This window comes from Pantherophis guttatus, chromosome 1 (genome assembly GCF_059756535.1).
Source record: "Pantherophis guttatus breed Tessera chromosome 1, ASM5975653v1, whole genome shotgun sequence".
Taxonomy (NCBI): Eukaryota; Metazoa; Chordata; class Lepidosauria; order Squamata; family Colubridae; genus Pantherophis; species Pantherophis guttatus.
The window spans coordinates 40,036,395-40,324,752 of record NC_142063.1 but is presented as its reverse complement, the minus strand read 5'-3'; the positions used below and the strand labels follow the sequence as shown (position 1 = coordinate 40,324,752).

At 38.6% G+C, this 288,358-nt stretch overlaps 1 protein-coding gene and 2 long non-coding RNA genes across 10 annotated transcripts; all 3 read left to right on the top strand.

Annotated features, from left to right (window-relative positions):
- The first annotated feature begins 145,019 nt into the window (after positions 1-145,019).
- LOC117665992 (uncharacterized) lies at positions 145,020-272,232 on the top strand. Of its 8 annotated transcripts, none has more exons than XR_004591545.3 (5): positions 145,033-145,066; positions 191,583-191,699; positions 254,057-254,136; positions 268,035-268,275; positions 269,490-272,232. It is a non-coding gene; the product is annotated as an uncharacterized LOC117665992 (long non-coding RNA). The 8 variants fall into 8 exon arrangements; XR_004591544.3 differs by lacking the exon at positions 145,033-145,066 and adding an exon at positions 145,098-145,222; XR_015728459.1 differs by lacking the exon at positions 145,033-145,066 and adding an exon at positions 167,196-167,275.
- DIO3 (iodothyronine deiodinase 3) lies at positions 247,199-249,576 on the top strand. Its single transcript, XM_034418482.3, has one exon. It carries the CDS (start codon positions 247,929-247,931, stop codon positions 248,793-248,795), a length of 867 nt encoding a protein of 288 aa, XP_034274373.2. The 5' UTR covers positions 247,199-247,928; the 3' UTR covers positions 248,796-249,576.
- A 163-nt stretch (positions 272,233-272,395) lies between the features above and the next one.
- LOC117666151 (uncharacterized) lies at positions 272,396-273,499 on the top strand. The gene is made up of 2 exons (XR_004591655.2): positions 272,396-272,481; positions 273,254-273,499. It is a non-coding gene; the product is annotated as an uncharacterized LOC117666151 (long non-coding RNA).
- Positions 273,500-288,358: the final 14,859 nt, after the last annotated feature.

The window sequence follows — 288,358 nt, the reverse complement described above, 5'->3', positions numbered from 1 at the left end:
ACTACCCTGTGTTTCTCCTTTCAAGTTTTCCTGAAGCCAAGCAACCACATTAAGCCAATCCATTACAAAAGGCTGCTGCATAAGAAGCATGGAATCAGGTCAACGTGTGGTTGAAATGTCTGTATGGAGATTGTTTGCCCACTCAGGCTCCTCTGCCTAGGCATTCATTTGAAGACAATTAGCTTCCCTGACACTCACAGCTATGAACTCCAGATGGTGAACACATTGTAAAAGGAAATGAGTTTTCCTCTTTGAAAGAAATACAGAGACGTTGGGAAAGTAGCATAAGAGGGCTTCTTCAGAAGTTTCAAACATGTCACCGATGAAAACTAGCACAACTGGACAAATGAAACAAACAAAATGTTTAAAAGTTACTTTGTAAGTAACTACTTACAAAGCACATTTAAATTGTATTAAAGTAACCAAAATATCCTTACAATCCCCAAGGCATGGCACAATTTTTGAGCACCCCTAATGTTTGGAAATCGAAAGTTGAAAAAATTTGACACACTCTACCATGTCCGAAAAGTGCTTTTTTTTCAGGAGGCAACTGGACTTTCTTATTTTTTTTCTTTTGAAGATCTTTCACTTCTCATTCAAGAAGCTTCTTCAGCACTGACTGAATGGTGGGGAATGGAAGGATTGATATTCCTTGCAGACCAGAGGTGGGTTTCAGCAGGTTCTGACCAGTTCTGGAGAGCCGGTAACAGAAATTTTGAGTAGTTCAGAGAACTGGTAAATACCACCTTTGACTGGCCCTGCCCCCATCTATTCTCTGCCTCCCAAGTCCCAGCTGATCAGGAGGAAATGGGGATTTTGCAGTAACCTTCCCCTGGAGTGGGGTGGGAATGGAGATTTTACAGCATCCTTCCCTTGCCACGCCCACCAAGCCACGCCCACAGAGCCGGTAGTGAAAAAAATTGAATCCCACCACTGTTGCAGACAGCTGGTCATTTGCATTCTTTTAGAGAGTTGCTGAGGCCACTTGGAGGTTTATCTGTGTTCTTGACTGCAGGATGTTTTCTGCCCTGTATCTCTTTCCTGTTGAAGACAGACTCAGGCTGTTGGGGATTGAGTCTGTGTTGTCTGCACCTCAAACGGTGCAGATGGTTCCTGTAGTTTGCAATTTTTCTGGAAATCCGTTCATAGTCCCATACCATTTGAAGGGTGTTCATCCCAAAGTGCATAGCTACAACCATGACCTGGATGACTGAGAATCTCCATAGACCACCTGGATGACATAGAATCTCCACCATCAAAAGACTTGGTGGCAAGCAAGCAAAGGGAGGCATAGCATAGTCTATGCTTATAAGCTGCCAATAAAGAAGAGGTATACTGTATCTCCAAAAAGGAGGTGAAAAGGGACACTAGTATATATTAAATGTGCATAGCAGAGGGCATTAATCTCTCCATGTAGAGAAGCCAATTCAGAATTAAATGGCAGGATTTGAAATTCACGGAGGACAAGTTATTTTGTTTCCCATGAAATCACTCCCAGACAAAGCCTTTAATTCTTTTGTCCCTCATTCCAAGTCAGCTCAAGTCAGTTTCTCAACTCATTAAACCCTAATTTGACTGCAATCCTGTGCCTACTGAACTGAGGATAAGAGGCACTCGCCATTGTGTGAAATATTCCTGAGTAAAATGATGGTGTTCTTAACTGCTCGTTTACATCTTCCCCAAAATAATTCCTTCTTCAACCAACTATCTTTGTTCATCATGAATGTTCTTTCCCTTAAGTTAAAAAAAAGATCTAAAAAATGTCTGGGCATTTAGGAGAGGATTTTTACCAAGAAGCAAGGTGACTGGTGGGTGGTTTTTAAAATAATTAATTAATCCAGAGGTATGGGGAAAGGTAGCTATTTAAAAAGTTGGTGGATTTTTTTTTCCCCTTAAAACAAGATTTTTTTTGAAACTGCAATGGCTCACTATTATGTAACTCACTTACTTTTCAAACATTTCTATTTGTTCTCCTGGATTTCTAAAGGAAAACAGCAAACCTAAGGAAAAATGTGATCCTGGCTAGCATTTTGGCAATCAAAGGGTTTTGAAAGGTTTTGAAATGACAGATCAGAAGAGGATTGCTAATTTTTACAAGCAAACAATCAAAAAGATATGGTCACAGTGATTTGTAAACAACTTTTCAGTGACTGGAATACGATTTAAAATGATGGGTTTGGGTTTCAAGCATTTGGAAAGTTAGGAGTCATAGAGAAAAGAAGCTTTTAGGAGAAGTCTGGAGACTTTCATATACATCAGTGGCCCCTGAACTCTCTGCTTCCAGACATTACAGGAAGATAACACTAGATAAGCCTCATGTTGACATTCTTCAAGTTAACTTGGTGCACAAGTTAAACCTACTCATTCTGCTGATGTAGCCAGGTAACAAGTTTATGTTTGTTTATGTTTATGTTTTATTAAATTTGTATACCGCTCTACTACCGAAGGACTCAGGGCGGTGAACAGGCACAGGATAAAATACAGAAATACAAAAGTTAGAAACAATTTAAAACCAAATTAAATAATTTAGCCCACGACAATTAAAATCCCAATAATATAAAACAAATTAAAATTTCAGTTTAAAAAATTTAAAAGAAAGGGGAGAAAAATTAGGCCAGGCTGGCTTGCTGGAATAAGAGGGTCTTAAGAGCACGGAAAGTGCGCAGATCCGGGATCCTCCGTATCTCCGGGGGGAGCTTGTTCCAGATAGTGGGTGCCCCCACAGAGAAGGCCCTCCCCCTGGGGGCCGCCAGTTGACACTGCTTGGCTGACGGCACCCGGAGGAGCGCTTCTCTATGAGAGCGTACCGGCCGGTGGGAGGCTGTTTGTGGTAGTAGGCGGTCCTGTAAATAACCAGGTTCTAAGCCATGGAGCGCTCTAAAGGTGGTAACCAAAACCTTGAAGTGCACACGGAAGACCACCGGGAGCCAGTGCAGCTCGCGCAGGAGAGGTGTCACACGGGAGCGCCATGTTGCTCCCATAACCACCCGCACAGCCGCACTCTGCGCCAGTTGGAGCCTCCGGGTGCTCCTCAAGGGGAGCCCCATGTAGAGAGCATTACAATAGTCCAGGCAGGAGGTGACGAGGGCATGAGTGACTGTGTGTAGGGAGTCCCGATCCAGAAACTGGCGAATCAGGTGAACCTGATGAAAAATCCTCCCGGTCACAGCCGTCAAGTGCTCTTCTAAAGACAGCCGTGAATCCAGGAGGACGCCCAAGTTGTGAGCCCTCTCCGTGGGGGCCAGCGATTCGCCCCCAATAGTCAGCGATGGCGTCAACTGACTATATCAGGACGTCGGAAACCACAGCCAAGTTAATTAATTTCACATGTCATTTCAGAAGCATATGGTATAAGTGTTACAGAACAGATTAGAGTAGGACTAGATAAAAGTATGAGTAAACCCTATAAGCTTACTGGATGACTTTGGGACAATCACTCAGGCTGACATAATTCTTAGCATCATATCATAAGATGATACTTCATACTTCACTTATTCTGTATGTTTGCTCATACATGAAAGATCTCTCTTTTTCTTTGATATAAATAAGGTCAAGATCCTTTGGTCAGTCTTCTGTTTCTCTCCACATCCTCCAGCTGTCCAATGCTATCCAATTCTTGTTTGTATATAGATCTTGGACTATAAATTCCAGAACTGAAAACTACCATATTTTTCGGACTATAAGACGCTCTGGACTATAAGACGCACCTACCTTTTTGGGGGAGAAAGACAAGAAAAAAAATTTGCCTCTGCCTCCCAGCAATTTGCCTCCTTGCAGCAAACAGCCTGTTTCAGCTTCAGCTTCAGCACAGCCCAATTAGCACAAGTTGTTGGTTGGATAAGCCTCCCAAAGATCAGTTGTTTCAGGCTGCAGGGATTGCCATAGCCTATTTTCCAGTGGGTGGGCGGGGCTACATTCAGTGTATAAGATGCACCCAAATTTTCACCCTCTTTTGGAGCGGGGGGAGTGAGTCTTATACTCTGAAAAATACAATAATATCTCTTGAGGCTCCTTGATTGAGGGAAAGCTAGTATGGGAAGATATACTAGATCTTTTGTGCACAATTTGTTAGGCCTTGCATCTGAAGATCACCAAGCCGCCACTCAACTGTCTGAAGCACTCTCTGTTCTATTCCAAGGATAGTTTAATGATTAAAGCATAATTAGAAAAGAGACCTTGGAATTGTCATCCATAATACTGGCAGATTTAGGACTTACAAATCAAAGACACAATCTTCCTCTCTTTGGAGAGCAGATATAATTATGTCTGTAGCTGCATCTATACATACAACCAACATTTAATGCAAATCTGTACTTTCTTGGCTCATTTTGCTCTAGTGTCCTTCTTCTTTTTCCTTCTCTTTGGTTGGTAATGCAAAAATGATCAATACACATCTCTGCTTCTGCTTTTCAGAGTGCTTGCTATGGTAGACAATCTCACACTGACTGAACCTTTTTAGTAAATATCTCTTTGGCCTTTTCATTCTTAAAACACCAGGCGGCAGCAGGAGTTTTATTTCAGATGCTGTACTTCTGTTCCAGAAATACAAGGTTCACCTGGCAGAAAAGCTACAGTTTACACAATCGATTTCTCTGTATTGCTCGGTATTTACGTGCACATTTCACTGTAAAACATATATAGCCATCACCCACCTTCCCCAAGGTTCATGCCCTCTGGAGTATTTCAGGTGGGCAAAAGTTCTTATAAACATTCCCCTTATAAGGAAACAATCTCTGTCACATACATAATGAATGACAGAGCTGTAATTGATAAAGGCCCTCTCTGGTTTTCTGACCTGTTTGGAGCCAACCTTACATTTAGAGAACTCTGTTTCTGTGCTCTTTATTAATCCAGTGCCTGAAATCACACTGTATATCCAAAGAATTCTGAATTCAGTCTGAGATAGGAGGGCATTTCTCACATGAACAATTTTTGTTGTGCTGTATTTCTTTTACTTCAAACCAGTTTAATGTTTCTTGTTTGATGGAGGTTGTATTGTTTGTTTTTGTTTGATGGATTGGGTGGATGAGGTTGGGTGTTTGTTTTGTTTTGTTTTGCTTGCTTGTTTCTTATGGCTACTTTTTCTTACAGATCTATAACATTAGTGCCAAATTCCAGAACAGAAATTTTAAGTGTAAAATTCCAGCTGGTCAAATGGTGAATTTTTAAAAGCACTAGCTGGATATGCCTTCTTTAAATCAGAGTTTGGCACTCTTAACTTGCACTGTTAAAATGTAGAAGTGTAGAAACAAGACTGGAATAACCAGTATGAATCATATGCTACAGCTTAAAGAGTCATACTTTGATTCTGCTTGGCTATGTTCATACTCAAGCACACCTAATTTGACCTGGCAAGGCCATAACAAGCTTTCATATATATTGTTAGGTCAGTGCAAAATGAATAAATTCCCCAATTTTATCCCTTAATGACATTAAACTTTAGAAATCTTTTATGGATATAATTTTGCAATGGGAGTAATTTACTGCCTTATATTTATATGTACCTTGGACAATTGCCACAGTTAATAAACTATGAAAAGTGGGTATGCTAATTCACTGAGTGGTCATATAACTAGGGGTAGAACTTTCTGGTTAATTAAGCTGTAATGATGAATACATTATTCTGTGAATGTCAATTTGAAAGCATTTATTTGGGCTTGATGAAGTTTTTCCTTGAAACGGGTTTTCCTAAACTGTGAATCTGTCAACACGTAGATTTTATTTTAGAAACAGCCTTTTCAGAGGATAAAAAAGGGCACTTGGGCCCCTGCACATGAAAGGGGACCCATTCAAACTTCAATTCAATATACTTTGTTCAAGGCACTAAAATTAATTAGTTAAAATATAATCTCAGGAATTATTTCAAAATTTTGGATATCCACCAAATGAGAGATGGCTAGATGGATGGATGGATGAAAAAGTCAACAGAAAGAGGATGGATGGATGGATGAACACTAAGTAAATGAATAGATCAGTAGTTACATGCATAAACAGACAGAAAATAATGCAGAGGTGGCACAGCAGCACAATGAACACTCAGGTCACCATGAGGACATGAAGACAAAAAAAGACCAGTGCCAACTTGGTACAGCATTTCCTTCTTTCCATCTAACTACTGCAATTCTACCAATATTCTAAGAGAAGAAGCCTGAATATGAGTTTGGATCATTACATAAGGAACTGTGAACATATACAGTATGCATACAGCATAGGCAGGCGTTTGTCATTCAGGCCAATAGACTTGCATCACCAAGTTGCAGGTTCAAGATCAGGTAGAGCTGGGAAAACTCCTGCATGAAACCTCTCAATATATACTGGCAATCAATAGCAGCAATATTGATCAAATGCACCAATGTATCTGATTTTAGTAAAACACAGTTTCCTGTGTATGTAATTTAAGCATTGCTCAGAATACACCAGTCCTGGGAACTGCTTCAGAGAAGATCTGACCAGATATACTTATCTAGGTTTAGGTGTTCCAAACACTGCACAAAAATTTGCTTGATATATCCATTGTTCTTCCAAAGATCTATGTCTAAAAAGATTGGGTTTTGCTGTAATAGATGTGTGCATTTTATTTTAAACCATCAAATCCTCTGGTCTTCTTTTAAAATGCCATTCTTTGCCAATAACGAAATGAGACTATCTTGAAACAATAAATACCCAGATTCAAAACACTTTGAAATAATAGCACTACATAATTCATTTCTATAATTTCATTGTCAATCAAGTTGTCCTTTCTTTAATTTTACAATGCAAGAGAATTATTTGTTCTGAGCCTTATAATTATTTGAGTTTATTATCTCCTCATCCAGCAATTCAAATTGAGGAATAAAGTTTTAGAGCTTTTAACTGCAGTTTAAAAATGCCTGATTTATTTGCCTCTTACAACAATTTACAATAGACCATTGCAAAGAACTTCTGAATTAATAAAGTCAAAGATATTTCCTCAGTGTCATCCAAAAAAAACCTATTTTCTTTTGCAGTGTTCTGAAACATTTGTAAGCAGTCATTTTTTAAATATAATGTTTATTGGAGAAATTTTTGACAACCTAAAACAATACAAAAACTACAAAGAAACAAAGAAAATTAAAAATGGTGAATAAAAAGGAAAAGAAAAGAAAGAAAAGATGATAAAAAAAACAACTTCTGATCTTTTTAGCAGCGGTTATGAATGCCTTTGCATTTTATCCTCTCTCTCTAAGATTTTGTCATAATTTCCTTCTTTCCATAGGCTGCTCTTTCTAATCTTCCAACCCATACATCACAACTGTAATTTTCTCTTTTTTTCAACAAAGTGTCCAAGTTACTTTTGCCATCTCTGCTGGTTCAATATTCTTCATCAACAACTCCTTCATTGTGGGTATTTAAGAATCTTTCCATTTTTGAGAATATTTATTTATTTATTAAACTAATTTATATAGTTGTCCATCTCACAAACCAATTGACTTCGGGAGGCGTACAACACAGCTAAAAGAGTCAATAAATACATTAAATAGTATAAAAACCAAGCTAAAACAAAGAATAGACCAAAAAAAAATGTTAAATAATAGCAGAGTTGCCTCACTCGTTCACCTGTCCCCTGGAGTCCCAAGACCTGCTGGTCTTCGGGTCTTATAGCATCTGGAAGCCAGACAATAATTGTTATTTTGCTCCTTGTTCCCAATAGTTCAAGATCAACGGCACAAAGGAATAAGTGTTTATCAGCGTTTCTGAAGCTTCTGATGGGTAGAAGGGTCTTCTGTCTACTAGCTTAACAACTTAAGCATGCAAAGAGTTTTCTTCTTCTGAAATCCGTAGCTGCTTCCAAAGACTTCAGCACCCCCAAATTAATGAATAATGTTTTCATTTGGGAAGTTGCTGTTTTCTTTCTCCCTCCATTTATTTTATCTAATCAAGAAGAAATATTTTCAACATGTAATTAATCTGCAGTACAGTTCAAGGTCACAATTATTTGCTTACAATATTTGAATGCTGGCAGGGAAGAGAAAATATTGTCAGGGAAGTGATCGTCATGTGTAAATGCCTGAGGTTTGAAGGTCTTAGGTGAACTTCCTGAAATAGACTTAATAAAATGTGTATGTGTTGTCACACAGCTTTGAATTTATTATTATCATTACCAAACTGTTTTTGTGTTTAACTTTGTAGTCATAGAAATGGCTTGAATTTACCAGAAATATAAAGCAAAAAATTTGACGTTTGTATTCTACTGCATCAAACAGAGTCAGAAGTCACAGCTTTTTTTTCTTTTTTTTTTCTTTTCCTTTATATTGCACTCCTTTCCCCCTTCCTTTCTGATAGGAGCTGTGGTGGTGCAGTGTTTGGAATGCAATATTGCAGGCTAACTCTGCCCACCAGCCAGGAGTTCAATTCTGACTGGCTCAAAGTTGACTCAGGCTTCCATCCTTCCAAGGTCGGTAAAACGAAGACCCAGATTGTTGGGGGCAATATGCAGACTCTGTAAACCACCTAGAGAGTGCTATAAAGCACTGTGGAGCAGTATATAAATGCTATTGCTATTGCTATTTTTATTTTGATTTGTATTTTACATTCCAATAAACTCTAATTGAAAAATAAAAAATAGTAATACTACCCTTTGCATCTGATCTTGGGCCTAACATACAAGAGAAAAAGCTTTCCAGGTGATAATGCAGGATCATTACGATACAGTTTAATGTACACTAATCTAGTTGGTCCTGAAATATAATGGAATGAACCAACTAGATTAAGGTTTGACTCACTTGGAAACTTAATAAACACTCCACTTCTACATCCCTTGCATAATGGCAAAATTATGTAAATTTTTATAATTTTTCAGTATCCTCTTCCTATATCTGTTCATTTTATTTCTGGTTTTTCTAAATGAAGAATTTTTCATTTGTCTTCATTAAATTTAATATTGGAGCGTTGAGTTTATTTCTCTATGCTGTCAAAATCATTTAGATTTTATTTCTGTCTCTTATCTATGTTACCCGGTTATCCTTATGTGCAAGTCTGATAAGATATTCTCTCTACTTTATTCAAATAATTAAGAAACATGGTGAAGGTTGTTTACTACAGAACCAAATTCTCTGGCACCTCCTTTATGATACTTCATTCCAATTTGATGAGGGACCATGAATGAGTACTCTTTCAGTGTACTTCTCAAGACACCTGAGGATGTACCAAATAAGCATATGTAGAGGGCATGTTCTTTGGAAGAACAGATACTAAAGCTGAAGCTCAAATATTTTGGCCACCAAATGAGAAAAGAGGACTCACTTGAAAAGACCCTGATGTTGGGAAAGATTGAAGGCGAAAGGAGAAGGGGACGGCAGAGGTTGAGATGGTTAGATAGTGTCATTGATGCAATGAATATGAATTTGGGCAAACTCTGGGAAACAGTGGAGGAGAGGGAGGCCTGACATGCCATGGTCCATGGGGTCGCAAAGAGTCAGACATGACTTAGTAACTAAACATCAACAACAGAGGGCATAAGGAATGGCTTTGAAAGACAGCCAAGGCAAAGGTAAAACTAGTGGGGCTTGAGCTAACTCCAAGAAACTGGTTTGAGTAAATATCTCAGACAGACGCCTGCCTAGTTCATACTAAGATAAGATGAGGAAGGGGAAAGTACATTCAGAGATGAAAAATTCTGTTACTATAGTGGTTAGAATAAAAATAATCCTTATCTCTATGGCATTGGTTTCTTAGTCTGTTCTACCTTATACAGCCGATAGCTTAACATCTAGCCATATTTAAATAACTTGCTAAATAGTATATATTGCAGAGCACTATATCATGTTTTGCTGATTGTTGACTTTACATTCTGTTTACAGCACTCTCTCAATCAACTAAGGAAATTGGCCATGAAAGTCAGCTGGGTGACTTTGGGCCAGCCACTCTCTCTCAGCCTAACTCATGGCATATAGGGTTGTTATTGTTGTGAAGAAAATAGGAGGAGGAAGGTTTCTTGGATGTGTCCCTCACATTGAGTTATTTTTTAAAATAACAAAGGTGGGATGTAAATAATAAATAAATAAATAAATATCCCATTTGAAACATAAACAAGATTAGTCTAGTAAAGTTTGCTCAATTTTCTGTAGATTTTTGGATATCAGTGCATTGTAGAAAGCAATATGTTGTGTTTTTTTTAATCTGCTCCAACTTTTCCCCAGGTATGGCTGTCAGACTGTTTAATCTATAGTAATCAAGTATTTCTTTTCATTCTTTTTGAAGGTAAAATAACATTTCCCTTTTTTCAGACATCTGGCTCTTCACATCTATGCCAGGATTCCCAAATATAAAGGATAGAGATTCAGCCTGATCATTACAACTCCCTTCTGAATTCCCATTTACTCCTGGTGCAGATTGTTTTTTACACTGCATGCATTCTTCCTTGGTAACTTGTCTTTCTACATCTTAAATACTTTCTTCTGTTTTATTTTTTGTTTCATTTTACTTTTGGATTGAAGTGAAACTTTCTATGAAGCCATATTGGCTTCTCTTGCTATTTTCCAGGTTAGAAAATAATTACACATTTTAGTATATTTTTAGTGACTTGAATTCACTACATTAAGACTAAAACTAAGACTAAGACTGGCTAAGACACTGAGCTTGTCGATCAGAAAGGTTGGCAGTTCGGCAGTTCGAATCCCTAGTACAGGTCTCCTGCGTGAGCTAGATGACCTCCAAGGTCCTTTCCATCTCTGTTACTGTTAAATTCCTTTTCTTAAAATCCAAGGCCTTCTTTTGACTACATCAGCTCCAAATTTCCCTTAATATCAATAATTCCAGTATTACATGATCACTATCTTTTAATGTGACTGCAAATTCCACTTTTACTATTAAGTATTCCTTTTTGGTGAATCAGGTCACAGAATCAACCATTGATTTGTTTTGGCACAAGAGAGAACAAAAATCCCATAATTAACTCTGCCCATTCTGGACAATAATATGTACAATAATAACAAATTAAAGCTCTACCAGTTTTTGCATTTTCAAGTTATCCAAATTCCGCTGCTACAGAAACTCTTCTCACTCTGGTCAGATCCAGATAGGCTCACTTTATATTCACCTCAAAATATAATGCTGTTAGATAGGCTGCTGCCCATGTTCTTGGCATGTTCAGCAGAAAACCTGCCAGCCCAAGCAAGTTCACTGAAATACAGAAGGAATGTTTCTCTTTCAACCCTTGCCTGGTAAATGCTCAGCAAAATACAAGTCAAGAGTCAAGAACTCCATGGCAAATAAACTCAAACCACTAGCATCCTGAGTTCCTTGGAAGAGAAATATTTAAAATTCTCAATCAGCAGCATGGATTTCTGAAATAAATATTTGAGAAAAGAGAGAAAAGAAGCAGCAACAAATTTGGAGGGAGGGAAGGAAGGGGAGAGGGGAGAGGGAGAAAGAGAAACTTGTGTTGGGGAGGTAAGCAGCAATTACAAGAAATCCTGTACAAGAAGTTCTCTCCAGCTTGTCAGCATGTGCAAAATAACAAACAGCGAAATCTAGCAATGACATTTTGGCAGAGTGTGGAATTGTGTTAGGGTTGACTTCAGTCAAATCGACTGCTTGGAGAAGAATCTCAGGGGAGGTAGAAATGTGTAGAATTCAGCTGAAGGAAGGAGGGAGGTGGGCTTTTCTTTAGGAAGTGTTTTAATACTGCATTCTAAAATAAAATAAAACACAAAACCTCAAGTGCAAACAGAAAACAGGAATTACTCTTGGAAGAAGAAACTTATAAATTGCCTGAAAATGATGAAGTAGCTGGAATTGGAAGGGGGAGTGACTCAGGAAAGGACTCAGATCTGCCTGTCCAAAGAATAAATCACTTCCTTCATATTTGGTTTAAAAATGTAACTTTTTCTTACCAGGTAGGCATACTTTTAGTTCTCTGCAGCTAGTCACCACTGGTTAATCAGGTCACCTTCTGGGAAAAGTTAGATTACCAGATTAACAGAGTTAGAAGGGACCTTATAGGTCATCTAGTCCAACCCCCTGCTCAAGCAGGAGATCCTACACCATTTCTGACAAATGGCAATCTTTTCTTGAAAGTCAAGATAAGGTAACCACATCTGGCCTACAAACCTCCTGATGATTGCCAGATGGCAGCCAACTAATTTGCTGCCATTACAGTCCATGTATGACTGCTCTTGTCAACTGCCCCATCCCCTCTATTGTGGTGCCGCTGGATCGAATCCTGCAATATGATCCCCAGCAGTGTGCCGATCCAGCTACACCTACCAAGTCATTCCTTGCAATAGGACCTCTTGATTTTTACATTGGGAACCACTGTCATTGTTCTTAAATGTGCAGGAGAGGTGAGGTATGGGAGAAAAATCACAGAGAGCCAAAATAGTAAAGTAATGCATAAAAAGTATTGCATTGCCTTTAAGTCTATAATGAAATGAACTCTGGGAGACCCAGAATGCTTCCATCCATTACTGGCATGCCCAAACAGCATCAGCACTTGAGCTGAAATGCTGATGGTGAGGACAATAAGGGCTTTCTTGAGAGGAGAACACAGTCTTGCATTCAGAGTCATGCCATGTTGTGAAGCACAGTGTATATATCTCAGTGGTGAAATCCAATTTTTTTTTACTACCAGTTCTGTGGGCGTGGCTTGGGCATGGTGTGGCTTGGTGGGCGTGGCTTGCTGGGTGTGGTAAGGGAAGGATACCACAAAATCCCCATTCCCTCCCCACTCCTGGGGGAAGGATTTTGCAAAATCTCCATTCCCACCCTACTCTGGGGCCAGCCAGAGGTGGTATTTGCTGGTTCTCCGAACTGCTCAAAATTTCTGCTGCCGGTTCTCCAGAACCTGTTAGAACCTGCTGGATTTCACCCCTGATGTGTCTGCTATACTGTCAACACTCTTCTTAGCCAGTGGTACTTTTGCATAAACACAAGAAGCATCATGTGTTTAGACATTCAAAGCTCTCTTCATGATACTGTACTGATTAAATATATTCCTTTTCTGGGACTGATATGGCCCATGATGACTTCCTCAGCCATCTTCAAATTCAGTAAGTTTTGTCCTCAGGTATAAATGGTGGGATGATGACCCTCTCATACATAATTTTGGAGTTTCAGGGCACTGATTGACTGGAGATATAGCTTCTGCCTCTGCCCTCCTAAACCATCCAGAACTGTGGAAGAAAGGAGAGAGGTTCTTCTGATAGAAGACATAAACACTAAATAGGTCATATTGCATGGAGAACTTTGTGCCCACAGTTCTAAATAGGAATTCCACCAAATGACTGTAGGGGGGCATGGGAAGCCAAGAGATTTGCAACTACTGGTAGAGGTTCCTAACAGAACAGCTCTATTGATTTATTACCCAAGTTTCAGAGATAGGAAAAACCTGCATTAAGAAGTGGTGAAGGAGAAGACAGCATTATTGTGCCTGAAAATGAGGTTTATGAGATTATCTTTATATTGGGACAAGACTATTTCAAGTCTCTCCTGCAATGAGCTAATACAGATATAAGCTGATCCTCAGACATGGCTCCGCTCCTCTCCTATGGGCTATTGTGATTTGGACGATTACCAACCTGAAGAGCACTGAACCTTGGAAATCACCCAAGCATGCACAGAATGGCCCATATTCAAACCCTTTTGTATACCAATTCAAAGTTCTCATTGGAGTTGCATAACTATTGCTCTGGTGAGTTTCCTGGACTGTTACTGTGACCAACGAAAGAAACATGGATGGGGAACTCTCCTAGGGATGTTGGAAGAACAATTATGATGGAATGCAAATGGAAACTTTCACTCGCTATGAGCCAGGCAACTGTAGACTGCTGTTGTTCAAAAGCCAACATATTGTAGATGGTTACTCTGTCTCTGTTCCCATAGTAACAGAAAAAATGCAGGCAGCATTTTATATATATAGACTTTATTTGGGTTTAGCAACAATACAAAATATCTCCAACGCTCCAATTGGGTTAGATGTACAGGTCACAGATCAGGATTTAAAAAATGACAGCCATCATCACCATGATTCCTAGCGCTACCAAAGGAAGAATGTAATAGGGGAAATGTTGCCAGGTCACTCCACCAAGGGCGAGATAAATAACCAGTAATCAACTGAAGCATTGATTAATTAAGGTCTTGCACAAATCCTTAAAATAATACAGTAGCATTAAGAATAATAGTAAATATTGTATAAAGAAAACAAGAAAACAACCAAGCTCAGAGAGCACCAAGGACTTCACATATAAAGATTGTGTTATTATATACTAACTAAATGATAATAATAAAATAACAAATTAGTAAAAAAGAAATGCAGTGATGTAAAAGCCTTTTTCAAAACAAATCAACCTTTGTTACAAGCAAGGGTGAGATACCAAGAATTAAAAAAATAAAATAAAATACAACATACAAAAATAAAATTACATTAACAAGTAAAAAAAAATCACAACAAAAATTGGAAAACAAAAATCAGAAAAAAAATCTAAGGGGGGGATAGAATGAATAAATGGATATAACAAACATGACAAACTAATACAAGTTGTACAATCTTATATATTTTTTCTTATTCTTATAAGTTCTTAGAGACTCTTATAAACTGGTGTCACAGGAAATGACCTGTGACACTTGTTTTGTGTCACAGGTCATGTCCTGACATGTTTTAAATGCTCTTGTGCAGAATGTGGCAATATTATATGTGGTAGAAGGGTTGTTATCTGAGAACAGCAGGAAGATGTAGACGTGTCCTGTTCACCCTTTATGTATAAAAGTGAAATGAGGCTAATATGAATGTCTCTGTAGTATAAAACCACTGAAGAAATACATGTTGTGTTTTTTTCACATGTCCAGACTTACAGGGTCATTGTCTATTTAGGGAATCTTCCTGTATTGGCCTTCAAGGACAGCAGAAGCAAAGGCCCTTTGATGGTTAAGTAGTTCAAGATTTGTTAAGTATGCCATAGAAGAAGCAGCATACCTGTTGGATTCATAAAAGTTGGCTATCTCTAACTGGCACTCTGCAACTGCAACTGCAACCTTTGTCAATGGAAGCAGGAAAAACCCTGAAACATGCACATGCAACCAAACTATCAAAGGACATCTGGCAAAACCTCCGTCTTTCCCAATGTAAATTAACATTGTGTGCAACCCATTATGAGGGCATGGTATACCTGCTTAAACCCATCTTTAAAACCTGGATTCTTCTTCAAAAGTGTGCTAAGCCTATCTTAGTAAAGATCTCATATGAGATTGGTCAGATGCTATGGAAAATGCTGATCAGGTACTCAATGGGCTTCTCTACAAGGCAAGTGTTTGCTGTATTAAGTCAAGTCAAACTGGCCACAAAATAAAGTGCCCAGTGACCGGAGGAGAAAGGACATACTCTCAGTAGTTTAAATTGGCTAAAAAAGCAGAGTTGGACAAAACTCAACCCCTGGTCTTATCAACCATCAAATGATCAGCCAAGCAGGTGAAAACCTATCCACGGGGCGTGAGGGGGGAGGATGTATGGGGAAAAGAGGCAAAATGTTATTTTAAAACTGGGCCAATTAATGATGAATTGAAATTTCCTGGTGGAAAAAAAGCAGTGGTTAGAGGCAAGTGAGGAAGAACCTAAGGGTGGACTCCAGAATATTCCATAAAAGAAAGATGATGCTTTGTTATGCAGTACATCAATTTCCTATTTTTTAAAAAAAAAAAATATTAAAAATATTAATATCAGGTAGAGGAGAGAATCTCATGTCTACTATGCTGCTAATTCCTCCTGAAGAAAGATTCCTATATGTCTAAGTAAGATTGTTTCTTTGGGACTCTAATACACATCTATGTTGGATCAATCCTTTTAGATTCAGACACTTCCAATTCCCGGAAGCATGTTTGAGCCATTTCAGAGAAAACAACCTTGGATGTAACACAAGTGACACTCTTCCTGGGTGTCACTTTTTTCCAGAGTGAACTTCTTCAATGGCCTTCACTCAAGTGCCAAGGGAGAAACCGATATAAGAAGGTCATCAGTTCAAAAGTGCCAGGTTTGTTCAATACCTCTATTAGTAATGTTGGCTAAGTATTGAAGCTGGGGAAAATTGGCATTTGCCCTCTCAAAATATTTGTCTAACCCTTCACAGGAGACAGACAGCTTGTTCTAAAAAGATTTTATTTTTCCTGCAAAATAACAAACAATTCATACACGGTACAAGGAATTCAGATCAACTCTGGACAGGAGTTCACCCCGTGACTCTTTAAAGAAAAAAAAAATCACTTACCATGTGTGTGATTTCGCAAATGCACAAGAAAACAAAGAGATGTGGGCATCCCACTTATGGCCAAACTGAAAGTTTTTAAAAAATTCTATCCAACTGTATGATGAATACAATGTTGTTGATTTTCCTAATCCTTCTCTTTCAAATTCTCATTTATGATATACATTAATGTACCAAGCATCATTTCCTATCTGTCCCCTTGCTATCTTCCTCCCTTTCAAAGTTTGGGGGATTTTTTTTTTAAAAAAAGGTTTTAATATTAAGCCAGAGGGGGAGAATGGCAATTTAACATCAGGGGAGTGATCACATTTAGAGCAACTTGAAACTCCCCTCTGTTTGTTTGTTTTTTAAAGATATAAACCCTTCAATGTGCTAATTTCGTGCATTGAAACGAACAAGACTTGTTCTCAACATTGCAGAAGAAATAGCATTTTCTACTGCCTTTGGAGCAGCAAACTAGCAAAGGAAGCAAATGACATGCAGATCAGTGGTGGGTTGCCCCCGATTCGGACCGGTTCGCAAGAACCAGTAGTAAAACTAGCGGGAGGCTCTGCCCACCAACCCCAACGTCATCAGGAAGCTTCTGCGCATGCGCAGCCCCATTGCAAACCAGTAGTAAAGGTAAGTAGAACCCACCCCTGATGCAGATCTGTCCTGTTCCCAGCAGTGTCCAGTGCCCAGTGCCCAGTTCCAGCAAATATGCTCCCTGAGATAGTTGCTTCAGTTACTTAATGACAAGATAGCCCTGTTGAACAAAGCTACAAAAGGCATCTGGCTTGGAACAATTTTAACTGCAGCCATTCTCAAGAAATATTGCTGCAGGAAATGAATGCCTGGGTTGTTGGAAAAATGCTTTTTTTTCCCTTCATTTTTCTAATATGTAAATGAAATCTTCTTGGATTTTGGTAATGGATTTCCTGATTGAATCATTCAAAAGAAGAGAAAGCATGATTTTGCCAAGGGCTGGAAACACCTGTTTAGAAAGTCTTCATAACAGGATTCAGAGCCCTCTTCATAACAGTATTATATAAAAGTTAAATATATTAATTTAAAAGAAAAGTGAGACAAAAAGAAAAGAAATGGCACTGAAGTGTGGAATATCATTTTTCTTTTTTTAAAAAACATCTGTGTGGGTGAAAATAAAACTTTTTTAATGTGTTGAGTAAGGACTCCATTTAAAAATTCTTCGAGGTCCTGAAAGCCCACCCTTTTTGATCCATTGATCCCCTTGCAAGGTGGGATTTATGTTTTTATTTTTAAAAACACACTGAAGCCTAACACTGTGCAGATGTGTTTCTGTAAATCATCAGGAAGCTTATGGGCTGCAAGCAAGGGCCTGGGTGCCACAAGAAGCCTGTGGATTACCACTTCCTGTGCGCGGCTGGAGTCTGTATTTTTAGTAGAATCAGGAACAAATTATATGTTGGATTAAAACACTCCTTGTGGCTCCCTTTTTTCCTTCAGTTAGTATAGGGGCAAGGGGCCAATCTAGAATGAGACTTCCAGATGTGAATTGAGCCCCTATATTTACTTTACTTAAAAATAATCTATATACACCAGATACTTAACATGACATCTCGCTGTTGTGACCTAGGTTTACTGAGTCATTAAAACACACGAGTAGTCCCAAAAACCTCTTTTATTGCAAAAAATCCTTCGGGAGAAGTCCTTTGGGATAATCACCAACCTTTATCTCCCTTGACACACTTCCAAAGACCTACTTGGCAAAGCCACACGGAGTCCAGAATCAAACAGAGATGCCGACTGGGAACAGAATTAACAACATTGCTTTCCTGCAAAGGGCCCATGTGCCTTTGCTCCTCTTTTAAGCTTTAGGGGAGGGGCCAATCATCTCCAGGCCTCACTCCCAAGTTGTCCCTTTTGTCTTAACTGTTCTTGCCTTCTGGCACTCTGCACATGTGAGCACTAGGAATAGGCTCCTCCTGTTCCTCTGCCTCTCTGATGTCCAACTCTGGAGGTTCCAGGGTCCACGCATAACTCCCAGATGGCCCTGGTCCCATCTCTGCCTCCGACACAGAGCCCTCATCCAAGCCTTCCCCAGACTCCAGCCCATGGTCCTCCCCAGCCTTCTCACTGTCTGACTCCACTGCCAGCTCCACAGACTGCTGGCGGACCACAACACTCACCTGGCATTCTACTTTGCCACGGCACCAGGCATCTAGATAATGGAGGAGTAGGGGAGAAGGAAGAAGGTGACTATTTGATTCGTATCACAGTTTATGGTCATAGTTCAACTGGATTCTGGACTTAGTTCTAGTGAATGAGAGCTGTCTTTCCTATTAATATTTTGTGGTAGAAATGAAGAGAGTTTTTATGGAACCATGCTTATGGTTATAATGAACCTTATAAGATTGTTTTCTTTTTACTCTGTTCCCCTGTTGCTACTGTATGCCCTAGTGGCATCTCAAAGTCAGAATTACATCAGGATAAAACCAATGTATTCATGACATTCCAAAGAAGTTGCTTTTGCTGTGCCATAAATTTATACTAGCTCCACTAATGACTGAGTTTTTAATGTTAAAATGTTTTGGGATGTCAGATGTCTTCAAAATATAAATTGCTACATAAATCTCATTTTTTTACCAGTTAAAAATAATAAATTCATATAAACAAGAATATAAAGTCTCTAGGGAATCTTTGATGGCCTTTTAAATGGTAATTACTTTGTTGCCAAGGACAGCATTTTTTTTACTGGTATTCTTTAAAAGAGCACTGGCTGCTGGTTATCAATGAGAATGAAAACAGAGTGAAAAACATTGGCCTTTATAATAGAGTTGCTAAGCTGCGAAACTCTGAATGACCACTAAAAGGCAGTAAAGAGATTCAGAAAATGCCATTTCTTTGCTGCTATCTAGTGGCTATCCAAGGGAGGTGGTGGCTCAATGGCTAAGGCACTGAGCTTGTCGATCGAAAGGTTGGCAGTTCAGAGGTTCGAATCCCTAGTGCTGTGTAACGGGGTGACCTCCCATTATTTTTCCCAGCTTCTGCCAACCTAGCAGTTCAAAAGCATGTAAAAAGTGCAAGTAGAAAAATAGGGACCACCTTTGGTGGGAAGGTAATAGTATTCTGTGCGCCTTTGGCATTTAGTCATGCCGGCCACATGACCACGGAGACTTCTTCGGACAGCGCTGGCTCTTTGGCTTTGAAACGGAGATGAGCACCACCCCCTAGAGTCAGGAACGACTAGCCACATATGTGCAAGGGGAACCTTTACCTTTACCTTTTTTAGTGGCTATCCAATTTTTCTACTCCTGTTTTGAAGCCTTTACTTTAAAGTTAATGTTCTGGTGTTTCCCTATTGCCAAACAGAATAATTGTCACTGTTGAAAGAGAAAAAATATACAGCTGCACAGAATAATCTTTAGCTTATTGGAGTTCTTTATTTCCTACTGAAAGATTTAAAATGCTTATTCCATCAGTTCAGCAGCAATTATTTGTTTAAATTACTTACCTGTGTACTCTTACCACAACATACTTTTAAGTCACTCAAGATGATGTACAATACATTCTTTCCCACACCTATTTTCTTTTCATAATAACCCTACAGCATGATTTAGGCTGAAAGATGGAAACTGAGCCAAGGATTAACTTTGTCATTTAGACCCTTATACTACTGATGCAGCAGTGGGATTCACTTACCTTCCCTGCTGGTTTGCAAATGTGAGTTCACACGCCTCGTCTGCCTAGGTACACAGCTTTCTGCACATGTGCAGTGCTCACACATTACGCCCGGGTGAGTGGGCGGAGCCTCCCACAGTCGCCGCTACTGGTTCGCCCGATCTGGAGAGAAACGGGTGAATCCCACCACTGTACTGGTGGGAAAATCCCTCCTCCTCCTCACTAACATGCAGACAAGGACTGATGGAAAATAGTAGTCAAACAGTAAGGGCCATGGATTCCCCACACAAACATAGTAATTCTCAAGAGTTACTATCTGTCATTCTTAATAACAGTTTGAGAATTCTTATTTCTTATTTATTTTCTTGATTCATTCACTTAGTTTAGCCTTTCCAAATGTGCACTCCAGGTGGAAGCAACAAGAGACAATATTCTAGGTCATTTTGAGACTACATACTAAGCATTTATGAGTTGCGATAGCATCCCTCTAATAAACCTTAAAGAACTCAAGTATGAAATTGTTGACTTCCTAGCAAATTATGTAACTTAGCCCTCAGTACAAGAACACTGGAAGGTAGCCAATGTGACATCAGTTTTTAAAAACAGGCCCAGGGGAGATGCAGGAAATTGGATGCCAGTCAGCTCAACATCTGTTCCAGGCAAACTGGTAGAAATGGAAATAAAACAAAAAATAACCAGGCACATAGAAAAATAAACCTTGATGAAAGAAAATGAGGATAAATTTTGTAAGGGTGGAATTTACCAACCTTTTAGAAATTTTCAAGTGTGAGAGCAGGCAGATGGGAGGACACGATTTTGTTGATACTTGGATTTCTAAAACTTTTTTGGCAAAGCTCTTGAGTGAACTTAGTGGTCATTAGGTAGGAGAACCTATCTTTTCAGTTAATGCTAACTGTTTAAAAAAAAAAAAAAACCTTAAGTGCAGGAATAAATGGGGAATTATCCCAAAGAATGGAAGTAAGAAATGGATTCCCTCAAGGTTCTGACATTGGAACTGTCTAATGATTGTTTAATGACAAACAATCTTGAATTGGGGATAAGCACTGAGCTGTCAAATTTGCAAACAGTGTTAAATTATTCATGGTGTTAAAAACTGAAAATGGCTGGGGAAAGCTCCAGAAAGTTCTCTTTAAACTGATGAATGGTCAATCAAATGGCAAATGCAATTCAATTTAAATAAGCCTAAATTGATCCACATCGGGTAAAACAAATCCCAGTTTTGGGTATAGGATCCGAGCTTTCTCTAAGCAAGGAAAAGATATTGAGGTTATAGTGAATAGATCTTTGCATGATATGCAGCTTGTTCAACAAACCATAATTTAAACAAACCTGATATCAGAGGTAAAGGAATCTCAGAACTGAGCAGACAACATATAAGATGCAGTGAATTGTGAAAGTCCATTTTTTTTTCCATATATAATATTTCAAGATAGAAAAGCATTGGTTTCTCTGAGCTTGGCTTTGTTAACTTAATTAAATAAATAAATCCCGTCTTCTGTGTCTTCCATCACTCACTATCCCACCTACTTGTGCTGACTGCCGGCTGCCTGCAATTTGGCAGATCGAATCTCACGATCGAGGCTCAAGATTGACTCAGCCTTCCATCCTTCCAAGATGGGTAAAATGAGGACCCAGATTGTTGGGGGCAATATGCTGACTCTGTAAACCGCTTAGAGAGGGCTGTAAAAGCACTGTGAAGGGGTATATAAGTCTAAGTCAGGGCTGTCAAACTCCCGGCCCACGGGCCGGATGCATCATGCACTGGCCACGCCCACACCTGGTTTAGCGAAGGGGGGGGAAAGTCCTGATACATCACGTGACACTGCAATGACAATGTGAGTTTGACACCCCTGGTCTAAGTGCTATTGCTATTTCTTCAGCAACCATGATGTTTAAGTCCAACTTTTCTCATGAGTTACCTTCACCGTCTCCAATCCTTTCTGCCAGTTCCTTAGCCCATTTCCATGTGCTTCTTCCCGTTCTCTGTGAAACACTCTTTCTACACTCTTTCTCCCCCAGAGAAAGTTTATTTTCTTCAGGCATAGTTTGTATGTTTGTGAGATCATATGATAGAATGTCAGTCAGCATTTACCAGTTTCAGCTTACATAATATGTGAATCCAACCTCTCTCTATTTTCTGCCTACTCTCCCATTCAAAGAATTCATATGCTCACATGTGAATCCTTTGAAAAGATCATCAGGTGATTACTAGGGGATGGAATTCAGCTTCCAGCACTTTTCCAACAGTGGTTCTGCTTGAATCATCTCTGTTGGAACAGGATTTTCAGCAGAATAAACAGAAAACAAAACGCATAATGGACTGGATTATTTGTGGGACCAAGAACTGCTTCCAAGAACACCTGCCTGTTCAACGTGCTCCCATTGAGAGGGCATGCTCCAGATTCCTTCTTTTAAACTTTATTTTATCTGACCTGGGAGGTGTGCCTTTTTGGTGGCTACTTCCTGGTCCCCACATATTTAGGAAAGCTCTTAAGACCTGGCTTTTTCCCCAGGGTTTCAGGTCCAATAGAGTAGAGTCCCCTTTTGGCTGTTTCTCCATTACTGTGTTTGGTTGTAATTTTATATATCATATATTGAGTATGTGTTTAATGTTATGTAATTGTTTGGGTAGTGGATTTGGTATATACAGTACTGTACACTGTCCAGAGTCACAGTTTCTGGGTTGGGCAACCCTATAAATCAAATATATAAATCAGCTACATAGATAGATAGATAGATAGATAGATAGATAGATAGATAGATAGATAGATGGATGGATGGATGGATGGATGGATGGATGGATGGATGGATGGATCGATGGATGGATGGATGGATGGATCGATGGATCGATGGATCGATGGATCGATGGATCAATGGATCGATGGATCGGTGGACAGACGGATGAAATTTATGCCAAAATAAAACAGATGAAACAAAATGGATCATCTTAATACTTTCATCTGGAACTATAGAAGCTGAATACTTCAGTTTACCTTATTAAGACTCTTCCTCCAAGTGGATTGCACTAGCAATCAGAGTTGATCCAGCTCTAGAATGTGGTGCTGCCTTACACAGTCCTAATAATTCTCCAGGGATGCTAGATGACTCTGCTGGTAAACTCTGGAAGGCAAGAAGTCTATTCATGAGCATCTGTTTATCTATAAGCTACCATGTACCCATTTCTGCAATATCCTAACCATTTGGAAGAGTACAGGTGAGCTTAGGCGTTAGTCCAAATTATCAGGCTTACCTAAACCTAAAAGTGAAGCAGATCGTGCTCCCTATCTTTAATGCCATTTATACATTAAATAAGCCTGTCTCTCATTCTGTATATTTGTTTACATCCGCTTATTTGAGTATAGTTGCCAATGCCTTCCTATTTAAATAAGCAATCCTTACAATCACCTCCTCCTCCTCCTCCTCCTCCTCCTCCTCCTCTTCCTCCCTCCCACCCCCAGCTCCCTTCCAATTTCTCTGTTTCTTATGCATGCAAAGTAAAATGCTGGGCAGTTTTTCTAACCGCATTTGAGAACTGATGCCATCAGCATCTTACTTTTCTACTACTGCTGGCTGAAGACATTTTGGCATTTGAATTAAGAAAAAAAGTCAAACCAAAACTGTACGTGTCTTGCTCATTTCATTTTATGGACACTCATCTGAGGGTCATGGAACAAAACATCCATGAAGTTTGCATGTCTCCCACGTATAGCTTAATTTGTATCATAAAGTAGAGATCTTGCATGTATGACACAAGCCTCCAAAGGGCTGTTTGCTTTGGTAAAAAGATGAAATCCACATTAATGTTGTTGCTGCAAAAATATGTTGCAGTGCAAATGTAACTTCTTTTTATGTCTCCCTTGAGTTAAACAACATCTCACAGCAGTAATATATCATTCATGGTTTTGGTAAGATCTTTCCAGAAAAAGTAGAAAATGATTTATAAAAGAACATTAAACACCATGAAAAATATTGGTACACATGAATTAAATGTAGAGCTTGTTTTAAAAAAAAACATTGAAAAAACAAACTCTCATTGGAAAAATTTCCAAGGTCAAATGCTGTCTGGCTTCCACATATTCTCCAATTATTTTGAACCAGATTTGTTTTGTTCTGTTTAGAACCCAATTATACTTGTCTTCAGTATTTAATCTATGACATTTGATATATTACAGTTAATACATCAGTTACTTGCCAAGTGATTTCAAACAGCTTCCATACCTTCCATTATGTGATAGTCAATAGATAATGGCATAAGTATTAGCAATTCCTACAGTGGCTTACTTATTGCTTGATTGAAGTGCTTTTAGCCTAATTTCTTACATAAAATACTCAAGGTATTTTGAGTATTTTATATAAGAACACTTCAGTATATGTGGCTGATTTATAATTAATGAATACAGTAGTTTGGACAGCCTTATAAGCCAGTTGGGTTTGAATGTTTGCATGTTTTATCTTCCACTTCAGTTTCTAACACAAAAAGGTGATTTTTGGTGCAGGGGTCTTTCGGGTAGTTCATGTCTGCAACTGCTGTGCCTTTTGGATAGGAGGGCTTACCCAGCCACTGTACAATCCCAAATAAGATTCAGCATCAAGCATAACCCTTTCCAGATATCCATTTTGAGACGTTAACATGACTTTTTTAGATATCCTTTTAAATATTTAAGGTATATCCATTAACAGTGTTTGTAAGCCGCCATTATATAAAATCATCAGTCATTTACACACACACCCAAAAAGATCAATACAACAATACACTGTTTGTTTTTAAAACAAACAATGTTATGTAATAAATGTATCCATATTGGATGAATGGATTGGAGCATTTTTAAATACAGTGGAGGAAGGATACCATAGAATACATTAAAAATACAGAATACAATCAAAACATGTTAAGGAAAATGTCAGCAAAGATTGGTCAGGAAAATGGTGAACAAAAATATACATCACAGTTAACATACTTAATTTCTTAAAAAGTTGTGTCTATTAGAAATTGATTCTCACAAGCAGTAGGCAGATTCCTTTGTTATCATGTAGGATCCAATATGTTGCATGGTATCCTTTTGTGAATGAAAAATTAATAGGTGTGTTTGTTACACTGTCTATAGGATTGATGGATGAGAGAGAGAGAGACAGAGGATAAAATAGGTCCCGTAATGAGCACACACTTTATACTTTGTTACACACCTGCAGATACCTAGTGTGTGAATCCTTGCCCAGATCAGAATTAAATGTGACAAACTAAAATGTAATGGCAATCAAATTCATCAAAGTATATCATGCACCCAGTTCTTCTAGTTTTCTGCCATAAGCAGCAATATTTTTGAAATATAGGTTTACTGGAGTTAAACAGCATAGTTGTGTCTACATAGCATGAAACATTCTGGATGACAAGAATAAAAAAAGGGGGGTGGCAGGAAAGGGGAAAATAGATTTTATCCACTTGTGAAATATTTTTCATCTTTTCTGGGCCTTCAGATAAATTTATTTTCATTGTAAAGTTCCCGGTCCATGAGTTTCCCTTTTGCACATAAAACTGTTTCTCAATCTAAGCAACTTTAAGATATAGACTGGCTTGTGAATTCTGGGAGCTGAAGTCCATATTAAAGTTGCCAAGGTTGAGAAACACTGCAGTAGGAGGTATAACTGATGCACAAACCCTGGAATCATACCTTTGAAATACACCTACCAACAGCTAACAGCTAGTGATATCACTGAACAGTGGAAAAAGGCAACTGTAGGTCTGATCTCCAGAGACGGGGTACAAGTGAAGTGAAGACACGGGGTTAAAACTGCTAGATTTTCAAAGCATTTGAAGCATTTACAAGCAGGTTGAACACAAGTAGCATGCATAAGAGAAAAAAAATGGGAGGAAGCTTATTTTGTATGAATTATCACTTATTTCTGAACCTCCTTTCCTCCACAGATTGTTCCTTGCCAAATATCTATCTTGTGAGCCATTATAAGCAACAGAGATGTATACCTAAGAGATATAATGTCATTTATTCACCTTTTCACATCTCCTGCTCCAGTGTGCAAGTTTTGATACCGTTTGATCCCCTTTTCATATCTACTCCTCCAGTATGCAAGGCCTGTCTTTCCTTCAGACTGTGCTCAAACCCACAAGGGGGCAGACTGAGATAAAAAAGGAAGACTCTGGTTATCAGAGTTCACCAGATCTTGACCACTTTACTGCAGCAAGCAACATGGAAATGAAATCCCCAAAATTTCCAGTAAGATTAAAAGCTGGTATTTTCATTCAGGAATAATTTTGAGGAAGGAAACTTCCACATTTGACTGTTTCAGTCCCATCGGAGCAGAGGAAGGCATATTTCTCTGCTCAGCTCTGGGATTAACATCTAAAGCAGAACAGTTTTAGTTTACGCTCATTCTGATATATTTACTTGCAGATTTTGTTCAAGAACATATTGCCTCTGATCCCAGAAGTAGTGTAAAGCCATCATAGCTATATGTTGTAGTTATACCAACATTGACTTCTACAGATTTTTCTCTTTGAAAAAGTGAGAGTTGCATTGGTTAGACCATATTGTGCCAAAATCTGCACTTTGCCTCCACTGTGAAAGAAGCTGCTGTTTGTTTCTCATTTACATCTTATACTTGAGATCTTATACTTTTGGATTTCTTTTGTTAGAGTTTTACACTACAGGTATTCTTGGAATTAGCAAAGGATGCTGTTGCTGCCGCTGCCATTATTGTTTTCTATTAGGTATGTTTTCACTGCCTGTGTGCCCATACTTCTCAATCAGAAATAGCCTACTGCAGTGTTTCTCCACCTGGACCGATTCCAAGGTGTGGACTTCAACTCCCAGAATTTTCCAGGCCGGGGAATTCTGGAAGTTGAAGTCCACACCTCAGAAATCAGTCCAGGTTGAGAAACACCACCTATTGGAAGCAGTTTTTTCTTGATGCTTTCCTTGAAGATTTAATTGAAGCACCTTTAGAGAGAGCAACAGCAAAGACATTAATATACAGTAAAGTGAAAGATAAGGAGGAACATGTCTCCTTTGGCTACTTTTTAATTAAAGAAAGGTAAGAACATCACACACTTGTGAGAATTTAAATTTATTTAATGTATTTATTTTCTGTTCTTTAGGAGTCGCCATGTTTGAATTGGGTGGCCTTACAAATCTAGTCAATAAGTACATTCATGCATATGGTTTGTTGAAATTCTCTGCCTTTCTTTTGACATCAGATCCCCTCTCATCAAATTTAATGAGAAGTGGTAGAAAAACATCAGACAAATATTTCTGTGGAACACAATTGTAATAATACATCTTACCATTTAACAATCTTGTCATTTGAATTATTCCTTTGGTCTTTTCACTAGATGATCATGGCTTTTAGTATTATGAAAAAGGATTTTTCCCCCTAAGATACGATTGGTATATGAGGAAACCACATCAAGGTTTCCACCCATGCAGACTGGGCCTTTTTATTATTCATATGGAGCATGAAAGAATGCTCCTTAACACTTCAACATTGCAAAAGTAACCTCAGAATGCCTCCTTTGTTTATACGAGTAAAGAGAAGGAGTTACTATTTGGCCCTACAGAAAGAAATCTCCTCTGTTTTGTTCTCCAAAAGCCCAAATTTGAAGGGTTACATGGGGCTACAGCTAATTTAATTTTGTTGGTTCATGCGTACTGTCTACCGGTTTTATTGATGCTTTGGTATCTACACAGACTGTGATGCTTTTCTGCTATAATATGCATATGAAATATTTTAGAGAGCAGCTGACAAAGTTTAAGCATCCAGTGCAAGAGGAAAAAAAGAGACAGAAAGGAAAAATAAATCCAGATTCAAGTTTTGGTCCAAAAATTCTTTTAAGTGTTCTTTCAGTTGAGCAGACAGGAATCAACCCTAATAAACCTGCTCCATCTTTGAGCAATGAAAACTACAATACTGTTAATAATTTATTTACTTTCTTAATAAAGTTGATGTGTCTGATTTTAAGAATGTTTTTTAAATCCTATCTTTCTTTCATTCGTGGGATGGGATATAGGGCTTTAGGTGATCTCCCATTCAGGTGCTGATCAAAACTAAAATTACCTTCAGATGCATGTCATAAGAATCTGTTTACTGCACAGTTTTCTTCTAATCGGGAGTCTTTGACACTTTTTGCCTCATAGTCATGAAAGTAAATAAGCAAACCTTCATGGCATTCGCTTTCACAGTCGTGCCCAAGGCCCTTGAATGTCCTGGTGGAAATGTTGGTTCTGTATCAGCTTTCCTTTGAATAAAAAACTTCTTTGACCACATGTAGGTTTTACTTTAAAAAAATATTAATCTATACTATGATACCTCATATTACTGAAAATTGGTGAGCAAAAGAGGAAGCAAGAAATATTTGGAGAATTTGCAATTTGTTGTAAACCTTTGGAGTAATACTTGAAAATAGCGATAGGAGTTATGCTGCTTTTCATTCCATTTTTCTTGCCACTTTAATGAAAGATGATAATAAGGATGGTGATAGTGCTCCAGACTGCACAATTTATCATAAAGATAAAAGAAAATTCGAAGGAATATATCCACATGTCTCTCATCACAAAAAAAAATCACAGTATAGGTTACATTCAATGGGACTGAGGGCAAATGTCTATGGAGATTCTCAGTCATCTAGGTCATGGTTGTCCCAACGGTGCTTTTTCAAGAGGCAACTGGACTTGCTTGGTTTTTTTTTTTGGTTTTTTTTTTTTTTTGAAGATGTTTTGCTTCTCATCCAAGAGCTGAAGAAGCTTCTTGGATGAGAAGCGAAATGTCTTCAAAGAAAAACAAGAAAGTCCAGTTGCCTCTTGAAAAAGTACCTTTGGGATTGAGGACAAATAGAAGTATTGAGCTAAATTTCCTCAACTTGAAACAGTTGGCTTACAATTTTTTGGTTGACCAAGGAAGTATGCCAACTGACAAAGACGTTTTAATTGGATACTCCAATTTCTTTTTTCCTACAAATTTTTACTGAAGATTATCTTCCATATTTTCTGGAAGCAAAACACACAAAAAGTATTTTCTAAGGGCCACAGTCTGTTCCAGATAATGTAGATCAGAAACAATCAGAAGCCTTCCACGAAGAAATAATTGGCCCTGCTCATAAGCTGACATAACTATGACTTTATGGACTAACACTAAAAAATGGAAGGAATCCTTTATCCTCATAGGGAAGACAAGAAAGAAAAGAGCCTATAGGGTTAATTCATTTTAGATTCTACAAAGGTTAAAGATCTGCTTTTCTTATTGGAAAACCTGGTATGGGGTAGGAAGCTAGATAGTGGATGAAGACTAATGGCTAATTTATTTTCATCTCCATCTTCTCCTATTGCTCCACATATTTCCAGAGTAGAGGCTCTGAAATATGACTGAAAACAAGCTAAGTACTGGTTCAAATTAAGTCTTCCCTGTGTCCATTAATCCAGTGTTGGTCCGTAATATCCTGCTGGGATTTCTAAAGTTAATGTTTCACATTGCACAAGATTTCTATCTGTGGTTCTGGCCATTTTATTACATCCTTTCTAGAGAGGCAGACAGAAAACCTATTTATAAGGCTTTCTAAATTTTGGATGAAAAAAGGCTGCTTAGATTTTAAGCTATTGTTAGCTCCCACTTGGAGGCATAGCTTTTCAGTGCTCAGATACTCCCACCTTCTACAAAATGACTTGGCCAACCTGAATACAGATCTCCAAGTTCTTTTACATAAATAAGCCTATTAAGAGAAATAACATTTCAGCATCTTTTATACAGACCATATTATTCCCTATCTCCTCTGCAAATGACACTGTTTTGCCAAATGCAAGAAAATTGCGACTCAGCCAGCCTTAAGGGAAATCATGTTACGTTCGTGAAAACTAGATAATTTCCAGGTGCCTTATTTCAGACATTGCCCTGCAGTATAATTTACTCTCTCTGTCTAAGTGCTTTTAAGTTCATCAATTTTCCTTTGTGCTTGTCATATATTTTTTTTTGCTTCTTTCAAACTAGGTACTCTTACCCAGTCTTTCCCAGCCTATACTCTCAAATATTATTGGTATGGCTGGTCCATGAAAGTACCTCTGTAGTATGTAGATAATAAAGTTGAAAAAAGGTGAACAACATTTTTACAGAACAATAGATACGTTAAGGCTGGGTGTGAAAAGGAATGGCTGGGAGGGGAGGGGCCAGACGAGGCATCCCTTGATGTGAGTGACATTGAGTTGGCCACACCCACCCAGTCACATGACCATCAAGCCACACCCACTGTCATATGACCATTAAGTCACACCCACAAAATAATCCACGCTCACAGAACCGGTAGTAAAAAAATTTAGAACCCACCCCTGGTATGGCATCTTCCCAGCCACTGCACCACCAAGTAGGAATCAAGTTGGAAGTACAGAGGATCTATCATGGTATGGACTATTGTTATTACTGCTTCCATTTCCATTGGAAAGGGAATATTTAAAGAAGTTCTGATTTTCTTCAAGCTAACATAAATGAACACCGTAGTCCCAAGATCAGAATGGCTTGCCTTGAAAAATAAAATAAAACAGAACAAAAAAGGCATACAAGAGTCAGAAAATATCAGGCTCCAAAGACTTGTAATGATTCTTCCAAGTAGATGTCTTTATTGTTTCACACCTATGAACAAAATCTTGCCAAACTGAAGCAAGCTACTACAGGTAGTACTCAACTTACAACAGTTCATTTAGTGACCATTCAAAGTTACAACAGCACTGAACAAAAGTGACTTATGACCGTTTTTCATTCTTACAATCAATAGCATCATCCCCATGGTCATGTGATCAAAATTCAGATACTTGGCAACTGATTCATATTTATGACGGTCCCGGGACTCATGTGATCACCTTTTTCAACCTTCTGACAAGCTCAGAAGATGTTGGATAACTATTTGTCTGAAGTGGTGTAGGGTTTCCAGCCTAAGCAGGGGGTTGGACTAGAAGACCTCCAAGGTCCCTTCCAACTCTGTTATTCTATTCTATTCTATTCTATTCTATTCTATTCTATTCTATTCTATTCTATTCTATTCTATTCTATTCTAATATTTAATAGTATGAAGTCCTATTGCATTGAGTAGTAGGAGTTATACAGTGTAACGATAACAATTTTTGAAATTCTCAAATGCCCTTAGTTTTTTATTCTTTAATGTTTCCCTCTGTCTTTAATTTAATTTTTTTTTAATCACAACCTTCTGGGTGACATCCCTCAGCTATCTGAAAAGTCCCATTTTATTCCTCATGTTTTCTCTTATGAAGGTTAAAGTTGTGAGCTCACAAATCAAGGCTGTTGTATATAATATTTTGACACCAAGACAATAGCTTTAAAATACTTCACGCCAGATAAAATAATATGACTGCTGCTACTACAAGAAGCCTGGTGGTGTAGTGGACTAAACTACTGTTAAAGTAGTATTTAGCTGCCAGCTGCTTGCAATTACTGCGAGTTCAATTCTCACCAGGCTCAAGGTTGACTCAGCCTTTCATCCTTCCGAGGTAGGTAAAATGAGGACCCGGTTTGTGGGGGCAATAAGCTGACTTTGTATAAAATAGAACACCGCATGGGGGGGGGGGGCAAAAGCCCTACTAAGCAGGTATATACAAAAGTATGAAGGCTATTGCTTAAAAGCATTGTAAGCCGCCCTAAGTCTCCGGAGAAGGGTGGCATATAAATCAAACTAATAAATAATAAATAAATAAATAAATAAATACTAATACTAACAATAATAATAGCCATTAGCTTCCTTTTTATGAGAACAAAAAGAAACCCTCTTTATTTTGGTCTAGTGGTTAAGGCACCAGCCTAGAAAGCAGAAGACTATGAGTTAATGGCCTCTCTTAGCCATGAAAGCCAGCTGGTGACTTCAGGCTGGTCACTCTCTCAGCCCAATTCAGCTCACAGGGTTGTTATTGTGGGGAAAATAGGAGGAGGAAGGTGGATTTGATATGTCCACTGCCTTGTGTTATTTGTAAAAATAATAAAGCAGAGGTCTTCAAACTTGGCAGCTTTAAGACTTGTGGACTTCAACTCCCAGAATTCTCCAGCCAGCATAGCTGTGCTGTAATAAAGGTAGGATACAGAATAAAAAAATAAACCTTTTGAGGGGGTTTGCATACCTTTGCCTAAAGCAATTCCTCTGATCATTCCAGTCTTCGGCTTCTAATTGGTTTTGCCCCAATAAAAACTTGAGGACACCCAACTGGGGATTAAAGAAGTTGAGTTGTTTCAATGTGCTAGCAATTGGCAGTCTTTTTCAAAGACCACCAGTGGGTTGTTGCAAAATTGTAGACGTCTGACAAGTAGTGAGGAAATGCAGGAGTTGAAAATGGGATAGCTGGAGCCACACTCATTGCTAATTATCAAATATGGCAACAAGACAGGTTTCTCCATAGGACACAAAATGATTGTGGGATTTTAAAGAAAAACATGGTTGTCTGTGATGGTAACAGTTGGCATTAATCTAGTGAATAGAGTGTTCCAAGGCCATGCTCAGTCTCTTTTCTTTCACTTTTCAAGAGTCATCCCAGTTAATTTGTTTCCAAAGCAGAAGAGGCGGCACAATTAGACTGTCAAGGCTAATATTTATGAATGTTAACAAATGGTTTAAACATCATCTTAGCAAAGAATGTCCTTGCAATTGGCAGATCAACAATAAATTTGATGTTTGGAAGAAAAAATGTCTTCAAATGACAAAATAACTTTAGACTTTTTTCTTTTTGAAGGAAATGTCTTGCTCTTATTTTAATAAAACATTTAATAAAATAAAACCAAGACATAATAATTTTTAATAATATAACATAACAATAAAATATTCTTTTTTTAAAAAAAAAGCTAATACAATCCTTGGTTGTATAAATAGAGGCATAGAATCAAAACCATGTGAAGTATTAGTACCACTTTATAAATCCTTAGTAAGACCACACTTGGAATGCTGCATCCAGTTTTGCTCACCACATTACAAAAAAAGTTGTTGAGACTTTGGGGGAAATTGCGAAGAGGAGCAACTAAGATGATTAAGGACAAAAACATATGAAGAACGTTTGCAGGAATTGGGTATGGCCAGTCTACAGAAAAGACGGACTAGAGGTGACATGATAGCAGTATTCCAGTATTTAAGGGGCTGCCACAAAGAGAGGGGATCAATTTATTTTCTAAGGCACCAGAAGGCAAGACAAGAAACAATGGATGGAAACTCATCAAGGAGAGAAGAAACTTGGAATTAAGGAGAAACTTCCTAATAGTGAGGACAAGTGAAACAGCTTTCCTTCAGAGGTTGTGGGTGCTTCATTACTTTTTTCCGACCTTTTTTGCCACAGTTGTTAGGTGAATCATGACAGTTGTTAAGTGAGTCACATGGTTGCTAACTGAATCTGGCTTCCATATTGACTTTGCCTTTCAGAAGCTTGCAAAAGGTGATCACATGACCCCGGGACACTGCAACCATCATAAATACATGCCAGTTGCCAAGCAACTGGCATGTATTTTGATCACGTGACCATTGAGATGCTGCAATAGTTGTGAGTGAGAAAACGGTCATAAATCACTTTTTTCAATGCCATTGTAACTTCACACAGTCACTAAATGAATGATTGCAAGTCAAAGGCTACCTATAATCACGTTTGTCTGGCCATCGAAAGAAATGCTCAACTTGGACTATGAACGTTATGAATGGAGGTGGTGCAGTAATTAGATTACAATTGTGCAAACTCACATTTGACTCCCGATGATCAGTTGCCTTTGTCTTTAGTCTTTTTCATCAGGTTGTTGTGAAGGCAACATGCAAGGTGTAGACAACCACCTATCTGAAATGGTGTAGGGTCTCCTGCTTGAGCAGGAAGTTGGACTTCCAAGGTTCCTTCTAGCAATGATTGACTGATGTAAACCTTTACCTGCTTTTGAAATGACAACGGGGAAAAAAACTTAATCCTAAAATCTGTAGGGTCAAATTTGACCTGAATTTTTATGCATTTAATTATTTGCAAAAGCTGAAATCAAAAATGGGAATGCTGCCAGAATTTGGAATTTGGCAGCAGTGATAAGGAGTTTTCAATCCTTTGCAACTAGGGTAGGCCCATTGTACAGAAGAATCCCCCACTTCTGATCTTTCTATTTGAAGAAAGCTCCCTTCCTGCATCAGAGTTTTTTTTTTGCAAACTCAAAAAGGAAAAACCTGATCCAGAATAGGATCACAGCAGAGACAAATGGTCATTCTCCATCTAACTCTTGTCATGGTTTTGACGGTTTCTATCTTCCCCTGCTTGTTATTTACTATTTTAAGCCATTCACAGAGTTGCTAATCATATTTGTGGCATGAGTCTTCTCTGGTCCTCAAGTGTTTTGGAAGTAGTATACTGAGAGCCAGTTTGGTTTAGTGGTTAAAGTGCTGACCTATGAACTAGGAGACAATGAGTTCTAGTCTCACTTGACGCATGAAAAATTGGCTGGATGACTTTCCACTCTCTCTCATACCAATCTACCTTATAGGATTCTTGTTGTGGGGAAAATAGGAAGAAGAGAGAGTATTAGATAAGTTCACTGCCTTGAGTTACTTATAAAGTAATAAAGGCAGGATAAAAATGTAATAAATAATAAAAATAAAGAAAACTATGCTGCATAAGATCTGACAACCTGGTCAACAGTAATGACTGCATTAGGCAAGCATTTAACTGCTCAGTGAAGACCAAGAAAATCTCCTGGCAGTGGTTAAATTCCCCTAAGCTTATTAGAAATCAAACTAATGGGAGTTTGATGGCCACCCTTTCTGGCCTCACTATCTATAACTACAGATAAATAAGATCACATCCTCAGGGATTATGGACTAATGGCAATTCTTGTTTTCAGAAAAGTAAACAACAATCTAAGATCCAGTAGCTTGCTTAATACAGTTAAAATGTTTTACATTAGATGCATACATTAGCAGTTTATAGGCTCACTAAAACAATAAAAACCTAGTAGAAGAGGTTTTGGGGACCAAATCTTCCATCAATTTACTATCAATTTGTAACAGAAAAGAATGTTTCGCCTTGCACTGAGCATTATCATGACTATTCTCCAGTGGTGAAATCCAAATTTTTTTACTACCGGTTCTGTGAGCGTGGCTTGGTGGGCGTGGCTTGGTGGGTGTGGCAGAGGCAGGATACTGCAAAATCCCCATTCCCTCCCCACTCCTGGGGGAAGGATATTGCAAAATCTCCATTCCCACCCCACTCTGGGGCCAGCCAGAGGTGGTATTTGCCAGTTCTCCGAACTACTCAAAATTTCCACTACCGGTTCTCCAGAACCTGTCAGAACCTGCTGGATTTCACCCCTGCTATTCTCCCAGGTTACCATTGGCCAATTGTATTATGACTCACATAGCAGTTTGCTTCTCATTTAGGGACATCTGGATATGGATTACAAATGAGGTCCAAGTACTGTGGTAGTTGATGCCATGTGGAGAAATGCTACGTCTTTCATTTAGTTGTCCTTAAACTTGGAAGATTAACCTCAACACAATAAACTCTTTAATCTAACATATATCAGCAGATTCCTGTTTCCCTGTTTTCTCACAAAAATAACTCTTATGCTGCTGGCAGATTCATGAGATCCTTTTTCAATCCTGCTGAGTGAATTAAACCTTTGTTCTGGGCAGTCGAGGATTAAGAAGTTTGCTATTTTGGTAATGTGATGGGTTAGAGGTACTTAGATGACAGCTGAGATTCAAGCTGATTGCTGGGAAAAGGAATGAACCTCGTTACCTTAAATGAACTGCATTCTTCTACTCAGTAGAGCAGGCTCATATTAGTGCGATGCTTGTAGCAAGGATGACTGTTCATGTATAATTGCACTTATGTCATTTTAAAAGCTCATTTGCAAAGCATAAGCTATACTGCTATCAGTCCTCACCAATACAGATTACAAGATGTAAGCGCAGTAAAAGAGACTCTGAACTTTCTAAAGACTTTATTTAGTCAGCAAATGATTCTCATCTTTGCATGACTTATCCAGAATGAACAGGCATGTCTCACCTTCCCTAATGGGATGGTGCAAAGGCAACCAACACAGAAGCAGCAAAGCTGTTGAGGAAAAAGTATCACTTTGGAAGCAGACAGTTATCCAGAAGTCTAGATAAACTATCAAATGAGAGGAGAAGAACGAAGAGGCAAGAAATTCTCATATCTCCAACCCTCATCAATTACCATTTTCTGAAACAAGCACATTAATGAAAATTAACCGAGAATACTGGGCAGTAAAACAAAAGCAACTTTATGGAAATATGTCTGAATCATGTTGTTTATACTTATCAGAATGTTTGGTTAAACAAATTCACTTCGTATATAGCATTGCAGAAAGTAAGACATGACCAAATGGTCATGTCTTATCAGTGATCCATCTGTGGCTGAAGGATTGCAGAAAGTTCTAGATTACATAGAACAATATGTTTGCACCATGACTTGGAAATACTGAAGGTGATAGATTACATCAAAAGAGGCCCAAAACACTAAAATAAATGAATTCAGAAGCAAGCTCTCTGTGTGCAAAGTATAAAACCAAAGAAAAGCACTACAGCAGTGGTGGGTTGCTCCTGGTTCTGTCCAGTTCTTTAGAACCAGTAGTAAAAGCGGCAGGAGGCTCCGCCCACCCGCCCGGATGTCATAATTGACAATCTGCGCATGCGCAGAAGCGCGTGCGCACGAGCAAACCAAGTGCATGCTCCCGTTACAAATTGACAGTAAAGGTAAGTAGAACCCACCCCTGCACTACAGGTATGTTATTTTCAGACTCTTGGTAAAATACTTCTATTACTAAGAATTTGTGTTAAATACTCAGTGTTGTAATGTTTTGTTAAATTGTATACCTGACTGGACAAAATCTAACAATCAACACGGTTCTGTCGTTGAACAGTATATAGTTACAACTTATCTTATTTTTCTGTCCTGTAGTGGTTTCAACCTCAGTTGTGGTCATCAATGAGCCACCTGGCTGTATTTTTTTTAAAAAAAAAATCATACCACATTCAAAATTCTTATCTTTTTAATACTCCCTTTTCCAAAAGTGGGTTTTAAAGATTAGGCTGAGTATGCTTTTAGGAGGCCACTTGGCAAGGACAATTTGATAGTTCGAAGCCAGACCCCAATTTTGGCTTGTAGGCATGAATCCACTGTGGTTTCACAGAAAGACGAAGAAGGTTTGGAAAGAAACTTATATATTTATCATAACAACAATGAGAAAGAACTTTCCAACTGTTTGGGATAAAACCCAAATTTTTTCTTTGAATGGCAAAATAGTTTGTGATCTGGTTGAGGCAAAATCTGTTTTGGATATGTTGGGAGTGAGGATTGATTTTAAATACATATTTACTGTAGTTTTCAAACATTACAGAATTAGTCTATGTTAGTACTCCAAATTATGTCTTTCTTTCCATGATTCTGTTGAGCATACAACAGCTCGCAGCCAAATATCTACTTATAATACATCTTCCCAGATGTTCTGGTATTCTAATCGCTAATTTGCATTTATCACCTCAGGTAGCATGGAAGAATATTGCCACTCTCAACAATTTCACTGTAAGCTAAAAGAAGCTATAAAAACAAAAGGTTTGGATTTTTGCAAATTGGTACATGATATCTGCTTATATCTGAAGCTGTACCTTCCTTTTTTCTAAGGAAACACTGTCAGTTGACTTGCCCATCACCTTCTAAAGCAGGGATGGAAACAGATGCTGCTTCACTTTTTGCTGAATTATGGCTCCACGGTTGTTCCTTTACTGCTAGTCTCTTTGGTGAAACTTGTAATTACTGTACAACTTTATTTTTTACACATTACTGGGGAAGGGATGAGTGGTAAATAAGGAACAGGCCTCATTTCTATGTACCGTAAAGAATACATTCAAAGAGTAGGGAAAGATTAGCACCATAGGCTTTCAGTGAGTCCAATTTACTGGCTGAGGATGCTGTTTAGGCCAGCAGAATTTTACTCAAGTTTAATACTTGGTTCAGAACATTAAATCTTCAGTCTGAATCTGAGTCAAAATGGAAAGCTAGATGAAAAAGCAAATGTTGGTCTTGCTCTACTAATCATATCTGACCACATCCCTTGACACTAAAAACATGAATGTGAAAGACTCGGAGGCAAGTTTTTGGTCTTCTGTGGTCATTTAGTTGAATTTACTCGAATGATTTATGAACTTGAACTATGGGATCGTTTCTTTCTTTCTCTCTCACACACACACACACATAAACATATGGAAGACCACCCATCCTTTCAGGTTTCCACTTCACTGATGTCTCCTTTCAAAGGAAAGAAACATACTAGATAGATTGGTGTGTATTCTTGAATACAATGAACAATCAGCATGCGAACGGAAGTACAGAATTCTGCTAACTATGTATACAAGTAAGAGCAATCAAGATGATTAGGGGACTGGATGCTAAAACATATGATGAACGGTTGCAGGAGTTGGGCATGGCTAGTTAGTGAAGAAAAGGACCAAGGGAGACATGATAGCAGTCTTCCAATATTTGAGGGGCTACCATAGAAAGGAGGGGGTCAAGCTATTTTCCAAAGCACCTGAAGGCTAGACAAGGAATAATGGATGGAAACTGAACAAGGAGACAGTCAACCTGGAAATAAGGAGAAATTTTGTAACAGTGAGAGCAATCAACCAATGGAACAGCTTGCCTTCAGAAGTTGTGGGAGCTTCATCACTGGAAGCTTTCAAGAAGAGACTGGACTGCCATCTGTCAGAAATGGTGTAAGGTCTCCTGCTTGGATGCGGGGTTGGACTAGATGACCTACAAGATCCCTTCCAACTGTGTTAATTTGTAATAAAAGTATGTCTCTATTAAGAGTAGACAACAAAATGTGTGCATATTTTGTTAGAAGAAAGTTCTGAATTCAAATCTAGTCTGGTTCCTCCATACAACACACACGCAAGGTATTTGGAGCAGAGGCAGAGTTTATTTTGACAGCTTAATGTGCACTTCAGCAATGAAAAAGTAGTCTACAAATTTACAGATTTGACGTGGTTACTGAAACCTTTCTTTGGGCCTTCCCAATGATAGAGCCCACCCTCTAGAAATTATTGTAAATTGCAGTTAGCTGAATGGCTGATTTTGTGGGTTTTTTCCACTGATTAACCATATCAAATAGCTTCCTGCTTAATTAATATTGCAGCTGGAGATGACAGCTGCATGAAGAAAGGGATCTTTTGTTTATTAATAGATGTAATTTTGGGTATCCTGAAAGGAATGTTTACCTTTGGCTTCATCCTCTATATGCCTTGGTGTTGACCTTGTAGTAGTAGTACTTTATTGTCATTGCACCTCGTACAATGAAATTAAATGCCATCTTCAGTGTACATTATACATAAGAAAACTATAAAAATAAAACAAAAACACACATTCTTCACATTCTATGCAATTGAGTTGAAAGCCCCTGATATTGCATTAATATTGCACTATACAGTAGAATACCTTGAGTGATAGGTCCAGGTTTGGGGAATCTTATTTGTGTATTTGTATGCGTGTCGATGTGTATGGATGTATATACCAAAAGTTAGACCCTTTATTATATAAATTAGATTAAGTGTTCAAATGTTCAAGTTTAGAAGGTTTTCTTCTAAAAACCTCCCACACTGGTTTAATATCATGCATCTCAGCTGTCCAATATTGTTAATATTAATCATTAGAAGGAATATAAGGATCTCCAAGTGTCAGAATGTACTCCCATCAATTTCAGCCAGGTCTGGAGTGGTATAAAGCAGGGGTGAAATTCAGCCAGTTATATCCGGATCGGGTGAACCGGTAGCGGCAGCTGTGGGAGGCTCCGCCCACCCATGCGGACATCATGATGTCGCTTTTTGTGACGGTTTTCAGCCTCTGCGCATACAGAGCGCACACATTTGTGAACCGTTAGGGAAGGTAAGTGAATTTCATCCCTGGTATAAAGGTACTCAACAACATCTGGACATTCACTTGTATATTAATCAAGACTGAGAGACTGACCATTGGTCTGCTATGTGATGTATGCTATGCTGTAAGTTTAAATTTGGGGGGCTACATTTTGCTAAATTTGTATTTCTTTCTTTTCTCATTAACTGATCTATTATTCTAACCTTTCAGCCTGGATGGAATTAAGAAATTATTTCTTCACATATTAAGAAACTTTACGCAACTTATAAAGGATATTCTTTATTTCCTGTTATATTTGGTTTGGTACTGGAACCACTGCCTAGTTTTATCAATAAATGAAAGGATGCTTTGGCTATTAAAAGCAGTTAAATTCAAACATCATTATTATATGCTAATATATGTTATGCTTTACAAATAATTGTCAGTACTTTATGTCAAAATTTATAGATGCGGTACAATATGGTAAATGATCACTAATTATTAGTGATATTTTCCAATGAGCTTTCAGGGAAGGAATAATGTTGTATAAACAAACATTACTTCAAGATACATATTTAAAAGTATTGCTAATCCTTTTAAGATATTTAGAGCAGATTAAGTTATTAAGAAAGATTTAATAGAAAAGACAAAGGCTTTCTTTGTGCAAATTATGCTTATTTTATAATGATGAGGTTCTGAACTTTCCTAATTTTCAACTCCATCACTTAGCATATATATTGACTTTGGTTTCTTTGTGGAATTCGACAACCAAGTATTAGTTAGTTTACTTTTTTGATTAGCCCATAGGCCATATCAACATGCAGAGTTCCAAGCACAAATTATTACTAAAATCTGATAAAAACAATTTAAAATGGAATTGGAATAAAATACACTAACTTAATATATGGATAAATAAAATAAGATAAAATTATATTTCAGTGTCACCCCTACAATCTACCCCACATACGCTGATCTCGACAGCCAAGTATAGAAAACGCTATATTGAAATTTGGAAGAAAAGATTCCGCATGATGTAGCAAGATTATTATTATTGTGGTTTCCTACTAAACAAGGGGAAAATACAATTACTTAAATTATGTTTTCAATCACCATCACTTCAATCACAAATTACAGAGAGAAATGTTTTGGTTCTTAGGAATGTAAATGGAGATTTTTTTTCTCATAGATTCATTAAAATATCCCTTTGAAAAACAGTACACCTATTATTCCTTCATTGATAAAACAATTCAAGTGTTAGATGTTCAGCTTATTATTAACTAAACTTTTAATCATGGAACTTCCAGCACTTACAACGCTAATCATAATCCAACAATTGTAACACAGACAACAGGAGTGTCTGGCTCAAAAAGGTGGTGAAGAAAATAAGGAATATGACCTTATGAAAGATCCATTACAGGATGATGAGGGGAGAAAAATATTTTAAGTCAATATTTTGGTGGCTCAGAGAAACATCTCTTAATTTTCTGAATTATAGAAAGGAGGAAAAGAAGGTACATAATAATTAGACCTGCAAGTCAAGACCAATGTTAGCTCCACTAGGTAGACCAGACCAAGAGGTCATTTCCACAGGAAGACTAAAACTACTTTTATTGAGAATAGCTGTAATGTCACAATCTTGCATCAGATTTTGCATATCCTCATCATGGTCACTATCCTTCCTCCCTATAGATAGATACTGAGTGATTGATTATTGTTGCAAAAAAACATTAAAGTACCAATCTGCATTAAAGAGCTTCTTCCAAACTAATTTAACTTTTGATAGTTCACAGTATGGGTTTCCAATAAAGTGTTCCAGTAAAGAAGATTATTCATTTCTTTGGCAGCAAATGAAAAAGAAAGCCATGCAAAAAAATAAAATAAAAATAAAACTTTTTTGGACAAATTTAAACTGTTAGAATCAAGATGCAAACAGATTCTGGTACTGGATCTAGAACAAAAGATTAAAGTGATTCATAGTCAACTGGATTTAATGGAAGCAAGTGAGACTTATAAAAAGACAAATTTCATTAAACAGAAATATTTTGACAGGTAATAAACGAGATAAATTGTTGGCCTATTAACTGAAAAAAGAACAAGAAAAAAAAGAATTATTACTTCAATTTGGGATGGAAAGAAGTATGTCTCAACTCCAGAAAAGATGATAAATCAGTTTGGTAAATATTATTCTCAATTAGTCAGAAAACAGACATCAACTCTGAAAAAGATTTCAGAATAGTTAAATACAACACAGATAATGAAAAGTACAGATTTTTAAAAAGTAAGCTTCGAAGAAACCAATCAGAGGAGCTGAAAGAAAATAAAGAATACCACAATTAAAATTATATCTGTCCTAGGAAATAGCTTTTTTCTTCTATGAAATTTTTTAAAATGTGACAAAACCGTTAATTCAGGTAAAGAATGAGAAACAGTGGCATCAAATACTTTCTCCTTTGTGGTAGAAGGCTCTCATTTCTAGGAGGGAGAATAATCTAATTTGTCCAGAATTATACAGGTTTATCCCTTTATTGAATATAGATTATAAACTCTTTATAGCTACACTTGCAACAAGGCTAAATGGCCCTGAAGCTGATTTAATTTATCTTAGTTGAAACTAGTTTTGTCCTGAAGAGATGCATCAGAAACAATCTCATTTTGGATGCCATATGAATCAGAAAAATCATGGACTAATAGGAACTCATAATGGACTAAAACCTTAGGTCAATATATTGCTAATCAAATTTTCAAACCCTTTGAAATATTGCAAAAGAAATTTGGATTGTGTAGAACTGCAGATTGACTATACCTTCAGTTAAGACACTTTTGATTCCCGTTTAATGCAGATATCTTGAATGATGTACAAAGAGTATAAATAAAGCTCATACTGGTTATTTGCATGAGCTTTGGAATAATGGATTATACTCCTGTTGATTAACAAATTATGGTTATGCGTCTTAAAATTATATTTTGTATTACCTTAAAATGAGATTAATTGTGTTAGAAATATAATATGATGAAGAGGATGTTTAATAGCAATAGGACTTAGACTTATATACTTTATAATGGTTTTCAGTCCTCTCTAAATTGTTTAGAGTCAGCATATTGCCCTCAACAATTTAGATCTTCATTTTATGACCTTGGAAGGATGAAAGGCTGAGTCAACCTTGAGCCAGTCAGAATCAAACTCCTGGCAGTTGGAAGAATTAGCCTGCAATACTGCATTCTAACCACTGCGCCACCACAGCGTAGGTCTGTTTCACTATTGTCCAATTTTATTTAAATTTAAATTTTAAAATGTTAATCTGATATCGAATTATATATCAAATATTTGGACTGTATCAATATACAAAGAGTTTTTGATTTCTTAAGTATGGAGAGAAGCAAAGATTATTCCGTTGCAACAGAAAGGCAGTGTCACATGGATTTACAGTTTTGCATTTTTTTTTTTTAATTTGATTTATATGCCGCCCTTCTCCGGAGACTCAGGGTGGCTTACAATGCATTAAGCAATAGCCTTCATACTTTTGTATATTTATACAAAGTCAGCTTATTGCCCCCACAAACTGGCTCCTCATTTAACCTACCTTAGAAAAGATGGAAGGCTGAGTCAACCTTGAGCCTAGTAAGATTCAAACCTGCAGTAATTGCAGGCAGCTGTGTTAATAACAGGATGCTTTAAACCACTGTACTACCAAGGCATTGATGATATGAGCTCATTTTCTGCTTATGACCCAATATTGTAGAAAGTCTGGCCAATATTTTTTAATTTATTTTATTTTTTTATTTAGGCTATTTGTTTGATTTCCAACTTGATAAGTGATTCTGGATGGTATACATCATAAAACATAAAAAGTGGTGTTTTAATGTGTGGTGAAGTTTTAATATTGTCTTTAAAAACAACAGTTTTTTTATATTGTGTTTTATATTTTGTTTCCCTATCTTTATTTTTCTGTTACTGTTTGGGTTGGGATTTATTTTGCATTCTTTGTTCCTCATTTCTGAATATTTGAGCAACTTTTTAAAAAAGTTTAGATACCCTCTGTTAGTCTCCTTTATCTAGGTCTAAACATCATTTTGAAACAATGAATGTGCCCCTCACAATAAGAGTTATATTTGATTGAGGTAGGCAGGGAACCGTTGCAAACTTAATTCATCGTGATATGTGGGTTACTTCATTTAAATGCAAATACAATGTGTCATTTAATTTATCTTGAAACTTTATCTGATGTGCCAATCTCTTTTAATCAGGAGAATCAAATGAAATGTATAACAAATAAGAACACATTTTTCTCATTATATGTGTGGTAAATCATTTGAGACGCAGCTCTATTGGTCTATTCCAGTGGTGTATATTTTTTTCCTTTAAAATGTGGGTATCTTCTCCCACTCCGGTCTTAAACCTCAAGGCTAGAGGCTATGGAAAAAAAGCAAAGCAATCAATAGAACAGTGTCCTACGTACATTTTTCATGGGTTATGTGCCAAAAACTGGATTAAAGAGATAAAACTGTTTTTCTTCTACAAAACTGCAAATACAACCAGGCACAAGCATACAAACATTCTCTCAATTTGTCAGTCATTGGCTGCCCATTTGTGGTTTGCTGATTATGGGAATTTCAAAGAACACAGGCAAAGGATGCTCAAGAGCTCCATTCGTAGATCTTCAAAAGAACCTTCCAACGCTCCTCCCCACCTACATTGCTGAAAAGCTTCCAAGAGAAACCTTTCTAGGTTGTTCTGAGCCTCTTTTCAAAACAAACTTCTCCATATCTGCTGACACGGAAGCAGAACAGAACGTCTTTCTGTGTTCCAAGTGGCCCCTATCCCCACAACTCCTTATACTGACCTTCAGTTTCTATAGACAGCCAAGGATAAAAAAGCCTCACTTTTCCCTGGCTAAGGGCTATCTTGTCCATAAAGTAAGGGACAAAACCATGACAAAAATATTTCATTGATGCCCGAATATAATTAAAAGTGAATATGGTTAATCTGATTTCCATAATTATTTGAAAGGACATTAAGCAGGAATTTAAAATCCCTCCTCAACCCAAACTATATAGAAAAAATCTATATAAACACATCCTGTGCTGTCTTGCTTCCCCATTCTGTCAATTTAAGGTTCTAGATTCCAGCTGAAATTAACCTTGAGAGTTCCTGCCCCCAAGGCACTAGTGGACTGGTGCAAGAAAAGTAACCTGGTTCTAAATGTTAATAAAACAAAGGAGATCATTGTAGATTTTAGAAAGAGCCACATGGTCATACTTCACTCAATATCAAGGATGCAGCTGTAGAGGTGGTCAACAGTATTATGTATCTGGGGGTGCAGATAACTAACAATCTGAACTGGTCTCTCCACAAGTTATCCTTAGTGAAGCATGCAAACCAGTGTCTGCATTTCCTACATCGATGAGGAGAGCACATCTTTCTCCTTCTGTCCTGGCCATTTTTTACAGAGGCACAATAGAGAGCATTTTAACAAACTGCATCACTGTTTGATTTGGTGACAGTAGTGCATCAGGTAGAAAGTCCATACAGAGAGTGATAAGGGCAGCTGAGAAGCTCGCTTCCTGTTATTCAGGATACTACTTATAAGTATTATGTGCTTAGAGCTCAAAGAATTGTTAGAGACCCCACACACCCACTTTACAGTCTGTTTCTGTTGCTCCCCTCTGGGAGGAGGTTTTGAAGTATTTCTAGCAGGACTACCAGATTCTATAACAGCTTTGTTTCCTATGCCATCCATCTGGTAAACTTGCAAGATACATTTCTCTCACCATGTACATGTATACATCTGAACTAGGCTGTGTTGTTTCTCTGTGTCATATAATATATGTAGGGGTGTGTGTGTGTGTGTGTGTGTGTCTATATATATATACAATAAAGTTATTCTAAGTCTAAATCTAATAATGTGTTTTATGACTATGTATGTAAATATGCCTCCCAGAACCTACACACCACACCAAAAAAACTGTAGGAATATGTATTATATATGTGAATTAATGATGGCTAATTACAATTACTTAACAATAAAATAATCCATTTCATTTATAAAACTACTCTCTAACATACCTTAACTGTTCATTCTCACACACAAATCATTCTCACTCAGAGAAGCACACAAGTATGATAAAAGGAACTGCACAAAGAAGGAAAAGGAAAAATATAGAAATGAGGCTTGGGAAAAGGGAGGGGGAGAGAGGAGGGGGTGGTGGAAGAGAAGAGAGGGGAGGGGAGGGGAAGGAGAGAAGATCCTACTTAGTTATTACAGCAAGAGCTGAATTCATCAGACATCCAGTTGTTCTCAGGTGATGTTTAATATGTATTTATTAATAAATAAATTTTATGTATTAATTAATTAATTAATTAATACATTCATTTATTCATTTATTCATTTCATTTCATTTCATTTCATTTCATTTCATTTCATTTTATTATTTTATTTTATTTTATTCATTCATTCATTCATTTCATATGCCATCCATCTCCCAGATAGTGTGACTCCATACTTTTCAGCAGTTGATATCTGTACCTCCTACTCTTCGTTTCAATAGCTTTTTCTATTATCCTCATCTAATTCATATCTACTGAAGGAGAAAATATATCTTCCCAAGGGATCAGTGGAGTACTCTTTAGTTATGTATCTAATATTTTCCTCTTTTACTACAATATTTTTTTCAATTTCTTATTAACATATGTAGCTCCTTGGGGTTCATATCTAAATCTGTCATGAACTCTGTGTGACCTTGTCATTCTAACTCATTCAGCTTACTGTTTAATTAAACAAAAGCCTTCCCCTATGTCTAGTGAATTCACTGGGGTAACGATTAATCGGCAATTAATTTGTGTTTATCCATTATAGAGATCAGAATGGTACAATCCATGTGGAATATCATGGATTCCACTCTATGGAAACAACATTTGAAGAAGCAAGATAGGAGAAATAATTATGCTTTTCAATTTTGATGTTGGACAAGATTCCTGAGACTGTGGATCATCAAACAAATGGATCATCAAACAAATCAATCCAGAATTCTTAACTCAAGTCACAAATGATCAGAGTCAAATTACCCTACTTTGGACACATTATGCAAAGAGCCGTTCCCTAAAGAAAGCTCTAATGCTGTGAAGGGTGAAGGAAAGAGAAGGGGACAACCAGCAGCAAGGAAAATTCAGTTACTGTGGTCATGGATGCTCTTTGAAAGACCTGAAAAAACAGGTTAGGGACAGATTGTCCTGAAGAAAATCTATGTGGTCGCTATGAGATGACAATGACTTGGTAGCACATCATCAATTAATTATCCATTAGTAATGGATAATTAAGCATTACAGAGTTTGGATCCAAGCTATATTAATTTAAAAATGAAAAATGCTCCGTTGTTAAATATGTGGCTTGGCTCACAGTATGTTTATTTACAGCTCTAAAAATGGGAAGAAGTTGAGCTTTCTGACAGGGTTAGAGAACATTATCCCCAAATATAATTTTATTACCCCTTTCACAGGGGTGGGTTCTAACCGGCTTTACTACTTGTTCTCTTCGGTCGCGCGCTTTGCGCACATTCGCGTGCGCATGCTCAGTTTGCTCGCCTGCGCGCCAAACTTGCGCTTTGCAGAAGCGCATTGCAAATCTGCCCTGCTGAGGTGCGGCAATCCGCTCTGCCGTACCACTCAGCTGGGCGAAAAAAGAAGAAATATAAGGTCAGCATAACGCAGGGGCGGGCGGGCCCAGCTCCTGAAGACAGAGAACCGGTTTGGTGACATCATATCGTCACCGCTACCAGCTCTTGCGAACCGGGCCAAACCGGGAGGAACCCACCACTGCCCTTTCAACCGGTATGATCAGGAAGAAAGTCAGATTTCTTTATTTTATGAAATTGACATCCCATGAAGGAGAGAAACTGCAGTATTGTTTTCACAGTGGCTGGAGTTGTAATATCCTTCTCCCCGCTCCCCCCCTCTCCCCGCTCTAGCAAGTACTTTGAGGAGGCATCTGGTTCTAATGATTTTCAGTTTTAAAAAAAGTCATCCTTTTTTTACTACATGGCCCACATGAAAACCTCAAACTCCAAAACGGAAAACATGTTCCACTCTGATTATCTTTAATTTTTCTAGAATTCTAAAATAGATGTGTGTTTTTCTGATGGTTATGGCAAAAACTAGACCTGGGTTGGACTGGTTTCCAGCAGAAAGGAAGCAGGTAGGGGAAAAAATGGTCTCACCAGGATGTTAGAAACCATATTTTAAGTATTGGTGAACTGCTTTAACACTTATGTTTGGATATTCAGGGGGAAAAAGAAGGGACTGGTGTTGTGTTGTGTTGTGTTTTGGGTGGTGTTTTGTTTTATTTTTAATCTTCTGCAGTGGAATTACCCTTTCTACATTTAATTATTGTGATTTTTAATTATATTCATGCGTATAGTAGTAAATAATCCTTACATTCTTCAGAATTAGTTCAAACTGTCAGGTTCCTTCTTTAGCAAGTACTGTCATATTAACTACACGTGGCTGAATGCTCACGTATTTCTTATGTATTCAATTCTTATTCATGTTAAGACAAGTCAGTCACTTCTGTCTTTTTTTAGATTAATGAAAAGAAGGACTGTTTAATGCAAAGAAAGAGTAGGGGTAACTTCTGATAGCAGTCTTCCAATATCTATGGGGATAAAGAAGAGGGAGTCAAGCTATTCTCCAAAGCACCTGAAGGCAGGACAAGAAGCAATGGATGGAAACTAATCAAGAGTACCAACCTAAAACTAAGGAGAAATTTCCTGACAGTTAGAACAATTAATCAGTGGAACAATGTGCCTCATAAGTTATGGGTGCTTCAATACTAGAGGTTTTTTAAGAAGAGATTGGACAACTATTTGTCTGAAATGATATAGGGTCTCCTGGCTGAGCAGCGAGTTGGACTAGAAGACCTCCAAACTCCCTTCCAACTCTGTTATTCTGTAGATAGTGTGCTTCACTTTGTTGCAGCCAGACCCTTACAGAGGCAAGTATACTCCTTTAACTGAATCAGTGCTTGCCATGATCTCAGATACTTTTTAGAGTAATCTTTACAATGAATGTTGTAAAAGCAAGATGGTTATAATATTTGCCTTGTAAACAGAAGGTTATTGAAATGGTAGTTTGTTATTACTGTTTTTCTTTCTCTGACATCCTACTTGCTATCGGACACCCTTAACCAAAAATCAGTGTGATCCTTCTATCTGGGATGGCCATCTTCTTGCACTGAATGTGCAGCTTCTGGAGGGATGCACATGGAGTGGTGAGGGAGGAAGGGGATACCCACATAGCCAGCCAGACTAGTCAAATCAACCCTGGTAATTAATGTTGCAGCCAGATCACCCTTACATCCTGACTTCCTACATTTTTTGTGCTGTAGTGGCACACTTTTTTATCATATTTCGACTCGCTTGAAGTAAACGCATTTTATCCCCAGCTCTCAAGATTTTTGCAACTTAGAAGCTGAGGGTGAAACCCTTCTACTTTGAGTAATTGGAAATTTGATGAAATGATATCCCAATATTAACTGACAAATGTCCACATGTATTTTAATTCTTCTTCTTATGTCTTAAGGTGAAATTCTGTAGTTACTTCTGGATGAATAAGATAATTTGCTATTTAAACCACTCTTTTCAACTTATGCCTGGCAGTTATTTGAATGAGAAGACAAACAATGGCTGGATTTATTTATGTTCTAAAAAACATACCAGGTTTTGTGTCTCGTTTAACCTTTTTAAAGTAAATTGAAGGACAAAAGTAGAGATTAGAGTGTTAATAAATATTTGGAATTTATTCTACCTAGAGTAGAGATAATTAACAGTTGGTGAGGAAAATATTCCACTGAGGCAAGCTGAACACCAAGTGATTATGTGGACAAATCCATGTTGTTTTCCTTCCATCCATATGGAAGTGGTTGGCCATTACAATGTCTAGCCTGCAGTTATTTGATGGTTCCTAGTTCTAATCAGCTTGACTTGGTTAGTGCTTCCTCCTATAAAGGAGATGTGATCTAGCCCAGCAGTCACCAACTGGTGGTCCATGGACCACTGGTGGTCCGCAAGAAAATGTTGGTGGTCCGCAGAAAAATTATTTGCATTTTTTTAATATTGCACTAAATCAGGGGTCCTCAAACTATGGCCCCTGGGCCAGATACGTGCAATGAACATTTGTGTTGCTGCAGAGAGTCTCCCCCTTCAGGATCTTTTTGTGTGGGTTGGAATGGGGACAGAAATTCCCTGAAGGGTCTGCTTCAGCCTCCTGGTGCAGGGCTTTGGGCGAAGGCTGAAGTGCAGCTGGTGGCAAGGAGTCAGAGGGCCTTGTTCAAGTGGGACTGCATCATGGCCTGGAACTGGCTGACCATCTCAGTCCGCTGAGCCTCCAGGCGCCGGTACCTGGCCTTGCACTCCCACAAGTCTTCTGTCTGCTTGGAAAGCCTATGCTCATAGTCCTCAGCAGTGCTTCTGCTGAGCCTCCTTCTCGATCAGATCCAATTTGAACTGAGCCAGCTGTTTTGCCAACTCTTTCTTGTGGTGGCTGCTTAGCTCCAACAACTGCTTCCTGTTGGGGCCCTAAGGAGCCCAGGTGGGGAGACGAGGAGTGGCTGGGAGGGGAGGAGCGAGTAGAGGCTGGCGAGGCACCCCTCGACATGAGTGACATTGAGTTGGCCACACCCACCCAGACACATGACCACCTAGCTATGCCCACCCAGCCAGTCATTAGGAAGATCATTTTAATGGTCCATGGGATTTAAAATTATGAATTTAGTGGTCCCTGAGGTCCGAAAGATTGGGGACCCCTGATCTAGTCTACCATATAGCAATAGAAATAGTACTTAGACCTATATACCACTTTACAGTGCTTTACCGCCCTCTCTAAGCAATTTACAGAGTCAGCATACTGCCCCCAACAGTTTAGGTCCCCATTTTACCAACCATGGAAGGATGGAAGGCTGAGTCAACCTTGAGCCTGGTGAGATTTGATCTGCCAAATTGCAAGCAGCCAGCAGTCAGCAGAAGTAGCCTGCAGTACTGCACTCTAACCACTGTGCCACCACAGCTCTGATATAAATATCAGAAGGGCTATTTGTTAAGCATTAAATCCTTTCTAATGTGTTAAGAAAGTTGGGTCTTAAAAGTTTTCTTTATGCCTAAACTCCAATGATAACAATGAGCCAATGCTCTTTTAAACTCTGAAACTAATTGCCTAGACCCTAGAATAAATTTATTCTGCTTGAATATTATACCTAGATCAGAAAGTTTTCCTAAGATAAGAACTTTGGTTCCTTTAGGAAATAATGCCAATACATTATCTTTCAGATTGGTGCATGGGGACCTTCCAAGATAGCAGCTTCTCCATTAAGAATAGTCTTAATTGGTATAGGATATTGTATCTTTGCCCATTGGAAATATTCCGAAAGTTTAAAAAAATAATAGGAATATAGTTAATTATTGTTCTGTATTGTTATGAGATTTTCTTTAAAACTTGCCTAGTTTTAGCCTAGCTGCAATTCAAAGTGTGCAACAGGAAGCAATTGGGCAACATTTAGGGGACTGAATTAAACTATATTTGCTTGCTCATAAATTACAAGGAGAAATGACAGCTGGATACAGAACAGAAGCCATGTGGCATTTGAAAACAATGCCTTTTTTATAGAAGCATAGCCTTCTATTTTATGTAATGTTTCTTACCAAAGAGTCAGAGTCAGGCTAATGGTGGGATAGCTTAAAAATAATTGTAAGTAGGAATGAGGCCAGGCTTAAAATTGTTCAGCTGTTTGTTTTATTATTTGTTCCCAAAACCTTAAATGTACTTTCAGAGAACAATAGTAACTATTGGTCGAGAACTCTGTATGGCCCAGTTCATGGAGTCCTCCTTTAGTCTGGAAAATTCCTTATTTGGAAAGAAAAGGAAGAGGGGGGGGGAAAGGAAGGAAGGAAGGAAGGAAAGAAGGAAGGAAGGAAAAGAGGAAAAGAAGGGAAGGAACAGAAAGGGAAGGGAAGGAAGGAAAAGGAAGGGAAGGGAAGGAAGGGAAGAGAAGGGAAGGGAAAGGAAAGGAAAGGAGAGGAGAGGAGAGGAGAGGAGAGGAGAGGAGAGGAGAGGAAAGGAAAGGAAAGGAAAGGAAAGGAAAGGAAAGGAAAGGAAAGGAAAGGAAAGGAAAGGAAAGGAAAGGAAAGGAAAGGAAAGGAAAGGAAGAAAAGAGCTTGACAAAGAATGCTAGATTTATGGTGATAAATGTTAATTCATTTGTGAAAAAGTAAGATGGAAAATAACCATAGGGAGGAAATAAACAAGAAACAGCAGATGGGGGCACATTAGGTAACATGGAAAAAAACCAAATACAGGAGTCAGCCTTATACAAGTGTGGCTGTTTATCCACCTACTCTTATAACACTGTTTATTTGGCCTGGAAGATGGTCTCCAGCAGAATTCGTCCTTATCATCATCTGCTACCTGGGGTCCTTGTGATTGGAAATGCTAAGGGCTGAACCTGGAACATTTGCAAATAAGACTTATCCTCTGTCAGTGAGGTGTGCTCCTTCCCTGAAAGCAAACTTAAGCCAAGATGGAGCAGAGGGAAACCTTTGAATCTTTGGCATGATTTGAATCTTTGGAGGATTTCTATCTCATCAAAGAGATTTGGGATTTAAATAGAAGGTGCTGCTATACTTCTAAGGTAAATGCCAAAGGCTAACACACATGTATACATATAACATGGGCCAAAACATAAAAACTTTACACTGATTGACAGATAAAAATAGCAACAGATTAGTTTTGGTCCTTATTCAGAATTCATTGAGAATGTAAATAACCCAAAACTAGAAAACACGGTGATTTGATTGAGGTTCCCCCAAAGTTGTAGTTGATTAAAATACATTGTAACTATTAAAATAGAGGGATACAGAATTTGCTTGGGCAGATTGTGACTCAGATAAAACAGAAAAGTTGATATATGAAGAAAAGTAAGCAGTGGTGTTATAGAATTCATATTGAACTAGGATGTATGCTGATCAGGGGTGCTATTCAGCAGGTTCTGACAGGTTCTGGAGAACCAGTAGCAGAAATTTTGAGTAGTTCAGAGAACTGGCAAATACCACCTCTGGCTGGCCCCAGAGTGGGGTGGGAATGGAGATTTTGCAATATCCTTCCCCCAGAAGTGGATGCAAATGGAGATTTTGTAGTATCCTTCCCCTGCCACGCCCACCAAGCCACACCCACAGAACCGGTAGTAAAAAAATTTGAATTTCACCACTGATGCTGATTGTACTGTTTCTTGTTTGTACCATTTCTTTAAGAGATAAAGGAACCACACCCTCTCTCAAGGAAGAATTCGCCACCATCAGAATCAATCCTATTTTAGCTTTTGGGACGCTTTCACTAACAAGGAGAGGTATGAACCTAATAAACTGGTGGCTAAGATCACAGTCATGAGGCTCAACAGTTACAAACTGTTTCCAGATAACAGGGCAAGACTATATTCCTGGCACTCCATAGGACCTATATCAAATCTCGTTCCAATTGAAAATGAATCTGAGTGATTCCGGCATATTCCTCCAAGCTACCCTGTACATGAATTTCTTCCCAAGAGGACTTGAGCCATCCTAAACAAGACCTTTATGAGTATAGCACTAGCACTTATATACCGCTTCATAGTGCTTTACACCCCTCTCTAAGCAATTTATAGACTCAGCATATTTCCCCTAACAACCTGGGTCCTCATTTTACCGACCTCGGAAGGATGGATGGATGAGTCAACCTTGAGCTGGTGAAAATTGAACTGCTGGCAGTCGGCAGAATTAGCCTGCAATAATTACAGTTCTAACCACTGCCCCACCACAGCTCTTATCTACCATATTTATCACTCCCAAATCTAAAACAATTTATTTCTATCCCACTGTCATTATTTTTATAAATAACTCAAAGTCATGAACATGCCTAATGCTCCATCCTCCATCTATTTTCCCCACACCAGTAACCCTATGAGGTGAGCTGAGCTGAGAGAGATGATTGGCCCAACATCACCTTGCTGGCTTTCACACCTGTAGTGGGACTAGGGCTTCTGGTTTCTGTGTTTTAACCACTAGTTCTTTTACATTTTTTCACAAGTAAACTAAAATGCATTTAAAAACATGCATTTTGCCAATTTGTTATACAAATGTTTTGACATTTGTACAACCATAACGCTAAGTGAACCATATTTGACCATTTTATTCAACTCTAGAAAATTCTTGTCCTGGACTTTCTGCTGATCCTATACTGCAGATCCATGAGGTGGTTGCTGTGACTAACACCCCAGAACAAAGGCGGACGGAGGGGAAGGAGAGATAAAGTACCTTCCTTTAAGGCAGTGTTTCTCAACCTTGGAAGCTTGAAGATGGGTGGACTTCAACTCCCAGAATCCCCCAGCCAGCAGCGGGAGTTGAAGTCCACCCATCTTCAAGTTACCAAGGTTGAGAAGCACTGCTTTAAGGCATCTCCAAAGCTGTCCTCTCCCAGTTCCATCGTTCTCATGACACCAAACAGTGCTTGTTCTTTGTCTAAGAATGGAGGACATTAATTGAAAAACCATGATTCCTTTGCAATTCTAACAGTTCAAAAAAAATAATATTCTGTTCTTCTCATTACACATTTCTCCAGGGCGCACCCCTCAAACAGAAGACATAGTGGTCCTACAGCTGAACTTCTTCCTCTCCTTAGCAACATTCCTTTATAAACTGCAGTTACTTTCAATGTCAGAGATTGTGGATACAACTCTGGCAACAGAACAAATCTGTAAACAATCCAGGCAGTTTCTTTATACAGAAAAAGTTTAGAAATATTGGACAATCTGCCAAATGTTATGCAGCCAGCAGTAAAAGTGAATTGTGTATATTAAGGAACCGCTTAGATGGAGTTTTGGAAGAAACACTGTAGTGTGGCAGATACTATTTTCTCTCCTTGGCTATTGCAATAGGAACCATGAAATCATTTCTCAAAAAATCAAAACTGCACATTATACCAATTAAACATTTCGAGTATCACCCCAGAAAACCTCCAAAAGGTGCTATTTTTAATGGGACTCAAAGAGGAAAACATTGTATACATGACTGCAATTAATCACATTAACAACATTTAATTTTAATCAGATGAAATATAGCATTATTTCATTTAGTCCCTTCGACATTTTTAGAAATGCAACTTGAAGCATCACTCTCAAAAAAACTGGTGAAGCCATTGCTCTAGGAAAAATAATCATCCCAGTATACCCATTTAGGGATCAAATAGATTGCCAATGAATATGGTGGTTTTATGGCAAAACAAAACCAGTGCCTTCTGTGCTTTTAATAATCTTTGAATACATGACTTATACTATCTCAGCATTCCTCCAATAATGGTTCCAGGATAATTATGTACTAAATGAACAACTATTATTTTGTCTGTCCTCAGCCTGCTGAATAGTCACATTCTTGCAGTTATATTCATTCTTTTTACACTACTTAAAATGTTAAGAATCTTGTACTTTTTTACTTAATCAAGTAAGGGAAGCTAACTATCCAAATATTTACACATTTGTTTTGAAAGAAGTACCATCGGATAATTTTTAAGAATTAAGCTGAAGTATTTTGGGTCACATTTCTCATTTCCAAAAAAATCAAAAATGTGAAGAAGAAGAAGAGGAAGAAGAACAATAATAATAATAATAAAGATAATAATAATAACAACAACAACAACAACAACAAAACAACAACAATAATAATAATAATAATAACAACAGCAGCAGCAGCAACAACTTTATTGTCATTGTACATGTATACACAGTATACCCATACAACGAAATTCACTTAACACCCAAAGACCAGGTCAAACACTCATAACAATCCCCAAACACACTCCCACCCACCACAAATTCCCCACCCCTAAACCACCCAAACATCCACACAACAGACCAAGTAATGCTGTCCAACAGCTCACTGATGGTGGTCCTTTAGTTTATTGTTGAGTGTAATTATAGCTCTGGGATAAAAACTATTCAGAAAACGTAGATAGATTCATAATGATGGCATTTTGTTTCTTCTTAGATTTAAAGGGATGGATTTCATGAAAGAGACAATAGAGAGTGGACAAAGATATCAGAACATCTGCATCCTGAAACCAGGAAGGGATTCACTTACCTTCCCTACCAGTTCGCAAATGTGAGCACGCGCATGCGCTTGGTTCGCTCTCATGTGCCTCATCTGCGCATGCAGACGGCCTTTTGCGCATGTGCAGTACTCGTGCATTATATCTGGGTGGGTGGGCAGAGCCTCCCGCAGTCACGGCTACCGGTTCGCCTAATCTGCAGTCCCACCTATCACTTTCCACATTGTTCCATATCATCTTCAATGAATGAATTAGGATTCACGAATGAATGTTTTCATTCCTTGTTGTGATTGATTGATTGATTGATTGATTGATTGATTGATCACATTTCTACACCACACATCATACCTAAGTGAGTCTGGGTGGCTTACAATAAAAACATATAGTATAAAAGCATAGATATCATTTTCTTACAAGATTGCTTAAATAAGAATGAGGACCTGATCCTAAACATCAAAGAATCCATGGGAGCCCTGTTTTTGCTTTCTGAAAACTATTTGGAATGAGAATGTTTCATGCAGTAAGAAAAAGTCTGGAGGTTAGTGAAAAGAAAAGGTCAGAGAGTGAGTTTGCTGTCCTTGGGCACTTTCCATAAAATCAACAAATCCTCCCAGGTATTCCAAAACAAATGTTTTGAGCCAAATCTTAAACTTTTCTCCTCTACTTTTCCTTTTGCACAAAAGAGATCCTGTTCCAGGACTGAGTTTTGCAGGCAAAATCCGGTTATGTATAGCAGAAAGACCTACTCATAAACAAAACACAAATGACTATCATGAATTACACAATGAAACATTACTGTATAGAATATTTCTATTCAGTACAATAGCCAGCCGTGATTTCTATTCCATCTCCCCAGTTATATATATGCCACACTTTACGCCAAATAAACTATAGGCTGAGGTATATCTGATACTAGAACAAGAATGGACAACCCATCACCAAGAGGCCACATGCAATGCAGGGGTGGGTTCTACTTACCTTTATTACCAGTTCGCAACGGAAGCGTCATTTCTGGTTTTCAGCAAACATGTCCCGTAGCAAATAATGTGTTCACTGCATTCATTCAATAACCTTCACACACACAACAAAGATCATAAAACTAGGTTGGTCACATGGCTAATCCACTTTTCGACTATCATGACCTCCAACCATTGTAAATCAAGGACTACTTGTACTTTTTTATATAATATTGGTGTATATATTAACATCATAGAAGTTTGATTTATGATGCAGTGGAGGTTTCTGTCAGTGGAATGGGAAAAGAAGCAATTTTGGGCAATTCCTTTTTTTCCCTGCAGTTCCATATATCACCTCCAAATTATTCTGTATCATCTTCAATACTGAGATCAGATTTGCTCAGGTACTTTAGGATCATACCTTGTTTATAAAGATAATAAACAAATATAGCCCTTGAAACAGAAATAGCTTGGATATGGAAGTATAAAATTAAGTCAGATATTATGTTAGAGATGATAGAGAAACAGGTTTGTTTTATAATGGGCTAGAAGAGCATGGAATGGCATAGAACAGAACAGAACAGAGTTGAAAGGGACCTTGGAGGTCATCTAGCCCAACCCCCTGCTCAGGCAGGAAACCCTATACCATTTCAAACAAATGGTTATACAATCTCTTCTTAAAAACTTCCAGTGTTTGAGCATTCACAACTTCTGGAGGCAAGTTGTTCCACTGATTAATTGTTCTGTCAGGAAATTCCTCCTTAGTTCTAAGTTGCTTCTTTCCTTGATTAGTTTCCATCCATTACTTCTTAGTTTCCATCCATTGCTTCCACTAATTATAACACTTCATCACCTCACCAAGCATGGGATCCCCTTTTGCAGACCTTCTGACAAGCGAAGTCAGCGGGGAAGGTTCACTTAACAGCCATGTTACCAATTTAACAACTGGAGCGATTCACTTAACAACAGTCATAACATGGGGTAGAACTCACCGAATAACTGTCTTGCTTAGCAATGGAAATGTTGGGCTCGATTGTGGTTGTAGATCGAGGCCTACTTGTACCAATATGTGCTGGTAATATCCATTCTGCTTCCTGTTTCCCTCAGAGACCTCTGTGTAGTCATTGACATTTCTACCTTCATCTATTCACAGCGCTGTTTTACAGCCACAGGTGGGAGGGTGACAGCTCTCCGCTGAAGAAATGTTCATACAACAGAAACTATATTAATAATTTTTAACTGTAAATATACAGATCCAAGTCAACCAAAATGATGCAGATCATTATCCACTGGAAATTGAGGGAGCTATAAAAAGTGGCCAATTTGGGGGGTGTTATGTACTCTCTCACATTGAAGATAGCTATTTTAAAGTACTGAGATACTTAAAAATATGATAATTGACTGAAAACAGTCCAGTCCAAATATTTTTTTTATTTCCAGGATTGGAATGAAGTGAAACCACTGGAATGACACTCAAGGAAAATGTTTTCCTGAAGTGAGAACATCTTACTTTCAAATGAGGAATATGCAGAAGTCGGTATTACAAAAAGGGAGAGCGGATTATGGCAAGCCTGCCTTTTGGCATCTAGCAAATTCAGGAGCTGGCAGGATCTTCTATGGCTAGAAAAGGACTGAAGAGGTTGGTCAGGTTTCAATGTCAATTTAGGACATCAGTTATTGCACATAGATGCAAGCATTTACCTACTTGGCTGGCTTGGAAATTAGCTAGGTAGAAATTTATTGTCTAAAATTATATGGTCAGCCTTCTGATGAAGAAGTTTTAATTAGGATTCTCCTATTGAGAAGGGACTTCAATAAATATCCCCCTTCCAGCCCTATGATTCAGTGACATTAAGGAAGGAGCCTCGGTGGTGGAAGGAGCCTCGGTAGTGCAGCGGACTAAGTGCTGTTAAGTACTAGCACTTAGCTGACAGCTGCCTGCAATTAGTTCTACCTGCATTTGAACTGGCGAGTTCAAATCTCACCAGACTCAAGGTTGATTCAGCCTTCCATCCTTTCGAGGTAGGTAAATTGAGGACCCGGATTATGGGGGCAATAAGCCAGCTTTGTATAGGACAACACCGCTTAGGGGGGCCCGAAAGCCCTAATAAGCAGGTATATACATAAAAAGTATGCAGGCTATTGCTATAATGCATTGTAAGCCGCCCTGAGTCTACGGAGAAGGGCAGCATATAAATTGGACGAATAAATAAATAAATAAATTAACTTTATTTTAAATTTAAAATGTACAGGACACAACATTTTGCCATTTATTCTCTAAGTGAGTCAGCTATGATACACAAATTGTACCTCCAGCAATACAGCCTTGACCAGTTTCATAGACTCTTCAGCTAAGTAATTTCATTTCTCTTCAGCTGAGAAATGAAACACACAGGGGAAAGCCTTGGTCGGGGGTCTGCAACCTTAAACACTCAAAGAGCCATTTGGACCCATTTCCCACAGAAAAGAAAACACCAGGAGCCACAAAACCCTTCCCGTGCCTGACTATTTCTTGAGCAGCCACACAACTAGCAGATGTAGTGGAATTAAATGTTCTGTTTTCTTCTGAAACTTTACTTTTCTTGGATTTATCCATGGTTGGCCTACCGGGGGTTGAAAAGCTCAATAAATCGCGTGCCGGCGGGTGTCACACATTGGCGGTTGTGACACACACTTTTTGAGTGACAGGGAGCCGCAGCAGAGGGGTGAAAGAGCCACATGCGGCTCCAGAGTCAGGCTCCAGGTTGCTGACCCCTGGCCTTAGTTATGTGCTGAAACAGAACACTGGGTATTCAAGAAAAATCTTATAAAACAATTGGTGCCACCTCTAGGACATCACAGTCACCATGACTGGAGCTACCATATCATTAGGTAGAGGCAGCAAGGCATATGATGAGAAAAAACAAAACAAAGTTTTACATGCCACTGACACTAAGGTCATTTAATCTACTGAGTATATAGAGTTCTTTTGTTCCTTATCTCTAGCAGATATCCTCTGGGTCCAGATCAGTGATGATGAATTCTGAAAGGCTGCTGATGTCTGAAACAGTGCTCACATCTGGCCCATAAAAGCAGACATTTTGAAATGAGAGACATCTGGATTCCCCTTGGTCTTAATCCATTTGTGTGTGTGTTTATAATCCAGCAACTAAAAGACAAACAAGCATCTGGGTTTGTGTGGTAAAGGAACTACTACCGTTGTGGCTGTGTTCCATCCTGTAGACCATGCTATCATCTACTCTGTGGCATGTAATTAAGTAATTATATGGCTTTGCATATAGTGGGCTATATAATTTTTATGTAAGTATTGGGTTGTTTTACAACATGGGTTTTGCTATAAAAGCAAAACTAATTCAATGTTTTTGTGGGATGTGGCTGTCATCAGAAGGAGCCTAGAGTAAAATTGCCTTATTCTTAGAATCTCAATAATAATAATTGATATGGTGGATAGCCAAGAAAACAAATAAATGGAACATTGAACAAATCAATCCACAGTTCTCACTCAAAGCAAAAATTATCAGGTTCAAATTATCTAATTTTGGACACATTCAAGATAGTGTATAGCTCCTGAAAAACCTGGAATAAATCATCCTGGAGAAAAATTGTTTCTATCGTTGCTAATTATTTGGAAATTATTTATTAAGTATGTCACAATTGTTTCTGAATAGAAGAGTAGGTTAGCTAGGCTCCTACATAGCTTTTTATCCAACTTTACAATTCTAATTTACTTTAATTTATTAATTTATACCCTTCTTCTGTCCTTTGTCAGGCCAGGAAGCTGTGATTTATCAATGAGCAAAGCAGGTTAGGGACTACTCTGTTTCCCTGAAAATAAGACTTCCCCAGATAATAAGCCCAATCGGGCTTTTGAGAGCATGCGCTAAAATAAGCCCTCCCCGAAAATAAGCCCTCTGAAAATATTTAACCGCATGCACAGCCAGTCCCCGCCATTTCCTCTGGTTAGGGTTAGGGCGAAAGAGCTGGAAATCAGGTAAGATGGAAAGAGCCTCATCTTGTTGCATGCACCCCAAAATAATAAGACCTCCTCAAAAATAAGGCCAAGCACTTATTTTGGGGTTCAAAAAAATATAAAACAAGGTCTTGTTTTCGGGAAAACATGGTAATAATTTCATATTCTCAGGGTACTAACATCTTCTATTCATTTTTCCTGCAAAAGAGCTGTTATTGCAGCCTAACTCTTAAAATCTAATTTGTCTGACATTAGGACAACTTTTTTTTTAACTCACCTGCCATAAAGGATGTTCTTAAAACTTTTCACGTTCACTTTTATCTCGCTTTGGTTGAAACCAATCAATTATCCAGCAATGGATTTTGGATTAAGAAACAATTCAGTTATGAAGAAAGGTTCCCACTGATAGGAGGGATAAACTTAACTGAATCTCTTTACAGTGGTACAAGCAGATACCCCTTCTTTTATAGGCAGCTACCTTACTTCTGCTCATTAAAGAGCCAACTCTTCCTAAGATGGATGGCCCCATTTCCATTTAGGGAAAATTAACATTTTGCACAATGACAATAATTGCAATTTGAATAGTATTGGTAAGACGCTTTTCAAAGCCAAAAAGGAAACTCCTCACTGATTATCTAGGAAGTTTCCTTATGTTGCATTTAATACTTGTCTCTAGTAGCAATATCCCAAGTTTCAAATAGAGAAAGACCATTCTGTTGTGATCCTTTCTTGTGGTAGTTCAAGGACTGTTCAAGGACAGATCCAGGGGTGCTATTCAGCAGGTTCTGACAGGTTCTGGAGAACCAGTAGCGGAAATTTTTAGTAGTTTGGAGAACTGGCAAATACCAGAACTGGCCCCAGAGTGGGGTGGGAATGAAGATTTTGCAATATCCTTCCCCCAGGAGTGGGGAGGGAATGGGGATTTTGCAGTATTCTTCCCCTGGAGTTGGGAGGAATGGAGATTTTGCAGTATCCTTCCCCTGCCATGCCCATCAAGCCATGCTAGTAAAAAATATTTGAATTCCACCACTGGACTGATCCACAGTTCAAGGACTGATCCACATCTTCATTGTCTGTGAACTAGACAGGGATTGAAGAGAACTGTGCTGAATTAGTAGGGCTAAAGGAGAAGGCATGAAGATCTTAAGGAAATTATGGTGGTAGGAGAGGATGGACTCATCTCAGGAAAGAAGAGCAGTTTTTACTTCTATCCCTCCCTCCCCATTCACAACCCAGGAGGCAGGTTATTGTGCTGTCAGAAGCCCTGGGCTCTGGTTGCTGCTGTTGAATGCTAGCAGTATCATGTTCTTTCTCAACCACAATCTTATCATGGATGACAGGGCAGACATGGCTTGCAGTATCAAGACCTGGATAGGTAAGTAGAGGTTTGTACCTCTCTTATGTGAATGAAAGCCACTAGGGTCTAAAATGGGATGAACAAGCTTAGACCAATCACAAACAAAAAGGAATGGCTTTGAAGGTACAGGCCCTCTGCTTCCAGAGACATTCCATCTTTGCTCTGAATGAAGTCATGTTTCGCCATGGAGAGTAGGCCCATAAAAGGGGTCCTTTAGAAGTCATACCTCTATTTGAAGAGCAGGTGCTGGTTAGGAGGATCTTTGAACAGTTCCATTTTGTGCGCCAGTTAGCTCTTCCTGAATCTCCAGTTTTGGTACGATCATTCACATTTTGCTCACCTTCTGATTGTATTATTGTTGTATATTCTACAGAAGCCTGCCCTTAAAGACGACATGGAAACATCCGTTGGTATTTTGAACAACCATGGGCTGTGCTTTTGTGATATCTCTGCTTCCAGAGTTGTATTGGTTACCAATTAGATTCTAGGTACAATTCAAAGTGCTTGTTAACACCTTTAGTGCCCTGGTTCTGGACCTGGATATCTATGGGACCACCTTCCCATACATACATAATCTTAGTTTTATCCTTTAAGAACTGTAGGGGAGGCTTCATCTAGACCCACTCTTAAGGAATGTCATCTGCAGGGACCCTGAGGCTAGGCCTTTTCAATTATGGTTCCCTTCTTTGAAGCAGCTTTTCAGAAAGTAGTAGGCCTTCAGCATTACATTACTTTCTCTCCTGGAAGGTAAATATTTCTATTTGTTATGGTTGTTCCCCAAGGTCTAGCCAATTTATGTGGCTGTATTATGGTTGTAATACTATTACCTCTGTAGAGGTCTGTAAACCACTCACTTGTGACTGAAATAACATATAAACCTAGTAAAATAAAATAATAAAATGAACTTTAGACTTTCAAAGGATAAATATTTGGGGTACTTCATAAAAATGAATGAGATGGATTTAATTTCTTTGAACGCTGTTATTCATTTTCGTTGGAATTGCACAGGAAACTTGTTTCTTATTCTACTGCAGAATGCCCCAAAGTCTGCTGCCTTAGACTGCCTCTTACCTCCCTACTCACAGAACTAGCCTTGGCTTACAAGCCATATAGTTACTTCTCCTCATGTTTTGCAATTCAGAATTGTAGAGGAATAAATCTTGAGCAGCTTATCTATCATGCATCATTTTTCATATCTAGTGTCTGAAAGAGGATATAGCTTCTCAGCCGGTGCAGTCTAACAAATGCCAAGCAAAATGGAACCATTATTTCCTGTTTGTCTTGCTACGTCCTTTTACTAACGTCAATCAAAACAGATTTGCAAAAATATTTTATCAATCACAGTCAACGCGGTGATGTTTCTTTTCCTGTGGCTGATGGCAAAAGCATTCACCAAAAAAAAAAAAAAAGATTAATTGCTTGAAGGGGGAAAAAACCTGGCAAAATAAACTTGTGGACCAGGTCTGTCTGTGGAAAATGCTACTTTTAAAACAAAATCAATATGGAATCATTTCTGAGCTTGTCCTAGTGCTGCCCTCATAACACATTGCATCACTGTTTTTTAACAAATGTAGAAATAGACATAACGAGGCAATTTATAACACATTAGCCTCAAATGCACCAAGTAATGAACCGAGGGGAATGGGGAAAGATTATAAACCCTCAGAAGGTTATTGAAGGTAAACCCCAGCAGTAGAGAATAAAGTTTTATACCTTGAGGCTTCTAAAAAATTGAGGTTATGAATATAGTTTAATAGAAACATCATTTGGGGGTTTGAAAACCCCAGAATACTATGAAAATATTGCACTATTATTCCGGGGTTCTGTCCTAAAGTTGTGCAATGTAATTCAAATGTGAAACATCTCATGCTCAAAATGAATTGTTTTGATTTCATTATAATGTTCCATCATTGCCTCAACCATAGCCTGATTCTTTTGAGTCCAGAATGGGGCTGTTTCAACATCAAAACACTTCTGAAATGGTCAGAACATTTATTTCAAACTTTGAGACTTCAAACAAGAAATGGAGAGTTTTCAATTCAAAGCGTTTTGAATTTGAAATGTTTACATGCCAGGATTTGATCTCATACAGTGACCATTAGATGTCATAGTAACCAAATTCCTCAATTTTTTCATAGTTGGTTATCACCATTGTGTCTTATCAGAGAATGAAACCACCATGGCAGAGCTGATACAGTGACGGGTTTGAACCAGAAAAAGAGGGATCAAAGCAGTGGACGTAAACAGTTATGTCTTTGTCACTTCATTCCTGGATCTGAACCTTGGGATGAAATTAGAAAATAGTTCAGTCTTACGTTTTTGAAGGTCTATTAGCAAGACTGGCAACTTGCCCAGATATGAGAACTATAATGATGTCTACTCTACCGACTGTGCTACTTTTCTCATTTTTGCTTTGAAATCCTATTTTGTACCAGTGTATCTAGTTTTACCTGCCTAAGTGCAGAACATTACAACAGATATATTTTTCACCATTCTGGATCATTTGATCCAAACCAAAAGATTCAAATTAAGATCCACAAATGCAATCTGTGGGAAAAAATTTCCAAAAATTTCCCATAGAACCTGCAAGGATCCCAAACATGGTTAATCATTGATGAACAAGAAAATGAATAATGGAATCTTGTCTGCACCAATGAGTATATCCATACTATTTGACCAAAATGTATCCCAATGAACATTAATTTTTAAAAATCTATACCGAAGACAACATTATTTTGGAGATAGTAATCAGCAATGGACTTTCTGTTAAATTCCATGCAAAAGGATGTATTGGAAATATGTTAAGCTCTTTCCTTTCAATTCTGATAATCCTGTTTTGGTTATGTCACAATATGACCAGGTTCTTTTTGACCTGTATGTGTATAGTGTGCTCAGCATGGCTTCTCCTTCTCTTGGATGAGCTCAGCCAAGCACCTTCTCCTCTGTTGGGGAAAGAACCTCTATCAGAATCTTCTGTCCACTCCTTCTCCATTGACTAGGGCCAAATGTTCACCAATGACAAATAAATCCTTCCTTTCTGTTTTGGGGCTTGAGTTGAAGATGTCTTCTCTCTGGGACTTCAATTCCCTTCCTCCAGGGAAACCTCCTGTGGACTCTTCTTCTCTCTCTCCAACCAGAAACTGACAGCTGCTCTGCACATCCACATAACTTCACTCTCCAATTTTCCTCTTTAGTTGCTCTATTTTGCAGTCTTTCCCCTACAGGTAGTCCCCAACTTACGACCACAATTGAGCCCCAAATTTCTGTTGTTAAGTGAGACATTGGTTATGTGAGTTTTGCCCCATTTTATGACTTTTCTTACCACCGTTGTTAACAGAATCACTGCAGTTGATAAATTAGTAATCTGGTTGTTAAGTGAATCTGGCTTCCCCATTGACTTTACTTGTCAGAAAGTTGCAAAAGGTAGTCAGATGACCTTGGGATACAGCAACGGTCATAAGAATGAACCAGTTGCAAAGCTTCTGGATTTTGATCGCATAATCATGGGAATGCTTCAAAGTTCATAACTGTGAAAAATGGTCATACATCACTTTTTTCAGTGCTGTTGCAACTTTGAACAGTCACTAAATGAACTGTTGTAAATTGAGGACTACCTGTACTCTTCTTCTCCCTCTCTCCTTCTCTCCTTCCCTTCCTCCCTCCCTCTTTCTCTCTCTCTAATTTTGGCTCAAACTGGCAGCACTGAAAAGATGGGTATCTTCCCAGAGCATATAGGTCCCCAATATTTGTATACCAGGCAGGACCAGCACTGTCTCTATATCTACATCTCCCAAAATAATTCTGGCTAGAAGCAAGGTCAGCTAATCTCCCCTCATGACAGCACAGCTGCCTTCAAGGCTAGAATTGAGCTTTTTCTCCCTTTTTCACTCCCCACTTGCTGACTCACATCAGGATAATTGCAGCTAAGTCAAGTCACTAAAAACCATATGCCACTGGCTTCCTTGCTTTTTTTCCCTCTTGTTTTCTTCCTTTTTGAAGATGAAGAAGGCAAAGGGGAAGGGGGAACAGGAGCCAAGCCAACTTTATATAATGGTGATTCTAGCAGTCCCCTATTTTTCTCTCCTGTGAGGCAAAAATTAAGTCCTTATTTGGATTTGTTCATAAACAAGGTCCCAGAGGTATGAATGTTTTGAAAACTCTCCCAATTAACTTATTCCAACAATTCTTCCAAAAGGGAGTGAGCTGATGCCCCAAAGAGATAGTGCTCTGCCTCTATAGGGTAAACAACTCAACTTTTTCAGCAAAAGTCTGTAAAAATGAGCAGTAAATTCAGATGCAGCACATTTATTCTTTCCTGCAGCACTCCCTTTCTTTTGCATGAGACCGACATACTTTTAGAGACCAAACATGGATAATGATTTGAATGGGGTTATTTGGATTGAAATAAACATACTTCTGGGAATTCACCTGGTTCCATCTCCTGACATATTTAAAGATTACTTGGAATTTTCCAAAGTGAATACATGGAATATAGCATACTACAAAGCTAGATAATAGCCTCCATCTTTACCTATTTTCAAGAATGCCTAGGTAGTCCCCAGAAGAAGACAGTATCTCCATAGCTCTAGTTTTTTTTTTTTTTGTAAGAAACCCTCTTCTTTCTAGCAAAAAGGAGAAAAGTAAGCTGGAGTGAGAGAAAACATCCAGAAACTTAGAGAGAATGGCAGTCTACTCCTGTTCAATAGGTTGATGGCAATACTCACTAAGGTTTATGACTTCAGGAGCCTTATTTTTATGCTCATAAATGCCTACACCATTCAAAATGGACCTTCCAATCTGAGAAAGCTGTTTCCCTTCAATGAAACAGTTTTAGGATGGACTATTCCATAACATACATATCACACCCCATCTCATATTCCTTTTTCCTGGAAATCTGGTGGAAACCAAGGCTACCATATAATACAAATAGAGATATGCAGGTCAGCAAAATAATGGATCTGCTTTATTGTTCATATTAAGGGGAAATGAAAGCTCACTAAGATCCCCCATCTAAGTATTAACTGGTTCCATTCCTGATTTTTACATATTCTATAAAAATGTAAGAAATCTAATGTTCCATTTATATTGCACTATTTCCCAAAATAAAGGATATTTTTATTTATCTTCTTTCTCCTAATTTTCCTAGTTATTAATCTGAATTGTCTAATAAACTTTTACAATATAAATTATGTTTTCAGACTTTGACAGATAAATTTTCCTAGTACAAGTTTCTTTAACATAATTTTCCCAGAGTAGCGTTCTTTTTTAAAACAAAAGCAATGCTGGATATCTTCAGTTTTCTGGATAAGAGTTTGTTTTACTGTTACTTTACCGCACACAAAGATCATACACAAATACACACACACACACACACATACACATACATACTGCAGATGCCACTTGGGCTGATCAGTACTGAGATCTGATAGGATGGGGGAGTGTCTGTGTTAGATCAGGCGCAGGAAATGAAGACGTGACCAGCTCGATACATTAAGTAACTTTATTAGTTACAAGTAACAAATAAGACAAGACTGAAACCGCGCTGCTGGAGCTCTCCTTATATTCGCTCCGGCAGTCGCACCGCCCCTGACAGGGATTCAAACTTTCCCGCCCAGTGGCTGGCAGCCAATCCGGGCGGCTGCCCTTATAAGGACATAACAGTCTGGTTTAAAAGAATGCCCAGGAATACAATCCTTGGGAAAGACTTGGGGGGAGCTATGCCCACACAAGCCTCAGTTGATGTAAGATTCTAGATTGTTCCCCTATACAGGTAGTCACATACCAGTGTTGCTGTAAAAGGTTGGTGAACCATATCAGATTGTTCTCAAGAGTAACATTCTGTGGCTTGTTGGTTATACAGATAAGGATGACTTAGCCATGGATTGCAGACAAAATAAACATAATATCATGGAAACATGGCAAAACTTAACGGCTGCTGTGGCAAGCCATGCAATAGCAGATATGGGGGGGGGGTTTAAACCTTGTCTTCAGATTATGTGCTCTTGTTTTTATATAATGTCCTTTATGGGTGTTTTTAAGTGTTGGTAGCTAACCAGTATCATGGATTTCAGAGGGATAGCTACATGAATGAAGAGGGGGGAATAAATGGGGAAATGCCCAAAAAGAAGGGTCTCCAATGCTGATTTAAATACTTACAAAACATAGTGTAATGGATTTTTGATTAAGTCTGTTTGCGATTACTTTGACTTATGTATACAAGGTGTTATTCTTGCAGATTCTTTGGGAATTCCTCTATAAATTTCTACAAAGGAAGCAGCAAGAAAAACCTACTCCTGACTCTAGTGTCTCTTTTTTGATCAGTTCATGCAGTAGTAAATGTCCCTAGATGTGTCACAGCTACAGCTTTCGTGGATATGTTAATTATTATAACCGAATTTAGTTTTTGCTAAATCTAGCCATCATGCTCCATCACATAAACACTTTACTACAAGTGGTGGGATGGGGGGGGGGGAGGCATGGCAGTGGACACACCATAACAGTGTGAATAAGATTTTTCAGAAGCAAAAAAAAAAGTGTTATCAGTATTATAAGAATGGAAATCTTGGAGCACAATGATCAAAATTTGATCCTGGAAAAGAATGTGTACGTGTACATAAGCAAACAACCTGAAGAGATAAAAAAGCCGACTCTAAAACAGTAACCAGAGATAAGAAGATAACTGCCTTGAAGCAGGATCACATCACATTTGACCCAGCAATCTAACAGGTCAAAACTAGGACAGTTGAGGTGACATGTGATAGAATATGTGATGTGCATCAGGCAAAGGATAAAGGGAAGGAAAAGGGGACAGGTCAGAAGGTATCCAATTTGTGCAAACAATAATTCTCCACAGAGTGTTCCTGCCATCTCCAAATTCCATCCATTACCTAGACAGTTTTGTGGTGGAACAAATGAGTACAACTGTGGGTGTTTAATGTTTAATAGTAATTAGAAACACTTTCATAGATTAATAGAGATTCTCTGTGTGCTGTGTGTTCCCTTGGGCATTTCATTCCTGCGTAAGATCCCAACGTTCAAATCATTTATTTGATGGAGAATATAGACGGCAATTGGAATATTCTTGGTGAACTCAATAGTAGTAGCACTGAAATTTTAAAAAAAATGAGAGCAGGGATGCTCAGACATTGCTACCAGCACTTACCAGTGAAGTTGGCTCGTGTTACCACACAATATGACATTAGCACAGTTTTGTCACACATCATAAAACATGGCAGTGAATGTTTGAAGGCTTTTGCAAACATCCTATTCCTGCAGAGGAAAATATGCACAACTAGGGAGCCACTGAGTTTGGTTTGGGAAGTCAAATATTTCAATAAGTATTTTTATGGAAGCATGGGTGTTCTGAACAATTAGCAAATAACAGGGCACTGCCGTTTCAGACTTTCCTGAAAAAGAATGACTCAGACCTAGAACATTAGTTAGCTTTATAATCACCAGTACTGTTGGACGCACTGAACATTTGTATTTAAGCATGCCCTGTGATCTTGTATGGTTACTGAATTATCATGATCTTACAGATTCCATGGGAGTTTATTCTTCTAGAAATTTCAGTAGAGTGACCATTAGAGAACTTTCTCCTAGTTCTAGTGGCCTTTTAAAAATAATCAGCGGAAAAATACATTTTAAAGAGGAGCATTTGCACTAGGGTGTCAGCCACAGTTATACGATTGAAGAGATGTGCCTTTTTGACATCTGTGCCATACAGTATTTGTAAAAAAAGGGGGGAGGATAGGACTTCCATCACACAGTTAGGGCCACCTTCTTGACTTTGTGACCCCCATGGTGGGACTCCTTGATTTTAAAATCTCTTGTCCCAAGGACATGAAAGCAGGCTTTTTAGATATCCTGCCTCAAAACTAATCAAGACTTTAAAGGATCTTTAAAGGTTAATATTGATATGAATGAATTCCAGCATATGAGCTGAGCTTGAAAATTAACGGGACAGTAAATGGGGAAAAGGCAAGCCACATGGTAAAAATGAAACAAATATAACATACCATGAACGTAATCCAATCCTAAATTCTATTTACTCTCAAGGCTGGACATTCAGAAAATGGTAATTTTGCATTATGTACTGTTCTCAAGTAAAGCAAAAGATCAAACTGAGAGCACACCAACATACTGGATCATAAGGCAGGCTGCCCCAGGCTAAACTAAATTTCATGTAATAAACTTCATATCTAAACTTCCTGTAGTTTTTACAAAGAGGGAGACAGATAACCTCTAAGGATTCCAAGAGATTGTCCATTTGATTGCATATAATGTTTCCACACGTCAAGGCCAAGTGGACAGAGCTTTTAATTAAAATCTATGAAATAATCATTTATTGCTGAAGAAGAAACCAGAAAAGTCTAGACCTGCCATGGCGAGAGCATCTAATTCAAGATTCTTATGTACACAACCTCCCACCTATCAAGACAGGACATGGGGCAGGGGGAAAGATTGGGAAAAGCAAAACAACACATGAGGAAAAGGTGAATCTAAGGACAGATTTAAAAATGAGGCTACTGCTCTCTTGCTATTCCTATATAGAATACAAAACTAGAATCTCTGCTTCTTTTCATTTATCTGGCATCAGGCAGTATCAAGATTAGACTTCATTTTGCATTTTAAGTCTAGTTGAATAATCTAGGATACAATTAAAATGATGAAACAGATAAATAATGAAATAAGCATGTTTTAACTTGCTGTCGTCGTTGTAAATATGTCATCAAGAGCAATTATTCATCTCCCGAAAGCTAATAAAAAGAGGAGAGAAATAGCATGGTTCACAGAACCATTTGTGTGTTTTTTTCTTTTTATCTCAAACCCCCATCCCCCATCCTCAGTAAAGCCAGCTTGAGCTCCAATAGGTTGCCTTGGTGTCAGTCACTAGAGACCATTTTACTACTATTCCTACAAATTGATTTCCTCTTAATGCTTTTTATGCTTTGCTTTCCCTTTGTGAGAACTTGAAAGAACCTACCTTTGGTTGAAGCCCTCAGCCTAATTTAATGCAGTTCTTGGCCTAACTGAAAAAAGTTTTCTCTGGAAATTAGTTAAAGAGTTAGTTAAAATGATGCAGTGGTTAGAATGCAGTATTGCAAGCTAACTGCCCATAGCCAGGCATGATGGGGCCCAAGGTTAACTCAACCTTCCATCCTTCTGAAGTTGGTAAAATGAGGACACAGATTGCGGGCAATATGCTGACACTGTAAACCACCCAAAGAGTGCTGTAAGGCACTATGGGGCGGTATATAAGTCTAAGTGCTATTGCTATTAATTTTCTAATAAGAGCTCTCTCTTCCATCTTTGCTGTCTGATAGAAAATACAGTATTGGAAAAAGAAAGAAAGGAATAGGAAGGCTAGAAAGGAAAGGGAAACTTTACAAAAAGTGGATCCCAAAGATTTGGGATTCTTATCCTATTTACTCCTTATTTCATAGACCATATAGTCTCAAATAAATCTACTTCAGGATAGTAGAAGTAGAGGTGGCTTTGGACTCCCTGTGTAGGAAACTTATTATAAAGCAGCAAGTTTGGTTTGGGTCAGGGAATGGATAAATTTAAAGAACAGGAGAATTGTAACACTGGAAGGACATGATCTTCAGATGGGGTGGCATGCTTTCATATGGAATGCCAGAAACAAGAAACATTTATATTTCTATAGACATACATTGCGAGATTCGTTGATACAGATCTGGGAGGGAATTAGGAAGAAGCACTACTTTAAAATACCAGGCTGGCTATCCACTATGGAGGCAATGATTCACCATAACACATTAGACATTGGTAAAATGGTAAAATATAACAAAATTTTAGATAATGGGGAAAGATTAAAATCCAACCAAGAATTAAAGGAGCAGGGAATAATTATAGATTGGTGCCCTTATCTTCAGCTACAATCGAGATATAAAAAAGGTTTAGAGGAATTTGGATTTGAACCGAATTTAACACAATTAGACAAATTATTAACAGGTCTTGAAGAGAAATTACTATCAATGAAATCATCCCTGAGAAAATATAGAACTTACTTTTTAAAAATGCTGCCTATCTCTGACTTAAAGTGATACAAATACCTAATCTCATGTATATCTCTGTCAATAGCCTCTTCAAAATTTAGTCTGATTTCTGCCTTCATCATTTAGATCTCAAGATCAAAGAGATGCCTAGAATTGTTATAACAGCCTTTATCCGGAGACTGTAAAAATTAATTGCTAGCATTTCTTCAGAAGGAGAAGTGGTTTTGGAAAGTTGGAGAATCTCAGAGAAAATCCAGCTGTGAATAATGAACCATTAGATGGCTAGGAAGAGATTAGATTTTTCATGCCTTACTGGAAAAAATATTTTTGATCTTCCATGCCTTCACTTCACTTAAGGCTCATCTATCACCCTGTTTACTCTGACACAGGGATGATCTCCTGGACATTCTGGAGGCTATAAATGCACAATATTTATATCCTTATTGAGATGGAAACTATGTGTCCTCAAAGGCTCTACAAAAAGTAGATATTGTCTGTTACTTTCCCAGACGGGCCAGGAAGAGTGAAGAAGCAGGGAGTCCACCAGTTAGAACAATTAATCAGTGGAACAACTTGCCTCCAGAAGTTGTGAATGCTCCAACACTGGAAGTTTTTAAGAAGAGATTGGACAACCATTTGTCTGAAATGGTATAAGGTTTTCTGCCTGAGCAGGGGGTTGGACTAGAAGATCTACAAGGTCCCTTCCAACTCTGTTATTCTATTCAATCATATATAATGGCCCATGAGGTCAACTGCTGATAGAGGGTCTAAGCATGACAGAAAGTTATGTAGCTACTTATGCCTGATGAATCTCAGATAAGGATGAAACTGGTCACATTTTGGTTCCTGGTAGTCAATATAATAAAAATACCATATGAATAGAACCTCTGACCAGCATAGTTACCAAAGTTTGAAATTCAGAAAGTGTGTTAAGCCACCAGCATTGATAAGCAGTTTAAGGCTGCTATGCAGAATTGCCCCTAGAAAATGATCATAGAGTCTCCAGAATGTCCAGGTAATTCCTGCAGCAGACTTGCAAGGCAGAAGTGAAGGAACAAAAATATAATGATTTGTGAGAATATTTTTTTTTTATTTGTTTGTTTGTCTGTCTGTTTGTTTATCAAATTTACTGGCCACCTATCTTACCAGTATAACAGAATAACCTCAAGAGACAGGAAGAAAATTAGTCAATGGTCTGATAAACAAAATTTTACTCCCCAAAAGGAATAACTTTGGAGTAAGCATTTCAGAAGGGACCCTCCCTAGATCTCTGGAAAGTAAAGGCAAGGGAGCAGGTAGTACTTTCAGACTTGTACGTTTCTGTTACTGTAACTTTATTATAAAGCTAGCATTAGTGCTACCTTTGCTTGGACTATCTCATCCTGCTTGAACTATCTCAAAGATGGCTGTGTTATTTTTTCCCTTCCTGTTTCCCTTCCATTGCGAACAACAGATCCACTATAACTAGAGTTAGTTTCAGGCTGATCTAAATGTTTTTCTAAATATAGGTCATGACTCATGATGGAGAAGCAAGGAATTCAAATCCTCTTTTTTATTACTTTCTTTGTCCATCTTGCCATCATGCCTATACTGTATTTCAGTTTTTGTGACATTTGACTTTCTTAGTTTAGTAAAGAAAATGTAGTGGGAAGGTTAGAAGGAAATAAGGACCAGAAGGGATTCCAGTACTAGAATTTACCTTGTTTGGCCAGAATGCTTTCTGATGTTGGAGAGAGGCATTTGAGTGCAGCCCAAATGTGCATAGATATGTAGTCTTAGGTTTCTTTCTTGACTTTTGTAATGTTAGTATCCAGTTTCTAGTTTTAGCTTTTTTAAAAAAAAAAACTGTTTCTTATGTTTTGGCCAATATGTTGTTTTATTACTTTGAAGTATGCTGGGGACTCCATGGGGGGTGGGGGGAGTGGGGCACAAGACAAGATAGAAAAGCTTTTTAAAAAGGACAGCATCCAGTATTTTTACTGCTCTAGTAGGAATCCAGGCTCTGAAAACAAATGCTCTTTTAAAGAAAAGCAGAAATTGACAAACTAGGTCGCTTCTTTCATTTGTGCTAATCATAATTTTGCTTTATGTCCTGAAAATATTTGTTTCTTGGCACTGAATAATTAAGAAGGGAAAAGAAAAAATATATCTTTAAAAACCTAGTATAATTTTCTCAAATAAAAAATATATCCTACAAAACTAGGACATCAGACCATCCTCCCACACTGCCTCAGCTCAAGAATTATTGTGATGTGACACAATACTTTCAAAAGGAGACAAACTAAAAAAAAAAAAATAGTACCAAACCAGAAGTGAAAATGGATGGAGACAATAGAATAATAACAAGGTTTTCAAAAGAAAATTCCTCCTTTTGCCATTCCTGATCAAGGCTCATGACAGACTGAGTATGCCAGGTTTATTATTAATGCTTAGGAAATTATGGTAAAAAAAATAAGCTGAACATTATTAACTTTGCTGGGTTTGCCTTGTATGTGATGCTAAAAAGTAGGGTTGTGCAACACTTTGGGTCTGGTTCCACAAAAGAGCTTTGGAGAGTATGGAACAAAATGTAACATTTTTTGACAGCTTCTTAAACTAGTCAACTCCCATGCCTTCTGAAACTCCTTTCCAAAATCCAAAGGACTGCCTAGAACTTCTAAACAGGTACTGTCAACATTATTAGCAACATCATTGATGTCCTGTATTGGTTTCCAACAACTTGGTGGAAACAGAACAAATCCATTGTTTCAAATTTGAATACATCAAAAAGTTGAGGTTTGGTTAAGATTCCAATAGGCCATATCAATTCTGTAAAAATTCTTCTATTCTTCTATCTTATCTTCTGCAAGTCTTCTATTGCTGGACCAGTTCCTGGTAGCAACTACTTGTCTGTAAAACCTGGGTTCCTAGAATTGTATTTGCAAGTTGATGAAATTTGCAGGGCATTGCATATTAAGGACCAATTTGCCAACAGTCAATACTATCACGTTGCTTGTCACAAAGAAGGAACTGAATCTTTTAGGACTTAAAACATACCCAGAGCACCATCATTTATTATGTAAAATATATTTTGTCTGGTTTCAGCAATTAGTTATATTAAAGAATAAAAATTCATAGATTGTTTATTTGTTTGTTTATATTAAAGATTTGTATGGCTAGCTATCTTAAACAACTCTGAGCAGTTCATAACAGCAATAAATAGAGTCCAGTTTAGCAAATATTCCCAAACTATACCACAATAAGCTTGTTAATTCTTTAAATTGCCACAACGCACATTTTTCTTACAACAAAACCTCTGGAAGTAATTAACAATCTGACTAGTTCATTTTGAAAATGTTGTCCTCGCAATGACTAAAATAAGCATTTGTCTTGTAAAAGATCTAATTTTGTAGGTAAACTTGAAAGACGTTAACCAGCTTGCTTTGAACTGTACAAAGACCAAGGTAGCAATCTGGACTAAATTAACTAATTAATTAAATGTATATATTTATATATATTTGTTTATTTAAAATTATTAAATTAACTATTGCACTGGCTAAACATTATTTAAAAGACGAAGGGCAACCAAATAGATAGTGTTGGAAGAAAATCTTGCTTTTGAGTCTAACTGGGTTTCCCATAGAACACACAGGACAATATTTATAGTAACAAAAGCCTTTGATCGTGAGATGTGCTAGATGTATAAATTGAAGTGTTGCCCTGGGAAGTCCAGAGAGAAAAGTCATTTCTCACCCTGTGGGGGTGTATTGATCTTAGATATGTAAATCTCTTCCGAGATGTGGGATTTTATGAGGAGTCTCTGGCATTAGGGTTTTGGATGAGAGGTCTGGTCTCGGCTTGTCGTTCGTTCAGAACTGCGATAGGAAATAATCACCAGTAACGCACAGAGAATCAGGGTTTACTTTGGCAATGATAAGCTTGCAGTCAAAAGTAAAGTACAAGTCGGTGTTTTGGTTCAAAGTCAGCGCTGGGTGTAATCACACCACAGCGCTATTTAACAAAAACTCAGCCCCTTAAACATACATCCGGTGATTATCAATCAAGCACCCCCCCACTCCCTTAACAGTAACAGCTGCGAGCACCAGAGCAGCGAGGACAGCAGAATCGGAGAGGCCCGGCAACGTCATCAATCATCACCCTGAATGCTGCTATCCAGGAACTGTTTGTGTGTTCGCTGCGGCTGCTTATCTCCACTCCTTCGTCTCCCACACACCCTATCGATGGCGAGCTCCGGTAGGACTCGACAGGCGGCCCCCCCTACCAGGAGCTCACCTATAAATAGAAAGCATACAAACGTTAGTCACTGTTACGATCCTGCATTAGGTTTGTCTGGGTATTTCCGATGGAACCGTTGTATCAATCGGGCAGCGTGAACATCGGGTGCTGCCACCCACGAGGCCTGTGTTACAGGGTATCCTTTCCACCGCACAAGATATTGTAACATCCCCTACGAACCCTGGAATCCAATATTCGGTCTATCTCATATTGGTTGGTATGCACGGGACCCGGTGGAGTAGTCGAGGTACCTGGCCTTTCTATCGTCACCGGTTTCACCAAACTGCTATGGAATACGGGATGTATCCTACTGAACAGAGGGGGAAGTTTAAGAGCTACGGTTACGGGATTGATGACTTGTGTTATGGGAAATGGTCCTATATATTTAGGTCCTAATTTTTTACTGGGCAGTCGGAGTTTAAGGTATTTCGTAGATAAGTATACTTTGTCTTCTATCCGGAATGGTTTTGGATCAGCTCTTTTCTTGTCTGCATATTTTTTGTACTCGTCTGCTGCCTTTTGTAATGCTGTTTTTACACTTGGCCATACATGACTAATTTTATCAGCCCAACCGCGTGGCGTGTCACCGTCTGTCATAGGGGGATCTAACTCTGGAATGGCTGAAAACTCTCGGCCATATATTACTTGGAAAGGGGAGAACCCAGTATTGCGGTGGGGTATGTTGTTATATGCCACTTCGGCGAAAGGCAGGAGTCCTGACCAATTCGTCTGCTGGTACGAAACGTAGCCTCTGATATATCTTTCAACCATGGCATTGGCCCGTTCAGCCGCCCCGTTAGTGCTCGGGTGGAATGCTGAACTTAACCCTTGAGAGGACCCAATTAAACGGACAAATCGTCTCCAAAACTTAGAGGTGAATTGAACACCGCGGTCGGATATAATCCTCTTAGGTGCTCCATGGAGACGATAGATATGTTGCAAAAAGAGTTCGGTTAATTGTCGCGTGGATGGTATGCTTTTACATGGCACAAAGTGGGCCTGTTTCGAAAACAGATCTACCACCGTCCAAATTACAGTGTGGCCATGGCTAGGGGGGAGATCGACTATGAAATCCATAGCGATCTCTTCCCAAGGCCTGCTAGGATTCGCGACTGTCTGTAATAGTCCTAACGGTCGTCCAGACCAGGGTTTGGCGGTTGCACAGGTTGTGCAACCTTTTACGTATGTTTCTATGTCCTTACGCATTCGTGGCCACCAGAATTGCCTCCTCACAAGGTGTAGAGTTTTTAAATACCCAAAATGGCCTGCTGATTTGGCATCATGGCACCTGCATAACACTACTTTCCGTAAACGTTCTGGAACATATATTCTATTCTCCCTCCACGCTATTCCATCATTATAGCTAACCATAGAGGGGTTTTGGATTACCCATTGATCCTGTTGTAAAGCTGTTTTAAACTCGGTACGTAAGTGACCATCTACTTCTGTAAGTCTTAATAGGGTTTGGGAAGGTGCAATTAGAGGTTCTATCACTTCCTCTCGCTTGCTATTATACTGTGGCATCCGGGACAGCGCATCAGCCAGGAAGTTTTTCCCAGCAGGAACATACCGCAACCGGAAAGAGAAATGCTGAAAATATTGTGCCCACCTTATCTGTTTGGGAGATAGTCGCCTGGGCGTTTGTAAGGCTTCAAATCTGGCACGAAGAGCCTCCAGAAATCGTCCCATGTCCACGAGTTCCCTTGCATGTTTAGCATGGAGGCCTGCCACCCACTCAGCCGCTTCTCCTGTCAGGACCCCCGTAACAGCAACCACCATAGCCCACTGGGAGGGATACCACTGTCCATATTGGTCCATATGGCTTATCACCTGGCTTAAGAAAAGAGCCACTCATTCAGGGCTTCCGTCAAAGGAAGTCTGCAGGGCAGGCGGTCCCCAAACGGCCTGCGGGACCCACAGCCCCGGCGGGGCCCCCGGAGGCCAAGGCATGGGGCCTGGGGTCCTCGCTGCTCCAGTCACTCTCCTGTCCTGCCTAGGTCGGTCCCTCGTCGCCCCGCGACCCCCAACAGGTAAGCCCCCTGCCAATTGCATTGGTTGGGGCTCAGGACCGGCTCCAAGGTCTCCCGACGAGGCACCTTGGTCTTGTTCTGGAGGGGGTTGGTCCATGGATCGTCTAGAGGTCCGCTCCATCCTCAATTTAGGGCTTGTGAGCCGGGATTGGGTCTCCGAAGCGGTCACCCCTGTATCCTGCCAAGAAGAACCTGGAGGCTCCAGCCCTGCAACCCAGGGCTGCTAGGATGGGGCGTCACAAAATCCAGATTCCCCAAAACGCTCACGTAGCATATCCATGGTGCTGGGACCGGATGAGGCAGGATACCCCCAATCCCCTTCATCCTCCTCAGTCCATCGTCTTTCCCTCCAGCCCTGGAAAGACACTCCCAAGCGAGGGGGCGTTGGCATCCGCGGCCCGAGGAGAACAGAGCTGTGCCACCAATCCCCCGTCCGAGCCCGTTGTCCTGGAAAACTCTCCTCCTCCGGTCGGGGCGGGGCGCTCTTCGTTTGCTTGACTTTTGGTTTCACTGCCAACTGTTCCACACTCTCCTTCACCTCCTCTATCAGTGGTTCCTCCCCCTTCACATCTCCACCACACTCCTGCTCTTCCAAGGCCGTCCCTTCTGCCATATCCCCCTTTGCTGCAAAGCCACAGGGACTCCTCACCTCTTGCGAAAAGGAACCAAGCGCTGACTTTCTCTCAGCTTGTCATTCGTTCAGAACTGCGATAGGAAATAATCACCAGTAACGCACAGAGAATCAGGGTTTACTTTGGCAATGATAAGCTTGCAGTCAAAAGTAAAGTACAAGTCGGTGTTTTGGTTCAAAGTCAGCGCTGGGTGTAATCACACCACAGCGCTATTTAACAACAACTCAGCCCCTTAAACATACATCCGGTGATTATCAATCAAGCACCCCCCCCCCACTCCCTTAACAGTAACAGCTGCGAGCACCAGAGCAGCGAGGACAGCAGAATCGGAGAGGCCCGGCAACATCATCAATCATCACCCTGAATGCTGCTATCCAGGAACTGTTTGTGTGTTCGCTGCGGCTGCTTATCTCCACTCCTTCGTCTCCCACACCCCCCATCGATGGCGAGCTCCGGTAGGACTCGACATCTGGTGCAGTGGTGAAATCCAATTTTTTTTACTCCCGATTCTGTGGGTGTAGCTTGGTGGGTGTAGTGTGGCTTGGTGGGCGTGGCAGGGGAAGGATACTGCAAAATCCCCATTCCCACCCCACTCTAGGGCCAGCCAGAGGTGGTATTTGCTGGTTTTCTTTTTTTTTTTTTTTTTGTAAATATTTTTTATTTATTTTTTCAAATTTAAACATAAAAACATAACTTTCAAGAGCAAAAATCTCAATCCGGTCATAGATGGTTACCACGCTTACATTCCTTTCACAAGCTCAATTCACAATTTCCATTACATCTTTTATAAATAAACAAAAAAAGAAAAAAAAGAAGATAAAAAAGAAATTCAAAACTTAAGAAAAAACCAATTTTACCTCAAATTTAACATTTTCATCTATATAAATCCATTATATCTATCCAAAATTAGTTTCAAATTCACTTTCACTCATTTTTACATCTGCATAACAATTCTAAACATATCTTTATTCTTCTTTACCTTATATACAAGTCATATCAAAATAATTTTTACAATATTCTAACCTCTTGTTAAGTGTTTACCTTACAATTTTATCACCATTTATTCTTAGTTTCAATTCAATACCACTCCATTTTTATTATATTTTATAAAACAACATTTTATCTAATTTTAATCCTTTGACCCTTATCCTCAAATCAGTTTATCTTAGTTTTTTTTTCTCCCAGTTTACATATTACACAGATTTCTCACAAAGGCATATTTTATTTACTCCAATTTCTAATATATTTTCCACTATATCTCCCTCTAATATTTAACTATCTTCCAGCTTGTTCTATTTGATTAATTGTCAGCTTGATCCCCTCCAAAACACCAACTATTTAGTTGATTTCAGAATAGTTCCTCAATCTCCTCCAACTCTCCTCCTATTTTTTGACTGTTTCCAGCATTTTGTGGGCTGATTTCCAGCATAGTCTCCTCCTTAACTCCCTCCACTGTTTGGCTGATTACCAGCATAGTCTCCTCCAACTCTCCTCCTATTTGTTTAGCTGTTTCCAGCATTTTGAATTAATTTCCAACGTATTTCCACCGAGTCTCAAACTCTTATCTAGTTGGTATCCATCCCACACATTTTAACTATAATATAATTATCTGTTTTATATCATTTTTCCATCCTGCTCTTTCAATTTAAATCTCAGTATATTTCATGATGGTCATCATTTCCAACTTGTATTACCTTAATTCAAGACTAATCACTAGCATCTGTGTATCTTGTATTTTGTTCAATCAATCCTTATTCATCAGTTTAACATTTGTTTGCAAATTAAAATTAAAACGTATTATATCAAACAGTACATTTTCTTAAAATTTTCCTGCCTAAAATATATTCTTATTATTTTTATCCCCTTGATATCATCCACTATTTTAATAGCCACCTTTTATTTTCTATTTTTATTATTTCACAACCCTTCCTGTTTTTATCCAAAAATCATATATACCTAGGCTTTTAAACTTTACCATATATACATAGGCTTTTAAACTTTACATTTCAGTTAGTCACATTTAAATTAATCCACTTTAATTCTTCCTTTTCTTCCTTTTCCTCTCTGTCCAAAGTGCTCTATTTCAAGGTTCATCCGTTCAAAGTAAAGAATTTCTGTATGTCCCTTTAAACTTTTTAAAATGTCTGTTCCAAGCATAGTGCATCAGCTTCCTGTCTTTGTTAACTACGCCACACCTAGTTTTGTAAATCTCCATTGTTAAAATCCAAAATGTTCTTTCTTTCTTCTTTCTTCTTTCTTAAAATCATCTGTGACAGAGTAGGAATCTCCAAAATCCTTATATCCAATATTAATTTCAAGTAATCCAAGGTAAAAAGCCAATTAACATGTTTCTTTTCCACCCAGAAAGGGAAATCTCTTCAATCCACTTCCCTGCTTAATCACTGCAGACTCCATGGCTATTTTGTAGCCATCCATCTGTCTATCTTCATTAGCTTCATTTTCTTTTAGAGGCATTAATTCTCAGGAATATCCATTTCTCCTCCCCACTCCAGTTAAAGGCACAGTCAAATTTCAGAAATTAATGCCAAATCATCCAGTTTATGTTTACTGCAACAAAATTCAATTTGGGTCTTTTACCCATTTTTTTTTTCTTTTCAATCTTTATGCCCCGCAGTTCAGCAGCCGCTTTTAATTTTGGGGTCTTATTTTCCAATAATTCCAAATAGGTACGTTATATTGCCTGGGTTGGTGTCACTCACCCGGCTTCTTGATTTTTACTCTTTCTTCATCTTCTTCCTCCAGCACAATCCTTGTTCCCGGTTGCCGCGGTTTCAGGGTAGCCGCCATGGCTGCCATTCCGCTGCCGCCGACGTGAAGGAGAAGGCTCCGGCCCCGAGGAACCTACCCGTTCCTCTCAGCTGCCCAAGGCATTCCTTCTTGTCCCCTGTCCCTACAAGACAGGGGAGGTCCGCAGACCTATCGGCGGCAGCTCAGCAGAGGGGATTTGGCAGGGCTCAGCAGAGCTCGCCATTTCCCTGTCTGTGTCCCCGTGGCGCCAACCTGGTTTTCTGAACTACTCAAAATTTCCACTGCCGGTTCTCCGAACTGCTCAAAATTTCCACTACCGGTTCTCCAGAACCTGTCAGAACCTGCTGGATTTCACCCCTGGTCTCGTGTCAAGAAGCAGTATTGTGATTTAAAAGATTTCTATATCTTTGAGGGAATCTTGCTTTCTGATTGATTTTCCAGTGTTGGCTGGCTTCCCAGGGAAATACCCTTTATCAATTTCAGTCTCCCATAAGATGAAAAGGTTTTATGCAGTTTTTATAACTTTATATGTGGGTCAGGGGATGCTTTTGCCTGTGCAATGAATGAAGAAGGGAATGTGGCCTGGCTAGCAGGGGGTGTCATAAAGTAGTAGTGTGTATTCCATGTATAAAAATTAGAGGAAACTCCAAACTCAGCCTTAGGGCACCCAGAACAGATTTTTCTCACCTCAGGTGAAGCAGATCTGATTCAAAATGCTAAGTGAATCTTCTGATCCAATCTGCAGTTCTGGAACTGAGACATGCTGCAAATATTGGTAGTACAAAAGGTTTTGGAACAGAAAGAAGAAGGGAGGGAAAGTCTGTACTTGCATTCAGTAATGGACACATCGGTTGTGAAATGAAATAGCTTATGGTCAAATCAACCTCAATCATCTTTCAAACAGATAGCCAAACCTGAAGGCAAGACAAGAAGTAATGGATGGAAACTTAACAAAGGGCGGTCCAATTTAGAAATTAGGAGAAATTTCTTGTCAGTGAGAACAATTAATCTGTGGGCTTGTCTCCCGAAGTTGTGGGTGCTCCATAACTGCAGGTTTTTTGGAAGAGATTAAACAACCATTTGTCCAGAATAGTATAGGGATCTCCTGTTTGAGCAGGGGATGGACTAAAAGAACCCCAAGGTCTCTTCCAACTCTGTTATTCTTTAGTCTGTTTAATTAAATAGGAAAGCAAAGAGCCTTGGTACTACAGTGGTTTAAAGCACCCTGTTATTAACACAGCTGCCTGCAATTTACTGCTGGTTCGAATCTCTCCAAGGCTCAAGGTTGACTCAGCCTTCCATTCTTTCTAAGGTAGGTTAAATGAGGACCCAGTTTGTGGGGGCAATAAGCTGACTTTGTATAAATATACAAAAGTATGAAGGCTATTGCTGAACGCACTGTAAGCCGCCCTGAGTCTCCGGAGAAGGGCGGCATATAAATCAAATTAAAAAAAAAAAAAAAAAGATAGTGAAGACCATTTAATCAATTTTCATCTTATCTACAGAAACTTTAAGTTTGGGAAGTCAGTCACCAAACTAGAATAGAATAGAGTAGAGTAGAGTAGAGTAGAGTAGAGTAGAGTAGAGTAGAGTAGAGTAGAATAGAATAGAATAGAATAGAATAGAATAGAATAGAATAGAATAGAATAGAATAGAATAGAATAGAATAGAATAGAATAGGAGATTCTTTATTGGCCAAGCGTGATTGGACACACAACGAATTTGTACATATGCTCTCAGTATACATAAAGAAACAACAAGTATCATCTAATGAGCCATCACAAAAGTGACTAAGATACTGCTCAATGCAACTGTTAACTAGCAAGCTACACCTAATCTCAGTTTCCTATGTTATCTGGCCCTGGAACAATGGATGTGTAATCTTATCCATTTTTAATGTGTGTAAACACACTCAATTTGGCTTTTTTTTTTTTAAAGATGACTTGGCAGAGAAAGCCTCTATTTTTTTTTTCTTTCTGCTCCTAAGTAATCTTTTAAAGTCAATTTGAATTGGCCTTGAAGCAAAGGAGAAGAGGGTTTATTAAGAATTGGTTGTTTTAAATCATATCTGTTTACCACTCCCAGCTATAAAAATATTTATTAGTCTAATAAAAATGAGAGAAAATAAATGGAAGAAACTTTAAATTAAAGAGTCTTCTGTTTTATAAGGGTGTCATAAACTGGCCAAAGATGCAGAATTGAATGCTCCACCAACCAATACCTGGGGCATTTTCTCAGTTGTATTTTACTGCCCTCTTGGTTATTTTTAAATGGAAGCAACATGCTTCCTTTAGTGGCCTTCTGCTCTTTGTTCCACAATTGGGGAAAAACAACACTCTGCTGTAAACTTTTACCCTTGCTGACCGCAACCCCCACCCCCACCACCAAAATAATGATATTGTACCAGAGTCGACATCATTCTAATCTACAAGGTTCTGGACTCAACCCAAATAAGGCAATTCTTCACACAGATTATGTACAAATCCACTTGCTTGCTCAATTTCAGTTCCATTTGGTATTAGCCAGATGTTCCCAGTACTTTTAAGAAAATATGTGTTATATAATGTGAACATTATAACAGAGCATAACCTTTATATTTGTGAGGAAATATCTCCCTATCCAAATTTAGAAAGAAAGGAACAGAAGGTCAGTAAGAAAATCCATGGCTGCTTATGTCATATGCTTAAGCTGTCCCAAAGGTGCTTTTTCCAAAAGGAAACCGGATTTTCTTGGCTTTTTGTTCTTTGAAAATGTTTCACTTCTCATCCAAGAAGCTTCTTCGGTTCTAACTGACTGGTGGAGAACAGAAGGATTTATATTCTTTGCAGTAATCTGTTCATTAGCACTGAGAGTTTTTGAGGCCACTTGGGGGTTTATCTGTATCTTCAAAGTCACCTGCCCTCCCAAACACCCCATGCATCGCGTTTTTGCCCTCCCCAGCCTCAGGAGCACTCTGCAGGCCTCCCAAACCCACTGCGTGCCCTGTTTTTGCAAAAAACGGATCCATTTTTAGCCTCCAAAACACCCCATGCATCATGTTTTTGCCCTCCCCAGCCCCCAGGAGACTCTACAGGCCTCCCAAACCCTTTGCACATTCCATTTTTGCAAAAACAGGCCCATTTTTTCAAAAAAATGGACCCTTTTTGGACTCCCAAACCCACCACGCATTGCATTTTTGTCCTCCCTGGCCCCCAGGAGCACTCTGCAGGCCTCCCCTCTGCGCATCCCGTTCTTGTGAAAAACAGGACGCACAGAGAGTTTGGGAGGCCTGCAGAGTGTTCCTGGAGGCCAGGGAGGGCAAAACCCTTTTTATTCTTCTTTACCTCATGCCCATTTACCAAAAAATTGGCATTTTTTTTGCAAAAACAGGATGCACGGGGCAGGATTTCAGGAGGCCAAAATTGGCTGTATTCGGTGTATAAGACACACCAAAATTTCCACCCTCTTTTGCAGGGGGAAGTATGTCTTATACTTTGAAAAGTATAATAGATGTTCTGTTTCCTCAATAAACAGGCCTGTGTATCTCTCACTGCATTGCACTGCATATACCATATTTCTCAGTTTGGGTCTGGGTATTTTATCCTTCAGGTGGACAAGCTTCTGCCTTAATGTATTCTTGGGTTTAAAGTGTGCCTGTATGTTGTGTTGGCTGAAAATCCTACTGAGATTTTCACATATTCTTGCACTTTTTGGTACAACAACATTGCTCCATTTGCTGTTCTCTTCTTTGTCTCTTATGAAGGAGCTCCTGCAGGATCTTTTTGTGGATTTGATGAAGGGTCAAATTAGGAGAGCCACAAGTTCTGAAGGTGTTTTTGTTCTTTCTCTTTTCCCACTTCAGCCTGGTGGTGTAGGGTTCTGATTACTTCCAGTTTATGCTCCAGTAGGTGATAAGAATCAAAATGTAAATACTAATCTGTAGATTAGTATTTACTAATCTCAATGTTGAGGTTTCTGTCTTCATTAATATGTACTGCACAGTCAAGAAAGTCCAGACTATTTTCCATAATATCTTTCCATGTGAACGTAATTTCATTGTCCACATTGTTGATGTGTTTGCTTCCACTTCCTGTCTTTTAATTTTGATCCAAGTGTCATCCACATGCCTACACCAGTGGGTGGATGGAATTCCTGTGAATGAGTTTAGAGCTTTGGTTTCTACTTCTTCCATGTAGAGACTGGCCACAATGGGGGACACAGGTGAGCCCATGGTGCAGCCATGTTTTTGTCTGTAGAAACCTTCCTGCTATTTGAAATAGGTGGTAGTCAGGCAGAGGTCCAGCATGGCACATAAGTGGTCTGGATTGAGGTTGGTACTATCACCTAATGTTTCCTCTTGTAGCAATCACTTCTTTACTACCGTGATTGCTTCTGCTGTTGGAGCACAGGTGAAAAGTGAGGAAACATCATAAGAAATCATTCAGGATCCAGGATTAGTTTCTGAACCTTGATGACAAAATCCTTTAAGTTGTTGGTGTGGTGGATACTGTTCAGTGGTGGGTTCTAACCGGCTTTACTACCGGTTCTCTTTGTGCACGTGCTTTGCACGTGATCGACGAGCGGGCCGAACCGGGAGGAACCCACCAGTGATACTGTTGCGAACCAGAGAAGCTAATAAAGTGGTTTATAAAACTCTGCTCTCGCTTTGGACTCTGTGTTAAAATTGAACAGCCCTCCCTCAACAGAGGGGGCGGGATACGACCCCACCTCTGTTTACAATGTAGTCTTTTCAGCAGTCCCAAGAAGGTTCCATGCCCATTTGCAGTCTGATTCAGGTGAATCTGAGAATACAGATAAACCCCCAAATGGCCTCAACAACTCTCAGAGTGCTAACAACAGATGACTGCAAAGAATATAAATCCTTCCATTCCCCAGCAGTCAGTTAGGACTGAAGAAGCTTCTTGGATGAGATGTGATACGATTTCAAAGAAAAACCCAAGAAAATCCAGTTTCCTTTTGGAAAAAAAGCACCTTTGGGATAGACAAATATATGCAGAATTTGTTTTAACAGTATCTTAAATCTTAGATTATCATTGTAAGGTAGCACTAATGGTTAGGTTGTTGTTGATTTTGCTTTCTGTTGCAACTAATTTTCTGCAGCCTTCCTGGGTCCTGAGGTTATGATTTATGAAAGCCCCTTGGGGGAGCTGTTCCCTGATATCTTCCCTTCAGTTTTAAGAGAAGCACAGGCTTGAGATCAGTGAGGATATAGTTGGAAGAAGACAAGACATCACACATGCACACACATGCACCAGCCGCCTCACCACAAAATTAAGAACATTGCCCACAACCCACACAAGTTTCATTAAAATGTTCTTTGCAGGGTGGGAAAAAAACAAACCAAAGGAATTTCCTTTCTAGTGAATGAAAATTGTTAAAGAACAAGCAGAACATTCAATCCAGTATGATATTTATTTTGGCAAGAGTTGTCCAATATTCCAAACACAGAATCTTTCCCATTAATCCTATAATATTTTTCAAAATATCCCGATGCCATGGAGCACTTATATAGGGAATTGTACCCCCTTTCCTCAGTGGTGCCACTCAGGCTAAGCCACCAGGCAGAGTGCCTAAATCTGTCCTGGAATTTCTTCACATTTTCTTCCCCTGAGAGGGAATGTTTCTTGTTCTCAAATTGATTGGCTTTATTTTTATGTTTCAAATTCCTTTTAGTGGTGTTTTGTACTGACAAACATAGACAATGGCACAAGATCATATGGATGCAAAACTACTTCAAAGCATTTTTACAGAAGTTCCCATTCCAACCATGGGAATTTCATTCAAATTCCCTTTTCCTCTGAAAGACATTTCAAGAGCAAAATGAAGACAACTAGCCAAAAAAAGTCTGCAAAGGAATTGTTTCTAATTTATATCTTTCTATCTATCTATCTATCTATCTATCTATCTATCTATCTATCTATCTATTATCTATCTATCTATCTATCTATCTATCTATTTTTTTCTTTCTTTCTTTCTTTCTTTCTTTCTTTCTTTCTTTCTTTCTCATTAAATCCCTTCTTTCTTCTAGGAACCCAAAGCCATATATACAGTATAAATCTTCTCCATTGTTTTCCCATAGTTATCACTTCCATTGCTATAGTTGGGCTTAAGTCAGGATCTCCCTGGTTCTGATCTAAAATCTGTCTCATTGCCTTCCTGCTCATGTCTCTTCTCCTCTGCAGAGGGGAAAAGTGAACAGATGAACTGGTAAAATGTCAGGAAAAAGACAGAAGAGAGAGACATAGGCACATGTGTGATATATAGGATAACACAGGGGTACAGGAGAGGGGCCTTCTCTGCCATGACTCCTGCCCTTTGGAACATCTTACTCCTGAGGTAAGATTGCCTTCCATCCTTCTGACCAGGGGTGAAATGCTCCCGGTTCGGACCGGATCGGGCGATCCGGTAGCAATTGTGGCAGGTGGTTCGGAGAACCGGTAGCGATGGCAGCATGAGGCTCTGCCCACCCGCCTGGGTATCGTTACTTCCTCTTTTTAAAAAGTAAAAAAAAAGGCTCTGACGATCACAGCTGTGGTGCGCAATCGTCAGAGCCTTTTTTTAATCTTTTAAAAGCATTTTTTTACAACCTATTCGTCTGAATAGGTTGTAAAAAATGCTTTAAAAAAGTTTTTTAAAAAGTTGACCACGGCCACCCAGTCACATTACCCCCACCACCACCAAGCCACACCCACAGAACCGGTAGTAACAAATTTTACAATGTCTGTCCTTCACAAATGCTTACTCTGTGTCCTTATGCTATGCAGACACTGAGACAGTCTCAAACCAATCTAGAACTTCAAGTATTCCATAGGTAGTCAATCAGATTATCTTGTTATCCATCATAGCTTGTGGTATATACTGACAGGGGTTGGCAGAAATCGAGGCTGACTCAATTAACGATAACCATACCTTTAATTAGAACAAGTTAACAGCAACTGCTTGATCGCTAACAGCAACTAACTATCTGAGGGATGAAGCGATTCCTTCAGGCTTTGACAGCTCTTATATATGCGAGCTGTCAGCGTCTTACCCAATGAGGGCTCGGCTCATTTCCCACCAGAAGAGCGCCCTTGCCTGGCAGTGGTAGATACGTATGCGCCAATCTGTCAGGACATAACAGCTTGGCTTATCAAAGCAAATAATTTTCTTTTTTTTTTTTTTTTGAAGGATGAGAATGGTTAGACAGATTCTAAAAACCCAAGCCAACAACTGCTACAGTTGAAAACGTTTTTCCTCCCCTATTTGGTGTCAGCTATATTAGTTTGATTTTAATCAAGGAGGAAATGACTCGGCTAAAAATTGAGCAATCTACTTTAAAAAAAAAAAAGCATTTGTGTTGGTCAGGAAAACGCACTGGAGGGCAGCACTGGATTTTATTTCCCATCACTGAATGTACCTTCATGGATAAAATTTCACAACTGGCTTTCTTTCCGTCAATGGAAAGTAAGCGCACTGAGTTTGTGGTTTGTAAATACATTTGTACTTTAATCTCTGATTATGCTTTAGTTCATCTCTTGTGTCATTGATGAGCCTTGACTTTATAGTTAATATTTACCATAGATGGTTCTGATAAAAACAAGTCCTAGTGTAACTTCTGCTTAGGACATCAAAATTACATTACTGTATGAGCGTAAGTGCACAGCAACCATATTTTAACCCAGATAACTGATCCAGGGGTGAGTTCTACCTACCTTTACTACTGGTTCGCAATGGGGCCACATGCGTGCGCTCTTTTGCACATGCGCAGAAGCGTTCTGATGATGTCGGGGTCAGTGGGCAGAGCCTCCCGCTGGTTTTACTACCGGTTCTATAGAACTGGTCCAAATCGGGCATAACCCACCACTGAACTGATCCCTATAGAAGCTGTTTTGTCTACAGGAAGCAAAGAATCTTTTTGGAGACCATCTAGATTACGGAACCTGCCTTTTGAAAGGGATTCTCAGAAATGCCAAAGCTTAAACCCACAAACTAACAGCTTTCAGTTCTTCACTGCTGCTCTCATCATGATCATTATTATCTTCTTACATTGCTGGGCCAATTTTTAGGTATTTTTTGAGCCAGGGAAAGATTTGGCAGTACTGAATTCAGAAGTAATGCCAAAGAGCTGGCTGATTAAAAACAGATTCCAACATGAAGATGTAAGCTTTAACAAGTTATTTTTGTCATAGATATAATATACCAATAAGAGGGCACTAGAAACACAATTAGCTGAAACAGGATATGCACATTTGACTAATGCCATAAAGTCTGATTTTTAAAATAATGGGACAGAAATAATGATATATTTTCATAAGCAGAAGCAATTTTCATATGTGGAATGGAGGAGGATATTCCCCTGTCCTTTCAGCCCTTCATTCTCCTCCTCAAAATTTGAGAAAGATTAGGAGGAAGTCCCTCTGGGCTGTAGATGATTGTTGGAGTCCATGCAGGAAACCAAAGAACAACTACATATGTCAGTAAATAACTTGAGTTTGAACATTACCATGTGTGTGTATTTACTAAAAATAGTTTAAATGTAGCTCAATCAACTAAGGCTCAATGTGTGTTACAATTAATAAAAGTTACCAGAGTTTTTACAAAATCGAAACCCCAAATATATCAAATTTACTGAACACCCAATGTTCAAGCCATATTCAACAAAAATATAGACGCTCAGATTTAAATTCACCCATAGAGTTAATTTAGCATGATTGCAAAGCTGCTGCGCTATTTTACTTTCACCTCTCTCTCAGTTAAATCGAAGAGAAGTTCCACTCTTTTCTAGAGAATTCACCCTTAAAGTTCTCTAATTTACAAGGAGGGGGAGCTATGCTGATCCCAAGAAAGCCAATAAGAAAGTACCGTATTTTTCAGAGTATAAGACGCACCTTTTTATCCCAAAAAAGGGGGTGAAAATTTAGGTGCACCTTATACACCAAATGTAGCCCTGCCCACCCACTGGCCCCCATCCTTTGGCCTGTACCTCGCAGCAGTTACCTCCTTGCAAGCAAACAGCAAGAAAAAACAGCTCCTTTCAGCTTCAGACAGGCTAATTAGCACAAGTTGATTAGATCGGCCTTTGACTCTCAGTGATTTGCTCTCAGCTGTTTTAATAATAATAATTATTATTAATAATAATAATAATAATAATAATAATTATTATTATTATTATTATTATTATTATTATTATTATTATATTATTATTATTATTATTATTATTATTATTATTATTTTATTTCTATACCGCCCTTCTCCCGAAGGACTCAGGGCGGTGTACAGCCAATTTAAAAATACAGGACACAACAATGATTAAAAATTAAAATAATTAAATAGATTTGGCCGATTTAAAACCCCAAAAATTTAAAATACCCAATTTAAAATTATTATGTTGATAGCCCTGCCTGGCGGAACAACAGGGTCTTCAGTGCGCAGTGAAACACCCAGAGGTCGGAGATCTTACGTATTTCCGGGGGCAGTTCATTCCACAGGGCTGGGGCTCCCACAGAGAAGGCCCTCCCCCTGGGTGTCGCCAGCCGACATAACTTGGCTGATGGCACCCTGAGGAGACCCTCTCTGTGGGAACGGACTGGTCGGTGGGAGGCTATTGGTGGCAGAAGACGGTCTCGAAGGTACCCGGGTCCTATGCCATGGAGCGCTTTGAAGGTGGTAACCAACACCTTGAATTGCACCCGGAAGACCACTGGGAGCCAGTGCAGCTCGTGCAGGTGGTGTGTCACACGGGCACAATGAGTTGCGCCCATAACCACCTGCACGGCCGTATTCTGGACCAGTTGGAGCCTCCGAATGCTCTTCAAGGGGAGCCCCATGTAGAGAGCATTACAATAGTCCAGCCAGGAGGTGACAAGGGCATGAGTGACCGTGCGCAAGGCGTCCCAGTCCAGAAAGGGCTGCAACTGGCGGATCAGGCGAACCTGATAAAAGGCCCCCCTGGCCACGGCCGTCATATGCTCTTCTAAAGACAGCCGTGCATCCAGGAGGACACCCAGATTGCGAGCCCTCTCTGTGGGGGGCAAAGATTCACCCCCAATAGTCAGCGATGGCACCTGCTGACTATATCGGGATGCCGGCAGCCACAGCCACTCGGTCTTGGACGGGTTGAGTCTGAGCCTGTTCCTCCCCATCCAGACCCGCACGGCCACCAGGCAGCGAGACATCACATCAAGGGCATCGTTGGGATGGTCTGGGGTGGAGATGTACAGCTGAGTATCATCAGCATACAGATGACACTTCACCCCAAAACCACGGATGATCTCACCCAGCGGCTTCACATAAATGTTGAACAGAAGAGGCGAGAGGACCGACCCTTGTGGCACTCCCCATGCGAGACGCCTCGAGGTCGACCTCTGCCCCCCTGCCAACATGAACTGCGAGTGATCGGAGCGGTTTTGCACAGGGCTCTGCTGCTTGCTGCAAAGAGCTAAATTGCTGGAGCAGATTTTTTTTCCCTTGTGCTAATCAAGCTACGCTGAAAACAAAACTGAAAGTAAAGCAGGCTGTTTGTTGTTTGCTGCAGCCAAGCAAAATTAGGCAGAGGCAGAAGGAGATTTCTTTTTCTTCTTTTTCCTCACCAAAAAAGGTAGCTACAAACAATGGGAAATTTAGGGCAAAAGAGGAGAGTTCAAGATTTTTAACACAAAAGAAAAAAAGGAGAAAGAAAAAGGCAAAAATAAAAATGGGAGGGGAGGGGAGAAAAAGAAAAAGAAATGAAAGAGAAAAATGTTATACATATTTAGAATTGAAATATGAATAGTAGTAACAAATAAATGGGAAATCATGATTGTAAAAATGAAATGAATAATAATTGGAATATTTGTCTTCGTATTTTTGAAATCTAGACAATGATAAGTTTTTATTTTTTTATTTTTTTTAGAAATATGAATAAGTATAAACTGTAACAATTGAAATACCTTTAATAGTATATGTGGGGAAAGTAAAAAAGGATTAAATTGTAGCTTGGATAACAGCTAGAACATTTTTAAATTTAATTAGGGAAATTGTAATGATTGAAATATTTTTAATTATATATTGTGATGAAAGTAGAAATGATTAAGTTGTGATTTGGAGGATTATATGGGCAAAACTATGTGGGTTATTGGGAGAGTTTAAGATGTGAAAATGAGTAACATAAGAGGGGAAATTATTTGGTTTACTATTATTGGTAAATATAATTAATTGATTTGTAAAATGTTGAATTTGTATTAAACAATTGTAATATTACATAATTAAATGGGAGGATGGATATAAAAATAGATGATAATGGGAAGGGGTATAATATAGAATGTAAGGGAAAAATTGAATTTGATTATGATTACAGATGAGGATGAAGGGTAATATTGAGTTTTAAAAAAAATAGATGAGGAATAAATATGGCAAAAAGGAAATATAGAAATTGTAATTTAATTGAAATGACTAAACACTGTTTAAATTTGTGAACCAGCCAAATACTCTGTTCAAAGAAAATACATTGTATGTTTGTATGTGTGTTTGTCTAAAAAAAAAATTTTTAATTTTTTTTTTTAAAAAACACCCAAAAAAGGTAGGTGCGTCTTATACTCCAGTGCGTTTTATACTCCAAAAAATATGGTATTTCCAGAAGATAACATTTGTCATTAATATACTTGAGACAGAAGATCAGCCTTATGATATCTTTAAAAAATTAAATCTTCTCTAGCTGATAACTGATGCCTCCTAAGTAAAAAAACAACACAGAGAATGCTTTATTTTATTTATTTATTTGTTTGTTTGTTTGTTTGTTTGTTTGTTTGTTTGTTTATTAATCAAATTTATATAGCAGCCCATTTTACAAAAGCTAATTCTGGTTTCCCCAAGTAACCTTTAAAACAGTTTGTTAAAAGCCTGAATATAACTTCAGGGCTTATTACAAAGGAATATTACATACGATATAGTTTATATGTAGTAAAACATTCATTTTTAAAATATTAATTTTATTCCTAGTACTCAGTGTAAGTGGAGTCCATTAATCCAAATCTATTGCTATTCTGGATAGCAATAGATCTAAATTTAGTGTGATCATTTGAGATTTTGTTATTTTTTTTCTTTTGTTATTTTCAATTCAAGAAAAGATATTACCTCTATCAGTGACATTAATTTTAATGCAAAAGGCTCACGTTTATTACTCAGTATCAACTTACCATATGAACAAAACTATTTTAGATTCCTTACCAGCATGTATCAAACCATAAATTTTGCTAGTCACTCATGCTTAAGAGTCTGAACACAGAACTAACAATACATTTAAAAAATCCAGTGTTATCATGCACCTCAAAGAAGAAGAGGAGGAGGAGGAGGAGGAGGAGGAGGAGGAGGAGGAGGAGGAGGAGGAGGAGGAGGAGGAGGAGGAGGAAGAAGAAGAAGAAGAAGAAGAAGAAGAAGAAGAAGAAGAAGAAGAAGAAGAAGAAGAAGAAGTAGTTGTAGTTAGCATCCTATTTATCTTCATTTGCGCTGTTGAGTGAAACCCACAGCAATTAAAAATTTAAAAAAGTATCCAAATTGGAATTAAGCCTTGGGATTATGAAATACTGATGTCCCCAAACTGGAACTGACCCCATCATTGCAATAATTCAATTCCCAGCAATCTGTATGACTCAGACTTCCTATTGCTGTGCCAGATTACACTAGCCAAGAGAATGTGACAGCCAACGGGCATAGTTCTCTGATTTATCCATCTTGAAAACAGAGAAAATAATTATTCAATAATTAGTTAATTGTTTATCTACCAATTTAATGTTGATGGTCTTATAAGGTTAATGACAAAACCTCAAAGGTTCTCTTAAAATTTAGAAGTCAATCTTAGAGAATGGACTTTCTGTTTCTTTACATCAGCAATGAATAAGTTCAGCCAACAGAGCATATTTGGACCCCCAGTCCTTGTTCTGTTTCCCCCATAGGCCCCCCAGGATGTTTTGACACAGCTCCCCAAATACAACAAACTTCTGAAGTGAACTCAAAGATTCCTTTATTAGGAGTGCCAGCAGCACCAGCAAAACAATTATCTCGCTAACAGGCTAACAAGTCTGTCCGGCTGGAAGATGAATAGTTCTCTACCACATCTATTCATCTCTGCCCCCTGCCTTTTATCCCCAGAGCTAGGATGGGGCTTCATTAGCAGTGGTGGCTCTTCCTTCCCAAGGATCGGCCCATGGATTTCTACTGCTCTCCTCTTCTCTGCCTTCATCCGCACATCAGCACTGGACTCAACTGTTCCTCCTCTTCCTCATCAGTCACCTCCAGACCTGGGGGCTGTTGACTCTCCATCTGAGGGCTGATGGAAGGCCCAGGCTCTACCTCTGTCTGTTTCTCTGCCAGCTCCATTTCCTCCCCCTAGGTCTAGGAGGTCTTGGACCTGACTCCCACGTCTCCTCCTCCTCTGATTTGGCTGCTGGAGGGGCTGGCGGCTGACAGGCCACAATACAGGATCAATCCATTGAAACTTGACACAAAATATTGAATGATAACATGTTTCTAATTTTTGATTTAAAAATAATAATAAAATGTGATAGAGTTAATGTGCACATTGATATTTTAGAACGCCTTCAGTCCCATTAAGTGGGAAAAAAGAGATGAAAAGTCACAGTCCATCCTTTGGCATCACTGCTGTGACCCCTATGCTTCTCCATTGTCAGAAAAGAAGTAAGAAAGAATAGCATTAGCTGATAAAAAGAATTATTGTAATTGATGTACAAGATAACTTGTAGGTTGATGTTTTTGAGCAGACTATTTCCCAATGGAGGTGTCAGCCCTGGAGAACATCTTTCTCTTTGGATCTTCAGGACTGCCACATTTAGTGCACAGACCTGCTGTGGAGAAATAGGAGGGGGTTGCATGGAATGGGTAGAGATATATAGCCACAACAACATTCTTTCCTCTGGGAGTGAAGGACATTCAGCCTGTACCTGGAGAGGCATGACTGGGAAACATTTCCAGTTGGGACAGTGGATTGATTGAACCATGTGATGGACATGTGGGTGCAGGGGGAGGGGCTTTGACTTTCCTTTGGTGAGGAAAACCGGGGGTTTTCAGATTTGGGTTTTCCCAGATGTGCCAATATGACATCTCTAATAAAATGGAACTTGGAGAGAATGCCTGCCTCGGAGTCTTATTCAGTTGGGGGTGTTACTTGGAACCCTGACATTAACCCGAATCTCCTTTAAAACCTCAACCAGCTACCCGCTTAGCAGGTCCTGAGCCCTGAGTGGCAATCCAATTGCTGGGCGACGCAAAAACTCTGGGAAGATGGAGGAGAAGACAGCGACTACGGATGGGGCTACCAAGACTGGTTCAGAGGTCGCCATTGAGACCATCTACTCTCCTTCCAAGTCCGTGGTTGCAGCAGTGGAGGCCATGGAGGCTGAGCTTCAGCAGGGCACCCGGCAAAGAGCTGGCTCCCGGGCAAGTCGTGCAGCTGCATGCCTCAGGAGTTGGTTTTTGGGGCAATGTTGCAGGGGCCTCTGATCAGAGCAAACAGAGCGAAGTGGGCCCATGCCTCTGAATGGAAAGAAACCAGGCCTCCGGAGCCCAGTGATTCCAGAGAGTGGGATCTCACACCGCCATCATGGAGCCAGTTGCTAGCGGGTCTTCTGGAGCAGTTTGACCAGCTCAGCAAGGGCAGCATCGCACAGCCTCCCCCCACTGGCCAACCTGGCTGGGCTCTGGCTCAACCCACCTTCATCTTCCCAGGCCTGGGAACCGTCCAGAGTGGAGCTTCGGCTTCCTTTCACCCGGCACAAAGCGAATCGCATCTTAGCCTCCCTCGTCAGACCCAGTCCACCAGGGTGACAGCACCTGCAGGAAGCGGCATCGCGCAGTCACAAGGGCCTTTCTAGGGACAGAGCAGGGTCAAGATGCGCTGGCTGCTATTCGCCCCTGTCTGCACAGCCCTTCTTACTTGGTTCTTTTGGTCTCATCTGAGCCACCTTCTAATGGGCAGGTTTTCAATTGTGAAAAGTTTAATAGACAAAATCCACCTGTATTTAATTCAGATTTCCAAACCTAATGGGTTTCTGTATACAGCCCTTGAACTGAGTACAGTACAGGTAGAAATTGCAGTCCTATTTTCTCAGAAGTCATTGAGAGCCAGTGTGGTATAGTGATTAAAGCATCAGGCTAGAAGACTGTGAGTTCTAAGTCCTGTCTTGGGCACAACGGCATGTGGATGACCCTGGGCCAATTATCTCTCAGCCTTAGGAAAGATGCAATGGCAAACCACTTCTGAAAAACCTTGCCAAGAAAACTACAGGGACTTGTCCAGGCAGTGTCCAGGTATTGGACAGGATTGAATAGAAATGGGGGGGGATACTCATAAAATACAACCTGTCCTCAAAGAATACTAAACTATAATTAAAACATAAGTTCTACTGTGTTCAGAGTGGTATATTTTCCCCTCCAAGTTAATATTCATAAGACTGAAGCGTTATTATTAATTTGTACAACATAGTATTAGAATTGGAGTATTGTATTTGTCATGTTTTTCCTAGACTAGAAATAAAAATTAAATGTTGTTGTACTAATTAGTGGGAGGGGCAAGCAAATTTCAGGAGGGAGAAGCAAATTTCAGAATTTATTTTAATTATTTGAAAAACGCACAATCTCTTTCAAAAATGAACTTCTCATGAACAATAAAATATATATCCAATGCTAAATAGCTAATAAATACCTGCCTTCCAAAAGAGGAATTTTTTCCCCATCATAACATGACTATGCCTACAGTTTTTTATAATTCAATCAAGGAGTTTCTATAGAAATAATAACAATCATTCATGCAGAACTTATAATTTGAAACAAAGATGCTTGAGGAACACATTCAGCCATAAACCTCTTCAGCAGAAGATCATTTCAAATGCAATTACCAAATATTTCACGTATATCCATAAGTAATCAATAGTGCTTCAAAAACCTTATTAAGCATAACTATAATAAAATGTTCTGAAATAACTAATTTAATAACAGAAGGTAATTTAATAGGGGACATACAGCTCACAATATTATAGGAAGTATAAGGACATAACCAGTGAAATATACTTGAATAAATATTATTTCTTATTTATAAGCATTAACTATGCACCTTTCTCATACATTTCAAGCCAGTTTATAATAATCGTAAACAATAATAATATAATAACCTAAAACAATAAAAGCAATATTTCTGTCAAAAAACAATTGCAGTAATAAATTTTGAACTAAAATAAAGTTCATCTTCCATAACAATAGAAGGAAGCAATAGAATCCATAAAGGCAGCCTTCCTCAGCATTCTACTCTGCAACTGCTACCGATAACCTCCCACCGGCCAATACACTCTCACAGAGAGTGCCTCCTCAGGGTGCCGTCAGTCAAGCAATGTCGGCTGGCGGCCCCCAGGGGGAGAGCCTTCTCTGTGGGAGCATCTGCCCTCTGGAACGAGCTACCTCCCAGAATACGACTGATCCCGGATCTCCGCACTTTCCGTAAGGCCCTGAAGACGTTTTTATTTCAGCAAGCCGGCCTGGCCTGAATAGGTTTTATGGGTTAGTTTTAATTGTGTAGCTTGGAGTTTTAAATTGGGAGGCCGATTAATTTAATTTATTTTTAGTTATCTTAACTTTTATATTGTATGTTATTTTAATTTTCGGCTGTTTACTGCCCTGAGTCCCTTTGGGGAGAAGGGCGGTATATAAATTCAATAAATAATAATAATAATAATAATAATAATAATAATAATAATAATAATAATAATAACAACAACAACAACAATAACAACAACAACAACAACAACAACAACAACTGACCTGTAGCCAAGATGGCTGGGAATGCCAGAATTATAAACAACATGTCCCAAAATAATCAACTGGGGAGAAGACCGTTTAAAACTGAAGCAGTGTTTCCAGAGGTGTGTTATTGATTATTTCAGCAAAAGGGCAAAAACGCCGCAGAGAAAGGAAGAATAAAAAATTACTTTCTCACTCAACATACAAAATTTGGAAACAGAAGAAGGTTCAGCAAGTGCACCATGGCCTTGAACCAAAATATTACCATATAATTCTAATGAGTTTGCTGCCCCCTTTACAATATATCATTAAATAATATGAAATACTCTGCAAAATTAAAGAAGTGATTTGTCTTTTATAAATATCACAACTGTTTAAAATGTAGGCATTAAAGTTAAGGGGTTAAATATTACAGGTAAGCTATTTAAAGAAAGCCTCCATCACATAATTCCCAATTGGTATATTCTAAGCCATGCTGAGTGAGAGTCTGGAATTTGTAGTCCACAAACATCATAGGCTTTCTTTGAGGGATTTCCAACCAAAGTCCATTTTAGAAGTAAAGAATCATAAGCTAAAAGATTGAAGCCCTTGAAGCTGCCCGTAAAGAAATAGCATCTGAGCCATAGGCTGTGGTAGCTTACAAATAGATGTATTTTGTTTCTATTAAAGTGTTATGGTAATTATTTCTAAACATGCATCTATTCATGTTTATTTTTAAGAAGCATAAAATTCAAACAATTCCATGTCCTCCTTTGTCAGTTATGCTTAAGAGGCCACTCAGCTACCATGTTTATGGTGGTCTACTTTCTGTAATACCTTGACATTTGCCTTAATACAGTTACTTGCTACTCTTGCTATCCAAGTTAAACATATCAGAGGAATATAGACGTTTAATGGACCAATGAGGGAGAAATTTTAAATAAATCCATCTGGGCCAAGCTATTACTTCTCAGCATCAGTTATAATTTTCCATTTATTAAATAAAATAGCCTGACAAACATAGCCTTTGTTGTAGAGCTGTCAATCAATACAACTTGAGGCTACTCCTACTGGTAGATGATTTAGGCTATAGGATCACCTTAAGTGTAGGACTCAAAATAAAGTAGTCCTGAAAGGAACTAGCTTCATTTGCTATTTGCTATGATTCAAGAAAAGGCATGAACAATAACATCAGTGAACCTTAGAGAAAGCAACTGATGGAAGTATTATCCAAAGCAAGTAGAGCAAGCATTCTTAGCAACAAGGTCAGCATATGTAGTACCTGCACCTCCCAGAATCCTTGCAGGTGAGTCTAGGAACATTAAGCCCTGGTGAAACATCTGTCTACATGTTCAAAGATGTTGAGTGCAGATTTTGCAAGAAGTAATATTACTAGCAAGAAAACTATATTTATATCTGGGATTGAACTTGACTTGAAGGAGACTTTATTACACTAGCAGTTAAAAGGATGGTCTACTTCCCCAATGTGCCATCTCTTACAGTGTTGTCATTTGACTGGGAATTCTGGGATTAGCAATCCAAACATGTCTAAATCTTCACGCTAGAGAAAACTAAACCCACTAATCCAGGGGTGTCAAACTCACGGCGTCACAGTGGCATCATGTGACGTATGGGGACTTTTTTCCCCTTTGCTAAACCGGGCATGGCCAGAGGGTGACACATTAGCCTGCGGGCTGGGAGTTTGACAGCCCTGCACTAATCCATATTTGCCCCCAAGGACTCCTGCATCAAACAAATGAATATATAAATGATCATGTTGGATCATGTTCCAAAATGGGACTGAAATAGATAACCACTGTGGTTTCTTTGACTTAATTGCAATCAAGGCATGTTTGGAGCTAGGTGATCTAGAGAACTTGAGAGTGCCTGCCATATGCTTTGTCTAATAATCCAGTCACTCAGCAATAAAAGCAAAAATAATGCAAATCATGGTGCATTTCATGTTTTCTGGCCAGAAGCAACAGCGATCAAAAAACAACCGGCAGATGCTATTTTATTTCCTATCGTACTCCATTCTAGTATTGTCATTCCAATCACTGGGGAAAATAAAACAACCGTTTATATAGTCATTTGTTTGATGCAGAAGTCCTAGGGGCAGATGTCATCACTGCTTAGTCCTACTAAAATTTGGCAGTGGGCCTTGGATGTTCAAGAGAAACAGTTCATCTTCACTAATAAAGCTAGCAAAGCTGACAACCTTAAAAAACTGCAGGGAATTTTGCATTAACAAATACTCAACAACGTGGGCTCATTCGACAAACAGTGTACTTTTCAGTGACTTTATCTGTGCATTTACACTTCCCTAAGGATGACGTGTTGAGAGACCAGTTCAGATTGTTAGTTATCTGGACCCCCAGATACGTAATACTGTTGACCACCTCTACAGCTGCATCCTTTTGGGGTGGGGGCTATAAAGTTTTATTTACAGTTTTTCTTTAACAACCGACATTTTTTTATGGACAGTGTAATGACTGGGTTAACATATTTTTCACACAGTGTTCACAGTAATAATACAATTACATATATAAAATTTTTATCTTCCAACTTCTAACCTTAATATCCACATTATAATTGTAATATATTCTTTTATATACTTATTAAGTCCTAACATTTTAATATTATAGATGTCACTCAGTGTTCCATCACATTTTCAATATCTCATCTTCTATAAACACCATTAAAACCAATTGTCAGTAAGATATAATCAGTCCCAAGTTTATACCTCTAAATCCCCTGGATTTATAGTCCTTATAGCAGGGGTGAAATGCTCCCGGATCGGATCGGATCGCCCGATCCGGTAGTGATTTTTCCCTGTGATTCGGCAATCTGTTAGCGATTGCCGCCCAGGTGTCATTACTTCCTGGTTTTTTTACCTTTTGCACATGCGCAGAAGGTTTTGTGCATGCGCAGAAGGTGTGTGTGCGTGCAGCGTGTGCACTTTCGAACCGGTAAGGAAGGTGAGTAGATTTTACTCCTGCCTTATAGGCTATATTTTCCGATATATTTTTTCCATCCTGTTAATCATAATAATACTTTTAAATATACCTAATCCTAGTCTTCCATCTCTTAATCTTAATATATCTGTATTTATAATAAACTATATTATGTATCTATATATGTGCTACTATTTTCCCAATTTAAACTTTCTACTTATTTCTAGGTTTTCAATATTGTTACTACCTTACAAAATATTGTTTCTCTATCCATCATCTCTCAGCCTTTCTAGAATTTCATCACATTGATTTTTTTGGTGATTCTTTTATATTTCTCTCTTGGAATCCTATATGTCTTTCTAATATTTTTACACAAACTGATTATTCCCACTGTCTTATCCTTTATCTCCTCCTCCTGCATCTTTAGAATATCCATCCATAACCCTTTCTTTGTTTTTGTGAGCTCCTCCTTTTTTCCCTCTATTCTATTATAAGGTCTTAAGGGATTGTCTATTTGATTTTTAGTATTTGTCATTGTTGTCTTTTCAGTATTTTTCTCTGCTTTTAACTTATTTTTATCTTTTTGTAGTTTATTTTGCATTGTCTCCTCTACCATTCCTTCTAATTTCTCAGCTGTCTTCTGTGTATCATATTCATCTTTTCCCATAATTTGTGGAGTGCCCTCTACTTTCGCATCTTTATCTCTAAATATTCCCATCAACTTCTTATAGTTCTTTGTCATTATTTCCAACATTTCTTCATAAAACTTTCTCCTGCTGGGTCATTTTGTAACAAACTAATATCCCTCTAATATCCTGGTACCCCAATATCTAAAAATTCCCCCTCCCCAAAAAAACAATTATTAGTAAGATTTGATCAATCCCAAAGTTATTTCTCCAAGTCCCCAGAGTGTCTATAAAATGTCTGCTTTTCAGTCTTTATAATTTCCAATTTACACCATCCCAATTTACACCTACCCAATTGTCCAGATTTTAAACTTTTATTCATCTTTTCTTCTTTTTCTTCCCCCCTTCTGCACTTTTCTTCTTTTGCTTTGTAAGATGATCGATCATGTAATATTAATAACCCAAATCCAATTTAGCCCACCAAGTTTCTTCCCATCTTTAAATCCGCTTTTCAGTGTATTGTTCCAGTAGAGTTTTAGTGTTTAATTTAATTTGTCCTCTGAATCTTCAAGAAGTTCAGTAAATATTTCCCAGCATTCCAATTGCCTACTAAGATAAAGTCAAAGTCAGGTAATTTTCCAGATGTTATTTACTTTCTCTTCGTTTCCTTTTGGATTTTGTACAATGCTTAGTCAGGATGACATCCGGTTGACATCGCGGCAAGAACAGCTGGAAAATAGTGGAGCTCTGACAGGCTCCGTGAAATGCAGCCGGTAACTGCTTGCTGGGAAACCCTACAGGGTTAAGCCCCCCTGGAGGGGAGGTGAAGAAACGAGAGGCGCTTCATTGATTGCGAGGAAAATGCAATTTCCTCGCTGATCTGAAGAAAACTCTCCTGAACAGCAGCAGGGATGACTGCCACTTTTGGTCAGTCACAAGCTGGGACAACTGGGACACTAAGATCTTGTGCTGGAGCGGTGTGTGGACAGAGCAGTGAAACTGAGTGAGAAAATTTCCAACTGTTACCTTAGAGACTTAACTTAAACTTAAAGTTCCAAAAATGATCTCCAAATACTAAAAAAGCAGTGAATGGATTTATGGAGAAAAATTAAAGACTAAAAACTAAAAAGGAAGACTAAAGATTAAAGATTTAGAAGAAAAAGAAAAACCGAAAGGATGATTTAAAATATAGAAAGACTGGAAAAGCCAAACAACAGTGTGAAAAGTGACTATTGAGAAATATTGTTTTTCTAAACTTTATCTCTAACTCCCCTGACTGGATGACAATGAGCTGTTTCTGTTTTTTTACTGTGTTTACCAGAAAATAAGACAGGGTCTTATTTTCTTTTGACCCCCCCCCACCAAATAAGGGTTTGGCCTTATTATCGGGGGTCTTATTATTTGGGGGTATAGGAGGTGGTGAGCATGGGACTGGATATCCCGCCACTACTGTCACCTCCCGTCCCTGTTCTTCGTGCCAGCCGAGCGGCCCAACATGTCCCACCCTACCCCAATAGCAACAGCTGGTTCCGTTCCCCACCGTCTCTTTATCGAGGGGTGGCATGTGGGGTGGGGGAAAAGCGAAACACATGGAGCGAGAAATAGCTCCCCTTGCCGTCTCTTCTCCCCCCCTCGCCAGGCATGACAGGGCTCCTGCCCCTCACTTAGTCACCCACCCCCTTTAGGAATGTAATTTGGGGGTGGCAGGTGGGGCGGGTGAGAAGTAGAATGCAGCTCTTACCTTTCAAGCTCCATCGCTTTCCTTGCCATTGTGTCCAGGGAAACACACTGTAAAAGAAAGCCTTCTCACGAGTTCAATCAAACTTCTCGAACTCACAAAAAGGCTTTCTTTTACAGCATGTTTCCCTGGACACAACAGCAAGGAAAGTGACGGAGCTTGAAAGGTAAGACGCACATCCCGCTTCTCACTCACCCTACCTGCCACCCCAAATTGCACTCCTAAAAGGGGTGGGTGGGACGTGTTGGGCCACTTGGCCAGTGCAAAGAACAGGGAGGGGAGGGCATGTCCCCCCTTCCAGCCTCATCTCCACATTTTGGTTGTGTAGCAAGCAACCAGAGGAAATGGCGGGGCCAGCTGCGCATGCATGGGGGAGCTTATTTTGTGGGGGTGGCTTATATTATCACATGCGCTGAAAAGCCCGATTGAGTTTATTATCTGGACATGTCTTATTTTCAGGGAAACACTGTATATTCTGTGGAACGCTCGAATTGGGAGCAGGGGAGCCATCTACTGGAGGAAGATTTCTACAGCTGCTTCCTTGATACTGAGTGGAGTATGAAGTCATATCCTATTCTCAGAGAAGACTGAACCAAAATAGGAATTGATACCCTTTCATCATTCTTACTGAACAGTTAATATATTGATTCCTTTTATTTTAATTTGAACATATTATGCACGTTTTCTTCTGGTCACAATACTCCTGCTGTTAATGCAACATCATTTTATATATTTAACTTTCTATCATAAAAATGATTACTGCTGCTGGCTCCAGTCCAAAACAATTCAGTGTTACATTTGTATATATATACATTTGTATGTAGGTCTTTGGTTATTCGGGTTTTCTCCCGCGTAGAATTGGAAGTGTCTTGGCGACGTTTCGACAAAGTCTCATTCGTCATCTTCAGGCTGGTGTTTTCGGCTTCGTGCTTCTGGGAGCAATGTGTGATCGCAGCTGTTTCTTCCTTTTAACTGCCAGTGGGGGTGTGAACTGATTGGGTGGGAGCTTGGCTGTGTTCTGATTGGATGGGGGTTTGGCTGTGCTCTGATTGGATGGGGAGTTGGCTGTGCTCTGATTGGATGGGGGTGTGTTCTGTTTAGGTAGGGGCTTGGTTGTGCTCGGGTTAGTCTGAGTTGCAGGGGGATTTGAGCTGGGGAGCTGCGTTGCTGTTGTTTGGCTTCGCGTTTGTGGTCGTGCCACATCTTCATGGTGGGTGTCAGTTTGCTTCATGTATGGATTGGAGGGGGTTAAAGTGGCTAATGATGCAGCTGTGGTCTGGCTTCTGGTTTGTGGTTGTGCCTCATCGGTGTGGATTTGGGTTTGTTTTTTGCGTGGATGTGTGGTGGTGACATCCTGTGTGGTTTTCGTGAGTGTGGCTCTGGTGTCATTCTTAATGTTAGGGACTCGTTTGTCAATAAGGGCAGGTTTCCAAATGGCTGGTAGGCAGGAGGTATCATCTCGTTTATTCATGCTGTGTGGGCATTTTTTTATCTCGATGGCTTCTCTGATTATTCTGTTGTTAAAGTTTTCAGTTTTGGCGATAGTTCTGGTCTTTTTAAAGTCAATTTCATGTCCTGTGGCTCTAAGGTGCTGGACCAGGGAAGAAGTTGGTTCTTCTTTTTTGACTGAGTTCTTGTGTTCTTCAATGCGTGCACTTATTCTTCTGTTGGTTTGTCCGATGTATGTGGTGGGGCAAGCAGTGCATGGGATTTCATATACTCCTTGATTTTCTAACTCAATTTTGTCTTTGGGGTTTCTTAGGATGGTGGATATTTTTTGGTTTGTGCAGAATGCTGTCTTGATGTTGTGTTTGTGGAGGATCTTGCTGGAGGATTTTTCCACCTACCTGGAAAAAACCACTAGACTTCGTCGAAACGTCGCCAAGACACTTCCAATTCTACGCGGGAGAAAACCCGAATAACCAAAGACCTACATACAAACACCCACGAAAATCTCAGAAAACATACATTTGTATATATCTATATATATACAGTTGTGGCAAAAGAAAATGTGTTACAGGTCAAAATGTTTGAGCACATGTTCTATGAATTTGAGTAAAAGTTTTTTTTCCTGCTTTGACCAGATAATTTTTCATCCCCAGAGTATGTCTAAATAGGCAGCTGTTTTATATTTCAAGAAATATGCCTCTGAAAGCAAATGTGACAAATATTATGCAAGGTTTTTCAAGGCTGGTTGTGTTCTTAAAGCTATTTAAGTAGGGTCCCCAGAAGTCAATGTACTCCTTCAAAGGTAGATTTAGGATTGTAGCCATGAGATTTAGTAAGGCTCAAGGAATTGCTTCCTTCTACCCTCCTTTGCATACTTGTGTTAGAGGAAAAAAGATTTTCCAGTAATTATTTTGGCAAGACATAAAGCTTATTTTACAAAGGCCAAGTCTGCTGAAGAATGATAAGTATCTTAAGTATATTTTTTTTTACTAGGGATTTTGTAGTTAAGTAGTTTTAACATGGTTCATTTAGTATTTGACCCTGACTTAATGGTGATTATTGTGACATAAGTCATATAATAGTACAATGTTTAACTAATAAACATAACATTCAGTGCTCTCAGAATCAGAATTATGATGTAAGGTAGAAAATTCAGTTGTATTTCTATTGCTTTTTTTTATATCAGATAAATAACATAAACTTGATATATATATTTGTTTTCGTAGATTTTCACGGGTAGAGGTATGCAAGTTTTGGTGTATTTGGGTCTTTTCTCGTGTAAGATTGAGAGTATCTTGGCGACGTCGTCGAAACGTCGCCAAGATACTCTCAATCTTACACGGGAAAAGACCCAAATACACCAAAACTTGCATATATATATATATATATATATATATATATATATATATATATATATACACACACATTGGTTTTGAAAACAAAAGCATGGAAATGAAATTAAACCCTACTTCAAGCTATTTAGTATATAATATATATTTTATTATTCATGAGGTTTCTTTTTGAAAGGGATTGTGCATTCTTCAAATAATTAAAATAACCCCTGAGATTTGCTTCCTCCTCTTGAAATTTGTTTGCCCCTCCCATTGATTAGTACAACAACATTTAATTTTTATTTCTCATCTGTCTTTTATTTCTTTTTGGTAGGTTGGGCTATAGTTTCTTTTTGCATGAAGACCGATGCAAAGAATGAGTTAACTAGCTCTGCTTTCTCTCTACTGCTTGTTATTTCCTTGCCATCTTCTCTCTTTAATGGACCAATTGTTTCCTTGACTTTTTTCTTATTGTTATTTATATATTGAAAGAAACTTTTTTGAAAATTATCTTTAACTTTTGTTGCAAGTATTTGTTCATTCTGAGCTTTTGCTTTCCTAACTTCATCTTTGCAGATTTGGGCTGATATTCTGCCTTAATTATGTGTCCCTCTTTCCATTTTTTGTACTTATCCTTTTTGTCTTTCAGTTTATCAGAGATATCTTTATGCAACCATGCTGGTTTCTTCTTGTTTCTTTTCTTTTTCAGTAGTATTGTGTTGGACTGGACTTTTATGATCATATTTTTCAGAGTTTCCCAAGCTTCTTGATTTGTTTTCCCTTTTAGGATTTTTAACAATGGAATTTTTCTCAGATTCTCTCTGAGATTGTTAAAATCAGCTCTTTTAAAGAGCTGGTTGGGTTATATTCTGTTGTTTATGTTAGCATTATATTAAATTCTAATGTGACGTGGTTACAATCACCCAAGGTTCCTGCAACTTCAACCCCCTCTCTCTCTTCTTCTCTATTAGTAAGAATTAGGTCCAGTATAGTTTTTCCTCTAGTTCCCTTTTCTACCTTGGATGACAAAGTTGTCAGCTACGTTGGTTTGATCTTCCACTTGCTGCAGAGTTTGTCTCCCAGTTGGTATCAGGTTAGTTAAAGTCTCCCATTACTATTGTGCTTCCTACTTTACTACTGTAGCTCCTGTGCTCCAGGATTTTTGAAAGATATGGTTCATGGTTCCAAGTTCATACATGCCAGCTCCTTCAGAACCCTGGAATGTAATCCATTTGGACCTAGTGATTTAAACTTGTCTAGAGTGGATAGGCATTGTTTTACCATTCTCTTGTCTATTTTGACTTGTATTCTGAATCTGACTTTTATGATACTATTTTTGTTAGGTTGGACTCATTTTCCATTTTGTGTTATGTGTTGTTTGTAATGTTGTGTAATGAAGTTAATTTAGAGTGTGAACTCAGTAAATTTTGTTTATAAGCCATGCTTTATGATTTAGCTGCTGTGTAAATAAGGCACATCAAATTGTAGTCTGAAAGTCCACCTTTCCAGCAGCTGCTGTTTTCAGCAGCTGAATGTTTATCATTTTATTAAATACTGTGCAACTGTATACCAGTCAAGAGATAACATAACATTATCACATCAAATCTTCTTTCTTACAAATAAAACTCTTCTTCCTGGAGCATTCAATACAATTATAAACATAGCAGCAAGGTCATAAATCTCTAAAAAGGGTGATACAGAGAAAAGTTTCAACTAAAACTTCATTTTAATTTTCTTTATATTCATTTTTGCTTGTGAATCATGGTTTGTTATAACATCATTTTAGAGGCATGAAAATAGTTCTTGAAATCTGTAACTGATCATTATTATAGTCTTAGGAAAGGATCTCTGTTTTCAGTCAAGATGATTACAAATCAATATATTTTCATTTCTTTGTCAGTGCTTGGGACAGGGTCTTAACATCAAAAAGGAAATATGGTCAGTACCTCAATATACCAAAGCACATTGATCTGACAGAGGAATTTTTATGAATCACATAGACTTGGCTGTACTCCAGAACTCATTTCAAGGATGAAATTAAAGAATTGTTCATAATATCCTTTTAATGTTCTTGAAGCCTAAATATATACATGTATTGTTTTCCTTTTAGGAGTCAACTTGTGTTCACGGAAGTTTGGGATTTCACATAAGAAGAATCAACTTTTTTGCTGGTCTTTCAAATTATTGCATGGCTTTATGGGATATTTTCAGGAGAAGGTAGTGAGTGAGGATAAAGTTTAGTTTGAAAGCAAATATACAAGTCATTCCTAATAGGGGCAATAAAATAGGTCACTGCACTTGGCCACTGCAAGGAAGAAAGTCCACTGACTGGTCTTCCTTGTTCCCAGGTTCCCAGTCTAATCAAGGTATTCTAGGGGACAACAAAAGTTGGCCAAACATATATTGTTTTCAAGAAGCTTCCATATGAAGGTTTTCATTAAGAATTCACATTTGTCAAGATGATCATGGATCTATCCCAATTAGTATCTCACCCCATGCATGCAGCTGCTGGATTTGGTATAGCTGGTGCTAATGAACTGAAAGTGGACAAATTTTCTGTAACCCTATTGTCATCAACAGAGTTAGATCTAATACATTTTAACTACCAGTTTCATTTGTAAGTGTGAGCTGGATGATATGATAACTAAGTAGATATGACACTTGCTCAAAAATTATATTTAAGGAATGATCATAAGTGGTTCTTCATTCAACAGAACTGAGATACTGAGATACAAGCTTTAGTACTGGGCCCACTATTAGTTGGATGAAAATGTATAGGAAATATTTAGCAACTTTGTAGATAGCTAATACTATGGAAGATAGAAATAAGACTGAAGTAATCTTGATAGGCTGGAATAATAAGGTACAACAGGCAGAATGAAAATTTAAGAGAGACAAGTCAGAATTCTTTAGTTGGGAAATAAAAATCATATGCACAGAAGAATCCTTAGTTTGGTAATGGTATTTGGGGAGAAGGATTCTTAAATTGTACTTGGTTATGTTTTACATATTTGTCCAGTCATCTGAGATAGATTGGAACTAAAGGGGGGGGAACCTTGAGGAAAATTATTTAGCTCAGGAAAATATTATAATAAAATAGTTTCTGCTGCGTTTAAAGAGATAACCTTCTGTATGTCAGGGGAAAAAAATAACCACTATTGTATTTCAAGCACTGATAAATGGAATTGTTTTTTGGGGGGGTGGAGTTTGTGCCTTCCAGTCAACGTTGACTACTGGCAATTGCCTGGATTAGTCCCTGCAGTTTTCTTGGGAAGATTTCAGATGTGGTTTGCCATTGCTTGTTTCCTAAGGCTAAGAAAGAGTGACTGGCCTAAGGTCACCAACTGGTTTTGTGCCTAAGGTGCAACTAGAATTCCTGATCTCCCAGATCTTAGCCTGGTATATTAACCACTATACCAAACTGGCTCTCAAAGGGAGATATAGAAGCTATTAAAATGCTTGGTAAACATTAACTCAATTGAAGGGCATTTTTTCCTCTGCAAATAGCCAATGAACTTCTAGGGTTAGCCTGCATCAGACTGAAGCATGCTGTCTGAAACAGACAGGAACACTCAAGATGACTAAGTGTGTTTTGGAAGTGGAACAGAAAAATGCACCCTGAGGTCACTTCAAGAATGACTGAGGGAGGGATAGAAAGGAATCTGTTCTCTGTCATTTCTAAATGCAGGGCATGAAATAATGGATTTAATTTACAGGAAGTCAGATTCCACTTGGATGTTAGAAAAAAACCTTCCTAAGTATAAAAAGAGTTCAACAGTGGAACCAATTATCCAAACGTTGGACTCTCCTCACTGAATGTATTCCAGCAAAGGCTAATCTGCCGTCTGTCAGAGATGCTTTAATTTGAACTCTTGTACTGAGCTACTATCTTTGAATTCACATCCCACAGTGATGAGTTGGGTATATGCCCTTTATGATTCTGTTTTACGATTCTGTGTCCTTTGGCCCTTAATGTTGTCTCCTCCCTAACTGATGAGTAGCTGAATCTGAGTGTTGCTACCCTTCTCCCTCTTTGTCTCTCCATGCTAGCCATAGCTCTCCTTTGTCACACATTTTTTTTTTGCACTGACACAAATAAAAATGGAATTAAATATATGGACACAGTTACCTCTTACCATCTTACCCTTCTGTATTTGTGGGATGTGTATTCGAAGAGACATATGAAGAATGGTTGCAGGAATTGCGTATGTCTAGTCTAGTGAAAAGAAGGACTAGGGGTGACATGATAGCAGTGTTCCAATATCTAAAGGGCTGCCACAAAGAAGAGGGAGTCAATCTATTCTCTAAAGCACCCAAAGGCAGGACAACAAGCAATGGATGGAAACTAATCAAGTAGAGAAGCAACCTAGAATTAAGAAGAAATTTCCTAACAGTGAGAACAATCAACCAGTGGAATGCCTTCCCTTCAGAAGTTGTGGGCGCCCCGTCACTGGAGGGTTTCAAGAAGAGACTAGATAGCCACTTGTCTGAAATGGTTTAGACTCTTCTGCTTGTGCTTAGACTAGATGACCTCCAACATCCCTTCCAACTCTGTTATTTTATGTTCTATGTTCATTCATTATCTCCACATCAGATAAGGCATCTAAAATATTTACTCCATTTCTATATTGTAAAAGCCTTGGAATTGATTACATAACTAAATAGAAAAGAAAATTACACATTTAAAAATGATGACCACATTACAGATAGAATATCAGCATCATGCATGAGAAATAACTATTTCTTGTTTTTTAACTATTTTTAACTATTAACTATTTTTAACACAAAAATATTTTTTTCCTAACAAAATGGTCGTTCATAAACTTAGTTCTACTTTCACTTTGACTATATATTTAATTTTCATTTGGTGTTAGTTGTTCACTATAGGTTTCAGTCCCCCTCTTTTCTTACAAGTGTTGTACTTTTATTACCATGTCCTGTTTTCTAAATATTTCCTTATTTAATTTTTTTTAATTAAATTGCTGGGAGCATGATTTCTTTTAAAGAAAAGAATTGGGAGTAACAAAAAATCTTTTAATCCTTCCAACAATATCCTTATATGACCTTGAAATCAGGCTGTTAAACTCAAACATTATTAGTCATGTTTTGCAGTCCCTGAAGAAAAGCTTTCAATGGAGAAAGACCCCGGTGATTAATTATTTTTGGCCTCAAAAGGAAAATATCTAAAATGCAATTACATGTGGTTTAGATACAGACAGTAGAAGGTTGACAAGGAGGAGGGGATGCTGCCTGCTGCTTTCAAGCAGATCACAAGCATATTTTGAAGTTTCCAACTGGTTTCAAAAAGACTTGATGCAATGCTTCACAAACAGTGGCCTATATCTTTTCTTTGCTTTTCTTTTCCAGCCTTAAGTGATACTCAAGCTTTTAACATAATTCCAAGCTAAATTCTCTTAAGAAATTGTTTCAAAACAGAATGTTCCTTTTAGTGATTTGAGGGTGTTGCAATATTTTCAGGATCAGACTCAATAAAAATAATAGAAGTTAAAGCTTTAAATATATTTCTTTTTAATTATGATAGGCATTCTATATTCACTGAATATTCAAGGTAGAAGCGACGAGAATGGTGAGGGTGGCTCCTTATATATACAAGGGGTGGAGCTAGGAATGGGAGTGGTAAGTTATGAATACATTAAAGTCCAAAGAATAAGTTAACCTCTGATGTTCCATATATACATTATTTACACATTGGAGAATAAGGCATTTACATCTGACAAATCCCCCTCTAAATGCCGGTTCGTTACACAACACCAATTACATTCTGATTCAGGACAATATAATACATATAATTTAGAAGTTAAATATTTGTGTTGTTTAGAAGGTAAGGGTTTTGTTAATATGTCAGCTAATTGTTCAGAAGTATCGCAATGTATTGCTTTAATGAATCCGTCTTGAGACAGTTGTCTCACATGCTTAAACTTTATATCAATATGCCTGGACCTTTGTCCAATTGCATCGGATCTGGATATTTCAATGGCCGCTTTATTGTCTTCATGCATAATAAATGGTAAGGTGGGTTTCTTCCAAACATCAGTGATCAGATCATTGAACCATACAAGGTTATTTGCAGCTTTGGACAAACAAACATATTCCGCTTCTGTAGTAGAAGTGGCTACTAGTTCTTGTTTACCAGTATACCAGTAAACTGGACAATCATTCAATAGAAAAACATAACCAGAAGTACTCTTTCTGCATGATGTATCACCAGCCCAATCTGCATCAGCATAACAAGTAATTTTTGGTTCTCTGTCATTATTGGGTTCCAACATTAAACAAAAATCTAATGTACCCTTCAGATATCTTAGAATTCTTTTGACAGCTTCCCAATGATACAAGGTTGGTTTACTAACATATCTTGACAATAGATTGAGAGGTAATGCAATATCTGGCCTAGTCCAATTAGATATATAAAGGAGTGAACCTATAACTGATCTGTAAAATGTGTTGTCTTTAAACTCAGGGGAAGATTCATCAGTGTTTCTAAGAAAATCAGTTTGCATAGGGGTGTCACAGGTTTTAGCATTATTTAAGTTACATTTGTTTAGGAGTTCGATGATTTTATCTTTCTGTGTAAGTTTGAATCCCCTTTTAGTTTTGTTAATTTGCACACCAAGGTATTTATTCACTTTACCCAGAGATTTCAGTGAGAAGTGTTCGTTTAACTTATTTACAAAGATTTCCCTGCTCTCTTTATGCTTTCCAATGTATAAAATATCGTCCACGTAAATTAATACAAATTCAATATGATCATTACTCTTTTTTACAAAGAAACAGTTATCAGCAGTGGTGGCGTTGAAATCCATGGTCTTAAGTACTTTTACCAAGCAATCGTACCATCTTTTGCCGGATTGCTTTAATCCATACAGACTCTTATTTAATAACCAAATTTCGTTCTTATTAGTGTATTGACTGTGTGGTGCTCTTACATATATTTCCTTATCTAATTTTGCATGTAAGTATGCGGTCTGTATGTCATATTGGAATACGTCCAGATTGAGTGCAGATGCTACTACAAGGGCTGTTTTGACACTCTCAGTTCTCACTGTGGGTGAATATGTATCAGTATAGTCTTCTGGATATTTTTGTGCATAGCCTTGTGCAACTAGTCTAGCCTTGTATAAGGTATTGCCTCCTTCTAAGTTCTTAATTTTATAAATCCACCTGGTACCTATAATTGTTTTATCCTTAGGTGCGATCGCAGGTGTGAATACATTTAATCCTTGTAAACTTTCCATCTCTTTTTCCATAGCTAGTTCCCATTTTTCTCTTTCTTCATGTGGAAGTTTCAATACTTCTTCATATGTATTAGGTGTTATTTGTTCTCCATTCATATGCATTATGTAATCTTTGTATTTATTTGGTATTTGGTTTCTATTGTTTCTAATAGTTCTTTCAGGCTTGCTATGGTTATCATGCAAATATCTAGCTTCCTTTTTTGTTAATGTGTCTGTCTTTATTTTATGCTGACTATTAGTCCAAGTTTTGGTTTTGTTCTTACTTTTGTTAATATTTTGATTTTCTGTTGTTCCTTCCTCGCAAGATATCGTATCTTTACATTTATTAGGAAATATTTCATTAAGGTGCAATTTTGACCAATTGGCCTGTTCATGGAACACAGCTGTTCTGGATACTATAAATTTGTTATTACTATCAATAAATCTGTACCCTTTGGTTCCAGTTTCGTATCCCATGAATCTTAATCTCCTGGATACGTTTTCTCCCTTTCTCCTCAATTGTTTAGGTATGTGTACGTCTGCAGTGACTCCAAATATGTGCATGTGTGATAATTTGGGTTTTCTATTGTACATCACCTCATATGGTGTCTTATTCACAATACTGGACCAGGTTCTATTTTGAGTGTAATTCGAATAATGTAATGCCTCTGACCAAAATTGTTTGCCTAAACCAGCATCCTCTAATGTGCACCTAATCATGGTTTGTAGTGTGGAATTTTTCCTCTCTGCAACTCCATTTTGAAATGCAGAAAAAGGATTGGACGTGAAATGTAACATTCCTCTATCCTTTAACCATTGGGAGAATTCTTTAGACATGAACTCACATCCCCTATCTGTCATAATTTGCTTTATTCTGATATTATGTTGTGTTTCTATACGTTTGTAGAATTCCTTAAATTTCTGAAATGTTTCATCCTTGTGCTTTAATGTGTAAACAAAACCATATCGGCTGTAGTCATCCACTATAGTTAGGAAGTAACGTTTTCTATAGGTAATTGAGGGACTTAATGGACCAACTAAGTCCATATGTACCAAATCAAAAATATTGTTAGTTGATCTGTTAGATTTTTTTGGTCTGGGACTGGTTTTTAGTTTGGTGGACTTACATACTGAGCATTCCAAATAATTTTCACAATTTTTTATTTTGACACCTTCTGCGTGTTCAGTCATTTTTTGTACTACAGGAAAGCTTGCATGTCCTAACTTCCTGTGTAAGATGTGAGCACACTCATCATGAATTGGTTTACCTATTTTTGGTTTCTTTTCCTTGTATGTATTTTTGTGATCATGAGTTATTCTACACTCATCATTGTCACTGTTACTGACATTTTCATCATCTGCTTCAATACAATCTTCCATATTTGAATCAATGTTATGTAAACATCTTTCTTTAGTTATCAGATAGGGTAGACCTCCTTTTATCATTACAGTACCTACATTTGTTTTGTTCTTTTCTATAGTTGCTTTCCCCTTTGAGAAAACTATATTGATATCAGATTCTCTGCTTAATTTTATGGCACTTAGTATGTTGTGAGGTATTTCTGGGATTAATAATACCCCCTCTATTTTCCCTAGACCAGGCAAGGTCACATTTCCTTTGCCTAGTACTTGAACCTTTTCTTGATTAGCTACCTTTATCACAAACTTATCTTCTATAAATGAAGATAATATACTTTTGTTGTTGGTGGTGTGATTTGTTGCACCAGAATCAATAAGCCAATTGTTATTCTCATCCTGCTGTGTTCTGGTGCTGTCTTGTTTATTTAGCCCATTCAGTGACCCAGATTTCCTCTCTTTTGAATTTTCTCTACCCCCTCTACCTTCTTTGTAATTTGGTGGGCTTCTATATTTGTGTCTATCTGTGGAAGATTGTCTGTAATTATATTTGCTCCTATATTCTGGTCTATGTCTCTCTCTTGAGACTTTGGGGCAGTCTCTTCTACTATGTTCCCTGGATCCACAATTGTAGCATCTAAAGGCCTCATTATGTTTATCTTGAAAGACTACTTTCCTAAAAGGTTTGTGGTCTGTTTGGTTACTGGATCGATTTTTTCTTGAATTGTCTTCTGCTATCAATTTGTTAGATAGACTTTCTATGGATAAATATCCCAAATTAATGGTATCTAAGTGTGACATAAAGCTATCCCATGATGGATCAAGTGAATTGATAATAACACTTTTCATTGTTTGATCTGAAATCACTTCCCCCCTCAATTGTAGCTCAGCTCTTATTTTGTTTAGATTTATCAAATGCTCACTTATAGAAATCCCTGGTTTTACTCTAGAGGAAAAGAAATCCTTAGACATTCTTGTGGTTGTAGCTACGCTATCGCTGTGAAATAGATTAAACATGCATTGAATTATTTCTGATACAGTTAGGTTTGGTTTGATGCTATGATACATTGCAGGAGACACGCTAGATATTATTATGAAAAATGCTCTATGATGTAAACAATCTATTTTTAAAGTCCAAGGTCTTCTTGGAGGGCTAGTTATAAAGAATAGTAAATTTTCTTTCATGAAAATAACCTGAAGCTGTTGATACCACTCTTGTAAATTAATGCCATCAATTCTAAGTTTTGGGAAGTCACTGGGTAAGTTACCTACATTATTCTGTCCATTACTTACAACCTGGGGCAGTCCGTGATCTCTCAAGTGCAGGAAATTACAGAACGGCATTGGGATGCTTGCAATGAGTCTGCGCGGTTCTCTGGCCAGTTCAAGTCCTTCTGGGTCGTCTACGTAGTTTCGCACATGCGCGTTGTTCATTTCTTCTTTGGTGGCGTCGTGGAAGGTTCTATCCCTTTCAGCTCTCTCGATCCGCTCCTCCTCAGATGAGTCGGTCTCTGGCTCGGTTTTTGGGGTTCTGGTGGTGGTGACGGTTCTTTTCTTCTTTTTGTGTGCGTTGGTATTCGATTTTGTCTGTGGTGTAGGACGAAATCGGCATGGCTCTCTGGGCTCGGGCGTCGTCGCTTTCGAAGTCAGGATGGGAGCGTGCAGGTCTTGAGTCGCCGGTTTGATTTCTTGCTTCTTCGTAGATGTCTTGGTAATTTTCAGTCTTGGCCCAAAAGCAGCAAAAAGCGTTTTCATTGCTGATTTTACTTGAGATTTTGTTAAATCGTCTTCACTTTCTGATTTTGGATCATCTGAAGAGTTTGAGACTTCTTTCTCACTTTCTTCGTCTGATAGTGTTTTTCGCGCCAGAAATTTTGAACTGAGCGTTTTGATTGGCTCTGCTCCATTCTCTTTTGAAGTTCGTTGAAACCAAGATGGCTGCCATTCAAAATTTCGCGCGGGATCACATCTTTTCTTTTTAACAACTATTTTCTCAGTAGTCATCTCACTTACGATTTTTTGATCTTTGGGTTTTTCTTTAATGACGTTTTTCTCTCTCGCTGCTCCGCTGTTCTTCAGCATCTCCTGGAGGTCCGCGATGAGACTTTCATCATTCTTTTGGCTTTTTAGTATCTTTAATATCTCTGACCTGAGTTCGTTATTTTCTATTTCGATTTCTTTCTGGTCATTATTTTCACTCATTAGTTCTTCTTCTTCAGTGGTGTATTCTTCGGATTCTCTCGAAATCGCATTGGTGGATTCGTTGATCATCTTTTGATCAGTTTCTATTTCTTTGCTGTAGGCCCTGGTGTTGGGCCTATCTTTCTTGGACATTTTTAATTACTTATTGAGTCAATTAACCATCCTCTGCTACCAGCTTGTTGCAATATTTTCAGGATCAGACTCAATAAAAATAATAGAAGTTAAAGCTTTAAATATATTTCTTTTTAATTATGATAGGCATTCTATATTCACTGAATATTCAAGGTAGAAGCGACGAGAATGGTGAGGGTGGCTCCTTATATATACAAGGGGTGGAGCTAGGAATGGGAGTGGTAAGTTATGAATACATTAAAGTCCAAAGAATAAGTTAACCTCTGATGTTCCATATATACATTATTTACACATTGGAGAATAAGGCATTTACATCTGACAGAGGGAAATTGAATTTCCCACCTGGCTTAAAGGAACTTAGAAACAGAATCTAGCTCTAGCACTATGACATTAGTCATACTCTAGACACTGTTTGCTGCAGAGCTGGTATAGGTTTGGCATAGTGCAAAGTGATTTTGTGTGAGCCATGATTTGTGCCAGTAGTTATAAATGAACATATACCACAATTTATTTATTTATTTATTTTATTTTATTTATATACCGCCCTTCTCCAACAGGACTCAGGGTGGTGAACAGCCATGATAAAACATAACGTATAAAATTTAAAAGCAATTTAAAAACATTAAATAATTTGGCTATCCAATTAAAACAACCTGGGTTAAAACCAATTACAAATTAAAATTGAAGGGATGGGATCAAGCCAGCCTGGCTAGGTGAAAAGGATGTGTTTTCAGGGCCCAACGAAAAGTCTGGAGGTCTGGTATCGTGCGTATCTCTGGGGGCAGGTCGTTCCAGAGGGCAGGTGCCGCCACAGAGAAGGCTTTCCGCCTGGGGGTCGCCAGCCGACATTGTCTGGCCGACAGCACCCTGAGGAGTCCCTCTCTGTGGGAGCGTACTGGCCAGTGGGAGGCTATTGGCGGTAGAAGGCGGTCTCGTAAATACCCCGGCCCTAAGCCATGGAGTGCTTTAAAGGTGGTCACCAACACCTTGAAGTGCACCCTGAAGACCACAGGAAGCCAGTGCAGCTCGCGCAGGAGAGGTGTCACATGGGAGTGCCCCGTCGCTCCCATAATCCCCTGTGCGGCTGCATTCTGGACCAACTGGAGCCTCCGGGTGCACCCCAAGGGGAGCCCCATGTAGAGAGCATTGCAGTAGTCCAGATGGGAAGTGACGAGTGCTTAAGTGATCGTGCGTAGGGAGTCCCGATCTAGAAAGGGACGCAACTGTCGTATCAGGTGGACCTGATAAAAAGCCCCCCTGGCCACGGCCGTCATATGCTCTTCTAAAGACAGCCGTGTATCCAGGAGGATGCCCAAGTTGCGAGCCCTTTCCATGGGGGCCAATGATTCGCCCCCAATAACCAGCGATGGCACCAGCTGGCGATATTGGGACAAAGGAAGCCACAGCCACTCGGTCTTGGAAGGGTTGAGTCGGAGCCTGTTTCTCCCCATACAGGCCCGCACGGCCTCCAGGCACCGGGACATCACTTCAAGGGCATCGTTGGGGTGGCCTGGGCTGGAGATGTACCGCTGAGTATCATCAGCATACTGATGGAACTCCACCCCAAAGCCACGGATGATCTCACCCAGCGGCTTCACATAAATGTTGAACAGAAGGGGCGAGAGGACCAACCCTTGTGGCACCCCACAGACAAGGCACCTCGGGGTCGACCGCTGCCCCCCTGCCAACACAGATTGCGACCGGTCAGAGAGGTAGGAGGAGAACCACCGCAAAACGGTGCCCCCCACTCCCAACCCCTCCAGCCGGCGCAACATGATACCATGGTCGATGGTATCAAAAGCTGCTGAGAGATCTAACAGGACCAGGATAGAGGAGTAACCCCTATCCCGAGCCCTCCAAAGATCATCCACCAATGCGACCAATGCCGTTTCCGTGCTGTGCCCAGGCTGAAACCGGACTGGAGGGGATCTAGATAGATAGCTTCATCCAGGTACTGTGGAAGCTGCCGCGCCACCACACTCTCAACAACCTTCACAATAAAATGAAGGTTGGAGATTGGACGATAGTTAGCCAAAACAGCCGGATCCAGAGAGGGCTTCTTCAGGAGGGGCCTCACCACCGCCTCTTTCAAGGTGGCCGGCAGGACACCCTCGCTCAAGGAAGCGTTAATAATCCCCTGGAGCCAGCCTTGTGTAACCTCCCAGGAAGCCAGCACCAACCAGGAGGGACATGGGTCCAATAAACATGTGGTCGCATTCAGCCATCCCAGAATCCTGTCCATGTCCTCAGGAGCCACAGGATCGAACTCCTCCCAGATAACACTCTCAAGACCTGCCTCAGTCATCCCGTCTGGACTTACCCAGTCAGAGGCCAGGCCTTCCTGAATCAAAGCGATCTTGTCATGCAGATACTGCACAAAATCCTCAGCTTGACCCTGCAAGGGATCATCCCATGCTCCCTGATGGAGGAGGGAGCGGGTCACCCTAAACAGGGCGGCTGGGCGATTATCTGATGACGCAATAAGGGCAGCAAAATAGCTAGATTTTGCCACTTTTATCGCCACTAGGTAGGTCTTAATATGAGACCTCACCAGCGTTCGGTCAGATTTGGAACGGCTGGTCCTCCAACCGCTCTCCAGGCATCTTTTCCGGTGCTTCATCTCCCTCAGCTCCTCGGAGAACCAAGGAGCTAGGTGAGTTCGGTGCCGGGTCCGAGGCCGCAAAGGCACGACACGGTCCAAAGCCCCGGCAGCCGCACTGTCCCAGGCGGCCACCAGGACTTCAGCCGAGTCATGAGCCAGAGTCTCAGGAATTGGCCCAAGCTCCATCTGGAACCTGTCAGGATCCATCAGGCGCCTGGGGCGGGACCACCTAGTCGGTCCCGCCTCCCTGCAGCGGGGTGCAGTGGTTAGAAAGTCAAGTCGAAGGAGTGAGTGGTCAGACCATGACAAGAGTTTGATGACTATATCCCCTGTATCAAGACCACTCGACCACTGACCAGAGATAAAAACTAAGTCCAGAGTGTGCCCACCCGAGTGAGTAGGGCCATGAATTAATTGAGTCAGGTCCATGGCCGTCATGGAAGCCATGAACTCCCGAGCCACCTCAGATGTTTCATCGATAGATGGCAAGTTGAAATCCTCCATGACCAAAAGTCTGGGGGTATCAACTGCCACCTCGGCTATGACATTAAGCAGCTCAGGCAGGGTTGTTGCCACGTGGCAGGGAGCCAGGTATGTGATCAACAAACCCATCTGCACTCCACAGCCCCACTTCACAAGAAGGGACTCACATCCGGCTATCTGTGGAACAGTGGTCTCCCTCGGATCAAGACCTTCCTTTATGATAACCGCCACCTCCCCGCCCCTGCCCTGAGCTCTCGACTGGTGGAATGCGCGGAAGCCTGGTGGGCACATATCTATGAGGGGAACTCCCCCCTCCTGGCCCAACCAGGTCTCTGTAATGCCTGCCAGGTCTGCTCCCCCCTCTTGAATAAGATCACAGATGAGGGGGGTATACGATGATGTATACCATAAGATATGGTTACAAGGAACTACAGCTTATTGTGATGTGTGAGCTGTGTAATGTGTGGGCAGTATGCAGTTTGTGGGACGACTGTGTGAACCATTTTTGTTTCATGGACCTTTTTGAGAATTTGGTAAAACCTACAGACCCCACAGCTGGAAAATGTTTTTAAACACATAAAATACATAGATACAGCATACATTACAAAACAAACCAATTATGCTCAAATGCATACGTATGCATCAAAGATATAACATAGTAATATACATGTTTCTTTATTCATTCAAAACTAAGACAATACAGGTAGGCCTCATTTAGTGACCACTATTGGGACTGGCAACTTGGTCCTATAGTCATTTAGTGACTGTTCAAAGTTATAACAGCACTGAAAAAAGTGGTTTATGACCCTTTTTCACATGACTGTTGCATGCAGCATCCCCCATGGAGATGTGATGAAAATTAGAGATGCTTGACAATGACTCACGTTTATGATCACTGCAGTGTTCTGGGCTCATATGATCACATTTTGTGACCTTCTGACAAGCAATGTCAATGGGGAAGCCAGATTCACTTTACATCTATGTTGCTAACTTAACAACTGCAGTGATTCACTTAACAACTATTGCAAGAAAGGTCATAAACTGGGGGGAAACTCACCAACTATCTTACTTAGCAACAGAAGTTTTGGACTCAATTGTGATTATTAAGTCGAGGACTATCTGACTATGCTTATGATCTTATACATGTTATAAATGTGAGGATTGGCCTTAAAATTACTTTTTCATCACCATTGTAACTGCAAACAATCACTAAATGAGGTAATAGCTAAACAAGGGTCATCTGTATAGTTCATTAATATATAATAATTTTAGATAGTGAGATGTATTTGAGTTAACAAACATTTTTGGACCTAAGGGACCATGAATTACTTTGTTGTCTATATACATTGTTGGATGAAATGCTAAATTTTAGTTAAAGTTTAGTGAAAATAAATTTGTACTTTTTTTTCTCTATTGAAGTTTACAAATCCATTGGCATCTACCCACAGGCCCTCAAGGAGTTGTGTATCCCTGCTCTAAGATTGCCCTAAATCTAGTGGCGGGCATGGATTATCTTTACTGATGCTTCTTTCTTCAACTAGTGAATACTACTATTTCTCCTTCTTCTGCATTTCTGTAGTCCATTTTACCGGACCAAGGCATTATTTGCTAGACAGTGATGGGGATACTTATGGTGTTTCCCTGAAAATAAGCCCTCCCCTGAAAATAAGCCCTCCCCTGAAAATAAGCCCTCCCCTGAAAATAAGCCCTCCCCAAAAATATTTAAATGCATGCGTAACCAGTCTGGTTAGGGTTAGGGAGACAGCTGGAAATCAGGTAAGATGGCAAGAGGAGCCCTGTCTTGCTCCATGCGCCCCAAAATAATAAGACCTCCCCAAAAATAAGGCCAAGCGTTTATTTCAGGGTTCAAAAAAATATAAGACGGGGTCTTATTTTCAGGGAAATACGGTAGCAACATAAATTCTGGCCTCAGTTGTGGTCATAAGTCGAGGACTACCTATAGTCCAGAGTTAGAATGTAAATAGTCACTTTCCTCTTCCTCTATTTGATCGCTTTAATAAACTTTCATTAAGTTTCCTTCTCTTCCACTCAGTGACTTCTAAAGCCCAAATGCCTGATATTTTTCTTGCCATTTCTATCCCAGGGTACTTCTATGACCTGTGCTAAGCTGGGAAGGACCCATATCCATCATGGTGGCCATAATCACTAGCCACTGTGGAGTGGCTCTCCTATACTGTCTACATTTGCATGATTCAGTCAAGCAGAAAATTCTTTTAAAGTGCTGTCATTTCAGCACAGATACACATATACATTTTGTGCTGCATTTTAACCAAGGTTTGAGACTTCTTGCTTTGGTTAAATAAGCGGCAACTTTGAAATTCTGTCACAGGGGACAAGCAGCATAAGTTAGCAAATATTCCAATATGCTAACTTCGTGCATTGGGCAAAAACATCCAGAGTTTAAGGGAACATATTCCATAGTTGAGCACAACAGGGATTCAGAAACTAAATTCTCCTGGGCCCCTTGGTCAAATATGTGACTTCAGGCCTTGAATGTTTATCTCCCAGGTGTTTAAATAATATAACTTCAAGCAAGCTTACTGACCTTTATTTATCAAAGCTTGCTGTATATCCTATTTCTGGCCTCTGAGAAACTGCCTGTTGTTATATTGTTCCAAATATTCTTTGTTTGCCGTCTGTCTGTGTAGATGTCTGGCACAGATTAAATATCATAGTTATATTTTAAATAAATCAGTTATCCCTTTGTATTCAGCAAAAAATAAAATTGCAAAAGCCTGCCCATGTTACCCATTATAAAAGTTACCTTAAAGAAGTCCCCCCCCGCCAAAAAAAGAAAAGCACTGATCGGTCTTTAACATACAATATGTGAAGAGGAATTAAACTATTTAAGCAAGCATAAATTCTGCTGAAAACAAAAGGCAATGGGATGAGCAGAGAGGCCTTATATTCTTATCTAACCACAAGCCTTAGGCAATACATTAATTATACACACCTGAAACTAAATATCTCATGAAGAGTTTATATATATTCTGAAAAATATAGATGACTAAATACTCTCCTCAAAAGCCAGAAAGAGGGTTAAGATGCCAGATGTCATTCAAAGTTTGAAGTAATGAAATTTTGCAATAGATGCTATAAAATGAATGCCTTCAATAGAACTTTATTAAAATGCCAATTCCTAGAAGTTTCAGGCATTTACAAAATGACAATAATCTTTAAAAGGCTTTATATTCACTCTGATGAAGAATTCAACAACATTCAAAAATCTACACAACTATTGTTGTTTATGATTGATGGTTTTGTTTGCACCATTTTAAAATAATGCTTCAATGGATATTTCGCCAGAATAAGTAAAGTCTGGAGTATACAGGCAGATCTTGACCTACAACAGTTCATTTAGTGGCTATTCAAAGTTACAACAACACTGAAAAAAGTGACCTATGATTCTTTTTCACACAACCATTGCAGCATCCCCCATGGTCGTATGATCAAAATTTGGATACTTGGCAACTGATTCATATTTATGAAAATTGCAATGTCCTGGGGTCATATAATCACTTTTGCAATCTTTTGACAAGCAAAGTTAAGGGGAAACCAGATTCACTTAACAACCATGTTATTAATTTCACAACTGCAGTGATTCACTTAACAACTGTGGCAAGAAAGGTCGTAAAATAGATCAAAATTCACTTAACAAATGTCTTGCTTAACAACATAAATTTGGGGCTCAATTGTGATCATAAGTTGAGGATTACCTACATCCATAAATAGAATATTAAGATGATGATAATTAAATGAATTCATTTTATTCAGTTATGTAATGAATTAATATTTTTGATTATAATCTCACATTTGTGAAACTCTGTTTTGCCTAAGGATAAATCAACATAATTATGAGCATGATCTCATTCTGTTGATATAACCTTGGCAATGGCAAATTCGCTTCAGCAGTCTAACATTTAAAATGGGAAAATGCTTAACTTGCTTCCTATTCTATAACCTGCATAACAATTGGTAGTAAAAAATAATAGCTTCTATTCTAGAGAAAAACTGATGGGGCATTGTGCATCAGGCAAATAACTTGAATATTGACAATGACAATTGTAGGATAACCTGTTTGTTCATAAAGCAAAGTTCACTCGCTTGCACTAAGGAAGTTACCAACGTGTTTAAAAATTAAGAAATACAAAACTTTCATTTGGTTGCTCCTTTGCAAGTCATTTGGCTGGTTTTGATCTTAGTAATTAACAAGAAATTGCTATTGTTAACTATCTTAGCACAAAAGCACTATCAGAGAACGTCTGGCTGCCCATTCACCATGCTCAACTATTATTTACAACTTTTTTTTTTTGCTTTGTTCTGACATGTATTGCTCAGTTTTATAAAATATTTAGTACATGGATAATTTTTGGAATATAAATAATGTAAAGAATTGTCATCTTTGGGCCAAAATAAACATGATACCAAAATTGTGCAACTATATTTCAAAACAGTTGTTTTTATTTTAAATAACTATGAGGGCTCTGGGTTGAATTACAGGAAAGATGGGAAGGCTTTTCCAATTCTATTTTCCTATATGCCATTTTCTCCACTGAGATAGCCCCTTTGGGAAGGTAATGGACTATTTTACATGAGATATTTGAAGCACCAGTCCGGATACTTACTGTAGCAATGACTCTCTTCTGTTGGCAGGATTTAGGTCTTAGATTTGATTTCAACGGAAGGACTTTTTTTTTTTAATGAGAAGATTTGGGACATGCAGGGAACATTGGAAATTGTGACCACATGACCATGGGACATTGTGATATTGTAATTGCAAGCCAAGCACCAAGCACCCCAATAATGATCAGTGGCTGTGGGGATGCTACAACAGCCATAAAGTATATAAAGCCTCGTTGTATCTACCATTCATTCAGTGCTATTGTAAGTTCAAACACTCTTTGAATGTATGGTCATTAAACAGGTTCCACTTGTATGTAAACTACAGTATTTTTTATTCAAAACAGTCTTTTCTGTTCACAATCCTAAGAAACCTCTTTAAAATACTAGAGAATTTACAGGAATGGATACAGGATGGTTTTGCTAAAGAGGAAAAGTGCAAAAAATGTAAGACATAATTGATTGTCTGAACAAAGATTTTATATTTTATATTTTCTTTTCCATAGATAAGTTATCTTTATAGATAAGTTTTCCAGACTGGCTGTATGTTTTGTAGTTAAAAAAATAACTTTTTGTTTAATACTTTAATTTTTTTCCAAGCCTTCCTGCTCACTTTTCTCCACTATCAGTTGATCAAAGACCTGTTGCAGAGATCTGATTTCTCAGAGAAAAGGGGATTTCCAGTAGAATCACTGGTATGAAAGAATTACCGCTACTAGTGATAGCATGTATGAATGTGCTTAGGTTTGTTTGTGAAAGAAAAAGATGGAATTTGAATGCTATACAGTACAAGCACATCTTACAACCTGGAATCACATGGACCCCCTAAGTCAATATCTTTCTTAGTATTATGGCTTAGTGGCTCATCACAGAGTTTATTTGTAAAAAGTCCCAGGGAGGTAATGATTATACATCAGTTTCCTGTGTCCCTATATTATCTGTACAAACCAACATGATTAACTACAAGTGTGAAGCAATGATCAGAGATTACATTCTGCATTGATTGATATGACCACAGGTCATGATTTTTCATCAGGACTATTTTACCCATTCCCACTGGAGCAAAGAAGCCTTTATTTAATCCATAGCTGCTGTCCCAATTTATATAGACTACTGTTATCTGAGGTTATTTTCATGTCATCTGAAAAGCTAGGGATAACTGTTAGTAATGGTTAAGTAAGATTTATTTATCAATAGGTCACCTGTTTATTTATCAAATATTTTATTTAGCCAGAGTGAAGTTCACCAAGCAAGCCTGAGGAAATATGAAAATATTACAGTGTATGGAATGAAAATGCTTTCTCTCACTTACAGGTCCTAGTTGTCCCCCTATATGCTCCAGTGTGTGCCATACTGTGCATGTATTACCCAGTCTAAAAATGAATATTGGTTTGATCAGCAGAAGAAAGGAACTTTGTTCCATGTCCTGCCTCTTAGAAATGTGTAAGTTTCAGGATGGTTGGAAAGAAAAAATAGGAATTTTGAGGAAGTATCAGCTTAATTCTGAAACTCCCACAGAATTTATATCAGTTCTCGGGTTAAACCTATGCTTTTCTGTGATTAATTTTGGTTCAAGAGTTCCCATTTTATTGGATGCACACATCCTGTTTCTAAGAGGAGATGGTCAATTATTGTTATGGTTTGTCTTGAACATTCATTGTACAGAATGGAATGAAAAATACATTAAATATGCAATAGTGTCTCCTTTCCTATTATTCTTGTATATTTATCCAAGTATCCTTTTTATTTCAACCTGAAAACAATAGTATTGAATTTGAAAAAGGAACCATATAGCAACCATTTGCATTTGTAGATGTATGAATGCAGTGGATTAATTTCTCAGGTTCAAGGCACTTAGCAAATCAAGACACTTTCCCTCAAATGAATACCCTCATTGATTCAAGATACCTGTTCTGACAAGTTGAAAGGAATGAATTTTGGATAGTATTACTACATACAGTATCATCAAAGGCAAACGGTCATTTACAGTATGGATTTACTGTAATGGGTTGTACTGCTAAAGTCAAGAATGAAAGGTATGCTTATTTAAGATAAGTTAGTCATATAGAATTATATAGGTCAGCTAGAAAGTTCAAGGATCCAGCAAAGCAAAGGACAATTTGGAGCAAAGGACCCATCATTCTCTCAGCACTTTCACCGGAATCTAAGGTTTTAGTGAAAATATTTCAGCCTCCCTATTTTTTTATCCAGTTAAGTTGATTTGCTCCACATTTTTAACCATTAGTCTTAACCATTTTTAACCATGGTATCTTGCAAATGCTAACAAGTATTCAATAGCTGCCATAGTCAGAACATTAGACTGGGGAGAACTAGGTTTATGTCCAACCTCATCTGAAAACTTGTTAGGTAACAGTTAAATCTACCTCAGAAGATTGCCATAAGACTAAAATAAACCATTGGTAATAATTTTTGAATCTTGGAACAAAACTGACAGGTATAACATATATAAAATGAAATGTTCTCTATATAGAGATAGGTCCCCTTTGAAATAAATGGAGTTAAAATTAGGGCCAATGGTTCTTCTCTAAGTATGATTAAGTTTGAATTACATTTATTATCTAGCATTTATAAAACTTAATCTATAGCAAATAATACAGGATGGATGAATGGATGGATGGATGGATATCTTTCAAGTCAGTTTTTGACTCCTGGCAATTATCTGAAGTCCTTGGAGTCTTCTTGGCAAGTTTTTTTGGAAGTGATTTGTCATTGCCTCCTTCATAGGGCTGAGAGAGAGTGACTGGCCCAAAATCACCCAACTGATTTGTATATAAACAGGACTAAACTCCTGGTCTCCTGGGTTCTAGCCTAATGCTACACCAAACTGGCTCTCAGAAGAAACAGGAAGCAAATTGCAGGATGATCAACAGCCTTTTTTAATTGAAAATATCTAGAATTACTAACATAGCTGAAAGCATTCCTAAAAAAGGAAAGTCTTGAAAGCCAACTAAAGGCGTTGACCTGATACAGAAGTAGTTTAACATTAGCTTTTCACCTCATGTTTCTTGACTCTTCATATTAACCTCCAGTCTGAAGTTCTCTGAACCAACCATCCCAGAACCAACCAAATTCAATCCTGCTTGGCTTCCAAGCCCAAACAAGGTCAGCGAGGCGCTGCCATCTACTGAGACATTTGAAAATTCAGCAAGCCAACATCCAAACTCCCAATAGACTCTATCCAGCCACTTTTGCAACTAGGCTTGGTAACCAGGTATTTTCAAGAAAAACAAACAAACCATTTATCCATATTAATTGGTGGAATTTAGAAGAAAGGAAAAGAGATATACAAAATGACAGTAAGTTCTTTCTCACTGACGCATACAGGATTCCATCTCTCACACCCTCCAAACTGGTGGCTCCTGAATAATCCAGTTGATGCCTCACTTTTGCAAAGAGTTTTGTTTTGCATCTGTTATGAAAACGAATGGTAAATTGGATCTTAACATGTATTTCCATTAGCAAATAGACATAACTGGCAGATATAGCTGGTTATACTCAATTTTATTCTGAATACTTATCTGCCATAGCCACATCGGAGCCCAATTCGGAGGAGGAGGCGTTGGAACTGGGACCATCCAACAGGGTTGGCATGTCTTCCTTGGCATATTTGGAGAGGCTAGGGGCTGAGGATGATTCTGTCCCAGGCCCCTCAGGCATTGGACGAGGTGGTTGACCAGATGGAGAGCTGCCTGCCTTCACAGACACAGGAGAGAATCAGCTGCTGGCAGGCAGTGGTGCTGTTAGGCAGCAGATCCCCTTTGATGAGGAGCAGCTGCCTCCTCCACTTGATCCAAGGGCAAGGAGACGGGAGCATAGGAAAGCCTAGAGAAGGGCTGGAAGGCTACTCGGAAGAAGGGCGCCCCACTCTTCCTCACAAGGAACATCTGGAGTGGAGTGACTTAAATAGAAGCTGTGGGAAGTTAATCTGTGCCAGGAACAATTGTTCATTTTGGATTACACTCCCCCAGCTTTGACTCGTGTCTTTTTGCCTTGCTTCGAAGACAGCTATTCGCCTTTGCTTTGAGAGATGCCATTTGTCTTGCCCTAGCCTAACCAGTGGACTGCTTTTTCCCTTTGCTTTGCTTTATCTTCAGAACTGCCTTTACCTTTGTACCTCGCCTTTGCCCTGAGGACTGCTATTTGTCTTATGCCTGGACAGTGTCTTGTGGACTTTCCTGGTAATATATAGGCTGTTGTTTGGGGGCTGGGGGTGACTGCCTTTAGTATAGCATGGAATGGAGCCTTACTGGTCGTTGAAGGGGTGTTTGTTGAACACTTCTTGAGGACAATAAAGGACTCTCTAAAGGTGTGCCTTGCCTTGTTCACCTGGGTCACAATATTATCTGACTCTCTACAACAGTTTTGATGCAGGTGGTATTATGACAACAAAAAATAGAGTGCATTGTGAACTTCTAATAACTCTATGAAATTACCCAAAGAACAACAATATTTAAAAATTTAATATTAACATATTTTACTTGAATCGCCCATTGTTCTAATAACTGCCCAGATTCAAGAGGTAAAAATGGTGTAATAGAAACATATGCCTGTATTTCCCTGAATATTTGGCCTTCTTTACACTGCATTCTAGCTTTATTAAATATAGGGAAGGAAAGAGAATTTAGGTCTTACGTTCAGATTAAAGTTCGCCATAAATAAATGTTTTATATTAAAGATGTCTATGATTAATTATACAAGGTTTGTACTTATTTTTTCTTATTCAGATTCAGGTAGTCAGACAATAACATTCTGACTGTTAATTATTTTGAAGTTTTTTCACCCAAATCATTATGAATCTAACATAAGTATCCATGTGTGTTGTTGGAGAGCAATAAATTGAAATGTGCAGTCCCGTCTGAAAAAATTATTTAATGATGGACAATAGGTGGTAGAAGCATATTGGGATGGTCCTCACTTGGTATTAGATGAATAGGTTATTCAGGGTCAAGTTAAAAAAATATGCCAAGCATTTTCAACTGCCGCAAAATATTTTTAAAGATATTTTATTTTATAATATATTGATTTTTTTTCATAAAATCAAAATAATAGCTTTGCAACCAGGTGCTAAGCTTACCTCGTATAGCACTACTACATACTTTAGCTTCTTTATGCTATATCTATCTATCTATCTATCTATCTATCTATCTATCTATCTATCTATTTATCTATCTATCTTATGCTCTGTGTGTGTGTGTATGTGCGTAAATAAAACAATGTGGTCCAAATTAAAAAGTTGTATTCCACTAATTTTAATAGTAACCATTTATTTAATGACTTTATTTTTCCCAATGACTATCTTTAAAAATGGTTTTTGACATTTTTTTTCAAATCTATTATATTAAGAACAAGTTCAGAGGCTAAGTTATAGTGGTTATGTAACTCAAATCATTCTTCTGAGAAAGGAGAGGAGGGTCCTGCCAATACCTGAGGAACTGCAAACTTTGTCAAATCAGAAATATATATATATATCAAGCAGCAGACCAGGGACATACAAGCATGTTCGGTGGCCTTCAAAACAGAATGTGTTTAGCAGAGGTTGTAGTGACAGCATTGTTTTCCATGTGCAAGATTCTGGGTGTAATCACTGATATCTAATAGGTAAATGGCAGTTAGAGAATTTCTACTTGATGCCCTGAAAATTCATTACCATGCTTTTGGAAAACACCCAACCAGACAGGGAGGAGGACTTAAGTAGGAAATTAGCCTTGAATTCTTGCACAACTGCAAGAGATCCAGGATTGACATCCCCACCCGCAAGCCCCACGGAACCTTATCTGCCCTATTTCCCCCAAAATAAGACAATCCCTGATAATTAGCCCAATTGGGCTTTGGAGTGCATGGCAATAAGGCCAAGCGCTTATTTCAGGGTTCAAAAAAATATAAAACAGGTCTTATTTTCGGGAAAACACAGTATCTGTTTCCAAGGGAAGACAAGCAATCTGAGGATATTCCTGCATTATAGGCCAAATACAATAAATAATTAGCCTAATATATGGATATTATTGTTTGCATATAACACATGCAAACGATATACAGACAAATTAACTCTCTGGGATAATGTATCTTCAAGTCTACCTAGTCTATTCAACATTTCATTGCAGAAATAAAAGGGCACTTGTACATGAAAGCCAGTATAAACTAAATAGATGTAGGTCAAGAGATGAGAGGTTTCATCTAATATAGTTGAACAAGCTTTACCTTTTCCCTCCTTCTCTTGTTTGTCTAGTTAGCCTCTTCTGACCCAAGGGGCAACAACATTCTCAAATCTCAAAAGAAGTCATTCTCCACTCTGCTCCACTTTGACCTCTCGTTAATTGGGAATAATGGAGGATGCACCCTCAGTCAAGAACTGCCATGGTCAAAGTGTGTACTCTGCACTGAACTGTGGCCTTTCTCAAACCAAATCCAATAATTTGTTAACACCCAGGGTAGCATATCAACATAGATGTCTTTGACACAGACCGAACATTCTTCTGGTCAATTCACATTCTTTCAGTCAAATCTACTTTACTGAATTGTAGTTGTCATTGTTGTCAGGCAATGCCAATGTTGGCTGCATTTGGCTTGTTAGAAAAGCCCTCCTCAAGCATAGTAAGAACATATACAAGTGTAGTAATGAAATAAATACAGCTCATCTTGTCTAGAATCCATCTCAAATATTTTTCTTCCTTACTGAGTACAGCAACAACATTTTCCTTGTACTTTTAGCAGTACTTTGAATATTTAGCCTCACCACAATTTACACTGTGGTTATCATTTCTCAGTGCCAATTACATTTAGGTTCCCAAAGTCCTTCTTTAGAGTGGTAACACAGGGTTTAGCTGATCTGCAGAAAGAGTTTTAGGAAACTCCTGTTGGTTGTGTATAAATGGATATACTAATAATTTTACCACTACCAGTGGAAAATTGTAGAAGACACTTACTGTTGACCAATGTCAAGAGTAATAGTTACCCACAATCCATTAGACTAACATGGAAACTTTTTAAATAATCTAGACCTTTATGCCTACCACACCAAGAAATTCTAAATTATCTAAACATGGAATTCTTACACTGTGTAGCAGTTTACTACTTAATGTGCACTATTCAACCTTTACCAGAAACATGAAATGGGATGGCTTTCCAACCAGAAGTTGCTACTTTGATTCTAAACATGTTTACTTAAAAATAAAACCCACTGACCATTAATAAGCGAATGTGTTTAGAATCAGATTCAGAGTGTTCTGTCAATATTGAGAGAAACAGGCCTAAAACTATTTCAGGTAAAACCCAATTCCATCTAATTCCAGCCCCTTTTAACTGGATTGGCCTCTTCACAGAACATGCTACTCTCCAATCATTAACATCATGTAATTAGTCTATAAATTAAAAATTAAGTCATAGAAAATGGCTTTATACCAAGTTCGAATATTTTGTCCTTCTACAGATATTTTTAGCATAAGAGCCATGGTGGCACAGTGGTTAGAGTGCAGTACTTCTGCTGACTGTCAGCTGCCAGCAGTTCAGCAGTTCGATTCTCACCAGCTCAAGGTTGACTCAATCTTCCATCCTTCTGAGGTCGGTAAAATGAGGACCCAGATTGTTGGGGGTAAGATGCTGACTCTGTAAACCACTTAGACAGGGCTGTAAAGCACTGTGAAGCAGCATATAAGTCTAAGTGCTATTGCTATTGAATAGTAGTAGCTCACCACAGTTTCAGACAAGAGACACCTCAGTATTACCTGTTGATAACAAAGATTAAATCTTGGATAGTAATTACAGTAGACTTCTGCATAAACTATGACACTCAACATTTCTTAGTATAGCATCTCGTCAGGTAGCCCTATATTTCCCAAATGGGAATGATACCATCAGACCAATAAGGCAAGATTAGCTATTGTTTAGGACAGATAAGGGCAAAGTATACACAAACATACTTTGGACAAGGAAGATTACATATATGCTTCCCAGTGTTCCACCTCCAATATAATCCATATTAAGCTATAAAGACCTGAATGTTGTTCTGAGTGAACAACATTTATCAGTTTATTTAGAAAACATGAAGATACTGTAGAAGAACTGTTGATTTCACATCTTCCTTCCATTAATCAATGACCAAATCTTGAGATGTCACATTTTTTTTCGGATTCCTCTTGAATTCCACAAGTATTTCAATTTTATAAAAAAGCAAAAATGCTGTGCAGAACAAGATTTTCACTCCTGGGTTTCCAAGAATAAATTCCAAGAATAAATTAAATTGCTGAGTTTAGCTAATTGGCCTGTGTTCTAAAACGGACACCTTCCTCTATGACATTTTCCCTTTTCTTTCCCTGAGACGGGTCCAGTGTCAAAGATCATATTCTACACTACTTAAAATGATAGTTCCTACAGGAAATACCATCATTTTTAAGAGATGATTCATAGCTTCTGTTCTAATGCCCCATACAATTAGGATTTGATACGGTAAAGGTTATGGATAAGTGTATTATTCCCTCCCCCTTCTGTTGCCATTTTGACTGTGGCCCTGGTCTCTCTCTGTGATTTATTTGCAGAAGTGTTCAGGAGGAATCTGTTAAGGTAGAAAGTTTTTAAATCACACTAACAGCCTGCATGAATGAGTTGCCTCACTGACTTAGGGAGCATTAACTGAACTAAGATAGTGGGAAATACCACATACATCTCAGTTTTCTTTCATATGATAAAAATCACATGACGGATCAGAATACCAAATATTCTTATGAAAACGAGATCTTTTAAACAGCTTTCCTTCTTGAATGACAACCCTAATATGATCAAAATGGCAAAGAGCAAATTATCAGCAGATGGGAACACTCCAAGATTTTTAAATTATTTTAAAACTTTGCAGGAGGAACGTTAATAAACTTTGACACACTCAATCATCACAGAAACCTGTTGTGGCTAGGAGCAAAATGGAAATCAATAAAGAGATGTAAAATAGATACTTTGAAAGAAAATATGGCTTGGTGTCTAAATATGACTCTCTATATTGCGTAATCTCCATTTTTAAATACTCTTCATATCAGACATTGATGACAAAAAGGAAATGGCTATAAACATCAGGTCCTGTTTCGTGAGTTTCCCTAAGTCAGCGGTTCTCAACCTGGGGGTCGTGACCCCTTTGGGGGTTGAACGGCCATTTCACAGGGGTTGCCAAAGCCCTGTCTTGCCCCCTCCCACGCCTTCACTCACCCTCACCCTCTGCCTCTGTTGGACGGCCGGTCGCTGTTTGCTTACCCCGCCCACTCCCAATCTATTGCTGCCTCCAGCTGATGGCTAGAGGGAAACAAACCATTTAAATTCTTGCCCCGGGGCTTCAAAGGGCCACCCTACAGCTGATCAGTGTTAAAAGAAAACAAATGAGAAGACCGGTGCCTGCAAAAATAGAAAAAAACAGCCCCTTAGAGCTTCAGCATAGGTTAATTACCATAAGTTGATTTGATCAGCCTCCGGACTCTCAGCTGATTTGCTCTCAGCTGTTTTGCGGAGGGCTCTGTTGCTAGCTGCAAAGAGAGAAGCAGATTTTTTTTTTCCCCTAGCTATGCTGAAAAAACGAAACTGAAAGTAAAGCGGGGTCTTTTCTGCAACGTGACAAAATGAGGCAGAGAGAGATTTCTTTTTCTTTCTTTTTTTTCCTCACCAAAAAAGGTAGGTGCAAAACAGCAAACAATGGGAAATTTAGGGCAAAAGAGGAGGTTCAAGATTTTAAAACACAAAAGAAAAAAAGCTCTATTTAACTAGGGAATTGTAATAATTGAGATACTATTAATTGTATATTGTGTTGAAAGCAGATATGGTTAAGTTGCGGTTTGGAGGAATATATGGGGGAAATTATTTGGTTTAGTATTATTATTGGTAAATATAATTAATTGATTTGCAAGAAATTGGATTGCATGGAAATAATTGGAATATTCATGTTCATATTGATTGATATACAAAAAAGATAGTTATATAACTAATTGATTTATATTAAAATGTTGAATTTCTATTAAACAACTGTATTACATAATTACATAATTAACCAATGTGAGGATGGATATAAAAATAGATGACAATGGGAAGGGGTATAATATAGAATAGAAGGGAAAAATTGAATTTGATTAAGATTAGAGATGAGGATGAAGGGTAATATTGGTTTTTTTAAAAAAATAGATGAGGAATAACTATGGCAAAAAGAAAATATAGAAATTGTAAATTTAATTGAAATGACTAAACACTGTTTAAATTTGTGAACTGGCCAAATACTCTGTTCAAAGAAAATACATTGTATGTTTGTATGTGTGTTTCTAATTATTGCTATTTATTCATATTTGTTCTCTTTTATTCTTTAAAGTTTAACAATTCATTCTTTATCTTAATATCTTTATATTTGTTTGGGGTTGGTTTTCTTCCCTTTCACCTTTTTTATTGTACAGCAATCTTTCTCCTCAAACCTACCACCTCTCTCTTTTCTTTCCTTCTTACTTTCTCTTCCCCCCACCCTTCTTCTCCTTCCTACTTCCTCTTCCTTTCTCCTTCTCCTTATTTTTGACTGGTCCTCGCACTTTTGACCAGTCCTCAAATTTACGACTGTCCTCGCATTTTATGTTTTTTGCCTTATCTTATCACCATGGTGAAGAGAAGCAGTTGTGAAGTGAGTGACATGGTTGTTAAGAATGCTGCACGGGCATAAATGTGAAGATGGTCATAAGTGTGAGGACCAGTCAAAAGTGCGAGGATCTGTCAGAAATTACTTTTTTCAGCCCTCTGAGTAGTCTCTATACACATAGCCATGGCCACCCGGTCTCATGACCAGCTAGCCATGCCCACCCAGTCACATGACCTCCAAGCCACACTCACAAAATAAGCCACGCCCACAGAACCGATAGTAAAAAATTTTAGAACCCACCCCTGGTTGGGGGTCACCACAACATGAGGAACTGTATTAACTGGTCGCGGCAATAGGAAGGTTGAGAACCACTGCCCTAAGTACCTGCTTGTCAAATCTGGGCATGTAATATTTGAGAGTGGCATAATCTATCTAGGCTCTATTTGAGGTTTAGATGTTTTTTTAAATTATTATTTCTGCTTAAAATTTCTATCCCATCCCTGATTTAGCTCAGCACTCAGCATGACGTATCACAATGCACAAAGAAATATAGTGCAGAACAAAAAAAAAAGAACACAGCAGGAAAATGCAAACTCACAAAGAGGATCTGCTTTTAAAAATTCAGTCATTGCCCTCAAACATCTAATGAAACCAATGAGGCTTTGCTAAGTGCTTCACATTCTTCTAAGCTTATTAAAATTAGCCTTAAGAAAAGCATAAAATTAAGTTTATAAAACTTTTAAAGCTCCAAAACATTAAGGGTCAAATGAGATCTCACATTGTTCACATTTCACGCTGCAGTGTGTTTTTGGTTTTGGTTTGCTTTGTTTTCATTGAACAATTGGTGCTAGCTGGGCTGATGAAGCTGAATCGGAGAAGGGCCCCATTATGGTAAAAGGAAGGAAGGAAGGAGGGAGGGAGGGAGGGAGGGAAGGTAGGAAGACTGGAACTAAAACAAAAATTACATATGATTTAATTTAGTGTACGAGTCTGCAACCTTGGCAACTTTAAGACTTGTGGACTTCAACTCCACAAGTCTTAAAGCTTTGCTGGCTGAGGAATTCTGGGAGTTGAAGTCCACAAGTCTTAAAGTTGCTAAGGTTGGAGACCCCTGGTTTAGTGCATATTTAGGTTAAAATCTATGTTATTCATTAAACAAAGTCCATGTGATGACTATACTGTAGTTACACACTTCTCCTTCTGTTGTATTAAAACATGATTATTGGCTGGCAATTTGGGGGGGGGTGGCCGGGGAAGAGGTTGATCTGAGACACTTCAAAACTTTCAGGAGGTACAAATATTGGATCTCAAGTTGTGTACGTTTGTAATGCTACTTATATTTTGTGTGCAATGAAATCTAAGCTCACATCCTGATACTGCTGTTCCTAAACGTTTGGGTAATAGATACATGCAGGGACCCAGAGAGATCTGCTTTTAGTCAGAGAAGCCAGTACTGGGCTCCTGAAAAAACATCTTAATAGGCTGCATCATGAAGAAAGGGGTATCCCTGTTCTTTCCACCTCCCTTTGCATTTTTTCAGTGGAATGGGAAGGACTGACACCAATTTTCAGCAATGATAAGAAAACATATTATTTGCCATTCGACCCTTGTAGGGGAATAGAATAGAATAGAATAGAATAGAATAGAATAGAATAGAATAGAATAGAATAGAATAGAACAGAACAGAACAGAACAAACAGAACAGAACAGAACAGAACAGAACAGAACAGAACAGAACAGAACAGAATAGAATAGAATAGAATAGAATAGAATTTTTTATTGGCCAAGTGTGATTGGACAAACAAGGAATTTGTCTTGGTGCATATGCTCTCAGTGTACATAAAAGAAAAGATATGTTCATCAAGAATCATAAGATACAACACTTAGTGATAGTCATAGGGTACAAATAAACAATCAGGAAACAATATCAATATAAATCGTAAGGATGCAAGCATCAAAATTACAGTCATACAGTCATAAGTGGGAGGAGATGAGTGACAGGAACGATGAGAAGATTAATAGTAGTGCAGACTTAGTAAATAGTTTGACAGAGTTGAGGGAATTATTTGTTTAGCAGAGTGATGGCGTTCAGAAAAAAACTGTTCTTGTGTCTAGCTGTTCTGATGTGCAGTGCTCTATAGCGTCGTTTTGAGGGTAGGAGTTGAAACAGTTTATGTCCAGGACACGAGGAGTCTGTAAATATTTTCACAGCCCTCTTTTTGACTCGTGCAGTATACAGGTCCTCAGGTTGGTAGCAATTGTTTTTTCTGCAGTTCTAATTATCCTCTGAAATCTGTGTCTGTCTTGTTGGGTTGCAGAGCCAAACCAGACACACAACAAAGCATTTTAGTAACCTAGTTAATGTGCAATACTAATCCACAGTTTTAACACGCATTATTGAAGGAGCTATCGTGATCTGATATGCCCAACTATTGGCTTCAGACATCAAGTTATGCCACACACAAAAAAAAACATATTATGACTTAGCACAATGTGAGAACCCAGCTAATAAGACTTACACAAGAGGAGTTCTTGGAGGATTGAGCCTTAATTGTCTCTGTTGCCACAACTTGTTTAGAATAAATTTGGATTTCATATTATAATTTGCAGCAACAAATTGATCAAGCTTCTGTCTTCCGTGGGAACTAAGCACAAGCTGTTAAAGTGGGGAAAATAGATTTTACTGCTGAGATATGAATTTTAGGAGAGACAAGTGTGAGCAAACAAAGCTGTCTCCTCAAATACTGCAATAAGAAAGTGCCAGAATGTCTGGTGTTAAAATTAATACACTTAATAGAGAATTTTAACTCTTTCTTCATCACCTAGACAAGATATATTACAGCTGATCCATATTATCTGATGTTCAGTTAGCTTTCTGCAAGAAGCTAGTTATGCAATTATTCAGACTAGAAGTTTTCAGTCAATGTGAGAAATCATATAACTGAGATCTTATTGTTTCCCTGGAATATGATGTTAGAAAAGGAATGAAAATCTTATTTTCTTCTCTTCTGATACCGCCAATGGTCCTCACAGACATAGAACATTAGAATCATCTTTCCTGCGTGCAAAATTTCATTTCTGTTCAATCATTGTTTGGCTGCCCATCAATTTTTGGCATGTAAACAAAATATTTGAAAAAGGGCTACCACATATACAATGGATTTTATATGAGTAAGCCCAAAGAATTGTAATTCACAAACTGAACATAACTGGAAAATATGATATGGCTATAAAAGACGGCCATTCTAGTCATATGCTGCCTTAATGAAATCATTTCTGTATCACCAATAACAAAATAGTTTTAGTTTATTCTGCAGCGTTCAGATCCTACCATGATTACTGTGCCTAATTTTGGCTGCTGTACTTTAAGAAAATTCACAGAAGGAGAGACTGAATGGTGGAATTACTTGAAGTCACATTTAAGAAGGTCAACATGCAATGGTCAGTATATACTGTATTGCTGCCTTGAGCCAACAATTTACTCTTTCACTTAGAAAAATATAGGATATTTTCTCTAGTGTTTTTATAGGGAGCTTTTACTTTTTTGCAAATACTGATTTCTCTCGCAGCATCTTGTTTGACTTAGCTATTTTATGTTGCATCAAAAAGTCTGGGTTGATTATGTAATTTCTTTAAAGTGCTGAATTTCCTTCCATGACTTAGGGATTATAAACTGGGATATTTGACAGACATGGCAAGCCTCTTGCATCAAATTCCAATTTTAAAAAGGCTATTAGTATGCTGTGTAATGTAATTTTCATGATACAATTTCTTTTATATTTTAATGCAGTCTACTATTATTTTGTGGCCAGTCTACATGTGCACCACATATGTTTAAAATCTATAATAGTTTTTGAACTATTATATGGTTATCTTTTTCTAATCTTATGCAGAAGCATGGTGCATTTCCTAAAAGCTTTCCCCACCCCCCACCCCTTTTCCAATTTTAGAAATTCTTCTGTTTCAAGGCTGGAATAAAATGTTGATTAAAAACATTCCCATTGTTCTTTTAGTTCTTAAATGTCTAGTGAAAAACAATATGTTTCTAGAAAGAACACCTTTAAATTGTATTTGTAATAATTAAGGATGCTTCATTTTGACAATGCACTTATCACTCATCCCACCAAAACAGATTTGCGAACTGAAACATGGACTCAAGTTTGAAGTCAGTGAATTCTACTGGGTGACTACCAAATACTTTTGAGGTTCTTACAGACTGTGTTTGATTTTAAATAATATTTCTGTATCTTTTCCCCTTATAAAGAAATTATCAAAATGGAATATATAATTTACAGCTTCACTTCCATTTATTGAGGATGCTAAGGGTGGGAGTTGAATGTGTAATTGGCTGTCTGAGACTGACAAGAGTTTTATCACCTAATCTGTATATAATAAATAATATATATTGATTATTGATTATCAGAATTGATATCAGAATTATTTTGAAGTAGCAAGGCTAACTCTTTTTTTCTCCATTTACTGTCTTGCCTTTCATTTTCTTTAAACTGCCCAGTTTATAAGGCTTTCTTCTTCTTTTTTCTTGGGTAAATGGAATATTAGGCTTCTGGGCTGCTTCAATTGGAGTCCAGCTCAGCTCTCAGCATTCCATAAGTGTGATGGCAACATGAGGAAAAGTGCTTTGTGACATCACAATGCAATTTCTCATTCTTTTGAACTTACGTCAACTCTTCGCAAGGGATAGCATTCCCACCACAATATCATAATGTGCATTTCATCACTTGTACCATCTTACATTTTCCACAGTCATTTTTTTCAGCATTTTCGGTGAAGGTTCCACTTGATGAATCCAATTTAAGTCATTTTTCTAAATTGTGCATTAGGGGAGTTTTAGATTTCTTAGCCTGGAATGTATGAATACCAAACTAACATAGGCAGTAATATTTCTTTAGCAAACTTGATCTGATGTGAATCAGATTTTAAATTTGTATTTAGCCATAAAATTGAATTACTTCTTTTGATAGTGATACTGCATTTACTTCAAGCTGGAATATCTGATATAATAAAATCTTATATGTAACTTGAGGCTGAGATATGAACAGACTAGGTATCTTTCTGTATTTATTTATTTATTTATTTATTTATTTATTTATTATTTATTTATTTATTTATTGGTTCGATTTATATCGTTAAGCAATAGCCTTCATACTTTTGTATATACCTGCTTAGTAGGGCTTTTGGCCCCTCCTAAGCAGTGTTCTTTTTTATACAAAGTCAGCTTACAGCCCGGGTCCTCATTTTACCTACCTCAGAAGGATGGAAGGCTGAGTCAACCTTGAGCCTGGTGAGATTTGAACTCGCAGTAATTGCAGGCAGCTGGCAGCTAAGTGCTACTTTAGCAGCACTTTAGTCCGCTGCGCCACCAAGGCTCTTTTCTCAAACTTCCACTATTATCCTAGCAAAGGAACTAGTTGTTCTATTGACTAATTATATTTTGTAATATTATTTGGCAGACTAACTGTCTTATATAAAGCCATTGTTCCCACATCTTTTACAGCTTGCTAGAAATGGGTAACTTGCCAGTAATACACCAAACATAAATCCAAACAGGAACTTTTTTTTAATCTTTTACATCTTCTTTCTGCCTTGCTATTCATGTATGCAAATTATGAGGAACTCATTTAACCTTGAAGTGTAAACTTCAATTTTACCAGATGAATATTTGAGATCTAGAGCACTGAAGAATAAATTGTCCATAAAAATGTCTCTATACTTAGAATTTTCCTTTTTATAGGCCTAGCTTTATAAAAGTAATCGATGCTCCCCACATCCACTTATATACAACCACATACCTATTTTGTCTTTGTTTTCTTAATTGCCTATTCATAAAAACAACAACATAGAGAACTGAAATCATCTTTGAAATAGCTAAGGTAAATCATGCCTCAAATTAATCTTTGAAAGAAAACAGATGCTTTGTATCATGGAACATGGACAGACAGTTACAATAACATGTGGCCGATAGAAGAAGAATTAACTCACTTTTCACTCTTGCTAATATCCTGTTCCAAATCCTACCTCCTGGAGCTGCTTTCGCAGCAAGCAGCTTCCACTGGGGTCTGGATACCTGTATTTATGCACAAAGCATGGCATGGCATGGCCCTTATCTGGACATCTTATTGTTCATTCAGCAAGACTCTTCTTCATGCCAAAAACAACAATGAAATAGTCTTGCTTCCAGCTTGCCACAGCAAACAAGATGATTGATTACACTGTTACTGAATAATGTCTTTTTTTAAAAAAAAAGCCTTCTCTTAAAGGTATTGGTCTTTATTATATTGCAGTGGGTTTCATTCCATAGTTGGCATGATCAGTGTTGTTTTAGCATCTTTGTTTCTCTGTTCTAATCTCCCCACTGCCCTGGTCTGTTTTTACGGGATTTGGAATTCAATAATAACAGTGAGTATTGTTGGAAGTCTGAAGGACTCTTTATCTCTGGAATGTTATTCTGGTTTTAATATTTCTGTAACAGAATCTTACCGTTATCAGTTCAGTCTTGCATAATTGCCATTTCAATTAAATCCCCCAATAGTTTTGAATCCATGCATGAGAAACTTCTAACACCAGTACGTTACACAAAGAAAGTCCTCCTTTGTCTTTCTATGACATATAAGTTTGTGCAATTTGTATTCTTGTATAACTTAAGAAGGAAGAATATGTAAGAATCAGACTTCAGAGGTACTTCTGGCCAGCCCTGAACTGCCACTTTTATTTATAGGGAAAGTACATAAAAACTGGGAGGAGTATTTTGTTGCAATCAGCTTTTCCTAAACAACCTTTTTGCGGTTATGTTCCCAAAATGCTACTCTGCACTGGGGTTAGGAAAGAGGCACCAGATTTGAGAAGGCTCATTTGATGCAACAGGCCAGAAACTTTTCCATTTAAAATTCATTTGACCACTCAGCTGAGTGATTGGATAGTGTAATTATTCCAGCTGTACATAAATGCTCCTGAGTATATCATATTTAATACTAAAGTACAACAGGCAGCAGGTTTGCAATGAGAGTACTGACCTCTACTGCAATGCACTGATTCCAGTTTCCCAGGGAAACTGATATTCCTTCCCCCCTCAAACAAAGAAAAAGGAGGCAACAGAAGCCAGGAATCCAGGTTCTCATACAGCAGCCAGGAGAAAGTGGTAAAAATCACAGTGCCCAGCAGCCAGCCAGGGGTTGGAACACATCTGTAACAGTTAGGTGTCTGTAGGGCAGGGAGGCAAATGACAAAAGTAGCATCTTACCATTGCAACGTAAGCTCCACCTTTTTCAATGTGCATTGTAACATTGCACGCAATACAAAAGTCACAGAGCAGACACAGCATGACATGCTGTCATCATTTTGACAAAAGTGTCAGACAATGCAAATGCCTCTGGCATTATCTTGTAGCTCATCTTCCACTGAGGCATTACTGATTATTCATATGGTCAGATTTGCACTGAGATAAGAGAATGTCATGGATTGCAGTTGCAGTCTAATTTCTAGGATCTATAAACTACGGTTCTAGTTTATATTTTTTCCTCCAAATTCCAATTGGGCATTAGGATAGGAACTGAGTGTGGCCATGTGTTCAACCCCAGCTGTTTGCTGCTGGATGGAAAGTATACTGTCCAGGACAGCTTGGGCAAAAATGCCACTGCTTTGTGCAAAGGATTTAAACCAGTGGTGGAATTCAATTTTTTTTTTATTATGGGTTCTGTGGGTGTGGTGTGACTTGGTGGGCATGGCAGGGGAAAGATCCTGCAAAATCCCCATTCCCTCCCCACTCCTGGGGGAAGGGTTTTTCAAAATCTCCATTCCCACCCCACTCTGGGGCCAGTCAGAGGTGGTATTTGCCAGTTCTCCCAACTACTCAAAATTTCCAATACCGGTTCTCCAAAACCTGTCAGAACCTGCTGAATAGCACCCCTGATTTAAACTCTCCAACCCGCTACAGCCCCAACCTCAACATGGGAGTCAAGACTCCATGATTATTAGAAATATTGTTTGGCAGGTTTTTTTATATATATAAGGCTATATGGCGCCAGAGAAAGGTGTAGAGTAGACCAACGCACCTAATATTTAAAGCCAGGCTCATTGAAACGGAAGAAACAGGAGCCTGGATAGCTCTGCAGACTAAAGCACTGTAATTTAACACCAGCTGTCTGCAATTAAAGTAAGTTCGAATCTCGCCAGGCTCAAGGTTGACTCAGCCTTCCATCCTTTCTAAGGTAGGTAAATTGAAGACCCAGTTTGTGGGGGCAATAAGCTGACTTTGTATAAATATACAAAAGTATGAAGGCTATTGCTTAACGCACTGTAAGCCGCCCTGAGTCTCCGGAGAAGGACGGCATATAAATCATTTTTTTAAAAAAAGAAACAATACAATTTCTGCTTACGTTCAATTATGAATTATGAATACGTGCATAAAAGCACCAGCGTGCCTACCGTCCCTGTCCTAATGTTCCCTTTATTTGTATTCATTTTATGTATTCAATTCATGCTTATACTTATATATATTATCTAATACGTACTTGGCAAATAAATAAAATAAATAAATAAATAAATTCTCATTGGGGAACGGTGGGAGATTAAGCCACCTGACCGGAGAGAGATGCGGCATCCCAGCTCGGCGGTAGCCCGGCCTTTCGCGCTTGCCTTGTGGCCGGCCGACTAATCCGAGGCCTCAGGAGCCCGTCACGAGTCAGCGGCAAGGGCGGCGGCGGCGGCGGCGGCGGCGGCAGCAGCAGCAACGCTATTCCAGAGCCTTTGCCAGCCAGACGCGCTTCGGCTGGGAGCTGCCGCTGTCCTCGCGTGAACTCGGCTCGTTGGCTGCCGCAGAGGGAGCCGGGGGCGCGCAAGGCTAAGGGAGAGAAGGAGGGAGAGGAGCGGAGAGAGCGAATGAGCGAGGCAAAGAGGCAGATTGGCAAACGCCCCCTCCCTCCTTGGAGGCAGATAGAGAAAGAGATGCTACGAGCCTTGCCTTGCCTTCCCCCCCCCACACCCGCCCGCCCCATCCGTTTGAAGTGGGGAGGAGGGAGGGAGGGAGGGAGGGAGGGAGCCCTAAATAATCATTCCGCAGGGAGAAAGAGAGGCAGCCGGGAGAGGTAAGATCCGAGGGAAGCGAAGGAATTAAGGGGAGGTAACAAACCCAGACAGAGAGGGGGGGGAGCCCTCGAAACGAGAGGCGTCGAGAAGGCGCGCTCAGGCAGCCCGATCCCACGCAGAATTACTTAGCAGGCCTCAATCAGACGCCTTCCTCAGTAAGTAAAGGCAGAGGGTTGCCACCTCGCTCTCGCCTTCCCCTTGGGGGGGTGTTATGGGGAGGGTTAACACTGCAGAGGTCTGGTCATCGGGGCCCGGGTATTTAAGTGAGCGGGAGCTGTGGTGGAGAGCTTCGAGCCCCGGCCTTCTCTCCGCGGGGCGCTTTCCGCCACTTTCGCTTAGGCTCCGGGCCAGACTCCTGCTGAAAGTGAATGGAAACCGGATTTAAAGAAGAAACACCTCCCCCTCTTCTCTTTCTCCCCCCCCCACCCCTCCCAACTCCCTCCCAGGAAAGCAAAGCCTGAGCCACGCAAACGAGCGCCTCGGTGTTTTTGCTTCTCCTCCGGGGGGGGGTGTCGGGGGGGGGGACGTGGAGGCGGAGGGGGGGGGAGAGCTGGTTTGATACGCCCGCTTTGTTCCCGGTGAAAACGAGTCTGTTTTCGAGAAATGAGTGCCCTCCGGTCATCTTGCGTCAGTCGGGAGCAGCCCGCATTCCCTTTGGCCGAAAGGGGTAATAATTATGACCTAATCTAACCAGTTTATCCCCGATCAGCCATGAGGGAAAAAAAGGAGGGGGGGAGGGAGGCACCGAACCGGCTGGAGCGACGGAAGGGGCGGAGACGGCAGGCGTCGAAGCGAGCTGTGCCCTCGCCTGCCCTTTCCGCAAAAGTCGCTACTGTTGCCTATGAATGCGATTCCATCAGGGCCACGGCGCTCCGAGAGGAAGGCAAGCCCTCCCCGCGCCCCCGCCCCCCGAAGAGGTTTCTTGAGGAACCCCGGCCGGCCTCCCCTTTTTTTTCCTCCCGTCGGAGACTTGTGCCAACCTGCCCCTTTGTGCGTTTCCCTTTCGCGACTTTGTGGCTCGTCCTCTCTCGGCTGCCTCCGCTAATTTGGTGCGCTTCGACTTCCACCTGCTTAACTGCGAGTCGTTGCCAGCCGCTTCCAAGATCCTCCCGACTGTGGCTCGACTTTCCAGTCCTCTTCCGGCTTGTCTTTTGAGCGCTGGCGTCGTGCTAATAAAGCGCTGTAGAACCGGAGAAAGTGACGCAATCCCTGCATTAATCTACACCTGGAGGACCAGATCAGGGATGTTGGAGAGGGCACGTCTTGGATAATGAAGAGTGGGCGTGGGGGGGACCATCTGGAACTGACGGATATTTCTAGCCGTTTAGGTAGCACTTTCGGTGGGAATGGTGCTTTCCCTTAATCTAACGTTTGATACTGGGAAACAGATGGGATAATAAGAGATCAAGCAAGCCTATAGGAAGCAAAGTTAGGGGTTAATTTAATAAAAGTTATTTATAAGTAAATATCTTGGTTCCAACAGGAAGTGGCATAGGGTCATTTTTGGGTGTAAGTGGCCAGTTAAGGTGGGCCTAGGCCCTAGCCTATCTTGTGAATCTTGGATGCCGACTGAGAGCAGCAGAGAGTTTTTTCCTTATATTTTTGCTGTCACCTAGTGGTCAACCTGATTCTTACGTCCTGGATACAGTAGACCTGGTCCATCAGTGATTTGAATCATCAGGTGTACCTTACTTGCTTGGCCAGGTTTCCCACTAATTAAAATTAAATTTAAATTATTAATGTTAATATCTTCCTCCTACTGCAGAGTTTCAGCACACAAACAGGCTCAGTAGAGACAGTGAAACAAAAAAGATTTGATATTACAGGGACATGGGCGCCAACTCTTCCCAAGAGAATCAAACTCAACAGGAGCTTATGTGGAGGCATACATGTCTTTCTGCAGATGAAAAATTAAAAGACATTTATTAGGCATAATAAAGAGAAGTGTGAGAAGGGCCAGACAGGTCCTGGATCTTGATCATGTGGTCAAAGATGAATGGCACCCCTAAATCCCTACATTGTTAAGCCTTACTTAACAATTTTCAGCTGCAGCTTCAAAGTTATTAATTTATTTAGGAATACCAATAAAAAAAATATTTGCAGCTCAGGGTTGAAATGAGGGGGTCCTTGATGCTCTCTGAGCTTCTTTTCTTGCGGACATTTCATTACCCAATTTAAGTAACATCATCAGTGCTGATGTTACCTAGTTTGGATAATGAAACGTCCGCAAGAAAACAACCCGTCTCAGAGAGCACGACCCCTCCCCCTTACTCAAGACCACATAACTTTTTTCTGTAACCCAAACTCTCATCAGCAACATTCATCTACAGGACAGCTTGCATTAATATGTCTTCCTCTAATTTTGGACAGTACATTAAGAGGTAAATATCCTCCCCAAATGCTACAGAACATTTGGCAATAAAGAATGTTAGTGTGCATTCCGCATCCCATAAACATGGAACCCTATGCATAGGATTGCAACCATTGAATCCAGTGCATTACATTTGGCAGTTGGGTTATAAATAGAATGTGTGGATGTGTGGATAAGACATAAAATAAACCTCAATAAACACCCAGCAGGGATCTATAATTCTAAATTGAATTATAGGGAGTATATCCCATCCCTGACCCTTCACATGCCTACTCAAAACCCCACTGAGTGCAATGAGTCCCATTGCTAAGTAAACAGAATCAGAACACCATAGTCCCAGTATATTAACCTGCCACCCCCTCCAATTTCAAGGATACATTCTTAGTTGTTGTTTTTTAATCGTTTCTTTAGTTTCCTGAGACAGACTCCCCCGCCCCGGCCCATAGGTGAGGGCGAATTGATCCCCTTCGGTTGGGGGCAATGCTTACTTGCAAGGAGTTAATCAACAATAAGCTTGAGAAATAATGCCGACTGTCAAGAGTCTTGCTCCACAGGGAGAGAAAAATTGACTCAGCGGCGTTGCAGCCTCGGACCGCCCCTGGTTGCGAAGCGGGAGAAAGGAGGCCGGGCGAGCGCATACGTAGCTCTGCCTGGGATTATAAGGACTTTATCCTCAGATGACTCGGTTGCCGCCTCCGCCTCCTTCCCGCCGCTCTTATGTCTCGCTCTTCTCCCGGGGCGCTCGCGAATAGGATTTTTAAACTCCAGCTGAGTGATTTCTTGAACCGTCGTGTTTGGGGGAGATAAGAAGGGGGATTTTTTTCCCCTGAATTTCCTTTCGGCCCCACGCTCAGTCCCTCTCTACACCCTTCCCCAAAGCCCCAGTCCCAGGCTGACTCCTCCACTTCTAACTCTCCGACGGAGGAAGCCGCGGTTCGTTTACGTTTAGAAGCGCACGAAGCTTCTTCAAGTCGCTTCAGGACGGGCAGGCACCCTCGATCCACTGTTCGTTTCAGGATGAAACGCTGTGCGAAGTATTCATATATTCTGCTTTGGCGCTGCTTTAAAAAAAGGAGGTCCGGGGTAGTTAAAAAAGCTTGCACGCTTATAGAATGGGAGGGACGCATCTAGCGATGCTCCAGCCTCCCGACACTTCAAGCCGAGAGGTGTGTAGAACCTGTTACTCTACCTGGGAGTGAGATTCATTTAAATCTATAGGGTTCACTTCGGGTAGATTCCGACGGAGGATTTTTTCCCCCCAGGTCAAGAGTGTTCGATTCTTCAGGTGGGATTTTGTCTTGAATGTCGTGGCCCTCACACTTAGTTTCATCTCACGCTTTTAGGCTCTTACCTGAGGCAGCGCAAGCAAACCCCAACCGCCGTTATTTCTGAGTAGACGACAGGCTCGCAGCGGCAAGGTGATATTTAATTAAGAAACTAACAGGCAGCGCGCGATCCTGTGTTGTTGATAGTTCTCTCCTCAGATCAATAAGACCTGGGCCTAAGTAGCTGCAGCCTTATTCCCAAGAAGGAACGTTTAGGATCGCAGCTTTATTTTGGGTTGGCAAACACCGATTTCTTCGGGGAGGGGAAAGCGGGAAAGGTTGCGTTGGGCTCAGCGAGGACGCCGCGTTGAGATGAACTGGGCGCCCTGCCGGGAACGGGAGAGAGCGGAGGCGAGGAGGTCTCTGTAAAAGCTCTGCGATTGGAGAGTTCAGCGCCTCTCTTCGGCTCCAAGGTGTTTAGCCTCCCCGTTCTCATCCAAGGGGAATAGCTTCAAGCTAGGCAGGAGGAGGTCCGGAAGAAGGCAAAAGAGCAAACCGGTTCTGTCCTGCTGCCAGGAAAACCGCAGGGAGAGTCATCAGAAGTCGAATTCGACTTTGCTTTATATCCAGCCAAGTTTGTGGGCCTTTTTATAACCTCACCTGTGCAGCTGGGTACTTACCACCCCGGTTTCTAACCATTTTCTTTAGTTCACGTTCCCTTTTTTCTAAGGATTCTGAAGGGAGAAGGAGGACTGGATGTCCTCTCGACATAGTACTCACTACCCACCCTACCCCGCTGCCGCCGCCGCAAGGGAAACAGATGCATCGCCCACAAAAGCTTTGGAGTGTGTTTGGCATTAGAGTTAGTTCGACCTTAGAGTAAGTTCGGCTTCGCTTCCTGAGGTCGGTTCCTGAAGGCGGGTTAATCGGCCAGAAGGATGGGAGTTGGTTGATTTAGCTTGATCCCTTCCGCCACCGCCCCTCCCCCCCGGAAATTTCCCGAAAACTCAGCGGAAAAACCGAGCGGCGGGTTTTGTGACACTTGGCATGTCTGACTAGGTGGCTCAGTGGCTAAGACACTGAGCTTGTCGATAAGAAAGTTCGGCGGTTCGAATCCCTAGTACAGTTCTCCTGCGTGAGCAGGGGGTTGGACTACATGATCTCCAAGGTCCCTTCCAACTCTTGTTATTCTTACCCCAAGAAGTAAGCAGTAACCGCTACCTATAACCAACCGATCAAATACTTTGGCCGCCTAATCAAATACTTTGGCCACCTAATGAGAAGGAAGGACTCACTGGAGAAGAGCCTAAATGCTGGGAAAGATTGAGGGCAAAAGAAGGAGGAGACGACAGAGAATGAGGTGGCTGGATGGAGTCACTGAAGCAGTAGGCGTGAGCTTAAATGGACTCCAGAGGATGGTAGAGGACAGAAAGACCTGGAGGAACGTTGTCCATGGGGTCCCGATGTCTCGGACACGACTTCGCAACTAACAACAACAAAATAAGCAACTGGAAGACAGGAGCTTTTGCTGCTGCTGGCGAAATCAGTTTCTGCCAGCTTAAAAGCTAGGAATGAAGTATATTATAGCATCCGATTCAGGCAGCCTGCTTCATCATCTAAAGAACTCTTCTAAAGAACTCTTCCCCAGACCGATTTTTTTTTTCTTTTTCGGAACTGAGAAGAGAAGAAGGACAAATTACAAAAAGAGTTCAGATCTGCTCCGCTATGTTATTTTCTGCCTGCAGACTAGCTGTGCCCTAGTTGGGAAATTCGCCGCCCGTCCTGACGCAAAGGCGTTCAATCAACAGGGCATCGAATAGCTCGCTTCAACCTGCCAAGCGGGGATCCAAGAAAATTGCGGAGAAGCCTTAATTCCCTCTCATTAAACCTCGCCATTGAGGGACAAGCAAGATAGGGCGCGGTGGGAGTGGGATGGTTCCAGGCTACGACGATCCTGAAACCGCAATCCTTAACACACGTTGACGTGAATTACATTCAAGGAAACGTACCTCTGGGGACAGTGGGTTAAGGCTAGCCCTCTCTGAGAGCCCCTGCTAAACCACCTGTTTCTTACTCTTGATTTTTAGGCATTTAGGGCTTTTAGGAGAAGGTTAGGTCCATGAAGCAAAACAAAAGTCTACAGGGTGTGTTGAAGACAAATACACAGTTCACTCTATCCCAGGGGTCTCCGACCTTGGCAACTTTAAGCCTGGCGGACTTCAACTCCCAGAATTCCCCAGCCAGCTTTGCTTTGCTGGCTGGGGAATTCTGGGAGTTGAAGTTCGCCAGGTTTAAAGTTGCCAAGATTGGAGACCCCTGCGAGTCTAGCCAATTTTTACTGTACTAAAATAAAGCCTGTTTTTTAATTCCCAACGAAGCCCTGCAGTATATGCGCCTTTGCAGCGGAACTGCCCCCCCTCCCCGAGTAATCGCGCCGAAGAGTTTAACCGTAGGATGCTAAGACCATTTGAAATGAATAAAAACGGGGCCACACAATACATCTGTTAGTGTTTAACATGTGAGTCGCCGCGATAATCTTCTAAAATCTGAAGTCAGGATGACTCACCGCAGAATAAAAGTATTTTGCCGGTGCCCGGAGGTGACCACGGCGAGGCCATTTTTCCCTTTGCCTTCGCCCCACCTCTCGACGGCTGCTGCACTCGGGCATCTCATTAACTGCGGTGTGTATGTGGTGCGGAATAACTCCGATTTAACGGCGTCCCCCAAGGAGGGTAGACGGGAAGGGAGATTCTGGCACATTTTTTTCTCCTCAGATCTCGCCCCACTCCTCCAAACCCCTCGTCTTTTTCTTCTTTCTTCGGTCAATTTATTCCGTTACTGGCTTTTTTTCCCCATAGCCTATTTCACCCATCCTGGCATCCAGTGCTCAAGACGATGGATTAGACCGAGGTATGTGGGTCGGGTCAAAACCAAATCTGTTCCGAATGTATAACCACAATATACTTGGAGCAGTAATATCTTATGGTGGAGACTGGTAATCAAATGGATTGCTCGATGTTTTCCGCAAATATTGGCAATCAGGCGTTACCCCCTCCCCCTCAAAAAAATATTACTAATCTTAAAGCGTTAATAGGATCCGAAAGAAAGCAAGGAAAGCATCCAGCGAAAGGAAGGGAGTTCTACTAGGGACGATTCTTTTTTTCCATGCAACCTACTCCCTTGAGATTTCCTCGTGGTCTCCAATTAGGCAAGACTAGACGCTAGCCAGGGCAGGTCCATGGGTGACCAAAAATCTACCTCCTAGGAATGAGAAGATCAAACTGGTTCTTGCTCTGCTTCTATCTTCAGGCTAAACGATTGTCATGGCAAAGTTTGGGAGAGGGGAAGTAAAATAACGGCTGGCTTTCTAAAATAAAGTGAGTTATCAAGTCATAAGGATGAAAAGTGTGAAAAGGAGCTAAAAAAAAAAAACAGACGGAACACGCAATTACTATAAACTTTTTCTCCCTTGTGGCTCACATCCTTCTTTAAAGTTTAAAATCGAAGCCAGCGCTGCCAGATGAGATTATGAAAAGTCAGAATTTTTTTTGGGGGGGGGAGGGGAGGTGTCTATGGAAGTGAAATTGCTTATGCCTCCCCCGCCCCCACAACTGCCGGGAGGGAAAACCTTATTCCATATCAGTCTTTACAATAACGCGTTCCGTTTAGTTAAAATAATAATAATAATAGCAAGCACAACGAAGTTAGATCGCAGGAAAATTCAATGGGTTGAAAAAGGAATCCGGCCAAAGGGCCACGATCCTCGCACTGCAGCGGGTGTGTCCGGCCCGGTGGGTGTTTCGCGTGAAGCCACCGCTTTCCTTATCTTCTTCACTCGGGAAGGAAATACAGGCGAGACCAAATGAGCAGCAGCTGTTTGAGGGAAGCCTGTCAGCTAATTGGCAAAAGAAACGGGCCGGGCGGGGAGAACATGACCGCAGGGCTGCATAATGCCCAGCTGGGAATGAGCAGCAGCCCCATAAAGGACCCGTCCTGGTCGTAGTGCGTCGCTCTTTCTACCCGCCCCGTCCTGTTATTTATAGAAAGATCAAAACGAAAAAAACCAAAGGCGTCACTTGACACGGGAACGTTCGAAATCAGAACGTCCGGGGACTCTTTCCAATCGACGCACAACGCGACGCTTAACCAGCTAACTAAACAAACAGAGGAATTTGGGGCGGGTGCGTTAGTCGAACGTCGGCGGGTCCTGGCACACACACACACACACACACACACCCGCGAGTTTGATCCCGAAGGTTCGCGGAAACGTTTCCCGCCTTTTGTAAATCCTCTCAAACCTAGACTTGGATGGGCCCCTTCTGACTTTCCAAGGAAAGCCGCTGCTTTTTGCCTGGATTGGTGTTGCTTTAGTAATTTTGTGTTTTATATTTATTCACCGCTTTTGGTTGGTTGGTTGGTTGGTCTTTTGCCTTCTGATTTTGACCCGAGGAGCCTTTCTTCACATGGTATCATGCAAATAATAAGAATGGGAATCATAAGAAATAATCACCACCCCCATTTTGGGAGGATTTTCGTGTGTGTGTGTGTGTGTGTGTGTGTGTGTGTGTGTGTGTGTGTGTTTATATATGTGTGTGTGTTATATGTGTGTGTGTTTATAAAGACATATATATATGTCTTTTTCTTTTTTCATAGGTTTTTATGTGCATATTCTTTCTAGCCAGGTTCCACCTATGTAAGCTAAGTTGTTCTTCAGCCCTAGTTCTGTGAAATCTCATTCACAAGTTTCTGGGCTTTTTGTATCCTGCTGAAAAGCAACAACTCTCCCAAATTGCAGCACAGAGTTGTTGCTTTTCAGCAGGATACAAAAAGCCCAGAAACTTGTGAATGAGATTTCACAGAACTAGGGCTGAAGAACAACTTAGCTTACGTAGGTGGAACCTGGCTAGAAAGAATATGCATATATATATGCATATATGGATATATACATATATCATATATGGTATTTTGTTTTAGATTATCCTATGGCTTCCTGAGTCCTGTCCTGTTCAATCATGTCTGATTCTTAGAGGCTGACTTGTCCAGTCCCTGCAGTTTTCTTAACAAGGCTTCTTAAACGTGGTTTACCATTGCCTCTTTCCTAGGGCTGAGAGAAAGTGACTGGCCCAAGGTTCCCTTCCCCCCCCCCATTTTATTTTATTACATTTATTCCAGATTTAAGAGAGAGTTTCATTGCAAATGTTTGGATTTATTTAAAATAAAGATGTTAACATTACCAGCTGGATGATTCCCAGCTGGGCTGTTTCAGAACATGAGCCATATTGATTTGCTGCAGAATATTAAAAAAAGGAGTTTGGGGCACCCTTCACGTGTTTTGCCTGGTGTCTCATAATCCAGTGAAATGAATCCAGTATCACATTCCAATTTGTTAAAAAGAAACCACACAGATTTCTTTAAGATTTAAGAAACTTACCCAGAATCCATATATGACATTCCTATTGCAGTCTTTGAAAGCTTGAGTTACAATAGTGGTTGGGTTCTGGTTTTTCTGCTGATTGGAGTTCAGCTGTGTGTTGAACCTGACAAATGTGGCATAGGATGGACAGAATAAAATCCCCCCCCCCAAATTATCTGTACAAGATTTTTTTAAGGGTATTTCCTCTTGGGTCTTTTCTTTCCCAAAATTGTGCCTTGCTTGCTTTAAACTTCACATGGTTTAAAACAAAAATGGGAAGACTTCATTCTTAAAGGAATATACTATTTGTTTTGCATTATAGGGCCATTTATACAACAGAAGCTATGGATGGCATATATACAGAGACAGGGGGAGGGGAAAAGGAGAGAAATTGGGGGGGGGGGTGTAATTTCCAAAACTGAATGGAGAACACAATTCATCCAGTTGAAACTTTGTTCGTGATTGTTCCACACTTTAATTCAGGAAAGAATGTATTTTGTTGCTATTATGTTGGGTAGCTTACTATAAAATATCAAGAGAGTAAATGATTAAATTTAGATTTGCCTCCCGTTCATAAAACCTATGGACATTTGCCATAAACAAAGGTACATTTTTTTCATTTGCTGTTGATTAATTTTTAATTGCCATTTGTCCATTTTAAAACACATTGACTGAGAACAGGTGTTATTTAATAAAGTACATTGATGTCACTTTCCTGCCATGATTACCATCATGCGTATGAATACAAAGTATTTTAACTAACTTTAGCATCATTTCTTTCAGTTTTAAAGTTAGTTCACTTTCACTTTCTACTTTGCATGCATGGACATTCACAAGAATCAATGACTGCATCAAAAGACATTCAAACACCCCGACCTTAAACTTTACTTTTGTTCAAATTAAAATGCATGGTTTATTTTCCCCGATTAAGGGCTAATATATATTTGCTACATATACATGGTGTCCACCAATTGCACACTTATGACTGAAGGGGCCTGGATCCAGTGTAATAAAAAAAATAACCAACCAGTCAATTAACAGGATACTTTCTTAAGATCAATGGTGAATTCTCTTTATATATAAAATCAAATCTTTCTTATGGTCATAGACCAGAATAGCTCTTTGCACAGAGGCTATGGAATATTTGCCATAAATTTTGCATACTTTTGTCCCAGAATCTGGATAAAACCTGAGTTTGTGTAATATTGTAATACAATATTCCATTTGCTTTTAATGGTGTGGGATATACAGTAGGATAGAATTATTTACATATTTGAGATTCCAATATTTGAAGGATTTCCCCTCTGCTCATATACTTACCTGAAACTTCAGCAGAGATCCGTATTTGCTACCAGAACCACTTTAGAAAAGTCAGTCTGAAAGTTGTGATTAATATTATGAATAAGAGTGAAGATGCTGCCCAGGGAATTACAAATCTTTGGAGTCTTTAAAACAGGAAACCATTCATAGGATGGTTATTAAAATGCTATTTTAAGCTTTTTGATGTTTGTTGGAGCTAAAACATGTATCACTTTTCTTACGAATTTGATATGCAAATTAAGTATCTCTTTCTGAATCAATGTAAAGCAAAGTGAATAGCATTCTTGGTGACTTATCCAAAGAACATCCCCGGCAAAAGTCTGTTTTTCTTCCAAATGTAGAAAACGCAGCTGCAGTTTCTTTCAAGAAATCTCTTGCCTCTCAGACGTGAAATGGAAACTTGCTCACTTCAGTAGGCCTCATCACAGCTGTCTTGACAAATTTAAGAAAAAGAAAGTGGGAGGCTTCTTTAGACATTTTTTTTGGAATGGGGAGAGGAATTGATGCATTTCAATGGAACAATTTTTCAGTGACATTTAAAATGGATGTTTAAATTATAACCCCCTTGATAGAATTAAAAATCATCACTCTTTTTTTAAAAAAAAAATAGTTTTGGGATTTATGGTTTTCTCCAATTGTTAAAAATTGGAGAAAAAATTATCTTTCTGAAGGATTTATTCTACATAAATGAAAGGAAATGACAAACAGAAAGTGTTTTTCCTTAGTTCATTTTGCCTTCCTCTTTACTGATCCTTCTGGAGATAAAGAAGCTGGAGCAAACCATTTCCCTGTAAGACCCCCTTGTTTTGTTAGGAAAGATTCACTCACAGAATTACTCTTTAAAAATACCAAAGTACTTTTGGGGGTTTGATTAAAACAAAATTCTCAGAAAGTCTAGAATTCACATGAAATTCTACTAAAATACAAGATTCTGTATTAATTGAGCAACTATATATTTTCATGTAAATTAAAAATAATTTATGCAAAGTAGACATAATAGAATACTGCCATGTTTCATGACATAGTTTGTTTAGCTTTTAATATTCCACTTTTCAATATAAACCTTATGAGTGAATTCTTTATATTAGTATTTTTGCTGAATCAATATTCATAGACAGACATCCCATGCCAAATGTGACACCCCATGGTTATTTCTTTCAACTTTCACCTAGGTCATATTGGCAGAAATTAAGTACAGAAAATTAAGAAATCATGGCAACATGGTTTCCATCAATGAGGACAGTTTATATAGCCAGAGATGTAGCCAAAATCTCGGAATTTCAACAGAGATGCTGAAAAAAGTATTTGGACTACATAATAAAATAAAGCAAAAGCAAAGACTGGGATAAAACTACAGGTGAATTGAAGTCATTAGCAGATAATACTGTGGGTCCCACATTGGGAAAGTCTTCACTAGCTAATGCAAAGGTGGCCTTCAAAAACATAGGAGCCAGCCAGATGGTTTGCTTAGTGTATCTGGACAGCCATTTGTCTGAAATGGTACAGGGTCTTTTGCTCAAGGTGGGGATTAGATTAGAAGACCTCCGAAGTCCCTTCCAACTCTGTTATTCTATGTTCTATCTGTGTGCAGATATATATTAAATGTATGTCTTGTGCATTCGATTAGACACTGAATTAATACACAAATTAAAAGTATTAAAAAAGAAGGGGCAACAGAAGAAAATACCATGCAAAGGAAAATTAGGAAATGAGAAAACATCATATAAAATCAAAAGTTTTGAGTTTGATTTTGCATAAAAAAATCAAACAGATGTATAAAGCAAATACTATTGGTCATCCAATCCAAAGTAAAAGAAGGAATGACACAATTTTGCTTGGGAGGAAATTTCACAACTGAAATTTTGTTATTGAAATAATCCTGCTTTTATATTTGTCAACTTAAAATTTTCATGTGATAGGAGATAAGAACATCAATTCCAATAATGGATATTAGACAGATTCACCTGAATGGAGGTGGCCCTTTAGAAAGCCTGGCACTACATAGCTGAATTGTGTTTAGAAACATTTTTTTTCTAAGTGTTAAGTGTTCCAATTCCAATGTAAAATGGGCTACTAAACTAACAAAATCTGTAATGTGGTTTACATTCATTTTGCTTTTGTGGAAATTAAATCAATCCTAGTCAAAGTAGTTTGGAAATGTTATATAATGTAAAATGGCGGTACAACAGCCTTTCCCAATTAGGTAATTCCTAATATTAAACAACAGTCTCAATATTAGGGGTTACCAGATTGAGGAAGGCTGTTCTAGTGTATCCTTAATAGTATCCAACGCTGAGCTAGGAAAGTTATCTTCATAGTTGAGTTGTCATTATGTCCAGTTCACCACACAGATGCCAGAAATATCTCCCCATCAAAAAGAAAAGTATGCTCTAGATTGTTCCAGGAAAAGAAAAGTTAACATAGTGTGCTATTTGTCACTTCTTAAATATGTGTCACACTCCTTAAATTCCTTTGAATCATTTTCTATAAACAATGTTTTGTGGGAGGTCTCCTCTGAAGACAGGGTTGAAATCTGTTTTATTTTGATATGGAAAAATGGACGTTTTTTAAAAGTGTTTTTTAAAAACGTTTTTTGCCTACTTGAGAAGGCAAAATGATATCTTTGATTAGATTAGCCTGTGGATGGAAAGACAGTGCAAACTCTTTTTTTAAGCCAAGTGGATTCAGAAGAAATATTATTGAAGAGAAAGTTTATCTAGTTAAAATGATCAAGCAGATTTAGTGATGTTTCTCTCTTCATAGTAGGAAAGTTGTGTCTGTTCCGTATCAACATATGTCCCATAGGATAGAATATTTTTGGGAAGCCGTCCATGCACAGAAAACCATATGAGGTTATGATATAAGCTGTGAGAAAGAAAAGGAATTTTTATGTGGATTGGTTTCATTTGCCACACTGGGATGCATTTTACAATAATATGCTAATAATATTGCTCTACAATGTAAACCACCCAGAAGTCTTTTGGTTGGGGAAAGGCTATAAACAGCACATATAAATAAACAAAATCAAAAGAGTGTGTGCTGCTTCTAAGTTACACAAAATCTTACATACGCAAAGGTGCATGATTTAGCCATTCTGTCATCCCACATGAACAATCTGCATCTGATTTTTAACAGAAGACCATTTGGGGTTTATTTCTTCCATCACAAGATGTTATAGTAGGAAAGTTACATTTCTGTAGCCTATTGTAATTAAAACTCGGAATCTGGTAGCTCCTTTTCAGAATAACTTTTTTTATATAAAAAGGCATAAGCTTTTTTGAATTATTTTGAATAATGATGATTTACCAAGGTAGAAAAAAATCTTGTCTTCTTTTTACCTCAGAATAATCCTATGAAAATGGTGAGGCTGAGAGGCGTTGCCTTTAACCTCAGTTGTCCATTCCACCTTTAACTCCAAATGAATGTTAGAATTCATTACATTTTATACCATTTCTCTGAGTTCAAGACATCATTTTCTGCAAAATAACTTGTCAGTTGACAACATATTGTATTCCAGTCCTGAGCTTCACTGACAGTTTAGTACTGATGTCAAGGTTCAAAAAAGTTAGAAGGCTTTATACTATATGCTAGCCTGTCTCCCATTTAAATTTTATTTTATTGCACTTCTACTTTATTTAGCTCTAATCTTGCTAATTTTGTTGGTGTATGGGCACATGACCAGTGTATCTGGTCATGTTCTATATATGTTTCAAGAACATTGTTGGCTTAATAATATGTCCATTTCACCTAGGTACAAAATTGTGCAAAATTTATGTTAAAAAAAATCACAGTGGGTTGAATGTTTTTTTTAACAATATTTAACAGTGGTAATGACTAGTGTATTAAACTGATGTGCCTATCTTTATACATAAATAAATACAACCCAACATAATCTAGAGTATTTTGGGCTATTTAATATCTTATATGATAACTTTGTATGTGACCTTTTAACTAGATATTTTAGTTGATCTATATCTTCTAGCAATGTTTTCTAACCGAGCTATATACACATATTCGTTTATTTATTAGATGTTTATCCCACCTTTATCACTTTATAAATAACTCAAGATCGTGAATACACATAATACTCCTTCCTTCTCTCCCTCCCCCCAACAACTACCTGTGAGGTAGAGAGAGAGAGAGAGAGAGAGAGAGAGAGAGAGAGAGAGAGAGAGAGAGAGAGAGAGAGAGAGAGAGAGAGAGAGAGAGACACTGGCCCAGAGCCAGCTGTCATGCTTAAGGCAAGACTAGAAATCACAGTCCCTTGGTTTCTAGGCCAGCCTCTTAACCACTATATCAAACTAGTTCTGTTCATTTCTGAGTAATGCAGATATATGCAATGGGACTAAGACTCTCTAGTTTTCTGGGTGCAATCCTCATTACAGGACAGTGACAGTATATGATCTGAGTAAACATCAGGGATAGCCACAGAGCAGTAAAAAAAAAAAAAATAAAGATGGCAGCCACAGCCTGAAATTAAAATCCTGTCTGTTTTTACATGTATTATGTATTATGATTAATCAGATATTCTTAGTAAACCTACACTGATAAGATTGTTTCATAAATTCATTGGCTGCTACCAGTTGTTAAAAACATCTGGACTTCCAAAGCTCTATACACATTTCAATGGTCACTGGACTGAAAGGAAGCTATTTTCTGAAATCCTTGTAGGGATGACCCTAAATACAATTCAGATTGCATCTTCTGTTTCCCATATTACAAGGCCATTGTTTTTTTAATGCTTAACCACAAAATAATCACTCTTCAGTCACTTGGAATGAATGTACCGGCTGGTTGAATTCATACAACACACCAACCCGATGAGACCAAAGGCAAAAGGGGGGTGGGGTGACCAGTATAGGACACATGTTTCTTTAAGAGAGTATACAATTGATTCCCTTTCCGGATTGTCTATCTCTGGCAATCAGCCCTTGGAAAGTTACTCATGAGGAAACATGATTCTCTTAATGACAAAAAGAACCCACATCCCTCCTGTATACATATGAGAAACTGACTAATGAGATGATGCTGGAATGTAATGTCCCGTTTAAAGGCAACTGAGGCCATTTGGAGGCTTACCTCCCATGCGGCATACACACACACACACATATACATACACACACACGCTTTCGTACAAAACTGCAGTCAAGGGTTTTAAGGCTTAGTTCATTGGGTCAACTTAGGCAGGATGCATGGCATATTCATAATGACATAATTGAATCACTTAATGTCCCTCATAAGTAACATTTCATGCATCCTGCTGATGCCCTTCAAGTACCAATCTTTCATGAAATAATATATATTCCCACATGCAAATCAGACAACAACCTTTAAACTGTTGCTGTATTGCTATTTGGCAAAAGGTGAGTTAAAGTCATTAAAATTTTGTGTTCAGAAGAATAGATGCTAGCAATTTCCATTCATAACTTCAGTGTATACAAAAGAGAATGAACTGAACTGAGATCTTGGGTCTTAAATCACTTAAATATGAGCCAGCAGTGTGCTGCAGCTGCCAAAAAAGCCAGTGCAATCTTAGGCTGCATTAACAGAGGGATAGAATCAAGATCACGTGAAGTGTTAATACCACTTTATAATGCTTTGGTAAGGCCACACTTGGAATACTGCATCCAATTTTGGTCTCCAGATGTAAAAAAGATGTTGAGACTATAGAAAGAGTGCAGAGAAGAGCAACAAAGATGATTAGGGGACTCAGTGGAATAACTTGCCTCCAGAAGTTGTAAATGCTCCAACACTGGAAGTTTTTAAGAAGAGATTAGATAACCATTTGTCTGAAGTGGTGTAGGGTTTCCTGCCTAAGCAGGGGGTTGGACAAGAAAACCTCCATGGTCCCTTCCAACTTCGTTATTCTATTCTAGTCACTCGATGATCTGTAGCCCCCTACTGGTCAATGTACTGCATGATACACATAGGATGAGAAAATATTGTTTGGTGTGTGATGTCCTAACTATGATATACTTGGATTTCTTTTTTAAAAAAAAATAACTCATACATAATGCCATCTGGAAACATTCTCTGAGTAGAGAGAACTCCAATATTTGTTATGAAGCTGTAATTTTGTCTGTAATTTTCATACGAGAAAGTTTCCCAGTTTATGGAGAGGCAGAAATTTATTACATACATCACTGGAGACAGAAACAGAGAAAGGGACAAGGACAGGGACAGGGACAGGGACAGGGACAGGGACAGGGACAGGGACAGGGACAGGGATAGGGATAGGGATAGGGATAGGGATAGGGATAGGGATAGGGATAGGAAATTGTAGAAAACAAAATGAAACTCAGTTTTTATTTTGCCACTGTTTTTGAGTGTGTCAACTGGCCTAAATCAGTTTACAAGCATGTGACTATTTCTCTAGAAAAGATTGCCCACTGCTGACATAAGCAACAGGATCAAGAGACGCTCTTGATAGCTCTTCTCTACTATACAGTATGTTCCTCCGGTTTATCTTTATGGTTGCATAGAAGGTCAGTGCAGGCATTCGCCCACATGTGAATAAGTTTAAGTCTGCAGGAAAGATACAAAGAAAGCTTGCCCCAGCATCAGCACATTCCTGGTCGATTCAGGCATGAAGCTAAGACTGATCAAAAGTTTTGCAATAGTGGTGAATATCTGTAGCTTGGGTGTAGGTTGAGGGTGAAGGTTCGTTCTCCGAGCTTGTGGGTTGGTTTCCAAATGTTTCATTAACAGGCTAGGTAACATCTTCAGCAGAATTTAGGGGATATCAGTATCAGTGTTCTTCTGTTCATAAGGGCTTCAGACCCCCACAAGACCCTCATAAAAGAAGAACACTGACATTGATCAAAAGTATCTAAGTGGGTTTGGCTAAACATGATGACATAAAAAATGCCTTATCTGTATCTGGAGGCCTTGTAAGGGGAGGGTGATGTCAGCAGTCTTGAAGGATGGTGCAGTGCATGACCTCAACAATCAGACTTCCTTGGACCAAACCATATTATACTACTAGGTCTAACCTAGTAATTTGAGAGAATGTCAGCAAGAAGACAATGGTGCATCATTAGCAAAACATCCTTTTCCTTTCCCAGTCGAGGTTCAGGACCCGGCAAAGGATAGGAACAGCATTCAGTTGCTCCTGGTTATGACTTGCTTCAGGACCTGAACATCAATAGTGCAATATTTCTATTCCTATTAAGACCTCCCAACAGCAAGTAGGACCATTAGTCCTGCTATTTTTCTGGATTGCTTCCATGGCATTGTTTTACAGTGATTCTACTCTATTTATTGGGGTAATTCTAGACAGTGGTAATAAGAATGAAAGGTCAGTTCTGTGGACATCTGTGGGTAGTCTGAGGTTTTAGTCCTCTCCTACCTAATATCTACATGAAGTTCCTGGGAGAAATCATCTATGAGACTGGGGAAGGTATCATCAATGTACTGTTCAAAGTTAATTGTGTACTATGTATTTTTATACTGATCCAAACTGCAGATATTCTAGAAGTCTTGACTCTGAGCTTGGAAACTGTTGGGTCTAGACAGGCGATTAGAGGTAGAAGGTGAACCTTAGCAATATGCATGGAAGTTCCATGTCTGCTCCAATATTAACTCTGAATGTGGAGGCATACCTCTGAAGGAGCACATCACTAAAGGACTCTCCCTAAAGGGGCAGGTTGTGTCTAAGGTCACCCTTAGCTGAAATCATAGTTGAGATTTCACATGGAGCAGATAACTTAGCAGTGTTAATTCATTCTCATAGCATCACATGTGTGTCAGACATAAAGCTGCCATTGGAAATTCAGTTTTGCAAGAATTAGTTCCTGGTTATTAGCATGTAATGCCAATGCAATGGGCCATGCATTGACTTACAACAGGTTTCTAGGTGGAATTCACAGTATTGGTCTTAGCCTGTAATGCTTTATGTAACTCCAAGTATCTTCAGGTATCGTCTACAAACAGAAGTGATCTACCCAACTTGTGTGTCCTAGGAAAACAGCCCTCTCTGTATTTAATTTACAGAAGGTTTAATAAATACAAAATGAAATCTGAACATGAGTAAACTAAATATAAATAATAGAACTAAAAGACAATTTTCATGGAAAAGGAAAAAGGAACAGATCAGAAAAAAATAGATTTGGGAAACAAAAAATAAAAGAACAAAAAAATTAAATGAAATAATTATTGAGCTGACTTTCAGATTATATTTACTAAAATACATGAGACCAGCCGTATAGATCTCAAGACCCTTCTGTTCCCACTTGCCTTCACAGAGGAACATTTTTCCTGATTTCCTCCTCTGTCTATTCAGTTGTTTGCATCCTTACATCTTATGCCAATAAATGCAGGCAGCTAGAGATACTGATTGTGAGCATCTTCCAGAAATTGCAGATGGACAGAATTAACTCAAGGAACAAAAACTGCCATTTATATCTACAATAGTACAACTATTATATAAGATTTATAATTATTATGAATATTTTGATATTGTCACCAAAATTTTTCCAAGAAAACCTGGCTGGATGTTCCAGAACAGAAGAATTTCTAACAGATGATCAAAGTAGAATAAACTAATTTTTGTTATTGCTGCTGCTGTTCTTTCTTTTGTGATTCATGCTCCTGCTGAGAGCATCTGATGAGATCAGCTCAGATTTCTCTAGGCTAGATATCTGATCAATGGCTGGTTTTGACAAAGCAGACAAAGCAGACATGAAATAAATATAAGCAATGTTACCACTAAACAGAAAGCCAGAAAATTATTGAATTCATCTTGGAAGCAAAGTAGTTCTATGTTTCGTTTTAAAATAGGGAGTTTTAATATAATAGTTTTATCCATAAATATTTCTTTAACAAATATTCTATTTTCCCTTCTATTTAGTACTATGAAATCTACTTAAAACCTTTCCCTACATTTCTTGGATACTGAAAGATTCCAGTGTTTCAAATTCAAACTTTCAATTTTCCTATCAGCATGTGAGTTTTAAAATATTAGATACCAGGTATCTGGGTGAATTGGCCTTGCATTTATTTAGTGAGTATTTTATTGCTGAGCACATTGTAAGCCGCCCTGAGTCTTCGGAGAAGGGCGGCATATAAATCAAATTTTTATATATATATATATATATGTAAGCAAGAAGAATCAGATTATATGCATGTCTGTTGTAGACATGAGATCCAACAAACAGACAAATTATCACATAAGTATCTGAACAATGTGGTACGTTCCCCCCAGAGTTGGTTCCAGATTTGAGGGGACTTTGATTCAAGAATGCCTAGTGGAGGTATTCCTACTGTTAAACCCTATATATTTTAAGAGATTATAGTTATAATCTCACAACCATAGTAGACAACCACATAAAACCCACCATTTATAATTGCTATGATCTTCCTGATAAAGCATTGTTCCATAGCATGCTGGGACATTTAAAGAACATCTAGATCTGGTCATTCAGCATAGCTTGCAATTAAAGATCTAAAAATAAATTGAAGGGAAGAACAAGGGAGTGTCACATTGTGGGTAATAGTAGAATGCTGGCATCTAAGTCATTGTTTAATATATTGACTCCAACTTTGGCTTCTTCCCAACAACATGCTTCCCAATTTGGGAGAGTGCAGCTGATCTGGATACTTTATTTTACACAAGGCCATCAGTTCTCTAACATCAGCTGATTTCCCAAGGAGGGAAATCAGATGTAATGCAATAACTCCAGCTTGAACTTCCTGACATTCCCACTTCTCTCAGTCAGTTGGCCTGATGATGCAATACAAAAAGAACAGTAATTGGCCTATAGCATCCTTGGTTATATTCCACAGTGTCTGTATAGTGTCTGTATAGTTAATTCTTTAACTGTAAACATTTTTCAAGCCAAACACAGTCTGTTTATACTTTTCTCCTATAAAGTGTTGACTTTTGTCATGGGATTGTGGCCTTTGTTACTGGATGTTTTTGCCACATGATCCAGAGTTTCACTGATTCATTTAGCAGTACTAATAAAATAAAATAATCTAAGACTAATGTCAAAGATTAATCTATAATATACTTGCATTCAGAACTTTTTTTTAAAAAAAAAGAAATCCAGATCCAAACATAGGTCAATTTGGTACAATTTACAAAGCCCAAATTGGGGCATTTTCATGGATTACACAACCTGGCTATATTAAATCTAGTATTTTTGATGCACTTTCAGGGTAAAAGGATGTCATTCTTCATTCAAGATTTGCACTAGTCATCCATCCCATATTTTATCAAACCAATACCCCAGTGATATCTTGGATGAGCTCAATAAAACTATATTCATACAGAAACTAATATAGCTTCCTAATTTGGAAGTATTCCTTTGATCTTAAATTCTTTCTGGATTTTCAGATGGCCGCAGTGGTTCAAAAATTAACTCTATTTGATATTTTATTTTATTGCCAGTATGCTAAATGGAGTAATAAAATACTTGTGCTTTTTTTCAAATATTGACACTTCTTGTAAAATCCTGAAGTATCAGATAAGATGGAGAAAGCTTAGTCTATTGCACTAAAATCTTTCAAGCTGGGCAGGACCTGCCAAGAGCAGTTTCAGAACTGCCAGTTCTTTAAAAATTTATTTATTTATTTTGAATGATACAATTCCACAATTTGTTCATGGCAGTAAGTGCTTCTCACACCCTCACCTGGTGCTGCCCTAGGCAAATAGTGCAGTTCCCTGGACAATCATGACTAATCATTTTTTAAAAATTTCATTGTAACGTTGCCTGCCGCCAACACCCCCAGCATTTTAAAAAAAAAAAAAAAACTTCTTGGTGGTAAAAATAAGCTGAAACAAGGATAGGAAAATAAATTGAAATCTATTGGTACATCTCTGAGAAATTTGCAGTTTACAAGAATAGGAACAACACCAGTGTTTTTCTCTCATCAATTAAATGGCTGGAAAAGTTGCATTAGGGAAAAATAAGGGAAAGACTCTTGAGCTTGGATATGATACTGAACATACCAGTGTCCTGGGGTGTAGCATATGTTCAGAAACATCTTGTTTTTATTCATAGCATAATCTCTCTCTACCAAACGCTCTTTTGATTTCAGGTGGTGCGTGTTATTTTTTTTAAAAGCACAAAGATTCTACTGCTACATTAGCCCTTTTCTTCTCTATCTGAGGCACTGTGCATCATGTAAGTCTAAAGTGAAGAGATAACTTTGAAAGTCCATTGGAGTAGAACTGAAATTACATTCTTTCACAGCAGCAGAAAGAATGGGGGGCATTTTAATTTTTTCTTTCCCAGTGTAGTTCTAGTTGAAATTCCTTTCCTTTCCTGGAAGCTGCAATTTGCTTTGAAAAGAAACCCTCCATTGATGCCCCTGATGGAAGTCTTCCTAATATCCAGCTTCAGAAGGGAAACTTTCTTAGGACCAAAGCAGGAGAGGAACTGATTAAATCAATTCTCCTTCATTGTTTGCTGCACTAACTCCAGTAATAAAGATAGAAAACCACATGTCAATTCTCTACAATCAGCAGCTGCGAACTGTAGATTTCAGCTTAGTTTAGATTTATGGATTTAGATTCAATCTACACTACCCCAATCTCTACCTGCTGCTCACATCCTCTGTTTCAGGGTTTCTTTTCCACTGTGCAGTTCATCAGTGTGCACTTTCTCATGCCTGTCCCACACCCAGGGGTGTGATACTACTGGTGAAGTGTTACCAGCCGAACTGGTAGCGATGGCAGCACAAGGGTCCGCCCACCCGTCCGGTCGTCATTACTTCCTGGTTTTAACCAGGAAGTAACCTGTTTTTTACCCTCTGCGCATGCGCAAAAGGGTTTGTGCATGCATAGAAGATCCGTGAGAGCATGCATGGCGCGTGCACTTCCGAACTGGTAGGGAAGGTAAGTAGATTTCACCCCTGCCCCCACTTCCCTTCTACCTCCCTGGCTGAGGGTGGAAACAGCCAGGTGAGCTGCAATCATAGGAGCAGCCAGAAGAATTGGGAATCTCAGAAAACCAATTTTGCCCTCCTGCTCCCCACCATCAAGGGATGCAGTGTGGCAGAGCTGAATTCCTGTAATTTTCAAGGGTGGGGGATAGCGGTGCTTTTTGCATTCTTCGATATTGATTAGCATCTTGAAATAATATAACAAATTAAGACTAATATGGGCAAACCCTGGGGAAATTTCAGTAAACTCTTTCAGTTTGTAATGCAGATTACAACACCCAGTCGCTGCTGAAAATTCAGAGGAGTTTGCAGAGTCTATCAAAAAGAAGAGATGTTTACTGCTAAAATAACTGGAGAAACTGTTATCATTTTTTCTATCTTTGTTGTGCCATGAGGGGGTTGGGAAGATTAGTTAAATCTTAGAATTTATTTTAAAATAATGTGTGAATTGTCACAGTCAATAAGAGATCTGTTTTTACTTACCAGGTACAGAAATATTTTCTTTTATAAATAGCCAAAATCAGCTGATACATATTCATGGAACCTAATGAATTCGCTGAGGTTAAAAGAAAGCAGTTATTGATTCAAAATGGAAGTCTTTGTTATGTTTCTTATTTGTATCTATTTACAAAATAAAAGGCAGATGAGGGTTTTGTTCATTTCTGCCTGCACTGCATTGACACAGGGGTATAAGAGGGAAGCAAGGAAAGCACGATCATCTTGCAAGATTTGATTATAGCCTACCAATAAATATAATGCTAGTCTTCCTGCAGAGTTAATTTTGGGGCCTGATCTACTTTGTGCAGATGACACCATGGCATTTTGCAACTTAGTTATTTGCAAATCTACCTGTTGATGTGGCAAACAAATCTGTAGCAAGGTGCTCTGCAGACAATGGAACCACTGGAAGCTCTTAACTAACAAAAGCAAGATATTCAGGCTCTCCTGAAAGTGATTATGAAACTTACAAGATTGATGCCAGCCTTCCTCCATCTCAGCTTTACCACAGGTCCTCAATTAGTGCAAATTGATGCTATTATCATACTCTAATCCAACTTGAAACCCAACAGTAATGCATCCAGATAATATATCTTCTTTGGGATTCTTAGAAGCTGAAGCCAAATCACCTTTTCAATCATCTTCCCTAAATAGGGACAGTTGGAGACTAAGTGGAAATTGTTCAAAATCATTAGGTCTAGCAACGGCATCTTGAGGAGGAGGCACTACAGTTTCCATTAAGGCTGAGGAGACAATCTCTTTGTCATAGTAGATGTCTCTACATGGATCCAATTAAAAGGTCATTCCTTGACCAACCAGGAGAGATCTGATTCTGACAAAAAGTTGGCTGAACCCACAGACTAGAGGAACATGTCCACTTCCTTAAGAGACAGCTATAAATGTGTTCCAGATAACCCTACAGGACTCTGCCCAAGGCACTTCTACTGGAGCACTCCAGTTATAGTCCAACTTCAAGCAAATCTGAGTATCCTATCTGCCAGAAAGTATTGTGCTTTGACAATGGAGGGAAGTCCTATATCCAGTTACTCCTCCAGCTATTTGTGGCATTCATTCAAAGCATCAGTAGTACTATCTTCTAGTTCTTTCAACTGAAGCTGGCCATGGCAGCTGGCCTAGAAAGCCAAGAAACAGAGTTACTTGATCATGGCCACAGACTGATTGGAATGTCCTTCAAAATCAGGTCACATTACAACTATACTAAGATAAAAATCAGATCTAGAGTGCATTTTGCCTTCAAACTTCAATAATATGGGACATGTCATGGTTGTCATGGTGACACAGTTATAACAAATAATTTGGCTATACAAAAAAAAAACTTTCATCATTACTATTCCAATTTATATAAAAGATCTGAGAACTCTCTGGAAGCAATAGAATGTTATCTCCAAAGGTAGAATTTACCATGTCTTACGGACACACAAAGTAAAACTTACGAATGGACCAATCATGATGATGGAAATCTCACAAGTTATAAAAAAATCAAGTTAACGATTTATTCTCAATGTTTTGAAGATGAATAAGCACAACACCTTCAGAATACAATAAATTACATTTTACAAGGAAATGGGATGCCAGAAACAAAGGAACAAGGCAACATCACCTAAAGAGGAGCAAGACCAAAACTTAACTAAAAACTATACTCTAATATCATTATTAAACAGTAACTACGGTATAAGATTTTTTCCATTCTATCACTCCCATTCGATTATAATTTCCCCAAAATCAGAAAATGTTCTAAAGCAAGTTACATCGTCAGAAGACAGAAGTCTCTCTTTGGCTGTAGATAATAGTCTACTAAAAGTGGTTAGTCATGTGGATTGACAGCTCTATTGTCCATAAATGGTGCATCTCAGTCTTGAACAGATCGTATTTTCTCATCCACTAGACACTCCACTCTCCAGCTAACCACTAAAGCTTTCACTTCATAATTTGCACAAGAGAAGCAGCCATCTGGGGACTGTGTGGATATATTCTTTTTTTTCCTCTTTGCTCTGGAGGAATTTTCAGCATCCCACGGATGTTTTCTGTGGGCACTAAGGGCTGAGGTGTCATCTTGCTGAAGAGAGGCTCAGCTCAGATGTTTGCTGCCAAGTCCATCACACCAGAAGTCCAGGCATATTTTAGAGAGGAGAAGACATAGCTTGTCTTGCCAATACAAAAACTTGATGTGCTTATTCATAGTTCTTTTGTATTCTTAATGACTGAATAACCATAAGTGAAATACATTCTGTTCATTTAATTACTGTAATTTGTTTGAATGGACAAGAATAGACTGAAACTGGGGGGAGGGGGGAATAACTGGGGGTTATTCCCCAGATTGATTGATCGATTGATTGATTGATTGATTCATATTTCTAAACCATTCATCTCCCTCAAAGGGAGTCTCTGGTTGATGTATAATATAAAGTAGCCAATAAATAAAACAATGTATAAAAATTAGCATTATAATTAAATTGGGATTAAAACTGCTAGATAGATGTACTGTAAGCGTATGTGTTCATATGTTATGTCATCTCTTCATCTACGTAATATAATTTGTTTTAGAAGGTTTCTTACTGGAAGCCCATGCTGAAGGAAAAATAGACATCATGTTTAAGGCTGTTGCTTTTTATCGACTTTGCTCCTGTGATATTAAGAGCAAAATAAACAATCAGAAAACTGTAGTGCCTATAAGAGGAGACCCCTGTTTGCTGCTTTTATAGACCTTACAGCAGCATTTGATATGGTAAACAGAGAAGTACTATGGAGTAAACTGACATCTCTTAAAATAGATCCTAGACTTCTGGCTTTGATTAAGCCCTTTACACAAGTACCTGTTTGAGGTTGCGGTGTGGGGTTAATGGGGCTCTGACTAACAGGATTCACACAAATAAAGGGGTAAGGCAAGGGTGTATCCTGGCCCCATCACTATTTAGTTTATATATCAATGACTTGCCAGGGTTAATGAAGGATCCCATGGTACACATGCCGAAGAGCCTAAATACTTACTGTAACAGCTTGCTTTATGCGGATGATATGATTTTATTATCATATTCACTAGTAGGATTACATAGGGCTAGGCTATTTAGAAGATTCAGCTCTTATTGCTAGGATAACTCCCTAGCCATTAGTAAATCTAAATCGAAAATAATGATGTTTGGAAAACATCATCAGAGACATAGGTGGCAATTAGACGGTGAATCAATTGAACAGGTACCTTTGTATATTTAGGCATAACCTTTTCCAAGATTGGGTCTTGGGCTTGCCATCAACAATGGAGTATACTTAGAGCAAACACCCATTTGAATTTACTGCTTAAATTAAAGAACCATAGTTACCCAAGGTCCCTAGCCCCATTAATTAAAGTATACAAAGCTAAGATTACCCCTATGCTCTTGTATGGAGCAGAGGTTTGGGGTCTATATTTAACCACAGCCCCAGAACAAACACAGTCCCAGCATTTGAGACATATTCTGGGTGTAGATCCAAGAACATCTGCTGCAGCAGTTAGGGCTGAATTGGGAATTCATGCAATTCATGCACTATCCAAAATTAGAGCATATAACTACTGGTGCAAAGTCAATGAAATGGAGACTGATAGACTCCCCAAGTTATGTCTACTAGAGCAAATAAAATTACAATCACAAATCTCCTCGATCACCAAACTAACAAATTTTGTAAGAAGCTGTGGCCTTCCTGTCTCTTGAGTAACAGGAGAACAATTCAAAAAAAGAGCTGCCCTAAGAATTAAGGATATAGAAGCACAAAATGAATAGCTATCCTTAGTATGATGGGTAACTTGAAATGGCTCAGCAAATTCAGACATACTTTTCAAGCAGACAGCTATTAACTGCCAAAACATCTTAGGGAGATATTTACGTGCATGAGATTCGAACAGCTTGACACAATGGTCAGATATGGGAGATTTCATTCTATACCCTACAATGAGCATCTCTACATTTGCAGAGTGGCAGAAGTAGAAGACCTGGCTCATATCCTATTTGACTGTTGCTTGTATAAGGGGGTGAGAGACAGGTACCTTGGTCCATATACCAAACGAATGGCCCATTGGGATCCCCATATCAAAACAACTTACCTTATGTGTGGCCAGAACCTGAAAATAACATTTAACATAGCACAGTACTTAAACAAAATGGTTCAGTTGAGATCTGCATACGTGGGACTGATTGGGGTAGATTGTAAGGGTGACACCAAAATATAATTTTATGTCATTTTATTCTATATATTTATGTATTAAATTATATTGTATCTTATCCTATAACTATTGTATTTTACCTTATTCTTATTTTAAATTGTTTGTATAAGTTTTTATTGGCGATATGTGTTTGCACCTTGTGCTTTGATATGGCCTATAGGCTAATCAAAACTATCATTTTAAACTGTATTTTATTCCAATTTCATTTTAAATCGTATTCTATTCCAATTTCATTTTAAATTGTATTTTATCCAATTCCATTTTAAATTGTTTTTATCCGATGTTAGTAATAATTTGTGTCTGGAATTCTGCACTTTGATATGGCCCAAGGGTTAATCAATAAATAGAGTAAAAGTAGTTATAAATGATCTTTCCTATTGTTTCTCATAAATTTCCCATCTCTCAACTTCACTGAATGGCTCCCTATTATGAGAGAAAGACAGACAAAACAGACAGACCAAAAGAGAAAGACTTCCCCTAATTAATTTTTCCACAGTAAGAATAATTTTATAAACGTCGCAACATTTTTTCAAAGCAAAAAGTCCAGTTGTTGAACATCTCCTTTCTATGGAAGGAGTCCCTTGATCAGTTTGATTGCACCCGCATATTCCTTTCTACAGTTCTATACAATTCTTTTTGAAATGCAATGAATAAAATTATATATTCTACAGTGTGGTCAGACCAATGACTAAGTGGATAGGTGCACATTTTGAAAGCCTTCTGCCAACAGAATATAGCATCTTTCCATGATTCATTAAAGGAGCCCAGTCTATTCTTGGCTCCTATATTTGCCTGAAGAAAGGGCCACTGGTTTAAAAGTCACTAACATTAGCAAGTAGATTCTTTAAAGCAGTGATATATTCTTTCTAGCTAATGAAGAAACCTGAAAAAATGAGGGTCTCCTTTAATGAATCATTTAAAGGTACTGTGTTCCTGCTGAATCGTTTTTGAAGCTTGCCCCTTATAAAAGTATTATAATATTGTTTCTTTCATTTATTTTTACTCTTTTTTTTAATAACTCCTAATGTGGAATTTTGTTTTTCTCCTTAGCAGCAGACAGTGGGTCAATAAGTCACATAACTGAGTGATTCAGCCTGTAATGGGCCATAAGGGCCTAAGAACTGTCTTGCCAGATCAGACCAATTCAGTCTCTAACAATGGTCAGGAAGATTGTTCTGGAAATAATATCCAGGCCACAAACCCAGACATTTCATTTAATTTTCCAACTATATATAATAAATTTGCCTGTAGGAATCTGCTAAAATGATTAGGCTTATGAATTTGCTCAGGAGGAAACCTGAATACTCAACTGGATGATCTCCTTCAAAGTGTCTGAGTCTTGTCCTAAATAGATTACTGTAGAAGTATTTAACTAAATGGGGGAAATTTCTTTTCTTGCCTGATTTCTGTCTTGTTTGTTTGATTGGCCAAAAGATATAGAAATTCTTTCTGCTTTTTCATAAAAGGAAAATTTGGAAAGGAGACCCAGATTTATTTTATTATTTTATTTATTACAATTATTTTTATGCTTACATAAGCTACATGTAAAACATAACCTGTATAACAAACACACGTAATGGTGTGTGCTGTTTTCTTTTGTATTTTTTAAGTTTGATGACTTCTTATATGCTTTCTGCCCCTTCCCTGAGATCTTATGAGTATAAGCCAGATGGAATAGGTATCCACTCCAGAAGTGACCATCTCACCAAAAACTGTCCTCTTCTTCAATAGTAACAGGTTTAAGCTCCTCCTGGGTTATCTCCTCAAGATCTGCCCAATTGAATTCCAATTCAAAATGAATCCAATTGACTTTATCAAGTTAATATTTCATAGAGGTCCTCTAAACAATTTTTCAGGCCCTCATATCCTAAAAAGGCTTAGGTTAATATGAAAAAGGCTGCATGACAGCATTCCACATATGCAATAAGGTTGAAGAAATAACTATACTTCACTGTCCTGACTATCATATTATAAATCTCAGCTTTGACACATAGTCATGTCTAGTCAAATTCTCTTTTTATCTTCTATCAACTTCATTTGGATATCCTTCTGGCACTTCATCTGCTGGAGATTTTCCATAAATCAATGAAATCTATTTGATCCATAGATCAAATGAACAACCTGTGATTAGAATACAAAGAGAGGACATTCAGAGGCAATCCTACCAAGAGCCCCCCTGTTGAAGAAGTTGATAAGGCTGTCAAGGGAATTGTCTTGAGGTTGCTGGGAAATTCCCCAAGTGTCATCTAGAACTCAAATGCATCCATAGAGTGCCTGAGATGGATTGCTTGAATTGGCCCCACCTCCCTGTGGAGGATTCTGGTGCCAGTTAACCCCCAAGTCACCAGAAAGTGATCCGTAACTCACATGTCCTTTTAACATCATATCAACTGCTCCAAATAATAAATGCAGAAGATATGAATACACTAGATGATTCAGGGAAGAGAAATGGAGACAGTTAGTGGTTTGGTAAGTAAGTTTTATAAGAAAAAGATAAAAGAATTTCAGTAACGCTGCAAAAGACTAAAATAATATGTTAGATTCTACGACACAGAATGATTGGTTTCCCCAGTACCTGCTGCTGTACAAGACAAAGTTGAGTCAAGTCAAATTGAATTAAGTAACAAATATCAAAATAGCGATACAATCTCATTAAACAAAGAGAGGAAAGGGGAGAAAGGAAAATAATGAATGAATCACAAACCATTAGAACAGAGATAAATCAGCCAGCAGATATTGCCAAAGTTAAAGCCAAAGCCATTTTAAGTATCATTGAATCCTCCCTCCAAGATCATAAGTAGTAATGTGTTTAGCTTGGCTAATGTGCTCTTCTGCAAAGGATGGAAAGGAAATTATATATGTAATTCAGTAAGAACAATCTACTACTGAGACCATCATTATAATAATGAAGTGCTTCATTTTTCCCTTTGTCCAAATCCAAGTTATGAATTTGTCTAGGATGACCCTCTCAAACTCTGACATTGTCAAAATTTGGGCTGGTAGGACCTAATACTGTAAGCCCAAGGTTATGTTTTTCTCCCATGAGAAGTAAACTAATCATGCAGGATTAAGTGGGACAAAGAACAATCTGAGAAAATTAATTTTAGCCAACTTTGTTTGGCAGATTCTTTCATATAGGCCTTCATGACTGAGTAAGACAGATTTCCAATTAAAGAGCAAACATTACTTGTAAGAAGTTCCAAGTTGCTTGCAATGTTTTTTGTCTTTAAGAGCACAAACCTGACTTCCATAAAGAGAAAACTCAGCACATTGGCCCTGAAGAATTACATTGCAGCATGGACAAAAGTGTTGCCACTGTGGCTGTGAGACAGGAGGAAAGTTCATTGAGTTGGGCAAGCCAGAAAATATTAGATAGTTAATGTGCAAACCAAAAAGTAAATGACCCTGAGTCCAAAGAGACTCTTGAGCTCATACTTTGGAAGAATAAACTGGCTTTTTTTAGAAATATGAAGTCCACATTTCTCATCTGACACAATAATCCCCTGCAGAAAAAAGGAAATACTGTAGTTTCATTTCCATTTCCCCTTGGCCAGTAATTCTTTTAAAATAAATTAAAAACAGCCTCACCTCACTAAAAAGCCAGGCCTTTGATTCTCAGTTGCCAGCAATTTATTCTATTATTTTCATAGGCCACCCGGGCACACAAACACCACAACACAGGTATTCATAGGAGCTGTGGTGGGATTCAATATTTTTAACAACCGGTTCTGTGGGCGTGGCTTAGTTGGGGTGTGTGGCTTGGTGGTCATGTGACTGGGTGGGCGTGGCTAGCTGGTCATGTGACTGGGTGGGCGTGGCTATGTGCATAGGGACTACTCAGAAGGCTGAAAAAAGTCATTTCTGACTGGTCCTCGCACTTATGACCATCCTCACATTTATGCCCATTGCAGCATTCTTAACAACTGTGTCAGTCATTTCACCACTACTTGTCTTCACCACAGTGACAAGATAGGGCACAAAACATAAAATGTGAGTACAGTCGTAAGTGCGAGGACTGGTCAAAAGTGCGAGGACCGGTCAAAAATAACTTTTTCAGCCCTCTGAGTAATCCATATGCACAAAAGGATACAGCAATAGAAAGGGATGAAGGAAGGAGAAGAGAGATGGAAGAAAGAAGGAGAGACAGGGAAGTAAGAGAAGGGAGGAAGGGAAGGGAAATTAGAGTAAGAGTGAGGGTAAGGGAGGGAGGAAGAGAGGAGGAGGAGAAGATGGGGGAAGAGAAAGTAAGAAGGAAGGAAAAGAGAGAGGTGGTAGGTTTGAGGAGAAAGATTGCTGTACAGTAAAAAAGATGAAATGGAAGAAAGGCAACCCCAAACAAATATAAAGATATTAAGATAAAGAATGAATTGTTAAACTTTAAAGAATAAAAGAGAATAAATATGAATAAATAGCAGTCATTAGAAACGCACATACAAACATACAATGTATTTTCTTTGAACAGAGTATTTGGCCAGTTCACAAATTTAAACAGTGTTTAGTCATTTCAATTAAATTTACAATTTCTATATTTCCTTTTTGCCATATTTATTCCTTATCTATTTTTTTTTAAAAAAAAACAATATTACCCTTCATCCTCATCTCTAATCTTAATCAAATTCAATTTTTCCCTTCTATTCTATATTATACCCCTTCCCATTGTCATCTATTTTTATATCCATCCTCACATTGGTTAATTATGTAATATTACAGTTGTTTAATATAAATTCAACATTTTAATATAAATCAATTAGTTATATAACTATCTTTTTTGTATATTAATCAATATGAACATGAATATTCCAATTATTTCCATGCAATCCAATTTCTTACAAATCAATTAATTATATTTACCAATAATAATAAACCAAATAATTTCCCCCATATATTCCTCCAAACCACAATTTAACCATTTCTGCTTTCAACACAATATACAGTTAATAGTATCTCAATTATTACAATTCCCTATTTAAATAGAGCTTTTTTTCTTTTGTGTTTTAAAATCTTGAACTCTCCTCTTTTTCCCTAAAGAAGAACTACCTCTTTAGGGAAAACTACCTTTCCACTAAAGGTAGCTTGCACCTACCTTTTTTGGTGAGGAAAAAGGAAAGAAATCTGCCTGCCTAATTTTCCAACATGGCAGCAACAGTAAAGCAGGCTTTTACTTTCAGTTTCGTTTTTCAGCATAGATAGGGGGAAAAAAATCTGCACTCTTTGCAAGCAAGCAGCAGAGCCCTGAGCAAAACAGCTGAGAGCAAATCAGCTGTGAGTTGGGAGGCTGATAGAATCAAGGGGCTAATTAGCCTATGCTGAAGCTCCGCGGGCCAATAAAATTACAAAAAAACACCGAACCGTTTGTTAAATTGCTGGCTCGCCCGCCCCTCGCCCACCACTATTTATTGGCAATAAATAGTGGTGCGGAGGGGCGGGGCAAGGGGCGGGGTGAGCCAGCAATTTAACAAAGGGTTCGGCCGAACCCCCTAGAACCTGCAGAATCCCACCACTGCATAGGAGAGAAAGGAAAGGCAAATATCAAAACATGCTTTAGAATAATGTAAATGGACAGAGTTTGGCATCATGGTATTTCTAGATCTTTTACACAAACACCAAGACTGCAGAGCATCATACAAGCCCCCAGTTTTGCATATTTATGGTGCACTCTTAAATAGAACAGGGATCTGGAAGGTTCCTATGCAAATATCTTAAAATCAAGGAGAGAACGTGCTAGGCTAGTGTCAAAGAATTGATAACTGGAAGTTAGTTGAAAGTTAGGATTTATCCAGAATGGGTAGCTGTACAATTCAATCTTTAAAATTCCAATCAAATCAAGCCTTTATTGTCAATGCACAACATGTCTACAATGAGATTGAATGAGCCTCCCTTGGTGCAGCCGCCCACCCACCCCCAAAACACAGAATACATCTCAAAAACTCAATAAAGAAAAGAAAATCCCTAAACCCAAATAAGTAATAACTAGCACACATTCCCATATACATATATGTGTATAACATTATATTATATTACACCGGTATGAACATGTTGCACATTGTACTGGTCCCGCAAAGTCATAACCGCAGTGAATTAACACATGCTTCATCCTTTCTAAGCTTCCATCACTTCCAGTTTTTCATTCTCCACATCTGAATAACTTTAATGAGGCCCAATTAATATCTTTACAGTCTGAAGTCTGAATTGTGGCAATTTAGCATTTTTTCTGGTCAGTTCTGAAAATGGTTACATTCTTCTGACTGAGAAAATAATGACCAAAAGACTCCCACTGGCTCTTGCTGAAGCAGGATGGCATTGTGTGAGTGTGTATGTTTGCTACTGAATGTCTGATTTAGTTCCTTGAACCTTCACATTAGAGAAAAAGAGTGGGAAACCGGATAAAAGTCTGATGCTTCCCGTAATCATTAACAGTTCTGAGGCATTCAATGGAATGTGTCTGGTTATTTTAGTATAAATGGAGCTGATGAACTAATGACTTACCCAAGCGTTGCTAACAGAACATGATGCTAGATGGGAATGATGTGATGTCATCTCTTGGGAGACAGCCAGAGCTTCTAACCAAAGAACTTTCTTGCCAGTCAGAAGTAATTCTACAATTATAACAGAAGGATGTTCCGAAAATGAAACAAAAACAATTGATTTTTATGCAAACCACAGGTTGTTCTCTGAACATATTTTAACTACCAGGATTCAGTCTTGGAACACATGAAATTAGTTCATTATGCAAGTATACAGTATACTGCAGTTTGAAGATGGCTTAATAGTGATTCCCTTGTGCCACTAGAGGAGCATGGGAAAATGTCAGCCCAAACTTCTCCAAGCTGCAGTTTGTTAATGATGGGCAAATTCTTCTTCTAATTTCAGTTTGAAATTGACTCAATTGAAATTTCTTCTTAGTCTGTTTTCTGAAAGTTCTCCTCCAGTTAGTAATATTAGGATATGTCTGCTAATAACATCATATACATGAATGTTTATGTTGTGCTGCAGAACCAAAGTCTCTAGTATTGGCCAGAACTTAAAAATTCATCCCCTTTTTTGCAAAATAAACAAGGAATAAAGACATCTAAGTGCAGGAGAATAATCAGAGGTTTGGAAAGAAGAACAGAGAGTTGGAACCAAATGAAGATATATTGGACAATTACTCTGCAACTTTCCTTCAATCATTGTTTGGTCATGTCTTCTGTTTTTTAATATTTGCTCTAGCTTTTGAATCTCTTCCCTGTCTTCATGAAAAACTGCAAAGCCAGTATAATCTCAAGGATTTATATGAGATTTTAATAATGGTGCAAATACCATCTCTCACAAAAATGCTCTATAATTTTTTGTAGATATTTAACTCTCAGATGTATTCCACTGAAAAGATCTCAGACACCAAAGCTTGGAAAGACCTGCGCCCAAATTTATTGTTAGGTCTTCTTCTTCTTTACTTCCTCTTTTATTGCTTCGGGTGTCAAGGGAGGTATAAAGTTCTGGTTCTTGTTCTTCTGGCAGCTTCAACCATTGTTAATTGATGCTGCTGCAATGTGTCTTTGAAGTTGTGTTTCCATCTTCTTCTTGGTCTGTCTCATGTTCTTTGACCTCAATTCAAGTTTATATGTCTAAAAGATCTCTAAAGTACTAGAGAAACTGAGTTTGCCTGGAAGAAGGGAAGCAACTATTTGGACTAGAGACATAAGAGGCATATCAGTAGAACTTCTTGTCATAAGAATGACATTAGGTTGTGTGACAAGCATTTTTCCAGATTCAGTATCTGTTGTCACTTGAAAACTGTGGCTTAGCTACCTTGAATATGTCAGATGCAATATGCATCGTAAGGGTGTAGGGAATGAGCATACATAGATTTATATCAAAAGTGGATAACCTTTTGGGAGTCAAAGGCTGCATTTGATAGCTTTGGAATGAGCAAGGAACAATTGATATGTGATGACACCGACCAGGAAGAGGTCCATCATGCAAAGAGACAAGGCATTTTCATTTTTAAAACAATGTTAAGTCATTTTTTATCTTTATAGCAATAGCAATAGCACTTAGACTTATATACTGTTTCATAGGGCTTTACAGCCCTCTCTAAACTTACCAATCTCCAAAGGATGGAAGGCTGAGTCAACCTTGAGCCTGGTGAGATTTGATCTGCCAAACTGCTGACAGCCAGTGATCAGCAGAAGTAGCCTGCAGTACTGCACTCTAACCACTGTGCCACCGCAGCTCTTATTGCAATTTCAAGAGTTTTCTTTGTACAAATGGAGAGAAAATCAATCACATGGGTTCTTGGGGAGGGGGAGGAGGTTGTTTTATGGAATTCATATAACTTTGGAGGTCATGATTTATATACTAGTCAGCCATCAATTTCGCTGAAGGTGCCCAGGTAATATTTTTTACAAAAAGTTGTCTTTAAAATGTAATATGATGCTTTTACTCTACAACTACGGTATACTCTCAAAGGTAAATCCCAGCATGTAGATAATCTAGCACTTAGCATGGTCATCTTTACTTTTTTGTTCATCAAGGATACATTATGGTGGACTGAAGGTCCTCCTATGATATGAGCAAAAAAGATCATGCTTTAAAAAGATAAAATGTGTAGCTAAAAGTTCACTTTGGAAACAACTTCTCTGTGCAATTTTTCTTAAAAACCTTAGAAAAGTATGATTAAGCTTTAATTTCAGAATGACATTTTTGCTGTTATGAACAAGTTCAGGGTACCTTAATGGAGCAGGATTCTTGAATCACCTAGGCAACGGCTTTAAGCTTTTATTATTTCTTCTTCAATCTCTCAAACAGAGATTGAGCTGGTCTCTGTTGACTGACTTCAGAATATGTCACTTTTTCATATACTATTAATTTGAGATCTGGAGGACAGTTAAAAAATGTGCTCATTTTTGTTGCTCATTAAAAGATCATGACAGATCATAAGATTGTTCAGGAGATACCTGTTACACAACTCTCAAAATCATTGAAGCATTTCACAGGGACCAGCAGAGTCATGGCCATTTATGTTTTTCTTGATAACAAATAAATAAAGCTCTCAAATGGGATTGAGATCCCTCAACCTAATACTTTCTAATCAACATACAATAAGTTGGAGTCTAACATATACCCCTAGTTTGGGGTAGGACATATCCATATACCTTAATAGATAGCAACAGAGGTCTTAGAAAGAGTTGAAAATTTCTGGATCCTTCTAGAAGGAATGAAATCGATTTCTATTTGCGGAATGTCTGTGTATGGTGTACAACTGATGCAACATAGCCAAAGTCATTGTAGTAGTAAAAGTATTGCTTCAGATTTTAGTATTTAGTCTTTTCCATTGCAATCTCCCCAATTCTGCTCCTGAAGTTTGGAGGAACCATTAGAAAAGCACTAGACTGGTCAGAGGGGAGTTAAACTAGGAGGGGCAGAAATCAGGTGGAAGGATCTTATATTAAAGGATTCTCAAGAGTAGCCACTGAGGATTGCAGGTAACTACAATTGGCAGAGGTAGGAAAGTCCTACATCATAGTGCGTTTCCTTTAGCCTGGAGAGCAGGCCACTCAACGTTTTGTTCAACATATAGAACTTGCAAGTTAGATAATACTGTGTGCATGTTGATTATTATATCTTCAGAAGTTCCTATATTTTTTAAAAAAATTACATACATTTAATATTTGAAGGTAAGCATTTATTTTTAAAAGCATTTTGCAGTAATGTTAATATTTATTTTGCATACGACCTACCCCCGGAGATACGCACGATACCAGACCTCCGGACTTTTCGTCGGGCCCTGAAAACACATCTTTTTCACCTAGCCGGTCTGGCTTGATCCCATCCCTTCGGTTTTAATTTGTAATCGGTTTTAATCTGGGTTGTTTTAAATGGATAGCCAAAATTATTTAATGTTTTTTAAATTGCTTTTAAATTTTATATGTTATGTTTTACCATGGCTGTTCACCGCCCTGAGTCCTGTTGGAGAAAGGCGGTATACAAATTAAATTAAATAAATAAATAAATAAATAAATAAATAAATAAATAAATAAATAAATAAATAATTGTTTTTGTGTCAAGGAAGATCATACTTCAGATTATAAGAATTGATGTTTTCAGAATACCAAGCTAAACATTCAGTTTTGTTTTCTTCTGCTGGCTTTTGTTATTGTGGTGGTGGTGTTCGTGGTAGTTCTTCTTTTTCTGATAGATAACTGGATTGTCTAGATTAATCATTATCTCCAAGGCCCACATATTACAGACTAGTGAGGATTAAATAAGAGAAACTCCTGTATCCCATCTTGAGCCCATTAGAGGTTTGTGATTCATCATACAGCAACTCATAATAAATGAGTTCTCTTAGACTGGGCTTACAATAGGTGTCCTTTAAATAAAAGTTTATTTGGGCTTGCTTAATTCATTTTTATGCTGATTTTCTTTCTGAGTTAATGTCTTACTGTGTTTTCAGTACTTGCACTAGTGTTATAATAGGATTCTGTAGAGAGTAAGGAAGATGACCTTGCCAGAGATATGCATCATCCATTTCTAGGGAAGCAAGGATTTAAAAATATCCCTTATCAACTTAGTAACCGAGTGTATTTACAATATCTCCATCAAGGTTATCTTCATTACTCTATACAAATCCAAAGGTCTCAGATCATGTTCTTCTTGCCATATAAACCATATTGGCTATTTCTAGTCTGGAAACTGAGAAACTCAAACCACATAGTGGTATCAATGCTTCATGGCCCAGTACATTCCTTCATCAATCCATATCACAAATCAAGCTTGTTCCATCCATTAAAGAATGTTTTAGAAAAAAGACTGGTTTATGGCCATGTTGACTGAGAATTCTTGGACTCTTGAATGTATAGAAAGTTGCACTCACAAGAGGAATAAGAAATGTACTTCCCATAACTCAAAACTGCTATAAAATCTATACAGCAAGCTGATGATTACGCCAAATTTTTGGAAGACTTGGGAAGGGAGGGACAGTTCTGCTTATCAATTATTCATGGATTGCAAATCACACATGTTGATATATTAGCTTCACAGTGATAAGGTTTAGTGTCATCACTTATTAGTTCATGTCTTCTGGATAGCAAATGCTTAATTCAATACTGTTATACTAGGATGTCTGTATGCTCCCTAAGCATTCTTCAGACAAATATTTTTGTCTCACAGATGATTCATCCCAATAATCACTCTCTAGGCAAAAGAAAGTAATTTTTTTAGATTTGTTCTTTAATTCTGGGAGTAGATCCTGCCTTTAGTTTGTTTAAACTTCATTTTCTCATATTTTTTTTGAACCTACTAAACTCTTGTTCCAGTGCAGATCTTACCCAATTCTTGGGTGTTGGCGTTGGGATGGGGGGGACAATGCCTGGAATATAGCTGAAATATATTCCTACTTGAAAAGTGGAGATAACTTTCATATTTAAGATTTAACTCATATTTGCAAAGAAACATGTGAATGACTGTTGCTGGATTAAGATTTTAATTAAGGTTATGCTTGAAGGGGATTAATTGAACTGGTATTTCTGTTTCGCTTTATGCAAAACAAATCCTCATTAGCATTCTTCATTTTGATGTTCTCCAGAGGCAATAGACTACAGCTTCAAGTCCCCTCCCTCAAATTTAAGTCAGTATAAAAAAAATCATCTTTTTAAACTGCATGTCTGACTTTTTAATTATATTTTCCTTTTTGTTCTATTTTCTATCTATCTATATGATTGCAAGAGTCCAAATCAACTTAATAACACATAATCATTTTCCTTTGATATTTGATTTTTTTCCCATTATTCCTGCTAAAACAACTTCATATCTCTATATTAATCATATAAGTGAAATTTGGAGGTCAAATAAGATAAACACAATAGATAAATAAGATAAACACAAATTTCAGATTTTGCTGCATGGCAACCTGACTTACAGCAAGCACACTTAATTTAATATTGAAGGTTCAAACATGATTTCAGAAAATTTTCAATCATGTAATGAACTGTATGACATTATGATGTTTTGCTGAGCCAACAGTGATGGAGGGGCTTACAGAGGGGACAAGTGTCTTGGAACGAGGATGAAGGCACTGGAAGAGAGTAGATGGGGCTTCTTTTTTCTTTCATGGTGAATTCATGGAGGTTGGGATTTTGTTGTGGGAGACGTAGGGCTGGGACTGGGTTATGACAGAGGTCTGTTTCTCAAAGCAACAACCAGCTTCTGATGACATTAATTGCATTAATCTTCTGATTCTTGCATCTCTTTAAGAATCTTCCAGCCCAATATTACTTTTTTAAAAGTGATAGAGAGATTTTATACAGGGAGGAAATAATGAATAATGAAAAATTAACAAGAAAAATGGACACAGCCAAGGATGGGATTTTCAGTTTAAATACTAGGGTGGTAATTTAGAATTATTGCTGGTTATATGCGGAAATGATCTAAATCTTCACAGATGGAAAACATCATTTTCCAAATCTTGAAACTATTTCATTCTTCATCTTTAAATGTAAATGATTGGAGGAAAGCTCTCCTACAATCAGTTCTCAAATTTTAAAAATCTGGAGCAAACAGTTAAAAGGGTTGCAAGGGGAGGAACTGCAAGAGAAAATTTGAGGGGAAAAGGGGGTGGATTTACTGGGTCAGTCTTAATTTTACTTTAGAGAAGGAATTATATTTGAAAATACACTTTGCAACTTTAGGAAGGTATTGAAAGTACATCTGGCAACTTTGGATCTCTGAGGGAGATGGGTGATTAAGAAGTGTGATTGATTGATTAATTGATTAATTGATTAATTAAAATGCAGTGTTATTGATAAATATTATGTGATAATAAGTTGGTAAGGCATTTTCAGAAATTTTAAACCAGAGGAAAAAGCACTGGGGAGGTAGTAAAAATAGGACAAATGTGTTGAAATATCATCTATCTTAATCATCTCTCTGCAGATGAAAATGTATCTTTTCATACAGTGCCTTATCAAGTTTGTTATGGATAAAACAAACTAGCTACTCAAGCAGATGTTGGATCAGCAGGAGTCTCCAGTAGTCATTTCATGTTGAGTTCTCCAACATTTCCATTTTCCTAAATTGGAAACCTGGTAGAAATTATGCTTATTTGTTCCATTGTTGGTTTGAGTAGCTGTCTCACCCAGAAATCTTCCAAAACTTCTTATAAATATTGGGGGAAATGCTTAGCTGAGTGAGCAGATAAAAAACCAACTAATCAGATCATATGCTCCAGCAGACATAGGATAGCCAGCACAGACATACATTGCTTGATTCTGACACACTGGTGTTGGCACTGTTGTGTTTGAAAATGCAACAAACAGGTGCAGCAATTAATCAATGAAGACAAGGTTACACATAGGAATGTATAAAATGTTTCAGGCTCAGAACAAAGTTCAAATCTTTTTGAGTGATAGCATTTTGAGGTTTCTGGAATCTCTAATTATGACTTCCTAACATGTGACATGTTCTGAACTCAATGTATATGACCAAAAGTTTGGTTCTGAAGCAAAACCAAAACACGCCGTTTTGAGTTTTGTTTTGGTATAGCAGAGCCAATATAGACTATTCCAGCAGGATGTTTTTGAGTGAGACTATTTTGTCCTGAACTCTGAAAATGTCACTGACTGTATCATACAAGCTCCTAATTCTGGAGCATGGAACTCTGTAAGCTATGATCAGTTCCTCGGTGCTGATTTATAGTCATCCAGTTATTACTGTGTTTACATAACAGGACAAGCAACAAAATTTCTTGAAAGAACCTGAATCATTCTGATCATTTTCACAACTTTCCGTTCTGTTGGCAATTTGGTTCCTTCATTTGGAAATCTGGAGCCAAGAGCCTATGACTTGCACTCAAAAGAAATGAAGATACTGATCTATTCAATTAATCTGATTATGAATTATTTTCATTTTACCTTCCAAAGCAAGCTCTCATATCTGCCCAATATCTGGTGTGAAGTTTAGGACATCAAAAGGCATTTTCCAGCCTGTTATTTCTACACATGTTGGGACCACAACTTCAATTAAATTGAGGAAAGCCAACCTACTTGAAAGGGCTTGCCCCAAATTTGTGCGGAATAAATAATTCTGTCCTACCTACAACCTTCTAGGAAGCTTTTGTAGTGGGAAGATGTTAATTGTGGAACTTTATTTTATATTCAGGGAAATGTGTCACTTTATTGTGTTGTATGCTTAAATATAAAGTCAACTCAAGCACGTATACTGCTTGTTCATGCAATACACTATTTGGATCAAAGCCCTGGCACTTTACTTACCTTTGATACAATGCCTAGCTACTGCAGGTTTTGTAGAAGTAAACAGCAAAATTCTACACAGAGCACATGTCCTGCTATGAATTATGGCCTGAATGGTTATGAGCTCAAAATAATAATCTGTCATACGCAGGACAGAGGATGGCGGCAGTGAGCGGTAATAATCTTTCCAGATACCCATATTGCCTGACAAAATTTCTTTCAGATTAAGAATGTTTTTGTAGGCATGTATAAACAAACTACTAAATTGGAAACAGAATTTAAAGCAGGGATTCTATGCTGGTGTTGCCTGTATCCCAGGCTCTAACAATAATAAGAGCAAGCTGTTTCCTCACTGTGAGAAGCAAGGGATCTTCCTAGCATAAGGTTATTGGCATGGACAGACCTCTCACTTTGTCTCAATGTTATGTGGCTTCCATTTGGATCGTGTATTTGCCTTGCCATTAATCTTGCATTATATGGCAAGAGAAAACTTTCTGTCCTGTCCTGGATTCTATTAAAAGATGGAATTTCCCAGTACACCATACCTCTCTCCCTCATGTTTGGAACCAGCAGACTAGAGCCACAGCAGGCATTGAGCATATGCAAAAAGTTGCTCCAGAATCCTAGACATTTAATCCCAAATGATACAAAATGGCTTCCTTCCAGTCACGATGTATAGTTTTTTAAGGAACTCTGCTCAGTCAGTAAATTACGATACTTCGTCTGAAGGCAGAATGACCAGCAAATAAGACAGTTTTCAGCTTCACTCCTTGCTTACATTAATTCCCATCACAAGTTAATGTTCCTCAATACTTTTCAAATAATTAAGTTTTTCTGATGAGATTATAATAAATTAAATTTTGCAGATTTAAAGCAGAGCAGACTCCTGAGATTATGGATTTTTCACTCCAAAATATTGACAGCAAGGGACACGCAGAACATATTAAACAGAAATGTACAATTTAAGTGAAAAATCCAATACTGTAAAGAGAGGCTGCATTTGTTCATTACCTGCATATCCTTCTCAGGTAATCAGAGTATAGCATATGGACCATCAATCTGTTAACCAAGTGCTGCTTCCTTTTATTCAAAATTATAGAACCAAGAACTTACTTTTATTTTATTTATTTATTTATTTATTTGCTGCTTAACTGTGAGGTGATAAAAACCATATCTGAGATAGATAAATAGATGGATAGACAGATGGATAGATAGATAGATAGATAGATAGATAGATAGATAGATAGATAGATAGATAGATAGATAGATAGATATGATGGATAGATAGAAATAGCATAAAGTAGCAAAGGAGATATAGCTAAATAAACAGTAAAATTACAATAAAAATAAAGGTTATAGCTAAAAGAAGGGGGAACAGAATGTGGGGGGGATCTTGTATTTGCCCATCAGCTATTTCCAGCATGATACTCCCATTGGGGCCCCAAGGATCTTGAGGAAGGTCATGAGGATGAGAGCCAATCTCACCTTAGGGGGTAAGATGTTCCAAAGGGCCAGAGCCACAGCAGAAAAGATTCTTCTCCTGGACCCAGCCAGCCAGCCAGAATTCCCTGACCAACAGGGTCAGTAGCACATCTCCTCTGCCCACAGGGTTGGGCGGGCCAGTCCCATTGCAGTGAGATGGTTCCTCAAGTAGCTTTACACTTTACCATAACTATGAGCCTTGGTGGCACAGTGGTTAGAATGCAATATTGCAGGCTACTTCTGCTGATTGCGGCCCGCAGTTCAGCAGTTCAAGTTTCACCAGGCTCAAGATTGACTCAGCCTTCCATCCTTCCGAGGTCGGTAAAATGAGGACACAGATTGTTGGGGAAAATACCCTGACTCTGTGAGCTGCTTACAGAGGGCTGCACGGCACTGTGAAGAGGTGTATAAGTGCTAATGTTATGATCCTATATTGAGAAAATGTCAAAAATAGTCTAAAATAACTAATTTTTTAAAAAATATATAAATACATTGCTTTCAATGTTTTAGCAGTAAATTATAAATTATCGTAATAAGCATTGGTTTAAGATAAAATAATCTGCATATAACAAAACTTACTCAAAATTTACTCAATAAAACTCAAAGCAGACAAAAAGCCTCAATCTTCACACAATGCATGATTCATTGATCAAATCAATTTCCATGAAATCTTTCAAATGCCAATGACTAGTTTGGGTATAGAATTGAAGGAGATGAAGCGAAATAAATCACAGATGAGTTTGACAAACAGTGCACATAATAGCTAGCATTTTTTCTTCAAATATTCACTCAGACCCATAAACCATATAACAGAAGAGCAGTAACATTTGATAGTTCCAGTGGCATGTTGTAATTGTTAGTTTTAAATTGTAAAACTACTATAGAATTCATAACAAACTACAGATAATGCCAATCTACTTACGCTTAAGTGTATTTGAAGAGGCAGCTTTGTGTAAGGACAAAACAAAGCTCAAAATATAGACCTAGCACAAAATTCAGTGTTATGAGAATCTCATTTTTCTTTGCTATGATAAATATGTTTCTGGTTCTCATTTTGAGTTTAAAACAGTGGACAATGGTCAATAGACATTCAGAAGTCAAAGACACAAGGAATGGATTTTTCCCAAAGCAGGGAGTGTAATTTTAGTCCTGTATATCTTTTTCCTTGGCTATCAGAATTATGCAAAATAATAGCATGCAAATGTGCTTGATTAGCCTATTTTTCATTGGTTGCCATCATCCTGTCCTTTAGCCAACCTCTTTTTGTTCCAACCTGCTCTCCTCTGTACAATTTGATACTCCTGATACATACCGGATGTTATTCCAGTGCTTGTCAGTCGCAGGATAGAGAAAACCTGAGTGACTGGCACAAGTGTGGCATGCTTCATTCTGAAGTAGTCACCTCAGTTGAACTTCGTCCATTGAAATATGGGGGTGGAGTACCTCTTCCATCTAAATAGTAACCAATGCCAAATTTACAAATACTTCACAGCTTTTGCTCAGGTTTTATTCAGAGTAAATACGCATACAATTTGCTCCTTTTGCACGCTTATTATTTAAATCAATGAACGCTGAAATAAAAAGATTTTTAGCAATGCATTTTTTTAGCCTGTAGGCTGTTTTGTGGCAGATGTGTCTAACTAGTCTCTTTTATCAGTTTCTTTCTATTAACTGTCAGACTACTGTAAGATAAATAGAATTTCTGTCACTTGCACTTTCTTTGCCTTCTCTACTGGGAATAGAGATGAGAAAATTGGAAATGGATAAAGGGAATGAGAACTGCCTTTAAATAAAAATATGAGTGCATGTTGAATGATCTTCCAGAATCTTATTTAAGAAGAGAGAGGGTTTGTTTTTTCTTTCTTCTTCTTAGTGTCATTCTCTCTTTCCTCATCTTGTCCCTAAATGGCCCACGCTGAAAAAAAATTCTGCTAGCAGTTGCTCAACTGGAATGAGGACAAGTTGTTTTCAGTGGCCCCTTTCCAAATGCTTGTGCTGTAAGTTCTGTCATGACTAGCCTCTGGAGACATATCTGAACTAAATTTCGGATGCTTCCCTCAGCATGCCACTTACTTTTCACTTTTGGTCCTCTCAAGAACATTGCAAATCCAGCAGGAGCCAGAAACTGATAACAGTAACCTAAGGGCAGATACATCCTCTTTCTCTTGCACATCTAAAAAGGTCCAATTCATCTCAGATGTTGCAGTGGCCAAGGAGTCAAATCCCCTTTCAAGTTTAAGGAATGGTAATGAATGAGATAGGACAGAGCACTGATGATGTGCCACAGATGAACCTTGTATAGAAGGAGTCATCACTTAGGAAAAGGCAGTAGAGACAAGGGTCGGGTTGCTTGGAGAGAAGTGTTGGTTCTCAAATGAGCTTAAAGACCAGATAGGAAAGTGGAAAGCCCTCAAGATAGATTAAGTTGCAGGTTGGAGACTTCCCAGTCCTGTGCAAAATTGTCTTTCTATGGTATGGGCTGAAAGGATATGATCAAACAGATATGTTAAACCTAAGCAACCAAATCTTATGTTTGTTAGAGTGGTTCTTCAACATGTTATTTTGAGCTTTACAAGCAAAGTTGGAATATACACGCAATGCAAAGAAAAAGCTTCAGTATACCATTTTGGAACAATATTCACAAGCAGCTGTCAAGGGATGTGCGAGCACATTTTAAAGTTGAAAAAGACAGCTACTATTAATTACACCTCCTACAGCTTTGCCATCAGCTGCTGAAAAATCTCCTTAGCTAACCTGAGATTTTGGTTTACTCTCCTTCATGTATAGCTTCAGGTACAGGATCTAATGAGGTTTTTTAATCACTCTTTTGCACTATTTATCAAAACCAAATGTATTACAACAACTTGCCATTTTTCAGTTTTAAATATTACTAAAAACTTCTACTTACTGGCTTCTATATTTGGTTTTGTACCCTTTGTTTTGCAACATTCAGTGACATCTATTTCTTTACAGATCCACTTTAAGCAACTTCTTTGTATTTTTAAATCTTTGCTCCTTCTTCCTTTTAATTTGTGTTGTCAGTTATCATTTTTCCTTTGCCAATACCTTCCTCTTTGCTATACCTCATTAATTTTTTTAAATCCTATTCCCCCGTTTTTTCTTATATCTGCTGCTTCTTCCCCTTCTTTCTTTAAAGCACATTTTAAAATATGCTCTTTGATATCTGCTTTCTTCTCTCTGTGTATATCTTTCCATATGGTCTTGCATTTTTAGTCTGCTGGTGCTTATATGTATTTCTTTATGGTCACATTTTTCTTTTTCTGAACTTTTATTATTTGTATTCCTTTGGTTGGTTTTAGTTTTGTTAAAAACCCAGAGTTGCTTGGCAAGTGAACAACAATATAAATGGAATGAAATTAAAAAAAAAAACTTTTGGTGAAAATGTATTTTTATTTAATCAGTCTATAACATCCAGTTATATTGCTCAAAATTATTGTAATAATTTTTTGGAACATGTATCCACCTCTCTCACCTTTTCCTCTCCTTTTGCATGTTTCTTCTCCTTATTCAATACAGTTATAAATTTTTAATTTGGAATGCTAAACAAAAGTATTTCATTTCTTTATAACTACAACATTCTATTTTTCTGAGGGCCAAGTTGTACGGCTGTGAACATATAAGTGACAGCTGCAGTCTACCCACAAATTACATCCATGCAATCAGGATCACATCTGTTTAGCCCTTAGGGATGATACAAGGAGTGGCAACTACAAAGGCAGGCGGGAATTCTGGAGTACTTAGGGTTGCTTTTAATTCACATTTTACTTATAATTCCATATTTCCCATCATTTATACTGTTCTTTTGAACTTGACAGATGGTACCAATCTCCACAGCCAGTAGCTTCCTATCTGACAGATGGAATAAGCTTCCTTGTGGTGGGCCAAATATGTTTGGATAGACCATTGCAGATAACAAGCTCAGTTTTGGCAAGGTAATGAGAACTGACTGGACTTTTTGATGATGTCACTGAAGGTTAAAAACTTACTAATGCTTAAATGTAATATACGGTAAATAGAAGGGAAATGAACTTCCAAGAAACACTGGGAAGAATGTTTGATTACACCAAGTGTTGCCACCCACAGAACTCTTTGGATGACTGGATTTTTTTTATATTAAAGAGTGGGGACAAAACTACCAAGACCTGATACAATCGCCCTCTAAGTATGGTCCATAAAGCCCCAATTCAAATATTACATCACCTAGACTTATCAGTCATAATTTTATTAATTTCAGACTCTGATTTCAGGATAATTGTCTCCTATATAGGACTATATATTACTAGCATTAAAAAATGAAAGTAACATCTAGGACTTCTTGCACTGATTATGAAATAAAGCAATAATGATTTAACTCCAAAATATTCTAGTATGAGCAAAACATATTTTAGCTTGTGCAAAAAGAATCACACTGCTTTCTACCAAGACTACATTCTAATGCCCAGAAAAAGTACAGAAACTCTTTTTAGCCATGAGAAGAAGAAAAAATCCATAGTGGATCTTAGTGTGCAGAAACTTTGAGAAGCCTTCTCAATGATGGAAGTCTTTGGCTTTTAAGGTTTATCAAGGCAAGCACTATTGGTGTGTCCGTTTTGTTACTGCTTAAAGTATATTTTTAATTCAGAATTTAGGGCCTTTAATAATTGTCGCCGATTTAAAGATGTCACTTTTTTATATGGTTTTAATGGTTTCTTGGTTTATAATTTTGTACTTTTATAAGGTTATCATTGTCATTTCTAAAAGATTTTTTCAAGTCGTTGTATATAGTAGTAATCATTATTGCCATTGTGGGGGCTTTTTAACATGTACTTGGAAAGGAGCACGTGAAAATGAAATTCAGTTTATAGTTCACTGGATGCAAGCTAATCTGAATCAGGTTGCTGGTCTATGTATTCTTACTGCCAATTACTTACATGTACATTATATTCCTTGCCTTTTTTTCATTTCTTATGGAATGAACGGCCATATAAATTTAATAAATAAATGAACTATAGTACACGTTATCTCTCCAGAATTGGTATTTTCAATTACATAAAATAAAGCCTGGGACTGATTAGTAGCCTAATAAATATAAGTGTCAAGTTTCGAGGTCGTCAGCACTTCAAGCTGCATTTACTCTAGTGCTGACAATAAGAACATAATTCTGTCAAACTGCCCAAATCAAGTGGAAACCAAATCCTAATGCAACTTTTGTACATCTTTTAACAAACCTGTTTCAGTTTAGTATTTTGCCAGTCACATTTGCTTTATTTCATGTTGTTCCATTTGACTCTTTATTTCTCACTTTTTTTTTCCAATGAACAACTAATGTCCACAACTAGTAGTATAGCACTATATACAGTGGTGGGATTCAGCCAGTTCGCACCACTTTGGGAGAACCAGTTGTTAACGTTCTGAGCAGTTTGGCAAACTGGTTGTTGGAAGAAATCATTAGGGCAGAGAACCGGTTGTTAAATTACTTGAATCCCACCACTGACTCTATACCATCTTGTTTTCTGTGGGTTTTTTTTAAGGATTTTGTTTTCTGGTGTGTGGGTTGGGTTTCAGCAAATCCTTGTTGATTTTAGCATTGTTTTCCCTTTAATTTAGAACGAATTATTTATTAGAACTGGTTTGGGTTTTTTTTCTTTTTTTAAATTCTCTATCCCTGGAAATCCTCAAAAAATACATAGATGTACTAGATTTTAATAAAACATACATCCTCTGTATTTCATATTGTCTGCTAAGTTTAACACACACACACACACACACACATGCACTTCAACTTGTTAATAACCTGAATTCTTGAACCAATTACAATTCTGTATTTGAAATTCTTTAAACAGATGTTTATTTTTACCCCATTTCAGTGAACAAATTTAATCACAAAGATTGAAAGACCAATAATAATACAAAATCAGAAATAAAAGGCTAATCACATCCAAATTATAATTATCTGAACCTTCTCATTAAGGAAAACAAGGGAACAGAATTTAGCTGATCTTTCAAAGTTCTTTCCAAAATTTCTGGGCAGAGAAACTCGGTAGGTGTCTTATTTGAATTTCTTCAGAAGGAGGAGAAATTATTTGACAGTTTAGCAGCAGTAGGATTGCATTACAAACAGGAAAAATTCTCTCGTAATGAACTCCCTTAGAATGTAATTGAAGTTTAAGTTGCCAGAAAAATTTCATACCACTGGAGAGAGATTTATATAGTGAAACATTCACATATCTCTTGGCTACATATCTCTCATTAAGTTAGCCCAAGAGCACCATACTCCTTTCTTGAGAATTTCTGTGAAATTGTCTTCTTTAAATAAATTTTAACAGCAACTTTCTTTTTCATCAAATTAAATGACAAAAGCTTTAGGAGAATTTTTCTACTAGACACTATTCAAAATGAAATTGAAGGACCACACTGCTAATTATTTAATTTATCCTTACATATCTTTTATGTGCATACTATACTGCCATGTAGCATAAGTTAAAATTTCTGATTTGGATATCAGAATGTCACAGGACACTTCATTCACAAATGAGTCATAATCAAGCACAAATTTATGTTCCCCGGCCCTTTAATTTCTGTTTTACAACCCTGATTCCAAATTCTATCTAGAATAAGATAGAACAACTTAGAACAGAGAACATATAAAAACATATGAAATTTATAATCAAAAACAAGAAATAGATAAAATTATATTAGATTCAGAAAATAAATTAATTAGTAGAATTTATAAATTTTTTCTACGCTATAAATTGGAAGAAGAGACAGTCAAAGAAACGATGATTAAGTGGGCCCAAAACATTAAACACAGAATACCTTTGGAAAAATGGGAAAAGTTCTGGCAGGCAAACCTAAATTTAACGAAAGCAACGGCGTACAAGGAAAACCAACTGAAAATGTTTTATCGGTGGCATATGTCTCCAACCAGATTGGCAAAAATACAACCTAAAAATATCCCGATTTGTTGGAAGTGCAAAAAGGCACAAGGGACTTTCTATCATTTATGGTGGACGTGCCCGGCAGCAAAGAAATTTTGGTCTAACATCAAAAAATGGTTGGAACAAATAACAAAAACACAGATTGAAAAAGAACCAGAAACATTTTTATTAGGAATCTTTAACAAATTATACCCTAAGGACATCCAATATCTCACAATTCACATATTAACTGCTGCAAGAATAACCTACGCAAGAAATTGGAAGCAAGAAAAAATACCAAGTGAAACAGAAGTAATAGGGAAAATTTTAGAATGCGCTGAAATGGATAGGTTAACCAAAGAATTACAAGAAAGAGAAGAATCAGACTATTATAAAATATGGAATAATTGTTACAATTGGTTAAAAATCAGAAATATACAAAAAATATAGGGGAAATATTACCGATTTAAATATATATATATATAATAAAAAATATTATTAGATTAAGGAGAGGTGAAGGAATATATCATAAGTAAAATTGTAGAACGTCACTCTGAAAAAATGCTTAAGAAGAAATTACACTCTTTTTGTGTATATGTTGTATAAATGTTTGTTGTGTATATGTTACATATGTCTTTTTTAATATTTATATTCAATAAAAACTATTTTTTTTAAAAAAAATTTGTAAGCCCAACACTTGGGTAAGAAAATCATTTTTAGAACTATCTGCATTGGGATGAAGAGCATAATTAATTATGAAAAAATAGCATTACAGCTTTTTGACATCAAACCTAACTTAAACATCTTTTTTATCCCCTCGAGAATCTGCTTTATTTAGACTTTCAGAGCTACTGGTATTAGAACAGACCCCACTCACTTACCTCCTCAGTGACAGGATTGGTTTAATTATTCTATAACTATTCCTGAAAATGTGGGTTCTGCTCTGCATAATTCTGGCTCAGGCAGTTATACAACAATCTCTTGCAATTTACCTCTTTGTTGAACAGGCCTAGTACAACCCTGCTGAATATTTAACCTAAAACTTCCCTTTCTTCTCAGTCCAATTATATTTGTTCCACCCTCATTGACTAATGAGAATAATTGATCCTTGTCCTCTTTATGACATTCCTTTATGCTTCCTGTTCTCGTGGCCCCGTGCATTCTTTTTCTGAACTTGGCAAGGGATGCCAAGTTATCTTAACCTTTCCTCTTGGATGACATGCCTTGCCAAACATTTTTAATACCACCTCTGTTGCCGTCTTCCAGAATCCCTCCAGCCTTTTATATGATTGACAAAATTGCTTCTTTTTTCCTTTCCTTTCCTCACAAAGGTTTAGAATCCAGATCGGATTGTTGCTTCTTTTATCATGTTAAGCTCTAACAGTTGCAACAATTACTTCAGCAAATTGACTGACCCCTTAGTAGTACCAAAACCCCAATTACTGCCAAAATGTTTAATAGGCATACAAAATTTTACTCAGAATATTCTAGACAAGGGGACAGATTCACTCAGTTGAATCCATAATTATTTTATTTTATTTTATTGCCTGGAATACACTTTTTTCTACTGATTAAAATTGTACTCGTATACAGAACAGCTGTGTTGCTATCCCTCATTTTTGTTTCACCCTGACTTCCTTCCTATTTGCTTCTGTTGGCCCCTTTTCCACATCAGTGACATTTTCCAAATATTTTCCACCATTGCTAACATTTGTTTGGCAGTGAGAGTACTGAAAGATTGACAGACCAAGATTGAACATGTTTACTCAGAAATAAAATCCTACGTGGTTCAACAGAGCTTACTTCCTAGTAAGTAAGACTATAGTTTGAATCTTAAAGACTTTTCAACCTGGAACTTTGGGGTCACCCATATTAGGCTGGAAGGAATATTGCAGCCTAACACACCAAGGAGGTGCCAGGTTATGTCCTTCATTTCTTATGGGTTTATTGAAACATTATCATCTAATGGGACCCAGGATGTGTGCCATTTCTGCTATGAAGCCTGTCTTGTGGAACAGCCTCCCCCATGAGATTTAGATGGTCCTAATCCTGATGGTTTTTCAGAAAGTTTTCATGACCTGGCCTTTCTCTTGGGCACTGGATCCAGGATGCTACAGGAGCTGATAGCAATGAGTTTGTTTCAGGGGTGAAATGTTCCTGGTTCGGACCGGATCACCCGATCCAGTAGCGATGGCGGCGGGTGGTTCAGAGAACCGGTAGCAAAAATCCCTGCGCCCCCCCCCCATGCCCAGCTGAGCCACACGATCATCAGAGGTTTTTTTTTTTTTTTTTACTTTTAAAAGCATTTTTTCTACAATTTCTTCCGCGGAAAAAATGCTTTTAAAAGTAAAAAAAAGCGTCTGATGATCGTGCGGCTCAGCTGGGATCGGCAGAGGTTTTTCAAAGCATTTTTTTTTTGCATTTGCAGAAAAAATGCTTTGAAAAGTTAAAATAAAAAAAAAGTTGGCCACGCCCACCCAGTCACATTACCCCCCCCCCACCAAGCCATGCCCACAGAACCAGTAGTAACAAATTTTACATTTCACCCCTGCTTTGTTTCATTTGGTCAAGGAGTTTTGAGGTGCCTTAATCATTTTAAATTAGTGTTTTCATTTGTTTATATTATGTTGTTGTTGTTGTATAGTGTTATTTATACAATCTACCAATAGTTCTAACTGGATTTGCTACTTTTGACTTCCCATAGATCCTTTCTAAACATCTACAATAGTTAAAGATATTTTTTTATTTATGTTTTTATTTATTTGATTTCTATAGCCACCCGTCTTAGCAAGTGTCTCTGTGAGATTCTCACAATATATGTGCTAGTCCAAGTAATAAACCTTTCAGTAATTGATGAGTTGAAATTCTCTCCATTTCTATTATTTTTAAGTGCTTTTGCAGATTTTCTTGGTGTGTTATTGTTGGTCGCACAGTCAGCCAAAGGTTTAGATTGGATTTTGTATTTTTATCATCTTCACAAGGACCTGGGATAGACAAATGTTGTTGTTTAGTGGGTGTTAAAGATATCACTGCGGGATGTAAGTTCCAAATAAAGCTGCCTTTTGCAATTGATTGATGGTGATTTTGATTACCATTATTTGCAGTTTATGCAGTTTTCTTGCAACAGCTAATTGGATGATCTACTGTTTCTTCAGGTTCTTTGCAGAGATGAAATTTGCTGTTTGCCTTCTCAATTCCATCTTTATATGCATTTGTTCTTAAGGCTTGGTCTTTTGAGGACCCAGTTTGTGGGGGCAATAAGCTGACTTTGTATAAATATACAAAAGTATGAAAGCTATTGCTTAATGTATTGTAAGCCGTCCTGAGTCTCTGGAGAAGGGCGGCATATAAATCAAATTAAAAAAAAAAAAGGCTTGGTCTTTTCCAGCCCAAATTTGCCCATCTGCCTTTTTCTTCAATTTTCCTGCTTTTAGCCATTCCCATGTCTTCTTGTTATCTGCTCTGTCTGCTAGTTTTTTCATTTACTGGCTATGTAGTGGGTTGCCTTGCCATGTCTCCTTTCTATTATTTCCTGTAAGCCACTTTGGTTTCTGGGGTATTCAATAAGCCTTCATGATGTACTAGCTTCGGTGGATCTTCTTCACTGTCCTTCGGATACTCTTCCAATCTTCTTTTTTCTTCTTCAACTGTATGTGTACTTGAAACTTTCCACATCCACCAATTTTCCTTGGTAAGTAGAATCTGTCAACATTATTGCATGATGAAGGTTCATCGTCATGATTTTTCCCTTCTTCCTATTTAAAGGTTTTAGTTCAGCTTGAATCCAGTCCGCTATTCCGGCTATGTATCTAATGACTGGAATTGCCCAAGTGTTAATTTCCTTGATGGTATTTCCTCTACTCAGTTTGGACTTTAAAATCTTCACTTACTTGATGTACTCACTTCTAACCTTCTTCTTGACTTCAGGGTACTTGATGTTGTCATCTTGAAGGATGCCCAGGTATTTATAGTGATCTTTTTCATCCAGACACTTGATGTTATTTCCATAGAATATCTTGATTCCTTCAATTTTATTATTTTTTCCCTTGATGAGGCAAATGTGGCACATTTGTACAGTCCAAACTCCATTGCAATATCTTGGCTTTATATTCAGACAGGATTGAGCAACTATTCTATTTCAGATGGTGTTTTTACATACGGCTTCAGATCATCCATGTAAAGGAGGTGGGATAGCCTGATAGATGTTTTTGATGTTTGATAGCCTTGCCCCAACTTATTCAGGATTGCTGACAGACAAATCAATGCAATGACAAAATAATAGCAATTATGAGTCACCTGTTAAAAATTTCTCTCTTCATATTAACCTCTCCCAATCTATCAGGTTTGACTAGCAACTGTGTCTTCCATTGTGCCATTGATCTTTGCATAAAGCTTCTCATGTTATTATTGACTTCTCTTATTTCTAAGTACTTGATTAGCTCTTATTTCTAAGTACTTGATTAGTGGCAGGGAGTTGAATGAAAAGAGGTGGATAAGCCTTTATAAGTCCCTTAAAAAAACAAAAACACAAAGATTTGAAGAGTTCTAACCAATAAAAGAGATCCTGGGGAGTTACCTGGGACCCATAGCCCAGATTTTTAAAAATTCAATTAATTTTTTTTTTTAATGATTCAATAGTGGAAAGCCTATTGAGAAAAGAACAATTAAGAAACAGTATCCTAAGCAAATATGGTGTTTAGACCTGTCCAATGTAACATTGGCAGATGTTTTGGCAGCTGCTTGTATTTAGTTTTATTAGTAATTTCATCATCATTATTATCATTATAGTTCATCACTCAGTCAGCCAGATGTTCAGACTGGATTTGGTGTTTTTGTCTGCCTATCAAGTTCTTCCCAAGGACCTGGAATAGGCAGATGTGGATGTGTGATGGTGTTACAGATCTATCACGGGATATAAACCATTCCAAGTAAAGCAGCCTTTTGCAATTGACTGATGGTCAATTTGTCAATGCCAATGGTGTTCAAATGGCATTCCAGTTCTTTTGGGATTGCACCCAAGGCACCTGTTACTATTGGTACTACCTTTGCTTTCATTTGCCACAGTTGTATTTCTATTCGCAGGTCTTTATATTTTGTTATCTTCTCCAGTTCCTTCTCTTCTGTTCTGCTGTCTCCGGGTACTATTCAGTCTTTTTTTTTTTTCTTGTTGATGGTTGTTAAGTCTGGCATGCTATGCAGCAGGTATATGTCTGTTTGAATTCTAGAGTCCCAGAACACTTTAGCTTCTTCATTTCATATTACTTTCTTTATTTGATAAGTCCCCCACCCACCCCCCGTTCTTGCTTGCAGGCAAATGGTATGTCCTGTAGATCATCCAATGCACTATTATTGCTACTTTATCATGTACCTAGACACATTGTGTTCAGTTAAAATTATTCTGCTAAGGGAACAAAAATGCAATCTAAGTCATTGAACTTTAGTCGGTAACAGCTGCATTTTAACCTTCAAGTGGATGCCACTTTGAAATAATAACAGAAGATGGCTGACGCTTGTTGGAATTACATGTGAACTACAATTCATGGTTGGTAGTATTAACAATTTTCTTCAAGATGTGAAATATGCTGTTCTATTCTAATGTTTTCTATTATATGGTAACTACAAACTAATTGTTGGAATTACTCTTTATTTAAAGCAGTAGAGAAATTATGTTTTAACCAATATTTAATTAAATTAACCCAGTAATTCCAAGAAGAAATTGTGTTTTTTTAAAAAATTCTCTATTTTCCCCCACCATCGTTTTGTTAATTTGCAATAATTCATCTAATACTGTAGATCACAGGTAGGATTTATATCTTATTTCACATATCAACATGCAACTGCCCTAGCTCCTCCATCTCCATCACCTGTGCCATGGTGCCTCTATTGAAACTTTTCATCTGCTTTCAGAAAAAGTATATTTGGGATATACTTTATCTGAAAGATAAAGACATATATGCTTTTTAAAAGCAAGTGAGGGAATAGAGAGAAGGAAAAGTTAGTAAACAGGAGTTTACTTGCTTATTTTTCGTTGGAATGCTTAACACTTGATTAAGATGAAATATTCAATTCCATCCACTCTAAAGATTTGTTTTTCTGTATATATTTAACTGTAGCCCATTATTTGTTAGTATTGCTCCTCTAAACACATCTGCAGATTAAATTCTCTGAGAACATAAATGACTATTATACTTTAAATATTATACTGAAAGGGATTGTTTCTCACTGCAGCTCTGGCACTATTCCAAAGACAAGATGTGTCTAGCCGATAATGGAATATAATGTTATATATAATAATTTTGATGAAAAGTTATTAGAGTCAACAATAAAGAAGAGAAAGTTAGAAAAATAGAATGACAGAAAAAAATACTCTTGAATCTCCAGAAGGGGCTGTTGTCTAGAGAGGCAAGGTTGAAAACTGAATTGGAAGTCCATGACCATTTTACCATTTTATGAAAAACAAAACTGTCTGGTGTTTTGAAAATAATTTTAAGACAGCCTTTTCTAACACAAATACCCTCCAGATGCATGAATCCCTACCTCATTTATTCTCAGCAATGTCCTTGCTGGCTAATGATTCTGTGATTTCTTCTTTCACAGTGTTACCAGTCAACTCTCAAAAGTTATATAAAATAGAAAATAGAAAAATACTCTCAACTCCTAGTTTACGTCCTAGTCAGTAATGCTGATGGCTGAATAAAGATTTGATTAATTGATCCTTATCAGTGCCTCAAAATATTATTTTGCCCAGGATCACAATACATTGCTATGAGAACAGGGGTTGGGTTCAGCCTTGGGACAGGCTCAGAGAAAATATGGAATGGAATGGAATGGAATGGAATGGAATGGAATGGAATGGAATGGAATGGAACAGAGTAGAATAGAATAGAATAGAATAGAATAGAATAGAATAGAATAGAATAGAATAGAATAGAATAGAATAGAATAGAATAGAATAGAATAGAATAGAATAGAATAGAATAGAACAGAACAGAACAGAATCAGGAACAAGAACAAGAACAAGAACAAGAACAAGAACAAGAACAAGAACAAGAACAAGAACAGAATAGAATTCTTTATTGGCCAAGTGTGATTGGACACACAAGGAATTTGTCTTCAGTGCATAAGCTCTCAGTGTACATAAAAATACATTCATCAAGAATCATAAGATACAACACTTAGTGATAGTCATAGGATACTAAATAAACAATCAAATCATACTAGGAAACTAAATAAAACAATATAAACTGTAAAGATACAAGCAACATGGTTATAGTCATGTGGGAGGAAATAGGTAATAGAAAGGATGAGAAGAATAATAGTAATACAGTGTTAGTAAATAGTTGGGAGTGTTGTGGGAATTAGTTGTTTAGCAGAGTGATGGCATGTGGGGAAAAACTGTCCTTGTGTCTAGTTGTTCTGGTGTGTAATGCTCTATAACATTGTTTGAGGGTAGAAGTTGAAACAATTTATGTCCAGGATGTGAGGGATCTGTAGATATTTTCACAGCTCTCTTTTTGACTCATGTAGTATACAGGTCCTCAATGGAAGGCAGGTTGGTAGCAACTGTTTTTTCTACAGTAATTATCCTCTGAAGTCTGTGTCTGTCTTGTTTGGTTGCAGAGCCAAACCAGACATTATAGAGGTGCAGATGACAGACACAATAATTTCTCTGTAGAACTGAATCAGCAGCTCTTTGGGTAGATCTCCTAAAATCTACCACCATTTCTATGGTTTTGAGTGTATTTAGTTCAAGATTGTTCTGGTTGCACCACAAGGCTAGTTATTCAACCTCCTGTCTGTATGCAGATTCGCTGTTTTCTTGAATGAGACCACTTGTCAGATTAAGGTCCCCCAACTGGCTTTGTGCCTAAAGTGGAACTACAATTCAGTCTCCTGGTTTCTAGCCTGGTGCCTTAGCCACTATACCAAACTGATTTTGACACCCAAAGATGCTTTTCAAAAGCATCTGAAAATGTTTTGCTTCTCATCCAAGAAGCTTCTTCAGAATTGAAGAAGCCTCTTGGATGAGAAGCAAAATGTTTTCAAAGAAAAAAACAACAACAAGAAAATCCAGTTGCCTTTGAAAAGCACCTTTGAGCAACCATGACCTGGATGATTGAGAATCCCCATAGAGATTCTGCCTTTCATAACTTACCTTGCTTTACTTTACCTTACCTTGCCTTGCCTTAACTTACCTTTCCTCACTTCACTTCACTTTATTTCAGAGAGGAGACTTTTCAAGCCTATATATACAGTAAATGCTGGATCTCTTTGTGCTAACTAACTGTACTAAATTATGCCTCATAGAGGGAGTCAAACTTTCCCACTCTGGTTTCTATCTAAAAATAAATTGTGTTTACAAACAAATGATCTTCCTTACTGGAAGGAAACAGTACTGCAATAGGCAGGCCCTGCCAAAAGGAGGTTATTGTATCACTTCCGCATTAGTGACTGTTGAATCATTAACACATCCTGTTTAAATAAAAGGCAAAATCATGCTCCCCCAACTGATTGGAGGAAGAATGTTCCGAGTCAGTGACTCTTTCAAAATAGGTAACCTTCACCAAGGTAAAGTGTTACACTAACGGTAATGGATCAATTAAGCACTTCTGATGCAAGGACAAAACAGAACAAAGGTCCTGCTGTAGAAACACAGGAAGTTGTTTTGTCATTGATTCATGTACATTCATGGAGTAAAAAAGATGTTGAGACTCTAGAAAGTGTGCAGAGAAGAGCAACAAAGATGATTAGAGGACTGGAGGCTAAAACATATGAAGAACGGTTGCTGGAATTGGATATGCCTAGTTTAATGAAAAGAAGGACTAGAGGTGACATGCTAGCAGTGTTCCGATATCTCAGGGGCTGCCACAAAGAAGAGGGAGTCAAGCTATTCTCCAGAGTACCTGAGGGCAAAACAAGAAGCAATGGATGGAAACTAATCAAGGAGGGAAGCAACCTAGAGTTAAGAAGAAATTTCCTGACAGTTAGAACAATTAATCAATGGAACAACTTGCCTCCAGAAGTTGTGAATGCTCCAACACTAGACGTTTTTAAGAAGAAAGTGGATAAACATTTGTCTGAAATGGTTTCCTGCTGAAGCAGGGGTTGGACTAAAAAATCCTCTAAGGTCCCTTCCAACTCTGTTATTCTATCCTGTCCTGTCCTGTCCTGTCCTGTCCTGTCCTGTCGTGTCCTGTCCTATCCTATCCTATCCTATCCTATCCTATCCTATCCTATCCTATCCTATCTTATCCTATATAACTAAGTGTGATCTACACTGATTGATGATAGTTCTATACAAGGATCTTCTAATAAGAGATCACAAATGAAACCTGGGGCTTTGGCTATCCAAAGAGTATGCATTATCACCAAATCATCACCTTCCAAGTTCCACCATTCTCCACATCCCAACCACCCCTATCCCAAGGAGCAGGGGTTTCCATTAGTTTGAGCTGAGCAAGCCAATTTCCCCCATTGTCTTCAGTGAAGGAAGACTTTAAAAAGGAAATAGCCAAATTATGCATTCAAAACTCCTGTCCTGAGAGGTAGAACTTTGGGAGCAATAGAAGATTTGGTACTATTTCACTTTTTGCTTCTAAGATAATTGGGGATTACAGTACCCTTTAAAATTATTGCATAAACTAAAAGTATCATTGTTCCTACTTATGTAATTTTCCAGATATGAAAATTACAAATTACTATCACCAAAGTTAAATTTCTATAACAATATAAAAAAGATCCAGCTACCCCTACATATATATAAAATCCACAAAAATTTGTGAAAGAAAAACTTGTTATTTTTTAAGATGCAGAAATCTCACTTTATTAAAATGAAAGTGAAAAAGAATGAAGCTCACCACGAGAGTTGCTTCTCTAAATCTAGCACATTTTGCAGACCTGTTAAAGAAAGAAATATGGGGCCAATGGTGAAAAGAAGGGGCAGAACAGAAATATAATAACATCTACAATTCATGTAGAACCCATTCAACAAATTAAGCAATGGCAAAAAAGAACATATCTAAATTTATATGGCAAGGAAACAAACCACAAGTTAAATATTAAATGTTACAAGCTGGATCTTCTTTATATTGCTACAGAAATTTAGCTGGGGGGGTGGGTATTTGTTATTTCATATCTGGAAAATAACATACAATAGTAACAAGGATACTTCTAGCTTGTGCTAGATTGGGTTTACCAGACTTGAAATTGTATTTTGCTGCATGTTCCTTGGTCTGGATGAAAGAGTGGATATTGCTGAGAAACAAGAAACAAGATCATAATATGAGGTTTGGGTGACATGGATATTTATAGTATGACAAGCTTAAAATTAATGTGGACTTTAAAAAATTTTTTATTAGATGTATCATATTGAGAATATGGAATAGATATAAACCCAGATTGTGTTCCAAAATGCTTTTGCAGATATCATCCCAAGAAGCATTTTACAGAAGAGAACTGGCAGATAAAAATAAATGGTTGATATACTAGGATTTATCAGAAAACTATCAAGGAGAATTTAAAATCAAATCAAAAAAGCAGAAGGATGCAGTTGATGGTTTTTCCATTTGAAAGATTTAAAATGAATAAAAAGATAAAAAGGCATGGAGCAAAGTAAGAATTTAAAGTATAGTTATGTATCATTGATGAACATGTAACTGCTAAAACATACAAAAACTTGTGTTGAAATTTGAAAGAGGAAGAACGGGTTAAATAATGTATGATAAAATGGGCTAAAACCTTGGATCAATGGAAATACGTAGTGAAAAGGGTTGAAGTTTTCATTGTGTTAGAATCTCAAAGAGAATTTTTATAAAATAATATGCCATTGGTACATGACACCAGATAAATTATCCAGAATGTATAAAAGCACTTCAACAATACCATATATTGGAAATGTGAACAACATAGACAATTTATGATGCTTAGAGGACAAGTAAAACAGCTTTAAAAAATGGATACAATACATACTTTGATACAGAAGATTTTAAAAAGCAATTCAATCTTTAATTGAATGTTAAATTCAATTATTCAATTGAAATCAGAACTTTTCCTTTTAGAATTAATGAGTAAAGAATAAGAAAAAAGTTATGGAAGATAATTTCACTATATGATTACCGCAGTGAGATTACTGTATGGACAGAGATTGAAAGATTTGACACTATTCACTAAGGAGGAATTGTTGGTAAAGTTAACCAATTTTGCTGAAATCCCTTTCTTTTATTAGAAAAAAGATATTATCTACAATACATTTACTGGTGACTGGAAGATTTTGGGGGGCTTTTTGTGTAAAAATGTAAAAAATGAACTTGTCATTTATGGTTTGATGATTAGACAGAATAGATTATAGAAAAAAAGAGTAATATGATGTAGGTTTAGAGAGAGAGATGTTGACATATATTTGTACTTATAACTTCTATGAAGAATTTGAAGCCATTTCTATATATCTTTTTTTCTTTTCTACTTTCAGGGGTTTTTTTTTCTTTTTTGCCATTTTCGGTCTCTCTTTGCTTTTTTTCTTGTTCATTTTTCTTACATACTTTATATTAGTTGATACCACTTTTTAATCTTCTTGTGCACATTTTAATATAAAAATTATAAAGAAATAATAATAAAAAGAAATAATTCAACAAATACAATCCTATGAAATGATTTTGATTTAATTTTAGATTTCCTATTTGAAACATTATCTGTTACTCTGCTTGATTAGTTCTTTTAGTAAATTTTTAATTCCACTCATGAATTAAGTAGATGGAAATGAAATATTTCTTATTTTGTAATAATTTTTACTCTAATTTTTTTTAAAAAAACTCTATTCACTATAGTGTTGTTATAAAATACTTGGTACATTTTTATATTTAACAATGGAAAATAATTTATATTCCCATGGAGATCTGAAAGGTAGTATTTTTATATTTATTTATGGATGCAATGTTTATTACTCTTTGTAAAGAGAGCAGATATTTTCCAATCTATACTTGATAATATATTAGGAAGCTTACTGAGATTTTTCCCAGTGACAGAAGCTAGAAAAATTAGCAATAATAATAAATAAACAGTAACAACAATAATACATGATGGATTTTACTGTATTTAATTAATTTGGTTTAATTTTAATTAATTTTAAAGGACAATTAAGTCCAATTTATTTATGCTTCCCTCCCATTAAGTTTTTTCAGGTTCGGTTTCCTTTCACCCTGGCCCAGAAAAAGATGTGCTATATTGTTTATATATTTATAAAGCGTGAGCTGCACTGGCTCCCAGTGGTCTTCCGGGTGCGCTTCAAGGTGTTGGTTATCACCTTTAAAGCGCTCCATGGCATAGGGCCTAGCTATCTTCAAGACCGCCTGCTGCCACCGATGACCTCCCATCGACCCGTGCGCTCCCACAGAGAGGGCCTCCTTGGGGTGCCATCAGCCAAACAGTGCAGGCTGGTGACCCCCAGGGGGAGGGCCTTCTCTGTGGGGGCACCTACCCTCTGGAATCAGTTGCCCCCAGATATAAGGAGAATCCATGACCTCAGTGCCTTCCGCCATGCCCTTAAAACCTTCTTTTTCCAGCAAGCTGGGCTGGCCTAATTTTTTTAAGTGTTTTTAATTGTTTTGTTTATCGTTTTTAATTAATGGGGCCAAATTTATAAATATCTTTTAACTGTATTTTAATATTTGTATTTGATATTTTTACTTGGCTGTTCACCGCCCTGAGTCCTCAGGGAGAAGGGCAGTATACAAATTCAAAATAAAATAAAATAAAAAATAAAATAAATAAATATTTGTTTGCTATATTGAAGGTTAAACTTCTTTCTTTCCCTTGAAGAACAGAAAAGCATTGTTGAGTTGGATTATTAAATCAGGCGGTTCCTTATTTCCCATTTGAAGTGCAAACTCCATATAATGGATTGTCACTGGTGCCCAAACTTTTTTGACCCGTAGTTTTATTTCTGTAATTATTTAATTCAATTAGGCACTATCCAACTTTCCCTTTATTACTCTCTCTCTCCATCTCTCTCTCTCTCTCTCTCTCTCTCTCTCCCCCCCCCCCCCCCGTGTCTGTCTGTCTGTCTGTCTGTCTGTCTGTCTAAGAAAAGTTCCTGTAGCTTTTTTGGGCAGCATTTTTTCAAAAATGCTGAAATGGTTTCTGAATTTTCATTTCTGAAACTTCAGAAATGGTTTGCTTTCTTCTATCTAGGGCTGAGATGAGAGTGATGGTCCATCTGGCTTTGTGCTCAGGTTTTGTGGTTCCTAGCCCTTAATTGTTACATTAAACTGGCTCTTAAATTGACTGTCTCCAATCATAAAACAACCATCTTCCATGAGGCAAGCAAGGCATTGGGTTGCAAGCATAGCATTCTGAGATTTATGTGGGACTCAGAGACACTATTGGGAATGTGGTTTACTCTGAAGTGGGAGATTTGTTTTGCAAAAGGCTTGGTTCTTGTTCATTTTCATACATTAAACAGTTCTAAAGAGCTAGGCCAGAATAGTTAGCTAGTATCAAGGTTGGCAAATGTAAGAACTCAGAGTCTGTCCTATATTTGAGTGCTACGTAGTTATTTCTCTACCATGAGGTGTTAAATCCTTAACTTTTCTTTTAAATGTCAACAGCTTGTGTAAAAGTAAAATATACAGTTATAAAATGAATGAAAAAATGGATCAATTTCTCAAAACAAGAATGGCAGGATTTGGCCTGTTTTCTCTAGGATTCTTCATTGCTTTTTTGTTTCATGATGGTTTCATGATAGCCATCCCACTAAATATTCAGATTGTGGAGTGTGAATCTTGAGAAATTATCATGGAAGTCTACAATATATTATTTTTTAAAAATCAGGGCAATGTTTTAGGTTGATTATTCATTTCAACTGGGATAAGAAATGTCTAGAGAAAATAAAAGATTTTCAAGTAGCCCCAGTATCTGGTAAATCAGGAACATGGCTTAATTTATTTTAAACACATCCACAACATGGGTTTAACATATTGTTATTAGATAATGTATCGGTATTCTACTTTTTTGATATTATAATCTGCTTTTTTAAAAAAAACATTCAGTAATAATTAGAAACATACCACCAAAACAATAATTGCACTTAGAGTTTAAGAAAAACTTACATAAGCAACATTCGTAGGACAAAATGTGAAGTAATTACAAATTAAAAGCAATAAAAACAGCCCCAATCTGGCTGAAGCAGATGGTTATTGTGCCCAGTTAAAACAAGAATGGTCTAGCACAGCATTTCTCAGATTTTCTGCAATCATGGACCATTAACTAAATATTTTTAAAATGCAGAACTAACCAATTAAATAACAGTCCATCACAATTTTGTGTTTAAGTCCATGGGAATTCAACTTTTTAAGACCGTTATTTGGTTTCAAGTTCCCCTAGCAATATGCAGAGCCCACTGCAGTTAATTATAGTGGGGTTTTATTTATCTATTTTATTTTGTAACTCTTGGCCAGCACTCCAAATCTGTTGAAATTACAACTTGGCCTCTGCATTAGCTGGATAGCATATGAAACAATCCCCTTAAGCCATATCCTATCTCTTCTGGCATACATTCATAATAATCAACTTTTCTTTTCTACCCAAGCTACTTTAACTATAACAGAGACATTTTTAATGTCAAAGGACTTTGAGGTCTAATGTCTGAGATGATAGCAGAGTCCATTTTTAATCTTTTCCCAGTTAGATTGACCCAGACTAAAGAGAAATGCAAAGAGACCCTGGACAGGTGGGTTTTTTTATATCTCCTTATAAGGGCTGAGGAGATGTTTTATTTTGTAAAGAAAGACAAAAGTGATATGTGTTTTGTCTTGATTGGATGCTATGCTTCTTTTCTTCTTTTTTGGACCATCCACTCTTCCCGAAGTAAAAATTCCTTGGTTGCTGCACTCTGTTAGCTCAAAAACACGAGTCTTGTCCCTTCTCCTCCCAACTCCGCACCCCAAACTTGTCGAGGTTGCAGCTTTATTAGCAACCTTTGCTGGGAAAAAGGCCCAAGCAGAAGGAAAATAAGACAAAGTAGGTGCCTGCAATTTTATTCTTTTCACAGATGGGGAAGTTTTAAAAATATTTCATCTGTATTCAACTAAAGGGAATAGAAGCAAATAATATTTTAAACAAGAATTTGGTTACAGTATAGAGAAGTATTGCTTTAAAATGACAAAAGGGTAGGACAGATTTCAATCAGGGGTGAAATTCAGCAGGTTCTGGAGAACCGGTAGCGGAAATTTTGATTAGTTCGGAGACCCGACAAATATCACCTCTGGCTGGCCCCAGAGTAGGGTGGGAATGGAGATTTTGCAATATCCTTCCCCCTGGAGTGGGAAAGGAATAGAGATTTTGCAGTATCCTTCTCCTGCCACACCCACCAAGCCATACGCACAGAACCAGTAGTAAAAAAATTTGAATTCCACCACTGATTTCCATGCACTTTTAAGTGTTTCAGCAAAACTTGACACCACGTTTTCACTCCAAGCCCATTTCTAAACTTCCTATTCTTAACAGTACCATGTAAAAACACTCTGTAGATTAACAAAGGCAAGGCAGCACTTAAATCAATATATTTTCTCTCCAAGGACTGGGTGCAGTAGACTTGCGTTGTTTGTGAGTGTGAAGTGAACATATTGATATACTTCTCAGTTAAATACCAAGGTCCTTGGATAAATATTTTTTTAAGAATGAAAAAAAAATCCAATATGTTTAGCAATCATGGAATAGGGGAAAAATAAAAAGAACATGCAGAGTAGATAGAATCCTGATAGATCAGTTTTCTCTCATGGACTTAAGAGACTTCAATGAATATGCAGAAGACATTGTCCATGTAAAATAATTGAATGTAATACAAAAACCATAATCCAGTCATCCTGTTTATTTTTTATTTATGAATAAGTGTATATATGTCATCGGTAAACACTTTGTTGTCTACACGGCTTTACTTGCATTCAACATGAGATCAGTTTTTCATCACGTGCATGCATCTTCTTCTCCTATTACTTGGCCGTGTCACTATCAGGAAGCATTTGCTTCCATTGTCAATTATCCCATTAAGGACAGATTTCTCTTTCTTTCAAACTAAGGTAGCGGTCCCCAACCTTTGTGGCTTGGCGGCCACAAAGAGAGGGGAACTGGGCCTTGTGAGTGATGGGGCAGTGTGCATGTGTTTGCACACTGGCCCACTATGCAAGTAGATCTGCACATGTGTGCCATCCCGCCTCTCACGTGGCCCAGTTCTGAATAGGACATGGTCCAATAATGGGCCATGCCCAGGGGTTGGGGACCCTTTGAACTAAGGGATTTCAAAACTATGGTTAATGAATCTGCTTATTAGAATTATACATATCCCTGATTCAGTCAATGATACTAAGCATAATTTGGTTTAACCATTGTTTGTTGATTGAACCAGAAATAAACAGTCAATCTTGCAGATGAGCAAGATAATCATTGTTAGTTTATTTATCGAAATTTATACAACTGTCACAAAACTGTCACATTTATACAACCTCACAAAAAGTGACTCTAACAAAAAAGTATAAAAAGATAAGTATGACAGTAATTTTAAACATACACACACACACACACACACACGAGATTTGATCAGTAACAGCCAACTCAAGATCTCAACATTCTTGACCAAATTCTCTTTTGCTTTCTCTCTTTTTTAATTATTCTTGTCTTGGAACTATACAGATTGGTTGAAATTTGGACAAGTATTACCAGTACCTAGGAAATCTCATCAAATCATCTGTCCTTGTTTCCAAATCATGGTTAGCTACAGTTACAGTCAGTAACCAACAACAATCATTAGTGTCTTGAAATATGAAATAATTTCATAACCAACCCCTGTTTGCACATCACATTAAGTTAAACTGTAACTTAGCATGGTGGATGAAACCAAATATTCAAAGAATATAGCTGGAAGTGACCTGGTAGGTCTTCTCGTCGAGCCCCCTGCTCAAGCAGGAGACCTTATACCATTTCAGACAAGTGATTATCCAGTCTCTTCTTAAAAACCTCCAGTGATGAAGCACTCACAACTTCTGAAGGCAAGCTGTTCCACTGGTTAATTGTCCTCATGGTGAGGAAGTTTCTCCTTAATCCCAGGTTGCTTCTTTCCTTGATGAGTTTCCATCCATTGTTTCTTGTTTGTCCTCTGATGCTTTGGAAATAAATTGACTCCCTCTTCTTTGTGATAGCCTCTCAAATAGTGGAATACTGCTATCACGTCCCCCATTAATCCTTCTTTTCTCTGGACTAGTCAAACTCAAATCCTGCAACCGTTCTTCATATGTTTTACTCTCCAGGCCTTTAATCATCTTAGTTGCTCTTCTTTGCACTTTTTCCCAAAGTCTCAACATCTTTTCTGGTGACCAAAACTGGATGCAGTATTTCTAGTATATATAACTAGAAATATCTTCCCTCTAGTCCTCCTGAATGAATTTTGTTTCGGGAAAGCAAAACAATTGGGGAAAAGTGGTACGAGAAAGCAGAAGATTAATAGATGATGGATGACATCCTCTGGACCTCTCATAAAATCCCATTATTTGAAGTAGCTTAACAAAAGCCTGGTCTGATCAATATCCTACCACTGTGAACTTGTTCTCAGTAACCTAAGATAAACCTGATATTATGACATGTTGATATATGCAATCAAACTGCCTGTGTTACATAAGCAGTATAGACAGAATTTAGTTCCCAAGGAGATTATAGTCTAAATGAACAGCTGGGAAACAATAGAGGGTGGTAAGAGCAAACAGGCAGGGAGTGCAGTATATGTTGATGAATGCTATCACACAAAAAAGGAATCATCTGCAAAGTAAAACATTGCTTGAATTAACATCACCAGAACATATTACTTTCAATTAAAGGGTGACATTAAAATGAACAAGGTTTTAAATAAGCATTGGATAAATGAAATGTATACTTTAGGTCTCAGATTGTATTCCTGTTGCATTTGAAGAAATGAGTAATTCTTTGAAATGAAAGTCAGGAACATTGCTCATAAAGTTTCATAATCCCAAGTCTCTTGAAAGATCTTGCAAGAATCTTAGGATTTTACTCCCAAAATTACATCCATTCTCATAATAAAAGGTCTTATGTACAAACACGTAAGCATTTCAAATTACTTGGTGATTACATGATCACGATTATGAGTCCCAATGATGATTAGGAAGCTATTGATAGACTAAGAAACTGGGGAATGCTGTGATCCCTGTTGGCAATACACTGAGAATCCTTACTTAAAATATGAAACATAATTCCAGGTTTCAAATAAATTCTTAAATTGGATTTTTTTAAAAATATATTGTAGGACCCCTCCAGATTAGAGGTAAAATTTGAAATCTAGTAAGGCAGCGCCCTTACTTCATTTTGCTTTGGCGTCAACTCTTCTTCACAGATCACAAAAATGAAGCTGTGGTTTCAGCCTCCTCAGATTGTATTTATCAGGCTCTACAACATACCAATAAATCATTGGTGTATCATTATAGTTAAGTATCAAGGAAAAACTGTCAGAGCTTTACTGTCGCTCACCAGAGGAGACATAAGAAAAGGGAAAAATAAGGCAAAATTAAAAGCTGGTAACTTCTGAAGTATTTCAATATGGAACTTTTATGTGAATAACAGATTCATGTTTAGTGCAGAAACAGTAGCTTGAAAAAGGTGTTTGGGTACAATTTCTCAAATGTGTTCACTAGGCATTTTAATGTGTGTAAAGACATTGGCTTGGTGGCTCATGTAAATAAGCACCTTACTCATTTAATGCAACCAATAAGCACAGAGGGATGATGGGCTCAAGCAAGAGAAAGAAGTAGGAAGTTGTAGAGCAAAAGACTATTGGAAGGCAACTGTGGTTGTAACAATAAGTTGGAGAAAGATTAAGAGTGGATGGTTCTTTGTCTCTACTAGGACCCTAGGAAAGCAGGGGTTCCAATGTCCTACCTTCAAATGTATGGGGATTTTGCTGAGTCTCAAATCAAACTGAGTTGCTTCATACTGATTTGTTAGACAGTGTAAAGGGGATCTCGCTGAGGTAGCTAAACCTAAATTGCAACTTGAATTTTGTGTATCTAATTATTTTGGACCACTACAGAAAGTAAATGTATCGTCCACAAAACAGAGCATCTAACCCAAACCCTTCTAATTTTAGTTCTCATTTCTCATTTTATAAAATGGCAAAGAGAAAAGGAAAACAAGAATAGACGTGATTGTTCAATATCTCTTCTAATCAAAGGGAACACTTCATTGGCAGTTCTCCAATCAATATTGCCTAATATCAAAAATTTATGGACTTTCCTGTTTGTTTTTAAGAAAGTGTTGAATTTATAACTACTTCTGAAACCCTTGCAACTATCAACTGAAATTTAATTAATATCTTACCAAATGACATCTTTAGAATGTCCGCAGTTTCCTAAATGTTGTCCATTGAGAAAAGGCAATTAGAGAAATTTCCCCTGAATCTATAAAACTCTTCTTACACACACACAGATACTTTATATACCTATACCTAAAATTTATTTTTGAACCCTAGAAAAAGAATAGCCATGATTGCAAATATCATCCAATTGTCTCATCTAACAAAAATGTCATAAGAAATTACTATTTTTAAAAAACAGAATGGGTCTAATTTCCCTGCACCTATTTCTTAATAGAAAGATAATGAAATTGCTACCATACTTAGAGCACAGGAGAGATCGACACCTACAATATGAAAAGAAACCAGTTACAATACTACAAAATGTCGTATATTGATATTAGGTAATCAGTGACCTCAGTATTGATATGAGAAACAGTGATGAGTAAACATATTAGCTCCAGCAGGATCAGAACCAGTACTCTTCCAAGTGATAAATCATAAAAACATGAGGGAAGGATACTTAGTGCTTAAGCTTGGCTTCAGGGCTTCCTAGATACATCAGTTCACTATTCTGAGAACAAAATACTGGTAGCTTTTTATGTTTCTATGCAGCCTTGCAAAAATTGACCCAGGGACATCATAGCTCTATTAGCAATCCTCAAAATCTCCCAGTATGAGAAGAACCAAAGCAGGCCCATTTTGAATCTAAAGGATCAAAAGTAATACTTTATTTCTTATAAAAGAAATAAAGCATTGGTCTCACTTTTTAAAAACTCCTGAAGCCCCTTCCCAAAATTTTGTTAGCTTTGTTTTTATAGGTTTTATGTAATTACCTAATTACAGCATGACTCAGCATTTACAGATTAAAGTTACAGTACACTTATATTGCCTGGACAACTTGTTAGGCTCAAACCATATCCTAACAGGTTTTAATATTTTTAATATGAATGATGATGATAATAATTGTTTTAAGCATTTAATTGTTTTAGTTTTGTTCTACCCTGCCCAGAGTCACTTGCTTTGTGAGATGGGGGACTGTATAACTTGGAGAAATAAATAAACAAAACAAAATAGGCCCTGCTGATTTCTGGAATGTGCTCTTGATTTACTACACAAAACCTGATATACCCCTTTGGTCAATGGTAATGGTGCTCAGGCAGCAGCAGGACAGACATGCAGCTGGATAGAATATGGCTTCCGATGATGAGTAGTGGCCATAAGAGCCTTTTTGAGGACAGGGATGTATTTGCCAGATATCCTGGCCTGGGCATCTTGGCAGAAAGATGGAACATAAATGGAATAAATAAATTTTGAGGACGCTATATCTGACCTGGTGTAAGTGACAACTGTTGGCTGAGGTAGCAAGGGAAAAAGATGAAAAGAGATTTCTTCCTGTAATTTATGTCTAGTATAAAAATTGAACTCTCACTCTTTCTTGTTATCTTTCCTACATTCTACTTTCCCCTGCCTGATGTAAAAATATCCCCTGATATCTTCCCCTCATGAGTCTTTGTTCTTTCTTTCTTTAATAACTCTTCTACTCTTTGGCCTCTGGTTAAATCTCCCTTCCAGCATCCTGTCCTGCGCTCTATAAGCAGACAGTGCAGCATTGCAGTGGAAATTAGTCATAGAGAATGAATTCTGTGGTGGCAGCCATAGTTATAAAACCAAGTTTTGTAGGCGTAGGCTGAAGCAGCCGCCATGGGTTTCTGTGGCCATTCATAAATCTGCAGTTCCAGGAAGACTTCGAAAGTTTTATTTTCTAAGGAATGTTCATTATGCAAAAACCTGACAGGCTGGGTTTTGTTGTTATTATTTTCACCTTTTTAATCCTTAGTTCATTGCAGCAAGAAGGAACTCTGAAAGTCACATATCATTTTCATGGGTATGCGGAAACATGGGCTTGTAGTATCACTACCCAGCTGACTGTTGGGACAGGTATAAGGAAAGATGAAGTCAATGCAACCACACCTGAAGGCAAACATTTTATGCTAAAATGCATCTTTGTATTCTGAAATTACCATATTAGCCCTTTGATTGGACACTCCCAGGAAATACCAGAGCTACAGAGTAGACTAGGATGTTGGGGGTGGAGGGAAATCCCCAGTGAAGGCAATGGCAAGCCATATGTGTATAGTAGCCAAGAAAAGGACATGGGTCTGTCCTTGATGTCATCAAACTAATTGGAGTTGAAGGAACCTTAGTTTAATACATACATAGAGCATCAGCCACTAAGGCAATATTTTAATTACTGGGTATGGTCCGCTTATTACATTTTTTCCCATCTCTTCCAAAATACCACCCAAAAATTCAGAGGTCTATATGGTAAACCCTTGATTTAATGGACTAATGGAGCAAAGGAGCATCCATTAAGAAGTAAATCCAAATGGATTTTTATGCTTACATATTTTATGCATAAGATGGAAAGGGAATGGAATTTGATGTGTGTATGTGTGTGTGTGTGTGTGTTAAACATTTTATACATACATAAATTTTAAAACAGGATTTGATATATGTGCAGAACCAAACAGTATATAGACAAGACTTTGTCCATCAAATCTGAAGTCAATTAAACCAAGTTCATTCAACCAAGAATTGACTGTATATTTTTAAAAACCCTCTGAGTAGGCAGAGAAGTATGGATATTATAGCCCAACCAGTGTCCCTTATCCCAGAAAGGGTCAACCTTTTGGTGGGCCAGAGCCTCTTTGACATGGGGAACTTAAATTGGGTGAGGCCACATTATACATCTGGATGAGGCAGGATTTAGAATGGCAGGTTGACTTGTCCATCTCTGCACATTCGAGGATTTTTTTAATTAAGTCCTCTTCTGTTGGTGGACATTCCTTCTTCCAATTCTGCGCATATATTATAAGTTAACAAAGGAAATTAACGAAAGAGAGGATACAGATTATTATAGTGTGTGGCACAGATGGTATGATTGGTGGGAGAAAAGGATAAATGAAAAAAGGAGTAAAAGAGGGAAAGGAAAAAAAGGAGATTGTGTTGCAGATCAAACTATAATATAGTCGATATAAAGGAAGTTAGATTGTTTAAGCAGATTAATGAAAAAGTTAGAATATATGTAATAATAAGAAAGGATCACCTTAAATGAGTTGATAACAACAGAAAAATGATATGTATATAAGTGTTGTATGTTTTGTGTTGCATGTTTATTTTAATGTGTTTAAAATAAAAAACTTTTTAAAATAAAAAAAATAGAATGGCAGGTTGAAGTGGTGGGGAGGGTCCTTTGCTTTTGAACCTTATGAAAAAATAATTATGTGTTTATTTTCCATGGTGGAGCAGTGGTTAGAATGCAGTACTGCAGGCTAACTCTGCCCACAGCCAGGCGTTCAATTCTGACTGGCTTAAAGTTGACTCAGCCTTCCATCCTTCCAAGGTCAGTAAAATGAGGACCCAGATTGTTGTAGGCAATATGCTGACATTTGTAAACCACTGAGAGTGCTGTAAAGCACTATGGAGCGGTATATAGGTGCTATTGCTATTTCCTCCTCAGAAATAATAGGAAACTCTGCTATCCATTTTCATCCATCATTAGAGTATCAGAAAGACTTCTGAGGACTGCAGACAAAGAACTTGGATTGTCCACACCCACTCTTAGCCTAGTACATCTCACACAGTTGTTTAAGGATCATATAGGAATGGGAGAACTCTATGTCTCACCATATGTTCTTAAAAGAAAAGTGGGGTGTATGTTCAATAATGTATAGATACTACATGTATTGTTGTGTATGGAAAAAAATTCTTAGTAGTATGAAAGTACCATTATTAGGACCAACCAAATGATACTGAAGCACGTTCAAGCTTTCAAACTGAATTTATTGTTCCTAATGGACTCACACAACCATCCTTGTTTCTTCTAAATGAATAGGGCTCCCCTGTCTTAATCCACAACTAAGCATGTAGTGTTGGCTTTCATTTATATTGCACAAACAGCACAAGTGCATCAGTGGTGGGTTCAATTTTTTTTAGTACCGGTTCTTTGGGCGTGGCTTGGTGGGCGTGGCATTACTTAGTGGCCGTGGCAGGGGAAGGATACTGTACAATCTCCATTCCCTCCCCAATCCAGGGGAAGGTTACTGCAAAATCCCCATTTCCTTCCCAATCCAGGGGAAGGGTACTGCAAAATCCCCATTTCCTCCCGATCAGCTGGGACTTGGGAGGCAGAGAATAGATGGGGGCGGGGCCAGTCAGTATTTTTACTACAGGTTCTCCGAACTACTCAAAATTTCCGCTACTGATTCTCCAGAACTGGTCAGAACCTGCTGAAACCCACCTCTGAAGTGCATGGGTGCCATATGGCCAGCTTTTGAAGAAATAAACTCTGGTGAAATAACCAGGAATAACCCCAGATGTTTTTTTAGAAATGAAATTAAAATTACTTTGAAATCACTACCACTTATAGAAAACAATTCTAAATAAGGGCGATACTTGGTCTGCTCTACCAGGTTTCCAGATAAATATTTTTTTTGAGCCAAAATTTTCCAGGAATTAATAATTCAGGGAATCCCTTGTAATGTGTGTGCACTTGCGGTGAGGAGGGGCTATTGCCCTCATATCCTCTTGGAGGGCTTCCCAGAAGGAATGCAGCTGGCTGTCCTTCAAACTGGTCCTTAGACTAAAACTTTTGATATGTCTAAATCTGTCTTCCCCAATTTGATGCTTACATCCAGACTGAACTGCAAATTATTCTCAACAATTTAAAATGAGTATTGTTTTAAACTTTGGCTAAGCAAAAAAGGCTATGCAGAAACAGAATTGCTTTGAGTGGGAAATCCTTACCACAAAAATCCAAAACTGGAAACTAGATGGAAATTTTTAAAAAATTCCAGAAAAAGATTAAACACTTACTGTTGCCCAGAAACCTGGATTTAAAATAGACAACATTAAAATTATTTCAGCATTGAACCTAATATTTTAAAAGTTTACAATTCAAAGTCCATTCCCAATTGCACAGCTAAAGCCAAAATATGCTTTTTAAAAGATTTAAGTTCTTCTTAGAACTGCCAAAGCGTAAAATGAAATATATCTAACAGAAAAAGTATAATGATGTAAAAATAAAACTTTGAAAAGCAGAAAAATTAATTTAATTTAATTTTAAATTTAATTAATTAATTAAAAATAAAAATAAATACACTTTTTAAAAATGTGTATTAAAAAAAAAATTGGTTACAGGCACAACCTTTTTTTCCACCCCTTCTTTTCCATAATCTGTATCATGAGCTGGTCTAATTTGCATGAAATAACATATCAGCATCCCCATATGCCTTAGTTTGGCAACAGGCTAAATTGAAATATTTGCTAACCAAAGAAATAATGGTCCCAAATTACCTATAATATTTTCAAGTCCCAGCTGATATTTGTACCAGCAACTATTTATTTATTATCTTTATTGTTAAGTCATTAACTGCTTTAACAAGTTGGTCTTCTTTTTAGCGAACTGGAGAACAGGACAAAAAAAATGAAAAAGCATTTCTAAATCACAGTTCGATTTTCTAAATAGCTCGGCATGAACATCTTGTATTTTTACTCTTCTTTCATCATATGGGATAAATAAATACATATTATATACTCCAAACTGGCGGAAGCCCAAAATATACTTGAGTTGACGGCATTAAGTTATATGAGAAGCAATGATTAAGAGCTCTGACTGAGTCATGCCAAATCAAACTAAATCTCTCTTTGCCATAAACCTCATGAGGAAAATAAACTACCATTGTAATCTTCATCAAAACAACATCAAATTAAATAATTCAGTCAGAGGGCCCTTTGAGCCTTCATGCTTCCTTCATGATTTGCTGCTTATTACCTCATTTGTGCAGCTACTAAGAGTGCTAAAACCCAGGAATATATCAGGCTCATCATCATTTGAGAGTGGTTATTGTCCTCTCAAACCCCATCCAACCAACTATCCAATCCTCATTAAGGTATAGAAATCAGCATTAGGTCTTCCAATTCTTTTTTTACCAATCATTTAGTCAATCACATTTAAATCATTTTTTATGAAATGCATATATAACTTTCTGAGAAATTAGATAAGTAAAAAGTAAATTAGTAAAAATCCTATGCTTCGATTATCAAAGCCCAAACATTGCATCATTTACAAAGGAGTATTGGAGAAAAGTAAGAAAATGGATGGACATAGCTGCCAAAGTATTGTTTGGAATGCTACCCCAACCCAAAGCCAATAACCTTGTCATTTGAGACTTGGTCCTTGAGACCAGGACCTCTCAAATCTGGAATGATTCATGGTGCTACCCAGATCAGGGAACAGCAATACTTTGAATGCAGTAAATCCAACACCTCCCCTCACTGACCTCTGCAAAACCCCATTTTGTCATTATTTTCACCACACCACTACTCTTCCTTTGATGATTTCTGTTGCTCCTCAAAAGGTAGTAGAGATGTCTCTGCGCACAAAAGGGATGTTTCCAAGAATAAAATTGTTCTATACCAGTTCCTCTTCCTGGACAAAGAAGACAATCTATTATATGTATACTGTAATCTCTTGGGTGTCCTTCTAGAAACCATGATAGTCCCAGAAGGGAGAGGATTGATTAAAAGGAACAAGAAATGGAAGCAGGCAATTAATAATTATTCAGATACTTAAAGTTAATCCAAACCACAGTAGCAGGTGTTTGGGTCAAAAACATATCACAGGTTAGGAAAAATAATTGCAAACAGAGAAGGATGTGAATGTGATTAATTAGCGTAATCATGGACTACTCCTTTGGGAAGTTTGGTTTTAAAAGCAAAAATAACTGAGAAGCATAGTGCCAAAAGTCACAAAAAGAAGGTCATAATTCAAATAAATAAAAACTAGAGCTTATAAAGCAAAGATGGGAAAAGACTATTTATTAAAAATAATTAAAGTGGTATTTATTTATTTATTTATTTATTTATTTATTTATTTATTTATTTATTTATTTATTTATTTATTTATTTATTTATCTGGAGCATTGAGTGGTGCAGTGGCCTAGAGGTGAAGCTCTCACTTCACAATCAGGAGGCTGTGAGTTCAATCTTAGGTAGCAGCAGATATTTCCCTCTCTGGGCACAATGAGAAAATATTTGCAGCGAACTCTGCATTGGCGACAGGAAGGGCATCCGGCCAGTAAAAGCTCAGCTCCATTCAGTTGCCCCGACTCTACCCCAAAGCAAGGGATTATGGGGTCATTAAAAGATGGGGGCTATTTAGTTAGAGCATTAAATAAGCTGTTATTTAATAGACTCTAGAATTCCAAAAAACCTTTTATATGTATAGTAGATTTTTAGGCCCTAACAAAGTTATACTTGGGGACAAAGGGCATTTAATACAATGCATGTTACACATTATTTTCCTAAAATTCATGTTGGCATAAGAGGATTCCCAGAGGGTCGCAAGCAGTGGTGGGTTTCAAAAATTTTTACTACCGGTTCTGTGGGTGTGGCTTGGTGGCATGGCATGGCATGGTTTGGTGGGCGTGGCTTGGTGGGCGTGGCAGGGGAAGGTTACTGCAAAATCCCCATTTTCTCCCGATCAGCTGGGACTTGGGAGGCAGAGAATAGATGGGGGTGGGGCCAGTCAGAATTTTTATTACCGGTTCTCGAACTACTCAAAATTTCCACTACCAATTCTCCAGAACTGGTCAGAACCTGCTGAAACCCACCTCTGGTCGCAAGGTTGTTGTTTCAAGAGTATTCAGGCTATTTGGATTTAAAAATCCTGTGTTAGATCTGCAATAACAATCCAGTAATCTAGTGGATGAGTAGTTCCCAACCTGATATTTTTCCAAATATGCTGAACTACGGACCCCTCATCTTCATCCACTAGAGGATCCATGTCATACATCTGGAGAAGTAAGCAACTTGGAAATAAAAAATAAACTTCAGAAGTGGTTATCTTCTCTTCAAGACGTATCTATAATTTAAAGGCAACAAAAAGCATTTCCAAACTAGAGATTTATATCATCTCTCTGCCAGCAATAATTGTTCTGATATGAATTAGTGATTTATCATCAGAACAGTCGCTGCTCCATAACCGTAAAATGTTTTTTGAGGAAATCCTCAGAGAATCTGATGACATCTTGAAGATAAACAAATGTATTTTATATTTATGGAATAAGTTTTTCTGTAAAGCCCCATGTTGTTTTCTTGACTGAAAAAAAAAAGAGTTATCCTTCTGGAAACATGACTATGAAAATAATCTTGACCTGCTAGCTTGATCTTTTTAAGCATCCTACAATCCCATCCAGAACAGACTGAAACCACAGTACGTCAAATGTTGCCTTTGGCTAAATAACCACATCTACGTGTCAATCTACACACGCATACTCATATTACAGGATGATTATATTCTTTTGGACACGTTTTATTTTTTCATTCTATGTGACTAAAAATAGGCTTTAACAACTTTTCTTTCACTGGCCCTGTGTACTAAAGCACCATTTACAAAAATGTATTGTTATCCATTGTCCCTGGTTCATAAAGGCAATCTTCACTGAAGGAAACTGGATGATTAATAAGATTAGAATAAGATAAATAAGTTGCATAAACTCTTCACAGTCAACAAGGGTAAATAAAATGTTCCGGCAGAGTTGCCAAAACCACACTGACAATCAATCGGCAGCTGTCCATACTACATAAATAATAAAAAGTGGTATTGGCTGCTGTTGGGCATGCACATAGAGTACATGCATTAATAAACCCAGATTAATAACGATTTCACTGTTCTCTCCACACAAAACCAGCCATAATGTGACTCTTTGCTCTTTTGCCCACAAAGAGTGGAACTGGGACAAGCATGTGACATGATTACTTCTTCTGCATCTCCAAATGCAAATTTTTAGAATGCCTTTTAGAAGTGGGTAGAAATCCAGGAGCAACATTTGTACAGCAAATGTGTGGGAAAGCACACTTTATTTATTTATTAATTATTAATTCAATTTATATGCCATCCTTCTCCGATGACTCAGGGTGGCTTACAATGCACTTATAGCAACAGCCTTCATTCTTTTGTATATACCTGCTTATTAGGGCTTTTGGCCCCCCATAAGCGGTGTTTCTACAAAGTCAGGTTATTGCCCCTACAATCCGGGTCCTCAATTTACCTACCTCGGAAGGATGGAAGGCTGAGTCAACCTTGAGCCTGGTGAGATTTGAACTCACACTAATTGCAGGCAGCTGGCAGCTAAGTGTTACATAACAGCACTTAGTCCACTGCACCACCAAGGCTCTTTTGCATGCTTCCCCTCCATCCTTCAGTCTAGGGGCAAAGTTGCACTATTTCGGATTCTACTTTAATAAATTTTATGTCCCAATCTACCCCACATCCTGAGGAACTTGCATTTGCCTGCGAAGTCGTCATGTTTCTGTAGCCCTTAATTGACCTTTATTGTGACAGCACGAAGGACTGATTACACACAGTACAAAAGCTGGAGCTAAGCTCAGATGAGGTGATATGTTGAAGAGAGAATCCAAGGATGGTAGATGTGCTTCTGGATGACCACAGGGCATGATCAAAATAATGGCCATAGTCAAAGCTCCGCCTGTTTTTTATGCATGGATGCCCCTGTGATGTACTAGAAAAAATCTTGTGCTGTAATTATCAAGTTGCAAAATTCTTGCCAACTGACAGGGAAGGATGGACATGACTAGGTAACATTAAAATATTTGTGTCATCATCATGTTTGTAATGAAACATTATCCAGTTCAGCGTTTCTCAAACATGGCAACTTTAAGACATGTGGACTGATGGCTGGGGATTTCTGGGAGTTAAAGTCCACAAGTCTTACAGTTGTCAAGTTTGAGAAACACCGGTTCTAGTTAGGGACATTTTGAACAGCTGTTCTTTGTTCTTTATAATTCTGCTGCTTTCTCAGTTGTGACCCAAGGGAAAAATTTAGAAAGTTGGGATATCATCTGTCATAAATTAAGATATCATTGCAGACCAAGTAGACCGTACACATAAGATGGAAATTATTTAAGGAGGCAGTCAATGCTTTTAATGGAAAAGCAAATAGAAAAAGAAAGGTTCAAGCCTGCTTGAGGGATTTCAGATTAAGGAAGCTTGGTGTCAGTATTGTCCCTAGTGGATTTATGTCCACATAGCACAAATATACACTATTGTATTACTATATGTATAAAGCTTCTGATTCTTCAAATATATACATTTTTAAATGCTAGGCTGTCACCTCAGGACAAAAGATTACAAAGGAATTATCTACTTTTTTATTATTAACATTATTAACATCCAAAGGATATTTTGGTTAAGAATGCCTCATCCTAAAACCAAGGCATCAACACCAAATCAGAATCAGATCAGAAAAACTTGATTTATGCAGAAAAACTGCAAAACTGGGACTGAATTCTGCTAAGTCAGTCTGTGCCTAAAATCAGTCTGTAAAAAAAATGAGCCTCTAACAAAAGCTCCAGGGAAAAGGCAATCTTTAGCTTTGAATGGCCAATGCAAAGAAATGTCACCAATTGAATTGCTAGTAAAGAACAGAAACTCCACCAAAGGAAAGGAAAAATATATCAAGTCTGATGTTTTCTCAGACTTCCCCTGGGATGATTTGTCTCAAGCTTGGAAATTTTCTGATTCACAAGTAACAAAGCTTTGTTTGTGAGTAAAGTGACTTCATCTTCCTGGCTGTTTGCCCTATAGAACTGACAGCTGGAATGAGATTTTGAGGTCATCTAGTCCAGGCTATGTGCAATATAAAGGATGTCAATAATATTCACCATAGAAACCTGTCTATTTCCTGTTTAGATCCTGACAATAAGAAAGCCATTATTCTACTGTCAAATAAATCTTATTGATTGAAAGTTATCTCTGGGTGTCAATCAGAAGCTGGTTTCTCTGCAATTCCAATTGTATTGGTTCTAGCCGTGCCAACCCGGGTTTTTGGTTTTCATTTTATCAGGTTAGTCCTTACCCAATCCTCACTGGATTGTTTTTAGGGAGGGGGGGGAGTTTGTCATTCTGCAAACCTTGGGTGTTTCCATTCAGCATGCTTGTTTCTCCTTTTGCTCTCTGAGGAGCTCTACTAGTCTGCATGTTGCTATTAATACAGTCTCTGAACTCTTCCCTCACACATGCTTCCGAAGTCAGTAGAGAAGACGCTGCGGGCATGTATGTGTCCTATGGAACACGTAAGACACTCTTTTATTTCCTCGTTGTTCCATGTGCTTTAACAGTTTAACTATGAATGTGCCACGAGCTTCACATGCATGGGTCAAAGAGCCTTGGTGGCACAGTGGTTAGAATGCATTTTGCAGACCAACTCTGCCCATAGCCAGGAGTTCGATCTTCACCGGCTCAAGGTTGACTCAAAGTTCTATTCTTCCGAGGTCAGCAAAATGAGGACCCAGATTGTTGAGGTCAATATGCTGACTCTGTAAACCACTTAGAGAGCACTGTAAAACACTGTGAAGCCATATCTAAGTCTAAGTGCTATTGCTATTTATGGATAATTTAGTCTCTGACAAATGTGTGTTAAACTCTTTAGTCTCCAAGCTGGTGTCTTCCAGATATGTTAGGATTACATCTCCCAAATTTTCCACCAATCTCCTAAAGATAAGCACCACCAAGCTAGGAAAGATAACCCAGAAAGAGGAATAAAAATACAGGGAAATGTTGGTTTTGAACCATGGAATATCTGTTTATTAACCTGGGCCATATTGCCTTGAATGTAGAATGGAAGGAGTTTCATAAAGGAGCATAATGGGAGCTGCATTCAACCCATTTGAGAAAATATTGTTAAAAGCTGTAGAATACTACTCTATAGTAGAATGTGTTTTGTTTGCAGCCACTGTTTCAGTTGTTTCTAAGAGAACAGTCAAATTACTTCCTGAGTTGAGCTACATCTCCTTTACTCTCATGATAGCAGACAAGATCATACTTTCATCCCACTACCATTTACTCTTGAGAGTGGCATGACCTTGAACTAATCAAGGTTAGGCTATACCCAATGAGTTACCATGGGGATAAACAAATTGGAGAAAAAAAATTTGTTAAAGTGTTTAATTAGGTAAATGCATAATTACTTTACTGATGAGGTCAGGCTTAAACAGCCATGATCTAATCAACTGGATCATCCTCTTTCCCAGAATCTGGCATTGAATATAAAAAAGGAGGAAGAGGAAGAAGTGAAAGTTATGAGCAAATAAAAAGCTAAATAAATTCTGACTGGGAATTTAATTATGAGCAAGATTGAGTTTTATAGCTTTATGTTGAGCTGATACAAAAAGAATAAACATCTTTTCCCTTTAAAAGAAAACCAAGATGTGTGTACAGTATGTGTGTCATATGTATGTAAAATAGAACTCTTCCACTAAATGCAGAAGAGTTCCAAGCAAAATGACCTGCAGAAAGGAGTTCTCTTCATCCTCAGACAACAGTGACAGAACTTGTAGAATTTTTGGAAGATGCCAAGGTTGGGTAGGTTAGAACAGGTGCAGTTTAACTTCCAGTACCTATATAGACACTGTCCATGTTGTTTTCTTGTGATTGTTTTGTTTCTTTGACTATATAGGATTATGGTTTAATCTCAGTATTCATTTACTTCGGTGTTAAGACCATTGTCTTCGATCTATACTTAGTGCGAGTAAAAACTGCTTCATGTCAAGCGTAACTCTTTATGGATTGCAAACAATATAGAAATGATTTGCCAGTGCTTTCTTCAGGAATTTTTTTTTCAAGAATAAAGCATATCTTTATTTTTCTGTAGGAAAATTCTTCTTCATCTTTATTTGTAAAGGAGGGAGGAAGGGAGAATGATTAAATATTGGGAAGTTGGTTTTATTTTCAATGAAGCGCCACCACTTTGGATTTTTTCAGGATTTGCTGACTTTTGTGAATTTCATTTTTCTGATGCTTTGATCTGTGATTGTTTTCCTGTTCTGATGCTTTTAATGTGAACATTGTTAACCTTTTGTTACCATCAATGCCTTATATTCTAACATTGGGTGATATATACCACCTTGAAAATACATTAGGACTACATTAGAATATTTTAAAATAAATAAATGAACAAAGATAGTTTAACATTTCAATTTGAATTAAGGATGGGGAGAAATGAATTAATTTTATATGTAAAGTTATCTGTTACCAACCCTAATCTAATACATTTAGATGATACTGAAAAAATGCAGTTCTCTTGCAATTTACCATTTTTAAGGTAGTATTGATATATAAGTATTCAGAAGAATAATGTACAAAATGCATCATTTTATATAAAATTGTTTCCAAATGCTGTCTACATTAGGGAAATTGTGAACTGAGACACATATGTTTGGAAAACTATCCACCCAAATAATGGACATTTTAATGCAAACTTTTAAAAATGCAGACCTGAGAAAAATTGAAATTGGCAGATTTGTCTATTCTTAATGCTAAACATGTGTGTTGAAAACCCTCAAACAAATGGGAGAAAAGAGTATTATTTTTATCTTGAACTTAATATTTTTGTTCACCATCTAACCCCAACTTGATGCAGCTATAACCAGAAAGGCAAGTCTGACAGCATGGAAAAATATAGCAAATTGTCCAAGGCCCAACACAGGTCTATTCTTCCCTGTAACAGGACAGCCAAGAAAACTGAGGTGGACTGAAAAAAAATACAACTGGAAATATATAATAATATCCACTTAATTCTGATTTCTTAGAGTCATACTGAAAATATGAGCTGAACATAAAAAGGACCTTAAAAATTACTAACGTTGGTCCTTCTAGTTATATTTCTCAGAGGGAGGGAGAGACAGACAGAAAGAAATTTGAAAAGTTAATGTAAGACTTAGAACAAAAGTTCCAGTGTTCTGTCTACTTTTTATTAAGCATTTCCATCAAAGTGGCATTTTAATGGGAGAGCACAAATCAAGCAAAAATATGTGTTATCTTGGAATACAACTGTCTTTTATAGAACTGTTCTTTTGATTGAGAGACTTAGACTTAAAATAATATCTAAACAACTCTAGGAATTAAATAATGACAAAATTTGAAAGATTTAGGAAGAGGCATGCAAAACCTATGGCCCTCCAGATATTGACAATATGACTTTCCTTTTATCAACAGGGTCAATAGGAAGAAATGCTAGGAGATATTATTCATCTATAACTGTGTTTCTCAACCTTGGCATTGCTGGCTAAAGAATTCTGGGAGTTGAAGTCCTCAGAATGTCAAGCTGCCAAACCTGAGAAACATTGATCTAGAAGGTCACAGGTTCCTCAATTCTCATATATGGATAGGCAGAAACTGCACTAAAATATTGGGGAGGGGGAGACAAACTCTTTAGATTAAAGATGAGGAACAATGGAAACAGAAAGAAGCAATACAATGACATAATAGTCACAAATCTGAAAAATAAAAATAACTCCTACAATGAAGCATACCTCTGACCAGAAAAAAGTAGAAAAATTAGACATTTTAGTTTTTTTTCATTAGTCTGAAAGGTCATGTAAATGCATAATAGAGCAGATTCGCAAAGATTATTTAATTAAAAAAATAAATGGAATATATCAGCATATAGTTGTTAATGAACATTTATAAATGAACAACAGCATCTCCAATGTAGAATGCAGAATAAAAATTAAGAACCATGCAGTTCCTGTGCAGTAAAACCATTAACATAAGTAAGAAAATACCTACTAAATGATACCAAAGAATCAGTTAACCCAACATTTTGTTTCTCCAGAATGGAAAACCAGAAGTCTTCTAAATTCACAACAGAACATCAAAGCATAATCCAACCTCTTTAATTGTTTGAACTCAAGAGTCATATACATGTTGTGTTTAATACAAAAAAACCAGTGTCCTTTGGAGTTGTTTTATGTAAAAAAAAAATAAATAAATTTAGGAGAAGCTGATCCAGATCAGATTCACAACATTTTAAGGAGGACTTTAATCCTTCAATTAGATCTTCCAGCTGAGCAATGACTACCCCAGTACAGAGGCTAGCATTTTTTAAAAAAAAGTCTCAGTGAGGTTTTTTTAATTAATTAGATGCTATTATAACAACATTTTTGAGAAAATTTCAGGGGAATTAAATCTCCTCACCTAATGTTCCGTATGTCCAATATAGACTGAACCCTTGGTCTTCCAAAGCAGTTTAGAATAAAATAAAGGGGAAAATTGCATACTATTTAACATCATTTTTGCAATTAAAATTTCAAATGCATGCCTATCAGAATCTGGGATTTATTTATTCCAATATATTTCTCATTACAAAAATAAAAGATTTGGGGAAAGCGTATGTAAGTAATAAACCATTAAGCAATTAAGAGAATTAAAAATATACGTAAACCTATTGAGTTTCCACAATGTACTAAGTATAGAACAAAATGAGGAGCAGAAAGAATAAGAAATAAGCAAAATGTAAGGCAAAAGAAAACAGATTGATCAATCTGCCTCAAACCAGTAGTCTATCCATTTATTGAAATATAGCCTCTCTCATCTTCAACCATGGAAGTGCTGGCCAGGGAAGGATGTGTGAGGCCCCCAACATGATTCCACTGTGTTATGGAATTCCAAATGGCAGGGAGCAATAATGTGACTGTTGGTTTTGCTATTCTGTAGGAAAACCAAGATTCATATTCCAAAAAGAATTGTCTAGAGTTGGCAAAAGTTGAAAATCCTCCTTGCCAGTAATTTTGATTTGGATAAATTTGGTCAAAACTTTAAAAAAAAGTCTGTGAAACAATAGAAGAGATAATATAGTGGTCACCCAAGTGAAGATCACATACATGAAAAGATTAAAAGTGGGTCATGGGAAAAATAAAAGGACAATGAAATAAAGTGGAAAAAAGAAAATACATACTAAGAGAAATTGGTCAATGGAGAAGATGGTTAATTAAAAAAGGGGGGGGACATAGTTAAAAGAGCAAGCTAAATAATATTAGCCATACTCAATCTTTTATCCTCCAGATCAGTGGTGGATTTCAAAAATTTTTTACTACCGGTTCTGTGGATGTGGCTTGGTGGGCGTTGCATGGCTTGGTGGGTGTGGCTTGGTGGGCGCGGCAGGGTGGGCGTGGATTCCCATCCCCTCCAGGGGAAAGTTACTGCAAAATCTCCATTTTCTCCCTTATCAGCTGAGACTTGGGAGGCAGAGAATAGATGGGGGCGAGGCCAGTCAGAATTTTTACTACCGGTTCTCCGAACTACTCAAAATTTCCGCTACCGGTTCTCCAGAACTGGTCAGAAGCTGCTGAAACCCACCTCTGTGGGTTTGGACTTCCAAGTCCCATCATTCGTACCCTGTTTAATCAGAGAAACCTCCTTTATTCTGCGTGTTGAAGGACAGAATCTTAGGGGAAACTGCTTTGCTCACACATCCAGGGTACCAATTTGGGAAAGGCTGGATTAAGGATTTAAATGGGAAGAGCCAGGAAAGACAAGATCTCTCAAGATGATCATATGCTAGAGACTGGATGGTTGAATGAGTTTGACACATGAATTATGTACAAGTTTAAATACCTATGAAATATTAACACAGAAATCAACTAGATCACCAATTTTAGAAGCAAGTTAGGATAGCATAAGGACACACAAATTCTTTAACATGTTGAGCATTAAACACCACTTAAGCTAATTAAAAAAAGCTGTATTTCATTGACACATATAAACAGGTTAATACTGTGAATCCCCTAATTCTTAAAAAGAATTGCAGCACCTTCCTGTGACCAATTTTGTGAGAACCTGGTTAGCCTTTGGACTGCAATCTGCATTGCATTTCAAAGCAGGCTTTTAATTAGAATTTTCTCTTCTATGTCTGCAACTGGCAATGATTATCTTGCTGAAAAGTGACAGCTGCTTTGCTTGGCACTGCAGTGGCTGATATTATTAAATGAATATTGCAACAGATTGAATGTTATGTACTGTTAGTGTGTCTCCATGATATCACTGACAAGTAAAAAAAATACTGCAGGGTATTATAATTTAGTCTGTTAGTTAATCATTACAAAACATTCACTAAGGATCCAGTTCTAAGAAATTGACCCCTTACGTCTATGAACGTATCTGGAATTAATTTTTTTCATACAGACTACTTATTAATATTTAGAACAAAAGAAACTGAACACCGTTTAACTCCCATAGTTTTAATTTTCATTGATTCCATGCAGTTTCCTCACTCTGCTTTTTTTTATTTCAGCAAACAAAAATATGAAATTGTCTTCATATTAAATGATATGTATCAGATCTCTCTGGGATCAATTCAACATCACTTCATATTTGATTTCCCCCTGTTCATCCAAGATTGGATAAAAGTAGTTTTCAATTAAAATCCAATTAAAGATACAATTGGATGGAACCTTTAGAGTAGACCAATTTCATGTGACTTTTAAGTATGAAGAGTCTGGATCAATCCATGATTGTGTTTACATATTGTATATATAGGAATGAAGAATTATGTGATTCTTCTCTTGTATGTAGCATTTGACTTGTTTTATTTACATCAAAGATTTCTGCCTGGCTTTTCTAAGTTACATGTGAAGAGGCTCTGGGCATGCCCCGTTTGGCTAGTTCTTTTTTTTTTTTTTTATGTGCATGTAATTAAAGTTAATTGCTGAACTTTCCAAAGTCAAGAACTTTTACAAGCACAGATAGACCTACAGCTCTTGCCCTTTTCTGCATAATTAAAGAAAATTCATTTAATAGCAGGAGGCAAGGTGAATGAGGTCAGTAAGAGGCTCAATAAGAGCTTGTAGTACAGTGGACTAAAGCACTGTTATTAAGAGATTAACATCTGCTGCTTGCAATTACTGCAAGTTCAAATCTCACCAGGCTCAAGGTTGACTCAGCCTTCCATCCTTTCAAAGGTAGGTGAAATGAGGACCCAGATTGTGGGGGCAATAAGCTGACTGTATAAATATACAAAAGTATGAAGGCTATTGCCTATTACTTAATGCATTGTAAGCCGCCCTGAGTCTCCGGAGAAGGGTGGCATATAAATTAAAGCCAAAAAAAAAAAGTTACAGTGGCAATAAGTGTACCATTGGAAGGCGTGAAGGACCAGGTTAGGACAGTCATGGAGATGTGGTCACAAAGTCAGAAATGATGTTATATAGGCAATTAAAGTACTAATAGGATATGAGAAGCTCCATTTGAGATGCTTGTAAACATAAAGAATGAGCTAGCAAGACAGGAACTACAAAGGACTGTTCTGTCTATATTGATGAGGGGTTCCAAGGCCATTAAGAAAAGAGGCAAGTATCCACTGAGTTGGAAGGCTGGAGGGAAAAACCTAGCATTTAAACCTTGCAGTACAATTCCTCATACAGACCTTGATTTCTGTGCACTGCAATAATGGAAATCTTATCTCTGCCTATGGCTTCATTCTTGTCTGCAAGGAAGAGTCATGTCTCGCTCAGCACTGAAGATAAGGCAGGCTAACCACACAATAAAAGCCTGGAAAACCATCATCACGTTGTCATAGACTTCTCCTATCCCTAAAAATTAGCAGCAACTGACAACCAACATAGAAATGGAAATGCATACAAATCTCAAGAAACATTGATGGATGGGTTTCCCCAGTGTAGAACAGGAAAGAATGTGCTACAAGAGAAGACAAAAATGGAACCAGTCAGATGCTGAGTAATAAATGGCAAAGCATTTAATTGCTTGCAGTTTCTTGGCTCTTTGGTAAAGAGAGTCAGTCAGAAAACATATCCAAATCTTTGCAGTGGAAATAAACAAACAAAAACAATGCCACCCCAAACTGAAATTAATAGATCAGCGTAACCTGTTCTAACATGCCGTATGAACCGGAAACAGTAATTTGTTTTATTTTAACATTTTGGCAGGCGTAAGTCTTTAAAAGAGGAAGAAGGGTCTTGTTCCTGTATTTTAAAAAGTAAAAGATTACACTATTTTTGGTCACTCTGAGGGGGTCTTTGTAAAGAAAATCTGTAAATAGTAGACTATTCTTTATTTCAATGAATTTATGCAGAGACAAGCTATACCTCCCTTTCTTTTTTGACAACTAAATAGCATTTCTCTTGACTTCACTTCAGTGAAGTGATGCATTCTTTTACTTTTTAGAACAAAAAACTAATTTCCCAAAGAAAAGCAAGAGAAGATACATTCATAAAACAACATTTTGATAGACATTGTTAGATCGGGGCAGGGAAAAGAAGACGCGACTCAGCAGAGGTCTGTTCAGCACTTTAATTCAGCTCATACAGAACTGCCAGCTGAGCTGCCGAGCCCTCCTTATATACAGCTCCGGCAAGCTAGCCGGCCAATTTATTTAAACTTCCCGCCGGTGGATTAGCCAACCACCGGCGGATGCCCATATAAGGACACAACACCCCTCCCCTCCTAGTTCTTAGTCTGTCAATCTGTGACCAACGTAGGTCACGTAGTCGCGCAGGTAGGTGGGGCATCTAATAGCCCTACCTGACCCGTGCGGTTCAGTTCTCTCGTTGTTGTTGACCCGGGCGGGTTGGGCTTCTGTCCTCTCCAGTTCCTGCCATGGAACTGTCTGGAACTCAGCCGTCGAGTACGCTGGATCTTGTCTGGTGCCTCCGGCTGGGTTTGCTGGATTATCCTGCGGGCGGCGGAGTCCCTCTCCTTGGCCGGGACTGGGAGAGTGGGCGAAGAGTTCAGCCCATTCGTTGGGAAACAACACGAACTCTCCACAATGAAAGGTTGCCTCCTCTGGGGCGAGAGGGTGGTGATTCCACATGCACTTCAGAAGAAGACCCTAGAGACACTGCGCAGCAGGCATCCTGGCATCGTCAGGATGAAGGCCCTGGCACGGAGCTATGTCTGGTGGCCAACGCTAGACAAAGACATTGAAGAGTGGATCGCCAGATGTGACCCATGCCAGGAGGTGAGACCGGCGCCGACGGAGTGGGAGACGCCCAGCAGCCCCTGGTCGAGAATTCATATCGACTTCGCAGGACCCATAGATGACAAGTCTCCCCTCATCGTGGTTGACGATTCTCTAAATGGCTGGAGGTAATCGCGATGCCCACCACCATGACAGAGGCCACCATCAGGGCACTCTGCCGGCTGTTCGCCACGCATGGCCTCCCAGACGTCCTGGTCTCGGACAACGGCCCCCAGCTCACTTCCAAGACCATGGAAGCCTTCCTAGCAGAGTTGGGCATTAGGCACGCCCTCATCGCCCCTTACAGGCTGGCTGGAAACGGGCAGGTAGAGAAAATGGTGAGACTCACCAAAGACACACTCACCAAAATGGGCGCACGCTAAATTTCCAGGGCCATCCGAAGTGGCTGAAAGGACTGATTGGAAGAGTGACCAGCCCGAGGTCCTATGAAGTGGAGCTGGAAGACGGACGAACCTGCAGATGTCACATCGACCAGCTCCGGAAAAGGTGGAGGGGAGTCGAGGGAAACCAGCCGGACGAGGTAGGCCTGCACTACCCCGACGAGGTCGGCCTACACCACCCTGGCGAGGCAGACTTCCACCACCCCGACGAGGTCGGCCTGCACCAACCCGACGAGGCAGGCCTGCACCGCCCTGGCAAGGTCGACTACCATTACCCCAACAGGGTCGGCTGGCAACAAACACCACACCATCCACAGCGACAGCTGCAGGGTCGCCCCGCCACAACAGTCAGCCAGAGTCCCGGAGCGCAAGCAGAAGAAGGGAGGAAAGAGCCCAAGGACCTACCGCAGTTCAGCTGCACAGCCCGGGTCCAAGGTGAACTCCAGCGGCCGAGTCTCTGTCATCCCGGCCAAGGAGAGGGACTCCGCCGCCCGCAGGATAATCCAGCAAACCCAGCTGGCTGTAGTTGCGTTCAGTCGTGGACATCATTTTGGAAAAGAACGCAATGGGCGCTTCTGATCCATTGGGAAGCTGGTGGCTGAGGACAGCCCCAACTCCATATGGCGATGCATCACAGGTTAGAAGCAGGGGGAGTGTCTCATGGTACTGCATGAGGACGCTGTCTGAAGAGAGTAGTCTTTTGATGTTCCGGAAAGCTGACTCTTCTTCCTCTCCCCATTTCCAAGGGACCGCCTTTCCTAAAAGTCGATGGAGTGGCTCAGCAATGGTGGCTTTCTGTTTTAAAAAGTCACTGTAAAAATTCAGTAGTCCCAAGAAATCCTGAAGCTCTGCTTTGTTTTGGGGGGCTGGAGCTTTGTGGATTGCTTTAATTTTGCTTTTGGTGGGGTGGATGCTTTGCTATCAATTAGGTAGCCCAGGAACTCGACCTCCTGGACCCTGATGATGCACTTGTCCCTCCTGACTCTTAGACCCTTCGCCTGAAACTGCTGCAGGGCAAGCCTGAGCCGTTCCAGTAGTTGGGCTTCTGAGTGGCCGGAGACCAAGACATCATCGAAGTATGGCACCACCCCTGGAATGCCTTGCAGAAGGCATTCCATCATCGATTGGAAAATGCCTGGGGCAGCGCTGACTCCAAATTGTAGGCGGTTGCATTTGAAAGCACCCCTGTGAGTGACAATGGTTTGAGCCTCTGCAGTTTTTTCATCGACTGGCAGTTGCTGGTAAGCCTGGGCCAGGTCCAGTTTTGCGAATATGGTTCCACTCCCTAGCGAATGCAACAGATGTTGCACCACTGGGACTGGGTATGCGCTCTGCTGTAATGCCCTGTTAATGGTGCATTTATAGTCAGCGCAGATGCGCACAGATCCATCATGCTTCATTGGGGTAACAATGCTACATAGGGGTCTCCCATGCAGCATGATCAATCGGCTCCAATATGCCCTGGGTGATTAATTTGTCCAGCTGGGCATCAACTTTAGGCCGGAGGGCAAATGGAACCCTGCGGGGCTTTAGCCGAATTGGAGTAATTGTGGGGTCTAAATTGAATGATATGGGTTTCCCCAAAAATTTACCTAAGCTCCCGTTGAAGACGTCCTGGAAGTCCTCTAGGAGTTTGTCGAGTTCACTCTGCCTGATCTGGTTAATCCCGCCAATGGTGAATCCTAGAGGCTTGAACCACTCCACTCCAAGAAGGGTTGGTCAGGTCTCCCTGGGATGGGTAGGTCCCTGGAGAAGTCTTTGTAGTGGACTCTGAGTTTGGTCCTTCCCAGTATTCTGATTGGATGGCCTCCAAAATCCACCAATTTCGCTTTCAGCGGCTGGAGTGGCTTTTAGCAATCTGCGGCTTGAGTCTCTTGAGCTGGGCCCAGTCTATGATGGAATAGGGCGATCCAGAGTCAATCTCCATGGGGCATGGTGTCCCTTCCACATGAACAGTCACATGGAACTTGTTGGATCCCTCAGCAGCGGCGTGCGCTATGGTGGTCTGATGGACCCCTCTGCTCTTCGCATAGCCTTCTCCCTCACGCCTGGGGTATTGGAACCGTCTAGATGATCTCTGGTTCTTGTGGTCACAGGTTCTGGGAGCCTCCATAACCAGTTCTGCTGCTCTGCATGCCTCGGCGATGTGGCCCTTCCTCCTGCAACGCCGGCAGGTCGCATCCCGCCAGTGACATCTGGCGCACATGTGATCCCCGTTGCAGCTGGCATAGCGTTCCTCTCATTCGCCATCTTGAGGGTTTTCCCGCCGTTGGGGTCTGAGGACCTTGTGGACAGCCATTTCAGCTTCGGACTCTGACCCCGTGGTGGTCTCGTCTGATGAAGTATGGGGATTCTTGTGAATCTTATGGATCCCCTTAGACCTCCTCATGGCGGCTGCAGCTTTCTCTCAACGATTCTGGCTTCTTCGAGCACATCTCTCAGCGAGACCTTCTTACAGCTGAGGAGTTTCTTTTGGACAGAAACATCCCTCATCCCAAAGACGATCCGGTCTCGCAGTTGGATGTCTACATTCTCGAACTCACAGCTGGCTGCGATTGTCCAGAGCGCAGATACAAAATCCTTGACAGATTCACTGTCCCATTGATTCCCTTGGTGGAAATCAAACCAGTTGGCTAAAGGGGTGCTGGTTGGAGCGTAATGCTCTTGCAGGACTTCCTGAAGTTCGGTCCACGGCATCAGCTCGATGTCCCGTGGTGCGACGAGATCCATGGCCATTTCCAGGACCCCGGAGCCGCAGTGAGCCAGGAACAGGGCTCGCTTCCTGTTGTCATCCAACTCAGTGAAACCGCTGCCTGCCAGGAATTGTCTGAACCGGACCATGAAGGACTTCCATTTCTCCTGGTTTGGATCGAATGGAGCCAGCGAGATCTGTGGTCCGGACATGGTTCTGCAGTTCAGCTTCAGTGACTTAGCTCAAGTGACTCAGCTCTTGGTAGATTGTGGCGATCGTGCCACGAGGTATGCTGTCGGTTCTTTTGTGTCCTTCGTCACCAGTGTTAGATTGGTGCAGGGAAAAGAAGACACGACTCAGCAGAGGTCCGTTCAGCACTTTAATTCAGTTCATATGGAACTGCCGGCTGAGCTGCTGAGCCCTCCTTATATACAGCTCCGGCAAGCTAGCCGGCCAATGACATTTATTTAAACTTCCCGCCGGTGGATTAGCCAACCACCGGTGGATGCCCTTATAAGGACACAACAGACATCCCTTTTATGGCGTGTCTTCTTATCTAGCTAAGGATAATTAGCAGCAATATAAATGCCAGGTATGGGGGAGAAAATACTAGAAAAGGTTTCTATTATGGGAGAAAATAGTCTCAGCTTACCTGATAATGTTGAGCAAAGCAAGGGATGTTAGTACTTCTTGAAAAAGAAGTATTATGTGTGTTTGTTTGACACTGAAATAAAATAACTAACCTTCAAAGAGACTCTGGACTACCCAAAATTGAAATTCTGTGCCTTTGTATACAGAAGTAACTTCTCAGAGTGGTAATACTGAACCAATGTTATCCTGTTGCCTTTATCTGTGATGGGATTAGGCAACACTCCTGCAAACAGCAGAAGCGGCTATAAAATTGTTTCTGGACTACCCTACTTCAAACATGAGTGTTTTCTTAAAATATTAGATGGAAGCCCAGTCTCTAGATGTGAACATATTCACAACAGACAAGGGAAAAGTCCCTGAGAGCCTTTGGCATCAGATTCTAACTAATGTGGAAGTTCTATAAAAAGATCAGATAGATCCCATAAATTTGAAATTTCTCCATCAACACATTGATTTTCACCTCCCACTTTCTCCCAGATTGTAGGAAAAGGCTTCATATCTACCCCATAAACACTTAAAATGGCTAGAAAAATGCAAATTAAAATAGTAAGTAAAGAAACAAGCCTGACACTGATCTGATGGGGAAGTGAAGCTAGGTTTGTAAAAGGATCATTTTAGCATCAATTCCAGAAACTAAGCAAAGTTGTCAACATACTTTTAGCTGCTTTTGTTTTGCTTTATAGCCTCTGGGTTTTAAAAATGAGACAAATTCCAAAAGTGAAAGAGATGAGCTTTAAGAATTAGGAAAATAAAAATAAAGACTTCATGGAGGCCTTTATAACATTCGTAATGTAACCTTTGTAAGATATACAGTATATCTAAAATATAAAAATGAGAAGCATGATAATAATCTTATATAGAACCCAAGCATCAAAGTTAGAAAATTATCTCAACTTACTTGCCCTCACTTTTTATAGCTTAATGGAAGGGTAACATTCCTAGTCTTTGACCTCAATTTTTTTTTCTTCTACAACAATAGCACATGACTCAATTTGGAGGATTTGGAGTTTGGGTCAGTTTATTTGTTTTTATTATTAAATTTTAATTTAGTACCAACTAATGTCTCTCAGCAGCTTACAATGAAAAAAATAAAATCAGAATTAATTTTTTTAAAAATCAAGATAGCAGATAAAATCTAATTAATAGCAATCATCATTTAAAGCCTTTAAGGCCTTTTAAAATGCCAAGAAGAAATTATCCTTTTGATTTCACAAGGAATGAAGGACTAATTCTAGAGAATACTGGAACCAGAATTGCAAGAAGTTTGTGATCTCCATAGGCCAATCTCCTACACTGGAAAATCACAACCAAGCTTCTTTCCTGGAAAGTAATCATATTTTGCAAGGCAACAGGGAAGTGGGTGTCAGTGCTCCTGGCCCCAACTAGGCAGAAAATACGACCAGATGAGCTAAATCTACTTTATTGTATAGTTATATTAACAGAACCTTGCACGTTGGAAAGTATAAAATTTCCCTCCACCCAGTGGTGAAATCCAAATTTTTTTACTACCGGTTCTGTGGGCGTAGCTTGGGCATGGCTTGGTTTGGTGGGTGTGGCTTGGTGGGCCAAATTTTATATTCGATTTTAATTGGTTTTAAATTTTATACATCTATGTGTTTTAATATGGCTGTACACCGCCCTGAGTCCTTTGGGAGAAGGGCAGTATAGAAATCTAATAAACTCTTAAACTCATTCCCTCCCCACTCCTGGGGGAAAGATATTGCAAAATCTCCATTCCCACCCCACTCTGGGGCCAGCCAGAGGGGATATTGCCAGTTCTCCAAACTGCTAAAAATTTCCGCTACCGGTTCTCCAGAATCTGTCAGAACCTGCTGGATTTCACCCCTGCCTCCACCATGTATAACTATTTGATCCTTTAGGGTGGATTCTTTGTAGGTTTCTTTCTGCCCTGCTCTGATTACTGGGGCCTGTACCACTGGGAGCTCCTACCTCTCTTGTCTAATTGTTTCTTTGGCAGCATCTCTTCCCCCCTTTGCCCAAGGTCATTCCTACATTCCATTACAGAGGGTGCTTCACATTAGCTTCCAGATCAGCAAGCAAGGAAAAATTGGGGAGGTTGTAGAAATGAGGAAAACTGATGGCAAAAGGTTTAAGCATTCTTTCTGATATCTTGCTCTTCACGGTAGCTTTGCTGCAGGAAAGCACCCTCCAAATTTTCAGTAATCAAACACTGAAAAACCCTAACCCACCAAAAAAAGTCAATATCCAGGAACAGCTAGTTGACAAATTATTTCCAGAGCTCAGAGTATTAAACAAGAATTACCAGCTTTTCTATCCTTGGGGAAGGTTGCTCTGTGAATTTAACCTAGAGGCTGAGTTCTCCAAGCCCTCACAGGTGAATTGTCCTACATTCCCGGAAGTCCTTCACAATACAAAGCACATATGCTCAGAGTACGTAAGGCCACTGACAGTAAAAGTGGGAGGAACCTGCAGAACAGGACTTTTATGAAAATCTACAGGAATCAGGATGTCCTTATCTTATGACTGAAAACAGTAAGAAAAATAAACTATCTTAAATTTAATTAGCATAAGGCCAAAAACCTCACACATCAACACATTTCAGTGGAGGATCAGACCATCCTCCAATCCTACAGTCTCAGTAATTACTGCACAAAGCAAGGACAAAATCATTGAGAATCATTGAACTGTTTTTACTTATATTTCAAGCACTCACAGGGATTAACTGGTTAAATCCAAAGATGCTAAGACAGCAATGTTGTGTTTATCAGTGTTAAATTCTCCTGTGTGATATTCATCTCCCCATTCAGATGGCCCATGGAGACATACTGTAATTTAGTGAATAATAAAATTGATAGGGAAGTTTAGTTATCAATTAAGGCAGAGATGCCCAACCCCTGGGCCATGGACCCCTACTGGGCCACAAGCCATTCAGAACCGGGCTGTGGAAGCGGCACACGGGTGCACGGGCACATTCCCACTTGCGCGAGCAGTGGGTGAGCATGTGCCGCTTGCTAGCTGCCCCCTCTCATGGTCTGCAAAGCCGGAAAGGTTGAGGAATTCTGAATTAAGCAATAGAACAATGCTGAACTCATGCAATGATAACCTGAAGAACTGCAAGTACATTGTTAACTACAATATTTGAAAATAGATGGAAAGAATCTTTAATCTATAAAGCTAACAATTACCATGTTTGTATTACAGATCATCATACAGAAAATCTATGTGGTCTCTACGAGTTAAAAATTACTTGATGGCACATAATTAATCAATCACTGGCATAAGATGTAGCTGACAAGACAAAAAAGTATCTTCTAAAGCTGGGTTTTTTTCCCCCTGGGAATTTGGGAAAATATACACTCTTATTTTCATTAACCTCTAACTGAAATGTAACTTGTTGTTCAATAGTGAATGTAAGCAACCACATTATTATGGCCTTTGGTCTATAGGTTTTACAGACTCTCAAAGGGATCCATGGTACAAAAAAAATAGAATTCTGTTCTAACGTGTTGTTGTTGTTGATGTTGGAATTGCATTTTGGAGAGTTCTTTGTTTGCGGTGCAAGGAAGACAATCACACACCTAAACCAATGGCAACCGTTTTTCAGATCTTAACCAGAATTATTTTTTAAAAAACTTGTGACCTTCCAAAATGGCACTTTTTATTGATTCTAGGTAAAATTGCTAACAGCCAGGAATAACACAAACTGAAATCTAACCATAAAGGGAGGGTCATGGCTTCCCCAGTAACATAACTGTATTGGCAGTTCTCTCCAATCTAACTGGGGAACATGGGGGGTGGGATGGGAGTCTGGAAAAATTATGTGATTGGAAGTTTGAGATGGAAGAATGCCAATGTACTTGCTTTGAATGTTCAAAACAGGCAGGATTGCTAAACTGGCAAAGATCTGAATTGTGAGCATTTCTAAGGGGGCTTTGTAAGAGTTTTAATTGACCCTAGTCCTACAAAAGAGGGACTATCATCTCTACCTCTCAAAAGTATTTTTTTTTCTTTTATTGCAATGTTATGTTCCAGCAAGGATTACTAATTTATTCTCTGTGGAACAGTATAGGACTCATTGAGTGCTATGTAACATTATCTGTGTGTGAGAGGCTATACATTATATACATTTTCAGCATGCTTTTACTTCAGATTTGTTTGATTTTATAAGTGCCAAGAGTAAAAACAGATGTTATGCTATTCAATGTTTGGATATCAAACCCTATCCCAATATAACTTATATGTCCCTCAAGGCATGTGGATAATCTAGTAAATTTAGGGATGGATGAAGAGGCCAGAAAATGCTTGGCTTCAGGGTTTTCATGCCATTTTTCCTAAATGCTTGACATTAAATATGAATCAAATCTAGACTTCAAAAATAAAGCCAAGTTTAGGATTCAACTCTGCACAAAAACCCAAGTCAAGGTTGATCTGAAATATCAGTAACTCTTAGAGCAAGTTTATGTAGGAGCATTTCCACTAAAATCCAAAAAGCAAGTTAAGCATACATAAATACTGCCTAAGCAATTGAGGCTCAATCCCTTTTGATCCATAAGCTTGGTAAGAGCAGTAACTGAAATTTCTTCCAAGGCTGAAATTCTGTTATGGGCACGTTCCATTTCCTTTTGCTCAATTCAACGTAAAATTACAAAATATAGCACAAACAACCACTTGTTGTTAAGGAATTAAGATCAGGCAAGAAGGTCGCAACCACAAACACATTACAGTACATGTACTATGCTCTTTCCAATCTATACTTCTTGAATAGGAAATATGGATGTATGGATGGTTTTAAGGATAGAAACATCAAATTTGTGTATGATGCAGCAGTACTTACACTAAAGAGACCCAATATATATTCTGGAGGAAAAAAACCTAATTCCTCTTGCTCACACTTGGTATTTCAGATTAAACACAATAAAGTTACCAATGTAAGAGAGTTATGCAAGAGAAAAACAATCAAAGTTCAAAAACAATACGAACAACCAAGGGAGAAACCCTTGAACACCAAAGAACATTAAGTTCATTTATGATGGCAAGTTCTAAATTTGAGGGTGCTTTAGATCTTTTTTAAAAACTGAGGGACATAATAGAGGTACATAAAGTATAGTAAATTGTGGAGAAAGATAACAGGGAAAAGCTCCTTTTCTTCACAAAGTGCATTGTTAAGTATTGGCTTTTTCCATAAGTGATCCAGGCCAGCTTTATCTTCCTAAAGTGGCCAATAAAATGTTTCTGGAAAGTCCACAAGCAGGTTAGGAGTGTAATCTCCTGGCATTCTCTTCTTCAGTGATTAGTATAAAGTGGGATCTTCTCATAATACTAGAGATAATGTACTGACGCAGAACTATGAGCCATTCCAGGAGCAATTGTCATGAACATGTTTAACACACACACACACACCCTTTAAAGGTTCCTGCTACCATCTCTTGAAATGGCAAATTCCATAGTTGAAATATGTGCTGTATGAAGCCGCACTTCCTTATCTATCCTGAATTTTCCACCATTCCATTTCCTTGGTGGTTTAGGGTCCTAATATTATGGAAAGTGCAGTACAAAACAGCTCCTTACCTAATATCTTTCTCAACATTAATGTTGTTAGTTGCGGAGTCGTGTCTGACCCATCACAATCGCATGGACAACTTTCCTCCAGGCCTTCCTGTCCTCTACCATCTTCTGGAGTCCAAGCTCACGCCTACTGCTTCAGTGACTCCATCCAGCCATCTCATTCTCTGTCGTCCCCTTCTTCTTTTGCCCTCAATCTTTCCCAGCATTAGGCTCTTCTCCAGTGAGTCCTTCCTTCTAATTAGGAGGCCAAAGTATTTGAGTTTCATCTTCAAGATCTGGCCTTCTAAAGAACAGTCAGGGTTGATCTCCTCTAGGACTGACTGGTTTGATCGCCTTGCAGTCTTCTCCAGCACCGTAGTTCATTAATACCATACTGTAATTACTTGTAGCGATTTCATAATTTCTTGCTCAACTTTTTTTTCCCTAAACAACAAAACCTTAAAAGTTGTAGATATACTATATTGCTCTTTTCCAGGGTTTCTCAACCTTGGCCACTTTAAGATGGACGGACTCTTAACTCCCAGAATTCCCCAGCTACAAGGAGAGTCAGTTTGATTTGATGTTTAAGACTGTGAATTCTAGTTCTAGTTGCACCTTAGTCATGAGAGCCAGCTGGGTGACTCTGGGCCAGTCACTCTCTCTCAGCCCAACTCATTTCACAGGGTTGTTGCTGTGGAGAAAATAGGAGGAGGGAGGTGTGCTGGATATGTTTGCTGTCTTGAGTTATTTGTAAAAATAATAAAGATGGGATATAAATAAGTATATAAAATTAAAAATTAAAAAAAAATTCAGCTGGAGCCCTAAAAGGGAATTCTGGGAGTTGAAGGCAACCTATCTTAAAAGTGGCCAAGGTTGAGAAATACTGCTCAGTATAAATACTGACAAGGAAGACTCAAAATATTTCATAGTATGAAATAGATGGTATAAGTGGATAAACCAAAGGAAAAAAGGGTAAAGATAAGAATTAGGGGAAATGCAAGTAATAAAAAAAAAATGCACCGTCAGATGGATAGAATAGGTAAATAAGTCACTGTTTGTATATTTGTATATATGTGTTTATATAATTACATATATTTAGTTTGTTAGTGTAATTGTGGATTGAAAATGTAAATTTTATGAGTGAGAAAATTTGTATATTTTCTCTCTTTTTTTTGTCAATATTTTTAAATTCAATAGTTTGTATTTTAAAATTAAAAAAAGAGAGAGAGAAATACTGCTCTATTTCCTTGAACATATTCACTCTCTTGTAATTATTGGTCCTCTTGTCATCAATAGTCTCCAAAGCCAAGTGCTCAGTAATGTACAAGTGTTCACTGATCTCCAGGGTCTCCAGAAAATTGGTTGGCTGATTAAAAGTAAATTAAAACCTCCAGCTTTGGAGGGTTTAATTTACTTTGTATTATGTAAGGGGTGGAGGTTGGTTTTGTTTTTGGGATCCTTAGATCAGGGATAGGCAATCTAGTGCCTTTCAGATATTCTGGACTTCAGTTCTCAGGCTTCCCAGCACAACTAACCACTAGAGATTAAGAGACATGTAGCCAAACATCTGGAGAACACTGCTTAAATCTACTTTATTCGCTATTTTGAAATATGGAACTGTCTCCTTTTCTAGGGTTACTGGAAAAATTCCCAAATTAAAACTGAAATTAAAAACCCACAGCACCTCTTAATAAGAGTAAAGGGTTCATTTTATGAGTTTTTATGCTGATGTTTATGCTTTTATTTTTCTTCATAAAATTATGCTCAGGATTATGCTAAATAAGATGGGAAGCTATATAAGTAGTCCTGAGTCCTGCTGGAGAAGGGCGGTATAAAAATCAAATCAAATAAATAAAAATAAAATAAATAAAATAAATAAATGTTTTAAATACATACTTTTTTTTCTGTACTGCTTTGCTGCCATCCACTGGCCATCCATATTCTTACATCCCAATCTGGTAGTGAACCCAGAAATGCAGCTTAGGGCTACAAATTCAAATTGTACGGCTTTTGGTCATTTAACCAGGTTTGGTCAGGGTCACTCACACCCTGGTCACTTCCCATTTGGATTACTGGAATGCACTGTAGAAGGGGCTATCCTTGATTACTACCCAGGAACTACAATTGGTCCATTCTCCCTCAACATTTTATAATCACCAAGTTATTAGAAAAATATGAAACTTCTCCATTCCAGATTGGTTCTTTTTTGGTTGGTTTATTTTATTATACAACAGATGGATGTTTAATCCAATATATAGTATAATACTATCCAAAATTTATCTTGCGTAACAGGGCCAACACCGTTTGAAAGATATTAGAAGCCATGATTCAGACATACCCAAACACAAGACCTCTCTTATACCATCAAAGCAGCCTGATATTTTAAAGCAGAGGTGTCTAACTTTGGCAACTTTAAGACTTGTGGACTTCAACTCCCAGAATTTCTCAGCCAGCCATGCTTTAACTTGAAGCCCACAAGTTTTATGAACACGAGTGACCAAGGTTGGATACCCGTTTTAAAGGTTTCTGTTGGAGCCTTAAAAAGTTGCTGCTACTTCATTAAGACAAGCTTTAAAGCACCAGATCTATTTTTTCAGGCTTGCACAGAAGCTTGAAAAAGAATGGGCTCCTTTAATAAACAGCAGGCTTGTGCATGGTTCAAAACCTGCTTCTAAATCGTTTTCAAAGTACTCCACTGAGCAAAACCACAAAGTGAAAGTCCTGTTGCATAACATTAATTTGTTGATGATGGCATGAGAGATCTTAGTTTTGTTAATAGTTTACTGAAGGCATCTCCATCTGAAAGAAGTATACTAGCAGGTGAAGGGAAAGACTTCTGCTTAAGACCCAGAATAAACACAGTCCACCTTGGAACAGAATGGCTTCTAATGTAAGGGGAAAGTGTGTGCTTGTATGCAATGTGCCTGTGTAACAAATGAATCCTAAAGCTGTTTAAGGACTCATAATTTCAGATGGTGTATTCGTTCCATCTTGTATATCGTACTGAACTCTATACCCTTGGGGATGGAATTAGTGAACAGAACAGAACAGAATTCTTTATTGGCCAAGTGTGATTGGACACACAAGGAATTTGTCTTTGGTGCATATGCTCTCAGTGTACATAAAAGAAAAGATATGTTCATCAAGAATCATAGGTACAAACACTTAATGATAGTCATAGGGTACAAACAAGCAATCAAATCATACTAGGAAACAATATCAATATAAATTGTAAGGGTACAAGTAACAAAGTTACAGTCATGCAGTCATAAGTGGGAGGAGATGGGTGACAGGAACGATGAGAAGACTTAATAATAAGACTTAGTGAATAGTTTGACAGTGTTGAGGGAATTATTTGTTTAGCAGAGTGATGGTGCTGGGGAAAAAACTGTTCTTGTGTCTAGTTGTTCTGGTGTGCAGTGCTCTATAGCGTCGTGTTGAGGGTAGGAGTTGAAACAATTTATGTGCAGGATGCGAGGGTTAAGCTTTGGTTTCTTGCGCTGCTAAATTCCAAATATTCTCAAGTCGTCGGTTAAAAACGGAGTTTAGACACGCGGAGGGCTACGAGCTACCGATTTCACCCTTCGGCCGACAGCTACCTCTAGTGGCTGCTGCGGGAAGCAAAACTTATCTTGCGCATTTAAATCTCGCCGTCGATTTCGCCGCGGTCAACAGGTTTAACCAGCGAGGTAACTCCGAGACGAGGTCACCAACCAAGCATTAACTCCTTTCTTTCCGCATAACGACGGCTATCCTTCCACGGCCACGTGGACGACGTAGCAGAACCCGAAGGCCGAAAAGGCAAGGCGTCCGTTTCCCCAAGCAGGAGAAAGACCGAGCCAGGTAATTTTTGTGTGTGTGTTTTTTTTTAACCGACTAGCCGTGGCTTCTCGCGCCTCACCGCTGGCAAAGGGGGACGGGCGGGCGGGCGGAGGCAAAAACCCTCGAGGGGAAGGTGGGGCTCGAGTCGGTTCTTCCGAGACTTTAGACGAAGTTTGGCGACGCTGCTCCGTGTGAGAGGTTTGCTTTCCGAGGCGTTTGGGTGCAGCGGGAGGGTGGAGGGAAGAGAGAGAGAGAGAGACTCTCTGGGAAGAATTTCACTTCGGCCTCGCTTTCCATCCGCGTTTGGTAGGCTGGGGGTGGCGAGCGCGGGAAAAGAGAAGAGGCAAGAAAGGGGCGACTACTTGCCCGAGGGTGCTTGGGAAGGGGGGGGGATCCGCGTATTGGTCGGCGCGGGAGGCAGTCCTCGTCCCGAGCGTTTCATTGATTACCTTCGCTCGCTGCCCACGTTTACACCCAAGTGAGCAATGTTGGAGGAGGAGGAGGAGGAGAAGGCCGCCTGTTGCGTCGATTATTCCCGGCACGCCCGACCTGCCCGGGAAAAGACCCGGACATGCCCTAAAGCTGCCTGGCCTGAGAGCGGCCGTTCCCTGGCACGTCCCCCCGGTCCTTCCAAAGCCGGGTTGGGGCTGGCTCGCTTGCGCGTTCCCTCGGTCCACTCACTCACCCCCCACCCACCCACCCACCCCCAGCGCCTCTCCTTCCCCTTCTCTTGGCCAGTATATTTTTAGGTCATTCGAGTGGAGGGGTAGGTAATCCCCGGGCTCAGGTTCCAAAGGAGGCGGGTTCCGGCCGGAGGTGGAGTCATTTTTTCATTTAAATCCCCGACTATAAAATGGGTTTAAGGAGAAGCGGGATCTCATCAGCTGAGGCGCCCAGAGGAGCTGGTGGGAGTGAGCGGCGGCGGGGGAGGCGAGCGGGAGGCACGGGACCACAGCGTGGGTGCCCAGCGGAGCTGCCACTCCTGCCGCGGCGATGCTACACTCCGTGGGCGCCCAAACCTTGCAAGCGCTCAGCCAGGTGGCCGCCGGCGTGCTCCTCCTGCCCCGCTTCCTCCTGACCGCTGTGATGCTCTGGCTCCTGGATTTTCTCTGCATCCGGAAGAAACTCTTGCTGACCGCGGCGGCGGCGGCGGCGACACCTGGTGAGGAGCAAGAGTTGGCGGCCGAGGACGGCGACTCGAGCGACGGGACCTGCCCGCCGGACGACCCTCCGCTCTGCGTCTCCGACTCGAACCGCATGTTCACCTTGGAGTCGCTCAAAGCCGTGTGGCACGGGCAGAAACTGGACTTTTTCAAGGCGGCGCACGTCGGCGCGACGGCGCCCAACCCGGAGGTCGTCCAGCTGGACGGGCGCACGCGGCTGCGCATCCTGGACTACGCCCGGGGCAAGAGGCCGCTGATCCTCAACTTCGGCAGCTGCACCTGACCGCCCTTCATGGCGCGCCTGCGCGCCTTCGAGCGCCTGGCCACGCGCTTCGTGGACGTCGCCGACTTCTTGCTGGTCTACATCGAGGAGGCTCACCCTTCCGACGGCTGGGTCAGCTCGGACGCCGCCTACGACATCCCCAAGCACCAGTGCTTGCAGGACCGGCTGCGAGCCGCTCAGCTGATGAAGGAAGGCGCGCCGGGCTGCCCGCTGGCCGTGGACACCATGGACAACGCCTCGAGCGCCGCCTACGGGGCGTACTTCGAGCGCATCTACATTATCCAGGAGCGGAAGGTCATGTACCAGGGCGGCCGGGGCCCCGAGGGCTACAAGATCTCCGAACTCAGGCGCTGGCTCGACCAGTACAAGAGCAGCCTCCGGGCCGGGCCCAGCACCGTCATCGTCCAGGTGTAAGGAAGACTCCCCGGCGGAGGGAAAAGCGGACGGGAAGGAAAAGAGGCAGCTCGAACTGCTTCGCTTTCCTTTCCCGCCCCTTTCCGTAACTCCCGAGAGGCTCTGTGTGAGTTTTCATACGAGACGTTATTCAAATCATGTTGATTTGCCCAGCATTTGTTATTGACATCCATTTCCACGTGCAGTTTTGTTTCCCTTTATTTCCTGATTGCGTGCGTAAACGAACAGCGCTCGCTCGCTCTCCCTCCCTCTCCCTTGCGTGGGGGGGGGTGGAGGAGTGGGGGGGGAAACGCGCTTCCTGGTTTTTTTTGGAGGGCCTGTTGCTGAGCGTGTGCGTGCACGTGCGGGCTTCGGGTGTACGTGTGCGCGGGTGTTTCCGATGGGAACGGTCTTCTGCCGTGCACGTGTGTCTGTTGGAGAGAAGTTTCGCGTGCCCAAGCGGTGTGTGTTCTCTCTTTATTTTTTTTCCTCTCTCTCTCTCCGCTATCCTAGCAAACTCCTTGGCTGGGAGTTCTAGCGTTTCTTTATGATGACCGGTTTCGAAATGGAGCGCCAGGAAACCGAGTCTGAAATTGGGAGATGCTAGAATTGCCAGTTTTGGTTTTTGAGGAAAGCACAAAAAACACAAAATCACACAAAAAAAACCAAACACCCCACGAGTCTATTTATGTGATTTCTGAGCTGGTGGTATATTGAGCTTCTTTTTTCTTTTCTTTTTTTTGTAAAATACCTGTTTTTTATGAGCTTTTTATAACATTATTAATAAAGATGATTGAATAAAGTATGCCTCATTTGGATCTTTCTAACCGAAAAGGGGAGCTCCAGAGATGCCGCCACTTTCTCAACTTGGTTTAATGAGGGTCCCAACAGGTGGGGAGAAATAGCTGGGGAGGGAGAAAACATTGTTTACACACTACTGTACGAATATTTCTTGTGGACTAGTGGCCACCTGTAAAAGAGCTTTGAGGAACATTTCCACGGAGGCTCAGACCTTCGATTTGAGGAAGTTGCTCCCAAACTGGTGTGATCAGAAGCCACTTGTAAGCAAAGGAGAGGATGCCTTGATGGATGTGACAGGGTCGGTGTTCTACCACTACCTTTTTTGGGGACACAACGGGGGGGATCTGGCATGAACAGCCTCCTCCAGTTTGCATTCTGATCAGGTGGAAGGTTTTGTTTAATCGGCTCTATGGAAGATTCAACTGCCAGCCTCCCAATTGGGAAATATGCAGGTTTAGCCACCTCAGAAGACAGAATACCTGGCGTCACCTCTGGATATGGTGGGAGAGACAACTGTGTTTTGTGACATCAGCTTTTAAGGGTTTGCCCATTGTGCTAAGTCATTGTTTGTTTTAACCATGGTTTCTTAACTCAAGTAGAACTTGCTAGGTTTACACAGCACCCTGAGTCATATAAACAAGGGGTCACAAATCACAAGTCAGTTTACACTTAAACCAAATAATGATTTATTTTGTGAGACTCTAACCACTGTTTTATGAACTCTGCAGGGGCTTAAAAAATAAAAGTCCCAAAAACTTTCTCCCTCCCCATTGAAGGAAAGTTTATGCAACTAGAATTCTGGAATCTCTATGGATTTGAAGCCCACTTATGGAACATAGAACTTGGGGTTGCAAGTCTAGAAATTAAGTGTCTCTCTTCTATAAAAGTTGTTTATTCTTAAGGCATTGGGTGGGGGAATAGACTTCTAGGGTTTGCTACTATCATCCTATACTGAATATGTAGATGTGTAAAGAAAGAGCCAAAAATATCCTCATACACACCAGTGTTGGGTAGATTTGTTAAGGGAAAGGATTGCGATTTGTAAATCATTTGAACTTGCTGGGTGGGCTGAGCAAAAGGAATAGTTGGATTCCCAGACAATGCCTCTAAATATATGTGGGCTATTTTCATTCTCCCCCCGCCCCTCCCAGAAAAGAACTACACACATCGAGTAATCTTTGAGGCTTTGGTTACATCACATTTTATCAGCATATTGTCCTTTGTGGTTACTGATGAACAGTTACCTGCTCCACAGATTTCTGGTACTAACATGAGTAATGGGGGGTGGGAGGAGTAAAAGTGTTGTGAAAAGGCAGTTAGCTTAACTGTTTTATGGAAGAGAACTGATGCCAAGTCATAGGAAAGGATGTTTCCAATCTCTTGTAGGAGCAGTTGCTCTGCTTGTAAGATTTCTCTGTTACAACCCTTTGCCTACACAGCTATAGTTTGGATAGGTCTCTTAATCTTATGCCACATAACTTCAAATCTTGGCATGCAGTTTCAAGTAACAATAATATGTTGCATTGTATCAGGGAATTGTTTCTTAGCTCACATTGCTCATACAGGAATGGTCAGCAGATACTAAAGTGTTTTAGAAAGAAGGAAAGAATTAAAAAGTCTGATATTCTTACCTGTTATCCCCACAAAGGATTGCCTGCTGTGATATACACAAAACCTTCAAAAATGCCTAGCAGTTTTCCATTTTTCTAGGTTTCTTATGTCGATTCTAATCATTATTAGTTTTATTAATGCGGGAAATATGCTTGCTTTACCATAATTTTCCATATCCCATATAAAAAAAAACCTGTTTTACTCCAAGCAATGTGACCTTAATAAATCTGGGCAGCCAACTGCTTACAGCTGGGCTAAGAGCTATTATCAGTACTTGTTTCACTATTACCTTCAGAGCACTTTGTTTACTTGAATTGAGCAAAGAGGTATTACTCAAACCCAAGTACTAATTTATGTATTATTTGTAATTATTGTATAGTTAGACCTTATATAATAAAGAATACCAGTCAAATACAGTCAGACCACCAACAGAACTGCAGTGTTTGAACATGTAAGCTATAATCCAAAACTCACATTTCTAAACATAGTGGTAGGGTTATGTGGGTTTTGAGTCACCCTGAATTCTCATACGGCGGCTGGCTAACCATTTCAGAAATCGGGTTGTAGCCTGAAAAGTTTGAGGTAGGATCTTCTTGGAATCGAGCTCAGCTCCTGGGAATTACATGAGCATTTCCCTTTCATTTTCTTGGCAACAATACGGAAGTGGTTTACTCAGCAGTGTCCATGGGAGCCAGGGATCAAAAAGGGACAAATGTAGCACTGCATGTACAAAAGGTTTGGGGCTGAGACTGTGATGCCACTTCCAACATTTTGCCTCTTTGTAACATTCTGGTCACCTATTGAAACTGCTTTCTTGGGGGATTGTTCACTTAGTGTAGCCCACGCTTTGAGTAAATTACTCAAAATTAGATAAGATGGGGTTTTCTTGGGATAACAAGACATTTCATTATCCAATCATAACAGCAAAATTTAAATAAAAGACTTTCTGGTAAGCGGCTTTGGGGTAATAAAGAAGAAGAGAAGCACTGGGCTAGCCTTAAGACTTCGTATAGGTGGTTCTCGACTTATGACCATAATGGAGGGAGCCTGCCCATCACCATCATAGTTGTGACAATCATAAAACAGGTCACCCACATGACCAGCCCACTTTTACAACCCTTTATTGCAGCAGTCATTAAGCAAATCAATGATTGGCTATGGGCTGGTTTTGCCAAAAACCGGAAGTAAATGTCAGTTTTCAGCAAAAGCCTTGTGAGATGTGGTCACATGATTGTAGGACATCGCAAACAGCTGTAAATGAGGGCCAGTTGCCAAACACCTGATGTGGTCACGTGACTGTGGGCGGAGACCTGGCTTTCAGAACTGGGTTATAAGGACCTCCAGGGAGGTCTATTATAACTTTGGACAGTTGCTAAGCCACCAGTTATAAGTCAAGGACTACCTGTACTAATTTCTGTTGGTCTCCCATGCAGGGAGAAACCAGAACTGACCCTGCTTAGTGTTTTAAAGATTAAGTAAAGTTGGTGAGGTAATGCCACATGATGTCAAGCTCCTGTACCAGGATTTGGCAGGGAATCACAGATCTCGTGACTTCATAGGGCTTCACATGATTCCTAGGTGAGGACTTGGCAGAAATCTCATAGGTATGGCTCAGCTACAAAAGACTGTTTACTGAAGATATGAATGAAGCTAAAATGAAACTATTGCTTGTGCTTTCCCTGAATAGTCATCTTCTTGCACTTTACAATGCCTTAAACCCATCGTTTTTTTTTCCTGCCCTTTCCATAAATTAATAGATTCTGCTTGGCTCTTGATAGGGATTGTGAATATCTGCACGGTATTTGGCCTGAGAAATGCTAACTTGCCTAACTCACATATAGTAGCTACGTGGACACATCCCTCTTGTTTGCTTTGCAACAGTTTGGAAGTAGTTAGCCATTACCTTCTTCTAAATACACTTTAAAAAAAAAAAAAACCTTTCCAGTTCAACTGAAAAAGGTTAGTGTCACTTTAAAATACCACCCTTGTAAATCCCATAGCTATGCTTGTTCTGCCCCTTCCCATGCCACCAGAAAACAGCACAGACTTGTTTGTGTTCTTCCAGCCTCACGTTCTGGCTCATAAACCCTACATGGTGGCCACCAAGTGTGACAACCCAATGCAATCTTTCTCAACCATTGTATTATTAAGAAGCACAACTTTTATGTTTTAAAAAAAAAGTAAATTTAAAAAATAACCCTAGGCAATTTCCCCATAAAATTAAAACAGGGATATATAGGTAGAATGTTTAATTTGTCGTTTAGAATTTAATCAGAAAGTCAGTGGTAGTTACAAAATAACTTAATTATTAAATATATACATAGTTCTAACTTCAGTCCTTGAATCACAGTAGGCCAAAATCATCATTTTGTTTTTCCCTTGATATATTCAAGGATCCTTATACGGTCCACAGGTTATGTCTTTGGCTTTAAACCCAACTAAGGTAGACATTCTGGATTCTAGCTTTATTCCAGCCTACGAAATTTGGATCTTCGTTCATTAATTCGTTATAACTCTACTCAACTGATATCATGCCCACCTTTCCTTCTGATGCATTCACTCTTAAGCAGAAAGAAGTATGCCACTCGGCTAGTTAATAGCACATCTGAGTAAGCTGAAATGAAATCTGCACTTGAAAACAGCATTCAAGCAAATCATCTGTTGATTTCATCACTGAGCTCAAAAGCAAGGGGTGCCACTAAATGTATTTATCTGGGACCTAAATTAATACCATTTGGGGGGGGGTTGGATTTGTTTGGGTTTTGTTTGTTTGTTTTTTGTTTGCTATTTTGACCAAAATAGTTGTTGAATTTGCTTGGGCATGCTTCAGTTTTCTTTATTATAATTGTATCTCTAAATTTCTTCCATAGGGCCCAAAGCAACACAAGGACTCCTTCCCTATGAAGAAGCATCCCAAAGATTTTGTTAGACAAATTACACTTACAATATGGTAAGGGGGAAAAAAATCCACATGCCTTATGTTATTTCCAAATGTTCCATTTCCAGCATGTTTCAGAAAACAATTTTAAGAAATTTAATATTGTTTTTCTTAATTTATTAAGGAACACACATGGTGGACAATGCTTTAATCCCGAATGATTTTATTTTTTTCTTTTATTAAGAATGTGACTAGCCCAGACACGTTACCTCTTAAATAAGATCTGAAGGAAGACATATATTGATTTTGGTGTCTTCCAAATATATTTAGTATCCAAATATATTGGATCTGTGATCTTCAGCAAGGCTGGTTCTGAGAATTCTGGAGCTTGAAGATCAACAGATCTGGCATATACAAAGGGCAATAAATCCAAGAAGGCTGCTGTAGCCATAAACCACAACCCACTCAATTGCATTCCTTCTGCTCTTGTGGAGGAGAAATTTTACTTGAAATCAGGCGTGTCCAACCTTTTGGCTTGCCTAGGCTGCATTGAATGAAGAGGAATTATCTTGGGCTGTATATAAAATATATAATATAGTGACTGTGTGTTTAGTTTATGATCTTGTGGGGCAGCATTGCTAGCTGCCCAGGGCCACATGCAGGCCACGGGTTGTACCCATTTGCTTTAAAAAGCAGTAGCAATAGCACTTAGACTTCACAGTGCTTTACAGCCCTCTCTAAGCCATTTACAGAGGCAGCATATTGCCCCAACAATCTGGGTCCTCATTTTTTTTTTTATTTGATTTATATGCCACCCTTCTCCGAAGACTCAGGGCGGCTTACAATGTGCTCAGCAATTTTACCGACCTCGGAAGGATGGAAGGCTGAGTCAACCTTGAGCCTGGTGAGATTCGATCTGCCAAACTGCTGGCAGCCAGTGATCAGTAGAAGTAGTCTGCAGTACTACACTCTAACCACTGTGCCACCACGGCTCATCCAGGGAACCCTCTCCTGGTTGGTGTAATACCACACCAACCATAATGGCTTGGCAGGGAATCTGAATAGCTGCAGAACATCAGGAGTTGTCTTATAAAGTAGCTGCTTCCTGCAATTTCTAGTTACATTTCCAATCCTGAACTAGAAGAAAGAACAGAAGTCCAGGAAGAAAGCATAGACCTACTTGTCTATGGAGATTCTCAGTCATCCTAGTCATGGTTTGCTGTGGTCTGCCAGCAGCCTGCGGACCTGGCAGCAGAGGAGACAGCGAGGAGGCTGGGGAGGAACATGGGCCAGTCCTGGAGTCTGGGGAAGGCTCGGACGAGGACTCTGCATCAGAGGCAGAGATGGGGCCAGGGCCATCTGGGAGTTATGTGCGGACTCCGGAGCCTCCAGAGTCAGACATCAGAGAGGCAGAGGAACAGGGGGAGCCTGTTCCTAGTGCGCGCATGTGCACTAGGTTAAAACAAAAGGGACGACTCGGGAGTAAGGCTTGGAGACGATTGGCCCCTCCCATAAGACATAAAGGAAGAGCAAAGGCATGTGGGCCTTTGCAGGAAGCAACGTTGTGGATAGTGTCGGTTTGTACTTTGAAGCTCCGTTTTTGACTCTGTGTTTCCGTGTGGCCTTGCCAAGATAATTGCCAATTAGGTCTTTGGCAGCGTGTCAAAGAAGATAAAGATGGGTGTTTACCAGCCTTATCCGAAGGACTGTGGCAGACTTCTGTTGGATTATTTATAAACTCTTGGTGATTCAGCACGTGCTGTGAATGAAAGGAATTCACAGCCGTTAAAATAAATAAAAAGGCTTTTGGGACTAATTGTGTGCTATATCAGGAAGCCTAGGTCAGAACATGGTTGTCCCAAAGGAGCTCTTGAAAAAGTTGCCTCTTGAAAAAGCACCTCTAGGACATAGACCTACTTCCAGTATAGATATATATTTAGCAAATATATGAATACTTGATATTAAATAAACAGATACAATGTTTATTATGATCCCTGTTTCTAATCCAGCCTGCATTTATTGTTTTAAAACATTCATGAGCTATTAATTGCATGAAAGATACTACATCTGTTTTAGCCCTCAAAGTAGCATTATTTATTTGGATTTATTAGAGCTACTCAGTTCCATCATGTTGAAGGATTGTCGGAATAAACATTTCATCCAAAAGGCTTGCAACACAGTCATGTTTTGTTGCAATGACTTTATATTTTAGCAATGCCAAATAAAATTTGGTGTTTGCAAATGTTTGGTTTACTACTGATAAGGATCCCAACCATCAAGGCAATGTAGAAATGATGACTGTATGAGCAACATCAGCAGTCTTCCATTTGTGTGACATGGGAACATTTTAGTTTAGGCCTCACTTAAGACTAGCAAAGATAATAAGTCTGGACTTCTTCATTTTGAGCATAGAATGTATTCTATGTAGAACAGTGATAGCTAACCTTTTCCGGACCAAGTGCCCTAAGCACGCACCCAAACCCCCAAAATGCAATGCGCACGCATCCCCACGCATGCATACACTACACACACCATGCGCATGCAGTGCCCCCACACGTGTCCCGCACATGAGCCTGCTGCCCCCACATGCGCCCCATCCCCGTGCATGTGCACATGGCCCCTCGCACGTGCCCCTCCCCTTCATGCATGCGCAGCAGAGACCCGAAGACCAGCTGGCCGGTGGGAGGCGCATGCGCAGCAGAGCTGAACTGGGGTGACTGCTCGCATGCCATCAGAGAGGGCTCTGCGTGCCACCTCTGGCACACGTGCCATAGGTTCACCATCACGGATGTAGAATATAGAAGGCTGGGTGTTAATACTTCCAAAGCCACATGTGATTATCCTGTCTTGATCAGGCTGCATTGTTATTTTAGTTTGGAAATATATTTAAAAGCGAAACAGTGTCAGTTTGTCATCAGTTGTGGTGTGCTGTGATATCCCTGACACATTTGCTGAATCATGATTAATGTTAATTCATGTGTAGAGTGTCATGCCTAAGCAATAATTTCTAATAATGTACTGGGCTATAAGCTATTCACCATGACACCCAGCCATAATACCATACAACAATTGAGAAATTCCAACATAGCAATCATACTAATTACTTTTGCAATTTGATATTATACTAGCTAGTTTCGCATATCACAGAAAGTCGTGGCTTGCTTAGCGTATAATATTTGACTGACTTCATGCTATGAACTAAATGAAGAACAGACCACATGACTTACTGTGATTTATGAACTCAGTTACCAGGGAGCGTCTAACCTTTTTTATTTTAGTACAGCAAGCCTCTGCTAGAAAAAGACAGAAGAAGTTCTGCATCCTTTACATAAATCTTTCAAAACGCCTTCACTTCATTTTTGGGATCTGCTAGAGAAGCAAGCATAAGCAAAAAGCACCAGCTTAGCACATGTATATATGGATAAAAGCCAGTGGTTTCAACACAACAAACATGTGCCTCATTGGTGCATTTTGGTCTTTTATTGACAGCACACATATCCAATGAGCACAATAACACATCAGCATTAAACCTTGTTTTCCTGAAACAAAAAAACCCAACAGCTTCTTGATCCAGGTAGAGATATTAAAAACATGGTCTCTAAATACACGTAGTCTTTGATTTATGTCTTAAATTGAGCCCAACATTTCTGGTGTTAAGTGAAACATTTCTTAAGTGAATTTTGTCCCATTTTATGACCTTTCTTGCCACAGTTTGCAGTGAACCACTGCAATTGTGAAGTTAGTAACATGGTTGTTAAGTGAATCTGATTGTTCCATTGACTTTGCTTGTCAGAAGGTGGCACAAGGTGATCACATGACTTTGGGACACTGCAATTCAGGGGTGAAATGCTCCCGGTTCGGACCAGATCGCCTGATCCGGTAGCGATGGCGGCAGGTGGTTCGGAGAACCGGTAGCAAAAATCCCTGCGCCCCCTCCCCCATGCCCAGCTGAGCCGCACGATCATCAGAGGCTTTTTTTTTTTTACTTTTAAAAGCATTTTTTCTACAACCTCTTCCGACAAAAAATGCTTTTAAAAGTAAAAAAAAAAAGCCTCTGATGATCGCGCGGCTCAACTGGGATCGTCAGAGGCTTTTCAAAGCATTTTTTCTACAACCTCTTGGCCGAAGAGGTAGTAAAAAAAATGCTTTGAAAAGTCTCTGACGATCCCAGCTGAGTTGCCTGATCCTCAGAGAGGCTTTTCAAAGCATTTTTTAAAAAGCCTCTCTGACGATCCCAGCTGAGTTGCCTGATCGGCAGAGGCTTTTCAAAGCATTAGAAAAAATGCTTTGAAAAGTTTTTTTTTTTTTAAAGTTGGCCACACCCAGCCAGTCACATTACACACACACACACACACCAAGCCACGCCCACAGAACCGGTAGTAACAAATTTTACATTTCACCCTTGCTGCAACTCATAAATATGAGTCAGTTGCCAAGCATTTGAATTTTGATCATGTAACCATGGGAATGTTGCAGTGATCGTAACTATGAAAAATAAGTTAGTTTTTGTCAGTGCTGTTATAACTCTGAATGGTCACTGAAGAAGCTGTTGTAAGTTGCAGACTACATTATCTATTTTAAGATCAAGAATGGAACTTAAGTACTTAAACATAAGATTTATATAGCCTATTTCTAAGCACCGGATGCATTTAATGGATACTCATCCATTATGGGTGGCTGGATGGATTTCAGTGAGCCAGATGTGGCAAGTGCTGTCCTCCCCCAATTTATCTTAATCATAAACCTGAATAGAACCAACTTAAATTAGATTGAGACACTAGATTTATAACTGTGTTTAAGACTAAGTCCAATTAATAGATTATCCCAAGAGAATTCTGCTACATGGTTTACACAATATTGCAAACCATTATATGTTTGGTTTTGATTTTGTCACAGTTTTATGTAACCAGAGCCATTATGCCTACAGTATATCTGCAGTATATGGTTGAGTGTGACATGTGAATTTATTTATTTTATTCCTCACATTTATATAGCCAACCAATTGTACTGTAATCAGTTCGCAGCAAATTAAACCCTGCCTTAGAATGATGTATAAATCAGGTTAACATATTGGCTGCCAAATACATGATCTCAATGAATTCCGCAACATAAAAAAAAAAATAAATTGGATCAATTTCATATTGTTGATGCAAAGATAAGACAAAGAGAAGGATGGATTAACTAGGGCCACACAGTGAGTTAAGTCAGCAGAAAAGAGAAGCAGGAGTTTTATACATACTTAAGGCACTTGACATGGAAGATTTGAAGCATTTGTATTTTATTCATGTATGTAAGGCAAAATTGCTATTCGTTGTTTTAGGTCTCAATATCAGTGAATAATATGTAACCAGCTACCTTAAAGAAAAAATTTCCAAGGAGATGATGTTTAAAAGCATATTTAAACTGTTTTTTAAAAATTTCAGAGAAAATCATGGAAGAAACAAGCAACAAATAAATCAAGAGTGTTTGTATGAACAAAAAAATAAACAGTGTTTGTATATTTGTTTTGTTTAAAGCTCACTTAACAAGAAAATGTTTTACACTCCCAAGGAGGTGTATTTGGTCCATACTCTTCCAGTATTTAGGAAAACTATGAAAACTCATATCTTTCATCAAACTTGTTATTGTTGAACTACTTGTGATTTCATTCTTTTTATTATGTTTTATCATTTTTAAAATATGCAGTCTTTCTTGAACGTTGTATAAACAAATACATGGAGTATAAATGTAATAAATAATTTGGCAATTTGAAAACTTAATAATGCATTGCAACTTCATCTTTAATGCATTTTTTTTACAAATGGCAATTTACTGAAAAGGAAAGCTCACCACATATATGTAGTCCTCAACGTACGACCACGATTGAGCCCAACATTTCTGGTGCAATGAGACATTTGTTAAGTGAGTTATGCCCCATTTTATCTGCAAACTTTAACTTTTTCATAACAAAGAGTTAAAATAACAGTAATCTTAATAATCAGACTGAATTACATGTATTTTCTATGTCCAAAATTACTTGTCCCAGTCTCTGAACATGTGATTACCTTACCTTTGTCCTGTCTTCAGACCAGAGACTTAGTTTGTCCTTGTTGCTTTATTGGCTGATGTACTTCAAAGTCTCCCAAGTTTGGTAATTTAAAAGGCCAAACATAAACCATAAAATACAGAAAACTTTTAAACAATTTAGAAGAAAATACTCAGTTTGGGGGCAAAAATTTTGAAGGAGAAAACTTCCAAACATAGTGTTTTATTTTGAGCTTGAAATATCAATACTGTATAATAATAATAATAATAATAATAATAATAATAATAATAATAATAATAATAATAATAATTTATTTCTATATGCATTTTTACAGTTCTCAAAAGGTTTGACAGCCAACTTTTTTTAAAAAATCCATAGCCTTCTAAATTAAAATATAGCAAGTATTTGTTGACTTTGTTGGGCAAGCACCAGGTAAAAGTATTACTGGAACTACACAGGGAGAATTAGGTAAAGATACCTAAATAAGAATGTGCATTACGGTAATATCTGGAATTGGGGATGGCCATAATTTGTTCTCTTCTTTGGTCTTGCAGAAAGTTGCTTATCTCAAGTCAGATTATTAGTCCAGCTCCCTCCTGTCTACCGCAGGAATGAGCAATCCCAGCAAAGTTGGTGCTCCTTGACCTACTTTCAAATGGGCTCTGCAAGCGAGCAATTCCAAATACCCAGGAAGAGCTTGTTTTCCACAAGTAACAGAAGAGCATAGAGTAAGAGGAGTTCCAGAAGAGGGAGGGGGAAGAGCACCAGAGGTATTTTTGGCTTCACTGTGACCTACCTTGCATCTTCCTGCAAAAGAAATGTGACCCTTAGAGAGAGAGAGAAGTTTGCCCATCCTCAACCAGTACTGACAATAAATCATTCAGGGTTTCTGTCCAAAAATGGCTAGGACTGAACCTGAAACCTTGGCATAGAAAGGATGTATGCTGTCACACAATTACGTAAAGACCTTGGAAGCATGCTGGAACAATAGCCTTCCAAATCCTAGGAAGATAATTTCATTGGAGAGGATAGTAGCACGTCCACATGAATGGCTATAAGAAAAACGAGATCATCACTTCTTTTAAACAAACACATTATCTACAAAGGCCCCAAATAAAGGCTGATTGATACAGTATAATAATGGCTTTGCTCAACACCCGGAAGCCCTTTCATTTGCTAATATAGCATTTATACTCTGCATTTCTGCATTTTCTCTCATTTCATCCTTTCAATGATGCATAATATAAGTAGAGAGGCCTATTTATTGATTTACAAATATAACATCCAGTTCAACATCCAGGAATCATTAAGCCTGGTTTGGTCCTTTAGGCCAAAACCAAGACAACCATGTTTCAGAATAGGGCATTATGTTAAGCCATACCCAGTATGAAACGTCTCTTGCAAATTTAAAATACTGACATTCATCCAGAAAAAAACATTGGGTACATTTTTCATCATGTCTTGCATCATATTTAGTAGGTCCATGAAAAACAGCAATTTTGTATAGCCTGAAGCTCACTGCTTGTCTAATCCTGTTAACAGATTCCTTAAGAGTCAAATATTTTGATTTTATTGACTACAAAATGTTTCCCATCCGTGAAAAAGAATTAGCTGAAAAACTTGGGAAATTCCCTTCTCTACGCAAATCAGAGTTATCTGACCCCAGCCTTATCTCAGCTTCTTCTCCAAATGAATAATCAGAGCAATTTCACTAGGAATTGGGCATTTTTAGAGATCAGTTTTCAACATGATTAGAATGAAGGACTCTAGGCCTGACAAATAAGGCAATATTAAAATGTCTCTCAGTATCAAAATTGTATTTTATTTCTTCTTTTCTTGTTTTTTTCTCTCTTGTACAACTGTCTTCCCACAAGCTTAAAATAACATGTATAATTTTTACATTCTGCTATTTTAATGGATACAGAACAATTTGCATCTATATACTGGTAGTCCTCAAATTACAACCACAACCCCAAAATTTATGTTGCTAAGCGAAAAATTTGTTAAGTAACTTTTGTCCCATTTTACCTTGCCACATTTGTTAAGTGAATCACTGCAGTTGTTAAGTTAGTAACACAGTTGTTAAATGAAACTGGTTTCTCTATTGACTTTGCTTGCCAGAAGTTTGCAAAAATTAATCACATGACCCTTTGACACTGCAACCATCATAAAGATGAGCCAGTTTTCAAGCATCCAAATGTAAATCACCTGACCATGGGGATGCTACAACAGTCATAATGTGAAAAATGGTCATAAGTCACTTTTTTCAATGCTGTTGTAACTTCAAACAGTCATTAAACAAAATGTGCTAAAATATACACCATGCAAGGAATACCAAACAGTATCAATCAGATAGTTATTGATAATTAACACTGTGTTGTATTTTGGCATGATTCTATGCATGTCTATTTAGAATAAATCGCTTTTTTAAAGAAAAGATCAAACCAATTATTTACATTTATTTATTTCTCTTCTTATTTTATACTGCACTATCAAATTAAACAACACATACATAACAAACCATCATAAGGAGGCACCTCCTTTCCACAAAGATTTTAAGTACCGAGTTTCCCCGAAAATAAGACAGGGTCTTACTTTCTTTTGACCCCCAAAATATGGCCTTGGTCTTATTATCAGGGGGTCTTATGCCTAAACCTCGGCCCCGGAGCACAGACTAGCTGCTTCGCCAGTGCCGCTCAGGCCGCTGCCTCCAGCAATCGTGGCAGCTTTTTCATTGCTTCCCATGCAAATAGCACGAGGTGAGGAGGCAAGGTGGGGCAGGAAGGGGGGGAACAGGCCCCACATGCACCTGCCATCCACGCAGACATTCTTCTCCTCCCAGGCAGCAGCTGCGCGTTCAGCTCCCCAAATCTAGCTTGCCGGTCTCAGTCGACGAGGGGGAGTGGCAGATGGGTAGGGGTGGGGAAGGAAGGAATGAAATGGAATGGTATATTTTGGCACTCCTCTTTCAGCCTACAGTCCGACAAAGTGTGTGAGCAGGTTAGTGCATCTTCAGTAGGATTCTACCTTTTTTTTTTTCCATATAAAGTGCACTGTGAACAGAACATTGTCAGATTGCTCTCCCCTGTCTTAATTTTGGCTGTCTCCACCACGCACAGAGGAACATGTTGAATTTGTCTTCTCACCGAAAGACCCAAACTTTTCTTTCTACAAGGGGAACTCTGTTCTTGCAAAGGTGCCACAACTTTACTCTCGAAGCCCCTTACCAGAAGTGTTTTCTTGGATGGCATGAGCCCCCTGCCTCTGTGGCGGGCTTTCACCGCGGCCCTTGTACCTGGAACTCTGATTGGGAGCACCTGGCCCATCTCTCTCTCATATTGCCTTTCCAGGAAACAGGCCTCCATCCCAGACCGCCATACCTGCCAAGCGGACGCTTCATCCCTACGCAGGCTGCGAGCCGCTGGGGGGCTGCGTGGAGATGCATGAGGAGGAGCCAGATTGCTCTCCCCTGTCTTAACTTTGGCTGCCTCCGCCATGCGCAGGCCCGATTTTAAGGACCCGACGTCTTTCTTTCGGGATCATCTGGAACCTTGACCAGTTCCCATCAGCCCAACGGAAGGGGAAGGGAAGAACGCTTCAATGGGTGAGGAAAATTGACACGCTCCTGAGCAGAAACCCCCGGGTGGGCTGTCCATCCCGATGGCTGGTCCATGTAGTGTGGCTTCGTGCCCCCCCCCCACGCGTCTCCACGCAGCCCCCCAGGAAAGAGAAAGAAAGAAAAAAGAAGGAAGGAAGGAAGGAAGGAAGGAAGGAAGGAAGGAAAGAAAGAAGAAAGAAAGAAAGAAAGAAAGAAAGAAAGAAAGAAAGAAAGAAAGAAAGAAAGAAAGAAAGAAAGAAAAAGCTACAGTAGTGGCCAAAATTGTGGAAACCTTTTGGGAAAGTGTATTTTTGAGGTTTGATTGCTAATAACACCAGTTTTTTTTTTTTTTTTGAGTTTCAAGATAATCATATTCCACTGCTGGAATGGCTTGGGAACAGCCCAGACCTTAACTTAACCCAATTGAAAATCTATGGAGCTGATTAAAGAAACTTGTTAGTCAGAAGCGACCCAGCAATAAAACCCAGCTAATAGAAGCAATCATTCAATCTTGGTTTCACATTATAACAGCTGCAGAACTAAAAGACTTGGTTCACTCCATGGGAAGACGTCATAAGGCCGTAATTCATGGTAAAGGTTACCCAACTAAGTTTAACTGATGTGATAATTTTTGTATATCTCGTTTTTTCTATGTGTTTCACTTTTCTTCTTTATACTGTAACTACTATTCTAATAGCAAATCCTTCATAAAAGTTATTGCATTACATTCTTGATTAAATTATCTTTCCATTGATATATAATTTTATGGTACTACTCCAAAAAAAAGTGGTGTTATTAGCTAGTTTTAGAAAATACACTTTTCCCAAAAGGTTTCCACAATTTTGGCCACTACTGTAGTTTAGGGCCCAGGACTGCATTGCAATGCCAGAGAGGCTTCCAGACAAGCTTCCATGCTTGACCGATGATGCCAAGCTTGTGGGGTGGGTCTCTACCCCAATCAGTTGGCCATTGGGAGACTGCAAACCTTCCCTGGCTCTTGCTAGCCTTTGAGGAAGCCAGCTGCCTGCATAGAAAGAGGGTGACAAATTCTGTTAAATTACTTGCCTTGATGAGTGATACCAGGTTGAAGAGTACAGTAGAGGAAAAGAAGCCAACAAACTAAGGAAATCTCTTTGCAGGCTGTTTGCAATCGAGAAGTTGAAGAAAAAGTTCAGACCAAAAGCAAAAGTGGCTAGGCTTGCCAAGTGTCCACTATTTGAGCGGACAGTCCATTTTTTTCACATTATGTTCACTATTTTTTTTCACAAAATAGTGGACACTTTTTTTATTCAAAAGCTTTATGATGAAATGGTACGTAATCTAAAGCTGTACAGTCTAAGAGAATAAGGATAGGAGAATCGTGTTTTGTCTTTTTTTTTCATAAGTTAGAATGAGACAAAAAATACGATGAGCAGTTTTTTGGAATGAAAGTTTTATTTGCCTTACGTAAAAAACATTTGCCTGAGAATGCCGTGCAAAAGTTCAAGAAAGAAGCCATCAATGTGTATCAAAGAGCCATTGCGTACCTAGAAAAGTGGTATAATTTCACCGATTCAGTATATGAGACGCTAAATTGTTTCAATCTAATTGATCGCAATAATCCTCCAACTTTAGAAGAAATTATGAACATCTGGTTATTATCACCATGGCGAGAAGAACTTCCACCCAACACTCTCTTCGATGAAATTTTTGCCTTAGAAGAAGTTTATGTTCATCTGCAGGGCAATTCATCCCTTGATAAGTGGATGTACTTTTTCAAGAAAGAGCCAGCTCCGAGTTTACTGAAACTGTTCCAGTATTGTGCATCAATTCCGGTATCAAATGCAAACGTTGAACTAATTTTCAGCGTCATGGGAAATTTGTGGACTGACGAACGTAACCGACTGCTTGTACCATCAGTTCGAAGTGAACTTTGTATATTTTTTTAATATTTCTCAACGTTGTACTGAAATTAAAGAATTATTCCTTAAACACAAAGAATTGATCAAAGCTGCGCAGTCAAATAAAAAATACACACGACAGCAAAGTAAAATGTAATTTAATATTTTATATATTATTATAATATATTTGATGTTTTGAATTTTAAGTAAAGTTTTGAAGTGATTATTTTATTAAACATTTTAAGTGTTAAAATGTTTGTAAGAAAATATATAATTTAATTGTAAAAAAAAATTTTTGTTTTTTTACTACTTAACACCCACCCACCCCACTTGTCCGCTATTTTTTGGAAGCAGACCTGACAATCCTACAAGTGACTACAGCACAAATGTTCACCAAATGCAGAAGCTGAGTCCTAAAGGCAGCCAGACAGGCAATAAAAAGGTTTCTAAACTACTTTTTTTTTTTAAAGAGCTTAACTTTGGAGAGGGGGTATTTTCTGTCATAACTTTGAACAACCATTAAATGATCTGTCATATCTTGAGGACTATCTGTCATCTACATGAGAGGTAACAGGTATGAGCCTACAGTGCTGGCTTTTATTTTCTAGGTAAAGTACACAGATACATTCTCACAGCTTATACTGAATTGTTCCCAAATATCACCACACATAAAGAAGGGGGGTGAGATAATATGTATAATAAGCATGTCTGAGAGATACTGCGGGTTCAGTTCCTGACCAGAGCAATAAAGTGACTATCGCAATAAAGCAAGTTACACAATTTTTTGTGTTTCCCAACGCATATAAAATTATGTTTATACTATCGTCTGTTAAGCATGCAATAGTATTATGTCTAAAAAAACATACTTAATTTTAAAAAACACTTTATTACTTTAAAAAATGCCAATCATCAATGAAGCCTTCAATGAATTATAATCTTTTTGCTGGTGTAGGGTCCTGTAAAAAAATGAAATATCTGAGAAGTGTATTAAAGCAAAGTGCCATAAAACAAGGTTATATCTATCGCTCTAATCTTCTGTTGTGTACTGGGGACATTATTTTCCCTATTTCATTGCCAAATAACATAAGGCAATGAAAATGAAAAGGAAAGGTTTTAATCAAAGGAATGGAAGTAGCAGGAACATGTGGCAGAAAATGATTGTGTAAGAAAGTTTTTATGGGAAAGATGAACCTGAAAATTTTCTTTAAATTATGACAGACTTATGATGTTCATAATTTTTGGCTTTATCACTGGAAAGTATTTTAACTTCATTTCTTTATTTAATCCAACTGAACAAGTCCCAAACCATTATAGGTGTAATTAAAAATTTATTTTATGATATCTTGGCACTGAGATTTGGTTATTTATTTATTTAAAAGACTTGTATTCTACCCAGACTATAACTGAGTAATTTAGTCAATACCATATTTGCAGTATTAAAGACTACAGGTCATATTTAAAAGAATTCAGAATAGAAGTGTAACACTGACTTTTATCCATATCATAAACATGTTTCGGAATAATCATAATGTAGAAACTGCAGATAAAATTGTTTTTTCAATTCATAGACTAATAGGAGTATTAGTACTGAAGTTATGCTAATTTCCAATCAAGTTTTTTAAACACTCAAATTATTGCAAGAGGAATTGGGATATCTAAGATTAAGGGATCGTAATATATCCAATCAAAACAACTTTTGATTTCAGAGGTTAATCCAATTGCATTAGCAAGATCTAAAACTCCTGACTACTGTAAGCACTGAAATGTGTTCAGGATTATTCCAAATTAAAAAGTATTGTTAAAATGGACATGGTATTTGCAAGAATTTTCGAATAAAAAATTGGAATTCCTGATAATAACAAACAGGGATTAAAGTCCAGACTAATGTATCTTTCCTATTATCTGAAGATGACATTAAATCAAAAAACATTTTCTCATATTTATTGGACAATTCAGAAGATGTTTTAAAAGGACTCACTTATACTGGAAGTAGAAATGAGGATTCTTGTGCATATTCTATGGATTTGCCATACTACGGTCCCATTTTGGTTTCATAGCCATAAATTCCTTAATATTTTGCAAAGAGTAATATATTTTAAGATGTGAATGTGATAGATAACTATGAATCTATCAAGCATGAGGTATAGAGAAAATGATAAGAGAAGAGAATAACAGAATGTTCACTTAATAATAACAGAATTGGGAGGGACTTTAGAAGTCTTCTAATCCAACATTTCAGACATTTCAGATTTTACTGTTTTATAATGGAAAGACACTGCTATAATCTTGGATTAATATGTATTCATGCCATGCTTGCAAACTGGCTTTTTATGGATGTAATGGAAAGACTGATCAATACAAATGATTTTGACCAAGGTTTAGTACAGTGAATAAATATCTAGAAGCTGTTTTTTATATGTATTTTTTTTTGTCCTGTAATGTTTTCTTTTTTTCTCTCCTTTTATAGTATTTTCAGTACAACTTAATGTTGGAAAGAAATTATGAAAATCATGAATAATCCATCAGCAGGATAAGTCTTCCCAAATTGAACACAACAGGATCAAATTTGGTGTGGTGTGAAAGCTAGCAAAAGAAATAACAAGGTCAAAATTGACCCCGGATCTGGCTGAAAGTGCAGAGGAAAAGATTCCTGAAGGAAAATATACCCCTCTACATCCCTAAGGGGGAAACTGTTTGGTACTAGCTTGGTATGGGATTTTTTAAAGATTTTTTTTTTAATCCTGCTTTTATTATTTTTTATACATAACTCAATGCGGCAATCCTACCTAACACTCCTCACAGTCTCCTGGTTTCTAGCCTGGTGCCGTAACCACTTAGAACCACTAGATTGGCTTAGTTTGTTATATTGTTAATGCGGGAGTATCAAATTTGATTTCATTGAGGGCTACATTAGGGTTTTCTTTCACCTCGGGGGAGCCAGGGGGGGCATGGCCAGGAATGTGTGTGGCCATCTCAATGTCACACATTGAGGCTCCATTTTTGGCCACGACAGCCTCTTGCAGCTCTCTGCCAATGAAAACAGAGCCCGGGAGAGCCACACACAGCCCTCCCAAGCTCCATTTTCACTGGTAGAGGGCTGCAGAAGGCCGTTGCAGCCAAAATGGAGCCTGAGTGGGCTGTACACAGACTCCCCAAGTTCCATTTTCACTGGCAGAGGGTTGCAGGAGGCAATCACGGCCAAAAATGAAGCCCAGGAGGACAGCGTGTTGCATTCCCAAACTCCGTTTCCACTGGCAGAGGCACCATGGGCCGGTCCTTCGCTGTTTCCAGGGTGGCCCCACGGGCCAGATCTAAGCATCCTGAGGGCTGGATCTGGCCCACAGGCCTGAGCCCTGTGCTAACGGCTCAGTCCTACTCCCGGTTTTCCTCCATAGTCATATGATCCACAGTGAAGTGGCAACACATTTGCACCCTGATTAAATGTGCGTTAGAGGCAAGCCATATGCAGAGAGGGGCAGCATATACGTTTAATAAGTAAATCTTCCTCTTTCCTTCCTTCTCTCACGCAGAGAGAAGCAATACATTACTTTGTTACATAGAGAATCTGGTGCTAGTGTTGGATGCCAGTTCCTCTGACTTAACAAAAAAAGGTGGGGGGCGGGATTGGACCATTTCCTGGAGGTCATGGGGATCAATGGTTATTAGCTTTAATGCCATCTGACATTCATTGTGCAATTGGTTGGCCCCTGCTGGACTAGATAGGCCACAGCTCTGAGGCAATACTTGTGTTCTTATGTTTAAAAAAATACAGAAGCCTCCGATGTCCACTGTGGTAAAGGATTTGGAAATAATCCTAGGAGCCTATTCTGCATGCTTTCTCTATTTTGTTATTCTTTCCACTTCCTTGGAATGTTGGAGAGAAATTACATTTGTATATTATCTCTGTCTTTCTGTCTATCAGCAGGATAACTTTCCGAAAACCACAGAGTGAGAGGAATTAGATATGGCAGAAGAAGACAACAAAAGAAATGTGGAGCCTGAAAATAAGCCAGATCAAGCCATTGACTGCAGAGGAGGGGGAAAAAATCTAGAATGCATTTCTATGGAAGAATATTTATGAAGAATGTCAATGATCCAGGTCATGGTTCTCCCAAAAGTGCTTTTCCAAAAGACAACTGGACTTGGGGGTTTTTTCCCTTGAAAATGTTTTGCTTCTCATCCAAGAAGCTTCCTTAGGTCATTCTTCAGAACCAAAGAAGCTCCTTGGATGAGAAGTGAAACATTTTCAAGGGAAAAAATCCAAGTCCAGTTGCCTTTTGGAAAAGCACCTTTGGGACATTTATATGGGAGACACAGTTGAGCAGCAGCTAGGAATGTTGCTGACTGTTCCATTCTAAACTCTCTGGTCATCTGACTCCAAGTAACGCTCACACCTTTGGCATTTGTAATGTGTGCATATATAAACACCTATGCAACGCAAGGCAAATATATGGTACACACTAATATATGCCATATGTATTTCATATTTATTCATTGCATAAAATTTTTAAAAATGATACTTCCTATGGCAGTGATGGCTAACCTTTTCTGGACTGAGTGCCCAAAGCACGTGCGTGCCCGAACCCCCCAAATGCAATGTGCACACGACCCCATGCATGTGCCCCACCCCCATGTGTGTGTGTGCCCCCATGCATGTCCTGGCCCCCATGCATGCAGGGCAGGCCTGCATGCGGCTCCACCTCCCATGCATATGCGGCAGAGACCCAAAGACCAGCTGGCTGGCGGGAGGCGCACACACATGCACAGTGGAGCTGAACTGGGGTGATGACTCACATGCCATCAGAGACAGATGGCGTGCCATAGGTTCGCCATCACAGTCCTATGGTAACTGCTGGTAAAAGGGGTTGCACTCTTCGACTACATTGTTTGCTGCTTGTTTTGGTTCTGCATTTTTTTTCCTTTATTTCTATACATTAAAGCTTTTTTAAAAAAAAAATCATGTAATGATGTAATTTTTTATTTAAAGGGCTAATTAAAAATTAAACCAATGGAAAGAATCTCTATATCAGCCGCTCAATGAAGAGAGAAGAATGCTAGCAGGCAATGATAAAAAGGAAGAATTGCGGAACTCTTATTTTTACTTTGCTCCAACAAAACAACCGTGAAGGCAAGATGAACCAGTTCTGAAGCCAGAGGTTAACAGAACCAGCTCAGGTCTTATCTGAGTTAATTTAAATCTCTCCAGAGCTAGATAAAGAAGCAGCATTTTCATGATCCCAACAACCCTCTATGTATTATATTTGAAAAATGCAGGGGAACTGGTAATGGCAGGTGATTGGAAGAAGAAAACTTTGTATCTGTACCTTCAAAAGGGGGGGCGGGGAAGGAAAATTTGGAGAAAAACAATACTCTTCATCTGATATCAATACCTGAGAAGTCTGTAAAGTTAGATCATAAAAATATTGCTGTATAAGCATCTTGAAAGCAGCCTGTTAACTCAGTAATCAGCATGGATTTATCAAGAATAGATCTTGACAAACTAGCCTGATTTCAGCTTTTTTGAATGGGTAACTTCTAGGGGAATGTTGACTGCATGAAATAAATCTGATGTCATCAAAGTGTCAGATATCTCATAGTATCCTGATAGTCAAGCTTGCTAGTTGTTATTTAGAAATGTTTAAAAATGTTCATCAATATTGCTCATCGAACTGGAATGAGGTATTAAGTGGAGTGCAACGACTGGCACCCTACTTAATAGTTGTCACCATTTTTATTAGGATGAGGTAGAAGGAATGCTTATCAAATATAGAAGGAATAACTAATATCTTAGAAGATAAAAATAATGTTCAACTGGATCTTGACAGCTTAGAGAAATGGGAGAAAATTAACATATGACAATTTAACTTAAGCATGCATAAGAGCACCAGCGTGCCTACCGTCCCTGTCCTAATGTTCCCTTTAATTGTATTCATTTTATGTATTCAATTCATGCTTATACTTATATAGATTATCTAATACGTACTCGACAAAATAAATAAAAATAAGTAAATAAATAACTCAGACAAACCCGAAGTTCTTCACTAAAGAGAATTCAGTGGGGAAATATAGGATAGGATGTACGATTTGATAGAAGTAGTCATAAAAAGGATTTTGGATTAGTAACTAACTTCAGGCCGAATGTAACACAGCATTGTGAGATAACTGCAGAATGAAGAAATGCAATTTTAGCCTCATTCAACAGATTCAATGCAGTTTCCAAATCATGGGAAGCAATATCCCACCCAAGCTCAGCATTGTGGCAGTTCATGGCACTGTAGCTTAAAGATATAACCAAAATGGAATAGCTTTGGAGAAGGGCAGTAAAGTATGATTAGAAGAGTAAGTAGTCAAGAAATTTACTACTTAAAGAATTTACTAGGGAGATTTGAAATTAACATCTATGAAGAAAGATTTTAAGACTCAAAGAATCCTATGAAGAAGGAGCTGAATATATTTAACATTGAGAAGTGCAGAGTTAGAGGCAAGGTAGAAGAAGCACTTTTGAAATACCTGAAAGGGTATCATCAGAAGAAAGTCAAGACCTATTATCCATTGTTTCATAAAGAAGAAGAAAATGCAATGAGGGACATTTGTTACAAGAAAGCTGATTCCAGTTGAATGTTAGAAAATAATGACCTAATAATAAAACCGTTTGAATTGCCAATTACCCAGAGAAACAATATGTTTTTCTTCACTAGATGTGTTCAAGTGGAAGCTAGTGGGAGTGTTTTAATTTGAATTTCTACTCTGAACAGGAATAACTGGCTCCTTCCAACTGTATAACTGTATTTTTCTATGAGGTCATGCAGGTAGAAAAAATTCAGTTCTGTAAGTTTTGCCCAAAATATGTGTACCACTGCAGTATAAGCCTATTTACCTTTCATTCTATTGAGCACAATGGGGCTTATTTCTGGGTAAACATTAAAAACTATTAATTATTATAATACCATTCTATATGCCAACAAAAGAATATGCTTGCTCTGAGTATCTTACAGTCTGCATTTTAACCTGGGGAAGATCACAAAGAGCAAAGTAAAAAGAGGAGAAGATTAGAGGCAAAGACTTATTTAGCCATACTTATTGAATACTGCATTGTATCCATGGGGATTAGGGATATTTAAAAAACCTTTTAAAGAAAAATAAACACTGGCTGTTTCTTGTATCACTGGAAATACAATGCCTTGTATGGAACACTTGATTGATCATCTACAGTGACTTTACTTTCCACAAGTGTCAGTGGTCAGCAGTTCCTGACATGTTCCTAACCTTTTTTATTATTATTATTTGATTTATATGCCGCCCTTCTCCGGAGACTCAGGGTGGTTTACAATGTGCTCAGCAATAGCCTTCATCCTTTTGTATATTTATACAAAGTCAGCTTATTGCCCCCACAAACTGGGTCCTCATTTTACCTACCTTAGAAAGGATGGAAGGCTGAGTCAACCTTGAGGCTGGCGAGAGTCGAACCTGCAGTAATTGCTGACAGCTGGTCTTAATAACAGGGTGCTTTAGACCACTGTACTACCAAGGCTCCTTACTTATGGTTTCTCCAACATCTATGTAACTTGGTTATTACTAGCGATCTTAAACCTAAATGTTTTCCAGAATCGTGGATTTTTATCTGCTGCCTCCAAAACTGAACCACTGGGTAGTTTGAGGTGACTTTCTTTCCCTCTGATTTACTAGGTCCATGGCAACAGATAAAGCTGTCCTAGAAATGATGTTAGATTGAAGGAGGAAAAGAAGTTCTTCGAAAATCTCAAACTATTTGATTCCACATTTGTTATGAAGGACAACCAGGAAGTGCAAGGCTGTTGTCAGCCAGATTCGCAGCACGTGGACGATAGAGAACAGCTTGTACCTCAGACACATGAATACAATTCCAAACAGCAATCAAAATAAGTCCAAAAGTAGGAAAGGCGGAGGAAGTTATGCTTGTTACAAAAGGAACCATTTATTTGGGAAAACAACAACTGCTCTCAAATTGAGGAGAATTTGGCCTCTATTACTGTTCTTTTTCCTTGAAATACCATAAAGCTTTTAAACAGAAGAATGAATTTTTATTATTGGGAACTAGTTTTCTTCAGTTTGATGCTCTCTTGATTTTCAGTTAAGTAGGGCAATGGTCATTTTAGTTGAGAATTATGAAATATTCAATCTATTAACATATATAGGGTATCACCTTCCCAAGGCTGGTAAAAAAAGTTGATTTTGTTCAAAAGAGCTAGAATTATCTGGTTTCTGTCTCAAACATTACTTCAGTCAGAGTTCTATAATAACCAAAAATAGGCAACCTACTGCCATGAGAACCAGTGACTCCTCACATACCCCCTTTGATGCTTATGAGGATTGTCCCTAGTTGATCATTTCTAAAAGGCTTTTTAAAAGAGTCTTTTAATAAAATGTGAAATAGGAAGCTGATAGGCTGCAAAGTCAAGTACCAGCTTACATCAGCCCAGAGCATCATTTTTGTAGCAATACCTTTGGTTCTTGTGAAGGTTGTACTGAGATAGACGGATCCAGTGTGGGATACTAGTTTGCCTTCAGGTAAGAGTATTGTGTGATTGACCATGCCTATTGTAGCAGTCTTTGGGTAAGCTCTTTTTCTCAAAATTCCTGTTATGTCCCCTCTTTGCACCTGGAAAAATCTGACCCAGATTTGACAGGACCATCAAGAATGGTAATCAGTTTTTCCTTTACACAAATGGCTATCATCCATATCTACCTACCTAACTATCTACCTATCTATCTATATATCAACCTACCTATCTAATATTCTAATTTACTTACCTGCCTACCTATCATCTCTCTCTGTTCTCCCCCCTCATTTACCTTTTTTTTATTGTTCTTTTTTTTAGTTACTACCAGCAGACAATTATGGGGCACAATTGTTGCTTCTTTTTTTTTACATTGTGAGTAGCTGAGAATCTATGTATGACTGTGGCAAGATACAGATGAGATTGATCAATCAATACTTGATTGGAGAGCGTTCTTGCTTCATTGGATCTCTGCTAATAAGTATCAGTCTAATGATCGTCAGATTATCAGGAAGTATATGAGACAATCATTGGAATCAAGCCTACAAAACAAGCATTACATTTATAGTAAAAGGAAAGTATTATTTATTTCAGTCCCTTCTCATTCCAAGATCTTCTTTACCAAAACACCTCTGCACTTTTAAATTTGCAATAAATGAAATTTTCCAGAATCTCTTACCTTGAAATATTAAATATGAGTTCCATGATATTCTTTAAAAAATGGGCTAATCTGAAAAATTGATCTTTTTTCTCTAAAAGTAAACGTAAAGATTAGCAGGTCTACCCAAGCAAACACTCATTAAGAAGGGATATTAGACAGTGATAAGAATTAAAGTATGTTTCATTACTGTAGTTATAACATGATTTATCCATGCATTAGAATCACCAATCTATAGAACTGAAGAAAATTTGAAAATGGTTTACCGTAATCAAATTTTCTATTGACAGCAGAATCTACATTCCTGAGATGAACATTCATCTTCTGCTTAAATGTTTAAACATTTAAAGATATTCTACTGATAAACAATTGTTATAATTCAGGAGGAGGGATTTTTAAATATATAACTAAAGTATGCTTTGTATGCCCATATGATACCCCTGCTATGCAAACTGCACTAATTGCTAAGATGTTTCTGGATGCAATTCAAAATGCTGGTTATCACATATAAAGTCTTACATACCATGGAGCATGATGATCTGATGGATGCCTACCTCCCATGGTGTCTGCCCAAACATTAAGAGCCACAGAATGGGTGTGTCCAAGGTCCCTATATGAAGCAGTATCATCCTTTGAGACACAGGACACTTTTTCTGATGAGGTGCCTGCCCTCTGCAACAAAGTCCGTCCTGATAATTCCCATTGTTAATGTTATTCAGAAGGTCTTAAGGACTTGGCTACTGTCCCAGCCTTTGGGATAATAGTAAATGAAATTCCTTAATTTTAATTTTGACATAGAGCATAGAGCCATTTCATTCTGCCTTTAACTTGATGGTCCTTCTAATATTTAAAGTCTTCCATCATGTCAAATCCAGTTCAACCTGTCCTGTACTCTCAGCTCTTTGTCAATCTCAGGATTAGATTTCCAACACTTTTCGTGGGATATGTCACTCCTACAAAGTAGACCAGACTAAGAAACAGATGCCATGTGTGTTCAAAGTACTTTTATTCAGCTTACTATCAGTGATAGTAACAGAATTTTGCAAGTCTGAATGAATTTCTCATCCTCTCTCTTTTATCCTCATGTAAATTTAGGGGGTGCCTGTCTGAGACCCTTCCCCCTCACTTGGGCTTCTATAATATTTATCTACTCATTGTCTTGGTAATAAGTTTTCCCTCTTTCTGTCAAATTTGTCTTTTTTAATCTCTACAGGATATGATCCAGTTTATCAATGTTCTTTTTTGGACACAATTTTCTTAACCAGCACAGAATAGACTCATAACTTCTAATCTACCAGTAAATATTATAATTCTGTTAATTATTATGCCGCCTCAATATCTATGAACTTAATGTTATCCATACATATAAATCATTGATTTCTTTACATTTGGTTACATAAATACTTTGGGCCAAAAGTAGTCTTGAAAACCAAGGGAATCTCACTCCAACTGGTGAAACAGGCAAGCAATGTCATTTAATATTAATGTAGATTTAGCATTATTTTATCTATATTTAATGTCCTCTTTTCTGCACTAAAATTTAATTTAGCACAATTCGCCACAAATTTGGGAGGAGTTTTGTAGAGAAGGCACGTCTAATGCCTGCAACTTCTTCACTCCTTTGATATAAGGACTGGTTTATATATGTGCAGTATATGCAGCACATGAGGACTGTTTCTTCAAATGCATCATTCAGTAGATCAATGTTTTTCAACCTTGATAACAAGGAAGGTTCATCATATCTAGACCCTTATAATCTTCAGTCCAATATTTCTTAACCTTAGTCATTTTAAGAGGTATGTGGAGAATTCTGGAAATTGAAGCCTACACCTCTTAAAATGGCTAAGACACTACTTCAGACACTGAATCAAGATGTTGACAGCATTTCCATTGTGGCCAGGAGTGGTGATGTACAATTGTGTATTGTCAGCCTATTGATGATACCAAACCCAAACTGATGAATAATTTCATCCAATGGTGAGATACTGGGTAAATGTAGGTATTAAGAAACAAAGGAGAAAAAGAAAGAGGATAGCAAATGAAAGGCCACCTGACTTATCTCTCTTTCTCTACTACCAATGATAGGAACTTCCACAGATGAAGGAAAGAATCATTCCAAAACAATGCCTCCAACCTTCAACTCTACAAGCAATCCACAGGGATGCTATGGTCAATAGCATTGAAGACTACTGGAAGATTCAAAGGGCCAGGAGGTCGCAGTTCCCCAATTCAGCTCACAATACAGATTATGCATAAAACCAACAGAATCCATCTCCATTCCATGCCCAGGTCTGAAGCCTGGAAAAGGTCTAGACTATTTGCTTTGCTCTGTAGCTGTACACCAACAATCATCTCAATAATCACTTCCAGGAAGCAAAAATAGTGATTGTCAAAAAGAGATAGATCCAGGCAGGGTCTCTTAAAATATGCACTAGAGGCTCTTTCAGTGCTGCTAGCACCAATCCCCCCTGAAGATCAGTCACTATCATAGCTATACCAGAATCCTTAAGGAGCCAGGAAGAGACTGTATCAAGCCTGTATCAAACCCAGGAACAATTGGGAAAGCATCCTATTCACTTCCTTAAAGTCAACAGGCCCAAAAGAATCCCAGATAATGTGGCAAAATGTCACTCCATTTTACCACAATGAATTTGGACCACAGTAATCAAGAGTTTGGTGAATCTCAGCAACTTCTTTGGTAAAATGCTGGACTAAGTGGTCACAGCAGCCAATAAGGGAGTAACTGTAAGCAAAGATATTGGCTGTCAGCCTCCCACATAATAGCAGGAGCAATAGCACTTAGACTTATATACCACTTTACAGTGCTTTACAGCCCTCTCTCAGCGGTTTACAGAGTCAGCATATTGCCCCCAACAATCTGGGTCCTCATTTTACCCACCTCGAAAGGATGGAAGGTTGAGTCTACCTTGACCCTGGTGAGATTTGAACTGCCAAATTGTATACAGCTGGCAATCAGCAGAAGTAGCCTGCAGTACAAATTCCTCTTACCCATGGCTTGTCAGTTTGGTATCCCATTTTACTCCATGGACATGGCAGGTATTTCATTTGCCACTTCTTATCCTGGAGATCCCCAATAAATTGGGAAGCAGCCCATTCTTGAACCAACAGAAAGAGGACATTATGGGCAGTTGTGAAATGTAAAATTTGTTACTACCAGTTCTGTGGGCGTGGCTTGGGGGGGTAATGTGTGACTGGGTGGGCATGGCCAACTTTTTTTTTTTTTTACTTTTAAAAGCATTTTTTCTACAACCTCTTTGGCCGAAGAGGTTGTAGAAAAAATGCTTTAAAAAGGCTCTGACGATCCCAGCTGAGCCGTGCAATCATCAGAGGCTTTTTTTTACTTTTAAAAGCATTTTTTTGGCTGAAGAAAAAATGCTTTTAAAAGTTAAAAAAAAAAGCCTCTGATCATCGCACAGCTCAGCTGGGCATGGGGGGGGCAGGGATTTTTGCTACCGGTTCTCCAAACCACCTGCCGCCATCGCTACCGGATCAGGCAATCCAATCTGAACCTGGAAGATTTCACCCCCCATTATGGGGCAATCTTGCAACTGCCAACAACCAGGCACTAAACAGAACTGCCTGTAAGATTAAAGTGAAGGACTCTAACTACATGCCAGAAATCATCCGTATCCTTAAAGAACCCAGAAGAGAGCATCCTAATTAGTCTATTTATTGTAAAAAAATTCATGGCAAGCATCCATCTGCCCATGGCTGTAATGTATATAGGAATGACGCGAGAGGCAGGAGGAAGAGCTGCTGCGAGAGGAGGAGATAAGGCTGTTGTGATAGCAAAAACTGAACCTGAAGGAGGAAGGATGGTGAAAGCATCTCAGAAGGTATTGTCCCTAGCTTTCAGAAAAGTAAAAATGAAGGAAGGGCGGAGTACTTTAAGATTTGCAAGACTATTGTGAGCTTTGCAATGTAGTCCATATAATAAACACAACCAGGACTACTAGCTTACATTAACAGAATCTTACAAGTCTTAAAGTTACTTACATATAGTTAATTTCAACAACCAATACAAATAAAGGGGGAAAGTTGCACCATCACACACAGAAGAAGGAGAAAGCTTATATTCTGCCCCTGGGTTTCTTAAACTCTTAAATTTAAGGGGCCTTAATCCAATAGAATTAAAGAGTATTCCAAGACAAAATGTTCGTGCTTAGCTAGGCAGAGAAAGAAGTAAGAAGGCAGTTTGAAATACAGAATCTGTGAATAGTAAAAAATAAATTGGAGCAGGATTAGTGCCCTTGGTTCCATTTTGAGCTCTGAATTTTTTACAGCAGGATGAAATGTGGCAAAGCTTCGATTTATTTTATTTTTTTTCTCTGCTGGTTCTTGAGATAGATTCTCAGCTTCTAACTGACTAGTTTACCTACTTATTAATTGTTCAGTAAAAATTATTGGTTCATCTAGGCTCCAGCCTAGCAATTCTTTCATTATAATTGCTACAATTCATTAGAATTGTATTCTAGGGTTAGAGTTGTAGGCTTAAATTTCTTTTTTATAGGTAACAATGAAGTATTGTTCTAACTTTTGTTTTAAAAACAACAACCCTGTGCCTTAACTATAAAATGTTTGCTGAGATAGCATCAGCTGGAGAAAATGCAATTGTTCTTATGGCCTCATTGGAATGAAAAAGCTAGTTCTAACTATCAAGAAAGAAAATATTTTGAAGCTTGAGATAGCTCAAAATCAGGCCTCTTAATCCAGATTTAATTTTCTCAATAATGCCATAATTGGACTATTTTTCAATTAAAACAAAAATATGTCAAATCCCTTTGAATACCATCAGAGTAGTAGGTACTAAGCTCCACTGAAGAACTTGTCAGTTTTGTTCAGTTGTCTAATCTAGAGCTGATGAATTTAAATTTATCAGATTTCAAGGGGGCAGTAAGTAAAGTAGCAGACAGGAGGGATTTGAAACTTTGGTGGCCTCGGTGTGTGTTCATTAGTTCCAAAATAATAATTTGCTATTAGCATTACTTTTTCCCAGCTTACAATGATTGCCTTTAATAAAAGGTGCTTAAGTCAAGTATTACCAATCTTTAAACCATGAAATGTTCAGAAAGTTTTAGCTGTCTTGTATACTAGGAATATTTTGCAAGTCTGTGCAGAACAAAGTGACTCATTTATTGACGTTTGAACGGATACTCAAGTTTTTAAAATTTAGTCTTCACATTGGGTATACATTGGGAAGGGAGGGAGGGAGGGAGGGAGGGAGGGAGGGAGGAAGGAACATATGTCAAATACTTTAGAAGCGTATTTTTCGGTGTATAAGACGCACCTTTTGCCCCCCGAAAAGGGGGTGAAAATTTGGGTGCGCCCACCCACTGGCCCCTACCCTTTGGCCTCTGCCTCCCAGCAATTTATGTCCTTGCAGCAAGCAGCAAGAAGAAACAGCCCATTTCAGCTTCAGCACAACCTAATTAGCACAAGTTGGTTGTCAGTTGGATCAGCCTCTGACGCTCAGCTGTTTCAGGCTGCAGGGACTGCCATTGCCTATTCTGCACAGGCCTCTATTGCTTGCTGCAAGGAGGTAAATTGCTGGGAGCAGATTTTTTTTTCTTGTGCTAATCAAGCTATGCTGAAAATGAAAATGAAAGTAAAGCAAGCTATTTGCTGTTTGCTGCAATGAGGCAAATTTGCTGGGAGGCAGAGGCAGATTTCTTTTTCTTGTTTTCCTCACCAAAAAAGGTAGGTGCATCTTATAGTCCGGAGCATCTTATACTCCGAAAAATATGGTATTTGAAGTATCAAAATATTCAGGATAATCTTCATGAACTGGAATATGAAACAAAAACTATCAAGTTGAATTTCAACAGAAATAAATGCAAAGTCTTAAATTTGGGTAGGAAAAATCAAAGACATGAGTACAGGATAGAAAAAAATCATACAGTATCAAGCAACTGTACATGCAAAAAGAACATCTTTGTGGCTCGCAAACTGAACATTAGCTAACAGTGCAAAGAGAGAATTTTCATAGTCAAGAGATATCATCTTGATTGGACTGATCTGGACATCACAGACTAGGAAGAGCATTGATGGACTGTCACTCAATGAATTATTTGTGCGTACCTGCCAAGAAAAAAGATGGATTTGATAGGAAATATTTTGGGGTGATTAAAATATAGCACGGAATAAGCATTTCACCTTCAGATCAAGTGGTGTTTTGTACTGGCCAGATGTCATGAAGAAAATCTATCTCTGTGATTGCTAGAAGTCCAAAACAACTTGATAGCACATGACCAGTCAATGAACTGAAATTGGCTACATCAATGTTGCAGTCATTTTGTGAATGGGTAAGCCTCTTGTAGTAAGTCTAGAGAAACTGCAAAGCTGTTCAAAGCAAAGAACATTTCCTCCAAGCCCACTTAGTTCTCCTTTTAAACAATTCAATCAACTTTTCAGTAGCATCAACTCAGGGAATTTAAAAGAGTTATTTCTTATTGCAATTATCATGCAGGAATTTTTTTTAAAAAAATATCACAGAAGATGTTTGTTTTATGCTAGAAAGTGTTTGTGGAAGGGGAACGGAAAACAAAAAGGCAGGAAAAAACCCATAAGGAACATAAGGAACAGTGCATACATAACAAACTGTGATAGGAGAACGAGATGTTATTACACAAATGTCATAATTACGTACTTATGTATTTGTATAAGGCATTGCGACATACAGTAGCAGCATTTGCATGATGAGGTCATCATGCAAATGTTGTCATTTCCCTTGACGCCCACTTGATGCCCATGATAGAAATGCAAATATCATACAAGCCACAGGTATTTGAAGGTCAAGCCTTTATTGCAGACTCTCTGCAAGGCTTAGAAATGAAAGCAATGAACAAACTCAGGTTCAACTCAGGCCTGCCAAAACCAATGTTTTGCTTTTAAAGCAGGGGTGAAATCCAGCAGGTTCTGACAGGTTCTGGAGAACTGGTAGTAGAAATTTTGAGTAGTTCGAAGAACCAGCAAATACCACCTCTGGCTGGCCCCAGAGTGGGGTGGGAATGGGGATTTTGCAGTATCCTTCCCCTGGAGTGGGGTGGGAATGGAGATTTTGCAGTATCCTTCCCCTGCCATGCCCACCAAGCCACGCCCATAGAACCGGTAATAAAATAAAATGGATTTCACCACTGTTTTAAAGTACCATATTATTGTACATTAAGTATATACTATTATAAGTAGCTTACTATGAAATACCGTACTACTAGTAATACACATTAATGCACCATATTTTAAAAAATACATTTACTTAAACATACAATTACTTTGAGTTTTTTTGTGTTGCCATTACTAAAATTTTAAATAACTAAAATTGCTGCCCCAAATATCACATTTCCTAGAATTATATTTTTCCTTTTTAAAAAAAATCCTTCCAGGAACACTTTTCTATTAAGCACTTGACTTGTCCACCAAGAAACATCTGAATGTCTTCCATGGAAGCTCTCTATCTGTGAAAGGGCTGGGACACACAGTTTGCATTCAACCCATTTTGCCTCCTGGTTGCATTACTGTGTTCATTTCTCTTTCTGTCTCTTTCAGAGTCACTCCCAAATTATTTTCCCCTCACAGTAATTTTCTGCCCTTTGCCTGTCGGGATTAGCTCTCTAAATAACTCTTGTGAGCATCACATACTGATGTGAATTGCAGTATTGGCTTCAATAAAAGCAAGGGCATCTTGCAGGAGTTGGTCAAAAAAGGTTAAAAGGTAAATGAAAATCTCTTATTAAGGATCTGATGTTTTAATAGCTAGACCTTTATTCTTTCAATATTGGCAAATAGCATTTTTTAAAAAAGAATTAGCCTTCTGACAATAGTCTAAGATCATATACAATAACCTTTCCCAATCAGATACATTTGGAATAAATTGGAGCTATAATTTCTTCAAATTGTCAAACCACAGAGTGGTTATTCCACTCTGGAATTCTGACCCTTCCAACGTATCTGGAGTTGAAGTGAGCAATAAATATTAATAGCACAAATATGGTATAATCCAGGGGTGAAATGCTCCTGGTTCAGACCGGATCAGGCAATCCAGTAACGATTGTGGTAATTGGTTCGGAGAACCGGTAGCAATGGCGGCACAAGGCTCTGCCCACCCACCCGGGTGTCATCACTTCCTGGTTTTAACCAGGAAGTCATGTGTTTTTTACCCTCTGCATATGTGCAGAGGGTCTGCGTGCGCATGTGACACGCGCATGCACGGCGCGTGCACTTCTGAACCAGTAAGGAAGGTAAGTAGATTTCACCCCTGATACAATCCTAATACTGGTTATCAGCTACGGGCAGCAGCTGCAACAAGAAAAACAACCTTAAGAAGTGTTGAACTCCAACTGACAATACTAAATTTAAACTAAACTCTGCTGACACTTTTTCCAAAAACTTTTTATTGAAAGACATAAGCCTTCACAAGCTGTTAGTTGGAAAAGGGGCTTCCAGATTCCTAATTTGAACCTACCATAAAGTAACTTGAATGTCCTCCTACAATGTAAGCCAGACTGTTTTGTTCAAGTAAGTAGGTGCCCTTTTCAGACGAGCTCCCCGGAAAAAAAAATCTAGGGTAGTGCTGTAATTTAAGCATGTAAACTATATATTTCAAACTCTTCATTCTTGAACAGAAGAATGGAGCCTGCAAATTATATTTAGTCTAGCCCAGGAGGGATAAAAAGCCTTTGTTAAGCTGCAAATTTTATGACTATTGTACTTGGTGCTCTCCAAGGTTCTTCAATTCCAGCCTAATTAAGCCACAATTAGTCGTTCATCATGCCCCGTGGGCTCCCACTTGTGGCCAAGACAAGATAAATCACCATTTGTCTAAAAATAAAACCTTGGAGGAAAAAATTCTGTCCCCAACCCATGTTCCATGAGAGGCATAACACCTGAAAAAGCTCCCTCTACTAGTTTTCTCTTCTAACCTCAAACATGCTAATACCTAGAAGGAGTCCTACCAAAATCAAACCAAATATTGTAAGTAGATTTTGACTCTAAGATTTGCAAGAATCACATTCTTGGTAAAGTCATTTCCTGTTTTCACATTGCTCTCACTTTTCAAATTCTTAATTATGCTCGTTGTGTGATTCTTCCTTCAAAGGCATACAAAAGACAAAGAGTCCATCCTCTCAATTAGTTTGAACAGATGAATCAGAGGGAGCTTATTTCAAATTATCCTTCCACTGAAAAGTCACCACAGTTAGAAATTCTGTCCAAAGTAAACTAGTCATCGCAGCAAGAAATTATTTTACTTTAAATCCAAGATACAAAGCAAGAGGTGAAGATGAATTTGTCCTGCAGAAGTCCATGTAACACCAAGATGTTGGATTCTTGGAATTCCACTTCCCACATGAACTACAACAGGGAACATGGAGAAGTGCATTTTTCATATTCTGCTGCCCTCAATAAATCAACAAACTAATGGTTGATTCATCTTTTGGTCTTTGGGATTTTCTTCTCCAATATGTTTCAAATGTTTTATTTTATTATTTATGTTGCTGTTTTTCTAATTGCTATTTTAAAATTACTCTTATAGAGTAATTTTTATATATATAATATTTTGTATAAGCCACTTTGAATACATAGAAAGATGTGTCTAACTAATGTAAGTGAATCAAAACTGGAAGAAGCTATTGGCCATCAAATTTAACACTGTGCTCAGTGTATGAATTCAGATTTAAGAATTCTTCAGAAAAATGATCCATTCTCTACTTAAACACATCTAGCAAAAAGAAGCTGACTAAACAAGAGTAAAAGCAATGCTAAACACCTCTGTTTGCTTGCCTTCTTACCCTGTTGGTCTTTCTTCTCCCATAATTGATACAATAAACGAACTTGTCTGGGAGAAAATAGCAAGACAGATTGCCTGGGTATTAAAAGGTAGGTGCACAGCAGTAAGTTCACTTTCAAAAATATACATGAAACAAACAAAATGTTAAAAAGTTAGGATATTTATGTAGTTACTTACCAAGCACATCTAAATTATATTAAAGTAACCAAAATACACTGCTCAAAAAAATAAAGGGAACACAAAAATAAGACATCCTAGATCTGAATGAATGAAATATTCTTAGTAAATACTTTGTTCATTACATAGTTGAATGTGCTGACAACAAAATCACACAAAAATTATCAATGGAAATCAAATTTATCAACCATGGAGGTCTGGATGTGGAGTTACACTCAAAATTAAAGTGGAAAAAAACACTACAGGTTGATCCAACTTTAATGTCCTTAAAACAAGTCAAAATGAGGCTCAGTAGTGTGTGTGGCCTCCACGTGCCTGTATAACCTCCCTACAATGCCTGGGCATGCTCCTGATGAGGTGGCAGATGGTCTCCTGAGGGATTTCCTCCCACACCTGGACTAAAGCATCCCCCAACTCCTGGACAGTCTGTGGTGCAACGTGGTGTTGGTGGATAGAGCGAGACATGATGTCCCAGATGTGCCCAATTGGATTCATGTCTGGGGAACGGGTGGGCCAGTCCATAGCATCAATGCCTTCGTCTTGCAGGAACTGCTGACACACTCCAGCCACATGAGGCCTAGCATTGTTGTGCATTAGGAGGAACCCAGGGCCAACCGCACCAGCATATGTTCTCACAAGGGGTCTGAGGATTTCATCTTGGTACCTAATGGCAGTCAGGCTACCTCTGGTGAGCACATGGAGGGCTGTGCGGCCCCCCAAAGAAATGCCACCCCACACCATTACTGACCCACTGCCAAACCGGTCATGCTGGAGGATGTTGCAGGCAGCAGAACGTTCTCCATGGCGTCTCCAGACCCTGTCACATCTGTCACATGTGCTCAGTGTGAACCTGCTTTCCTCTGTGAAGAGCACAGGGCGCCAGTGGCGAAGTTGCCAATCTTGGTGTTCTCTGGCAAATGCCAAACGTCCTGTATGGTGTTGGGCTGTAAGCACAACCCCCACCTGTGGATGTCGGGCCCTCATACCACCCTCATGGAGTCTGTTTCTGACCGTTTGAGCAGCCACATGCACATTTGTGGCCTGCTGGAGGTCATTTTGCAGGGCTCTGGCAGTACTCCTCCCGTCCCTCCTTGCACAAAGGTGGAGGTAGCGGTCCTGATGCTGGGTTGTTGCCCTCCTACGGCCTCCTCCACGTCTCCTGATGTACTGGCCTGTCTCCTGGTAGCGCCTCCATGCTCTGGACACTAAGCTGACAGACACAGCAAACCTTCTTGCCACAGCTCGCATTGATGTGCCATCCTGGATGAGCTGCACTACCTGAGCCACTTGTGTGGGTTGTAGACTCTGTCTCATGCTACCACTAGAGTGACAGCACCGCCAGCATTCAAAAGTGACCAAACCATCAGCCAGAAAGCATAGGAACTGAGAAGTGGTCTGTGGTCACCACCTGCAGAACCACTCCTTTATTGAGGATATCTTGCTAACTGCCTATGCTTTCCACCTGTTGTCTATTCCATTTGCACAACAGCATGTGAAATTGATTGTCAATCAGTGTTGCTACCTAAGTGGACAGTTTGATTTCACAGAAGTGTGATTGACTTGGAGTTAGATTGTGTTGTTTAAGTGTTCCCTTTATTTTTTTTGAGCAGTGTAGCTTTACAATCCCCAAGGCATGTCACATCCCTAATGTTTTGAAATTGAAAGTTACAAATTTGACATGCCTTAAACATATACAACTTTTTAAATGATTAAAATATGCTTCCTTCCTTCATATCTAGTTTATTTCATAGCCTCGTCTCACCCTCACGATCTGTTACAGAATTGGATAGCAAGTTATGTTGAGTTGCTTTGTTTTATTGAATATTGGAGTGAAGTATATTAAATGAAAAATTAATTTATTAAATTTATAAATTAAATTTATAAAGGGTTGTAGTTTATTTTATCTGTTAATAAATTTACCTCCTAAAGTCAGATTTAGTTCATGAAAAGATACGCACTATATAGCGCTAAAAAACAAAACCAGATGTTGCAACTGTTCAACTTTTCCCAATTTACATACTTCCAACAAACACATTTCTATTCTCAGTGCCATGTGTCTTAATTTTCTGACTCTTGTTATTGATTTCTTTAATGCTAAAACAAATGAAGTGGTTTATGTCTTACAAATGAAAGCAAATATACATGTATACAATACAATACAATACAATACAACAATACAAATATACAAAATAATGTTGAAGGATCAAATCTGGGTCAGTCACTGGGATCAGAGGTTTAGTCTTCTGAGCTTTCTGACTCGTGCTGTAGCCCAGTGATGAAATGTATTTAATTTTGCTACCGGTTCGGAAATGTGAGCATGTGCGCCTCTTCTGCGCATCCGCAGAATCTTCTGCACATGCACGGAGGATCAAAAACAGGACGTAATGACGTCTCGGCAGGTGGGCAGAGCCTCCCGCCACCAGCCCTACTGATTTGCATGAGCCGGATAGATCCAGCCGGATTTCACCGCTGCTGTAGCCCATCCTCAGAGAATGTGACACATTCTGGTAGAGAGATGTCCCCTGAGGATGGGCTCCAGCACAAGTCTGAAAGCTCAGAAAATTAAACTTTGGTCCCAGTGACCAACACAGATTGAATCCTGGTTTATGTTTGATTCTGAACAGCCAGAAAGGAAAAACAAAACATAATGTATCTTTTCAATTTTTATTTAGCAAGCTGGAAAAACCTTTTCAAGACATTTTTTTCCATCTTTTTGTGTGTGTGAAAATACAATTCCATTTACAGAGTGAATATTACTGCTACCGGTATTTCTTACGAGAAAAGGTAGAAAAAAGCAAATTGTTTACACAATCTAATGGTGTACATGCAAACAAACTTGTAATGAACTCCTTAGCAGGACTTCCCTTCCCTTTCTTCCACCTTTGCCCCTCACATAGCACATTGTTTTACAGACTGCCCCAAGTTCCTGGGGAAATTTGAAGTTACATAGTAGCCCCTTTATAGAATCAAAAATATAAGGATTGGGAGGGACCATATGAATCAACAATTTGGCCAGTACAGAAAAAATGGAATCCTTGAAAAAATGGTCATCTAGCTTTTGTAGTGGATTTTATGTACTATTCACCAATTTCAGCAACTCTGTAAATACCCATCATAATCTTAGTGCCTAGATTTCTGGTTTAAAAGAACTGTCTATATTTAGCATTCAAAATAAGAATCTTTATTTTTACTGGACTCTTTAAAGTCTAACTATCTTTTTATGGAAAATGTTGGGAAATATTTTGTTTCAAAACAGGCATTGTTTATCCTTCATACATGTGCTGGAACTCTTCTCTTTATCCACTCTTCTGTTCCTGATGATTAAAAGCCCCCTAGCTGAAAGTTTCATTCTTCTTTTGAACCTAATCTGTGTGATGTGGGGCATCTAACATATCCTATAGGATATGACATATTTTTAAATGGTATAATTGACTACATTCCAGCTAAGTAGGATGTTGGAAAGCAATGTGGTTTGAACAACGTGATTATTTCTGGCTTCTGAAGTTGTAACAGAATGTTCATTTGTCCAGCTGAATCATCCTTTTTATTGCCATCATTGCTCTTTTCCAAACCTGTAACAAAATCAAATTCAGGATCCCACAGACTAGTAAATCTCA